Source organism: Melopsittacus undulatus, chromosome 8 (assembly GCF_012275295.1).
Source record: "Melopsittacus undulatus isolate bMelUnd1 chromosome 8, bMelUnd1.mat.Z, whole genome shotgun sequence".
Lineage (NCBI taxonomy): Eukaryota > Metazoa > Chordata > Aves > Psittaciformes > Psittaculidae > Melopsittacus > Melopsittacus undulatus.
In genome coordinates this window covers 14,561,607-14,849,964 of record NC_047534.1, presented here as the reverse complement: position 1 = coordinate 14,849,964, position 288,358 = coordinate 14,561,607, and the positions used below count along the sequence as shown (strand labels likewise).

The window sequence follows — 288,358 nt, the reverse complement described above, 5'->3', positions numbered from 1 at the left end:
AAGAAGATAATGAAACAGTAATAAAAGCAAGATGTATGACAGTCCACATACTGTTCCTATGCTTGCCCAAAATCTAAGCCCCTCTAATAGGAACTCAAAACCCAGGATATTGAAGCAATCTATGGACCATCCACAACAATGGGTTTAGTTTGAAAAAAGTATTAAAAACATCCAGAGTTTATTTTTTACCTGAACTGCTGCTGACATTGCTTGTGTGTACATTTGATTTGTTGGAATAGCTGTAACACAATTTTCACAGAAGTTTAAAATATATAAACATGTTTTATCTAAAAGGCTTAATTTACACTGTGACAAGAATACCTTTTAATCCTTATGAGAGCAGCAGAATATTACCAATCCCTCCTCCCAAAACACAAGGGACAGTAGTCTTCGAGAAATTACAGGCTCTCAGTATTGCCTCTAAGAAGCAACTATCCAGCAGGTCACCTAAGCCTGCCTGGTATAGTTTTAGAGGGATTCTAAATACCAAAGACATGTTTGTAAGGAAGCAGGGGTAGAAAGTGTGTTCTGAGGTGCTGTTCAAGATGTTGTGGGCTGACATTTCTATAGAGGTTCTTCCCCAGTAAATCAGTTCAATTACAGTGAAAAAAACTCCATGTATGCAGAGAGTATTGTATGGACAAACAGCGTATTACTCCTGATTATAGAATCATAGAATAGTTAGGGTTGGAAAGGACCTTAAGATCATCTACTTCCAACCCTCCTGCCATGGGCAGGGACACCTCCCACTAAACCATATCACCCAAGGCTCTGTCCAACCTGGCCTTGAACACTGCCAGGGATGGAGCATTCACAACTTCCCTGGGCAACCCATTCCAGTGCCTCACCACTGATACTCATACTTCCTTTAAGGAAGGATTGCTCAGAGAAAAGGATAACATTAGCTAAGGGGACATCTGTGACACTGGCAATGCCCATATGCTTGTCCAGGCTTTCCTGATGCCTGACATCAGGATATTATGTAAGAGAGGAAATATTACATACCGAGGATGCATGAGATCTACTGCATCAGTTTTGATCAAAAAGAGCAGCAATTTAACACAATAGTCTCAGTGTAGAAGATTCCCCAAAAAGAAACAAGGGAATCCTGGCCACATTTTGTGATAGTTGCAACTACACAAATGCCAGCTCTTAACTTCTTTCCTCTGGATCACCTGTTGTTGATTACTGTTTATGGGTAAGAAACTTATAATCAAACTAACTGAGCTGGGTCAAATTGGAACTTATTCAATTATAAACCAACAAACTTTCTTTGCCAATTTCATTTTTGCTATAAGCAAAGATTCAGATATTCGGAAAGTAAAAAACAAATTAATACATTTTACAGAACAACACCTCTGACTGCCACCTCCCAGAATAGGCTAAGAAACCTCATGCATGCTTTGAGCAACATAAATTTGACTTTACAATAAAACCCAAAGGCCAAAGATACAAACTTGTTGTCAGCCATACAAATGACAGACATGTGTGGCCCTGCGCTAAAACAAATCTCATCCAGCCTCTGGACATATTGGCCATACTGTCATGTTTTCCCATCCCCATACTATTCAGTTGCACATTCATATATTATTGCTTTTTGCAAATAGCAGACAAATAATTGGCAGGCTACATGCAATAACACACACAATCCCTTCTATTCATGAATCCTACTAAACCTTTTACATGCTTATCAGCCATGAGCGAGACCTGTGCACAGGCCATAGTGACTGCAAACGTGCAATAAAACTTGAAACTACCATGCAAAGGGAGAATTAAATTAAGAATTGCAGATGGACTGCAATCCTAAATAAGATTTCACACTATTACAGTTTCACAGGATGGATTCATCAACATTAAATAAAGGAACAAAACAACATCATGGAGATGACAGGTGGCTTCTTCCCAGGCTTGAAAGCCAGATTCCAGCTAAACAAGAATTCCTGCAACTTGCAAAGTATTTTTTTTCTGCACTCACCCTACTTGTGCACTATAAAAAATAAAAATTACATTTCTGATTTGGAGCAGAAAGTATTTGATAAATTGTAGGAAAATCCAGACACAGTAAAATCTGAGTAGAACTGGTTTTTGGTTGCTTATAAAATTTCCTCAAGAAACAAGTTCTGTGATAACTTTCTCATTTTTTACAATATTAATAACATCTTTGATTTACATCATCTTGCAGCTATTTAATTGCAAGATCAGAACAACAGTAACTGAGGGTCTGAGCAAATCTCTCTTGGTACTACAGGATAAGTGGAAAATATAAAAAAAAACCAAGGCAGTTCATATAATACCTGTTTAAGTAACTAAAAATAGTCTATGCGCAGTAAGTAACATTTCTGTTATAAACCAAAGTATTTTGGGTTCGTCTATACAGAAGTCAAAGTAAGTTGTCATTCAGTAAGAAACTGGAGCACTATTGGACCCTGAAACACTTGAAGAATTGATCATCTAGCTTCACCTGTAATGGATAGGCTGGAGATATCAGCAACAGTGCTGGACATCTAACAACAACTGTGTTGAAATCTAACTATTAGAATTTAACTGCTAATAAAGAAGTTGAGAGAAAATTTTCTCATAAATGCTTTAAAGAAATATAAGGACATGAACTGCGTTTTACTATTCAGCTCTAGATACATACCTTGTATATTCTGAAACGTGTGTTGAAGGGAAACGGGTGTAAAGTGATAACAAAAATATAATTGTTGGTATATTTATAATATTAGGACAGAAAGCAGGGGGTCCAAGCTGGTTTACTACTGTATTTGGATAGTATACACTTGGAAGCATTGTCTGACAAAGAAAACTTTGTTGTTTTCAGGATAAATCTGGTCATATTTACAAGAAGTGCTAAAATAACTGAGGTGTACTCAGACACAACAACAAAAGGAAAACACAGCAACACCAAAGCAACTTTTATTTTTCCCTTGAAGCTTAACTTGTTTTTAAAAACCCCAAACACTTTTTTAAATTTTGAGGCTTGTAAGCATCTTCCTTGTCCTTATCCTGTTTCATGCTTTGTTTAAAGTTTCTGGGAAAAGGTCAAGAAAATATGAAACTAATTTTGTAAAACATGTGAAAGCCTTTAACAAAAAGACAAGATTCATGTTTGTAACATGCAATTCCTTTATACTTTTAGATGTGAAAGAACAAAAAGATTTAGACTCTGAAGACTCTAAACAAGCGTATTTCTGTAAAAAGATTCTTTCATGAAATACACAGTCAGCATGAAACTGGAGACTGACAGTTCATGGAGCTACTTCTTCCATAGTATTAGCTACAAGAACTTCAGCACAGTAAAATACAATCATGCTAAGGACATGAGAAACTCCTGTGCTTCATGAGAATCAAATGTTCCACAAAAAAAAAAAAAAAGATGCTTTTTAATCTTATATGTTCAGTACAAATGTATTAGTACCTCCCATGAAAAATGCTCATATATTAATAGGTATGTTATTATCTTCATTTACTCTATAATATTTTCAAATTCACTGCCTGAGGAAGTGATTTTCAACTGGCAGTTCATGACCCCTATACAACTGGTGCCCTATAGCTGAATGGCTGAGAAAAGGTAACTCGAAGCTGCAAGTATGCTGTAAGAACCTTTAACTTGCAGTAAAGAGGGCTGACCATTCACTACAAAAATTCCAATGGCTCTCCAATAGGACACCATCAAAGCAAAAGCTGTCAACACATGTAGTGTCTACACCCAGTGTTGAGTTTATTTAATTATGATGACTGAAAAGAACTATGCTGTAGTCCAAAATGGAAAACAAATTCTCAAAAGACCAACCAATTTAAGACCTTCACATGGATCTCTTTTTTTTTTTTTTTGTCCTCTGTTCTGGTGGTAAGCAACAGCAATGTAGCTGTCAAAGTCATCAGTTTCAGTGTAACATCCACAGTCACCTGTTAGTTTACAGTGAGGCATTTGTATTAGCATCTGCATCATACCTGGTGAACAGCCATTTTTGAGAACACTTCCTCCTGAAATGCTTTTGCAGCTTCAATCCGTCTCTCAAGTTTGGATAGTTTCTTCTGCAACAGAAGAGAAACACAGCATGACTTAAGAAACACTGAAGAGTTCACCTTAAATAAGGAAGCTAGATATCATTATGATACGAAGAGTAGACAGTGAAACAACTGCCATGAACACAAGCTTAAAATTGAACTGCTACTAATTTACCTTTCTGTCACACAAGATGAAAAGAATGCATACTTTTGGGGTCCTTCTCAGGGAGTATACCAGGTATTACAATAGCCTTATGTGGTACACATGCAAACTATTCATACAGCTATGCAAAGACACTTACTAGGAAGGATATGGTTGTTTCTTCATGGGTTTCTTTGCATTGGACTTCTTCAACTCTTCTGTTTAAACTTTCTAGGTTTTGATTAAAGAAGTCATATAAGATACATATCCACTCACCAATCACAAGATTAATCTATAATAAAGAAAAGACATATTTCAAATCTAAAAGTCTAAAAACATTGAAACAATTACACAAAACCAGTACTGAATTTAAAATCTACCTAAGGTTTAGGAGAGTAAGGTCATTGCTTTATATGGTTTACAGGACATTTCTGGTAGGTACAAGACGTACCTTGTCACTCTTCATTGGACTAAACTCACTTTACATAAAGGAGGTGTGAATACATACTTCACTTCTAAACTTGAGAGGTAAAATCAGGATGGTATATTCATCACCACCACTGCACCGGAATAACTTTAAACAGTTTTTAAAATGTGCATAATTTCTCTGTGTACAAAATTTAGGATTTTACTTTCTACAGGACTGATGATCAAAAATTGAGAGGCAAGATCTCTGCTCCTAAGCAGAGAGTACTCATGAGCAAGTGCAGCTTGATATTCTGAGAAATAAAATATTCTTATTGATTATATAAAAACAAATATTTACATTTCAATACATTATAAATAATATTATTTAAATTAAAGTTATTTGTTGATCAAACACACATCACAATAGGTATCTTTGATACCAACTACAATGAAAAAATGTCCATATAAACAGGACTGAGAGTATCTTAATGTCAAGAAAATAAAGACTTTCATAATCAAGTAGTGGATTTCCTGGGGGGAAAAAAAAGTTTCCATTAAGAAAAATACAAATTCTTGTCATTATTCTCTACATGAAGTACTTGTTTTCTGCCTCTGTGATAAAAAAAGAAATTGCTAAACTGATACCTTTCATTCAATGACTTTACTGAATTGCTTCTGCTATGTTGCAACAATTCAATAGCTATTCTCCTTTACAAAAAGCAAAAGAACAAAGGAAGTATTTAGCTTGTTTACTTCTCTTAATCAAAATACTTATTTCCTATTATACCTAATAATTGTTAAAATGTTGAGGCTTTTAAAATACTCTTACTACCTTGAACAAAGCATTGTCTTGGTGCCAGTTTGAAAGAGAAATCTGTCTCCAAGACAGATATTGATGAATAGATATTAATATGCTACAATACAGACAGATATCACAGGCACTTATGCTGGGGACACTCACAGGACCAGATTTTTCTGGTCATTCACTACAGCCATAAGTCGAGAACTAACTACTGCTTTCTTGAATCAGCTGTTCCTTCTCACCCTTTTCACTCCTTCACATATCCTTCTCTATTTGTCAGTCTTTCCAATTCCAATGCAGACAGGAGGGAGCTTTGTACTAGCAGGAAGACACCTACAACACCGGAGCAGAGCGGGGGGAGATCAGCATCCAGGAGCCTCACCTCAGAGTGACAAGAGCCACAGAGGAGGGAGCCTCAAGTCCTCAACAGGACTTGCCCAGGAGCCAGCAGCTCAGCTCACACGAGGAGCTGACTCACCGGAGGCAGAGCCAGGAGGAGCGGCACCAGCTGTGAGTGGTTAAAAATCTACCCAGGGAGCATGGAGACCAGAGCTGGCAAACAGAGTGGGTCAAGACAGCTCGCATGGGCAGGCGAGAGGGATGGTGACCACTTGCTGTATGACCAGGGCCCAGTCTGGGAGCTCTGCCCTGGCTGCCCTGATGGCTGCCAATGTAGGCACCCAGACAGAGCCAGTAGGTGGGGAGGCTGCAGTGCAGAGCTTGGATTGTAGAGAGTGCCTGCACTGGTCTGGTGAGGGAAAGGTGCAGAATGGGCAGGGCTGTGCTCGCTGCTCCTGATGGAGGTCCTTCTCCAGCAGGTGGCTGAGCTACGGGATGCTGTCAGTAAGCTGCAAGATGTCATGGGAGCTGAGAGGAAGTAGGACTGCTTGCTCCAGTCCCAAACAGCTCAGGGGCCTCAAGCGTCCACTGTAGCTCATGGAGGAAAGAAGGAGGCTGTTAACCCAGGAAGCTGGGAATTAGTAACAAAAAAAACACAACAAAAGGAGGAAAAGAGCAATTAAAAGCAAGGGGCTTCCTCCTAAATCTGCTGTACCCACCCAGAACCGCTTTGCTGTCCTGCAGGGGGCTGATGAGGAAATGCACTTGCATCAGAAACAGTCGGCTGGTGCACTGGTACAGAAGATCTCTACTGGTGCTGCCAGGAAAAAGTGGCGGGTTGTAGTAGTAGGGGACTCTGCCTTGAAAGGGACAGAAGCGCTCATCTGTTGGCCTGACCCGGTCGCAAGGGAGGTGTGTTGCCTACCTGGGGCACGGATCAGGGATGTTGCGGAGAGGCTGCCTGCTCTAGTAAGTCCCACGAACTATTACCCGCTTCTAGTGATACATGTGGGTGCTAGGGATATAGATAGTAGTAGCCTGAGGAGTATAAAGAAGGACTACAGAGCCCTGGGAGAGGTGGTTAGAAGCTCTGGAGCTCAGATAGTCTTTTCGACAATTCTCCAGGACACAGGGGAGGACCTTCCAAAGGCAAGGAGGATTGGACAGGTTAATAAATGGTTAAAAAGGTGGTGTCATAGTCAAGGGTTTGGGTGTGTTGAACATGGGGCCCACATTTGTAGGCCAGGCCTACTGGGGGCTGGTGGAACTGCTCTGGTAAAGAAAGGGAAGAGTGGCTTTGCTGGGAGGCTTGCCAGACTTGTCAAGGATGCTTTAAACTGGATGTGTTGGGGGAGGGGAGCATCATTCCATCCCAACACACCCAGTCAGTTGCCAGCACCTATAATAAATACTCTGAGCAATGTAGTAATATTCTAGCCACTCCAGCCACCGAGCCGGCTTCATTTGGAGCTCGGATCAGATGCCTCTATACAAATGCCCGTAGCATGGGGAACAAACAAGAGGAATTAGAGATGTGGGCACATCTACAGGAGTATGATATAATAGGCATCACAGAAACATGGTGGGATGGCTCCTGTGACTGGAGTGACTTCAAGAGAGCAGACTTTGGGCTCTTCAGGAACCTGCTTAGCAAAGTTCCATGGGATATAGCCCTAGAGGGCAGGGGGGGCCAGGACTGTTGGGTGATATTCAAGGATCACCTGCTACAAGCTCAGGAGTGTTGCATCCTGACTAGAAGGAAGTGCAGCAGGAGGGCCAGGAACCTCCTTGGATGGATAAGGAGCTGCTGAGAAAAATTCACAGGAAAAAAGAGGCCTATAAAAGGTGGAAGCAAGGACAGGTGGCCTGGGATGAATACAGGGATGTTGCCTGGGAAGTTAGGGACCAAGTTAGGAAAGCTAAGGCCAAGTTAGAGCTAAACTTTGCTCCTCTCCTACCAGGCCTGTCTTTTCTTAAAAGCCTATAACCTTCCATTCCAACACTCCAGTCACAGGAGCCATCCCACCATGTTTCTGTGATGCCTATTATATCATACTCCTGTAGATGTGCCCACATCTCTAATTCCTCTTGTTTATTCCCCATGCTACGGGCATTTGTATAGAGGTATCTGATCCGAGCTCCAAATGAAGCCGGCTCAATGGCTGGAGCGGCTAGAATATTACTACATTGCTCAGAGTATTTATTATAGGTGCTGGCAACTGACTGGGTGTGTTGGGATGGAATGATGCTCCCCTCCCCCAACACATCCAGTTTAAAGCATCCTTGACAAGTCTGACAAGCCTCCTAGCAAAGCCACTCTTCCCTTTCCTTATCAGAGCAGTTCCACCAGCCCCCAGTAGGCCTGGCCTACAAATGTGGGCCCCATGTTCAACACACCCAAACCCTTGACTATGACACCACCTTTTTAACCATTTATTAACCTGTCCAATCCTCCTTGCCTTTGGAAGGTCCTCCCCTGTGTCCTGGAGAATTGTCGAAAAGACTATCTGAGCTCCAGAGCCTCTAACCACCTCTCCCAGAGCTCTGTAGTCCTTCTTTATACTCCTCAGGCTACTGCTATCTATATCCCTAGCACCCACATGTATCACTAGAAGCGGGTAATAGTTCGTGGGACTTACTAGAGCAGGCAGCCTCTCCGCAACATCCCTGATCCGTGCCCCAGGTAGGCAACACACCTCCCTTGCGACCGGGTCAGGCCAACAGATGAGCGCTTCTGTCCCTTTCAAGGCAGAGTCCCCTACTACTACAACCCGCCACTTTTTCCTGGCAGCACCAGTAGAGATCTTCTGTACCAGTGCACCAGCCGACTGTTTCTGATGCAAGTGCATTTCCTCATCAGCCCCCTTCAGGACAGCAAAACGGTTCTGGGTGGGTACAGCAGATTTAGGAGGAAGCCCCTTGCTTTTAATTGCTCTCTTCCTCCTTTTGTTGTTTATTTTTGTTACTAATTCCCAGCTTCCCTGATCAACAGCCTCCTTCTTTCCTCCATGAGCTACAGTGGACGCTTGAGGCCCCTGAGCTGTTTGGGACTGGAGCAAGCAGTCCTACTTCCTCTCAGCTCCCATGACATCTTGCAGCTTACTGACAGCATCCCGTAGCTCAGCCACCTGCTGCAGGAGGACCTCCATCAGGGAGCAAGCGCAGCCCTGCCCATTCTGCACCTTTCCCTCACCAGACCAGTGCAGGCACTCTCTACAATCCAAGCTCTGCACCGCAACCTCCCCACTTACCGGCTCTGTCTGGGTGCCTACATTGGCAGCCATCAGGGCAGCCAGGGCAGAGCTCCCAGACCGGACCCTGGTTGTACGGCGAGTGCTCACCATCCCGCTCACCTGCCCATGCTAACTGCCATGCAAACTGCCTCGACCCGCTTCTGTTTGCCCGCTCTATTCACCGCGCTCCCTGGGAAGATTTTTAACCACTCACAGTTGGTGCCACTCCTCCTGTCTCCGCCCCCGGTGAGTCACCTCCTCGCGGTCGCTGAGCTCTTGGGCAAGTCCTGTCGAGGACTTGAGGCTCCCTCCTCAGCGGCTCTTGTCGCTCGGTGGTGAGGCTTCTGGATGCTGATCTCCCCTGGCTCATTTCCGGTGTTACAGACGTCCTTTCTCAAGCTACTCCCCTCAGCAATTGACTAACAATGGCCGCTTAAATCATGGTTAATTTTTAAGCATTTACCTTAGTTAGGAGCTAGACATGTGCATAAGCCAGAATATCTGCAGGAATCAGTTTTAACAAAACCTCTTTTTTTTTTTTTTTTTTTTTTTTTTTTTTTTCCCAGGGGTAAGGAAAGGAATGGAAGAGTATTTAGGCTGCCCTCTCTCTTTCCCCCAATATTTGGCTTTTATCATAACAGTGAATGAAATAACTCTCCACTTATAATTTCCTAATAATATGCATTTTAATGCCATCATTCACAATGTTTTCAAGGAGCTAGTATTAATTCCATATTTAAAGTTACTATCAGAGCTTTTTTTTTAAGCTATTAAGCTTTTTGAATGAGACCAAAGTCATCACTGGCATCTTTGAAGTGTTTTACTTATTGCCTAATGCATAAACACAGTATTCTTGAGACAAAAGTTAGAAACAAAGCTTACATCCAGTTGCAATATAAAACAAAAGCAAAGTTGAGAAAAATGCTTTGGTTTTACCTCAAACCTTCAAACTAAGATGTAACCACCTTATTCAGTAGTCTCTTGTTTCAGATTTGAAGTATTTTACCTAAAGTTTTTAACAATTGAAGATATAAAATACCTGTTAAGCCCTCTTAAGGTTAATGCCCTATCACAGAGATGAATAAATGTACCAATTCAATATAGTCCTTATAACTTCAAGTCTCAAATCCAACAACTCCTTCTGCCCAGGAAACCCTAAACCTGACTTGGTAAGTTAGTTGCTGATGCTTGAACACAATTTATGCTGACCTATGAATTCATAATAGGTCAAGATATTTCATAATGTTAGGTAAAATTATTATTAACAAAATGTTACAAATATTCCCATAGCAAAGGTTAGTTAAAGGACAAAGAATTTCAATTTGTTCAGTAAAGTTTCTCCTAAAAGGGCATATTTTTGGAAAACCAGACTTTCTAATCTCATATTTCTCTGGAGGTGGGGGGAAACCAACATGAGATAATAATTCTGGAAAGAGTTTATAACTGTATTTTTCTTGACTTATCCTTAGACTTGCACATTGTATCCAGCAGCATAATTTCATCATTTTCCAAATATCTGACCTCTCACTTCCACCCAACACTTTTAACATCCCCCCTACCCTTTTCTGTATCTTGTAGTCTTTCTGGGAGCAACTAAGCCAGCAAAGTTTTCCTCAGACTTGAGCAAAATTACACTTTAGCTGATGCTGTTGGAGGTGTGTTTATGTCATTACATCTTTTATGAAGTATAAATTTTAAACATCTGGCATTTAAAAGTTGTATTGCATCTGAAATTTTGTTGCAAATTATCTCAGGCTTGGGGTTTTGACACTTTTGTTGAGTAATATTTTGATCAACATTTACACCAAAAGAACATTCTGTATTAGCCATTGTTCTGTTGGTCAGAACACTGGTGGTATTTTTCAGTTAGCACTGGAAGCACATTTGATTCAGAAAACATTTTTCTGTTAGTATTATCTTTCCTTTTGCAGATTATATCTAAGGTACCTGTCTGAAGAGAATGATCTTCAGTTTGCAAACCATATAAAGTTTCCTCCTCTATTGAAGTATTTACTGTATTCAGCTTTTCTATTTGCTTTTGATTGATTAGAGGCATGGATTTTTTTTTTCTCTAAGATGTTTATGCAAATGCTCCATCTTCAAAGCCCTACAACAAAGAACTGGATTTTAAAACCAAATACATGGAGTAATAATATCTGAAGTCTTTACTTTTTACAGTTTTGAAAAATGCACAGTATCTCATAAAACATTTACTATGGCAGTTTACTAAATCTTATTTTAAATACCTCTTCCTGTTTCAGAGCAGGAAAGCACCACCATCAAGTTGTCATAACTAACAATGTAAGTGCATACCCCTCATTAGACCTAAGCCAAATGCAAAGAGTGCCCAATGCTGGTTTTCCAGACTTCTCAGTCATACTCAGATCAGCATAAAACACTCTCTAGTTGTGCAGGAAAACCTTTGTTGTTCATAGTAAAGATAGATACATGATTCATAGAAACTTACAGCTCTATTGGTTCCACTGGTTCCACTAAACTTCAGCTAGTTAAAAATACTCTTAACAGGGTTTATCTATGATCTCACTTCTAGAGGTAAGAGGGCACCTGATTTCCATCTTCTGAAGCCCCTATCTCTGTGGTCCAGCTAGATTCAATCCTATTTTTCATAAGATTCAACATAAAATGAGAAGTTAGAAGGACAAAGATAAGCATTCAGATCTGCTTAGTGTTCACTAAGTCACCTTCTCATTACCTACCCCACAGTATGATAAACGATACCTGCATTATACCTGGCAAGCATTTCTCAAAAGTCTCAACACCAGCGGAAATTCCACACCCACCCTAACACATGTTTCAGTCATCACAAGTAACTGGCAATTTAAGCCTGTTACTTCTCGTCCTATCCTCCAGGACCATTAGGTCATTCCCTCCATCTGCAAAGAATCTCCCTGATATAACTGGAGATTAATATTTCATCCAGTCTTCTGTTTTCCAGTTTATTTGGTATTTTCTTATAGATCACATTTTCCAGACACTTCTAAATAATCTGATTTTTCTCTTCTGGATGTGTGCCTCTTGCAGCACATCCTCTTGAAATGCAGTGTACACAGTGTAAAAGGTATAATCTTAGAACACTGAAAAAAGATTGAAGAATTTCCTCTATTTTTTCCTACAGTTTTCTGATCATTACATGCTATACCCACACTGCTTTTGCAAATTGCACAAGAGATCCCAGCCTCCTCAGACAACTGAAGTGGGTTAGCATTTGGCCTCAGAGCTAGCACATTCTGAACCAGACCATACCTACACTGCAAAACAAGTTAATTGAGCTCTTTACTAGACCCCATGGAGTGTGTTTTTGGGAAAGATCAGCTCACTTACAGAAAGGGTCACATTTCTGTAATTACACATTTCTGTAATCCACTTACAGATCAGGCCTCACAGAAAGGGCAAGGTGTAGTCAATGCATCAGAAGACATCAGTGTTCCATGTCAAGGGGTTATCACGATGTTGGACTAGTTGACCTCCTGTGGCCATTCCAGTCTGAATTATTCTCTGTTCCTATTCTGTACGGTCTATGTCCATATTGCTACAACCAGGCCTGTGAAGAAACCATTATGTGTTCGATGTGAACAACACGAAGTAAATTAAGATTTGGGAATGGGAGTGAACCAAACTGATCATGTTAACACACTTTTTCTGCAACTGCAACTAACATCACAGCATTTCAGCCAACTCCCTAGCAGCGCTCTCCCTGCGCTCCTTCATTTATTTCCTTTCTGCTCTGTAGCCAGGAAGATTTTGCTAAAATAACTGAAAAAGCAGCGCTTTTTCAGTCTTTGATGCAAATACCATAGCTTCTGATAAAAAAGCAAAATAAGTGGATTACATGCTTTTTCCCTTGGACGTTTTCCCCACCATGCTGCCACTATTTCAACAATTTTCCAGTGGTCAGAGACTCTTGTCCTCTCAATCTGTAGCTGAAATCCACATTTAAAGATACCTATTTCAGCTACATGTGTTTTTGTTGTTTATGAAGATCACAGATAACCCTCGCATACATTATTCACTTTCCCTACAGAAACAGATCATGCCAATGCAACCATATCAATTTTGGAGTTTGCCCTGGTTTTACCTGGGATAAAGTTATCTTTTTTTGTTACACATCATTTACAACAAAACTGGACGTTCACAGGAGCTTGCTGATATAAATTAGACCCCATGCAATAATCTTTTGCGACAGGATAGCACATAGGTGACCATAAAGTGTATCTGCTCTCCTGTCTGCCCTCAGAGTTCCCTGCACCACTATCCTGACAGGACCCTAACGCCGACAAACCCCTTCCTTTGCCCGGACAGGGTGGCCGGCCTGGGACACGCTCCTCATCTTCCGCTTTGCCCGGCGGGCAAACAGGAGGCAGTGCGCTGCAAGCGCTGACCCAGGCTCTGGGGACGGGACAGAAAACCGTGGGCTCGCTGTCTTCCTGCCGTTGGCCGCCTGAGGGGAAACCCCTGGGGCCGGGTAGGGCCGCGCTGCACCGACCACTCATCAGCGGGAGAAACGGAGCTGCCCCCAAGATGCTCCCTCGGCCCCGCGCCACCCCGGCCGCCGCCCGCGGGGGAATCGCGCTCACGGGCACCTCGAGTAGGACAGGAGAATAGCGGAGAGGACCCGGACTCCCTCTCGCCGGCCAGAGGAGCCTGTTTGCCCTGGGCCCTCCGTTTAGGGGAGCGGTGCTGCGGAACCAGTGAGGAGACCAACCGGCCCCGAGCGGCAGCTGGCCTGCCATCTGAGGGTGCCGCCCACGCCCTGGCCGCTGCGCCCGGGGCAGCATCGGCGTGGCCCGGCAGCCTCACGAGCGGTTGGTTCCCAGTTCGAGCTTTACCTCGCTCTCTGTCACTTGTGATGAGCAGCGCGGGCTGTAGAGGCTCACCCCGAGGCAGGCAGCACCCCACGGTCCGCGGTGAGGGAGAGGGAACACCGGCTGGGGTTCACCCAGCTCAGCGTCCACCGCAGCCCAGCCCCATGGTTTCTGCCCCCGCTGTGTGATCCGCAGAAGGGACACAGCTCTTGGAAGGAAGTTTTCCAAGGTGCTTAGGCATTTGAGTAGGAGTTAGGGGAATATCACTTCTTTATGACAAATCCCAGTTATAGGGACGATTTTTTCCCCTCACTAATTGTACAGCTAGAAACGAGTTGGCACTAGAAGGCTGAAGTGGAAATGAAAGATTGTGCTTTTCTTGCTACTCATAACAAGTCAGACTATACTTCATATATTTTCTGTGTTTGTCAAATAATGTTTATTGCTCCTTGGAAATAATATGCAATTATATACTGTTTTTCAGTTCAAGTTGGGCATTTTTTTAGTGCCGCAGATTGGTGTATCCTATCCCATGAACAAGCTGCTATAGCAAGTACAGGCTTAGTGTTTGTCCTGTGCAGCTCACTACAGTAAGTATAGCTCTCCCCTTGTGTGCAGGAGAGTCTTGTTTTTAAGACATTTACCTGCTGCCCTTAGCTGAAAAATGATGACTGCCCCATCTTCTCATTGCTTCAGCCTTGCCCTTGATATTCAGTCATTTCACATTACTTTTGATTTATCTGCTGTTCTTCTGAGTGGCAGTTGCATTAACTTTCAAGGTTTGGACTTCAAGTAGCATTTTGTGTGTTTTGCACTGAGGCAGAGTGGAGTCCTATGAAGATGTGATAACTTCCAAGGCTTGGAAAATTTGCAGAAAAGGACCTTGGGGTCACGGTGGCTAAGCTGAACATGAGTCACAAGCAAAAGAAGGTTTATCTAATGTTGGCCTGTGTTAGCAAGAATGTGAGTCTTGTTTTCTGTTTAACACTTCTATACTGCATCTGTAGTACTATGGCGAGTTTGGACTTGCTGATGCAGAAAAGAAATTGACATAATGGAGTCTTACAAAGGGCTACCAACATAATTATGGAGCTGGAGCACATTATATGCGGACAGAGGCTGAGGAAAATGGGTTTGATGCAGCCTTAAGCAACTTGATGTAGTTGGATCACTTTGAGTGGGCATTCCCACTCAAGCAGGGTTTCTTCCCAGCCTAAGTGATTTTATGCCTCTGTGATTCTGCCTTTCCACCTTTCAACAAATTGCAAGCCAGACCATGTTTAGAAGGGTACAGAGAAGGGAATTTTTGGGGCAGATTTGTTCAGGGATTTGGAAGGTACTTGGAAGTCCCCATGGTTATAGGATGAAAGGATTTGACAGTTGTCTTCAGGGAAGACGAAGTCCTGGAAGTTTTCACAAATGTGGCTCCTTGCTGTCTGCTTGAGTAGGTGCAAGCTTTGGGATCTCAGAGCCAGAGTGCCTCTTTCAAAAGGTGAATAGCAGTGGCAAAACCTCAGCTGACCTGAGCTGGTTCCAGATGTGGAAAATTCCTCAGTGTGAAATTCCAAAGTAAGGTAGCCCATCTCCATAAGGTACTACTACCGTCATTACAGGAAGATGTATTCAGCAAGCAGCAAATACTATGAGTATAGTTAAAATAGGGAAAGACAAAAATTCATTTCTTCATAAAACCTGCATTATCAGTGTTTATAAATATAAACCAATTTTTTTCTTCCTAGTATTATCAATACTTGTTTCTGTGGATGATGGGACATACAGAACTGTTTCTTCCATCAGCAGTGCTAGTGTATGCTGGTTAGGTATTGCTCACAATATAGCCTCAGGCTTTTCCAATTTGGAACACAGGAAAAATCAGAGACCTCCTGGTACAGGACAGAAAGATCATCTGTGAAAGGGATTTAGAACTTGGGTTTTTTTCCTATTTTGTCTGAAGTAAAATTTAGTGACTGAAAGAAGTATGATTAATACCGGAGGCTAGCTTTGGAGAAAAAGTAGGAGTCTCTTTCCTGTATTAGCCATTGTTCATAAAATACAAAACCCATCAGTTTGTCTTGCTTATAACAGTGAAGTTAAATTTTAGAATAGTTTTCTTGTGTCAAGGACAACAAATATTTGAGATTACCAAAGGCTTCTTCAGCCTTTCCTTTGGGCTCTTTTTCACCAAGAGTAATCAGTCTCATCTGCTTCAAATCTGATTAGGCTATAATATATCTTCCTCTGCCACTTTTTTCTAGAACAGTCCTTTTAGCTTTCCTACTCTCAAAGAGTTAGATCTAGCATGTTGGTTAACCATGCTGGTTAAATGTTACTCTGTCACTGCTCACTGCAATATAAATAATATGCATTTAATGTAATGAATTAGGGTAATAATGGTGCTACTTATCACAAGAATTTCGCTGCTTAATTAAAGCCAGTGAACATTTTATGATTTATAGCTTATGTTGAAGCATTTGATATTGCTGTAAGAAAGCAGGCTCTTGAGATGCCTAGATTTAGTAGAATTACTTGTATAACACTGTAGTCTAAAACTGTGAGCACTGACATGTTTTATTAATGGTGTAGTACTGCATTAACGCTTATAATGCACTAATGTGTTACTCCAGTAATTGCTTTGAAAATATTTTGAGTACATTTGTTATCTCTGTGGCATTTTTTCAGATGGTACTCTCTGTGTAGTCTGAATCTTCTTAATAAACAAGGATGTTGGGAATGTTTCAAATCTGTATTAAGAAAGGGGACTATTGTTTTTGTCCATGTATGAGAAAAGATTCTGCCCTGAAAAATCAGGCTTCAGAGAATGTCCCTTTGCATAACTGCATGAGAAGCTGAGAGTAAGAGCATTAGCACTAACCTCTCTAAAATGCTGCTTAAAGACAAGAGGCCCACCCAGTAATAGAAAAGATCTAGAAGAACAGTATTTTAACCCTAATTTATCTTAGTTAATCTTTTTATGGCTGACAGTAGATTTCTTTTTGATTGTGATAATCTTTAACAGTATAGACAAGCAAGAACTGAGCACATTCAAATTCCCATTGCTAACCTGAGCATTGGTTTGTTAAAGTCGTTCATCCTTATCATGCTGGTTCCAAAGATAAGGAAGAGTATGACTAAATTTAGAGGAGTTACTGCTAGCATCAAGCCCTTTTGATGTTAGTGCATTGTCATGTTTAGTATGAATGGTTTTGTTGATGGTATTGTAGAGGAATTGGAGAGCCGCACTCAGGAGGTCTGGCTTATTTTCCTTAGAACTCCATGACAAGCAGGACTTTGAGAAACTTACAGGCCAAGCTTTGCTGTTACGGGTTTTCGCAGGGAGGAGGAGCTGGGGTCAAGTTTCAGAACTACATAATGTCACTTGCTGATGCCTTTTGAATGTCAAGAGTTAACAGTTTGTTGCTAGTTTAAAATTTTTAAGCATGTTTAATTTTCTAAAATTATGCTATTTAGTTTCAATGGCAACATTAATTTTGTACATCTTTTCATATATATGTATAAAGCTATTAATGAACATTAGAATGGTAATTTAGAGACTGTGTAAGTCTGAGGACATATTTGTCTTCCATTCATAATTATGCATAATGTTTTATTAGCTCACAAGCAGCCTGTAAAGCATTTTTGGAAGGAAAATGATTTGAGATTCTCCAGTGCAGTCTGCTGTGAGTAGCATTGAAGAATACAGCTGGGGTAAAAGGCTGGTTTAAAATGTTGTATTTTGCATTCAGAGTTTTTTTGTTGTTTTATCATTAGATGAAAAGTAACAGCACATAGGAATGATGGATGACCTTTGTTAAATTATAATCTTTAATCTTGCTGGGTTTAGTTACAAACAGAAATACGGAGGAGGTTTTTTTTTGTGTTTTCTCTGAAGTCTCTAACATGCATGATTTCCATTAATCAAAATGATTTATTATGTTTCCAGTTTCTCTAGTTGCTCCATCATTGCTCATACTACAATCTTACATGGCAATTCTTATTTCCCAGGGAAGTGTATTTAGAGCATAAAATGTCATACATTTTTCCTCAGTGACTATTAAAACAAAACCCCCACATATAAAGAAACCCATGTGATTTCAGCTTGGGTATTCCTTTGTAAAAAAAAAAAAACCTACAAAACAAAAATAACTACAAAAATATGCATTGTTTCTGCTCTGCTAGGTACAGTAGAGGTCTAGAAATTCCTTAGACAAATAGGTTATTGGTCGAATGGCTGAGCAAATGACTAGAGAGCCACATATATCTGGGATGCCTGATATCTCCAGGTAATAAAAGAAATTATTTTAAGGCTGTGTGTGGTTTAAAACCAAATCTGGACAGCTCGTTACCCCCACCCCCCCCCACCCCCCCCCGTGCCCCCAACTCATGGAGAGTTAGGAAGGAGAATCCAAAGAATGTAGCCCCCACGGATTGAGATAAGCACAGTTTAATAGCTAAGGCATAACATAAATCACTACTGCCATTACTACTACAAATAATGATGATAAAGCCAATAACAAGTGAAGAGAATACAACACGTCACCAGCCACTGACCCATAACTCACCCCACCCTGCCTGACCGAGCACCGACCGATAACTCCTCCATCCCCCCAGAGCTCCAGCCCTGCCGGGTCTCTCCCAGTTACATCCTGGGTATGATGTGCTATGGTATGGAATACCTCTTTGGCTAGCCTGGGTCAGGTGTCCTGTCTCTCCTTCCTCCCGGCCTCCCCTCCTCCCTAGCAGAGCATGAGCTCAGAAAAGGCCTTGGACAAAACCAAACATTTGAGCAGTAACTCAAAACATACTTGCTATCAGCAACCATTCTCAGCCCGAAAGTCAAAACACAGCACTGCACCAGCTACCAAGAAGGAGAAAAATGACTGCTACTGCTCAAACCAGGACAGGCTGTCTGGATTTTAGCTTAAAATACATTTAACACCCATCCCACTGTTCCTTTCTATTCCTGTAATCCCTCCCTTCTTCATCAAGTTGCTTGAATTTAGACACTGGTTTTTACTTTCAGGCTAAATGTAAAAGAAATAAAATCATTAAATAGGTCAGAGACTGTTTCTCACTAGGATTATGTAGCAGACAGTTAACATCAGCATTATCACATATGGTCTTGAGCCTTATCAGGCTCAGATACCAAAGTGTATTTTTGGGGATCAAGGCCATCTAGGTCTACTTGATGCTTTTACAGCATATAACTTTCATTAGAAGCAAATCTGTTTATAGAAAAATTGCTTAGCAATTCCATTGCTGTGTGATTAACACTGCTGGAACCTACAAATAAAAAGAAAAAAGTCCTATCAGTGAAACCTAAACCAATTCAGCCTAATAATTCTTAATGTGATTCACAGCTTTGCTCTAGGCAGGGAAGCAGAGAGGCTGGCATTTTTAGCAAACAGGGAATGAACACTGGAATAGACCAGATAGAGGTGTTTTAGCTCTGCTTAAGAAGAAAATGTCTTTAGAAAGGATTTGTAAGCAACAAAAGAGTAACTCCGCTTACTAAGCTGATGAGTTAGTATTTGGACTTGTTCAATTTAGATATATGATAGACTGACCAGGGAATCGGTCTCAAAGAGCCAGGCTGGGCTTTGAACACCTGTCAGTTTACAATATTTCTACTGGCCTCACAAGATAAACTTTGACTTGCTAAAATCTGTTTTGCAAGGCACAGTCTATGCTGTTTATTCCTTTTTCCTCCTGGATTGAACAATAATACCCTTTTACTTTCTACTTGGATTTACATATTTAAATAGAATAGGGAAGAATGTTCAAGTTGCTGCTTTCACAATTTCTTTGTAAGTATGCAAGCTTATATACTAGCAACCTCATATGCTATATTTGTGTTGTACCCATTGCACAGTAAACTTGTGTAATTCACTGTATTACACTGAATTTATTATTTGGGTGGCTGGTTTAAAGATTTTTATAAAATCAAAAGTTTAATAAGTAGAAAACAGTTGAAGTTGGGTTGGCTTCTCTGTCCTCTGGATGGAGGTAAAAGCACTTCTGTCTCCTCAGTGTATCTACTTCAGTTCTGCCTTTGGCTTCTGTCTGCATTAGCAGTTAAGTTCAGAGCAGTAGTGCAGCTTTGAAGGGGATGCCCTGATTATTTCAGTTTAGTTTGTGTTGGTACAGTTCTTAAAGCAGTGCTTGCATATGTAATTAGATTCCTTTCAAAGGAAGTGGAATCAGAAGCTAAGCTCCAAATTAATTTTGAAGCCTGATGAGACCACTAGGTTTTGAGTCTGTCCACAGTAGAAGTAGTTGGAGCTCTCACTGGAGATGCTTCGTTATCCTCTGGGAAGGATCATATCCTTGCTTCTAGGCAGTTTTGTTGGAGCAGATGTAGGAAGCATAAGAAAAGAAGTTGGGCAGAGTACTGTGCCATGGGTTGGCTAGAAGGACAAGAGGTGACAATAGGCTTGCCTGGCCCTCTTCTTTTATCCAGCACCTCAAGGTGTTTGGTTTGTCTCATAGGCCATATTCACTCCAGCAGAAGTGAAACAGGCAAAGATCAATGGAGTAATGTTTGTTATACTTTCTGAAGTTCACTTGTTTTTTGGTTTGTAATATTTTAACATAATGCTCCATCTTCTGGGGAAAAGGTGGCATTTAATAGACTTAGAATGTGTCATTGGCTTCTCCTCTTTGTTCATCTAAAAATGAATCCTGTGGAACATGTACTTAGTGAATTTCTATTGAGAAATGTGTTCACCAATCACCCCATTGCCTTGCCCCCATTCCTACCACATATGTTTTTTTGATCCTCATTAGCCAAACAATTTTTGTTTGCTTGCTGTTTTTTTAGAGAGGTCTTTAAAAATAGCAGTGTTTGTGTTTGTTTTTTTTTTCCTTTATATGATCTTTCTAGCCAAGTGTTTTAGTGATTGCAAAGTTTTTAAAAAGTAAGAAAGCAGATGTTTGCCAGTTTCCAGGCAGTTCAACTAGTCACAAAATGTGAAAGAGGAAGAATGACACAAAAAAAAATCATAACTAAACCCATAGGCGTAATCCATCAATGAATGAGTCAGCATTAATGCTCTCTCCAGCTTCAGGAGCCAAATATCAAAGTTTTTGTAGTGAAAATCGGCGGTCTGATCATGTATCAAATCCAGGTCCTAAAGTTGGGGTTTAGAGGCATTTTTCTTGAGGTTAATCTGATCCTTAGAGGACCCAAGGCAAGCAGTTCATTCCAGAATTCTGACACATCTACAATGGTCTGCCCTCCTCTATAGTGAAAATAAATAAACAATCACAAGGTCAATTCTTAGCACACGAGCCGGATGGAAAGAACATTTTAAATGAAATCAAATGCAGTTCCTGAATGCACCATAATGCACCTACACAGCCCCCTCCCCCCAAAAAAAATCCTGAGGCAAAGAAAACTAATTTTGCAACAGTAATCACAGGTAGTTCTTAATAATTTCCAAATCAGTATTAAAAATACGAGTAGTGCTCAAGGTCATATTGGATTCCTTTTCCTCCAGAAAGGCACTTGGATTTTGCCAGCAGAACAAACAGATTTAGGTTGAAGGAAGGAATTGGCTTCTTGCTCCCAGTCTTTGACAGCTGCAGTGTCTTGTGGATGGATTTTTAGCAAAGAATGGCCACGTTCCCAAGTCAGCAAGTGCCTACGAGGAGCTCGACATGAACTGAGGATGAAGAAAACTGTGGATGAAGAAGCAAAAGTAACAGTGCAAACAAGATAAGAAGAAACTCAAATGTGCTAAGACACAATAGTGAACTGTTAGCAAGTTTTAAAGGCTAGGTTCCCATATGCTTAATTTAACCAATTGTATACTAGTTGCTGTGTGCTACATTGTATATGTATCCAATCTTAATACTGCAAGCCATTGAATAAGTATCCACTAATACAGCAAACTATTGAATATGTATCTAATGTTAATACAGCCCATATTGTCTTAATACAGCAAGTTATTGTGTGTGTATCCAATTATAATACAGCAAGCTATTGTAAGCAGATGCAGACAACAGTATAAAAAGGATAGATGATTTGTAATAAATGGCTTTTGTCTGATCACATTGATCTCTGAGTCCATTTTTCTGCGACAAATATAGGGCACCCCCCTATATTTTCATGTTCAAATTAAACAAATTGAAGCACATAACACCAAAGAAAGTGGAACGTGGAGCTGCAGGGACGTCATCTGGATGCAATCCGGCTGGACCAGGATTGGGAGGTAGATGCCTTGGAGGTAGACGCCTCGGATCGGAGCCTTGAGCCTGGAAGGCACTGCACAGTGTAAATAAGGTGAGCAGCCAATGGGATTGGAAGAGGATTGGGATGGGTAACCAATTAAGCAAAGAAGAAACGGCCACCCTTAAGCTCTTCCAGCATATCCTCTCTGTGAGAGGGATACAGTGACAATAATCTGTTAAAAAGACTATTGCCCTGGAGTAAAGAGCTGATCCAGGGGGTTAATGGAGTTTTTGAGCTTGAGACTTGGGAAAAAAATTGGGGCACGCCTGTGGGATGAAATTACTTTGCAAAGAAGCAAAGCCTCTTGCTTCCCTCTGGCGATTGCTGAAAGAGACTCTAGCCGCGATGAAGGCTGAAAAACAGGTGGCAAAGTCAGCTTTTACAGCTTTCTCTGACTCGCCTTCACAACAGCAGGGGACAGCACCTACATTTGATTTGGCACCCGGCGCTACAGCTATGGTAGTGTCGCCTGTTTCAGGCATAAAACATTCTGTTCAAAAGCCTGTGCGCTGTAAAGTACAAATGTTTGAAGATCCTGTGCCCTTCCCCTATCCTGTGCCGATAGTGCCTTTACTGGCAGCAGCTTCACCTGATACTCGGGAGCCTGTAGGGGTTAATGAGCAACCGAAGCAACCTGATGTTAACCCTTTTCGTGCTGCTACTACCCCTGAAATCACTCTCAAAAACTTTTTACCAGGGTGGCAGTCTCCTGAGGAGGATAATGAAGCTCCAAATAACTATCCACCTTTGCCACCTACACCACCACTTGCATCGCTCCCACCGGAGCTGCAAAATGAGCGGGAATGGGGACAATGGACAAAACTTTTAGATAAAAAATTTCAGGACTTGTGAGACCGTTTGGAAAAAATTGGGGGCAAAGGAGGGGGAGCAAGCTCCAGAAAAACTGGACAAGATCAATCCCTTTGATGTGCCATTACCACCGACTCTGACATCTTCTAATCAAACTAATCCTGGTGCCATGAGATGGCAAGGTTGCATTCAGGATGCAGTCATAGATGGTACTATTTTACCGATTGATGTTCCCGTTGTGTTTCCTGTTGCTGTAAATGTTCAGGGACAGCTTGTCTGGACTCCTATAGACTGGAAAACTATGAAAGAGCTTAAGGGAGCAATTACTCAGTCTTCCTCATATATGCAACAAATGTTATCTGCTTTGTTTTCCTGTACTGTCTTAACTCTGAATGATTGTCTCAGAGGGGCTGCAGTTTTGTTATCTCCTTCACAGCTCTTACATCTCAAAAGTGGGTTTCAGGAACTTGCTGCAAGAGCTGTGGATGAGAATTTAGGTTGTAATCCTAATGATCCTTCTCATGGTGTTTCATCTGAAATGTTATTGGGAAAAGGACAATTTCACCCTGATGGAGTACAGTCTCATATGAGAATTGAGGTTTTACAGCAAGCACAGCAATTGGCTTTAGCTGCTCTGAAAGTTGTGCCGGAAGCAGGAAAACCTAATCCTTCATATACATCGATAAAACAGGGACTTACTGAGCCACATATGCAATTTATTGATAAATTATCAGAGGCTATTGAAAAGAATACTGATTTGGCATCTAGTGCTGAAGAATCTGTACTTATGTCTCTGGCAATGGAAAATGCTAACCCTACTTGCAAGCGTAATTTGCAGGCTTTGCAAAAATCTTCTGGTCTCTGGGAAATGATGGATGCTTGTTCTAAGGTGGGCACAACAGAGGAAAAGGCCGGACACATGGCTTCTGCTTTTGCTGCTGCTGTTAAACCCCTTTTACAACAAGGTCGAGGTGATCATGGGAGTACCAGGGGTGCAAAATGTTACAATTGTGACCAGATGAGGCATTTTAAAAAGCATTGTACTACAAAGAAAACTATTTCAGCGATTTGCCCCCCCCAGAGTGGTGTTTCGGGTTTTGCAGGCAAATGTACTAGATGTGACAAATTTGGGCACAAGGCAACTGAATGTCATTCAAGGTTTAAAAAGGATGGAACACCTTTGGGAAATTTCAATGTGAGTGCGACATCACCCAGCGTGACGACACAAAATTAGGGTAACTGGGCAGTGTCCGCTCTGCCACTGGGGGGAGTGCCAGAGTAGATATGGCTATAGACTTTACCATAACTGATACCTCTGTTCATTGCATTTCATCTAAATTGAATGGGCCCCTTGGGCATGGGTTATGTACTTTGCTACTGGGTCATTCATCAACATCAAGGAAAAGAATCTTTGTATTACCTGGTGTAATTGACGCTACTATACTGGAAATATTGGAATCATGGTGCAAACACATGCTCCTCCAGTCAATAGTCCTGAAAATTCAAAAATGGCTCAATTAATCCCATTTGAGGCAAAAGTCCCTCAGGTAGGAGAGAAAATTAGAGGAAATCATGGGGTTCCACGGGAATACCACAGATTTTATTTGCTTTAGACATAGCAAAGCACAAACCTGAAGACCAGGTCTCTATAAGGGGTTGTGGTAATCAAACAAGTTGTCTATGTTGATTGATATGGGAGCTGATGTCACTATTATACCATATCATCAATGGCCAAAGACCTGGCCTTTGGAACTTGCTACCACAGGAGTAGTCGGAATAGGGGGAAAGCAATCAACTCAAATCAGGAAAGAATTGGTGGATGTGTTCCTGTCCGATGGGAGTCATACCCGTATTAGACCATATGTTATGTCCTCTCCTATTGCATTGCTTGGATGAGATGCTCTCAGTCAAATGGGAATGAAACTGACCATAAAAAATTTTTAGTGGCGGCCATTGAGGGACGGCCAACCTGTAAGTTGCAATGGCTTACTGAAACACCTGTACGGGTTGATCAATGGCCGCTGACAAAAGACAAGCTGTCCCATATTCACCAATTGATCACTGAACAGTTAAAAGCAGGCCATATTGTGCCATCCACTAGTCCATGGAATACTCCCATATTTACTATTCCTAAGAAAAGTGGAAAATGGAGATTGTTGCATGACCTCAGAGCTATTAGTGAGATCATGAAAGACATGGGTGCTTTACAACCTGGCTTACCTAGTCCTTCAATGATACCTCAGGTTTGGGATTTAATAATAATTGGTTTAAAGGGTTGTTTTTTCACAATTCCTCTACATCCAAGTGATTGTGAAAAGTTTGCTTTCTCTGTCCCACCAATTAACAAAGGAGAGACAGCTAAGAGATATGAATGGGTTGTTTTACCTCAAGGTATGAAAAATTCTCCTGTTATTTGTCAGCTTTGTGTTGCCTGGGCATTGCAACCGATTCGACAAAAACTGCAAAAATGTGTAATCTATCACTATATGGGTGATATTCTAATTGCAGGCAAAGATTTAAACAAGGACCATCTGCTCTGCCTGCTACAATCAGAATAGGCGAAAGCTGGTCAGACAATTGCACTGGAGAAAGTGCAACGTGAAGCCGCTTGGAAATATCTGGAGTGGATCATTTCCGGAACTGAAATTAGGCCCCAAAAGGTTAAAATTACCATGCAGATAAAAACTTTGTCTGATGTGCAGAAATTAATGGGTGATATTCAATGGATTTGTCCTTTGTGTGGAATTACAAATGATGATTTGACTGCTCTCATGCCTCTTTTAAAGGGTGAGTCAAAGGCAGAACAAAAAAGTTCTGTCCAGAGCCCAGTATGAGGCCTTAGATCACATCATGACAAAAATTACCAATGCTTATGGCTCTCAATGGAATCCAGATTTACAGGTTATTTTATTGTCAATAGTGAGTATCATCCATTTAGTCTACTAGCACAATGGAATTTTCAAAAGACTGATCCTTTATGCATTTTGGAGAGGATTTTCTTACCTTATTGATTATGCAAAACTAACTACTCGGCTAGAAGTATCTTCTAATTGTGGGAGGTCATTCACATTGTTAGGAAATTATTGGCTGTGATCCATTACAAATTTGTCTGCCTCTTACCAGGGTATGGTTGCACTGGGCACAACAATCTAGCTCTGCCTTCCAGTCTGCTCTCATAGATTTTGTTGGTCCTCTTAATATACATTTTCCACCTCATAAGATGTTCACAATGTTAAAGAATAATCAGTTTGAAGATGTTACTTTTTATTCTAGAAAACTTGTTGTAGGATTAACTGTCTTTACAGATGCAAGCAAAATTAATCACACAGCTGGATATGTTTGGAAAACAGACAATGGTTGGAAAGAATGTAAAATATTTGGTCATTTTTTTGGTTCACTACAAACACTAGAGCTAAGTGCTGTTGTTGCAGTATTTCAGCAATGGCCTGACACCCCTCTTAATGTTGGCTGCGAGTCTTTATATGTTGTAGGCATTGTTCAACGTATAGAAAGGGTGATTTTACAAGAAGTTGCTAATCACAGGTTGTGGATCTTGTTGAAAACCTTGCTATATCTTGTGAATAATCGTAACTGTTCATATTTCATTATGCATATTCACAGTCACTCAGGCCTTCCAGGAAGCCTTAGTGAAGGCAATAACAGAGTGGATAAATTAGTTGCTCCGGCATAGGCAAGGCCCTCTGTAAATAGTTTTCAACAAGCTCGAGCACCCCATGCCTTCTTCCATCAATCAGCAAAAATGTTAGTTTGACAGTTTGGCCTGTCCCTAACAGATGCCAGAGGCATTGTGCAATCTTGTCTTGATTGTCAAGGCCAAACAGTAGGTATAGGCCTTGGAGTCAATCCTTGAGGCCTCCAACCTCTCCAACTTTGGCAAATGGATGTGACTCATGTACCTTCTTTTGGGAAATTAAAATATGTCCATGTTACTATTGACACCTTTTCTCACTTTGTCTGGGACACTCCCCTGGCTGGTGAAACTGAACGCCATGTAATTGTACATCTACGTGATTGTTTTGCAGCTGTGGGAGTAGCTTTACAGATCAAAACAGACAACGCACTTAGCTATACTTCTTCAACACTTTCTAAAGTTTTGAATAATTGGGGCATTTCTCATATCACTGGCATTCCTCATTCTCCTACAGGGCAGGCTATTATTGAACAAACACATCAAACTTTGAAACAGTTGTTGGAAAAACAAAAAAACAGGGGAAGAAGGACTTACACCAGTAGGAAGGTTACAGAAAGCTGTATATGTTCTGAATTTTTTGCTGTTGACAGGAGAATCTAATGACCCTCCTGCTATAATTCACAGTCAGGCACTAGGTTCAGGTTTTATGACTAAAACTCAGGGTATTTTGGTCCAGTACAAGGATTTGGAAACTGGTATTTGGAAGGGTCCTGCAGAAGTTAAACTAACTGGTTGAGGTTATATGTGTGTAATTACAGATTCTGGTCCATGATGGGTGCTAGCTCAGTGGGTGAAACCCTGGAAAGAGTCAGCGCTGCCAGAACACCCCTCTTGTCGATGATTGAATGAATCAACTGAATCAACTTCATTTAATTTGTCCAACTTCTGGGTCTTGTGAGCTGTGTGTATTGCATGAGTGTTTTAGAGTGTAATCAACAGTTATGGGTCAGACCACCTTTTGCACAGAGTCCTTGTGAATGGTGTGTGCACTAAGTACTTATGCAGGCTCATGAATTGGCTTGTATATTACTTGTTCCAGGCCATAAACCAGGTCTTACACCTAGATATTTAGAAGGGGAATTCAAGTTGCAAAAACAGGCGTTGAAGTTCTGAACATCAATAGCTTTTCTAAAGTTTGAATGTTCAAAGCCTCTATTGGTGCCATGTATATGGCAGATTCCTCCTGAGCACTGGGAGAAAACTAAATGTGATTGTCAGAAGCGGTTTGTTTGGAAGCAAAAGAACAAACATGAGTGTAAATCGATAGCTTTTTCTATCAATAATAATGCTTGTATTTCAGATAGCCAATGCTGCTTTTGAGGCCAACGCTTATGTAGGTTTGTTAGAAAAGGCAGTGAATTATACGAAAGTAAAACATTGTTGGGTGTGTGGAAATGTAGAGCAATTTAATGCACTGCTGTTAGGAATCCCTTTAAGCAATTGGAAGAGTCTTGACCCTTATAGCCTTTTGAACACATCATATCAGTGTAGACAAGCCACTGTAACTATGGAAGCAACGATCTTTAATTGGGAACTAGTCAACAACTCAATTCCATATATTAACTATTTGACAGGGGAATCAATATGGGTAAAATCAATATGTCATCAGGAAATTGGTCAGCTGTGAAATTAAAAATAACTCATCCTGCTGGTGTTGATTCCAAGGGAAAATATACCAATGGAACTGGATCACAGCAGTGGGCTGACTACCTAAGGAGTCGTGTTATGACTAACTTAGTCTCTTGCAATCTCCCAGACAGATATTGGTGGCTTTGTGGGGATCGGAAGGCTAGAAAGCAACTGCCAAGAAAGTGGAGAGGACAGTGTACTATGGAGGTGTTAGCTCTTCCACTAAAACTATATAATCATAGTGACTTTCACAGCATAGTACGAGGTCTATGGAGATCTAACCAAAAGAAAAGAGGTGTCAACAACCAGCTTGTAACTTATGGTACTGGCTACCACAGTTTTGTGAGAGCCTTAATACCTGGTTTGGGAGTAGCACAACTGGAAAGAGAAACAGCTAACATATCAGGAGAGATGGAGCTTATTGCAAACTGAATTGCAGAAGCTCTTTTTGGCATACAAAAGGAGATAGATTAATTAAAAGAGATAGTGTTTCAGAATAGAAGAGCCCTAGACATTTTGACAGCCAAAGCTGGTGGTGTATGTAATTTGCTTAATGAGCCATATTGTAGCTATATAGACCAATCAGGGAAGGTGTTGCAGAGTGTGAATGAAATATGGAAGCATGCTAAAATCCTACACACAGTATACCAGGATGGACAAGCTTCTTGGCTGGACAATTTATTAGGTGAATGGGGACTGCGAGGTTGGCTGGTTTCTTTAGTAAAAGGTGGACTAATAGTGTGTATTGTCATTCTAACAATTTTAGTTTCGTTGCTTTGTACTTTTCAATATATCCAACGCATGGTTATAAATGCCATGAAGCGCGTTTGGCTTGTGCAACAAGAAAAAGGGGGAGATGTGGAAGGATTTTTAGCAAAGAATGGCCACGTTCCCAAGTCAGCAAGTGGCTACGTGGAGCTCGACATGAACTGAGGATGAAGAAAACTGTGGATAAAGAAGCAAAAGTAACAGTGCAAACAAGATAAGAAGAAACTCAAATGTGCTAAGACACAATAGTGAACTGTTAGCAAGTTTTAAAGGCTAGGTTCCCATATGCTTAATTTAACCAATTGTATACTAGTTGCTGTGTGCTACATTGTATATGTATCCAATCTTAATACTGCAAGCCATTGAATAAGTATCCACTAATACAGCAAACTATTGAATATGTATCCAATGTTAATAGAGCCAGTATTGTCTTAATACAGCAAGTTATTGTGTATGTATCCAATTATAATACAGCAAGCTATTGTAAGCAGATGCAGACAACAGTATAAAAAGGATAGATGATTTGTAATAAATGGCTTTTGTCTGATCACATTGATCTCTGACTGAGTCCATTTTTCTGCAGCAGTGTCTGACAGTGGGTGAATCTGAGTGGCTACTGAGAAGTTACAGAAGGCTCCTAAATTACTTGGACCAAGTAAGAAAAATTTCTGATATAAATAAATCTTTTTATTGATTCTTTCCATTTTGGCTGTCCTGTCATGCTGTCTAATTCTGGCTATGGTACTGTTGTTTTTGGCTTAAGGCCTTTGCTCTTGTAGAAAGAGGAATTTTTATTCTCCTCCCTCCTCACTCTGTGATTTTGATGGAAGTTGCTCCAGATTCAAGAGGTTGCTTGCAGTACTGCTGACATTGTATAGTTGATTTAATTCTTAGTCTGTGGTAAAGTTGCAGTCTGAGGACCTCATTAAATATTTCTTAATTTATTGTGAGAACAGGTAGGCAAGATATGCTTAGGTCCATAGTACTTCAAAATGCTAATGCCTTTTGCACAGCAGTAATCAGCTAGCCAGGAGTATTGTCTGCTGTGGCTTCAGATATATGGCCTTTCAATCTTTGCCCAGATTGAACCATACTTGGTTTGCACCAGGGAAGAGCAAGTGAATGCTGTATGGATATATGGAGTGGTGCTGTGATGTGGTGTTTACACACAGACATGGAAAAAATGGCTTAAAATCACATGAACCATATATTAACAAATCAAGATATAGAATGTGAGTTCTTGACTTTTACGTTTTAGATGCAGGTTGAGGTATTGTGTTTTATTGGGCTTGCCTTAGTACACAGAGCTTCCATACTGCTCCATTTCATTTGGCAGAGCAAGTGTACTGTACTTCAAATTCATGTTGATTAATTACCAACTGTCATGACAAGCAGGACATCAAGAATATAAGCAGTATTAAGTACGTGCTATTCTGCACATACACTTCTATTCTTAAACTGAGGTTAGCTCAAAAATGTTCTGAAGCCATATTTAACCAGCCTAGTAATTGGAGGTAAATTCTGACCTGCTGCTGGGAAAAATCCGCAGGATAATTGGGATTCCACTGATCGCTCCATCAGGTGGTGCAATTGCTGCATGGGCTGGATAGAGGATTTTTCTTCAAAGGCTGGGAGCAGGGAGTAAAAGGAGTCATCCTCTTATTTTACTGAAAAACAGCTCAAATGAAATGCCTCCCTGCAATGAATAAAGGGAATTCAATCTCTCATATAGGGAGCACTAGCTCTGAAACAGTATTTACAGCAAATGATAATATCAGCAGTCAAGAATGAACTAGCAGAATTGTCCAAAGATTGAAGTTACTAGTAAGTACTCTTTATATCAGGACTGAAGACAGCATTTGGCATCTTGAAAGAACTACAGTCATTCTGGTGAACCTTTACATCTTTTCTCAATTCTTGTGCTGAAATTAAAAGTACTGAGGTATATTCTTGTGTGGGAGGAAAAGGATAAAATGGTAATGGAATGGCTTTGTATGGAAGTAGTAATTTTCTGTAGCTTTTATTTAAAAAAGAGAACTAGTATCATGTGAGACTTTTTTCAAAATTATCCTTAAGACATTCTCAGAGGCACATTATGCTGATGTTTGCAATTGTCCAATAGATTTAAATAACCCGTAGAGCTAAGTAAAATATTTCTAAGAGCTAGAAGAGAACTTGTTTTCCTACAGCACAGGTCAGTAAACAACGAGGGGAAAATGAAAGCCTTTCCTGCAGCAAATATGTGAGCCCTTCTTCCCCTCAACTCCACATCCCCAAGAAAGGGTGTGATATACACTCCTGATTTTAACTGTCATGAAGTGAAGACCTTGGTATAGTAGTAGGGGGGTGATCAGCCATTCATTTTGAACACCACCACAGTCGCTGCACAAGTGTGGAGAAGACAAATCAGATTGACCATATGCAGATGGACCACATTCATGCACACGGTATGGTGTGTATTTGTTAGCACTTTACTATGTAGTGTCTGTAGAAAGAGTCTTTATGGCTGCCAACATCTATATGTAAGGGCAAAAGTGGAGGCTTAAATATGAGTAATAATTTAAATATTAATAATAATCTACCCAAACTGTAAAAATATACTTTCCAGATAAAGAGCTGGCAGATGTAAGACAAATGTACAGAGATGTATTTGGGAATATAGTTTTGTTGTAAAATCAGGAGACATATGAAGTATTACTAAAGAGAAAATACCCAGCTCTTCTCCTTAACTGTGACAAATTATACTAACTGCAAAAGTTCAGTTCAGTGTATTGTGAATCTTTGATAATAAAATGTGTTTGATTTTTAGTCCTTACTTTTTAAGGGGAGGAAGAGGAGAAAGAAAGTCAACTTTAACTGTTAATTAGAAAAGTAGAACTTGAATTGTACAGAAGCCTAGTACAGATCTTTACACAATGCTTTTACCTATCTGTTGTCTCAGTTAGAATGAGTGCTGTTGGGTTTTAGCAAGCAGTTAAGTGTCATACAGTAAGATGAGAGATGGGAAAGGAAAGGGAAATAAGTCAAAGGTGTAGCTGATAAATAATTCAACTGTTAGCTACCAACTCTTGACTTTTTTGTCAAAGTTCTTAATACAGGTCTGGAATAGCACAAGAGATCTAAGGGAAAACTAGTTGAAACCCACCTATATTGATTAGCCATTGTCAAAAGTGAAAGTCATGCTAAATGAATACATAAATTTCTAGAATGTGAATATTTCAGAACTTTGGAAAACTTTTTGCATCAGTTGATTAGTGGTGCTATTAAATAACCTGCCTTAGAATTGTGGCAAATAACATAATTTAGCTGAATTGTTTTATTTTTGTGTTTCTTTATTACCTTCTGTTGTTTCATGACTTGCTTTAACAGCACTTCCAGGCCAAATGACTTGTGATTTCCTAGAAGGTCCCATTTATTGCCTTTCATAAAAACAGAACATTAAGCTTCCCTTTACTTTCCTCATGGAAATAATTCAGAGCTTCCCTAGTTTTCTCGTGATTTCAAAATGAATATAGCTTATTCTTGGAGCTTTCCAGCATTTTCTATAGATGTTCTGTGGTGCATGTTATCTGGTTTGGCATATTTAAGTCCTTAATGACTTGGTATTTGCCATCTTCCCTGTCATGAATGGTAAGTGGGATATTACCATGCTAAAATATGAACTTCTTACGTGAAATGTACTTCAAGAAGTAATCAGGTCTCATGTGCAAACTTGAATCTGCTCTGGAAGTGCTGTATTAATATGCTGCTTTTTCCACTGTGGTAGCTGCAGACAGCAGTCAAACCTAACTAAATGTGCATCAGTAGTTATTACAGTAGATTCCCATTGTAATTTTAAATGCAAAGTGACTCTTTGCATTTAATGACCAGTTCACTGATTAAGCAAAGATACCCAAACTTCCTTCATACAGGAAATCCCAAACTTGAAGATGTTACAGCTCGAATATATGTACAAGGAAGGAAATAAATTCAGCAAAACTTAATCCAAATTGTAACTGTTCATCTTAGAATACACTTAAATGCACACAGGATGGCACACAGAACATTCACATCATCCCTAAAGATCAGTATTTTCTTGTGAAGTCAGTAACATCATTGTGACCTCTACAATCAGATTAATTGGCCACATTTTCTTGAAGGAAAGACGTTGTACTGGATTCCTGCATCACAACATACTGCAGGCAACTTTCATTCTTTCGTGCTTAGGAAAGAGAAACAAAAATACCTTTTCTGACCTATTCCAGTCAAAGTGCATGCATGTTTGTTTTAAACAGGAGTCAAAATGTTACAGAAGGTAGACTTCGGAGCTGCAGTATTGCATAGCCAGAATTAACTGTGCCTTGGAATCAGCACTGTCTGGATCACAAATTTGGAATCCTGGTATAAAAATAATTGAGAGTTCGTTGTGTTGGTTTTGTTGGCACTGTGGCTTTCCTTGAACTGCATTGTGCTAAGACTGAATGTCTACGGAGAATACTAACAAAAACTGGTACAAGTACCTCTTGATGTTCTCATGTCGACTTAAAAAAATGTTATATTCTGTCTGTAGAATTCTAACCCTTTCATGTTGTATTTGGGCACTCCTAGACTATGGTATGAAAAGTCATTTTCCTCATCTGTGTAAGTACACTTACATCACTTTGCTTACTTCTCCCCACTTGAGAACTGTTGTTACACCAGTAGTGGCTGCTGGCATGCTCCAAGATATACATGACTCTACAGTTCTGTCATTCTTCTAGGGCCCAGCTTCCAAGCTTTTCCATATGTTTTGTTTGTTTTGTCTTCTTGCAGCATCTGTTAGTGTTGTGATAGAAGCAAATGCAAGTATATTTGCCTTCGTTTTGCAAGGCCCAGTAAGCTGTGATAAAGATGCATGCTACTCAGGTGCATAAATTTGAAAATGTTTGAACCTTCTCCATCTACATTAGAGTATTATCAGTGAAAGTCTTAAATTATGAAGTCTGGGGGTGTTTGGCCACCTGCAGTTGGAGGCAAGGTATACTGTCTTTATGCAGTAGAGGTGAGAAATAGCCTCTGGGATGTGGCAGCTGTATTATGGAGGGCAATTGGCACTGTTCCTCAAATCCAGGGTCTTGCTTAAACATGTCAGGTCATGAGGATGTTGGCAGACTGGGAGAAGGCACTAGCTTTTGAGGTCCTAGCAAGTCTTCAGGTTGGTTTGCCTTACATGGTCACAGTAAGAATTGAAGTCTCATGGTCTGTGCCCTAAGTTTAATGGCTACCTTCCTCGGGGACGCCTAGTGCTACCCCATGTACTCCAGGCTGGAGAACTTCTCCTGACCCTTTCATCATTTTGTCGGATTTTCAGATCTTTGATTTATGTCTGTAGCTGTTTCCTTTGGGTCATCTAATCTTTCAGTCATTAACTTGATTCCTCTGGCAATAATATCTCATAGCCATTTAAAATTTAGGGGCTTCTGGCTTGTGAAATAGCATTGAATGACACACTTTTCTTTGAAATAAAGGCTTCAACTGAAAGCCTTGTATCTCATCTAGAAATCACAGTGTAGCTTGTCCTTAATACTGTAAGTTAGATAACATTGAACATCAAGCCTAAGTGTGCATTGAGATTGCCTATGCCATTTCTGTGCATGCATCCAGTTTGACAGAATCCAATTAATTCAAGTCTTTATTTTCTAATCACTTTAAGCTGCTAAATAAGTGGTTATAGAAGAGCTTAAACTAACTCAGGGCAACACTGCTGTAGTTCCACCTTTCACCTTTCTTCTATATGATGCAGTTTCAGAGTCTCTTTACAAGGCACCTCCATTATCCATGTAGAGCAGACTAACAGGATGTGCATTGTGCTTTTGTTTTTCCCCCAGATCAGCCTTGTTGGGTCAGTGTAGAGCCAGCACCCATGTGATGGACAGACTGGTAATTCAGGCTGTAGTAAAGCTGACTTACATTATCATAGCTGTTTTTGAAATGCATGAATGGCTAAGCTGATCTAATAGCTTGCTGCTGCTGGGAGGAAGGAAGGAGATTCTCCTCCCCTGACCTCCAATTAGACAAAATCCTTGCCTGTATTCCCTCCCTGCTTTCATTGTCAGTTCTGGAGTTGGTCTGATGGTGTGGCTTGCTAACAAGACAGAAAAATAACCTGAGTAGGTTGCTCTGTATTAGCAGAGTGACATGGTTTACCATACATTCATGTTAGCTCCAGAGGCAGTACAAAAAGAGAGGAAGAAAAGGAGTAACAGGATTGTACCTCTGAAGGAGAGTGAACTAGTAGATAAAGAAATGTATCTGAGCTGAGTGTGGCTGGTCAGTTCAATGACATTGGCCTGTGGTGTTACAGAACAGTTCAGAACAAGTTCCAAAGCAGGTGAAAAGGTCTGTTAAGCAATGTCAGCAAAACCCATGAGTTACTGTGAAGTCAAATCTCAAGGTGATAGTATCACACAGCATTATTAGATGGGACTACTTGCTGCTCCAAAAATTCACTCTGGCCTTTGGAGGACAAATATGATTTAGGCACCTGCTTTTTCCTCTTTGCCTTATTTGCTTTGAAATTTTGCAATGTGGTAGGTAATTAATTTCTGGCATCTGAAGGCCAGGCCTTGCATGATGGAGGAAAGGCAGTGTGGGATTCTAGAACAGCCAACTTGGCGTATTATACTGTGTGTTCAGGTAGGTTCAGGATCATATTCTACTTGTTCATTACAACTGGGGTGTCCCATTAATCCTGCGTGTTTTCCTCTTGACTAGACATTTGTGCCAGAAGTTGCAGGGTGTAGGGTTGCCAGTCCATCTTGCCCTCTGTAGGCTTCATTAGCAAATTGGATTCACTGTGTGTCTATGATTTGTCTTAAGGTAAATGTTAATAAGGATACTGTTGTACTGGTGCAGTTCATGTGTTCTGGCTCTGGGAAAGCAAGGAAGACATCATGGGCATGACTTCTAGGTCTGATGCTTGTTTGCATATTATTTTGTACAGTGGAACAATGTTCTTGATTGATTGCTTTTTAATTTATAGATATCTCACAATCTCTTCTAAGGACACCAAACAGTACAAGTATTTTAACTGCTGTTTTTGAAAAGTTCTACCTTCAAAAGTTGTGGTATGTTGAAGTAAAAAAGAATGGGATGGTTTTGTCTAAATTGTTGATCAAAGGTAGTACTCAACTAAAAATTTTGACAGAAGAATTTATGCCTCTTTTTAAAGATTAAGAAAGTACCATGAGTGTCTGATGAAAATTCTTATCTCCCACTAACACCTACATCAAAAAGCTTTGGTTTTTCTACTAGAAGAATGCCAAGCAATTTTCATGAGAAAGATAGATACCTCAAATCAGCTTGGTATGCTTGCCAGGGAAGCGATCAGAGCTGCTGGCTTTTAAGAGTGTATGTTCTTCTTTGGCTGCAAGACTCAAAGGGTCTATGCTGTAATCCTTCCTACAAGAGACTCAGCGTCTCCCAGTCAAATGGCCATCAAAGCCACTGGGAGATGTTACTGCTGTGGGCTAAGTAAGGCAAGCACTTGCATATAGTGTCTCACATCAAGGTTTCTTAGGAGATACTATGGAACAATCAAGAGAATGGATATGTGGCTGGGATCATACGTGTCTGTCTTCAGTTTCAAGCCACTCTTCTGAGTTGTCAAAATAAAGACATGGAAGCACACTGGCTGATGGGCTGAGCAGGAGTCTGGGAACAGAGATCTTGACTTCTGTTCACTGAGCTGTTTCTAATGACTCGGGGAGAAAAGCCGTTTTGATTGCCTCAGGTAAATTATCACAGCACAGACAATAAGTTTTCATGTTAGTGGTTTCTGTATTCAGTGATTGACATTTGATCACTCAGAAGAGAAAGAAAATACAAAGGCTAGTGTATATGACTACCATGTTTGTAAAGAAGATGGGAAAATGTGCTGTTTTGTAGATGTTTTTCTTGGGAAAATATGCTGTTTGTAGCAAAGCTGTAGAGCCTCCTCAGGTATCATTTCAACCCATTCAAACTAGGATGCTATTACATAAGATAGTTGCCAAATTATGTCTGTTGAATTATAGACTGGAATGGCATTGGAGCTTTCAAAACTGCTTGAACAATTAAGTTTAGGAAAGGTGAAATGTGAATTCTCTCAGTTACTATTTAGCAACATCTTTAATTTCTTGAAATAAAGTATAATGTACCTCAGACTTGGAAGTGAGGGAAACTAAGTGAGCTAGCAATTTGTTATTTTAAATGGTGAGAAAAATATTCCACCTGCTGCATCAGTTAGCAGCTGAGTTGGTATTCACAACTAAGAACCAGTGGTGCAGGTTGAGCTCTGGAGTATAATTAAGAGTGTCCCTGAAAAATGATGTTTTTAAGAAGAGACAAAACCAAAGTGTATTTCAACTTTGTATTAAGAAGTTCATATTCCTATTCAGCATATATATTATTAGAGAGGACAGGGTAAGAAGAGGAAGATAGATCATGGCTGAAAACATTTAGGGCAGAAAGTTCTTGAGTATGGATATAAGCAACAACAGCAATGGACAAAAATACCTAAGTAGAGGAAATTATAAGTGGAAGATAAGAAAAGGTTAACAGATTTTGATAGATTAAGATTGAGTAAATGATAAGAAAATAAAGTGTAAAATGGAGCAAGCAAACAGTATCCAGGACAAACTTAAATGTAGATGAGTCAGAACACCTGGCACAGCAGAACATGCCATAGCTGCAGTATCAAAGGCAAAATGAGATTCTTGTCTTTGCTTATTTTAGAAGGCAGGCAGTCCTTAAATAGAAACAAATAAATCAGTAAAGAGGAAAATGTAGTTTTTAAAGTTGCTGCTTTGACTGTTGCTGTCAGGGCCCTGAGACCACTACCAGACTTTGAGGGCCCTGACCAGCCTTACCTGGGGCCTGACTTTGGGGACCTGGCTGTCACTGATCCAGATGTGCAGACTGACTTACTTGTTTGAGCTTACACCTGTGTTGTCATTCTGAATTTGCCTGATGATGTGTGCTCTTGGCAGAACCTGCCCTGCTCCCTTGCTTCAGTGCTGGCTTTGGCTGGCAAGGCCCTTGCTCTGTGGCTATGCTTGGCTCCTTCTCCTGAGGGGAGCATCCAGCTGTTGCTGTGCCTGGACAATTCCTTTATTGGCTGGAATATGGTCATCATCATCATCATCATGGCTTGACTTTGCGAACGAAGAGTTGGGGAGGGTTTTACCCACGCTTGCTACAAGCGCGCTGAGGACTAAAAAGGCCAATGTGGGATAGGCAAATCTGGTTGCAAAAAGCATCACCTGCCATTTCGTCCCTCACCTGTTGCTACAGGGCTTTGCAAGTGTGGGTAAACCTTCGGGCCTGCACAGTGGAGTTTTTAGGTGAGGTGCAGCATGTGCAGAACTGGCCCCACCCTTTACACCTGAGGTTTATCTGCCAGGGCCTAGAGAGCTTGGACGGTGACAGCAAGGTCCTCAGGTCATAGGTTTGGTTAGAGTGTCCTTCCCTTAGATGGATGGCCTTACAGGGCTAAACGAGCTCCAACTGACTGGTTTTGAAGTTAGTTATCCTTTTCCTGGGATGGCTGCCCGAAGGCTAGTGAGCCCATCCTGCCCATGGACACATTTTGACTCTTCAGTTGAGACCTGTCTGGCATGGGAGACCCTGCTGGAAGCATACGCCACCACCAGCATAGCTCCCAACCTCACAAGGGCATGCAAGCTCTTTCCCCACAACAAGGGGGTGTCCGTGAAAGAGCTGGAATATGGTAGGCTTAAGAAAAATCACCATTTGTTCTTGTGCAGTATTAGGTTGGCAGAGGAGACTCTACCCATTTCTAGTAGTTAACGGCTGCACTAGATTTCTATCTTTCCAATAATTCCTCGCATAACAAGATAAAAAAATATTTGTATGTGGTGATTTTCCCAAATACTGGTATACATTTAAGATAATTGCTCCTAGGTCTGTGGTTCTGCTAAAATGAACTAGTTTTTAATTGCAATATATGTGACTCAGTATGTTGTAATAGCTGGAAGAATGTAATGGTGAGTGTAGGTACTAGTAGGGAGCAATGGTACTGTGATCTCAGATCAGAGTTTTCAAGTACTGCGCTTTCTGACAGCTTACCTGGTATTTGAAACTGTGTTCTTAATATCCTTAGAGATTTCAGCTGAAACTCTATAACAGATACTAGTTACATATGAACTCTTTAAGCATAAATTACACTGATTTGGAGTAACTTTAGATCCTGAGACAGTTTATTTAACAGTTATACAGAACTCTTCTAGCTAATGATTCACTTCTATAGTCTGTTCTATTCTAGTAATGAGTAACTTTGCAGCAAGGCAGACTTCAGCCTTTCTAAATACCATTATCTTGCAAAAAGTTTATTGTATTCATTTGTTATTTATTCTGTTAGAAGGGCTGGCCTTGATATTACATCCAATTTGCTTCCAGTATATCTACTTTCTAAAGGAAGTGGGCCTCACTTTAATTTAAATGCTTCATGAAATACTACTTCAATTGATGAAGGTATTTTCAGTGTGGTTTCTATTGCTTCTAATGATACGATGCAAAAACAACTACATTCCCTAGAATACCTTTTTTCTGCTCAGCTTCTTCTGTTCAAATGATACATCAAACTGTCTTGTTAACTAACTCGCATTAAACTGGAGATCAATGGTTAAGCAATCACAAAGGCATCAACCCTGAGCCTGGGTATGCAGCCTCTGCCTTGCAAGTCCTCTATTTAGAAGACTAAGCTAGGGCATGGGATTACAAAAACAATAGTTAATATATGTTCTTAAGGATTTGTTTTCTCTGTAGGTATTGGTTAAGTTGCTTTCATTCATCGTGACAATTTCTGACATTGCATGTACTAGTGCTCCGGAATATCAGTTCTAGACTCCAGTTTGCTTTCTAGCTCAGTAACTATTGTTTAGATCTAATGGTAGCTTTATCTGTAGTCTGACCGTGGCAATTGACCCTGCCCATTCTCACTTTCAGAGGTGCAGTGTATACTTCAGCTATGTTATGAACACACTGCAGAGATGAGCAATTACTTAAATTATTTCTTGGCTTCAACTATGTGCTTACTCATAGTACTAGATGCTTTACTCATCTCCTTGTGAGATATGGGAGGGTGGCTCTAGGAGTTGTATAGAACTTCAAGTCTCTGATAGAGAATGTCAGAAAGTGAACTAGCACTAGAAACAACTTAGTCTTTTGCTGGTTTGATAGACCCTGTAAAAAATATGCTATACAACATTTGTTTCTTTCAGCTGTGCAAATGCAACGAGAATTTCCACTTTCCAAACTTCTTTGCCTTTTTTGTTGTCAGAAAAATAAACTGCACATACTCATATTTACCTATGAGCATTATGAGTATTATGGGGGTGTGGGGGGAGAGGGGAGTGTGTGTGTGAAGGATAGAGAGATAGCAAGGTCATCCGCTGTAGCAGAAGAAAGAGCTTGCCTTCTGCAATTTTTAGTTAGGTGGAAGTAATGACTAAAGTACATCATCAAAATCACAGGTCAAAAAGTCAAAATTGAAACAAACTACCTGGGAACTGTACTACTATGTGGGGACTTTGGCATTATGTCTCATGGATTCTACAGGGAGCAATAGTGAGGGTAGTCCGGTTAATTGACTTTTGGGCTGACAACCTGCAAGAAGAAAACTGAGGCCACAATAATACCCTATATTTTGTTGCAAACAGGTCTTAGTGTTCTGGGACTGCTGTCCCAGTGCAGGATCTTGAGCTCAGCCTGGCTTTCCTTATCTATGCTTTAGGAGATTGAAATAACTTGCAAACTTTTTCTTAGGCTTCCTGTGCTGCTGCCTTTTATTCACAGCCCTCAGTGAAGTACAGCTGTTTCTTAAACTCTTAGATTAATAACAGAGAGTTGAGTAAGTTTGCAATCTTGCTCTCTGTTTTGCTTCTAAGAACAGTGAGCCTTTTTGTTGCTATACCCTTCTGGATTTTCAAGTAGTACTGGGTCATTGTCTTCTGGGGGAAGTTACCACCTTAAAGTCTTTTTGCAATATACTACTTTAATATTGCAGAAAATGGAATGTCATAAGCAGAGTTACATTAAATACAATATTTTCAGTTGCTATAGAATAAACAGATTGTAAAGAAGATCCATGTGGAGTGAAGGACTGAAAATGTTTTCAAAGCAGGGTCTTTTGGGCAGTTGCAATAGAGACAACCAAACTGAGATTACTGCAAAAAATGTAGTCTGTCTCTGATGTGATGCAGCACAGGAAAGACTGAAAACCAGGTCCCAGTTTTACAGAAACGTAATAACATTGATAATGTAACTTAAAAATGTGGTGTCGATTTATTACATGTCATCTGCTGATAAATAAAAGCTACTTCAGATGTGATTGCGGGTATGTAGTGACTTGTCACTGAATGGTTGGCTGATTATAACATCTCTAAAAAATTAACTTGTTCATGAATTGTTGAAACTATATGATAGTGAAACAGATAATAGTAATATTTTAAAAGTTTTCCTCTCCTCATTTAATCATGTCGCTTTTTACTGTGACTGTTCTCCACAGAGCAAGGGAATAATGCAGTTTTGTCATTTTGTTTTAGATCTCAGAGGGTGAAGTATTCCGTTATCACGACAGCTGATCTAAAAGATGTCCCTGACAAAAGGATGTTCCCCTGCCACCCGTCACCTGTTCCAGGTATGCATTTCTTTCTTCTTCTCCAGTGTTGTGCTGTCAGAGGCTTGCCTAGCCAATTCAGCCAATTGAGCAGCAGAGTCAAAAGAAGTGAAGTATTTTTGCTGGGTAGGGAGGTGTATTAATTGAGCAAAGAGTCTCAGAAGCAGAAATAGGAGAAGCTGGGATCATTTGCTTTTGACTATGGTGAGGTTAGTTTCATCCTCAGTCATCAAGTCCTTACATGATTTGCAAAGACTGGCTGGCTTTTGTTGTCGATGAAATCTTTCTTAATTTTTTAAAAAGTCTTAATCAAGATTTGTGTTGTGATATTTGGGTGTGAAACCAAAAGCAAGAAGGCTGGAAGCTTCAGAGGCAGGGAGCAAAACTAGATTTTTATCTTCAGAGTAGGGATTTAGTTGTTTCTGCTTATTCCTGAAATTGATATGAGTCAAGAGCTGCTGCCTTGGCCAGCTGTGAGATGCTACATTGCTGATCAGCTAGTGGGCAGCATCTTCCTTGTAAGGGATATTGGATCCCAATTCCTCTGTATTGTGAAGATTGGAATTCAGAGGGAAAAGTAAGCAAGAAGCAGGTCCCCCTTTCAAAAATGTGGGGCTTTCAACTTCTGGCATTGTTACAGGGGTATTGTCCTCTAATTCTGTCCTTTCCCCTGAGTTTTAGCAGCCATATTTTTGAGTTTGTGTTTGGGTTGTTTGAGGTTTTTTTTGTTTTTGTTTTTGTTTTTTTCTTTTTTTTTGTCTATACCTTCCTATGCTTATTAATCATTTGTCAGTACTGTCCTTCCTGCTCTTTTTTCCTATTAAGAATGTTTTCTTTCATTGCTTTCCCATTTTTTACTTGTCATTCTTGCTCCCAGAGCTTTGGTTGCAGAAGACCGTTGTGTATAAGTTGTATCAGTACTAAAAATACAGTTTGCCTCTCCTGCTTAATGTGTGTAGCTTTGGAGAATGTGCAGTGGTTTCTAGAGGTTCAAGTGGAACTTGGCAGTTATTCTCTTAGCTGCAAGTTATAAGGAAGTTTAACAGGCTCTTTTGTACTGTATCTTATGTGGTTTAGTAGATGAAATGTATTTGCAGACAGTGACAATGATTTTGTCTGTGCTAGTCAGACTTCTTTTATGGTAGTTAAAATAGAAAGGGTTAATAAAATTCTATTAGTATAAATTGTCACAGCCCTCCTTCCCGTTAATATAAAGCACAGCACAGAGTAATCTAGTTCTTTATATAAATAATGCAGTTGCCTCGAGCAAAGATTTATGAATCCTTCTGTAATATGCAACATTTAAGATTGGTATGACACTTTTTTCTGTCAGAATAGCTCAGCTTGTCCTAAAATTGGATTTAAAGGCTGTGGGGGATGAGGGCAGAGCACTCCTTCCTTTATCAATACTTCAGGCTGTGTGGCAGCTCCTGTATCATAAGACAGCACTGTGCAGTCCATCACTGATTTGAGGGCTGTGTTTGCACTTGCTTGCTGTGTTTCTCAGCAGGTTAAACTTGAATATTACTCTGTGTCAGCAGAAAATAAAGGTGGCTGCTTTCTCATCCTACTTTTAGAAGCTCCCAGTTACAAGTATTTAACTGTGATACACAAGAAAATGCTTTCCAATACAGAAACAGTTACAGAGCTATGGGTTGTGTCATAATGTTCTTAAGACTTCAAGGGATTTTTTTTCCTTTATTTTTTTTCTAGTAAAATTGTCTTATAATGTTAAGATTGTGAATACTTTTTAAACATTCATTCAAATGCTTAATGTCTTAATGGCGTTATCTTGTCCACAGTTGCTGTACCTCAGGTGTTTATGATCTATGTTGCTGTAGCATGATCATAAGAAAAGCCTTCTGTACTTACTGTACTTACAAGACTTACTCTTCTGTTTCAGAACCTGTCTCTGGACTCAAGTATTATAAGGGATGGGATTTCCTAAAACATAACTGGACTCAGTGCGGTAAAGTGCTTGGACAGTGTCCTACCTGTAGGCAGTGAAGTTGTGAACCATGGACATGGCAGGTAAGGCAAAAAAAAAATCAGTAAACAGAAATAAATATAAGGACTCACATGTGAGATAAGGAAATACCTTGGACACTGACCAGTAGAATCTCTGCTACTTAGGGTATTCAATAACAGTGATATTTACATTTAAAATGCAATTCAGAGTTGGGGAAAAAAAACCCCACAACAAAACATATTAATACAATATGAACTTTCTTTATATCTTTTCTACCTTCCTCTGTAACCCCCACCCCTTTCTTACCTCCTTGTAATGGTAAAATAAGGTATCTGGGAAGAACAAATCACAAATCACTGAATTGCGAAACTTTTCCATCTTAATCAGAGAGTAGGTAGGTTAAGGTATCACTACTGTCTCGAATCAGGAATCCTTAATTGCAGAATTCCCACTGTAGACTGCCTAGCCATATTCTGTTCTGTGGGTTGCAGTGTATGGGAAAGTTCGGATGTCTTTGGATCTTGTGGAATCCAAATATACTCGTGAAATCTCTGATCAAAAGGTAATTTGGTGATTTCTCAACTGCAGCTGGGCAGGGAATGCAGTGAGGGAACATATGTTTATGCTGCATTTCACTGCTGCAGATAGTGACAATGGAATTAGGGAAATCTGTTCTTCAGGATTTTGTATGTTTTCAGCTGTCCTTTCCCCTTTCAGTTCACTGCTAAGAATGTAAGACCAGTAGATGACAATTAGTAAATCTGACACACATAGTAGAGTGAATTGGTCTGAACTCAGCCTCTAATGATACTGGCAGAGGGCAGGTACAGCAGGAGCTCAGTTGTATTGTTACTGACCTGAATGACTTTATGCAGGAAAGAGAACTCAGATTAGAATTACAGAATAATAGCCAATTATTTAGGATCACATATAGGTCTTTTTTAAAAATATGATTGCCCTTTTTAAAACATTTTTTCCCATTTTGATAAGGGCAAATTCAGTGAGGCTTTTTTATATAATTATTTTCTTAATACTATTTAAACTAGAGTGCTAAATATTAGAGACCTGCTATGGCCATCCAGTTCTTCTAGCTGAATTTTTAAAACAGTGAATATCTTGTCTTAGTCAGCAGCTGCAAGGACTAAATCTTTCTTGTGTTTGATAGTGTTTACTGTTACAGTTAAATCTGTATATTTTTCTTACCTGTTTTATTCTGTTCTCTTGTGATTCTCTAAAATGAGATTAGAGCTTTTTTTTTTTGCACACAGGATGCCCCCTGATGCTTAAGATAAACTGAAGCTTTGACTTTGGACATACTAGGGATACATAGAAAGCAATATATTAGGTAAACTGTGTAGTAGTGAAACTGCTGGAATTGTGCTTTCACCCAAACTGATGACAAACATGGATTTGTGTGTGAAAGTTCCACTCAAAATAAAAACCACACCTTAATTTCAGAAGTGGTTCTTAAATTCAGTGAAACTGAATACTTCACAAAATTATGATGATAAAATGGTTCCCAGCTTTTTGGTAGCCAGAAGTAATAGATTGTGCTCTGAATGGGGAATGTTTTGAGAGGGAGAAAGAGCACAACACGAGAAAGAGCACACACTGATGTACAGGTACATAAAGGTATATATCAGCAAATAGAGCTTTCAGTATTGCTATTCTGAATCTTTCAAACATAACTGCCTTTCCTGAGTTGATCTACTTACATACTTGACTTATGTTTGTTTATGGAAATACGTAGTACCCATGTATGCTGCTTTTAAGCCATGGCTGCATTGGTGTGGAGCTGAAACTATCCTACTGCCCATACTCTCTGCACATCTTACAGTATCTTAACCTCTGGTAATCATTTTGAAGCTACATTCACTGCAATGTTATTTGACCTGAAGGGATGTTTAAGTAGCTGAGCAACTGGATAAATAGAAACTATGAGATGCTTGAACAAAGTTTGCTTGCAAAGAAAATGGATGTGCCTGTGAAAACAGAAACCCATTAGCTCTGCTACTGGGCAAAACAAAAATCCACCAACCTGAAAGCTATTTTGACTAATCTCTTGTCATTCAGGCACTGTTTGTTACAGATGCTTGACTAGTATAAAGTAAATATAAAATTGTTGCTTATCATTCCTGTATTCATTTTTGTACTTGCTAGTATAATTGCTCCTGTCAGCACAGACTCATATGTATGCTGAACTATTATCTCAAACAGTAGGAGTGCTTCCTAATAGACAGAAGACAGGAAAATTTTGCAAGGTATTTCTGCAATAGCCCCATGTATTATTTCAAGGATAGTGTTTCTAGTCATCATTCACTTCTCAGAAAACCAATGATGTACTGATATCTGAAGACTTTTTGAGAAGGTAAGAAAATCAAGAATATTGAAGTATATTTCCAAAATGAGTACTTTAAACACACAGCTAGGGCAGAAAATTGACTTCAGGTTTCAAATAAATGCCTTAATTTCTTCACTGCACAACTGGTGTCAGATTTTCTTTTTCTTTTAGAGATAAGTGAGTTTAATTTTGGTGATAATAAGCAATTTTGTGCTAAATTTACACGTTAATAAAAATACACAATACTAAAAATACAACTTTTTACATGTAAAACACTTTCGCATGCCTCATTCATATGCAGAAAAACCTTGAAGATAAAACATTTATTATCAATGATAAAACTGCTTAGAAAGTTATCTTCTTTTTTTTTTTTTTTCAATGTATGACTACTTAATTTGAATTCTCTGAGCAGGCTTTGAAATAGAAGCTGACACTCAGGATCTCCCCTTTGGAAACTGTTCTTTTTGGTGTCCTCTCCCTCTGGCTGTATGAATTATTGCACTGCCCCTTGTGCAGCTTGTGGGCTGAAGACACCCACATATGCAAAGGCAAAGCCAGGATTTTCTTGTTAGCCTAGTGAAAATCTTAAAGTCTAATCAAAGAGTTATTATTAATGTAAGAATTATTTCAGAGAAAGAGTACTGTGGTGCAGTCTCAATCATCATACAGTTACATTTGTTATTCACACCCTAGTATCTACTGAGCCTCTTTTTCTCTGGTATTACATAAATGTGTTTGCTACCCTCCTGTGCCCTAAGGTCATCAGTCATAGCTTTATCTGCAAAGAATGGGGAGGGAGTTACAGCCTGTCAACTGTTCACTGATGTTAATGGTGGTGGTTCAGTTCTTCTAGAGCCCTCTTGGAGCTGTTTTCATTTTCTAATTCATGCTTACACTTTACACTTTCTTCATGTGTCTGGAATTCCACAATACAGCTGAATTTCTTAAATGCAAAATATTCTTTATCCATATTTATGTTGAATGCTTATTCTTTGTTCTGCTATATCTTTTTTTACCCAGCTCCCAAATTTATTTGTGTTTAATTACCAGTAAACACCTATTCGTGAACTGAATATAGCTGAGATATCTCTACCTTTCCTGTTCTTGTACTTTCAAGCACTTTGTCATCCTGTAGTACTTGCCTGAAGTACTTAACACTGCATTGTTATTCTAGGTTTATAAACAGTTTATTCTACACAGAATAACTACTCGTTACTATTGCATAAATGTCACAGAATTACTGAAACAACAGGTCTTACACCACACAATCATCATAGAATCAACCAGGTTGGAAAAGACTTTAAGATCATCAAGTCCAGCTATTAGCCCAGCACTGCCAAGACCACCATTAAACCATGTTACTAAGGGCCTCATCTACATGGTTTGTGAACACTTCCAGGGACTGTGATTCCACCACTGCCCTGAGCAGCCTGTTCTAATTCCTGACCACCCTCTCTGTGAAGAAATTTTTCCTAATATCCAGTCTAAACCTCCCCTGGTGCAGCTTGAGGCCATTACCTCTTGTCCTTTTGCACGCTATCTGGGAGAAGAGACAGGCCCCCACCTCACTACAACCTCCTTTCAGGTAGCTGTAGAAAGGAATAAGGTCCCCCCGAGCCTTCTGTTCTCCAGAGTAAACACCCCCAGTTCCCTCAGCCATACTTCATAAGGCTTATTCTCCAGACCCTTTAGCAGCTTCTTTGACCCTTTTATGAAATACAGCAGTCAGTAACAGTACATTTTACTTAAATTCTTTAGGGAAGAGACAGTCCATAACTAGGTTTTTCATGCTGTTGTTCATGCTTTTGGCATCTCTGTTCTGATCTCTGTCCATTTAATCTGGATGTGCTAGGAGCTTTTGAAATCAAAGAAGAATCCAATTGTTTTTCATTTTCTTTAGAGCCTGTTTATAGCTGCCCTAAAAGACATCTCAATTTCAGGAAAAATCCTGACTGGTTTTTTTTTTTTTTTTTTTTTTCATCTCTCATTACAAAAATGAACTTCTTTTGAAGATCCTGGCTGAGCTTTTGATACCAAGTTAATTACATGCTTTCTTCATCTGCTGTGAGAGGTGAACAATGCTTTAATGTTTCTGGAAGAAATGCAGATACTGTCTGAAAAATTGGTAGTGAGGCACTCTTCCAGAAATGCTCAATACTACAGCTTGGTGTTTGTAATAGGCTATTATAATAAAAGATAAACTCCTTTATAGGATTTAAAGCTGTAATTAGGAAATGTGCTGTTGAGGATTGGGTCAGCTAAACAAGTAAAGTGGGTGTTAAAATTCCTTACAGGCCAGTGAGAAGCTGTCTGCTTGCCAAGCTCCTTGACTCATCTATGCCTCAGAATTAGCATAAAGCACTTCATTTATAGATTAACTTTCTGCTCACAGATAGAAGCTAAGGATGAGGTGACTGATGGGAGATTAGACAGGAGTTTTGTGGTGTAGAGTATTGCCGTGTATCAGGAATAACAAGCTCATGTTTCCATTGTTCTAGAAGGAAGCAGTGGCTTGAGTATATTTCAGGTGAGCTGGTTGCTTATAATGTACTTCAGAGCAACAGGGATGATCTGATTTATCAATGAAATTTCATTAGCAGTTTTCTTCCTTCCATTTTCTTGTCTGAGCAGAGGGGTTTAAAGCATTCAGACATCAATCTCCAGGATTTTATTTACAGTTACAAACAATTCAAAGCATTGAGGATTTAGGTTTTGGCCATTTATTTTCTACTGCTCTGTCCTTTGCCTGAGTTCTGATTTTGCTATAAAGATGTAAATGTTATTGGCAGTGGTTGTGGAGTTAATGACTTTAATAGGTCTGCTTTTGGGATTAAATAAGCATTCAGATTTTACTGTTACACAACTTGTGATGGTTTTGTTGAGGATTGTGTGTACCAGATTCCTGAAGTTGCTGCAGTATGTCATGTGCCACTGAGGCTTTCTAATTTGGGCTACATTGTACGGCATCAGCACTTGGAAGCTCACTAGAAGATTGGGGAGTTTAGGGTTTTTTCCACTTTTTCAGAAAGAAACCCCACAAAATGCCAATTTGCCCTATCCAAGTAAAGGAGACCTAGTGTGTGGTGCACCTTTATCCCCAGGTAGGAGAGCTGCTTTGGTGGTATTTACACAAGACCCTTTAGTACAGATAACTAAATTTCGTGAAGTTCGACAATGCGAAGTGCAAGGTCCTGCCCCTGGGTCAGGACAATCCCAGACACAGCTACAGACTGATGCAGAAGTAATTCAGAGCAGCCCTGCGGAGAAGGACTTGGGGGTGTTGGTTGATGAGAATATGAGCTCCTTCAATGTGCACTTGAGCCCAGAACCCCCTTGTGTGCTGGGCTGCATCAAAAGAAACATGACCAGCAGGTCAAAGGAGGTGATCCTGCCCCTCTGTTCTCATGAAATTCCATTTCGTGTACTGTGTGAAGTTCTGGTGCCCTCAATGTAACTTCTCATAAGAGCAAGGAGCTCTTGGAGCAAGCCCAGAGTAGGCCACGAGGATGATCAGGGGATTGGAGCACCTCCCATATGAAGACAGGATGAGAAAGTTGGGGCTGTTCAGCCTGGAGAAGTGAAGGCTGCATGGAGACCTCATAGCAGTCTTCCAGTATCTGAAAAGATGCCTACAGGGATGTTGGGGAGGTACTCTTCATTAGGGACGGTAGTGACAAGACAAGGGGTAATGAGTTAAAACTTAAACAGAGGAAGTTTAGATTGGATATAAGGAAGAAATTCTTTACTGTGAGGGTGGTGAGGCACTGGAGTAGGCTTCCCAAGGAAGCTGTGAATGCTCCATCCCTAGCAGTGTTCAAGGCCAAGTTGCATGAAGCCTTGGGTGACACGGTTTAGTGTGAGGTGTCCCTGCCCATTGCAGGGGGGTTGGAATTGGATGATCTTAAGGTCCTTTCCAACCCAAACCAGTGTGTGATTCTATGAATTTCAGAGCATTTAATTAGATATTTATTTATGGCCCTTTTCATACTAATACAAAGCATCTGAGTAACTCTGGTATACAGAAATCCATTGCTTTTACATCTTGTGTAAAGCTCATCTCATGAATGCTTTAGATGAGGCAGTCATTTCTGACATGCTGCTTAAAGGTCTTGATATAGCACTTGGAAGAATGTCAATTTATAATTATACTTAAATGTTGAAAATAGCTAAGCTGTAACTTGCAACAGAATGAAGCATGTGGAAAAAAGTAATATGCAGTAGAATGAGGCAAATTGCTATATTTAGATCAGCCCCCAAACTGGAGAGCCTAGACCTAAATATGCATTATTATTTAATTTCTTTGACTTTGCATGGGTATATAATCAGGGGTGTGGAATTTCAGAGTTCTTAAGTGGTTTTAAGTTCAAGCTTCGTTAATTCTTGAACATGCAGTGGTGGAAGTCTCCATTGTTCCCTTTATTGGAATAGGTGAAGGTCAAAACTCCAAACCCAAACTGCATACAACCCAGTCCAAAAGAAAAATAATCACAAATCTAATAAGTCAAGTCAGATATGGGCTGAAACTACGTAAAATCTGATCTATTGAAAATACAAGTTGTGTTTCCTAGATATGCTGTATAGAAATGTCAAGGTGTCACAGTTAAATCGTTAGTTCTTCAGGTGAAATTTCACTGAATTTGAGAAGGAGCTCTGTTCTGAAATGTTAAGCTCTACTGCCTCAAACTGTACATAGCAAAAGTATAGATACTTAAGTGCAGTTCCTAATATATTTTTCTCTGGATGGGTATGGGGTTGAGATGCATACTCAGGTGTCTTCACAGAGTCACAGAATGGTAGATGGGTTAGAAGGGACCTTAAGGCTCATCCAGTTCCAATATCCTGCCATGGGCAGGGACACCTTCCACTAGACCAGATTGCTCCAAGCCCCTTCCAACCTGGCCTTGAACACTGACAGGGATGGAGCAGCCACAGCTTCTCTGAGCACCCTGTGCCAGGGCCTCAGCACCCTCACAGGGAAGAAGATCTTCTGCCTAAGAGCTCATCTCAGTCTCCCCTCTGTCAGGTTAAAGCCATTCCCCCTTGTCCTGTCCCTACAGGCCCTTCTCAAAAGCCCCTCTCCAGATTTCTTGATAGGCATTAGAAGACTCTTACAAAGTCCCCCTGGAGCTTTCTCTTCTCCAGTCTGAACAAGCCCAACTCTTACTTAATAAGTCACTGAGGAGCAGCTCAACTATGGAAGCTGTAAAATTTATTTATCTTTTTCAGTTAGCTTGCTTTATTGATACCTCTCCATATAGGTAATTGTATCCAAGTGAGAGGGAGAGATAGCTGGGGAGTAAAATCTTTAGGCAATGCAAATGAATTTCCTTTGCCTTATTACTTGTCCTGCAAATAAAATAGAGAAGCTGTATGTTTATCAGTGGCAGGTTACTATTTGTCCTTGTAAGCTCAAGGAAGTAATGTAAATTCAGCAGGGGCATGGTCCATGATGTGCATCATGCACAAATGCAGTACTGAGCATCAACATTCATTGAATGTCATTATCCAGTTTTTCTTTCAAAACGTTATTTCAGCTATAACTGTAAGGACAGGATATTGAATGTAGGTTGGAAATGACCTTTTAAATGAATTTAGAAAAAGCTAAAGAAACTATTAAAAATTAACTTATACACAGCTGGGAAATAAACACTTGAAAATGCTTAATCTACCTTGTAGTTATACATAAGTGTTAATTAAAATAGTTCACTATACCTGTTTCACAATTGGTCTAGTGATAGATAATGTTTTCTAGTGTTGCTGAATCAGTACTTGATCAGGAACATTTAAAGCAGTCACCATGATCTGACCTGACTTATATCCATGACATTCATGCTCTGCAGGTTTGAAAATGTGAGCATTTAAATTTTCAGTATAATAATCAACATAGAGAGACAAGATGACTTTTTAGGTAACAGAACTATTTTAATTCCATTTCTTACATGAAACTGCTGAAGGTAAAATACTTTGATTTTTGCTCAAACAATTAAGCAGAAAAATCAAGCTCCTGTTTTGCAGTATAGGGTATTACTATTGATCTCCAATCAAGATTTGGCCAGAATTCCTTACTTGAAGGGCATTAGTCTGCACATCCAAGTTTATTGGCTTGATGCCATTGTTGCTGGTGTGAATGAATGTATGCTGGCTGGTTTTAAACTTAAGTCTTAAGGAGTTTAGTTGCATGTCATTTAATTTTGCATGGAATTAGTCTGACAGCCTAAATGATGACAGTATTGACTTTGGTTCTAAGTGTGTGACAGATTTTCTGAGGACAGCTTCTGATGCAGACTGCTAGAGTTGAGAAGCAAATGTGGAAATTGTGGTCTGCAGTTTGTTTAATATATGATAGGCATTTGTATTTAGTTGTGTATGTATTCACAGATGTGTGCTGGAAAATAATTTCCTACTTAGGAAAATTCATAAAATACATAAACCAAAATGATACAGTGCATAGAGCAATAGAAGAATGAAGTAGGCAAGAGTGGGATTATAAGGGGGAATCACATGAGCCCTTGGTGAAGACTGAATTCTTCATAGTTGCACTGGCTATGAAGAGTGGGGATTTTTGATTATTCCTCCCTGCTTTTCTCCTTTTTTCTTGTTTGCCGTGGTTTAAGCCCAGCTGGTAACTCAGAACCATGCAGCTGCTTGCTCACTCCCCACCCCCCCACTCACCCCTCACTCTGCCCCCAAAGGGATGGGGAAAAGAATGGATAGAATGTAGAATGTAACTCCCAAGGGTTGGGATAAGAACAGTCCAATAAGTAAGGTATAACACAAACCACTGCTGCTACCACCAATAATAATAATGATAAGGGAAATAACAAGAGAAGAGAATACAACCGCTCACCACCTGCTGACCGATGCCCAGCCTGACCGAAGCAGAGATCTAGCCCTTACAGGAACTGCCCCCAGTTTCTATACTAGGCATGACATGCTGTGGTATGGAATACCCCTTTGGTTAGTTTGGGTCAGGTGTCCTGTCTCTGCTTCCTCCCAGCTTCCCCTCCTCCCTGGGGAGCTTGAGACTGAGAAATTCTGATATCTGACATTGGACTCCATCTCTTGTAACAGTAACCTGGGAATCACAGTAAACTATAGTCTAGCAAGACAGAAAGCTTTTCTCATTTTGCATTATTTGGTTTCAGACTTTGATACTTCCTTTCTTCCTGTCTGCATGGAGATAAATCAGTTTCTTCTGAAGCTCTCAAAGTGGGAGCCAGTCTCTTCAGCATTGTGTGAATTGAGACTTTGAGTCAGGGGTTTTGTGTTCCAGGTTGGTCTCAGGAAACTTTTCTTTCCTCGGCCAGTTTCTGGCTCAGGCTGGAAATTCAGCAGTGGGTTTTTATTAGAGCTGGTACTCCCTATGGAAACATTTATTTTCTAGAAGAGCAGCCTGTTTAGAAACTTCTGATATGTTCTCTGGGGTAGATAGATACTGAGAATATCTAGGAGAGGAAAACAAACTGGAAGGGAAATTAAACTGTGATTAGCTCATAATGAAAATAAAGAGAGGAATGTTGTGTTAGCGAGTTTGAAAGAAATGCCTGTAAGGTAAACACAGCAAAAAGATGATGTTCAAGCAGAAGATGAGGCATCTGAAGAAGCAGGACGGACATATTCTATTCTTGAGAGGGAAGAGTTATTTCATCCAGATCTGTGAAGAAGGTTCAAGCAACTGAAATAAAAAAAAAAATAGAAAAAGCACAGAAAGAGGTCCTGGCAGATAGTGCTGGCTGTTCTTCTGCATTGGGAAAGAATAATGCCTCTTGGCTTTGGTTTTTGGACAATGCAGCTGTAGGACCTGCATAGCTCAAACAGGCTGCTCTTTAATTGCAGTGACAGAAATCTCCCTCTCCCCTGACTGCCTGTACTCAGTGGATTTCAGATGCTGTTTTACTTAATGTCCAAGAATTTCACAGAAACACGAGCGAGTTAGTTGGAACTGAATAAATGATGAAATCGGTGTCCCTGCCCATGGCAGGGGGGTTGGAACTAGACGATCTTGAGGTCCTTTCCAATCCTAACTATTCTATGATTCTAATGACTCCTGAGAGCAGGTTGCATTACCAGCTTGCTTGTGTCCACAACAGAAGGCCACAGTTGCCTTTGGCAGGTCCACCAGAAATTATCCACCTTCTTACCCTGGAGGATGGCTCCTATGGGTTTTTATTCAGAAGGAATGAATGAATGAATTGGCCAGAGTCACTCTCCAAATCCTTTTTTCAGTATGAAATTTTCTGACTTAAAGAGATTTAAAAACCAAAACAAGTAACATTTAGTAGAATAGACATGCATACTTGAAGGATATGTAGCAGTTTAGTAGTGGTTCTCATGAAATTACCAGAAGGAAAATCTGTAAAATAAAATAAAATAGACTCCAACAAACCCCAACATAAATTCCCTCAGAGTACATTTAATCTGGGAGATGGTGAGTAGTTTTCAGTCAAGTGAATGCATGGCACCTGCTGTTTCCCAGTTGTGCTGAGGCTGCAGTGGCAGAATCTGCGTTGTCTTGGCAAGGGAAAAATTCCATTGTTTCATTCTGTTCTATCCCTTTTTAATCTTTATCCATAATGAAGAAGATGAAAGAAGAGAATAGAGGCATCTCTACTGCATTGCCAAGAAGCAGGTGTCCTTACTCGGTTATTTATAGACCACAAGAATATCGTGGAAATGGGCTGTGAATGACCAGTTACCCATCTGTTTTACCTGCTGGGTATCGTACATGGTTCTGTGGAAACTAACGTTTTTTAGCTGATGAAAATAGGGGTTCTGAGTAAGGCATTACAGGACTGACTTTTTATTTCTGCCATCCTGTGAGCCCTGGAAATTAGTCATATGTGATTTAAATTTTGAAAACAAACGAGGCTCTTGCTGTAGACATTTTCTCATTCCTGCTGAGCAGAGAGATTTCTTCTGTCTTGCCTTGAATCATAGATGGGTTTGGGTTGGAAGGGACCTTAAAGCTCATCCAGTTCCAATATCCTGCCACAGGCAGGGACACCTTCCACTAGACCAGATTGCTCCAAGCCCTGTCCAACCTGGCCTTGAACACTCCCAGGGATGGGGCAGCCACAGCTTCTCTGGGCAACCTGTGCCAGGGCCTCAGCACCCTCACAGGAAAGAACTTCTGCCTAAGATCTCATCTCAATCTCCCCTGTGTCAAATGCAACATTCTAGGTTGTAGCCATTTAGTACAATTGGCTTACTAGCTGATTTTGCCCAATTCTTCATTATGGTTTTAGAGGTTCTGTGTTTGCTTGCTGTCCCTTTCAGACACCTCACTGAGAGAAATGTCAGTACCCACTTCCCCATACTCCCCCTCTCTGCATTAATCTAAGCTTGTGTCCCAGAATTGTGGCTGTTGCTGAGAATATGTAAGCTCTGAATTCTAGCTTGGAAATGTCCTGTTTCTTAAGATCTAGGTCAGAAGCTGATTCAAACGTAATAATTTATAATAATGAAACTAGTGCAAAACAAAAAGTAAATGCAGCTTTTCAAGTATGGAGAGAGGGGAATAATCCATAACAAACAAAATAGCCAGAACCTTGTGAACCGAGAGAACAAATTACCAAACGAAGCTGTACAGACCCACTCAGGCAGCTTTCTTTACCATTGTGAGTTCCTTATTATTTAGTCTTTCCCTTTCAATTTGTGCAGAATGTGAACATTTACAAATATTGCTGTAGCTTTCAAATAGCAGAAATGAACTTGACAAAGAGAAACTATTTGACCTCTTTTAAAGCACAGTGGTCTGCACTGTAAACAGAAGTTGATTTTGCATTAAATTCATAAAATCATGAAAGTGATTATGCATTAAAACAGTTGAATATTTTAAAATGTTGCTAGTATACATCATAATGTTACAAATAAACCAATCTTGTACCCCCTCTGTATGCTGAGATTATTACATCTTGGAGCTGCTAATAGTATCAGGTCCGTATTTAAATAATAGCTATTCTGGGTGAAATAAAATGTTGAATTTCTTTTCATTTTGCATACTTGTTTAAAAGTTGGTACTTGCAGTAAAGTATAGCTTGTCCTCTATTGAAATTCTATATAAACTGTTCCATCCATGGGACATGGGACTTGTCATATTAATTTTAATTGAATTTGGGGTGGAATATTTTTATTATTTAAAGTGTAAGTTTCTTCTACAACTAATGCATTTCTATGTGCAGTTTTGCTTATCCTGAATGATATCAGAGGCAGTATTCACAGAGTATGTTATGGGTTAACATTCCCTGAGATACCCTGATGAAAGTATTAACAGTGCATAAAAAGGTTGTCCTCCCAGGGCTGGAAGGTAGATGCTATGGTGGTTAACAGCAGTTAATTCTATCTTGAAATACTTCATCAGGAAGCAGAAGAGCCTTTACTAGAGGCATTGGGGTCCTACAGGACCAGCAGTTCAGAGGAGTCAGGACATTTAAAGGGGTACATATAGTGGATAGTTTCTCATGTGTTCTACTTAGGAGTAGAACAGGGCCATATTTTTCTGACCACTTATTTATTCAGCAGAAAATACAGATCTGGATCAGCTAAAGGTATCATATTGCTATGTAATCCTATTGAATTTGTCCGGTTGTTACAGAAATAACTTTGGCCTGGTGTTTTGGAAACAATGTTGTCTTGCTTGGCTATCCATTTAACAGCTTAATATCCCAGCATTTCCTTCACAGGAAAGTTTGCATTTAAAGTGAACAGGATTGTTTTCCTGTCTTGGATTAACCAGTGAACTGAAAATATCCTTCGTTTACACAGCAATATTTGCAGTGCTTCTGTTGGGGAAAAGCTACAAATAATTCAAAGCTTTGAAGTAAATCTGCTTTAATGTGTTTAAAAAACATGTGAGATATTCCTTGATGGGAAACAGAACACTTCTATATTGTTATGTAATATTATGTAAAGATAAAAAAGCTGAGAGAAAAAAAGTCTAAATGACTCATAACCAAGGAAGCTGGAAAAATGGAAAAATATTGCCTCTTTTCTCCATTGGAGCCCTGTGGAGAGCCATGTTGAGAGATTGTAAAATGCTGAAATACAAGTAGAATCATATAATTAGTTAGAGGAAATCCCACACGTTTTACTTTTGCTTCCATCCTAACTTTTGCCCAGAGATCACTTAGCTTCTTTCATCCACGAATATTTAAGGTTTTTGCAAAGGCAACTTAGAATCGGTTCACAGTGATTACTCATAAATACCAGTGTACTGAGATGCATTTTTACCGTCCTCTTAGTGCCTTTTCTCCGATTTAAAGTGATGGGAATAGTTAAGACTGAGATTCAGATTCAGACCCATCCAAGTGAATTCATTCGCTCGCAGCTAAAGTAGTGGGAGAAACATTGTATAAACTGGTTGGTAAAACCCTTCTTTGTCCTAGCATACAAAGACAGAGTTAGCTCTTCACAGGTGCCAGTACTTAGCACTACACAAGAAAGAGTTGAAGCCTGTGTTTCAGTGAGACCCAGCCTGCTTTGGCTTTGGTTCCCTTTCAAGTCTTCTTCAGAGATCTTACAGAGGAAAAAACACCTGAATTTAAAACTCTTGTGTAGTGGAATAAGAGTATAAACATTGGGAATGGCAGCCAAAACCTGAATAATGAGATATGAGCTTCTTGTGTGTAGAGGAGGGAAAAGGGCTTTTTTTTTTTTTTTCCCCCTCCAGACATTTCCAGGCTGTAGCAGTGATGTAGCTGTAAACTTTTAAAAGGAAAGAAGCTACAGTTCCACTTGCAAACTTGGCGTGATCTTAAATAGATGACCAGGATTGGAGCATGTGCCCACAGCCTTCCCAAGTGCATTAAAAGAGTAGCAGGAGAAAAAGCAATCCCAGTGCTGCATTTGACAAAGCGAACTCCTTCAAATCTCCAGGCAGTGAACTGAATTGTTGGTGTTTATTCAGAAAGGTTTTCAGACTTGTTTTTACCAGTGTCAGGGAAGAGGGAAAGCATCATCTGTAATTTGTTTGCTTGGGTGTATGCTCCAGAGTGCTTGAAGGCAGTTCATGTGCACACATGTTGGGACTGCATGCTTGTTATGTTCTATATATGTTCCCATGTCCCAAGCAGATTAGTGAAGGCCTAAATAAGGGGATTTCTTCAATGCTAGTTGTGCTCTGGCTAGTTTGCTTGCTTTTGCTGTTTGTTATGGCCATCTCTGAAGAATTAAATGTGCTATTCTTAGCTCTATCTGTTTCTTTGCCTGGTTGTTTTGCCTCTGATGCAATGCAGTGCTAGAGCTGCAATGCATTGTCACTTTACATCACATTACAACAGTAACAATTGTTGAATCAGCACCAGGTTACATGATTTGTTTTCCTTTCATGTGGTTAAATGCCTCCTAAGTAATCAGAGCTGCATGCTAATGACTCAAGAGTAGTTCCAGATTGTACCTTGACAAAGTCATTTGATATGGATGGTATGTGGAAAGCTTCTCAAGCAGTTTTCATTTAAACAATATAAATATAGCTGCACACTGGAAATTTTCAACCCAGTTTTTAAGGTAGTTTCCATACAGAAACAAGCTAAAATAACTTGATTATGCTTAGCCCTAACTTTGGGCTGGTTTGTGCAGGATAAACTTTATTTTGTAAAACAATGCAGTTGACTAGAATCAACTAATTTACTGTAGGTTCTATCCAACTGATGCTATGCAAATACTAGTAAAGACTGGGGGGAATTCCTTTACACAGTGGTGAGATTTTTTCTGCACTGAGAGCAAATATGCCCAAACCATATGTTTGGTATCATTCTGGACTTGACTTTTTGAAGAGGTGGACAAAACCACAAGGGAATTCAGATCATGCAACGTGAATTACAATGAAGTGTCCAACCAGGAAGCTTTATGGATTAAAATCTTACGGATCCAACTGAGAAAACTGCAGCGCAGTTGCAGGCCTGAATTTTAAACTTGAGAATTTTAAACATTTGGTTTGAGCACAGTTTAAGCTTTCAGTATCATTTTGTTGCTGCCTGTAAACGTGTAAGAAACTTGAATACTGGTGTTCACACCCCTCAGAACAGAGGAGTTCTCACTGGGTGGAATTAGTACCAATGATTCTACAAGCAGCTTGTACAGTACAGTTTTAACAAGCTTAGTCATTCTTCTGCTGCACTTGGAAGGCATGGTAACTGCTGAAATAGCCGTTTTCATGTTCTAAGTTTACCTCTCCTATAGAACATCATGCAGCATGTAGTTGCTTTATGCTTATGCAAGACTGCTGTACTCTGGTGACATGCAGCATTGGTTAGGTAATTGCCATTCAAGACAAGGTATGGAGTTGCTTTTTATCCCCCTGAGTAGATCTAATGTCCTTTGACTTTTAGACCATTTTTCCATACATTTTAGGGAGTGGATTATACCCTGCTGTTCCCTTTCCTTTTCTCAGAGAGAGGTCAAACACTGGGATGATGTTCAGCTTGGTAAGAGTAGTCATAGTGGAATTTGGGGATTTAGCCAGACTTGTATTCAGAAGCCCTTGTGAATGAAGAAAGTGATTCTGAGCATATAACACTTCAAAAGGATACATTTTATACAGTGATGTACTTAATACTAAAAATAGACATGATTTCATTTACTTAGATTAACAATTGCATGCTCCAAAGGTGATACATACTCAATCTGTTTCAATCTGTTTCAGACTGCATGTGCTGCTTGAAGATGATATGTGGTGGGTTCTCAGCATTCTCTGTAGTCACTAGAAGGCATCTTGGTGACACGTGTTAGTTACCGCGTTTAGCTGCAGCAGAGCATGTGTATTAAGCAATGGTTATGTAGGTTGAGTCTGAATCTTGGGATAAATGAATAACAGTCAGGTCAGACCTTATTTTAAATGCTAAACCAGTTAATGGCCCAAAGCCCTCTTCTACAGGAACACACAAAGTAATTGAAATATAAGGGAAGCAATTTCTTTCTGCAGCAATCCACTTGGTGCTGTTGATCAGTAAAATACCTACTTAGTTCACAGAGGATTAATCACTCGCCCTTTAGAGAAAAAAATATTGATTACCTTTTTAGTCCCTCTTTTAGAAACCGAGTACTTCATGCCATAATGTTTATGAGTTCAGTTAGAATTTTGACTGAACGCTCCCTCCTACCTAGTGAATTTTATGAATCTATATATAAAATTTAAGGTTCTGGATCTGTGCTGGTTTTTTAGATCAAGTGCGTGCCTGTTTTTCATACTTATAAAATTAACTTGGAAAATGGTCTGAATGAGAAAATACTATTCACTCATCCCTAGAAACTGAGCTTCATTCGTGTTCTTCTCTCTCAGCAGTCCAAGTGCCTTAATTGATCATAGAATCATAGAATAGTTAGGATTGGAAAGGACCTAAAGATCATCTAGTTCCAACCCCCCTGCCATGGGCAGGGACACCTCACACTAAACCATATCATCCAAGGCTTCATGCAACGTGCTCTTTAACACTGCCAGGGATGGAGCATTCACAACCTCCCTGGGCAACCCATTCCAGTGCCTCACAACCCTAACAGTAAAGAATTTCTTCCTTATATCAAGTCTAAACCCCTGCTGTTTAAGTTTCAACCTGTTACCCATTGTCCTATCACTACAGTCCCTAATGAATAGTCCCTCTCCAGCATCCCTGTAGGCCCCCTTCAGATACTGGAAGGCTGCTATGAGGTCTCCATGCAGCCTTCTCTGCTCCAGGCTGAACGGCTCCGACTTTCTCAGTCTGTCTTCATATGGGAGGTGCTCCAGTCCCCTGATCATCCTCGTGGCCCTCCTCTGGACCTGTTCTAACAGTTCCATGTCCTTTTTATGTTGAGGACACCAGAACTGCACACAATACTCCAAGTGAGGTCTCACGAGAGCAGAGTAGAGGGGCAGGATCACCTCCTTTGACCTGCTGGTCACGCTCCTGCTGATGCAGCCCAGGATACGGTTGGCTTTCTGGGCTGCAAGAGCACACTGCTGGCTCATGTTCATTTTCTCATTGACTAACACCCCCAAGTCCTTCTCTGCAGGACTACCATGAATTTCCTTTTTTCCCAACCTGTAGCTGTGCCTGGGATTGCTCCCACCCAGGTGTAGGACCTTGCACTTGTCATGGTTAAACTTCATGAGGTTGGCATCAGCCCACCTCACAAGTGTGTCAAGGTCCCTCTGAATGGCATTCCTTCTCTCTAGCGTATCAACAGAACCACACAGCTTGGTGTCATCGGCAAACTTGCTGAGGGCACACTCAATTCCATTTTCCATGTCAGCGACAAAGATACTAAACAAGACCGGTCCCAACACTGATCCCTGAGGGACACCACTCGTTACTGGTCTCCAGCCAGACATTGAACCATTGACCACAACTCTTTGAGTGCGACCATCCAGCCAGTTCTTTATCCACCGAATGGTCCACCTATCAAATTGATGACACTCCAATTTAGAGACAAGGATGTCATGTGGGACATCTTGAGATGAGGTTTAACTTGGCAGTTAACTGAACTTCAGGGAGCAAAATACACTTTTGTTTACAGAAGTGCTCTTGCACCTGGGCAGGTACTGGACCTGTCACTGCTTCACTGCACTGAGTTAACAATTCACACATAAAACATAGGCTTAAATCAAGGTAAGAAGCATATTATCCCAAAGCCTGTAAGAATAAAGAAATATAAAAGCGTACCATGTTAAAAGTACTAAACCTTCATAGACCTGTTATGATTGGTTGGAGGAAAGATAAATTGTCAGTTATTCAGCAACCTTGTCTGATGTGATATACAAAATATACATTATGTTGTGTGCTTGAAGAGGTGTATTTGGAAATGAGATTTGTATATGGATCATTTAGGTGATCTCTTAACCCAACGTCTCTGTCATTAAGAGGACAGCTGAGTGGGTTTTTTTCTTCAGAATATGCCCCACTAAGGTTCTTGGAGGACATCTCTTTTGGATCAAGATTGTACATTGTTCTTGAAAGGAAAAAGATGTTTTCTTGGATACTTATTAAGTTGTACAGTAATTATTGGTGTTCCATATTTTCATATACATTGCTCTGGTTTGCGATTTTCAAACTAACCTCAGACTTCAAAAAAGAAGATGTAACAGAAGGCAAATCTATGTCTTACCTTGCTCTGGGAGGGTGACTTCTGCACAAAGATAGTCAGATGGTCCTCAGATTTTCATTGCTTCTCTTTAAGTAATGTATTTGCTAATAAGATGTGTGGAGGAACGAGTAGAAGGTTATAATTCATTAAAATTGATGCTAAATTTTTTATTTTTCTACAGCTATACATGTGACAATGTTCACTTTGTTGTAGAGAAGTTGAGATAAAAGAGCTAAAAACTTAAAAATCAAGAAACCAGACAGAAAATGCAGGCTTGAGGCACTGCTTCAGTGTGGCAAGAAGTGACAATGAAGGCTAGAAAATCTGCAGAGTTTAAATACGCTGTCTATTTTTCATCTTGGTTTTGAACCTTGAAGTGTTTGCCTAAGATAAATAGCTCTTACATCTGCATTCAAGGATCAATGTTGATAATCAGTGAAGGTGAAAAGTCAGTTGGTGAAAAATAAGATGTTTCAAGTTTTTCAGGCTTGCATCAAGGAGAACTTGGAATCATGAAATATATCAAACAGTTATTCTCTCCTATGCAAACACTGAAAAACTAACATAAACCCAACGTGTTTCAAAATTGCTTGAAATAGCTGGTTTATATTAAGTGTCTTCAATATGGGGTACTGCAGAACCATGTGCTGTTTCCTGTGCAAATACATTCTGTGGATTTCAGTATGGGAATCTGGTCAGTATGTGAAGATAAACACAATACAAGGTAAATACAGATCCAGTAGCTCATGAACCCTTGTTCAGTGCCTGTACCTTGGAGGAGTGCATTGTTTCCCACTTAGCAAAGAAAGTCTAAGTAGAAAGTGGTTTTGGCTATCATCTCCCAGCATTTTAGCTTTCTGGCTAAAACCAAGACAGAAAGAAACCTGCCTGATCTTTGCGGATGAAAGATCTGGCAGGCTCAGACAAGAAAAATATTCTTGCTCCTACATATATCACAGTTATTTTGGAATCTGTGTTATAGAAAAGACTGTTGGGAACAGAAATAGTTGTGTGAGAGCCTGTCTGCCAAGTGAGATTCCAGTTAATTGGCTTATAAAAATTAATCAATTTTATATTAATTCCAGAAAGTGGGTCTGGGACCAGTTGTTGGGCTTTTTTTCAATAGGTTGGTGAAATACCTTCAGATGCTCCTCTAGAGGATTCTGCTTATGTAATTGTTCCCCCCAAAAAAACCCAGGATTGTCAACAGTAACTTTTCTGAGAAAAGGCCTATTTAAGCCTGTAACTTTTGACAGTACGGAAACCATCCCAAGCAAAAGTCATGTCTCTTCCTAAGGGTTAATTCCATATGAGTTACCTTGCAGGTAGGTAAGAACAAACAATTCCTGTATTTCTAGCAACCTGAAAAAATTCCTCTATCCTTCCTGTCATGGTTTAAAACCAAGCTGCACAGCTCGTGCACTCACTCCCCCCCTTTCTCCCCCAACTCCTGGAGAGCTGGGGAGGAGAATCCAAAGAACGTAGCTTACATGGGTTGAGATAAGAACAGTTTAATAACTAAGGTATAACACAAATCACTACTGCTACTACCAATAATAATATTAATAATGATAAAAGAAATAACAAGTGAAGAGAACACAACACCTCACCAGCCACCGACCCATAACTCACCCCACCCTGCCTGACCGAGCACTGACCAATACCTCTTCCAACCCCCCAAAGCCCTAGCCCTTCCGGGTAACTCTTGGTTATCTCCTGGGCATGACATGCTATGGTATGGAATACCTCTTTGGCTGGTTTGGGTCAGGTGTCCTGCCTCTGCTTCCTCCCGGCCTCCCCTCCTCCCTGGCAGAGCATGAGGCTCAGAAAGTCCTTGGACAAACCAAACATTTGAGCAGTAACTAAAAACATACTTGCTATAAGCACTGTTCCCAGCCTGAAAGTCAAACACAGCACTGCACCAGCTACCAAGAAGGAGAAAAAGTGACTGCTGCTGCTGAACCCAGGACACGTCCTTCCTCATAGAATCATAAAATAGTTAGGTTTGGAAAGGACCTTAAGATCGTCTAGTTTCAACCCCCCTGCCATGGGCAGGGACACCTCACACTAAACCGTGTCACCCAAGGCTCTGTCCAAGCTGGCCTTGGACACTGCCAGGGATGGAGCATTCACAACTTCCTTGGGCAGCCTATTACAGTGCCTCACCACCCTCATAATAAAGAACTTCCTACTTTTATCCAATCTAAACTTCCCTTGTTCAAGTGTTAACCCATTACCCCTTGTTCTATCACTACAGCCCCTAATGAAGAATCCCTCCCCAGCATCCCTGTAGGCCCCCTTCAGATACTGGAAGGCTGCTATGAGGTCTCCATGCAGCCTTCTCTGCTCCAGGCTGAACAGCCCCAACTTTCTCAGCCTGTCTTCATATGGGAGGTGCTCCAGTCCCCTGATCACCCTCGTGGCCTCCTCTGGACTTGTTCTAACAGTTCCATGTCCTTTTTATGTTGAGGACACCAGAACTGCACACAATACTCCAAGTGAGGTCTCACGAGAGCAGAGTAGAGGGGCAGGATCACCTCCTTTGACCTGCTGGTCATGCTCCTGCTGATGCAGCCCAGGATACGGTTGGCTTTCTGGGCTGCAAGAGCACACTGAAGCTGGCTCACGTTCATTTTCTCATTGACTAACACCCCCAAGTCCTTCTTCACAGGGCTGCTCTGAATTTCCTTTTTTCCCAACCTGTAGCTGTGCCTGGGATTGCTCCCACCCAGGTGTAGGACCTTGCACTTGGCACGGTTAAACTTCGTAAGGTTAGTATCAGCCTACCTCACAAGCGTGTCAAGGTCCCTCTGGATGGCATTCCTTCTCTCTAGCGTATCAACAGAACCACACAGCTTGGTGTCATCAGCAAACTTGCTGAGGGTGCACTCAATCCCATTTTCCATGTCACCAACAAAGATGTTGAACAAGACCAGCCCCAACACTGATCCCTGAGGAACACCATTCGTTATTGGTCTCCAGTTGGACACTGAGCCATTGACCACAACTCTTTGAGTGCGGCTATCCAGTCAGTTCTTTATCCACTGAGTGGTTCATCTATCAAATAGATGTCTCTCCAATTTAGAGACAAGGATGTCATGTGGGATGTCATGTGTCAAACGCTTTGCACAATCCAGGTAGATGACATCAACTGCTCTACCCTTGTCCATCAGTTCCATAGCCCCATCGTACGAGGCCACCAAATTGTTCAGGTGTCATTTGTCCTTAGTGAAGCCATGCCGGGTGACACCCAGGACCTTGCATGTGCCTTAGCATGTCTGCCAGGAGAATCTGCTCCAAGATTTTGCCAGGCACAGAGGTGAGACTGACTGGTCTGTAGTTACCTGCGTCACCCTTTTTCCCCTTCTTGAAAACAGGGGTTATATTTGCCTTTCTCCAGTCTTTGGGAACTTCACCTGACTGCCATGATTCTCCAAATATGATGGCCAGTGGCTTTGCAACTTCATTCACCAGCTCCTTCAGGACCCACGGATGGATTTCATCAGGTCCCATGGACTTGTGTATGTTCAGGTTCTTAAGATGGTCTAGAACCAGATCCTCTCCTACAGTGGGCCCAAGGTCTTCATTCTCACAATCCCTGTGTCTGCCTTCCAAGACTTGTGTGGTGCGGTCAGAGCCTTTGCCAGTGAAGACTGAGGCAAAGAAGTCATTAAGAACCTCAGCCTTCTCCAAATCCAGGGTAACCAGTTCTCCTGACAGCTTCCAAAGAGGGCTCTCGTTGTCCCTACTCTGTCTTTTATTTGCAATGCACCTATGGAACCCATTCCTGTTATCTTTCACATCCCTAGCCAAGTTTAATTCTAACTGAGCCTTAGCTTTCCTAACCTGGTCCCTAGCTTCCCAAACAACATTCCTGTATTTTTCCCAGTCTGTTTGTCCTTGCTTCCACCTTTTATAAGCCTCTTTTCCCCCTTGAAGTTTCCTCAGCAGCTCCTTATCCATCCGAGGAGGTCTCCTGGCCCTCCTGCTGCACTTCCTTCTACCTGGGATGCAGCACTCCTGAGCTTGTAGCAGGTGATCCTTGAATATCAACCAACAGTCCTGGGCCCCCCTGCCCTCTAGGGCTATATCCCATGGAACCTTACTAAGCAGGTTCCTGAAGAGGCCAAAGTCTGCTCCTTTGAAGTCCAGGGCAGTGAGCTTACTGCATGCTCTTCTCACTGTCCTGAGGACCTTGAATTCAACCATCTCGTGATCACTGCATCCAAGACTTCCCTGGACAGTCACATTTCCAACGAGCCCTTCCCTGTTGGTGAGCATGAGGTCAAGCAGGGCACCTCTCCTTGTCGGCTCCTCTATTACTTGCGGAAGGAAGTTGTCTTCCACACAATCGAGGAACCTCCTGGATTGCTTGTGCCAGGCCGTACTGTCCCTCCAACAGATATCAGGGTGGTTGAAGTCTCCCATGAGAACAAGGGCCTGCAAGTGTGGGGCTGTTCCTATCTGTCTATAGAGCGCTTCATCCACAGAGTCCTCTTGATCAGGCAGTTTGCAACAGATCTCCACAGTAATGTCTCCCATCTCTGCTCTGCCTTTGACCCTGACCCACAAACTCTCTGTTGACTGCTCACCTGTCCCCAGACAGAGTTCCATACTTTCCAGCCTATCCCTAACATAAATAGCAACTCCCCCTCCCCATCTGCTGGGCCTGTCTTTTCTAAAGAGCCTATAACCTTCCATTCCAATACTCCAGTCATAGGAGCCATCCCACCATGTTTCTCTGATGCGTATTATATCATATCCCCGTAGATATGCACACATCTCTAATTCCTCTTGTTTGCTCCCCATAATACGGGCATTTTTATAGAGGCATCTGAGCTGAGCTCCAAATGAAGCCAGCTCATTGGGTGGAACAGCTGGAATATCACTACATTGCTCCAAGCATTTATCATAGGTGCTGGCAACTGGCTGGGAGTATTGGGATGGAATGATGCCCCCCTCCCCCAACACATCTAGTTTAAAGCTTTCTTTACCAACCTGGCAAGCCTTCTACTAAAACCACTCTTCCTTTTCATTGTCAGAGCAGCTCCACCAGCCTCCAGTAGACCTGGCCTCCCAAACTGAGTCCCATGTTCTAAATACCCAAACCCCTGACTACAGCACCACTGTTCTAACCATTTATTAACCTGGCAAATCCACCTAGCCTTCTTAAGGTCCTCCCCTTTATCCTGTAGAATTGATGAAAAGAAATCAATCTAACTTGACCTCCCCTGCCATAAGAAGCAGAAACCTGTTCTTTCAGGTTTAAGAGCTACTGTCAGGCAAAAGTTTAGAGGTAGCTGAGATAGCATTTGCTTTTCCTGGGGGAAGATTCCAGAACTATAGTACTTGATTTGTGTATCAGTTCCTAGAAATTGTAGTCTTGGTAAACTAAGCCTGGATTTTAGGTAGGAGATAAATGTGTATGTTATTTTATTTAAAGCCCATTTGGTTTATTCATTGTTCCCATTAAGCCATGCAAGGTTTGAAAAGGCAATAGAATGGAACTAATTAGATCTACTTATAATCACAGTTGGTGGGGAAAACACTGCAGCCTAGAATTCTCCTTGAGCAGGGAAAAGAAAGAGGCTTAGTTTCCATGGGAAGCAAAGAATGGGGTTATGTTGACTGAAGCAAGAGCAGACTGTGCAGAACCAAGAACCACCATGATAACTGTAGCTCAATAGCATTCCTGTATATGAACAAAAGCCATGTAACATGTATGGCAGAAATAAGTAACAGAAGGCTCTGACTCATCCTGTGGAACTGTAATTTAAGTTCAAGAGGGATTTTTCTATCTTGGATCTATTCCTACTGGCTCAGATGTCTTATAAGCTTTTAGCACTTAAAGCTAGTGCCTACAATTGAGAAATGGGTTGGATGCAAGAACAAAATACTACTCAACTTAAAAATATCTTCTAGCTAGAGCTGAGGTAACTTTGAGTTGATCAGAAGCTTCCATTGACCTTTACTAAATTTGATTTTTTGGATTTAGAAGAGTTTCAACTCCCTAAGCAAAATTTTGCTTAGTGGAGCACTGAGAAGCAGATGCAGTGTAGGCATCTTGGTGCTTCCCACTCAGCGCAGCTTTCTTTTAGCAAGCAAGTACCACCAATGAACAATGTGTGAGAGGTTGCTGCTGTCTCTTATCAGTCATAAGTAGTAATTTTCTTTGTGTTGAATCAAATCTTAAGTGAAAACCTCAGGATATTTCATGAAAGGTTATTTTACGAGTAATACTAATATTAGTAAGACTGGTAGCTGTCCTGTCTGTAAGATTCATCAGGTATTTAAGTATTTTCAAGCCTTACAAATCTGTCCAGCCCCTTGAATACCTAATACATGTGAACTTATTCAAGGGGTTAGGCTTTAGAAAGATGTATTTTTTCCTCAAAAGACCAGAATGCTACTAATCTTGGCAAAACTTTTGAAAATATACATCAGCTATAGGGGCTTTTTTTGAGTATGTAATATTGTTATACATATAGACAAGCTCAAATGGGGAGATCAAGAATGTTCTATGTGAGGTGAAAGCAAAATTGCTTCTGTCATTATAGACTTGAATCTGAACATCCTTTAGATAAACTAAGGAAGGGTAGTAAGTACTTGGCTAGGAGGGCCAACATGCTGTCCAGAAATAGATACAGAAAGGACAGATTTATATGGTTTAAGGGGTGAATGAAGAGAAGGCCTAAAATAATATTTAAAAAAACCTGATTCATAAAGGCTTGCCACTTTTACTGAATTCAGTGAGGACTGGGAGATCATACTGCAATTTTTGACTGCTCCTCCACTGCTGTAGGTATTAATGAGCAAGGTGTACTGGCTATGCTGTGGTCAGCTATTTTCTTTGGTGTTCCTAGAAGGTTTTATTAGAAATATTCTTCTATTTCAGTTTCTGAGTGGGGGAGAGCAGGGAGGGAAGAGAAGCAGTCTTAAATGAGGTATTTACACCTGATTTGATTCCCTGAGGCCCAGACCTCATGCAGGCAGTTGGATGTGTAATGGGATGGTTAAACTGGCACAACATTGCTGTGACACAGATTCCTTTGTTAATAGAGAAGCTTTAATTAAAAAGTACAAGAGTTCATGATGAAATTCTGGCTTGACCCTCAGTTAGATTTGACTAATTTGGTGATTTCCTAGAGAAAGAGAATTCCTCTTGGGAACGGCATAGCAGAGCTTGGAAATAAAGCTAATTTGATATGGGGAATGGAGTACAAAAGAAGCAAAGATGATCCTGGTGAATCTCGAGTAACTCTTGATAGTCACAACTGAGATGGGAAGCAGTTATTCTGGCTGAACTGCCCCTGGGGTGTTCCTTCCCTGCTGCTGAGGGTTGTTTGCAGAGGAGCTGAAGTGCTGTAACAGCCTCAAGCTCCATTCAGTGATGTTGCCTCCTTTTTTTCTGTGGCAGCCAGCTCATGTCCTTTGCAAAAAGGAGAGTAGCTTCAGGCCATCATTTCATGCATGACTTGATAAATTGTGCAAGGAAGAACACTGCCAAATGAGGAACTAAGCCAGTTTTCAATAAGAGGGCCATCTGTGACCAAATGTTTTGGTGAGTTGGGAAACAATAGAGTTTTTTCCCCATTTTTACTTTGAGTTCCTTTTGCATGTATGTAACTTTGCTGCCCCCCAAGAGTAAGTTTATGTTACTGTATCTTAGTTTGTGATGCATTAAGTTTTTGTTGAGTCAAGCGGTTTCATTTCAGACTTGATCCTATGTGGCACTGAAAAATTATCATCAGTGTTGCTGTGGTTCTTGCTGGAGAGGTTTCTAAGGGTAGAGGAAATTCAGATATGTGTGTCAGATAAGAGGCATGTAAATACATTGTTACTGGCTACAGAAATATTCCCTAAATGTAAGAAGAGTTATTGCTGGAACTAGAAACATTTTAAAAGTTGGAATGAATTTGAACTAAGCTTCTCTCCCTTAACCCAGCCAGTTACTGCTCTGTTTCACAGAATGTACAAAGTCTTGTGTAATGATGTTCCCATGTAGCGAGGATTACTGAGTAGAGCTGCAATTAGTTTTAGACATTTCTTGAGCTGTGGCTTAAACTTTTTCAACAAAGACTATCTCTATGGAAAATGGAGTGGCAGTAAGTTAATGGCCAATGTGTTGAAGTATTTTTCTTGGCTAACTGGTGTAATCGCATGAGAACAAATTCTTTTTACAAAGGGTGATTGTACTTTCCTTACTTAATGCTTCTCTTTCTAAGAGCAAGAGGAAGACGGAGTGAGTCTTCCTGAATCTGGGGGTTAGATCTGGCTTTTAATTGAGCTAACACATCTGAGATAAGCATTATACAGTTTGTAAAATAAAGCGAACAGAGAGAAAGTAGCAAATGCAGTGTCACTAACAGCTCAGGAACAGAGACAGAAACTTGCTCTGCACCTGACGACCAGACCCCTGCCTCTCTTGCCTCCTTGGAAAACATTGCTTGGACTGGGTAATTTGGCTGCTTGTTTCTGTTGAAGTAAACTCTGCAACAGGTAATTTTCAGAAAATTGAAACCTTTTTGTAATGTAATGCTGCTTTGGAAGGGACTGAGGACCTCTAAATATGTGTTTATGTAGCAGGCAGGAGGTACAGAAATCCCAGCTGGGAAGTATCTTCAGAAGTGCAGGATTCCGAATTCCTTGAAGTTGTGTGGTAGGTTCTTCTAGATAAGTGCGCAGCTGTTTGTGTGGAGAAGGCAATCACTTGTGTATCAATCCATCTGCCTTTCAGAAAAAAATGTTCTCCATTAAATTACTGAATTGGTAACTTCATCTCCCAAGTATAAGGATGTTGGTGTTTGTTACATTGCTTTTGAAGTGCATGTTCCTTTTTTACACCCAAATTATAAGGGTAAGTTCAAGAGACTTGAATGCAAATTCTGTTTTCTTGTTTCTGCTGAGTGAAGTTAATTTCTTACCATGTTTGCAGCTCTTCTCTTTTATCTTAAATTAAACAGTGTGAATATACCTAGAAATGGACTACGGATGTCTATGAAAATAGCAGTCTAATTCTGCAGCATGCACTCAACTGTGTGGGCAGTAATCTGCTTCAATTTGGTGAAGACTGCATATGTACTGCCAAGATTGGTCTCTATGTGTTTGGGCAAACTTTTAATAGGTTATATTGTGATTCTAACTTGTAAATTAATTTGGACAAAATTTTAATGTGATATTTCACAAACTTGTGTGAGAGTAAATGAAGAAAAATATTTGAAATAATGCTAAAGTATGTCTAAATTTAGATTACTGAAAGTTATATAGCTCTGTTGAAAGTAGAAGACTTAGCTCTTGGTTCTTTGAATCATTAAATTTGGTCAGTGTGTTGTACACAACATATTGTGTACTAAGTGTTCTCCAAAGGCACCATGTCACTTTTAATAGTTTAAATATATGCTAATGTTAGAGCCACATTTTTTTTTTTTGGCCATTGTGAATTTCCCTTGCATTTCAGGATCTTCAATCCCTGTTTTTGTTGCTGTTTCAAGAAATCTGCTGAATGATAACACTGAAATAACCCTTACAGCAGGATGGGATGCAGCCCCATCTCCAGTAGTGTGACATACATCACTAATGCCTACAGGAGAAAAGTGTCTATCAAGGGTGAAATGCACAGATGCATTAAAGCATCAAACCTTAAAACAAAAATGACAGTTGTAGCTGTTTAATTCCTTTGCTTAGAAGACTAATGCAATGTCTAAGGAAGTAATCTCTAAATAAGTTAGGAGATTAGATCTTTGAAAGAAGGAAAAACAAAGGCATAGACCTATTGGGAAATTCTGAAGAGACTGACAAGAGCAGTAGAGAACAGAGAATGGTTAGGATTGGAAAGGACCTTAAGATCATCTAGTTCCAGCCCCCTGCCATGGACAGGGACACCTCACCCTACACCAAGACTCTGCCCAACCTGGCCTTGAAAACTGCCAAGGATGAAGCATGTACTGTTTCTTTGGGCAACCTTTTCTAGTGGTTCACCACTCTCATAGTCAAGAACTTCTTCGTTATACCTAACCTGAAAGCTGATGTATTGTTAATGCCTCTGAGAGTGTGTTCTTGGTATTCTGTATCTTAGTGTAATGAAGACCAGACTTCATTGAGTCTGGGCTTTATCCTATTTGAACCCAAAGGTTTCCTCTGGTCAAATACCTCGTTGAGTGGCTCTGTTACAATGTGTCAATAGCCCTTACTCGGAAGTACTCAGCATAAAAGCATGTGCTGGCAAAGGATGGAGCACAAAGAGAACATCACCTATGCGGCAGTTAGCTGGTGAATTCATTAGTGCAAAACCAAACGAGTTGTGGCAGCGGGAGCCGGGTGATGGGAAAGGGGAGCGGGGAGGCGGCGGTGTGTGTGGAGGGTGACTCCGGGGCAGCGGGAGAAGCAGAGACGGGCCTGGTGCTTTGTAATGGGGGGGTAGAGTGGGTCATGAAACGGCCGGGGTGCGCAAACAGAGCCAACTTCTACAGAGTGTTTTTGTGATGTTTAGCTGCAGTCTGCAGCTTTCTAGGGCTGCTTTTAGTGTGGAAGCCGCTGCTCCACATTGATTCCCCTGAGCCCCAAGGCAGGGATTTCTGACTGACAGCCTCTGCATCAAGGGAAAGGAGATTACTCTGGGGTTTCCCGGGCTAAGCAGCCTTTCGCTGGGGCTGCTAACGTGGGAAACGCGCTCGAGTTTACCACTTCTGCCCCAGCCCTGGCGTCTTCGCTGCTCCCCCAGATCCGCACCCCCTTCCCGGCTGCCGGGCTCTGACTCACCCGCTGGTGCTCGTGGAAGCAGAACATGGGAGGCGGGCGGGGGGAGCGAGCCTTCAAAGTACCCGCTCCTGGTCTCAGTTTGACGAGGCGCCAGTGAGCTTCGCCCCGGCGGGGCCGGGGGCGGTGGAACGGAGCGGTGCCGTGCCGTGCTGTGCGGTGCTGTGCGGAGTGGAGCGCGGGCAGCTCCCTCCCCTTTTCCCGCAGCAGCCGGCGGGTGGACCCGCCGCTCTTCCAGGACCGCCGCTGCCAGTCCCCGGCAGGAGCGCGAGGCTCCGAGGCTGCCGTCCTGGAGACCTGCGGCCGCGGAGGAATCGCGGTTGCCATTTGAAAGGGAAAAAAAAAAAAAAAACCCAAAAAAGGAAGGGAAAAGCGATGAAGACGCTGCAATGCCTCCTGCCAAAAGTCAAGAGCATATCGCAGTTGCAGTGGCTCTGCTAAAACTTGATCATGCGGGATTTCAAGCGATGAAGAGCTGCCGGGCTTGCGTGTACTGCGGTGGGAACAAGTTGCAGGATGAAATCCAGGCGTTAAGCGACCTGTTTTCCACGTCGTTGTTTGCAAAGGAATCTACTGAAATGACTTTGAGGATCTTTAAACTGGAACTATGTGGAGGGCGAATGCAGTAAGTACCGCCCGGCTCCGCACCGGACTGCCGAGAGGCCGCGCCGCGATCCGTGCCGGGGTCCCGGGCAGGGAACGCCGGTTGCCTTTGATCAGGGGACGCTTGGAGAAGTATCTTTGTGCATGTTTATTGGATATAGAGACTGAAAAATCAAAAAGCGAGCGTCTTGTGGCAGGAGTTGCTGGAATGTGGCTCCCAGGGTTTGCTGCTGCTAAATTGGGAATTAATCTGGTCCGTTACAGGATCAAAAAGAGCTTTACCTCGCACGGGTCTAGCTGCTCTGTGCTTGGTTTGAACCTGTCGAGAAAACTGCCCTTGATCGTGTGAATTAGTTCGCTTCTAGCTGCCCTTTCCAGGCTGGTTGCCTCTTCAGTTAGAGCTCACAGCCGTGCGTTTCTCCTGGGAGCAGACTGGCAGTTGGGAGCCCAGGATTTCCAAGGATAGGGAGGGAGACGTTTCCCGGACGGCTGCGGGCTTATGGGCACTGCTGTTGGGAAAGAGCTCGCATTAATTTCCAACCGTTTGTGTAGAGGGGCACGACACTTTTTAGTCTAGTCACTTTATTTCCGTTCGCATTCCACATGAAATTGAAATATATTTTCCCCTGTCAAATCGCAACCTGACTAACTGTTTTCCACCGTCTCCTCTCCCCCTGTCCCGTCCCGTCCCCCGCCCCAGCCCCCCTTTGCCTGCGTCCCTCTCCTCCTAGCTGCCCTCCCGCGCTGCCATGTCGCTCGCAGGCTGCGGCGGGGACCACGCGTGCGGCCAACGGCGCGGAGGCCGCCCCTGATCCCGGGCACCGAGGGGCGCGACATGCCCGCGGCCGCGGTATGCCTTGCACCAGCACCACTGGCACCACCAGCACCGGCTCCACTGGCACTACCGGTACCACCGGCACCCGCCGCCGCTCCGTCTCCTGAGGCGCTGGGTACGTGGGAAGACACCCCGCGGCCGTCAGGGGGCGCCATAGGGCCGCGGCCGTGCTTGCCCGGGGCTCTCCCTCGGCGGGGTGGGGGATAACGGGGGAAGAACTGTGCCCGGGGCGGGCAAAGGGGGTTTGTGTGTGTGTCTGTGTGCTGTTTGTTATTGTAATTACTATTTCTCGGGTTCGGCAGGAAGCTGAAGAGGCTTCGTGCCTGCTGGCACTCGGGTGTGTTTTTTTCTAACATCTTTCCGAGCACCTCTGGTGCTGTGGCGGCGGGAGCCTGGCCCGCAGTGCAATGGCATGGGAAGCATAGCATCACTGATGTGCAGTTAAACGGGCTCTCAAGTGCTCATCTCCTAGTATGCCCCAAAAGGAGGTGATGTTACAGCAAGCCCTTATCTTGGTGTGTGTTTCAGCAGCAGAGGACCCTGATTGATGGTGGAGAAAGGGCTGGCGGGATGAGAGGGAGAGCTGAGAACTTCCCCCGATTGGACATTCCTGCTAGGGTTTGCTGCGTGACGCCTTGCAACAAGCTCGGCTTTCGTGGCACAGGGACTCCCTTCTTGCAGGTAGTAGAGAGCCAATTGTGTGGGTGGAAATCCCCCAGGGCGCAGACACCGAGGGAGATCTTGCGGCGTCAGACCTGCTCTCCCTCTTCTCCGTCCTTCAGATAGTTCAGATAGCCACATCAGTCCTATGGCTCATCTCCCTCCCCATCCTACTCTGTCTATATTCAACCCCCTACAGAGATTCCATGAAGATGTGAAGTAAACCAATGCAGTGATGCTCATTTGTGGAACACCCTCCCCTTCAGCACCAGTGAACAACTTTGTGTCTGAGATCAGCAGTTCTGAGATAGATTCTCAAGTGAATGCCACGTAAGAGGAGAGAGAATAATTCAGATAGAATATTGTGCTTCTGAATCTGTTCCAGAAATACAGTAGACTTTGCTTCAGCAGCAGCTGTCCAGGAGAGATCTTCAGAAATGAAACAGCATGGTTCTGGGATGCTGTGAAATGTGTGGAGTATATGGACTGGGGTTTCCACCAGACCTCTGGCTTGCTTCTCTCATCCTGAGCTAAAGCACCTCTTCCTTTTATACTGTAACTAAATTTTAACTAGACGTTCAGGACACAGGAAAACAGATTTTTGTGTGTTACCTGTTTTAGGACGGCAAGATTAAAGAGAAGGATGATAATGTCTTTTTTTAATGATGTCAGTCATCATAATTCTGTTGGCCATCCAGGAAGAATTTTAATGGGCTTTTCCTCTGAACTTGTGCTACAGTTTTTGCATTGCTTGTGGGAGACCCCTTATAACACTGCCACTGGCAAGCCAACTTCTTGTGGGGATGTTAAGAGGCTTGAATTGAAACTCAGGTGAAGAATGTGTTATAAAAAGCTGCTGAAGTTTGCATTGTGTCCAGAAGCTTTCTGTTTAAATCCGTCATTGGAGATACACATATAACAGTGTGTATTTTTTAACTCTTTGCTGTTTTTCTCATACAATGTGATCGCTTTTACAGGGGATAAAGCTGGCAAAGATGAGGAAAATTGGCTGTGCTCTCCTGGTACTCCAAGCTCTTCTGGCACCTTTGGATCTTGTTCGTGGAGCGGAGAAAAGTTATCCTGTACTGAACATTGCAGTGATTCTGGGAAGGACCAAGTCTATCACAGAGAGAGATATCAGAGCTCTCTGGACCAGGGAAATGTCAGCAGACCTGACTGTTGATATCAATGTGGTGACCCTTCTGGTGGACCAGACTGACCCTAAGAGCATCATAACACACATTTGCGACTTGATGTCAGGCACCAAGATCCATGGAGTGGTTTTTGGAGATGATACTGATCAGGAGGCAGTAGCTCAGATTTTGGATTTTATTTCATCTCAGACTTCTATTCCAATTCTTGGAATTCATGGTGGGGCATCCATGATAATGGCAGATAAGGTAGGAAAAATTCTTTAACACTTTTGCTAGTCTAATGTACTTCACTGTGTTGATCTCTATCATGAATATCCACTTCAAGCAGTTCAAAAGGATGCTTCTAATTGTCTTTCTGTGCTTTAAAAAAGAAAAAATATGCAGAGCAGTGTCCTCATTGATCATTCCTCAGATATTCTGAAGTATTTTGGTGCTCATGCCTGAAAGTCAACTTTCTGTGCATTGTAAAAGCAGTCCTAATGAAATTTACTCTCCAGCACACTGAATGCTAGTGAGTTTAGCAATTTTACTAACGAATATGATATATAGCTGTAAAAACAACCTTAAAATAGTAGGTCCATAAGATGATTTTAGGGGTAAGATGTAAAATTATAAGCAGATATTCTGTGGTACTTCTGAGCAATAGCAAGCAATAGACCTGAATATTTTTGAGGAAAATACCTCTAATAGGGCTGTCATAATAAGCTGGACTTTTGTGACCGACTATAGTCTATAAATTAAGTAGTCTTGCAAACTTCAACCAGCTCTAGTATTCTATATATTTATTAAATTAGACTTTTGCTAGCCAGATGCTTCCCATTTCCTGCTATAGCTCATGAAATTCCACAGTGGGGTTGTCTGAACTCTAGGGATAACTGCAAATGGTTTTGTTGGAGAACATCTCTTTATGTAATTTGTTGTGAAACTCTGGAATGACAAAAGTGACTCATGTACCCAGCTCATGTTCCTTAGTACTGTAGCAGTTTTTAACCCCCCTTGCTGGCACTGCAGAATGGATCTTGCAAAGTGATCTCTGTCCTTTCAGAAACAGGTGCTTAGCACTGTGCAGGACTAAGCTGCTTGGCATGGGCTGCTGCTTGGCTTGAAAGTCCAAGAGGAGCTCCCACTGTGGCGTGAGAGAGGAGAGCTGAAGAGGCAGTTCATGTGTGGGAGGAAATTTAGTGGTTTTCCAGCACACAAAGCTTTTAAATGATAATTGTAACTTATTGCCTGATATTTCAGGGTTTCTTATTCATTAAATGCTGCTGTTCATTATAAGTGGCTTCTGAACAGTACTTGAATAGTAAAGAGCTCTCTCACTAAAAGCAAAGTGGTCCAGATATGCTGTTTTGTAACTTGAGGGGGACAAAGAAGCTGGGAAGATGCAATGATTAGTTACAGTTGAGGAATCTGCTTTGAACTTTTGAAGCTTTTTACCTCTGGAAAGGACTTTTTCCACTGGGATAAGAGATCTGTCTCCCGGTATTTTCAATGGCCTTCCTTTAAAACTTATGTAATACAAGGAGAAGACAAGTGCTGACTTACAGCTAAGATTTTTTAACAATAGCCTTGACATCTTGATTTATATAGAAAGATCATTACAGGCAGCGCTACTCTCTTAAATGTAATTGCAGTGACAAAGTTAGAGGCAGTTATTTCATGTGCTTTTAAATTACTTTATGAATTTACCCATATTTATAAAGCTGGCTTTATGTATATTTAGGAATTCTATTTCACTCAACTTTCTATGCCAGTATAGGAACATCTGAAGATCCCAGCCAGTGCTCAATGCTGAAACACTGGCAGAAATCCTTACAGAATTGACTTCACACTCGGTAGCAGATGCAGGATGTTACTGATACAGATCTGTTTTTTACTTTTATGTAGGACCCTCTAGAAAATGAGATAAATTGTATTTTTGTTGTCTCAGTAAGTTAATGCTATTTTCGTTGTTTGCTAACATTGTCATTATTATCCCAATGTCTTTGATTTTAGGGGTTATCAGTCTGCTAATAGAAAATTTTTATGCTAAAACTTGGCTTCTAAGATTTCCACTGAGGAAATCAAAACTGTTCTCTGTGTTAAGAGAATCTAATAGAGCTGTCTTCAGTAGCTTAAATTGGCTGAAGGAATTGTTTGGACTAAAATTGCCTTAATTTTTACCTTGGGTTTTGCAATATGCAGTGTCTTGCACCTGGGTTCAGAACATTGCAATAATGAAACTTGTACATGTCACTGAATTAACAATTCATTTAGGAGTGAATTCTTGGGAGTCAAAGGTGGAATTCACAGTGCTGTCATCAAGGCAAGGGAGGAAGGCTGAGGCAGAAGGACTGCAAATACACGGTGTGTCTTCCAAGGCAATGTTGGGATTTTATCTGAAACACATGGGTGTTGGCTAGATTGTGAAGTTGGTCAGTGTTTGAAGTCTTCTGTTTTGTCTCAGTGTCATATACTGAGATGGCTGGATATGTAAAAAAAATACCTAGTCCCAGTCCTGCTTCTGGATGTGGTTCTCTGGCATTCTAATAAGGTAATTTCATTTATGTCCTTATCGTGTGGCTCTAACTGGTGTTTTCCTTCTCTGTGGCATTATGCTGGTACTATGTTTTAGATGACTTTTACTTCAAAGTGTGTATATAGTACCTGCTTGTTCGTAGGCTACCAAGCATGGCTAACATAAAGGTGGCACAACAGTTCAGTGACTTCTGTGCCAAGTGGTTGTTATATGATGCTCAACTGTCCTAAACATGAACTAAACTAAAGGCACAGGAATGAGAAGTCATCTGTAATGCTCTATAAGGCTAAAGACTTCAGTGGAATGACTCAGATTAGATAAAGTTACCATATTCTCTATGGGTAACAACTACTGTGTGAATGTCACATGAAGAGCCATCTCTTTAAACAAAGAGTTGTTCTGGGTTTCTAAATAGGAGCTATGCCCCCATTTGGATGATGCAGTGATTAATGCAGGACATGCAGCTTTTGAAGTAATTTGTGTGAAAACAGCAATGAACAGTGTGTAATTCAGACTGCCTCCCATACTACACTCATGGTTGCACTCTCCTTCAGTTTGGTTAAGGTTTTCCTTCACCACCTAAAGAGATATGTTGCTTGATACAGACTGTGAAAATTGGTGGGCATGTGAAACCAACCAAACTGGAATGTTTTCTGAACCTAGTTGATCTGCCTTCACCTGACATCTGCTGTCAAAACCATACCAAAATGGTACCCACCTCATCCTAATCCCAGCTGTGCTGTAGAGATGCCCTCTGGACAAGGCCACTGGCTCTGCCTCCAGCTGATCTTACCACCTGCTGTCGCCTACCAATGAACAGCTCCTTGGCTTTGGTTGCTGGTGCTGCCAGACTTAAAGCATATTCAGATGTGGAATAGCCTACTGAAACAAGATGAGAACTGTGTCTGGGGCATCTGTGCCAACCTGCTGTGCATCAGCATCCTTGGAAGATGCTGAGAACAGACTAGCTGTTTATTCAGCTTGTATCTGTTGATGTTTGAGTGATCTCAGACCAAACATTACTTAGGAACTGTTTCTTGACTTGAGCATTTGGTTTCAAACTTAGTGGTGCATGTTTTGCCACATGCTATCATAATAATGGTAGTATTTGTGATAACTTTCTAAAACAGAACATCATGGTTAGTTCTGTGACAATACAAGATTTGCTTCCTTCACAAGTGGTGAAGAAGCACAGGAATATTCAGTGTCTTTGAACCATACTGCTTTTGCATAGTGCAAAATGTAGTTTTTCTATTTTCTCATTAGAAATCTTTCTGAAAGACATAACTTGAAGTCTTTTATTGTCATGGAAGTATGGACAGTTATAATGCATAGCCAAGCAGCACTAAAGGTGAGGGTCCTTTTCTAGAAGGGCTACTACAAAGCAGTGCTTTTTGAAACAGCTCTGGAAATGTTATGTAAAACAAATCTTTCCTTTTCAAAAAGATAAGTACTATATATGGTTAAATTATCCTTCTTCGATATTCTTTCTGCTAATAACATTGAAAATAAAAATTAGTTCAGTATAAAATCTTCTTGGCATCTACCACTACCTTCAGCTTTCCTTTTTGACCCTCATCGTCCTCCAAAATAATAAAGATGGAATCACAGAGCAATTGAGGTTTGAAGGACTCACTGGAGATTGTCTAACCCAACCCTAGCTCAATGATGAGCTAACATCAAAGTCAGATCAGATTGTCAGATCAAGTTTTTGACATGTCTATGGGTGTAGAAACCGCAGCCTCTTTGGGCAATCTGTTCCGGTACTTAACTTTTCCTTACATATCAATAGAATTACCCTCTGTATTAAAGGAGGGAATGGGTGCTTCTGCTGGTGCAGCGCGGTTGGGCTTCACCACCGGGAGGGTGCACTGCTGGCTCATGTTCAGCTCATCCACCAGTCCCCTGTGTCCTGTAGTGCTGCTGGGAGACCTATTAACACAGCGACCTGTCAATAAGTAGTGCGTGAAACTGTACTTATAAGTCGTGGTGTTTTTCAGGTGTTTTACTGAGACACTTGCAGATGTCTGCATTACCTGCCATTATCAGCTCTTTACAAACACAGCTGGAATTGCTCTGTTTAGTCCTTATTCCTGAGATACAAAAAAAATACTTGTGAAAATCACAGCTCTGAGACCAGCCTTGTAACTGTGCCCAGAGTACCTTCAGACTCCTGGCTCTCGTATCGAGAATTTACACTCCCTTATCCACACGTGGCTTTGTATGCTGCTCTTGAAGCTTCTTTACACATCTTAGAACTCCATTGCCATGGCATTGGCATTGCCGTGTCCTCAGAATGCAGTAATCCACACTTCACATTTGCACTATGCATAAGAGGGCTTCTATTTTTCTGCTTTAAAAATTGTTGGGATGAATGGGGGGGTTGGGTTTGTTGTTTTTTTTGTTGTTGTTTTTGTTGTTGTAGATAATACAAAATGGAGTGCAGTCATCAATTGCATGTCTTCCATATGCGTTGTGTAGGTGTCCATCCAGTTCATCTAGCTGGCTTGGAAAAGCAGTCCAGTGTCTTTATAGAAAAGCTGAAACACAAATTTTATAACTTTTTATTTCTGCCCTTACTGATAACTGATATCAGCACATGTATGGTGTTATACTCCTGCCTCCAGCTGGTGCTGCAAAAGAAAGGACAATTGAACTGTAGTTTAATAAATGCCTTAGTGCACAAATACCTGTATTCATGGAATTGGAGTTTCAGGTCTTGATATAATAGCTTGCACTATTCCATTACACACAATACTTCCAGCTTCTGCCACTTTTAAGAAGCAGTTGAACATATCTGGCTGTCCCTCTGGCTGTACTAATGCTGCTATGGGAAGCGTAACTTCCAGATATTCTCATTTGTATTTTGAACTGCAATAAAAATGTAGCACTGACCTTCTCCTACAAGTCTGTGTTTACTTGACCATCCCTACCCATAAAAGTCAATTTCTATGTATTTTAAGAATACAGTTGTCTTGCACATCCATAAAGATTTTTAGAACTAGGCTTGTAATCTGTATTCATACTTTTGACACATACGTGCCATAATGACTGCTATCAAATGCCTACAAACATGCTTGGAATCAGTCTTGCTGAGGCAAATGAAGCGAGCGGGTGCAAGTTCTTGTGCTTCTCTTCCCCATGAGCCCATGCTCTGGGAGCGTGAGGTGCTGAGGATAGAGTGTTGCTGGTTTATATTAATACCTGCACTGCTATTGCTGTGAGAAAGGCAAGCTCTAGCTGCAAGAGCTGCCGTGAGCTGTGTCTCAGCACTTGGAGGAGCACTGTGTTAGTGACATGAACCTTGCTCTCTTGCTCCCACTCTCTTTTCTAAAGATTTCATTAGCTATTTTAGAGGTGATTGTATTATTCCTCATTCTCTTGTCCACACAGAAGTTTCCCTCTTAACTTAGCAAAGTAAGGCATGAAGGATTCTCTGGAATACTGTGAGAGCAGACTTGAACAGTGGCTCTTGTAAGGGTGGGATGTTTGGTTTAATTTTCCTAAGCAGAAGGGGGATAGTTTTGAAGAGATTGAGAATTTCTGTAACTAATAGGCAAATTGTAGGGAATGAAAACCCTCTCCAGTTAACTTGATTGTCAGTGTAACTCAGCTGTGGGTAAACTCTTGTTTATTTTAGCTTGCTTGATTTGACACAGTTGCAGCTGAGCTCAAGGTGCAGGGCTTAAGTAAGAGAGAGGGGTGCTTACCTTCACTTGGATCTAATAATTTGCAGTAAGAGCAATATATTTTAATCTCAAAGGTATTGTTTTATTTTTCTTCAAAGTGTCTGTTCTTACAGTTACTGAAAAGAGAAGTCCAGAAATGTCTTTACTTCAAGACAATATTTTAAAACTGGTGGTAAGTCTGTGTTAGATCATGTAATGTCTCCAAACTAGTGCCTGCTTATAGGTAATTATAACACAGCAAACTCCTGAGCTGTAAAAGTAGGGCACAAGATCTTCAGCATAATTTTCTGCTTGCAGACATTCCTGGTGGCATCTTTGGAATTTTTTTCCCCAAGAAAATTCTCAAATGTAAAACCCAAAATTACTTCCTTTAAGCTGCAAAATAATAGTATATTATTGTAAAACACCTAAGACATTTCTGGCAACCAGAATATATCCAGAGAATATACCAGAATGCAGTGAACAAAACAGAAGGGCCTTGATAGCATGTCAAACACAGTTTTCGGGTTTCATCTCTTAATATTTTTGAGAGGATATTTAGTTTATTTGAATAGACTGTTTAATAGTGTGTTTTATTTGCTACTTATTTGAACTAACAATTTAATTTGAAGAATCTCTTTGTATTTGGGCTTCCTTGAAAGGTATCTGCATAGATCTGCCTACATCAGTGTTGGTACAAAGAACCTTCTATAGGTGAACAGAGAAAATTTCAGTCTACAAGTTTTGGTATTTGTTAGAAATCCATGGTCATCTGGGCCAGCTTCGCTTGTATCCTTTTCTTCCCCTCCTCCCCCTTCCTCTTCCTCCTGTGCCTCTCCTCTTTTCCTGGAGTTATGAAGTTGCACGGATTTTACTGAAGGAGCCTAGCCTGGATTGTCTTCATACCATCTGTCACCATATTGTTTGTTTAAATCCTTGAGATATTTTCCTCTGTGCTTCACAGAAATAAATAAAACTGTAGCAGCATTATTGGCTATTTATATTAGATTTAGACTTAATGTCCTCAGGAGAAAAACCCTGTGCTTGCAAATGAGGTGCGTAAGCTAGAGGCACTGTTTTTAAAACTGGACATGGTTGAATTCTTAGTGTATTGCTTCAGTTCTACTTCATGTTCACCCTTCAACCAAGGGCCCCTCTGGCTTCTCAAGATTGAGACCTAGGAAAGTGTGTCAGGGCCCTCCTAATCTCATACTGCTTGGTTATCCTTGGGTCTCCCCAGTGTTTCTAGGAGAAGTTTTTGTGCTCTTGTGTAAATGCAGAGCAGTTAGCAAGTGTTTCTTTCTGAGTATTTTCACTCAAAGTAGCTATGCTAGAAGGCCCAGTGTGCTGTGTCTTCCTTTGTCCTGAGACTTGATATATTGGATCAGGGAAAATTCAGACTTACAGGCTCTGCGTGAAACCAGAACTGGTTAGAAGGGGGGAATATTTCAGAGAGAAATTAAAGTGTGTAGAAGTAATGTAATATAAAAGCTGGACACCAACAAGAAAATCAGCTTGTATCCTCATACGTAAACGTGATTTCCAAGTTGCAGGTGATGATTAGCTGGTGTCCAGCAGCTGTAAGCTTGTGATATGCCGTTGATGTTGTCTCAGCTTTTCCAGCAGCAATTTCCCTTTCACCTTCCATACACAGAGACCTTAAGTGATCAGAAAGCCTGAGTGAGTAGAAGGAGAAGTAGGTCCCAGGTGTAAATGTTCTCTCATATTTAGGGAAGACTAAGATTCCTCTGGATTAAGGTTTGTGCTTTCTGGGACTCAGGCATGAGGGATACATTGCTGCAAGCTGAGGTAGGGTGAGGACTACACAGGACTCCCTGATCAAACTTTGATGTAAACCTCTTGAAAAATAAACACTTTCTAGCCCAAATTTGTGGCTCATAATCTGCTCCTAAACTTCTGGAGCAATGGTAACAGTGAAATATTTCCATCTGTTTGTACATTTACGGAACACAAGATGCCTAGCAAGATTAACCTGTATTTGGGCAGGGCAAATTCAAGCAAAAGTGCAGTCCCTTTTGGCTGTAATATACTAAGAAGCACATTGGAGGGCTGTGGATGAGATTGCATTAAAACACTGTAGTATTCTGCATTCAGCTCCAAAATTACTTCAGTTTATTTTGGAATTCTTTTGTTTCCCATTTAGGCATGACCAGGTCTGAGAAAACTAGGCCTGTGTTTCTGGTATACATACAGGTTCTTCACTCTGCTTTCTTCCAGATTCCCTGGCTGAAGATGGAGAGAAAGGCGAGAGAAAGAAAAATATTAAAAACAGGAAGATAACTTTTTATTGATTAACTTACTTTTCAGGAGGGATCCTACAAGTAATAGTGGTTAGGTGTCTTAAATTGGCTGATAAGAGTGTAATTTCCCAGTAGGATCATGTACCTCTATTTTTAAATAGCTTGGATAAAGTAATTTATTTTTTTTAAGAAGGAGATATTTCAACTTTAAAACTATGTATCCCTTAATGTACATTTTAAGTAAGCTCTCCTGGGGAGGTGCTTTGTTACCAGGTGACTCTTCAGTCAGTGGTTCAGGCTTTCAATCTCCATCGTAGGTTTGGGAAAGTAATTTCCTTTTAGGCTTTTAATGAGGGTCAGCTGGGCTCTTTCCTTATCACAAGTTACCTGCTACAGCATTACTGAGAACACGGATGCTGGTTTTGCTCCATGGCCTCTGCTTGGTGTGTAGAACTATTTATAGCTTGCCTTTTGTGCATCTCTGAGCAAGAGATTCCTATAAATGTACTTCATTCAAGGGATTGCTAGGTGGGAAGTTGCTTATCTTGTCCTTTTCCTGACAGGCAGGGTTTTTTTGTGTCCTAACTTTTGATTCAAGACTTCTGACTGTAATTTTGTTGATACAAAGTTTTGTCTATTTGTACTGACCAGTTTGCCTCTCCATGTGACTAGAATTAACAGTAGGGCTGCTTTGTTTTCACTACATTGATTTTGTGTCTGATGGAAACACACTGCGTATGAAAGAACAGGGATTTTATAGCCACCTTCCAGCTCAACACAATTTACAATGCAATTAGGAATGACAGTTGCAATTGAATAAATAGAAAATAGAATTAAAATAGAATTAAGGTAATCGAGGTAATCTGTTCTAAGTATGTGACATTCCTGTAATGAATTGCTTTCAGGAGTTACAAAAACATAGAATTACAAGGCAGATTCCATGTTATTTTTTTGTGTGTGTGGCTAATTAAGAGTTCTGGGTAAATTGTGTTAACAGAGATATCAGGGCTATCTAATTGTGATAAGACTTGTGAATTCATCACAAGAAAACAGGTGCAAAAACTCTGGAAAGTGTCTGCATTCTAGTCAAGCACCATTTAAGGTGGTCTGGTTTATTTTCAGTAGTCACATTGTGTAGTAAATGAATATGTTCCTTTTGACCTGTTTGCCATTTGACCTGTTTGACATGCCCTCCTCTCTTCTTCCTTCAGGTGCATTTTAACTATTATCATAGAATCATAGAATGGTGTGGGCTAGAAAGGACCTTAAGATCATCCGGTTCCAACCCCCCTGCCATGGGCAGAGATGCCTCATCCTAGGCCATGTCACCCAGGGCTCTGTCCAAGCTGGCCTTGAACACTGCCAGAGATGCATTGACTACTTCTTTGGCCAGTCTGTTCCAGTGCCTCACCACCCTCACACTAAAGAATTTCTTCCTTATATATAACCTGAACTTTCCTTGTTCCACTTTAAACCCATTCCCCCTTGTCCTATTGTTACAGTCCCTGAAGACCAGTGCCTCTGTGGTATCCTTGTGGGCCCCCTTTAGGTACTGGAAGGTTGATATAAGGTTGTTCTGGGTTCAGTCTCCATGCAGTTTCTCTTCTCCAAGAAGACTTTGCAGACTTTTACCTGCAAAAAAGCTGAAATTGCCTGTTGTGGAATCTGGTTTCTAGTGAACTATGTTGTGGATAACTCCAGTGCTTAGCATGCAAAATATTAAGCTCTATCACTGAACTATGTACCAGCAAGCTTGTACAGAACTTGTTAAAAGGAACATTTGCTTCCTTTACTTGCTCTTAGACTATTTTCTCTTACCCATCCATTCTGTGTGCCACTCTCCTTCCACCAAATGCTGTCTTCATCCACATCCCATCTAATCCTATTCTACTTTATACTTGGCTGTCAACATATTGTTAGAGTTAGGGTGGGGGGTTGTTTTCCATGTATTACCTTAGTTAACTTCTAGCAGAAGCAAGGTTGTCTGGGAGAGGATATACCCCTCAGCTTAAAATAGTGTTCTTTAATGCCAGGAGTACTGGGACTCTGGCAGTGTACACAGAGCACAGGTGACAATTGTGTTAAATAACTCAGCAAATAAAAATTCTCTGGAATCCCAAGAAAGTAAAAACTGTTATGACTTTAAGCCAAACCTGTTTATATTAAATAAGCAGAAGCCAAACCTGTTTATATTAAATAAGCAGAATATAGAGAAAGGATGAGAAACTAAACCAGAGTGATGATGGTGGAGAGCTGAGGTGGAGATAAATCTGCAATAGAATTGCTGATGAAAGTGATGTATTTGTGAAAAAAGAAGTATGAGAAAACCCAAAGTATTAAAATCTCTTCAGGGTTCCTGGCCTTCAGATTTTGGACAATTCTTCTTCTGTCCCAGGTGATTCCTTCTTCATTCATTGACTGGATTTATGTGCTCATATAGGGGGATATTTGCTTTTTCCTTGTGCAATATAGGGTCTCTGGGCTGTAGTTAAGTATCTGGAAGTGGATGTACTGGAGTCTGCAAATGTCATTTAAGGTTTCCCTACTGCTTTTGTTTTTCCCTTTTGTAAAATCTGTGGGACAGGGTCAGCCTATACAACCCTCACTTTATTTCGCTTTGATCTTGTCTGCCTACTGTGTCCAGTAATGACTGCCTTCTGTGTAAACATCCATTTGCTTAGAAGATGTAAAGATATTTCAATAATTCTCTGATTTGTAATAATATATGTACTTTTGTTTATGTGTGTATGTTCTCTCTGTTCTGGGGCTTTGTGGGGGTGCCTACACACAACTTGGGTCGTGAGGAGCTAGCATTTGAAAATATATTTATGATTCCCTTTTATAATTGATTTTCAATTCAGTGTGAATTTCAGATCTCCCATCAGGGGCTTCAGAATACCTGGGGACAGGGCAGACTGAAAGTTAAAATATATGAAAATAAATTGCTTTCCACAATGTTAGGTGGCTGATTCTGCAGCATCCCCTATATGTGAATGGGTTTTGGTGTCACTTTAAAATATTATTCTGGGACTCGTGTTTACTGGCACTTAAACTGTAGTTTTGTGTACAGAACAAAAGTCTGGATTGTGAATTGCAGAAATGCTGATGTTGTCTGAATGACTGGGTGTATCATGAGGTTGAGAATGAGCAGTGTCTTCAGAGAATAAGCATAGGAAGGTGTCAGACAAGGATAGTTTTGGTTCTTTGCAGAGTAAGTTCACTTGTGGAAGGAAAAACACAAGTTTACATGATCATCCTCTTAGGCTGGATAAAGTCGGCACATGATCTTCATAGCTGATTCAAGCTATCTGAGCTATCTGAGCTGAATCAGAAAATGTGTTTTAATAACAGCTTTTAACTGAGTCAGACATACAGATGAAACCTTGAAGTGACCTGGTAAGATAAAAATCTAATTACCAAACTAAAGTTTAAATAGAATATCAGGTTTAACTTAAGTGAAACCTGGCAGCGTGTCAACAGCATATTTCACCAGCAGTCCAATAAGCCATTTGAAAGAGAGCACCCCAAGTACCACTACAGTACCTTATTTTTCTTCTTAACAAGCATTATAGTGTTGTATTTAGAAAAAAAAAAAACCCAACATATTCACATTCCCTTAGCTTCTTTTTAACTCACACATTTACAGTAAGCCTGGCTCCCTATTGAGCTGGTTTAATCATTTGTTTTTCCATCTGCAGTGAGCCAGTTCTCAAGGTTTGAAGTTACTTTAGAAGAACCTAGCCTGAACAAAACCTTCCAGCTCTGGAGCAACAAAGATTATAGAAACATGTTTATGCAGTAGCTTGAAACCTCTGGCTCTCTTGCCATGAAGGTTACAGCTCAATATTTCCCTCTATTATTCTATTACTACAGATCTTAAATGTTACTGAAAGTTTTACTGCCACTTTGCTTTTGCCTTGCATGGTAACTGGGCATGGTGTGATGTGTTATGCAAGTGCACAGACATGGCATTGGTAGGCTTTCTGTGTCTTGAAGTGATCTCATACAGAACTTCATCAAGAAAACAACCAGGAATTTCAGGCTTGCCATAAATTGTAGACATGTCTGAAGACTTGAAGCAGCAAACACGGATTATTTTTTAGATTTTTGGACTGAATCCAGCCTGATTTGTACAGGCTTTAATCAAATGATGAAGGTTTAGGTGAAATGGCTCTTGGGAGTGTAGTATCTTCTCTTCTTCATTTTTAAAATCTTCTATGTTAACATGTGTAATCTCTCAGCTTGCTAAAAGTAAAAACATTCCCTGCCCAATACAGATAAATAGAGATGAGTTAAATGTTTTATATCTAATGGGTATGTCATGTTTTTGATTACAGTAACGAATACAAAGTAGTTAAAATTGCCACTAGGGTGTTTGTGAGAATCTGCTTCATAAAACTGCCATATAAGTAATTGTCTTTTTGTCTATGGTCTTCCTAACTGGAGTTTATGCCTTATTCAGGGCCTTGCGGTCCAGTGGCTGTCATTGTTTTGGAGAGATGTTGGTTTAATTTTTATTTTCTTAACAAAATTCCTATCTGAAAATCACTGACTGGAATTTGTTCCAAATGAATTCCCTGTGGAGAGAAGGGCTATGAGTTTAGTCCCCAGACAATGATTCTGCCTTATAATATCTGTCAGTAGAAATGTACTGCTTTGATTTTCACAGAAGCTATTTCAGATCTTAATTTTGGGCTTAATTGAATCCTCACCACATGCAAATCTAATTCTGGCATACTATTTCAATTGCACAGATTTTCTTTCTGACTAAGGATTGGAAGGATTAACCCAGATTTTAGCAGTTCCCTCCCTGACTGGGTGGATAGGATTAAGGTCTCTGTCCTGCTCATTCTGACTTTTTAGTCCAGTTTTTGAAAATTAGTTATGTCTGTTGACCAGGACTAGATAATATTTTTGAGAATAAGAATAAAAGACAGTATGTTGAATTCACTGGAGTTCATTGTATTTAAATTTAAAAAACATTTTGCCTGTTTACAGAACCATAATTCATAGTTTAACATATTCTAGATTAATTTTGTAATTTTCCATATTAACAGATTTATCAGTTTTGAGACATTGTAAAAAGAAGTATTTTAGAAAAAATTAAAGGAATAAACCAAGAATGGCATTCAGTTTACTAGGACTACATTGTAACCTTGGACCACCTGGCTAAGAACTGGTTGCATGCAGCAAACATTTTTGGGCCTGCCAGCAGAAGCTGTTCCTGTATTTTTTTGTCTTAGTATTGCGATTAGAAATAGATACGATTTCACTCCACTATGCAGGAAATGGAGGAACTTCTGGAGTATTGTCTGCAATTAAACTGCCACATTCTAAAAAGTCATAGCTAGTCTCATAAGGGGTTTATAATCTTGTAAGGTGACTGAGGAATGGAAAGTCTCATGTGCAGGAGATGAGGTCAGTCTGGTTTGTTTCTAGTAAAAATGAGCCTGGGAGCAGGATATGGCACCTGGATACAGGGTGAAGAAAAGCTGATTAAGCAGCATAAAGTGAATTGATAAGAGGACTGAAAATAAGGTGGGCATTTGGGTGGGAAATTGGAAGTAGTAAATAGTATTTAGAAGGAAATTTAAGAAGCTCAGGGATGGCAAGAAGCCAGCTAGTGTTACCATGGAAACTGGTCAATAAATGAAGAGATGAGGACCTGCATCATGAAGTTCTTTCTAAGTTTCTTTTCTACATTCTTCTTTACATTTAAAGAACACTTGAGATAACCATACAATACCATAGATTGTCTCTAAATTTAGCCAGGCTTCTGTGAACACTGCATTGGTGAATACGACATGGGATGAATAGAAGCCTGATGTACAGCTGACCAGAAAGTCAAAGACTGTCCTTCTCAGCCTTGCAAAGACTGTCTGGCCTTCAGGTCCTGGTAAAAACATAGCCTTGTGAGTTCTGTGGCCTAGTCTCCCTATAGTCTGTATGTGATGTTGCCTGCATGTCAGGCCTGCTAAGCAGTAGTTTACATCACATACATTTGTGGGCAGTCTGGGTTGTAGCTGCAGCTGTGATGGACATTCATTGTTATTCTGTGAATTGAGCCAGAAGTGGGACCAGCATGAAAATATCTGATGTTTTGCTGGATGGCAGTGTATACATAACCATGTAAAAATCAGATCCCCATTGTGTTTTCTTCCAGTAACTGAGTGGCCTTGGTTTTCTTTGGAAACCCAAGCCATTAGTACCCTGTTTGCATCAATATGTTCCACAGGATACTTTTAATTCTGCCAATCATAAACTATTCTTGTTTTTCATGTTCTTGCAGATTACCAGATTTAACAAGTTACTATTCAATTGCTTCTTATTACCAGTAACTGTGATAATTTCTTTCAAAGATTTTAATTTTATGACCTCCAAATACCAGAAAGACTTAAAACCTCTTAATGCTCAAATAAGTGTTTTAGGTTGAGATCTGTGGTGATATTTCTGTTTCTGTAAATAATCAGGAGTTCTAGATCAACCAAATGCCTTTAGCACGGAGAACTGACTTTCTGAATATGCTGGCTCATTTGAGTTTCATTCATGGAGCAAAATCCATTAGCTATTTCTTGTGGTCTGGGGAAAGGCTTTCTAATGAGTGTCATGACACACGGGGTGTGCCATGGGCTAATCAGTACACAGTGAATATGGAGAGGTAAAGATAGTGTGATTATTATAAGTAACTAAGTCAAAGAAGTAGGAATTGCTGTATAAGTACAATTTATTTATGTTTTTTTAGTGAGGGGGAGAAGCTGATGATTGTAAAGAGATGCAGAAAAGCATGTCTGAGGAAGGAAATACTTAAAGAAATCCAGATCTTCCTGCGTTTTAGGCACTTTGTCATTTTGTTTCAGGGTGCTGGTCCTAGTCTTTTGTCTGCCCACACTTTCTTGGTGTTCCTTCCTTCCTGAGACTGTACCTTAAGCAAACTATTTCAGTCCAGGTGGAAAGCTGACCATGAAAGGTAGGCTAGGTTGCTCTAGGGTGTGCTCCTTGCAGATGATGTGTGTAGCAGATCTGCTCCCACAGGCATGAAGGGGAGCATGGCCCAGGACCTGGAAGCCAGCATCTGCCCTGTGGCTCAGTTGCAGCAGGAATGCAGATGGTGACATTTCCATATGTGGCTGACTTAACCTGTGAGAAAGAATTTCAAAGACACAATGAGACATAGAATGAGATCTAGAGGTATTGATAAATAGCCTTTTAAACTCTGAAAATGTCTCCTGTCTGTTTACCTGGGCTACTGTGGTTTTCTCCATAGCTGTCTCTAGGAACTGATGATTTTGGATGTCTTCTCACAGAGCTTGCACAGTTCTCAGGGCTCCTCAGAGACAACATAGTTCATCAGGCCTTGCTGAACAATTGGAATTGAGTGCTCCTATTACTGAGAATTTTATTTTATCATTGAATAGCTCTCTTAAAAGTCTGCAGAAGGTAATGCGTTTCAGAAACCGTAACTTTCGTGTAGATTCAAGCTGGGTAAGGAAGAGAGAGGCTCTGCTCCAAGGGCAGGACATGATATAAGTACGCAGCAGAGCATTAGCAAAGGCTAAAAACATTAGTTATACTGCATTATGTGCCATTCTGTGTGGCTGCATTTAAAGAACTGAAATGGTGTTCCTGCAGGAATGGAACGTTCTTCTTAAAATACTGTAATGAAATGGCTGAAGTCTTTACTGATAATTTACTGTGGCTGGAGAGGAAGGTTAAAGTGATACCTAATGAATGCTACATAAGGTCAGCAGCACATGGTTGGTACTGTTTACAGATAATTTTTTTGCACCAAAAAAGGCTGAACAGCAAATTGAATAAAATTCTGTTTCAAAGTGACCAAGCCTATTCCTTCCCTGAAGCAATTCAGACTTCTTCCAGGCTTCATTAATACTGGAATTATCATGATCTGTTTAGCTCTTACAGCCGTTTCTTTTTCAGGGACCTGCAGAAGCCAATTACTTTATGGTAAAGTGCTTATTAATGAAAATACCTGGCCATGTGGAAAAAAAAGGCCAGGCCAGGTGTAAAAAGAAAAGTGCTTCAGAAAGTTTAAGGCACTTATAGCTGTGCTTTGGGGAGAGAAAAAGAAAAAAGTCAGAGCAGCATCCTTAGTTTTAGTGGTGTTTTGTTGTTTGTGTGATGAGCCTTGTTTTCTTGCAGTGGGGGTGAGGTAAAAGGAAGAATACATCTCAGTTTGAAAAAGAAAACATATGTGTGCACTGTTTGTTTGTACTCATGTCATTAAATAAAACAATATGAAGTGCTGGAAAAAGCGTAGCTTTAGGAATTCCTTGTCTAGTCACAAGTTTAGGGGTTTCTTTTGGAACTTAATCTCTGAGTTGGCAACCCCACTATCACTACCGTTTCTGTTTTCGATGACTTACTGAACAGACGAGAGCACATATGTGTGACCATGAAGCAACACTGTGTTATTGACACAGACCAGACTCCAGGAATCTACCTTTGTGTGCACCAAAAAAGCCAGTTCCAGGGTTTCATTTCCTGACTCTGCAGGGTGGTTTGTATCTTTCCGTTTGGGGCATTTGTGTTATAATAGATCTAGCCCCCCCCCAGAAGCATCTGCTTCATGAACTTGAGCCCTTCATGTGGTTTGCCTCATAAATGTAGTCCTAATGACATGGTAGTAATTATTTGTGTAACGTTATAATTTCCCTGATTCTTATGAACATGCAATTGGGAATGCCTTCACCATTTTGTCTTTTCTTGTGATTTTTTTTTTTTTACGTTTTTTCTTTTATCAAGTGAGGTTTAGGTTTTTGATTAAGAGGATGACTCTGTGCTTTCAGTTTTGTTCTTCCTATCAATTGTGTCTCGATTCCCTTCTTCCTCCCTCATGCCACCACTGTCTTAGTGCCCTAGACACTTCTGCTGCAGATACACAGACAGCGTTGGAAAGGTATTTTGAGTTTAAGTTGTCTTTTACATTTCTTTGTTCCTTTGCTGCATCTGATCTACTTTGACTGGCACACAAAAACCCTCAGGGCCCAGCTAAGCTGCCTATAGTCTGCCTCTGCTAAAAGTGAGAACCGACCTCCTGCCTCAGTTTTGTTGGAAATACCTTGGAATGGCAGTTGTGCTTTGTGTGCTGTTTTGGACAGAAAATCTGTGGAATTCACCACATGCTTTTTCCAAAGTGAAGATCAACATGCTGCAAAGAGAGCAAAACAAACATCGAGTGAGTCAGCAAAGGAACCGTCTAGTCCCTGTTGTTCAGTGGCACTTTAGGGAAAAGAAAACAACCAAGTCATGCATTCCTAGTTTCTGATTTTAGTTAAAGGAAAACATACACTCAAAATCAGACCCCAATTTCAAACTTGAGTGTTCCCAGACTAAACATTTAAGTTTATAAGTACCAAAGTGCCTGAATAGACATGTAGGAATCATGTACTTTCCCACTTCAGCACTTACTGTTCTGACTTTCCCTGCTTTCTGTAAGGTGAGCACAATCTCTGTTGACCCCACCAGATAGATGAAAACCTATATTTTCCTCTGGCATTTAGAATACCTGCCATGTTGATTAAAATTCTGCTGGTCTGTTTCTCTTTGGGAACTGCCTTGGTGAAGTTTTGAGTGATGAACTAAGAACTGTCTGCTGCTGCAAAAAGAGCATCAGGTAAATAAGATGGCAATCCCAACTGACAAGTGTTCTAATAGGATACTGGGCCTGAATATTAATTTTGCATTGCCAAGTATTTCCATTAGACACATAATCTGCTACCTGTTCAAGTAACCTGTTTCTCATATCTGAATAATCAGGATGGTAACAAGTACCTATGAACTATCATAATGAAATATATATCGTGTTTGGGCCTTTTATTGTGGACAATATAGCTTTTGATTCCTGGAAAAGATAAACAAAACAACAAACCAAATCAGTGTTTATTTCTCCTTAGTTTAATGTAACATTTATGTGGTTGCTTGTGCATTAAGAGGAAACCTAGAAAACGTGTTTTTACATACCTTACTGGATTAGATCAAGTGAGCTAGAGAGATATGCTGAAACATACTGAAATATTATACCAGTGGTGATATTGTAAACTATTAAGCAAGCATCAGCATGCCTCTTGTATGGTGATACTCCTGAAGTGAGGCTGCATTAATCCACTGTGGGTTAAATTGTGGATATGCATGTCATATAGTAAAACAGACTAGTACTTGGAGTCTTAAATGATGCTTTTCCATTTCAAGTATTTAGTCCTTCTATATATGGAAGAGTATCTCTGTGCCACTGGCCTATGAAAGACTAGAAGTTCATCACAGCCCTGATCTTACATTATCATCACTCTTGCATAATACCAATAATTTACTGAATTATTTAAGGCAAGTTCATAACATCACCTGTGCCACTAGCTGACATCAGTCAGAAAACGCACAGACTCCAACACATCATCACAGCAATCAGGGTTTGCATTATATCATCACATCTCTTTCTGTTCTTTATGTTTTGAGAAGGGTAAGCTAAGCACATGAGAACCAGAGGGCAAAACACAGCATGAGGAAAGATCACTGTGCTTTGGAATCTGAAACAAAGCAAACAACCTTAAAAGATAAACTGAAGCTGCCTGATGCAGCAGTGGACGTGTGCAAAATTACAAAGCAAGAAGAGCTGTTGGTGTGGTGGCCATGTATCTCAAGGAGAGACGGTTTGTGTCCCATGTATGATTAATACCAGAGTGTGTGTATAGAAGATGATTGATAGATAAACAAAACTGAGGACTTTTGCAATGTGGCAGCATGCAAAAGAAGTCCTGCCAATAGTATACTATGCAATGAAATTACTTTAGTCCAGAGAGAGGTATCTTGTGGCCTCTTTTTATTCTCTGTTATACTTTTACCTTAAATTTGCTAGTTATTATCAATGAGAAATACTGTTAGTTCACCCTATCAAAGCGAAGTTAAAATGATAGCATTGGTGAGACTAAGGGAGAATTCTTGGTTAGGGGTGAAAAAATGGGTGAGGCAGTATTGTAGAGGGATTAAAAGCACTGACATTGTCATATGCATATATGCATATGCATATATTTCTGCTTATCACTTGAATCGGTTTTATAATTAGTAAGAGAAAGGTGTTTTATATAGTTAGAATTAGTTAATTATATGGAATACATTAGTTAATGTAGCTGCATAGTGTATGTAAATGCATTATAACATAAGCAGTACTTCCCATTTTAAAGGGGTTTTTGCCTATGTAGTGTTAAAAGGTGGAAATGGGCTGTACCTGTGTAAGAGAGCAATCAACAACTACTTACCAAAGAAGTTCCTAAACAGGGATCTCAACTGAGTACCCTTGAAGTGGTAGTTACAATTAAGTGTTCCTCTCTTGCAATACGGAATAATTTATTTTCTTAAGAGGAACAGTACTCTGCTTAAAGATAACTGATAGCTTGCCTCCTTCAAATTGTGAGTAATGTCAAGATCCCCAGCTTGGTGTGCACTACTGAGCTATTTTTAGGGTAGCGCAAATAAAAGCTATAATTTGCCCTAGCACATCAGGGGTGTAATGGAGGTGTCTGACAGCATTTCACTAAAACAATTAGCTTAGTGAAAAGGATTCCCTCTTGGCATGACTGTCAGTCAAAGTATAAATAGAGGGTGAGAACCTACTACCCAGCCTTGGTTGGTTCTGGACAGCAAGTTTCAGTCCCTTGCCAACTAGCACAGGTGACATGTAACTCTTATCCCAACACTTTTGGATTTATAGCTCATGTATTGACATGCAAGACTGAACATGCTGGAAAATTAAACATGTGCAGTCTCTGAGATGGGGAAGAACCTTGGATATTTCACTGTTCACTATTTGTAGCAAGATATGTATCAAGGGGAGGCAGCTGAGATGTGCCTAAATCTTGAGAAAGGCTTCCAAAATGATTTATTAAAAATAAGTTTAGGGAGAGATCTGAAACAAAAAAGTCACTGTGGCTTTGCATGTGTATCATAGCAGGATGACTGAAAAAAGAGAAGCACTTGACATTTTTCATTTGTACATCCATAGCTCATTGTAGGGAACCATAGAATCATAGAATGGTTTGGGTTGGAAGGGACCTTAAAGATCATCCAGTTCCAACCCCTGCTATGGGCAGGGACACATTCCACTAGAGTAGGTTGCTCCAAGCCCTGTCCAACCTGTCCTTGAACACTGCCAGGGATGGGGAAGTCACATCCTGTGCCAGAGCCTCACCACCTTTACAGGGAAGAACTTCTAACTAAGATCTAATCCAAACCTATTAAAATGACACATAAACAGGTACTTGAATGGTTCTTTGAGTAGATGTGGCTATGAACAAGATAACAACTGGCCAGCAGTTATTTTGTTTCAAAGGTTTTATAATAAACTGTTCTTCTGTAAACATAGTAAAGTTTGCTTTCTCTAACTTTCACTTGTGGCATTTCCAATTGGTGACATGTCAAAAGTATACATTACAGCGACATAAAGGGTGACAGTTTCCTCAGTTATTGTCATTTTCTAGCTGAGCCCACAGGCAGGGCTGGTCTATGTGGAACTGGCCTTAGGGACACAGCTGTGTAAAGCTGCTGCTTTCTGCTTGGGCTGGGTATCTTGAAGTCTGGTAACTTCCATTGGCTAATTCTTTAAAATATATGACAAAAAAAGAGTGAGGATTATTGCATTCCTAATTTAACTTGTAAAATATAATATGTGAAACCATCCCCTTTGTGTGTGGGAGAGAGCTTTTCAGACAGGATGTATAGAACAGGGCCTGAAAATGTGGGATGACTTCTTTTCATGTTAGAATGACTTTCCTTAAAATACTTCTTTTGCATGTCTTGCATTAGAAGTTTCCATTTCCCTTGCAATATGGAGAGCCTCAGGGCTCTGCACGTCACTAGATTTCTCTGACAAGGTGCTTCAAAGTGTTGAAAATTCAGGTATTATTTCCTTGCTGTTAGATTCCCCTTTTACCTCTGATTCCAGTATTCTTGTTTGCTGTCAGTGTTGGTTGTGCCCTGCCTTCTAGGCTGCAGCTGAGGAGGTCATCTGGGCAAGGGGTTCCACTTTATCTCCTCACAGTCTCCTGCAATTGACTCTCACAACACTGTGTTGGTTTACCCTCTTGCTCCTTCTTCCCCAGAGTCTGCAGTGACACCTCTTTCAGGTGTAGATCTTCCATAGCACCACCTGCAAGTCTCAAATGCAAGGTGATCTTCAGGACTATGTAAATAATTGGTCAAAGCTGCAGGGTCTCAAATGTATAATGCAGCAAGCTGTTTCATTCTGGCAGTTACCCATGGAGGGTACAATGTTTAGCTGGCGGCCTGAAGCTCTTGCATCACTTAGCTCACTGCTGGGGATTGGAGGTGGCTCCAAGCATACTGTATTCATGCATTTTACGTAATGGTGAGGAGAGGGAAGTCACAAGCATCAGGGAAGTAAAACTGGTGTAATTTTTCCTGGTTCCTATTTCTTTGGAATTTCAACTTTTTTATTCTAGAAGCCTGTTTTGGAGCAACTTGTCTGTAGCATTTGGAACAATTTCTCCAGGATCTCTGTTTTTCTGTTAAGAGATGTAAATTAATTTTGCTTTTCTCATATGCAGGTACCCTGAAGATCAACCAGACTTATTCTGTGGCAGGTGTAGTGTTTCACTTTTAACGTGAATTAAGAGCTCAGATAGGTTTTTTTTTTTCCTAGTGCCTTGTGTGGTAAGAAGCTTACTTCCTCTATAATCATGTTTCCAAAGTCTGGGTAAGTGCTGCTATGAAGTAGGCACTTTATCGTGTGCAGCCAAAGCTCCCTGAACCAGAAGGAGGGTTTTATAAAATATGCAGGTTCCTTTACAGACATGTTTGGGGTTTGGGACAGTGTGCTGATATGTACTAAGGTTTGCATTCAAGGGGAGAGAGCAGATTTATGCAAGAAGGTAACTAATGTTTTAGTTTAGAGGAAGTACTTTTGATATAATGAACATCTTTCTTTTGTCACATTTAATGTACATCCTGCACACTTAAACAATTGAAATGGAAATTGAGGCTGCAGAAAACACTATGGATCAATTTCAGGTTTCTTTTAAAATTGGCAATGGCTATGACTTTATACTTAATGTCTTAATGTCATACCTTGCCTCATATGAACTATTTTGGTATGAATAAATCCCATTTATCTGATATTTTTCCTCAAACTTTGGTTTCCTTTGTGCCATAATTATCTATGTTCATGCACCAGTGAGGAAGTAACAAGTGAAACTGAAGGCTGCAGCAGTCATCTGGGAGACAACTTAAGCTGTGGGATAAGTGCTAACGGTTGTGTGTATTTACGAGGACGATCGGCAGTGATTGGAAGTTACAAAGTAGAAATGAGAACTGCACTTCCTAATGATCCCTCTGAAATTAGCAGTTTTGGCTAACTGATCTTCTGAATATTCAGGAAGATATTACTATATCATTTTACATCTGCTTGATGTATTTAAGGATGGCTTTGTCAGTATGATGTTAGCCATAAAAGTCCTTACCAAATTGAAATCTGAGACTTGGGTTCAATGTTTTTATTGCAAAGATGACGAGTTTTTCATGCAGAAGCGTTCCCTTTGCACTGCCTGTTTTGCATCCTTCTGTATACTGAAGGTGAACAAAGGGAATCCCCTGATTTATTACAGTGAGGACCTGTCTTGCACATCTTGCAGTTAATTCTTTCACAGATTGATTGAGAGCTTGCAGGGGTCTGAACACAATGTCACAGGAGTGCTACATCCGTGGTTTCTATTTCCTAAAGATAATGAATTAGCAGCATTTCTTTCTCTGCTGTAGTTTCATTTGTTGCCTGTATGAGGCTTTCAGCTGCAAACTTCAGGGACTGTCAGAACTGCTGTCTCATGGAAAAATTAAAGTACTACCCAGTAGGAACATCTGAACCAGTCGATCTAAACAAAGCTGTAGCTGCTCTGTGCAGTTAGCCACTATGTACTGTTCTGTGCAGTTGACCTGGCAGGTGGGTCTCATGTCCATGTATATAAATGACACCAGAATGGTTGTCTCCAGGTGTGGGACCTGAACTGGTCCTGGGCACAGACAGCAGGCTTCAGTGTTCAGTGGATTGGTTTCACCACTTGAGTCTTAATGTTAACAGTCTAAGGGTGTGTGTAGGGATAGGAGCTCCATCCCTAACAGTAGAGTTAGAAAGGAGACTGGTTGATGAGTGTCTATACCAACTACATGCACCAATCAATGCTTGAGGGTTTCCTGGTTGATTCTAAAATTGTGTGACTCATAACTTCATTGAATCCATACCCAGAGGATTAGGAGTTCTTTTGTGTGGGAGCATACAGAATAATCTTGGGAGATATTGCACAAGTTTTTAATTTCTGTCTGTTATGAGGAATGCAATCAGAGAAAAAGGAGTTGAAATCATAATAGCAATTATGACTGCTGGTTTTCTTTGCAGCTTATGGTCAGCAAAGTGCCCTTTGTTACACAGAGCAAGCTATGGGTTGTGAAATTACAGTGCGCTCCCTTTGTAGCATCGGTTGTTCTAGGTCAGCATTGACGTGCATTGGATTACAACATCTCTCTTCAGTCTGTTACATCATTAACTTTGGGTTTATTTTTAGTTTTTCTAGTTGAGTAAACTTGGGAGTCTGTAGAGGTGCTATAGACTTGGAATGCCCAGGAGACAGAATTTCAGCAGTTGCAATCTTGTGCCTCGCTAAGGATGTAAATCTTCCTTGGCAGAATGTCGTGACTGTATCAAATGTTTCAGCTCAGAATTTGTTGCTGATGAATATCTTTTTGTCCTAAGATCAGGAACACAGTTCCTGTAGACAGCATGCCGTTTGGTGCAGAGTGCATGTGGGCATCCCACTGACAGAGTTACTGAATAATGATGTTACTGAATGATGCCTGGAGGTACAGGGGGCTTGTTGAGAGGGGTTCATTAACTGAGTATGCATCTTTACTTGCTGGGATGCTTGCCAGTTGAGGGCATGGATCTAAGAAGAAAAGGTCATCTGTGTTCATCCCAGTGTAAATCACCAGTACCATGAATCCAAGCTGGATTCTCTTTCTGTGAGCCTACTAAACCTGGCATGTACATGATTCTCCAGTATTATTTCAGTGTTTCCTACCACATGCTTGGCTGAAAGGTCTCTTAGAAGTTCTTTGACAGCTATGCAAGAGGCATAACATTTTACTGTGTGAAGGTGGGAGACATGACAACCTGAAGAAAGCTGCAGGGATTATGGGTTTATTCTGTAAGCTGGTTTGGTGTGGACTAGCAGCCTGCCTGGAGACAATCCTATGTTTCCTGTGCCCTGGGTAGCAGTGAGCACAGGTAGGGAATGCCCTGTGTGAGCTGCAGTGAACCTCCAATGGATGCTGGCACTAGGATAGCGAGAAGAAAGGCTCATTGCAAGGCATTTTGGGAAGGTTGCAGGGGACTAGACAATGAAGAGGAGGAAGGAGAAGTGTTCCTGATAGCTGGGACAGACTCTCTTGGGCTGGGGGAGAGACAGAGGAGATGATTGCGCTGCTGCATATGAGAGGAGAGCTGTTTGAGATGGGCCACATAGTGGAGATGTGCATACATATATGAGGAAGGGAGTGAGATGGGTAAGGAGAAGAGGAACTAAATTGTTTAGAAATAAAGAAGTTCCTGGACAACTGAACAGATGCTTTTTTTTTCTGTCATGCTCTTTCTTTCTTCATTCAGATCCATTGTAGCTCATACCTGCAGTCTTTTTTTCCCCACAGCTCCATCAGTAGCTCTTCTGAGTGCCTCTTTTCCCGTGAGAGGAGGGAGAGCAGCTTGCTGCTGCAGGAGGAGAGCATCTGTGAATAACTTCCAGTCATGTTCCATTCTGAAAAATCAATACAGCTGGGAGATTTCAATCTGAGGCAGTATGCTTGTTTTCATCTACAGCTCATGAGAAACCAAAAATTTATGTGCATATTTCCCACAGAAGCTCCCATCTGTTACCTTAGAATAAGTTTTCATATGTATAAATAAATGTAATTTGCAGTTGAAAGAACATAAACAATTACTTATAGGGTCTGTAGGTATCTCAAGAGTTGTCTTCTGCATTAATGGGATGAAAGGAAGACTATCCAAGAATTAGTGGTAGAGTAACTCTTATGAACAAAGATCAGCTTAGATTGAGCATTTCCCTTTAGAGTTGTTTTAATTTTCCATGTAAAAATTTGATTTTAACTCAGCCTGTTAAAATAGCTGAAAAAAAAGGTAATTGAAAAGCAAAACTTTTGAAAATTACTTTGTATACTATATAAAACTGCCTGAAGTTTCCAGAAGATGAAAAATTGCAGCTGTATATTCAGCTTTATAAAAAATAGGTTACACCTTGTTTCAAATGTAAATTATTACTGGTGTTTCCCAAGTATCTCATTGAAAGCAATGATGCTGTCATTTCTGCACCAGAAAGCAAACAGAGCAAGTCTGAATCAATTCAAATGAGCTGTTTATGAAAAGGAACACTGAGGAGGTTTTATTTTGCATCTTAAATTAAGAATGATACATTTAAGAACATCTTAGTAACTGTTGCTTTTGCTGAGAGATTGGCACAAAGGCAAACTCATCTTCCTTGTTTAGGACCCTAGCTCTTAACCTTTCTATCGGGGCACACAAATGTATAGACAGCTATTCCATTGCTACAGTTGTGCTTTTCATGTATAGTTTAGATTGCAGGTGAAGAGGGCCCATGCCTTTAAAGGGCTGACTATGGTATTTCTCATGAAAATCAAGTTTTACAAATTCCAAATCAGTATTTCATGTTGTGCATGAGAAGTCATCTCCCTTCACAGAATCACAGAATCCCAAGGGTTGGAAGGGACCTCGAAAGATCATTTAGTCCAACCCCACTGCAAGAGCAGGGAAACCTAGAGTACATCACACAGGAACTTGCCCAGGTGTGCCTTGAATATCTTGGCAGTGGTTTCCTAAAATATTCTCACAGTATTCTATAAATATCAGTGACTTGTGAACCAATAACCAGAGGGCTGTGATACTCACCTGGCATGAAGGAAACTGAATTAGGAACTAACTTGTGTTTCAGAAGTGGCCATCAGCTTCAGGCTGGGGTTGGAGGATTTGTAGAGATCTCTCTAATGCTGTTCTGTTTTGTATAAGTAAATATTCATTGACTAGAAAGTTGAAGCCTTCCTGGAGGGAAAAAGCCTTGAGTGGTAAATGAAAAGCCTTGATAGGATCAAGTAGAAACTGAATCCTGCTAGGACAGAGAAAGCATGTCTAATTCCAGGAATTCCACCTGAGTTGAAGAAACGGCAAGATAAAGGCTTCAATGAATCACCTTTCCTGGTGATTTGGTTCATTGTGCTATTTCCACAATCAGATACATTTTTTCCTGTCATTGAAGGGTTAAGCAGTTATGCAGTAATAGTTCTCAAAGCATCTTCTGTTCTGTTTGGTTGGCTCAAAAAGCCTTGTCTATGGAACTCCCCCTGGCTTTCTCTATGTAACTGTTAAAACCATTAAGTAGTATTTTCTCAAGTAATGTCATGATAAACATGACACCCTATTTTGCTTACTACTCTCACTTTAGCACTGCTTGGCAAACCTGTGACTGTAGCAGATATAATCAGGTAATATCCCAAATGCTATACTACAAGCGTCTGCACCCATCTGAACTAGAAACTAGTCCATTTTGAGAGTTTCATGGGATTGGGAAATAAGAGAGGAAAAGTGAAATTAACATGCAGTGAATTTGTTGAAAAGCATTAATAGGGAAAGAGTGTGTGTGTTGGGAAACAATTAAACCTGAGCTGATAAGGGAAGTTCACTGTGCTGTGAGATTACCTGCCAAATATGCTTTTGCAAACAAAAATCTATATTGTAGAGAAACATTTCATGTCATAGCCATAACCTTGAGTGATATTTTTAAAGGGTGTTTAAGACAAAACTCATTAGTTTGTGCAAGTTATTCCTGAGTTTTATAAAGATAGTTGGCTTTGCAAGCTTTGGGAACTAACAGAAGCAACACAACCAGGTAGAAAAAGTCCCTTGCTAATAATATCACTGAACGTGTGGAGTTCTGTTGTATAATGCCTGATCCAGATTAAAGCTGCTGACATTCAAATAAATGCACCCAGTAAGAAAATCCCAACAGTTCTCTCAGCGGTTCTTCTCACACTTCTTTAATGTATTTTACACCTTCTTGAACAGATGAGTTTGAGCTTTCTCATTTTTAACTTTACTCTATAAAGGAAGTGTGAAGCAACCTTCTATAGAGAAATAGGCCAGAGTCACCAGAGGTTTTGACATGTTCTGAGCATCTTCTAAGTTTTCATGACTCTACAAGAGCTCCCACCTGATGTCTTAATAAATACAAGCTTTGCATTTGAATTTTAAATAATGCTTGGTTGTAGAGAAAATGCACAAGCAACTTTATAGATAAAGAAAAATGTGATTGAAGCATCAAAATTGCTACCTGATCCTGCTCACTTTCTTAATGTAGATAGGAAAAAAAAATAAAATAAATTGCATATGAAGAAAGGATACGTAGCTACTTAAACTAGATGTTCAGAATGGCAATGTAAATACCTTTCTCTCCTGACCCACTTTTCTGTTTTTCATAGAAAACATGCATATCATTTCTATTTGTATTATGAGTTCAGCTTTTAATTCTATAACTACTTCTAAATGCAAACCATTTCCTTTCAAATTTGAATCCTTAAATGATGTTTTTCCAATTCAAATATCATGGTAAACTAGATTCCCTCAGAGGGCTTGGTGCAGTGTGAAAATTTGCAACTAATGGATGCATGTGCATTGTAAATGTTCCTACCAGATGGTCGTGATCAAATTTCCAGTGTTGTGTAATCACTTTAGAAGAGGCTGAACTAATTTGGTTCATTTTAAAACTTCTGTTTTAAATGTTAAAGGATTTTTCCTGCCATGTCTGATGTTGGTTTTGCCACAGCACTGATCTAGGCCACAGAAACCTGAGTTAAAAGAAAAGTTGATGTATCTGCTGCCAGTTGGAGGACAGACAGCTTTTGGTTGTTGAAGAACTAGTATAGCTATTGATTTTGGCATATTGGTAAAATAAGACTTTTTGCCTATTGAGCAATTCACATGAGTATAAGGAATGATTTTGACTGATTATTATAAGAAAGCTTTGTAAGCTTCTTGTGTTACTGCTTTTCTTACATTGCTGTTAGGACACATATTGAATGTCCAAGCTGTGGCCTTGCATAACAGTAGCTATTGGAATACAGTATTTAGGTACTTGTAGTGCATCTATTTCCTAGCGTGTCAGAAATCACTGTGGGAACTGAGTGATGCTAGTGTTAGCTTAGGATGCTACCTTAATAAAACATATACTCCTTCAAATGTGCTTAACATATTTAGAAAAATTCTTATGTTTCTTAACATTCTGTTAAATGTAAAGAAAACCAATAAAGCTGTCTGGGGAAAGATACTTACGAAAGTGTTCTGGTTGAGTCATTTTGTACAAGCAGATGTCTCCAATGCTTGAAATAAAGATCATTTGTAAAATATGATTTTTAGAGATGGGAATTATCAGGCTTTGGCCAAACTTGACTTTGGACAGAATTCTGTATATGACTGACACTCTATTTGCAAGTATATCTCTAAATGTTTTCAGCTTAAGGGCAGTTTACTTTGGAGGAGGAGACAGGCAAACCTGAAAGGCTTAAGGTGCAAACAGTTTGTCTTAATTTTCTCTGTAATTCTGTCCACTGTTTTCTAGTGTAGCAGAACAGAGTAGGATCTTACTTTGTCGCCTGTTTCTGTCCAGCTTGTAACTCAGCTTTGGTTTTGACAAGAACTTCCCTAAATGTAGTGAAATACTGTCTTTGGATGAAAGCTCTCTGCTTTTTACCTGTGTTTCGGCTTATTGTGTCAAATGTTTTAATGTTGAGCCTTGTGTTTAGTATCTCTTCCTGTCACTGAACTTGTAATCCATTTTTGGTTTGCTTTTCTGTAAACTCTAGTCTCGGACTGAGTCAGAACTGAGATGATCTACTTAAAATTCAAGTAGAAAAATCTAATATTTAAATATTAGAGAGCATCCATCTGGTTTGAAATCTAAATATAATAGCCCAGCATGGTGCCAGACTATCTGTCCTGTAATATTCTGCCTGCTGCTCAGTGTTCAGAGAAGCTCAGAGCATGGTTTTAGTTTTCCTCCTCACATGAGAAAGGGATGTTTTGGTTGGTCTGGAAAACCTTAGCACTGCGACTACAGTCGCGGTCAACTATGAGCTTGCTCCAAATGGCCTGTGACCTGCACTTAAAGAACTCTTTGCAAAGTTATTTCTTACTAGTTCTTATCAGGGAATTTCCTCTTCTGTTCAAAACCTCCACTTGGCTTCCATGTCAAGGTCTGTGTAACAAAATTCCTTTCAAACTGTGCAAATATTACATTAAAGATTGATTGGTGCACACAGTATTCTTTTAATAATGATGCTATGTGATAGCTTCTTTATTTTCCTGGTTGGACACCTTTATTTTGGAACCTAAATTTATTCAGGGTTACCTCATATACACTGTGACTGGATAAGCAGCTTGCTTAAATTTTGCAGCTCTTACACCCTCTTAATGCCCCTCTTTCATCCCATTCACACAATAGACATGAATGTCTCCATCAGACTTCACTTCGCTAGGCTAAACCAGCCTTTGTGTGTGATGGGTTCTTGATTTACCTTGTTATTCCCCTGGCCTTTCTCTACACTTGTACAGTTTCAGGTATCTTTCCTGAATGTGGGTAACAAGAATTGTAGAAAATAATATCAGGTGATGTTCACTTGTGGTTTGTCAGTCAGCACTAGGATTTCTGTAGCTGTGCTGCAGACACTCACCAATGCATCCTGAGATGAGCTCTTTCTTGGGACCATGTTACATCATGATCAGTGATTAACAGAATTCATGCCTCACTACGTATTTTGCGGATAAAATGGCACACTACTTTAGTGATATGAATATAAAGTTTGCTTGTAATGAATGTAATATTGTTTACCTTGTCTATAAAGACAAACATATAACATTCCTGCAAGCAATGTTATTTACCAAGAGTAGTGCTTTTACCACTTAGAAAGGGTGGTTTCTCAAGGTTAGATAATGTTGGATGTACAGGTCTCCTCTTAATTCAAGATATTCTACAGGGAAGTGCTCATTGTAAGAGGCTATTGTTTCTCCTACTTGCAGGGAGCAAAGTGTGAGCCTGGTTCTGCTTCAGATTTCCCTCTTTTCTCTTTATGTTTACAACAGAGTTCCCACCCTTAGTTTGAAAACTCCAACATAGCACTTTTCAGTGCATTTAAAGTGGTAGCCAGAAGACTCAGTGGTTAAGGTAAAGGCAGACAGTTTTCCCCAATTAAAATTCTGTAAGTTCATGGTACCTTCATGGTTCCAGCTGAACATCTGGGATAAGGCAGCAATTTAAAAGCACCAAATAGCATAAGAGCAATGAAAACTTTCTATCTGCTTCTCACAATTTCTGAGACATTGCTAGGACATACTACTTTCCATAAGATCTGTGGGCTTGCACAGATCAGAGCTATAAAAGTAGCAGTATTAGGAGGATTGTTTATGTCCTTCCTTTTCTAGATGATGAAGAGGTAAGTGCATATTATTAATAACACAATGTAAGATATATCAAAAAGAAGGGACTGTTTTGTTCATTAGAGAAATGATAAGCTATTTTTAAAATGATTTAAAACTCAGTTAAACTTTATCAATTGTAGTGTGTTTTATGTTTCTCAACAGTGTGCGCTGAATTAAAACAATTCATTAAAAACGAATCATGCTGATCATTTTGGTTTATAATTTTTGTGTCAGTATTTTTAACTACCACTGAAAGGGGGCTAAAAGTGAACTACAGTGAAAGCACAGTGGTGACAGCACTGATTACAACCATCACCTTGCTGCAACTAATTTTATGACTTTTTAACATAACAGCCTCTTCTTTTGCAAGATTTCCTGGAGAAATGTTGAGATTTCAGAAAAAGAAGATTTCTAGAACATTGTAAAGATTATAAGAAAATGAATATTAAAAATTGATATAGCTGTTTTAATAAGCTACATTCGTATTCTGGTACAGACTAGATCTGTGAAATTAAAGAGTCATTAACACCAAATTAACCTTCACATTAATAATTATCTCAGAGTCAAACTCTCTCATTGGCAGTTAAAATGTTCCCAATGGCTGTTTACCAAGAACAGCAAAATCTATCTTGAAGCAGTTCTGCAAAGTGCCAAGACCACCTTTCCTGCATTCTGCCAATTGTGTAACAACTGAATTATACCTGTCAGTCAATTTGTCTGTGTTTTGGCAATCACACAGCTTGCTGAACTTTGTTCTGAATCTGTAATTAGCTATTTCTAGCAGAAAAATGAGTTACTATTCTAGTCTACTCGAGATTTGTAATGGACTAAATTTGAATCTTCCAGGAGTCAGTATGTCTGTCTGTATTTTAGCCTCATTTATAACTTCATGGAAGACTGATCTTTGCTTTGTACTTCATGGCCCATTGTGCTCCCACAAGGCTAAAGGTAGTCTACTTTGTCTAGCTGTTTTATAGATCTAAGAGAATACATTTGTTTTCCTAATGGTTAACTTGTTAAGAAGTTTCAGACATTCTTGTTCCTTTACTTACACCATATGGGCTTCAGTTTAAAAGGTTCACAGTTAATTATATTGAATTTCATAAATCTAGCAATCAAACCATGCAAAGTATAATTGAAGTGCTGGTGATGCAGCCAGACTGTCTAGAATAAAGAGTGATTTAGAGAGGATAGCAGGCCCTTGAGGGGGAAAAACTGCTATAATTTTTAAAGCTTTCAGATACAAGATTAATTTTCACTTTTTCTGTTTTCAGAAGAGGGATAAGAGCATGGTGTTGTGTTAGTAGAATAAAAGGTAATGGGGTTAGAGGAAATATTTTTCAGCTGCACAACAGGAGCAGGTTACATGCATTAGTTCTAGTAGCAAGAATACCATGCTGGATTTATATATGGCCTTTGATATTTGTGATAATTTACAACTAGAGTTTCCTATCTGTAAAACACATACCAAGAAGGGCAACTGCTTTAATGGATTGTCTCTTGTGACAGTTTATGATACTGTTAATTTTGAGTCTTCCCTGCTCAAGATTTTAAGTGATGGACGGTTCTTCTGTGTAGCAGAAACTCTGTTGAGTTTTATCCTTGAGAGTATTACAAAATCCCCTTGTTAGCACAGAGCTACTATAGTCTAATCTAGCAGCAATAACAACTGAAGTCACAAGGAAATAATGTCTTAAGAATGTGACAGTTTCCTGGAGAAATAATGAAGTTGTGCACTGTTTTGATGAGCTCTAGTTCACAAGTTGAAGAACGTCTTGAAGCCGTAGAAGAAGGGGCTTGGCGCAGTTTATTCTTTCTTCCAGACAGTCCTGGTGACAATATAGGCTACATCTGTTCATGTGGAAGTGTGGTGCTAACTAGTGATGACTTTTTGAAGTCTGGTGCAATGTCAGAGCAAAGTGGTGAAGTTCTGAATGAGGCCAAACCATTTAAAGACTTTGGTGTAACCTGGAACAAGTCTTGGAGTGTAATGGTGATTGGTCTGTGACAGAGGTGTTGCGCAGGTCTGCACCTCAGTCAACATTAGCAACGCGTGAGAGTGTGGCAAGAATAAAAGAGTGAAAACCTGGTCCCTGCAAAACATTACAGGCAAAGTTATTTTGACGGAGAAGCATCTAGAAGAGCTGTGCAGAATGGGGCAGTTTGGGGTGGGAGCGCAAGCTTTGCTGTGTGCAGCCCGGGCAGGCAAGTGGGTGTCAGGAGCATCTCCTCTTCCTCTGCTACAGGAAGGTGTGTCTGTTGACTCAAAAATGGCTCCTGAAACTAGGCATGCTGCAGTCCCAGATTCATGCTAAACCTCTGTATAGAGAAACTGTGATGAAGGCAGAATGAAGTTCTGCTGTAGAGTGTTTGTGTAAAAATGCATAGACATATACACACATATTAAAAAAACAACATGACTTTATAATACAATATCAAGAAATGTGACTGTTTCCTTTGGAACCTCCCACTATGACTCTGCCTGCTTTACAGAGGGAATATCCGAGTCAACCTGAGGCAAAATCAAGAGCAGTGAGTTTCCATCTCAGTGGAACATATTTCACCTCATCTCCAAGGGGGAATGTAGAACATTTCTTTATAATTCAGGTGTGTAAATGAGAAACACTCCAGGTGCATTATATCAGTCTTCCTTTATGGCTGCAGCTTACTTACAGAATAATTTTTTCAGTGGTGGTATTTATTCTGTGATCACTGTCATTACAAAAATAATCTGGTTGTTCTGATTCATTTGGAGCTGACTTAGATGTCAAATAAGAAATTTAGGTTATGGCCTGTTCATTTGCATAGTATCAGACATTGCTAGAGCATGACCATCCACACATAAAGGATGTTTTTGGAAAAGAATATCCCATCTACGAATGTACTAGTTTTTTCTTTAGACCTCTGCACTGTTCGTTTAAATTAATGAAGATACCTCAATTTATTAGATAACAAAATACTGTTGTTGCTTACATTTATAAAGAAATCTGTAAGGTATATAAAATATGAGTTTTGATCCAAGTTGAAATGACAGCACTGTCCTACCCTTTTAATCATTAGATACTCTGAGGAAATAGCCTCTGACATATACACCTCAAAACAAATGTATTTTACTATATTATTGACAGAATAAGAGCGCTGTGTAAATCAGTGCTTTCTGCAGTTCAGCTGTTAGCCTAATTTGCCCTAATAATAAGTTGCCCATGGGCTGAGATTGCTGTACAGAGGGCTGATGATTCCTCATTCTATTCTCTTAACATGGGTTTCATTAGTCATAGTTTCCTTATTTCAGTACTGCTGCCCCTTTAACCAAAGAGCATTCCTGAAGATGTGCATGGGCATTTGGAGAGTTTGCTGGATTGGTGAAACAAAATCACAGGATGGTTGAGGTTGGTAGGGACCTCTGGAGCTCATGTAGTCTGACCCCCTGCTCCAGCGGGGGCCATCCAAAGCAGGTTGCCCAGGACAGTGTCCAGATTTTGAATATCCACAAGAATGGAGACTCTACAACCTCCCTGGGCAACCTGTGGCAGTGCTCAATCACTCTCACAGTACAAAAATGTTTTCTGATGTGCAGAGGGAACCTCCTGTGCTCCAGTTTATGTCGATCTTCCCTGAGCCTGTCACTGGCATCACTGAGAGGACCCTTGGTCCATCTATATGCACCCTACCTTCAGGTATTTACATGCATTAATAAGGAATGATTGGAAACAGCAGAAGTGTAAGGATAGAGGAAGCTGAATGTTGCTTGCAGCTAATTCAGAATTGGTGTGGGCAGGTTTTCAGCATTTCAAGCGATATAAACATTGCTTGCCTTGAGGTCTTTATCTGATTTTATCTTAGTATTTAGTATTTGATACATACAGATGGCAACATCTTCCTTAGATTTTAACATAATAACTGAGTGTATTTTTATCCTTTCACTGTTCTGTTTATAATGAGATTATTGATATAGGAATGATCAAGTGTTACAGTTGTCCTAGTTTTCTTGTCTGAGCATTTTCAAGGATGATGTACTTTCAATGTGAGACAGCAAAACAAAGTGAGGATTGAAATATGGTGAGTGCTGCAAATCTATTTACATAAAAGAAAAATTAGGCTACTGAATGCAATATTAACCAAGGAATGAATTCCCTGTGCCTGGAATAAGGCATCTGCATTCACTTGCTACAGTTTCCTGAACCAAATCTTTCCTCCCTTTGTCTTTCAAGCAGAATTTTTCTTTGAAAATGTTTTTATATAGAACAGAAATGTAAATACGGTGGCCTGGAGGTGACTTTGAATAAGAAGTGTATGAGTCCTAGGGATGCTTACCCATTTATTTACTTCTGTGGGGTTTTTATATACTTTTTCCATTTGAATTCTGAAGAACTTAAATTGGCTGGAAAATTTCCTGAAACTCAGACCCCAAGATAGGATGTCAGATGTGACTGGTTCAGACAATGGTGAAGACTGGGTCTTATTTGCACATCTTGTGCCAAGAAGTGCCTGGGAATTGTAGTGCCATATGGAATGAGCTTAAAAGTTTAGCCTTTAGAGCATGACGTTAAAAAGGCTGGGAAAAAAGTACAAAACTATTCCCTAATCTGGTATTTTACTAATAACTTCATCTAAGAATATTTTTTCATGGGACCCTTACAAGTGCTAGAAAATTAAAGTTCTGGCTGAAGACAATATAATCTCGGAGCGAAAAAGAAATTATGACAGCTTTTTACAAGTAGATCGGATCATCAAATTCCACTCGGGTCAACTGACTATTCCAGCAGGCTCTGCAGGATATTTTAAGCAAGTTTGCATAAATGCGAGTACTTGTTAACAGAAGCATTAAGTAAAATTCTGTTTCCTTGGACTCCATGAAGACCTTAGAAGTCCTTTTTATTATGGTAAAATACTGCTCTAATATACCTTCTGAACTTCTTTCTTTCTGTCCTCATATGCAAGGTGATGGATGAGTTTCCTCAGCTGTAAAAATCCATGGGTTCTGAATGTATGTAATATGTTTTGAATAATTTGGAATGCATGAGGAGATAAATATATAAATAGTCCAAATCCCAAACAGAACTCTCAATCTTTCGAAAGAAGTGCATATTATAATAGAAATTCAGTGACTGAAGAGTGTATGAGTGTACCTGATTACTGAAGGACAAAGAAAACCAAATAATCTACTACAGCCTAATTTAGTGCTTTAAAGTTTTATCTGCTAGTTTTAAATTTTGATTAAATCAGTAATGGAGGATTTATATAATCTTAATTTTTCTGTTTATTATATGAATATTTCTTGTATATACTGCTTGAAAACATTCCTCTCTGGATTGTTTTTCTTGATGGAAGGATGTGGGTTTTTTGCAGCATTGATAATGATCAGAACTTATTTAGAGAAGCTCCTTTTGGTTCTGTAATGTAATACATGAAGCACAGTGAGATCAGAAAAGCAGTTAATCAAATATTAGTTCCCCCTTAGCCTTTTTATTAACTACAGAAGCATAAATGTGTTTCTTTAATATATTCCTCATAATTAAATTTCTTTAGCTATTTAAGTAGTTTTTTGTTCTTTAAGTGTCCTCCTTTTGTCTGACACTTCTGCCACTGAGTTCTGAAGCAGCATTTTTATAGGTGAAATTTTAGCAGTGCCTCACAGATTGTCTTGATTTGTGCCGTTTCTATAAAAGTGGAACAAAATTATAATGGCTTTCTCCTACTTTTGGTACATTCTTTTATAACTGGTTGAAAAATAGAAAGATGTCTAAGTGAGAGCTTCTCCCTGACTGTCATTAATATTCAGGTAATTAATTTTTTGACATGTTCGGTGATCATTTTCTGATGGGCCACCATTCAAAATGGCTTAGAGCTGCTTATTATGACAATCCAAGTTCAGTATCTTGTTTTCTGTTACCTGTTGAATTACTCCAAGTTTTATGATTTAATCTCACTGCTATCATTGGTACTTGGCTGGCTTGCTCTCCAGCTGTTGTCTAGCCTCTAACATCCTATTACTGCCTTTTAGATCTACAAGGTGCCCTGCTTCATGCAAAAGCAAGGCTTGAAACTGTACTGTTGACTCGGGATCTAATGTTAAATGGCTACTGAAATATTCCCATTTTCAGAAAGTTGTTTAGATCGTGCTGAGAAAGCAAGTGGTTCAATGCCCAGCTGTTGGAATAATAATCAATATGAGCATTTGAGTGCTAGACCTTAAACAAAAGGCACATCCATTTTCACTGTGGAACTTTTTTTACCTATCTTGACGTCCATTCTGTGGATTTGTCTCTGTCTTTTGGGCAAAAAATATAATGAAGTCCATAGGGAAGTTTCAATGGCATATCCCTGAACAACCCTTTGCTTAAAAGCGGATGCCTACTGGTGAAATGTATTTGAGGGATCAGTTTGGACGTAGTGTAGGGTTTGCTTTTGTCACCAACTGCAGAAATACTGGCTGATGTAAAACGAAAGCTGGCAGAGGCAGGTCTCTAGATGGTCTTCCAGGACATTGTCCAACATGAGAACTCAGCTTATATAGTAATCAGCTGCGAAAGCACTCTCCTAGTTCTAGTAAACCAAAAAGTTTACAATTCATCTTAGAGAGTGACTTAAATTTAGTCTCCCAGTGCTGGTATTGACACCATTCTGCAGCATTCTCATTTAACTTACAAGTTTGCAACCTGAAAAGGCTGATCTCTCTGCAACAGTGGTAACATCTGCCAATATTTATATTAAGAATTGGGAGAAAACTCTAAATGTAGAGTTGTGATCATTTCTCTGTTACAGAAGGGGCAACCATCACACATACATAAGCACATGCAGCCAGTTTCACAGAAGTGCAGGCTTGACTTATGAAGAACAATTACCCAAAGCACTTCACGATGCAATTTTGTTTAATCTTTAAGCCTTCTCTTGGAATTAAAACATTTAACCCCTTAAAGCTGTTTTCATGTAACACAATCATGATATTTACTCAATTGTTCACATTTGTCATTATGTTTATCAGTGCCCTTTAAAGATCCAGAAAAGGTTCTGATTTATTCTGAAGGAGATGCAGGTTTCTCACCATCCTTTTTTCTCATAGATTCTCACTTTTTCATCATTTTCTTTGCAAGCTTTGTCCTTCCTAAAAAAATTATTGGAGGAAAATTTTCCCTGTTCCAAATGTACTCATTGATAGTTAATCTTTTAAATATGGAATGCATATGTGAATGTGCTTTCTATTGGAGAATCTATCTCTTCAGACACATCGGTGTCTCTTAATAACCTTGTTTTATAAAGTCTAGGTGATGGGATATATGCTGTGATAATCCATACAAAACCCCTTGGAGTACAGGGGCTTTTGCAGAACCCTGGGCTGCTGATGGAGAAAAGGAAACATCAGCAATGAAAGGCTTCTATCTGATTGTATGACAACTGTATGACCCATGCTGGATGGCTGTGAGGCTTGCAAGAGGTCTGGGGGAGATGTTCTATGGCACAAGCTGTTGTAGCTGTATCTGCAGCACCATTTCTCTCTGAAAAAAAAAAAAAAAAAAAAGAAGTCTTTATGGAGTGAAAAGGAAGGAGCAGGATGTTTTTCTTCTTTCAAGACATGTAAGACAGCAGGCAGCCATCACTGCATATAGATAAGCTGTCTTTGGAAGATCTTTGCTGCTTTCTGGTTTGGCTTTTCCTTTGTGTTGACTCTGGTCCCCCACCCTTGTTTCTCCTGCCTTTGAACATCCAGTATAATTTAATTTTTAAGTAATCATGAATCAAAGGCTTAGTATTTGACTGGCAGAGAAATAAAGGGGATGTTTAAGACTGAAAGGTTTTGCAGATCTTTAACCTGGTTCAGGAATTCAGTGATGATATTTTCATATTTTAAGACTTAACAATAGGAACAGATATATCCTTATATTATTCTGAACCTGTTGCCTGCCGGGCAGCAGAGGTGGATGCTTAAACCTCACCCACAGAGCTAACTTGTGGCTCTCTGGCACTATGTTAATACACAGTGCATGCTCTCGGATGAAATATGAAAATGTTTTGATGGTACTTAGGAACAGGACATAGCATAGCAATAAAATTTGTTTTCCACTGTGGTTTACTGCTGTCTCTTGAGCAGCATATGCTAGTGCTTTGCTTATTTGTTTCATCACTGCCTGTGTTGTCAGGCAAACAGGTTGTCACAGGTAAATCTGCAGATGTTTTTCTTAGCTTTGATCTAATTTACCTAATTTGTAGGTTCCCTGTGACTTCCTGCTTTTCCCTTAACTGTGAGATATACCAATATTACAGCCACATAAGAACACCATGCAGGCCATTTTCAACCAAATTACCCTGAGCATGTAATTACAGCTATTAGTAAAGCTCCCTTTGCCTTTCAGCATTCTCCAAAACATAACATTCTCATGCAAGTCAGGTAAAAAAACCGTAAGGAGATTAGGAGCTAGACAGTTAGACAAGTCCCTCATTGAAGAACTTCTTTGATGTGAGCAGGACAGAGTTTGTTTTATGCAGTAAAACAATATCTTGGCTGTGCAAAAGCTGTATATAATGATACTGTTTGTTTGGAATCCACAGCTGGAGAAAAAAACCCCAACTTTACAGTTGGTTTTCTTTTTGCCTTTACAGTTTTTATAGTTACCTCTTTGCAATGTACTCATCCATTTCAGAAGTGGGGGAATTCATAGACACCATTGGAGAACATTCAGGATGCCACAGAAAATATCTTTCCAGAAGAGGGCCTCATTCCAGGGACATGGCTATTTCTCTACTTTATCGTTTGGGATCTACAGTTTGGGGTGGGGGCTGTGTGTTTGTGGTTTTGTTGTTGTTGTTTTGAATTTCAGGTTTAATTTAATTTCATTTAACTGGGAAAGCAGAATACTTAAAGATGCAAATATACAAATCACTGGGGTTTAAATCCTGTAAGGAAATAAGGCTTTTAAAGCAAATTTTGTCTTTCTTTATGGAGAACTGGTGACTTTCTCTCATATTTGTGTCTCTGTCTTACTTCAAAAGGATTTCAGGCAGAATTTTGTACTGAAGCAGATTTCTTGCCAACTTTCCTTGTGTGTCTTTGCATGAGATGATAGGGAGTGGGCAATTATCTTCTGAGGGATACTTATATAGATACTAGCTCTTGCTGCATGCTAGTATATATTAGTTTTTCTTTTTATAGACTGATGATCTGAAATAGAAGTGACTGCAAAGAGAAATGTCTTAAGGGACTTGAGCATCTTTGCAGCATACAAAATATTCCATGATATATATTTACCTACTTGGGCAGCAAACCTACATGATTCCTCTCTTAGGCTGAATTGGAATTGTTAATCATTCACATTGGTCTTCTCTTTCCTGACTTTACTTTCTTAATCATACTTGCTTATAAGTGTTCTTAAGATGGTCATTGCATAGCACAGTTTCACGAGTATATCTAGTATTTCAAGAGGTGTTTCTGCAATCTACCAAGCAGTGTATCAACTTATGCTCTTGGCCTGGTATTTGTTTATGAATCTCACCTTTCGAATTCAAGCTTATCATAACAAATGTGCTCATCTCTGGAGGTGTAGAGGGTCAGTGGTAGCAGGGGGATAATCGTTGTAGCACACTTGCTACTCTGGGATATGACATGGAATATGAGTGGGGCTTTTCTAGAGGGTTTTTTTTTCTGTAGTTAAAAGAACCAGAAAAGAGCATTAAGAAGAAAATAGAAGCAGATACTCAGGTTAAAAAATAAATAAATAAAATTGTTTAACAGAAAAAAGTTGGCCATGCTTTGTCTAGTAAATAACAATTGTGTACAAAGAACTTAATAAACCAAACTTTCTAGTTTATAAAATAGTGAAAATAAGGTTATGTGAGTGTGGGACAATTTTATCCACAGCTGTGCACTTCCTCCATAACTTTTTAGACTTCTTCAGCCTATTCCAGTTGCAGGACTGAATCTGGGTTTTATGTTTAGTGTGCTGGATTACTGGCCTTCTGACCACCTTATGTATCCATAAATATGGTTTCTGTTCCTCATATTCATTGCATAATTTGATGTACATGGAATATTTTGCTGTACACAAATCCACGATAGGACCATTTTAGTACAAGTGCAACTAGACTCTACCATAATCTACCCAAAGCCCAAGTCCTGATTACATAAAGAGCTGTACAAACACAATCAGTCTCTTTTCCAAAGACTTCACCAAGGTCAAGAAACTATTTTCCTCCTGTCAGCATTTTGGTGACAGAATCTATACAAGCCACTAGTAAGATAGCACTGTGATGTTACCAACAACTGATATCAAACCAAACCAACCACCAAGGACAGGCTTTTCTGGGATGGAAGGGGAGCCAAGAGTGAGAGCAAGGCAGTGTCCTCACCAAGTGTGCCAGGCACGGGAGGAAGGGAAGAGGTTCCAAAGCCCTGATGGTGTAATACAGAAACCTGACAGCTGGAGGATAAATTAATACTAATGATTGAATTTATAATATATTTGGAAATGTTCTGGTTCAGATTCTGCTTCTGGTAAATGCAGCTATTTCTATAACAGTAACTTCATCTCCTTCTCTTCTTGGCTCCTTCTCTATCATTTGCCTTGTTTTCTCTTTGTCTTTTCTCCAAAGACAAAGAAGTCACAGACTTTAATAGTTTTCTCCTGACCTTTCCATTTCAGCTCTTGACAAACTCCGTATTTTGATGTGCTTATCCAAGCATGTCTCTAAACAGCCTTATGCCTTAGAAGAAATACATTGTCTAATGACATCTATGTGCCACAGGCAATTGAGGGTATTTGTCTGGGTGCATAATTGGCCCAAGCATCCATTATCTCTTGTACTTCACTACAACAAAAGAAAAAAATCAAAACGTCATCAATTAAGTCATTAAAACAATAAAATCCCTTATGTGTATAAAATACATAACTCAGGTGTCTGCTTTTATAACAAAGTACATCTTGCTGAATACAAGCCACATGCAGTTTTCTTGCCATAAAAATAATAAGCAAAGTCTTTCCAAACTGTGTTTTCCCCTGTAACATTGGTCTCTTAGGTATGTGAATCCAGCACAAGGTTGAAGTACATACACCAAAGTAATGCTGATATACTAGAATGTAAGGTTATAGAAAATGTTTTGAAATGTTGAAATAAGGACCATGTTTGAGCTGGAGTTAACTAAATTAATCCTGTGAATGAATGATGGATGGCCAGAGAGCACTGAACTACCCTGAACAAACTTTCATAGCATGTAAAATGACAAGCAACATTTATCAATAACCAGATTGGTTTTCTATCAGGTGTGCTAGTAAGTTTTCTACCAGGTGTGCAACAAGGAAGACTGTAAATCTTACTTGTTGCAGCAAGTCCCCTTGTGAGCCCTGGAGCTGGGAGGGCAGAGTTGAGAGGACAATATTTCAATTGCTTAAGAGTAATTGCAGCTGATTCTACTAGGATCACAGAATCACAAACTGGTTTGTGTTGGAAAGGACCTTAAAGCTCATCCAGTTCCAACCCCCTGTCATGGGCAGGGACGTCTACTAAACCAGGTTGCTCAAAACCCCATCTAGTCTACTGATTCTAGTAAAATTAGGTATGATAAATAGATAAGTAAATAGATAGGAGAAATAAACAGATATGAGAAATAAAAGTCTGTTTCCATTCAGACCATGTAATTCCTTTTTTTTGCATAGAAAATCCTGTATTTTTGCATTTCTCTCAAATGTACTGCTAACCCCACTGGGTGATCAGAGCCATATACACTGACTTCTTTCATGGATCTTTTTTTTCTTTTAACACATATACTTCTGGTACAAAGAAGAATGACTTGATTCAGGGAAAAGGTGAATACAAAACTAATTTTTGAGTCATCACTTTGAGTCTTGCCAAGAAAGTCTTTATCTGCACTTTGCCATTGCAGGGTGGCTTGAGATTTCCGTCACAATGCCTAGTCACAAGGGAAAGAATATCTTCAGGCAGTTGTGGTGCAGGTGGAGTACTGTTAATTTTGTAACTCGAAGAATTGTTTCCACACAGAGATATAGGGCAAGAAAGGGCATAAGTTCAGAAAATAAGCTTCTGGGTTATTTTTCTGCTGTGTATGTGTGCATAGTGCAAACCCCTGGAGTGCTGTGTTGATCAGACTGTGCCAAGTTTAGAATAGAAAGGACTATTTCAGTTGTAAAAAAAAAAAAATGTATTTTAGTACCACCCCTTTGGTAAAGAAAAGCTTCATAATGTTCAGTCTAAAACACCCCTGGTGCAGCTTTGAACCATTCCATGCATTGTGTCACTGGATACCAGGGAGAAGAGCTCAGCACCTCCCTTTCCAGTTCACCGCCTCAGGAAGCTGTGCAGAGCAATGAGGTCACCCTCAGTCTCATTTTCTAGACCAGCCCCAAGTCCTTACCTGCTCCTCACAGGACATGCCTTCCAGCCCTATCACCAGCTTTGTTGTCTTCCTTTGGATGCATTCAAGGACCTTCCCATTCTTCTTACATGATTGGGCCCAGAACTGCTCATACTGAGACTGCGCCAGCGTTGAACACAGCAGGATAATCACCTCTTTTGACTATCTGGTTGTGCTTTTTCATGCACCCCAGGATTGGGTTTGCCCTCTTGGCTGATGACTGGTATTGAGCCCACTGTCAACCAGCACCCCTGGATCCCTTTCTGCAGGTTGCTTTTGGTTGTCTAACTTCAGTGAAACCATATGGTTAATGTATGACTGCCCTGCTAAGAACTGGCTTTTTCTGGGCATGGCCACTCACCCTGTATGTGAGTTGAAGCTTTGTTTGCATTTGGATTGTTTCCCCTGTTTCTTGACCTTGAATGAGAATTGTGCTTCTGCTGTCATCATGAATAGTTTCAAGGGGGTACACACAACCTTTTTATCAGCACACTTGACCACAGGCAGATGCTTCTTCAGTGCAAATCTTGGTGACCTTACCAAATCTCTGTCATTTTGAATTCCACTTACAGTGGATTAGTTTGACCTATATTAGTGTTCTAGGTACCAAAATAATAGTAAGATTGAATTTTTCAATAGCTGTAATATACTTGTCTTATACAAATAGATGAGAAGTGCCCAGAAGGCCATACAAAGGTTGCACAGATAATACAAAAGAAGTGGAACAATGATTGTGTCTTCTGGATAAACCTGTAAGTACTTTACTAAAATACTGGTAGTTAATTTGCTAGTCAGACACATAGAATATACTATAAAAATAATTATCAAGAGATTTCTGGTCTAAAGTCACCACAATTATTTTACATGTTACTATCAGGGGTTAAGCTGTATGTATTTTAAAAGTCTTGCACAGAGCTGAGCAGATGGAATCCTTAAAAACCCAGGAATTTAATAACAACATGAGTTAGTTTTTAATGTCACCACCTACTGCCAAGTCCTATGGCTTTGTTACATACATATGAGCTGTCACTAAAGATCACTTTCTTTATATACACAGTTATCCCAGGGCTGTTTGTAGTCTGACCAGAATCTACCTATAGCAAAATATAACTAAAAGATTTGATTCAATACAGAATTATTTAAGTAGCTGATCACTTATATTGCTGCATACCTCTTGGAAAGAGTTTCTGTTCTGAAATGTAGGTTTCCATGCAGGGTTGCAGCAAAGTTTTCCTGTTCAGGATAATGATATGACATACCACCAGTGCAAATGATACTGTTGGGGGGTTTGATGTAGTTTGCTGGTGTGAGCTCTGTTGGAAGATGAGAATTAGTCACGCTGTGTTTGATTCACTACAAATGTAATGACAGATTTGTGACTGTATGAGTTCTTACCTTACAAAAAATGGGTCGCTATTATATATATAACTATGACTGTGTCTTGTGTTGTAACTCAAATCTTTAACATTATGTCTTCAGAGAAGACATCAATGTTTGTGCTCATTTCTGTCACCTGACAGAGATGAGAGGTGTGTGTTTGTGTGTCCAGGGGTAAATGAGTGGGATAAGATCAGGAAGGAAGAGGGCAGAGCATTTTTTGACCTTAAAACCAGAGCTCAGCTTCCTGCAGTTTTCTTCCTGTGTGAACATGGACAAGCCATTTAGCTGTAGTGTATAACTGCAGCTGTAGGAGTCCAAGTTATTCTCAGCTTCTACAGCAGATCATTATTGCTGTTGTTCAGTAATCATTTTGAGCCAAGGAGGCTGAAAGAAGTCTGCTTTATCTAGTGCCTGCTTTCCACAGGTCAGTACTGTGCATCATGAGCTTCTGTACCACGTATCAGCCAGATCCAGCTGGTTCAGGAGAGCTGCTTCCATCAGGGAGAGTTCTTCTGTTGGCTCTAAACATGTCTTATTAAACTGCAAATGCTGGACATAGATTTTTGGATTATTAGCTTAAAATTGAAAATAAAATTGGACGTATTGATACGACACAAATACTGTTGCCAAAAATCAGAATGCATTGAAATAATTAAAGTAGTAGAGCAGTAGTATTAAAGTAATAAGAAGAATTTATAGAGCTTCTCCCTCCAAAATCCATGACATGTTTGTAGAAGAGTCTTGTGAGTTTATAACAGGAACAAATTAATGATTAAACATTTAACATTATAAAAATTTCTGCTTTAATAGAGACTCTTGAAAAAATACCTATAATCAGGACTACTCTATGTACAGGTTTTCAATGTCTTTTTTTAATCCATAAATCTTCTCTTGATAGAATTGGAGCATCTGGGATGTTTGCCCAGGCCACCTGCAAATCCTTGGTATATCCACTGAATTCTGCAGATGACCTGTTCCTATACAGTAAATTAATCATGTTGTGATGTGTTATATTTCCTGTCCAGATGGGCAAGCTGTATAACACATGTACAAGTTTGAGAACTTTTAGTAAATAATATGGTCTCTGTGTTGAAAAATACTGTGAAAAGGTCAGTGGATATTATTATCCCTTTTGCTGAGCTGGGAGATGACAGTGGCTCATTTCAAAGCTAGGGTTGTATAGGAGCTGTTTTTCTGCCTGCTCTCAGTTCAGTCTCACATTTTCTGTGATACATTAAAGATCTGTTCAAACAACTGCACATATAATGCAGAAAAGCTATTATACAAACTAAATGTTATATATAACTGTATGGTGTATTGCCATTATGTAAAGAAAGATACCATTTAATCTTTTATTTTCAATGAATTCATACAAATGTGAAATGTTGGAAATTTCTTAAAAGTCAACACAGAAACTGAGAGTGAATATTAAGCAAGCAAATGTTGGGGAGAATACCCACAGACATTAATTTTAAAGCACTTCTAATAACCTTGAAAGTTGGGGGGGTTGTTTTTTTGTTTTTTTTTTCCTTATGACAGAAAGATAAATAACATGGTTATCTCAGAAAAAAGAGATGATTAGACAGGCACGATCGAAGACGAGGGAGCACCCAAGGGACAGCTTCATAAGCCTTTGCTCAGTCAACCCTGCAGTGAAGTGCAATCTTGTGGAAGTAAAGATACCCGAGAGGCAGAGGCAAGGCATGGCCCAAACTTACAACTCTCCAAGTCTTCTGTAGTTTCAGCTCCATGCTAAAATACTTACACGTTACCCTAGATGCAAACTGTGATTGTTGCTGAACTTGCCAAAGCTTATAAATTCTGCATGAAATCAAAAACACTTTTATTATAGCACAAAGATGCAAACATATACTATTAAGATAACTGAGTTTCATTGTTCTGGCAAATAAGACTAGGCAAGGACTGATCACTAAGCTTATGTTAGCTCTAGCAGCATGCAGGGATAACTTCATAAGGTAAAAAAGTAAAAGGTTGCCCATATAAGATGTCACATATTTAATTTGCCTATTATTTCCTTTATCTCTTAAAATTAATTCTCACTAGTATTTAAGGAGTAGCAGACTAGACCAAGCAGTCGTTCTACTGTTAATATTTCACATAAACCCCCTCAAATTCTTCTGATCAGAAAATCTATTAATACTGCATTTACTTAAATAAATAAAGGGTTAGTGCATTGATGCCATCTAACATAAAAAATATTTGTTGGAACATGGCTGGATACTGGTGAGTGTATTTTTATGTTCTTCAGGGAAGTGGGCAACATGGATGTGACAATGGCTCGGAGAGGTGATGGTTCCATGATTGCTGGTGGGATCAGATTTTGTGATGCAAGCGTTAGTTTGAGAGATCTCAAGGCTGCAAAAGCTGTTCAGTCACTGCAGTGAAAAAACCCGTCTGCTGTGTGGGCAGTGATCCTAAAGTGAGTCTTTGCTGAGGCACCTCTGTGTGTGAAGGCCTAGAAGGAGTTTACAAAGAAGTGAGAAGGATTCAGTCTTACTGGGCTGATGGGCAGTGGTCCCAGAGGCAGAAAGAACTGAGATGCGTCCAGCTCCAAGGAAAAGTTTGAGTGAGTATCAGAAGTCAGGGGGGAAGTAGTTGCACTACTGCAGTGATGTTGTTACAGGTATTTGGTTGTGACTTAGCAATTGTGGAAGTTTTACACCCCTTCATCAGGGACTGTAGTGATAGGACAGGGGTAATGGGTTAACACTTACACAGGTTAGATATAGAGAAGTTGCTCTTCCCTGTGAGGGTGGTGAGACAGGAACACGTTGGCCAAGGAAGTCATGAGTGCTCCATCCCTGGCATGGTCAAGGCCAGGTTGGACGGGGCTTGGGGCGACCTAGTCTGGTGGAAATTTTCACGATGTTAGCTGCAGTTCTGTGTGCAGTTCTGCACCCAGCATCCCCAGTGTGCTGAGGGAATGGATCTCATTGTGCACCAGGGCATTAGGCGTTCCTGTGTACATGTTACCTCTGCAAGGAGATGGTAATTCAGTGGTGTCAGAGAATTCCTTCAGTACTTGGTGCTAATACTTAGTTTCCTGAAAAAATGAGCATTTAAATTTGTTTCAAGAATAATTTCAGGCAGGTTTTGCTGCCCACTTGAGATGCAGTGGGCTCTGACATTATCTATATTCCGTATAGGGATTTTGACAAGGTTTAATAATACATATTAATTACATTTTATAATGTTTTGTGTCCTGGATCCTGCTTGCATCCAGATTGTCATTGAAAATAAAACTAGTGCTCTAAAGGGATCAGAAGTAACATTCAGTCCAGACATAGATATCCATAACTACTGGGTAGAAACTTATGTCCCATACGTTCAGCAAAAAGATCTGCTCTTGCAGCTTCCTTCACAGTTATAGCCAGCATACAGATAAAGCAAAGTGTTTTGGCTTAGTGTGATAATGCTGTTCGTAACTATTTAAATTCCTGTGCTCAAAGCTTTTTAAAGGTCAAGAGAGGTTGCACATGGACTTGCATGGAGGAATTGGTGTTTGCTCTGAGGGGTGAACTGCCAAAGGGCATACTTTGCAGGAAAATTGAACAAACGGATATGATAAGGGCTGGCATACTGTTAGCAGTGCTTTGTTTATTTAGATTTATCCTTTTGTTATTCCATTATAGTTGGAGAATAGTAAAAAAGGGAAAAGTTGCTTCTCATTGGGCTGAATATAGAAAAGAGTGCCTGAATGGCTTCCATTAGGCGTTCTCATTTTTAATGTTTGTGTAGGGAGGCAAGTATGGAACAACACAAGGAACAGTTGAATGGAGGCCAGTACAAACAGGTGGAGTGAAGTTTTACCTGGAGGTTGTTTTGCATGTAACCATGTTTGGTTACAGAATTAGCAGCAAGCTTGATTTGTTGCCATGACCTTTTTAAAGCATTTGCCCCTTTCATCCACGTGATGCCTGTATGTCTACTGAAAAGTTTTGGCAGCTTTTCTTCTTGCATTGTATTTTTAGGCAGGTACTTGCTGTCTACAAGAACCTGCTGGTGAAAACTTTCTAATTAAAGCAGATCCTCTGTGCTGGTAGCTGCAGAGCTTGCCTAGCCAGTTTGTCTTTCAACAGATTTTGTATTTTCAGCCTTAAGATGGGCTGCCTAAATCTTTGGCTTTGAGATAACTGTCGTCTCAAAAATAAAACTGTTTGAAATTCACATGAAGTTAGAATAGAAACAGCTTCTCCCCAAACTATGATCTGTACTAAACTTTATATATAAAATTAAAGCAAATTCATGTTGGCTTGTTGAAGCTTACTGACATGTTTTCTGCATGGTGCTCAATACCTGCTAAAGGGAGAACATTTTTGGTGCTCCACTGTTTCTCATGTTGTTCCATCCTTCCATCAGATTGTATAACATGAATGCAGGGGAATGAGCTAGAGATGGAAGTTGAAAGGGTATTTAGTGTCTTGAATTTCTTCCTTCAAGTTTTCTGTAAGATGGGCAAGTTGCTAAAATATGGTCAGAGCGCATTCAGTGTAGTGGTAAAGCAGAAATACATCTCTGATATCAGATGGGAGGGTATTCCTTTGTATCTGCACCCTGCTCTGCAGAAGCATCTTTTGCACAGCCCCAGGTATTTGACGCTTCAGCCAAATGGTAGAAAACTCACCTGGTAGACATTGCAAGGTTTATTTTTGGTAGAAACAGTGGGACAATGTCAATGTCCTGTGGCTCAGCATGTCTGACAGCAGCATTATATTTTCATGTGTGTGAGCCTGGGTCTCCCTGCAGTACAGTAGTGACTGGAACATTACTGGCCAGTGGCTGAATTATGTGAATTACTGAGCAGGAGCTCTGAAAGTATACAGCTGTCAATGCCACCCTTTTGACTGACAAGTTTCACTTTTAGGTGTCATTTACTGGAAATGCTGGCTGCTCTAAGAGGGCGTATGTGTGGCTGTGAAACCCACTGTGGAGATCATGCACTTGCATGCTGGTTGCGTATTGTAAATGCTTTGCCAGCATTTTAATCAACTTTTTCAGTTTCTAAGGCTTGCTGCAGCACTCTGCTGACTCTCCTGAATGTTTTGGGGCTTTACCACACAGGAAATGAATCTTATAGATATGCTTACCAGTGATGATTGCTATTAGCTGTCACATCGTCATCTGCTGAAGATACCAATCAGCAGCAGAATATGAACACGGTGGAATTAAAAAATACAGCATAGATGAGGAACAGGCATGTTGCCCAGGATTCAACTTTTCATAAAATCCTAGAATGGCTTGGGTTGGAAAGGACCTGAAAGCTCATCCAATTCTAAGCCCTGCCATGGGCAGGTACAATTTCCACTAGACCAGGTTGCTCAAAGCCTTGTCCAGCCTGGCTTTCTAAACAAATATGGCAAATCCTGTGTGATCCTTTGAACAGGCATCAGGATAATCACATCAGATCCTGAATATAAGTACACCTCATGGTGGGAGTGTAGGAGGTGGTTTGTCTGGGTTGAGCTGTGAATTGGGTGGAGACTTGGAAAAGGCAGGGCCCTTTTATTCGGGGATGACCTGGGCTGCAGCAGCCCTCAGTGGGAGAGCACAATCTCTGCTGTGCCACAGAGGGAGAAACAGCTGTGGAAACAGCTTGGGTAGCACCAGGCCATTGGGGTTGTGCTCTCCCAGCAACATTCAGAAATGCTTTATGGTAAGAGCTTCATTTTCTTCCCTGGTTTTCAACTTGTCCTGGTGGTGTGTGCAGCCTGAATAGCCAAATACACTTTATCAGGAATCTCATACACAGAAAATGAGTCCTTTCCGCAATCGGTTACCACGTCTGGAATGGGCTGGCGAGGTGTGGGAACAGGGCCAGCTCTCTCTGCCAGAACAAACAATGTTGCTGGGGCTGTGGAGCTAACCTGGCACTGAGCATGTAGTTAAAGGTTTAGTGCTGGAAATGTACAAACAATTATGACTTCATTTCCTAACTGGAGTGCATTTTGTGATTACAGAACAGAAGGAATGGGATTTAGTGTATCTGGGGCTGAAACATGGTCACATGCTGTTCACAGAAGAGCTGCCTGAAGACAAGAGAAAGCAAAGTTTCCACCATAATTGTACCTTCTAGTGAGGTTTATCTATATTAAAGTTGCCTGGGCTTGTAGTAAATATAAATACAAACACCCTCTCAAATTATAGAGGTTATTGTCTCTATCGTAAAGCAAGATAAAGTGTTGCTATAGAGGTAATTTTATCTACTTTCATTTGTACTTACATTTATCATGTTTTCCACTTAGCTTTTTCTGTGTAGACTTGCTTGTGCCCTCTGAAAGGTCGAAACTGTGACACGAAGCAGTTGTAATGGTAAAGGAAATAGAAAATATTTTGAAATTTTGAAATTCAAAATGTTTTGAGAAATAATGCATTGATCAGAATGAATTGTTTAATTTACTTATGCATTTATTTACTTTTTTTCTTTTTTAATAGAGAAGCAAAAGAAAGGTGAAAATGTTCTGGGATACACGGAAGACTTTTTTAGTTTTAGTTCTGCTATTTATGTGCAAATTTTTCCCTGGTTTTCCTTGATTTTTATATTCCCTGTAAACTGCTGAACTGACTGGTGCATTACTACTGCAGACCACAGCAGTGAAAGCGAATGTCTCAGCCAGTGTTTGGAAATCATTGTTATCCCATGGCTCTTCTGCCTTTTTCACCTCAAGAAAAAAAACATAGATTGTAACTCTGCTTAGGACTGCTGCAGGTAGAAACTGAGGTGGAATGTTTGGTTTCCAAGCAGTTTTTTTCTTAGGCAATGCAAAATCTGAAGGTCTTAATTTTAAAAAGAGTAATCTTTTGCTATGGAGAAGCGCTCTGTAGATGGCAGCATTGATGAGGCCTTACTTGCTTTGCTCTCAAATGAAAAGCAGCAAAAGAGTAGTTAACTGAAGGCATTTTCTTAGCAACTTTTTAATGCAAATACAGAAGTAGCACTTCACATTTTGCTTACATAATAAACTGAAGTTGCTTCTTAGTCCAGTGACCTAAGGTTTATTTCAATGTTATAGCTAGTGTAGGTAGGAAGTGTTTTGATAATTTACAAGTTCCACTTTTAGTGGGACATGTTGTTTTGAACTGCACATGATCATTCTCATTTGTGAGGCTGGAAGCAGGCATTGACTAGATCAGTTATCAGTTCTCTTGTTCAGTTAAATGTATCATGAAAGAGTTTCTGGCTTACTATCCTTAAGTAGCTCTACATACTGTATTATAACGGGCATCGTTATTGTTCTGTGTACTTGTGCTGAATTCTTTTATACCTAGTGTTTCCATGCATTCACACATCCTATATTCTGGTGAACAATAGTGAAAGTCATTCTAAAAGCTTAGGCCTTCAAGATACTGTTCCCCTCCCTTTTTTTGGTTGTTTTCCTCAGTCATTTTTATAGCTCTTGATACTCAGAAGTGTGGACAGTATGCGAAGCCTCATCTGCAGCTGGAAGATAATTTTGTGCCAGTTCTCCAGGTCTGCAGTCTGGATTTCTGGCCAGTTTTGAATACAACTGATTTGCTCAATACACTGCTTTTGCCTCTTGAGAAACAAAGACACTTCCTACTTTGCAAGGTATTGAGAATGAATTTATTTGTATACGTATATTGCTTTGAAACCCTAGACAGAAGAGTCAGAAGACTGTCAAAAACCTGAAAAGTCATAATTGTTGTTGCAAGATAAGCTTTGTGACTTTAATCACTGATGAAAATCCTTAGTGTGTGAGATGCCCTGAGAATGAAATAGGAATATTCTTGGCTTGTTAGCATGCTAACATGCTAAACAAGCTGCTTATACCTTCCTTTACAAGTGAGGCAGCCTAAGTATTAGCTTCAAATAAGCATAAACTTCTTTTGATGACTTTTCAGTCAATGAGATGAGATATAGATGCAAAGGTAAAATCAATATAGTAGGAGCTGCTCTGGACAGCACCACAGAATGGAATGAGAAGTGGTGATGTACAGAGATTAAAAATGAAAAGTCTCTTCTTCCAATATGTAGAAATCTCTGCTACAAAATGTGTTAATGAAGTTGTATTAATAATAAAACAGGACTTAGGACTTCACCCTAGTACTGCTTTGTGTACATGGACTTTCTGACAGTAATTTTGAGGAAAAATTAACTTACAGTGACTTTTTTTTTTTCCAAATTATTGTTAACATAGTTTGGTAAGTCAGAAAATCTTCCAGTTCAGAGCAGATATTGGATGGCTACTCCATTTGCTGCTCCGTTTATATCAACTGCAATGAAGTAATTTTATAGACTCTGCCTAGCTTCTGCTGTTCATTTCTGCATTACGTAAACGGCTAAAAAGCCATATGAATTAGGGAAGAACCTTTTATGTACAGTTGAAGTGACATAAATGCACCATCAAAAAATAAAGACTTCAGTTGCCTATTGTCATGTTAACATTATAATTTTTACATGCTAAAATATGTGATGTTTTATTCATTATAATAAGCCCTATTTTTTTAGTCTGTGTTCATTTTAGTTGGCATAAGGCTTCCTGACTTGGGAGAGCAAAAGGTTTTTTTATGTGATCGTATGTACGTTGGTGGAGAACATTTGCACTTATGGCCTTTTTCTCTGAGACTGCAGGTGACTTCAAGTTAGTTTTGGAGTATAAATTGGGATCTAGCTTTGTCAGCTTGAAAATGAGGTTTCATCATGTACTCTGCCTACTGAAATCCTCTTGGTATTACTGTAGGGATACAGAAGAAGCATTAACAGGCCATATTTGCTCATCCAATCCTGTGTATTCTCATGAAGTCAGATCCATGGGTCCCTTTTCTAAAATTTCTGAGGTAATAGTAATTCTGGATGATTCAGTTTTCTACCTTGTATCTGCTAGCAAGAAATGCTCAGCAGAAGTGATTAGTTTTTTGGGAAATGCACTGAGACCTTAAGATTTTTCCAGTGGAAAGTTCTGGTTTAACTTATCACCAAAAATGTTCTTGTTGTGGGGTTTTGTTTGTTTGCTTGTTTGGTGGTTTTGGTTGTTTGTTTGTGTTTTTTTTGTTTGTTTGTTTTTTCCAGTGGGCTGGAGATTGCCTTTTTTTTTTTTTTTGAGACAATTTTTATATTATACCTGAAATCATAGAAGCATAGACTGGCTTGGGTTGACAAGGGCCTTAAAGCTCATCCAGATCCAACCCCTTGCCACAAGCAGACACCTTCCACCAGACCAGGTTGCTCCAAGCCCCATCCAACCTGGCCTTGAACACTGCCAGGGATGGGGCAGCCACAGCTTCTCTGGGCAACCTGTGCCAGCACCTCAGCACCCTCACAGGGAAGAACTTCTGCATAAGAGCTCATCTCGGTCTTCCCTCTCTCAGGTTAAAGCCATTCCCCCTTGTCTTGTCCCTACAGGTCCTTCTCCAAAGCCTCTCTCCAGATTTCTTTTTGGCCCCTTTAGGAACTGGAGCTGCTCTAAGGTCTCTGGAGCCTTCTCTTCTCCAGGCTGAACAAGTCCAGCTCTCTCAGCCTGTCATATTTTAAATAAAGTCATAGGAGAGAAACAACAAGGAAGAGGAAGAGACTCTTAGGTTTATTCTAGAGAACACCAGTCCTGTTAAAGTACATGATGCTACTGCATACCTTGCATGACTTCAAAGCAAAAGAACAACCCTCTAATATTAGTAGAGCTAATTACTGAAATCAATTAGGGTGGAATTTCCTAAAATGGCAAATGATTTCAGTGTGATTAGTATTAAGTTACTTAGGCACTAGTAGCTTTCTGCCATTTTTGATTCTGTGCTATCAGTTACTCTGTACAAACCCAAAAAGCTGTTGTGGGTGGTGGTGCTTGAGGCTGGAAGAAGGTGCAGCGCAGAGCATCACCTGTGTTCTGTGAGGTAGTCTGCCTGTCACAGCTTCAGTTTTCCTCTCCTGAGATGGACTTACATTATTTCTTTCTTCATATTTCTACTCTACCCATGTTCTAAATCATATACTTGCTTGTTACGCTAGATATTTTACCATCCCAGTGATTTAATGGGCTGCAGTAGAGACCAGGACCAAGAGGCATTACTCCAAATGACAGAGGATTAGAATTTACATCTAGATTTTTAGCTGGGTCTTTAGACTGTCTTTTTGAGTCACTGCTTCATCTTGAAATACACCTTAAAATAGCTATCAAATAAGGAACAAGACAGTTAATGTAGGTATTTAAGGCCCTTGTGGAATGATGGAGAAAAAAGGAGATTGGGGCTCTGTGATGGTGTGTCGCTTGGTGTGACATATTTCCCTTGGGTAAGTCTGACAGCGAAGGGTTGCAGAGCCCCAGTGGAGGGTGAGGCTGTCATGGGGCATGTGAATACTGTAACAGATGCAGAGGTTTTGTCCATCTGTTTGTTCTTATTTCTGAAATGGAAAATTACGGACTTCTACACTTCCTAGGGAAACAGGTAAGAGAGAAAAGCTAAATTCTCATCTGTGGCTTGTATTACTCTTCTGTCACAGCACAGAGGACTTTTATGGCAGAAAGAGCTAGACACTGCCATTTCTCAGAGTACACAGCTTCTCTCAATATAAAACGATGCGTGAAAATGTTACATCTTGATAATAGACTCTACTTAAATGTGAAATGTGTCCTTGGAGCTCATTTTTCTAGTTCTATGCTGTTTCTCAAGAAACCTTTTCAAAAATAGCTCAGACTTCCATTAGTACTTCTGGACCTTCTCTTCTGGAACCATTTTTTTAATATAGAATCATAGAATAGTTAGGATTGGAAAGGACCTCAAGATCATCTAGTTCCAACCCCCCCTGCCATGGGCAGGGACACCTCACACTGAACCATGTCACCCAAGGCTCTGTCCAACCTGGACTTGAACACCGCCAGGGATGGAGCATTCACAACCTCCCTGGGCAATCCATTCCAGTGCCTCACCACCCTCACAGTAAAGAACTTCATCCTTATATCAAGTCTAAACCCCTGCTGTTTAAGTTTCAACCCGTTACCCCTTGTCCTATCACTACAGCCCCTAATGAATAGTCCCTCTCCATCGTCCCTGTAGGCCCCCTTCAGATACTGGAAGGCTGCTATGAAGTCTCCATGCAGCCTTCTCTTCTCCAGGCTGAACAGCCCCAACTTTCTCAGCCTGTCTTCATATGGGAGGTGCTCCAGTCCCCTGATCATTCTTGTGGCCCTCCTCTGGACTTGTTCTAACAGCACCATGTCCTTTTTATGTTGAGGACACCAGAACTGCGCACAACACTCCAAGTGAGGTTTCACGAGAGCAGAGTAGAGGGGCAGGATCACCTCCTTTGACCTGCTGGTCATGCTCCTCTTGATGCAGCCCAGGATACGGTTGGCTTTCTGGGCTATGAGCACACACTGTAGCTGGCTCATGTTCATTTTCTCATCAACCAATGCCCCTAAGTCCTTCTCCGCAGGACTACCATGAATTTCCTTTTTTCCCAACCTGTAGCTGTGCCTGGGATTACTCCGACCCAGGTGTAGGACCTTGCACTTGTCATGGTTAAACTTCATGAGGTTGGCATCAGCCCACCTCACAAGTGAGTCAGGGTCCCTCTGAATGGCATTCCTTTCCTCTAGCGTATCAACAGAACCACACAGCTTGGTGTTATCGGCAAACTTGCTGAGAGCACACTCAATTCCATTGTCCATGTCAGCGACAAAGATATTAAACAAGACCAGTCCCAACACCAATCCCTGAGGGACACCACTCGTTACTGGTCTCCAGCTGGACATTGAACTGTTGACCACAACTCTTTGAGTGCGACCATCCAGCCAGTTCTTTATCCGCTGAGTCGTCCACCTATCAAATTGATGACACTGCAATTTAGAGACAAGGATGGCATGTGGGACAGTGTCGAACGCTTTGCACAAGTCCAGTTTAAACACTACTTCTTCAGGATGAAAGAGGTGTGGGATACCTTCGCTTTGAAGTACATACCTTAACACACTGACTCTTCAGTTTAGAAGCCGGTTTGGGTTTAAGTTGGTTTACATCCTGCTTAATAGTTTTCTTGGGCATTACCTATTGTCATCTGTGGGGAAGAAAACCCGTGAAATACTTAGTCTTCTATTTGAACAGCTAGTTGAGAAAGGTACGTGTTGCCATTTTTCTGCCACAGCACAGTAAGATGAAGGATTTTGTATGGGTTTATGTGAAAGTCTCAGTCTTTCATGTGTCCTTGAGAGAAAGAAAGGGATAATAAGTTGATCACATTGAGCATTTGAAGTTGTTAGTTTTCATAATCCCTTTCTATTTGGCTGGGTATCAGTAATGTAGAAAATACACTGCTGAAGTTCATTTGGTTTTAAAGGTATCTCATTTTTCTTTCCTTTACTTGGCTCCATCCTTGATGTCCACACTCAAGACAAAGACTTTAATTAGTTTGACAAACTAATGAGGTTCTCACTACTCACAGCACTACTAAGAAGTAGGTCAGGGTTTGCATGACCTGATAAATGCAAGCATTAATTATATCTTCATTAAAAGAATAAAAATTTGGATGGGTATTACTCTGTGACCAAGTGGACAGTTTTGTTGTTCCTGTGTTTTAGACTGCAGATTGCATGAAGTAAGTTGGAAAGTACAGAGGACTTCACAACCTTGAAGAAGCTGAGGTTCTAACCTTGTTCCTGTTCTGAAACAGAGATGATTGAGCCCCTGTAGTTCTGTGTGCTTGCAACAGCAGGTTTGAATAAAGTAACACCAAGGAAATAGCAACCCAGTGGCTGGATTTTCTCTTGCTGGGGACTCCAGACCACTCTCCAGTGAACAATTACTATACAGCTTTCCACTGGGATTTGAGAGATGGATAACTACACTTCTTGGTGTCAGTATTAACCTTTCACATCAGTGAGTCCTGAAAACACTTTTGCTACAGGGCTGAGATTGCTGAATCACTTCCAATTAGAACTGATCTGATATTAATTAGACTGATGCTGCTTGGTAAGCTGTTTAGCGCATTTGTCTCACCTATAATATATGCTCTGGAAATACATATTTTACCTTCATGCTAGCCAATGACTTTCTGGAAGTAGCAGAACTGCCTTGAAATGAGTCTGATTACATGAGGACTGATCTCTGACAGGCAAAATGTCTCCTCATTGGATATTTTGTTGTGAATCCTTACGAGCCACAGCAAAATGGTCAATTGATCATAATCAAAGTGACAATTTTCTGCGCAATTGTCACAAAACACCAAGGTGTTTTCCAGCATGTTTAACATAGAAAATGAATATGGAACTCTGTGTGCAAAACAGCTGAATTACTGCTTTTTCTGTTCCTCATTTCCTGTGCTTTTAGCTAGGAGTTCAAAACAGCTTTAATTGCTCTAGATGCATTTTTTGCATGTAGTCTTTCTTTTATAAAGGTGGTGGATGTCTTGGAGTTGGCACTTAAGCTGGTACCTACTGAATAAATGTGCTTTATGTGTTACTTGTACAAAATAAGAGAAGCTTAAACACTTAAACTGGTTGAAATCTGTACATGGTGCAGGGTTTAAGGGCAAATAAATTATGAAGTGCTTGGATGGCTGCTCTGTCAACTTTAAAGTGCTATTTTTTGGCCTGAACAAAATCATAAGATTAGGTCAAACAGAGAGCCCATGCTCATTTGCATATGATCACCTAGAATGAAGCTAGGAAAACAGTGTGGTTATCATAGGAACCTTCTGTCTGAAACCAGACTGATACCTTCACACACATTCCCAAACTGAGGAAATTAACTCGAATTCCAACTAAGTCTATTGAAAAAGGAAAGCTCTCTCATTCCCATGTATAAAAAAATAAATATCTATATTTATATTCTCCACGTATAATGGCCAAAAGCCATTGCATATCTTTAATATGCAAGATGTGGTTTTTAGGTTTTTGTGTAGGTACTGTTAAAAAGCCAGCTTCAGTAGTTTGCAGTGCTGTCTTCCCAACTTTCTGAAATGATGCTGTAGTTTTGCTGAGAATTTCAGCTAAACTTCTACAGAGAGCAGAAACCTTGTGTGACATGTCAGCCCTGGGATGTCATTTCTACATGTATTTTTAGAAAGCTGTGTATGTTGGAGGAAATGGGGTTCAAATATCAGAAAGCTTTTTTTGGTTATCAGCTAAATCAGTACTATTGCATTTTTAATAGGTAGATGTATAAAAATCAAGGAGGTCCTGCTGGTTTGTTAATTCATATCAGTTTTTATATTAACATGTAATTTGAAAAGGTTTGGTAGCATGTTAGTGGAAAAGGCTCAGCAACTAAATGTGGAAGCAGTATCCTCATGTGAGCAGTGACTAGAGTGACTGTGGTGGTTTCTGTTTAATTAGCTTTAATATGTACTTGCCTTGAGGGAGCTGTGCAAGATCCAATAAAAATACATACTTGATAGATTAATAGAGCTCATGAATTTTGAATGGACATTGGTCCTGCGGTGCCTTTTTTCTTCAAAAGCTTTATTAAATAGCCAGGAATAGTTCTGTTGACAGAGTCATCTGGTCTATTCATACTCAGTGAGTATTTTTGTTTGGATTGGCATGTCTCTTAGTTCAGGCCTGTCACAAAATCATCTGGTGAAAGTGAGAACTGCCATTTCATGTGATCATACTGATAACTGGGGCTATAATAAAATGAAGATCTCAGCACTGTCTACTTTTGAGAAAAGAAATAATGATAATACAGAGAACCACTCTATAAGTCTTAGAGGAGTATACCTTACTGTTCAGCAGTCTAAGATTGTAATTTACACAAATGTGGATGCTGGGTCAAACCCCTTAGATTGCAGAAATCCTGGAGAAAAAGAAGCTGTAATCATTGCCTGTTACGGTGCCACTGCTCATTTTGAATCTTTTCCCCTGTGCTTCTGAAAATGCCTGAATAGGGTGTTTGTGTCTGTTTTGCAAGAGCTAATTGTGCAAGATTCCATGAAATCTCTTTGGTTTTGAGAAAGTCACATACTCTACTTGAGGAAGGCAGTCAAAACTTTCTCCCTGGGCTCCAGCAGGGAAGGAGGTACCCGGAGGTTCCCAAAGGCACCTGGTGTGCGTTGGCCTGGCACTTGCTACCATTAATGGTGGGTCTTGGTCTTAAGTAATCACTAGTATCTGATGCATTTCTGGGTGGAGATCTCACCAGGAAAGGATCAGCTCAGTAACTTATGTAGAAGCTGTTAATTTGCATTTATTAATGGGATGGGAAACTGGGAGAAACAGTGGATCTGCTGGGTCCCAGGCCCATGCAGCAGTCACTACAGTGCTTTTCTCTTTTAGTCTTAACTCTCTTTCTCAATTAGCTTATTTTCTTAGCATAGTGCTTACTTTGTTTGAAATTCTCTCTCTAAATTATCTTTTTTTAGGGGCAGGGATATGAGCAGAAAACTCATGAGCTTAGAAAAAAGAAACAAAATTATTACAAATACAGTAAATATTTCTGAGTGGTTGCTTCCTCAATGAGTGAGACTAGTCTGTGGAAGATGAGCAGTATTGAGCTCCTAAGTATGCTGGTACTGCTCTAAGTATAATGTTTTGTTAGGTCATGTTAGTCATTTAAATCCTCTGTTCTTCAGATTGATGCTGACTTTTCCTTCCTGATTCTTATAAGTTGTCTTTATTTCATTTGTGGTTTTATGAACAGTGCTGAAAGAAATCCTCTTAAGTTCACTGCTTTGCTTCCTGTTATTCTCTGCTGAAAAATGCAATAGTCATTAAGTCAGTCTAAAGTACATTAAAACTCTTGAATACTGGGGAGTCTGCAGCTAAACCACACATACTATAAATAAACTTAGTAGTGTGGCAACAGCTAAGTGTGCTGTAGGCCTGGTATACCTGGGCTGAAGATGGACTAAACTCCAAACTTAATGGAAGGGAAAATCTGTGTAACAGGGAGATGCTGACTTCCGCTGCCAGATCCAATGGGGACTGTTTTGAAGAGCCATCTAGTGTGGAGCACAATGGTCAAGAAATGTGGCTCTTGAGGGAACTACCCTTTTCAGGCAGGCGTTGTTGTTAGCTAGGCAAAGCTCTAACTAGCATGGCAGTTTGTAGTAGAGGACTAGAAAGTGAGGTTTGTATGACATTATGTCACATCAGACTCTTCTACTCAAATGAAGTTGGGGAAGACTCCAGTGTGACAGGTGTTGCACAGATTTTATCAAGTCTCAATATAAATAAGCTTGTATTTTCTGGTAGGGAGAGGCAAGCAATAAATAAGGATACTGAATGCCCAGAAATATTCTTATAAAATTTAAATTAAGTGAACAGTATTTGCTAACTGGAGATGCTGAGTGGCAAGGAAAGATATCTAATTCAATGGCCTGTTTTCACCCAGGTGTGGTTCTGTATGATTCCTGCTGTTGGGTAGCGAACGTCAGAAAGGAGCCTGAAGACCCTCAGCTGAATGTGTCCCATCTAGAGCTTGCTTCTGTAGAACTGAAGGCACTCATCTCTCCACCAGCAGCCATCAGAAGACTGCTGGCTGAGAGCAGGACATACCTTAATGCAGACAGGGCACAGCAGGCAAATACAAGATGAAATGTAAGGCTTATTCTGATAATTTGCCTCAGAAATAGTGTCCACTCTTCATCTGTATTTGTGGCCAGAGCAGGTATCCTTTCAGAGCATTGGCCTCTTGGGGATTTTTTGTGGAAACTTGTTAATATTTTACAAGTTTAGTAAAAGGTTTTTTGTTTTTTTTGGTTGGGTTTGGTTTGGTTCCCCCCCCCCCCCCCCCCCCCCCATTTTATGCTTTAATAAGTTGAGATGTAATTTCTCTCTTGGTCCCATTATTCTTTTATAACTTAAGGAGTTTTAAAGTCTGTGGCTGATTGTTGTATACTGGATGCTTGCCACAACACTATCATTTCAGTGTATGCAAGACTTTTTAATTACAGCAACACTTTCAGATATCTTTTATTAGAGTATGCAGCCAACTTTTGTGAATAAATTCCTGTCGATCTCTCTGGAGGCAATTAAATGTGTAATTTGCACAACTTGGCTTACAGGCTGCCATGCAAGAACTGTGCAGTACTCTGCACCAAAATGATTTGTTAAGATTAGGGGTTTTGACATACTTTCTTGATTAAGAAACAAAAAGTGCTGCTTTTTCTTTGGGGAATTTCAGTCCAGACAAAGGTACTGAAAGGATGAGAGGAAGAGAGACATGGGATTGGAATTCAAGAAATTTTCTGAAGAAGTGGGAAACTTCCTTCTCCAAGTTGTGTACTGGCTCAAAAATGAATATCTGTTTAGGCAAAATTAAGAAGTTGTTTGTGCTTCAGAGGAAACTCTCCGTCTTAAAGATGGTAAAGCAGTAGCAAGAGTGGTATGGCAGGTGTACACTACAAAAAGTGATGTGAAGAAAAGAAGTGATAACAGTTTCTCCCTGCCTTCTATCCTCCACGAATTGTGCACAAAATGGCAAAGTCTGTGCAAATGCTGTGGGAATGTTGTAAGCTTGGACAGTGGACAGTGCTTTGTTTCCACAGATTTTCTGAGGCAGTTACAAAAGTTTCAGGAATATCCAGATAGACAATGTGTGCACTTTCTACACGTTCACTTAAAATAACTGTTATGAATATTAGTTATATGTAAATGTGTGACAATTATGAAAATAGAGCACTTCTGTTGAAATGTGCTAATTTTTCAGTTGAGTTGCTCTAGAATTTTGAGATTAGTTTTTCCTTCCAATTTTATGTTTTTTTTTTTTCCTTCCCCACAAGATAGTGGACTGGGAAGAGGTTTTCCTATTCATCTATAGGTTTTCAGCATCTATTTATTGGTCTAGAACCAGCTATTTTCCTGGCCTCTCTGTATAGTGTAATGCCATACCATGAAGAGACACCCAAAGTAGCTGAGTGTCAGCTCAGCTAAAAACTACTTCAAAACCTTTCCTGCCCCTCCTTGATTAAGTCTTCCAGGCAGGGACTCTACTGTGTTCATTTCTCCTGCCTTCCGTAGCCAATTTTTATTTACTTTTACAATTGCCATAGTAGCAATTGTAATTAAGAAGGTACAGAATATTTTTAGTCTTCTATCATTAGCAATCAAACACAAACTTTTCAAGAGATGTTTATTCTCTTAGTGACTACTTATAATTTACATCTATTTTGCAGAAAATAGGTAAGATAAAAACAGAAGCTTTCATGGGGTAAAGCTATACTCAGTACAATCAGGAAGTTATCAATAGAGAATTAAAAGCACTTTGTTTAAATAATGCATTTTATGCTTGAGGGTGCAGAATAATTAACTTAAGGGCATGAAGCTTGATAGCTGAAAAATGCTTTCACTGTCTGAATCTATCAAAGGTCCAATTATATGTAACTAGCACCTGAAGCAAAGCAAAGCACAGCAATGGAAGTTTCCTGCCATTTGGCAGTCCAAAATCCTGTGCCATATTCAGCTAAATACAGAAGTATTTTTATGACCCTAGTCAGGAGGATGTTGTTAGTGTACATGAAGTACATCTGAGTTTTACAAGTGAAAATCCTTCTTAGTTTTTCTTATGATCAGTGCATGTATTGGATACAATCAGTTCTTCTGGATAAAGGCGATCACTTGGTGGACTTTGCTTCTGAGAGATTACTTTGTAGTTTGTTTCTCTATTTGAAGTTTGGGCATTTAAGCATTCCAGAAAAGAAAATAAAAGCACAGTACTTTATATTTTAGATTGAGGAGTGAGTAATTTTGTACTGAACCTTCTGCTTGAGCTGGTGCTTCCGTAGATCTTTTCTTTTTTACTTATCATTGTAGGCAGGCTGGGTAAGTGGGCTGTGTTTCTTTGTTCAGAATACATTTTTCTCCTAGTCAGCAGTCTGGGTGTCAGTAATAAGCAGTTTTGAGCCATAGCTTATTAACAGCTATTTACCATTATATGTATCTACTTTTGAAGGAATGGGCTCTGTCAGCAGGCAAACCATCCCCTGAGGTGCTCCTACACCCTGTGAGCTCTGCTGTGTTACCTGCAAAGAGATAGATGTTTTCCTATAGTTCTTATGCACAGAAACTTGTATTTGAGATGATTACACATTGTGGTTAGTCCTACATTTTGAGTAACTGTACAGAAGACTGATAAAAATGCTTCTCATATATAAGTCAATCTCAGTATAATCAAAAGAATTAAGGTATGAGTACAATTGTAGTATTTTAGGGACACTCCTCTCTCTGAAGCTTGGGACATGCAGACTGAATGAGAAATGACAAAAACATTGAGAAACTCTTGCTCTGATTTGGAAGGATCATCAGTTTAGCTCATGCATATAATGATAGTGACTACTTACCAGCAGCTATTTACAATCTATGTAATGGTTACTAAAAAGACCTTTGAAAATCAGTAGCTCCACATATCTGATGGCCAAGAAGTGGGCAAGGAGTTCTCTGTAGTGTTAAAACTGAGGGATTTTTATTTGTTTTAAGAAATAGCGGAGGACTAAATAAGTACAAGAGAGGGCAAAGAGAATGACCTGGGGATTTCTTGCCCCAGCTTTACTTTAGTTCCAGGTAAAATAGTAGAATAGCTGATATGTGACTTGCTCAATAGAAAATAAGGAAAGTAACATAACTGGTGTCAATTAAAATAAAAAATAAGCTATTTTTACTTTGTAATGAGATTAAAAAAATGGTATTGGTGAAATATACTTGTGAGACATTTAATTTGGTTATACTTAATGAGTTTTTGAAAAAAATTACACATTGTCCAGTCATCATACATGCAGTTTACTAACATTGATATCCTACAGATGGCCATGACAAAATACAATTCCAAAAGGAAATCTCTGGTCACAGATGTAATTCTATCAGGCCTGGGACTAAATATTAAACTGGACATCCAGGACAAAATTATGGGCATGTGTTCAGAAAGGTAACTTGCTAAATCTTAGGAAAGGCCAGTGAAGCCTGCTATGTACCAGTGGCCTTTTCTGGGCTTTAGATAGACATGTCTTTTGCAAAACCAAGATAGCACATTCTTTGGTCCAGTCTTAGTCTAGAAGGAACCCTGCTTGATATCAGTGTTGTACAATGGAGTTGTATTCAAATCACTAATATGCAGTGTGTCCAATTTTTTGGTGTCATGCCTAAGGCAGTGCTTTTCCTCTTGCCTGTAATGATGGGATAGCATTTGGAGTCACTTTTTCTTTATTTTAGTGTTGCTTCTTTTCATTTATTTGGAATCTTCCCGACTGTTACCAGTTTGCTATCTTTGAACAATAAGGACTTTACAAAATTAGAAGATATTAGAGAACATTGAGTTTACTTTTTTATGCGTGTAGGCTGTTGGAAACTTCATCTTGGATTTATTTGTATATTGTCTGTATATGGAAGCTATGGCTTCATGGTACACTGTATTTCATAGAATCATAGAATAGTTAGGATTGGAAAGGACCTTAAGATCATCTAGTTTCAACCCCCCTGCCAGAGGCAGGGACACCTCACACTAAACAATGTTACCCAAGGTTTCATCCAGCCTGGCCTTGAACACTGCCAGGGATGGAGCATTCACAGAGTAAATTGAGGCAACCCATTCAAGTACCTCACCACCCTAAGAGGAAAGAATTTCTTCCTTATAACCAATCTAAACTTCCCTTGTTTAAGTCTGAATCAGTTACCCCTTGTCTTATCACTACAGTCCCTCCTGAAGAGTCCCTCCCCAGCATCCCTATAGGCCCCCTTCAGATACTGGAAGGCTGCTATGAGGTCTCCATGCAGCCTTCTCTTCTCCAGGCTGAACAGCCCCAACTTTCTCAGCCTATCAATTGCTATTTGATAGCAATACAACATGAAGCATGCCTATTTCCTCACCTTCCCCCAGCCATCTGTTGTGCCAACACAATGTATGGCTCTGCCGTGAACCAGATCAAGGAACTGATCTAGCTTTTAAAACAACCTTGTGAAGACTGTACGATATTTGGTCTCTTTCCAAAATAAGAATGAATTTCAACAGGCAATGACTGTGGACAAATGTGGCCATATAGGTATTTCCTGTGACCTTGTTTCACAATCAAAATGAAAGCATGAGTTGTTCTCTTTCAGGAGCATTTTAGACCTCTTCCTTAACTTACTGGGAAGGCTGGTTGACACTGGATGAGGGTGCAATTGTCAATGAGTTCATTCACTTCTTTTGCAAGAAGAGGCTAAATGCTTCTGAGATGGAAACAGTGAGGATGACCCTATCATTTTGAGAAAACTTCTTGGAACATTTTATGCTCACAGAAGCAGATGTTCAGAAAACCCTGTAATGCCAGAACCCACTGATGTCACAGTGTACTGCCAGTTCCTGAAATGTCTGTGCAGGAAATAGTCCAGTTTTAGATCTTTGAGTATATTGGTGGATTTTGACCCTCTCCCCAACTTCTCAACCAATCTGATTTTCATAGCTGAAGAAATTACAGATGGAATAATTGTTGGAGGTTTGAGTACTTTTGTATGGGATATGGCACAGGCATGGAGCTGGGGTTTGGTTGATGGGGTATTTTTTTTACTATGTGGCTAATATGGGAACTGATCATAGACACAGTGCAATACTCTTGTGACTATAGCTCTTAATTTATCAGCATGTGCTGGAGGCTTTCCCATACTTTCTCATCTATTTGATTAAGCTTTCACTCCATTTTCCACTATAATGGATATGTTCTTGGTAAGAAACATATTAAAGTCCTTAGTTGTCCTCCCACACACCTAAAAACTCATTTGGCAGACTGAAAACACACTGACAGCTGGTTTTTGGGGTCAACTAAAAATAATGCTACGTTGTTAATGGTAATTTTCTCTTTACCAGCAATCCCAAGGGAGCTGATGTCTGAATGCTACTTTTTTTGTAGCTACCTTTTTTTTTTTGTTTTGTAGTGCATTGATAGATACCATCATAAGTCAAATTTACTGTGTGTTTGAGCCAGTCCATGTTTTACTTTATTTAAAAATACCATTTTCCTACCACTTCTTTCTCTACCACTGATTCTTCTCAATGCTGTTAAAACATTACTCCCTTGTAGCTCTCTACTGAAGGCAATCTCTACTCCAAAAAGACCTGCTTAGGCTTGCTTCTTGGTGTCCACAACTGCTCTGCTCCTCCCTGAAGAGTGTAAAAGCACCAGTTCTGTTTCCAGATGCTGATTTGGGGTTGACACCACTTCAAGGCAGTCTTTTGGCTGTCCAGGGTCACTGGACTAGGAAGGTTTACTCTTTTGAGCTGGAAGGGGTGAGGCAGAGGTTAAGAGCCTGTCACTGAAATGTTCACTCACTTGCAGCATGTGGGTAAAATCCCACTGGAGAGGGTCCCAAATGCATCCCATTTTAGCTGCTTTAGTCTGCACCTGTGTTTCTGTCCCTCTGCATCTGTATGAAGATTTTAAGAACAAGTAATGATCTCTGAGTATGATTGTTTGATATTGATACAATATACTGGACAGTTATGGGCTATCATTGCAGGTCCAGGACCAGTGTTTTCATCCATTCTCAACTAAGGTTTTGTTTCTGTTTTGTCTTATGGCACCCATGTCAGTTACAGTTGTATTTTTCTTTCCAGTGATTTTTTGGATTAGTGTTAAGCCATTTATATATATCATGTGCTGATGGGTGGAATGATCTGGGCCCAGTACCACTCAATAATTAGGAAAGATCTATGCATTTCATTGCTGTCTTGGGAGTTCAGGAACCATTTTTATTGTAATTGATAAACTAAAGTAATTCTGATAATATCTCAAAACTAACTGTGACAAGGATGGAAGAATTGAGGCACATAGCTATAAAACTGCATAAGGAAATCTAATATTTTTCAGCTAAATATAATAGCATTAGTTTGCAGGGACTAATTGAGTTTGGGGCTTCATTCTGTGCTAGCATTGCAGCTGATTGCTGTATCCCTGTGAAATGAGACAGGAGCACCAGCCTTCGGAGCTGTGGAGCTGTCATGCGTCACTTTAATGACAGGAATTTTCTGCAGAGAGTTTGCATGCTGCTATAATTGTAATTTCCATTCCCATGCTCTGAAAAGGCTACCACAAATTTAAGTTGGCAAAATAGGTCAACTCCTAGAAGTTTTAGATGATGCACCACTTATTGATACATGATCCCTTTGTTAAAATACTTTGAAATTCTGTTGTTAAAATACCTTGAAATTCTGATGTAGACAGAATAACTGATTTTTTCTTCTGCTATCCTCTGAATGGTTCTGTATGAGCACACAACAATTAGCTACCCCTCTTCAATGATGTGAAGGGAAAACACCTTCAGTGTATTGTAGGATATTGAAGCAGAGTTCTGTGATGGCTCAAGATTGGAGCTAAACTTGGCAAGGGATGTTAAAGATAATAGGAAGGGATTTTATAGCTATGTAGCGGCTAAAAAACAGACTAAGGACAACGTAGGTCCCCTCTGGAAACTTTCGGGAGAACTGGCTACACAGGACTTGGAGAAGGCTGAGGTTCTGAATGGCTTCTTTGCCTCAGTCTACACTGGCAAAGGCTCTGACTGCAGCGCCCAAGTCTTGGAAGGCGGACACAGGGACTGTGAAAACCTAGATCTTGGGCCCACTGTAGGAGAGGATCTGGTTCGAGACCATCTTAAGAACCTGAATGTACACAAGTCCATAGGACCTGATGAAATCCATCCGTGGATCCTGGTCCTTTCCAATCCTAACTATTCTATGATTCTATGATTCTAAGATGTTTGGATATAAGCCTCCAAGTTTAACAAAATTCTGTTAATCACAGAGGGTTTCTTAGGTTAGAATATAGACTGAAAAATCAAATTAGAACTCTGCTTCAGAAGGGCCTCTTGTTGTCATCTGGTGTGATTGACTGCTCAGAGCAATGCTGACTGTAGACATCAGGGGCCTTGCAGCCTTTCATGGCTTTACTGGTTTATCAGGTTCTCTTTGATCTTCTATGTCTACATCAATATTGAGGCTCTACTTCCCATTAGAGATCCGATTCCCTGCAATCTATCCCTAGCTCTGGCTTTAGTAACCTCAGTATTGTGATGTTTTTGCACAAATTTAAACGTCAGGAGCTGAATTGTTCACTGAAGGTTTAGCAGAAAAAAAGCAGGACAAACACTTCTGCTCTAAGCATCCAGCTGTTAGTAAGACATTGGGCAAATGAGATTGATTTTGTGAAACTTGTAACATCAGCTCTTCATACCACTGAAAAATTGTCTATTTAAGACTATTTATAATCACAAATGTTCTGTTTATGCATGATTTATTTTACTGAGGGTAATTCAATTTAACATTTTGAAATACATATGAAGAATAGAGGAAAAATTTATACCTTGTGCAGTCAGCAAACACTTGTACCCTCCATGACAGTAAATCAGATGCATCATGCTGTTTCTCCTCTCTGGCAAGTTATGAAGAAACGGGTACAGAAGTGTTGGCAGGCAGCATACCCTTTTAGACCTAGGTAGCTGGTAATGTACTGTCTGGAATCTTCAGTTCTAGCCAGAGAAAAGAAATAAAATTTGGTGCTGAATTTGGTTTGTGCTGTTTTAAGTTCTCCAGTTTCTGCTGAGAGAGCAGAATCTCCCCTTTGAACACACTGCAGTCCCAAGGACCAAGAGCTTTGAGATTTTAACACTTGGTCCTCCCATAAGTAGCATGAAATACTAACCTCTCTGTGTGCCTGGTGAAAGTACAAATTATCCAGACTAATGTAACTGTACAACCTCAGAACTTGTTGAATTTCAGCACTAACACAAGTTCAGGAGAAATGAGGTGGCTGTGAAGTTTGTTCAAGTCCTGAGCCATGCTGCTTTCAAGCACTCCTGCATCTGACTGTTTTCAGACATAGATTATCCCCTGCTTAGAGCCCGAGTCCTTAAGAGGCAGGTTCACAGTAATTTCCTTCTCAACTATATGCTATCTAATGGTGACAAGTGGGAGTGAAGAAATATGCCTCTGTTGCAGTGTTAGAAAACGCCTTAGATTTGTGTGCTATGGACTCTTGTTTCATAATGCAATGAGCAAAATGAATCAGAAAATCCAAGAAACAGGACACTCCTTCATATCTCTTTTCTTTTTAAGGCTCCAGGGAACTGGAATGAGATAATTAAAACTTCAAGATGTTCATACCGCTTCCAGAGAAATTGTTTTGGCTGGCTGGAAAGGGTGTAGTTTAAAGGTCTACTTTGTGGGCCTAGCTCTGTAGTCAGTAATGTCTATTTTCTTTGTCTTCCAGTGAGTCTTTGAACATACTCAGATAAGGGTGTATGCAGAGTCTTGGTTCACCTTTAAATTGAAAGGAAACCTTCCTGTGTTAAAATTTAGCTTTTAATTGACGTTGCAAGCATTTCCTTTCTTTGAGCAGGAATACCACCACATTACCCCCCTTTTTTTGCTTTTTATTTTCTTGCAAGAGAAATTAATGTGTCTTATTTGGGAATGATTTTTAGTAAGATTCTTAGTGAAAAATCAGTGGTAACATTTTGAAGCCCATTTTTCCATTGCCTTGTCTTACAAAATGGTGTCAATACAATTTAGCATACCAGAAAACATATAGCACATTACAGTGTACTTAAGTTTATCCCTTTTATTGTTGTAATGCTGAGGCCATAGCACAATAACAGCAGTGCATTTGGCAGGGGATGAGAAATGCCTGTATCTGTAATTCAGACTTGAGTAACCTCGCAGAAGAGTGTAGAAACCTCTAAGAGAAGGTGTTATAGTTATTGAGTTGGCCATTTCTGAACTTTGAGTTTATTTCAGTTCTTTCCCAGGGTTCAGTTGGTGCTGAGGGTGGAGGAAGAAGGTTGACGCTATAAATAGGTGTTAAGGACTGATTGATGGGATGGACCCTAAGCGAGAGAATGCTGAAACATTTGTCCATGTGAGTAGCTCTTATGTACTGTGTTCCCGCAGGAGCAAAAAATGCTATTTCCCACTTGTTTTAATAGTGAAAGATTGAACATGAATTCAGTCTTGACATTGAAAGACCACACTGTCATTTCCTTGGTGAACGTAGCAGGTCTTAGTAGCTCACTTGTCTGTTCTTATTTACAGCCATTTCTCTCTGCAAGTAATCCAACTTTCACCCAAGCTGGCAATGGTGGATTAAGATGATCTGGTTTTTGGGGGTCTTTGGAGATATCTGCACAATATATGAGTGTTATTTGCTTTCTATACACTGTGATTGTCTCGGCTCATGTTTTCTGTAATTCTGAAGCTCATGCTACCTTATCTTGTAGCCCCATTATGTCATATTTAAAACTGGTTTGAAAACTCCTTGGGACAGTACAAAACCACCAATAATTACTCATATCAAGCATTTAGCATGTGTCCAGCGCAAGATAAGTGGCAATACGCGGTAGCACTTAGCACTCATAGGGATATTGTGATCTGTGAAGCTACACTTGTCAGAGGCTGACAGTAAAGAATAGGGGAGATTTCCTACTGATGGTGTTTTTTTTCTTACACCAGTCCCTCTCCTGAAGTCTCTAAGGACCGTAATGCCCTGCAGCTGCTGTTTGGCAACTTTCAGAAGTGTTACCTCCACTAGAAAAGCAGTCAGCTGTGGGACTCACCTCAGATCTGTGGCCTTTATACACTTAATTTGCAGGACATTGCTGTGTAATCCATAGTCATTGTATTTTGCTGGCTCTATTGAAATTCTGCATGTAGATGGTGTTAGGTAACTGTGGTATTTCTCTCAGAGGAATATTGACAATTATTAAGTATAGAGTACTCTTTAGAAATACCTGATGTGTTAATAGTATACCAAGGCCTGGATAACAAAGCAATTTGGGTTCAGTTATCCCTTTGAACTTAACCCTTCAACCAAACTGAACATCCACCTAAATATCTTCAAGAATTAGAGCCTTGAGCCCATAGGACATTTTAGACCTGCAGTACATGTAGCCTCTGGAGCAGCATTTAGCTTTTAGAGGAACTTCTCTCCAGTAAAGATATTAAACTAAAAAATGTTTTATTCTTGCAAGACCTTACAGCAGCCTTCCAGTATATGAAGGTGACCTACAAGGATGCCAGAGAGGGACTATTGGTCAGGGACTAGTGATAAGAACTTAACCATTGGAAGTTCAGGTTAGATATACGGAAGTTCTTTACTGTGAGGATAATGAGACACTGGCACAGGCTACCCAGAGAAATGGTAAATGCTCCATTCCTGGCAGTGTTCAAGACCAGGCTGGATGGGGCCTTGGGCCCATGGCAGGGGCTAGAAACTGGATGAAACAACCCTAACTATTCTATGATTCTATGACTCTAAGGTCCTTTCCAACATAAGGAATTCTGTGATTCTATGGCATTTTTTCCTAATGGAGAGAGTTTAAAGACTTTAGCAGTGCAAACCAGAGTTAGAAGTATCAAAAGGATAGATGGTCTCTTTGACTCTTTTGTCTCACTGCTGAGACAAGTGACAGCCAATGTCTTATTTTAGGGGCAGTCTTTCCAGGCTGAAAATGGTGGCACAGAAATTCTTCCACCTGGCCTGATCCAAACCACAGCTCTTCGTGAGGATGCTTCATGTTGGTGCCAACTTAAAGTACTGTGGATCTGAAGATAATAGAGTTCATTCAAGGCCTGTCATTGCCAAGCAGGGCAAACATGACATTTGAGTTATTTATTTCCATCTTTATTATGATGAATGATATTTTGTAAAACAAAAGGTGGATGTGATCTATTTACTGTTAACCTGATTCTGATGGACACTTTGGCTTTAGCATTACTCTCTAAAACTACAAAGCAGTTTTAAAGGCTGCTGTTATTCACGGAGAAGTTAGTTTTAGAAGAGCACAGCAGAAAGCACTCCTAATGAAATTAAATCTCTGGTCTCATCTGGCCGTGTGTCTGGAAAAACTGCTAAATTCAGCATTTAGGCATAGAAGAGTAAATTATTCTAATTTTATTTATTGATTGGAGCAGTGCTAGGTTAAACTAATATCATATTAAATCCTTGCACTCTTCAGCATTGATGTAGCATTTTGCCAAAGCCCAGATAAATATGTAGGTGTCTTCTGAAATTGATTTTTATACTGCTTTACATACCTTGCCAAATTAATTGATTCAGTCATAAAAAATGTTTGCAGAGGCACTATTCATTAGGACTGACACTGATGGGTTTAGGGTTATAAAAGGACCTGTCTTAATACCCATTTTTGAATCCATCCGCTGTCATTAGATTTTTTTTCCCCACAAAGAATGCAGTGTATACCCGGAAGGATTATGTATGTGAATACAGAATGTATGCTTGGAAGTGGGCAGTTTTTGCTGGTGGACTATTAGGAGAGTTCATGTTCGAGATCCTGAGAGAGAAATGGAGAGTATTATGGGATAACTTTTTCCCACCTATGAAGATGTAGCAAACTGATAACCCTCCAGCTGGGTTTGACTAAAAGTGCATCTATATATGTTCCTATAATTCAAGTTTGATGCAACCTAGTTGGTTTTGTATGCCTGTTTCCACTTTTTCAAGCTGGTATAAAGAATCTTGAATGTTAAATGTTTGTTGCAGTTTTGAGGAGAAAGGTACATTCATAAAAATATGTTTTCTTAGTTGTATGTCCTTTGCTGAGTGGCAGCACTTGCTTATTTAGTTGGATAACCATATATGAATACATAGAAAACTAGGGGAAAAGCCCAAACACAAAACTAACCATCAGACACTGAAACCTTACCCTTTTTCCAACTTATATCTTTTCCACTACTGTGGAAAGCAGGAGGGAGCTAAAGAGGACAATGACCAAAGAGTAGGATGCCAGAAGGAGAATAGAATCACAGCTTCTTCCTAGCAAGAGATCCCTTCTATTGTTTCTGCAGACCTGGTGGTTTCTTAAACATTGAGTGTATATGTTTGTTTTGTCTTGACTTTTCAGCTAGAATTGTTGTATTGAGTTATGGGGCAGCCAAATCAAAGGTGTAAGGATACAGCAATGCTGTAGTTAAAACTCAATGCAGAGCAAAGGTAGTATTATTATTACATTTTATTCAGTACTATACTAAAATACTATCTAATATCTTACATAAAATAAATAGCAATAAATAAATAAATTTTAGAACTGCATGTTCGTGAGAGGAGTATACATATTCTTTGGTGCACTGGTGGCAGATCTGACCAGCGCTGAAGGTGCTGAGGACTTTTTCTTGAATAGAAGTAGGACCCAGAGTTGAAACCTGGCTACCTCCTCTTTAATTCCTGTGAAACCTGAGAGTCAGGTTTTTCAGATTTAAATGCCAGCATGTAAATTCTGAGATGAGAGAGTTTTCCATGTATCTGTGACAAATATTGCATCTCTGGCTGAGCCACCTTATAATCACTGCCATCTCATCAGTACTGCTTTTCTAATCTAAATATGAAGGTGTCCTGTTTGCTAAAAAAGTTATCAATTCCAGTCAGACATTTTATTTTAACCTACAAGAAACATAACTGCATGTGCCATTTTTCATACCATTGAGGTGAATGTGCATCACTAGAACTTTAAATTATGCAGTGAGGTTGTCCCCAAGAACTCAGATGGTCAAATGCAAGTCAAGGAGTCTTTGTACTAAATAGAGGTTGTTAGAAATGTATTAAGTAACCAAAATTTGAAACAGCTTTTGAAGAGAGGACAGAAATAGGAAAGGTTTTATACAGTTTTCCCAGGAATCAGTTTTCTAAGATGTGATTACTCTGCTTTCCTTCAACAGCATAATTAGACAGACGTGTTGGGATCAACTCCTCTATGTTTAGGAGTAATTCAAACACTATAATACCGTGTTTATGGAAAGCCTGTAAATTAGCTGTGAGCACTTCAGAAATCATCATTGCAGCTCAGCACATGGGGGGTTCAAAACCCACAAACAGGCTGTTCTTGCTGCAAATGACATTTTTGTTTGTCTCAAATGGGGATCCATGTAGAATGGGTCACTTAGGAGCTGTGTCTCTCTTCCACTTCTAATTAAAACTAGTCATTAAAAAGAGGAGGAATTTAATTTTCATTATTTGTAAAAAGACAAAAAGTGATTTCTGTCATAGCTTTTTAATGGCAGAAGAAAGTGCCTTCCCCAGAACAGCAAGGCTCCTCAGCCACGAAAGCATTATGCCAGGAGATTTATAATAAAAGAGGTCTATCAAAGATCTGGAAATAAATAATTCACCCTTTTTAAGTCTCATGGAAGAGGTTTGCACCTTTTTGTTACAGAGAGACAGACACTTTCTGTTAGCAAAAGGAATGTCTTCTATTCCTAGGTGTCAAACCAGCTAAGCACTTGGGTATTGCAAGGCTTTACATTTAAATGTGGAATGTCAGATTATCCTGACGTGAGATATGACATGTCTGGAAAACAGGGCATGCCAGGTCTGCACAGATGAAGTGAGGTTTTGTTCTGCAAGTTTTCATATGCCTTTGTAAAATCTGAAAAAAGCCCAAACCAACCCCAAACCCAGAAGGCTGCCTGTTCATTCAGCAAATGAACTGTAATCTGGCACTTCCTGGTCAAGAAATGTTGGAACATTTGGGTTTCGTTTGGAAGTTATGAACATATGCCAGTTCTGGGATAACCCTGCCACTGAACTCCAGTATTCACCACCACGTTCTGATGTCACGTTCTGGTCTTTTAGATCAAGTTTTCCTAGACAAGTTTGAATAGTTGAACACCTCCAAGATTGTTAGTGGTAATGAGTGTGGGATATTCATCCTAAGAAGATGAGCTCTGTATTTTGGAGAAAAATATTCCTAACATGATAACTGTGATCCCTCATAGATCTAGAAATTAAAAAATTGTTTACATTGAAAATATTATGGAAAAGGCTTGCTTCATTTTTAGTAGTAAGAAGGGTATTTGCTTTCCTTTTATTATTAGAAGTGCAGGTTTTACAGCCATGGATGTTGCCCAGCTGTGGAATTGTTTGACATACTAAATCAATCCTTGGCTATTTTAGGATTTAGGACTGATTTAGGATTATTCTGGAAATTGATGAATTCTTTACTTTCTTACCAATGCTAAAAGAAAGAACATTCCCATAGTCTTGTATGTGCATGCTTAGTGTACATGATGCATTATGAAATTTGCTACTCCTTTCTTTAGTATTTCATCAGTCTGCCAATGTGCAAGTGTAATAAAGTTGAGTTGAATGTCTGTCAGCACATAGAGTATTCCTGACACAAGAGACAGGGATGAAAGCACTGTGGAAGAATTGTAGCCTGAGGAACATTTCAGCCAGTCTACCTTGATTAGCTTTAAATGGCCTTGACAAGTCTGAGGTGTAATCTGGAAACAAACTTGGAAGGCAGCAGGCGTGTGGAGAAGAAATTGGGATAGGAAGAGGATCTGTGGCCCACATTGGAGAGGGAACACATACAGTGCTCAGAACATGACCTGGGTTCTGAAAACAAACAAGCAAGCAACAGAATGCTTTATTACTTCTTACCTTCATCCCAAGTCTTCAAAACACTCATAGTGTTGCTGTTCTGGTGTTTAATTTAGCTTATGGGTAAATTAATGTTCTTCTGGTAGGAACTGAACTAGAAATCACTGTTCTTGCTCTCTACTGCAAAATAGCTGAAATACTTCTGGCATTATAAAACTTGATTAAAATAAAGTCTGATACTTAAGCTTTTAATGACTAAGGTAGTAAATGTCTTTGGTTCTGCAGTGGCTTCATAGCTTCTTCAAATTATTCATCAACTATTACGGCAGTACGGTGGAGTCAGTATGACAGGAGGAATATGTTGTTGCTGTGTGTATATAAGCATACAGGTATATTTTGGTGTATATATAGAGATTCTGTCTGTGCATTCTATATATTATATGTGTAATTGTTCATATTTTGGTATATTTCATAACAGGTTGGACAGGGCTTGGAGCAACCTTGTCTAGTGGAAGGTTTCTCTGCCTGTGGCAGCGAGTTGGAACTGGATGAGCTTTACGGTCCCTTCCAACTCAAACCAGTCTACGAATCATCGAGTTGCACAACAAAGGCACTGTTTCCAATGGGAGGTGACAAATTAGAGGACAATAAAAAGGGGGGTGGGAGGTGAGATGTATCAGCTGCACAATCCTAAACACAGCTACCTTTAATATTGATTATCATTCACTGGCCTGAGAAATGTGAGCCAAGTCTGCCAAGCTATCTGTTCCCATGATTTACAAGATCTCCCACTCTGTAGGTATTGGAGTACAGAACTTGTGCAATGGCAAAGCATGTTAATGACGGGTTTTCTGATAAGAAGCTGAAGTACTTGTTCTAGGTCTAGTGGTTTCATAGGATTCATATGCTTTGCCAAGAAAGTAGCACGAGTACAAATAATACAAAGACATAATTTGTAGAAAGTTCTATTCAGCCAAGTTATACATTAATGGTGACTGCTATGCCTTCCCTCAGCAGTTATTTAAAGATCCTGTCTTACTTGTACTAGTTTAGATTTGTCACCTGTCTGTCCCCATCTCTCCCCAATTTTGTATAGTACTTCAGTACATAGAAATCGGTGAGCACACTCTTTCTAAAACCGTATATTAAGCTCTTGGTAGGTATGGGGCCACATTCTAGTCTCTTTGTAGAGACAGAGCACCGAAAACCTGCTCAAGATGTGATGAGCTCAAGAGGTTGACTGCTCTGGTTTATGTGGAATAAATGAAACTGGTTTATGAACATATGGCAAACTGAATCCCATTTTGCTCATCTTAATCATCACATATCTGAGTCTGTCTGGAGATCCTGCAGTTAAAGTGCATGGGCCCCATCTTTCTGAATTGGCAGGAGTTCGTCCTAAGCTTTACAGTAAACAAAGGTGCTCCTGTTTTCACACACAGTCTTCAGCTGCTGCTTGGTGGGAGTGGGAAGAGGGGTATGTTAAATGTGTTCAAAAAACTGTGAAAATGTTTAAATTATTTGGGAAATTACCTCATATTCCAGGGTAGGAACATGCACCTAGCTGTGGGCTTCAAAACACACCTGAGTGCATGGAACTAGTTCTCTGAGATAACTGGAAGAGGTAACAGAGGGTTCCCAGATAGTGGTGTTTGCAGTCAGATCCCTTTTGTATCTCTTCTGCTTGTTTGCTGAAGAGACTACAATGATTTTTAGCCCTGCCTTCTCAAATTCTTCTGCTTATTTTATGCCCATTTAATTGAAAGAGTTGATGAGAATATTCCTTACGCTTCCATTTAATTTCCAAATGCACCGGGGTATGTACAAATACTATTGCTCGGCTGAGTGCTCATTTTGATTTAGTAGTCTCATTTTCAAGTAATAATTTGAATTCTTCCTTCTGCAGAGACAGTACTTTTCCGTATATGCTTATTTCTAATGCACCAAGCATCCCTGTATAATTTTAATGATGTTATTTTTATTTATACTTAATTCTGTGCTTGTGTTGAGTTTTGCTCATGAATACTCCATAAAATCTGTTCTTTCTTGGGGGTTTAGGTGATGTTGTAAGAAAAACAACTTTTCATAGAAAAAAAACAAGTGAAATAATTTGATTGATCACCACAAGCTGTTTGATATTTTCTTAGTAAGCAAGAAAATGTGTCTTGTTTCTGTGGAGTGACTGTATCATAATAAATTTAACTCCTTTATAATATTGGCTGGGGGGGAGGGAAAACAAAGGAAAATGTGCTTCTTAATCTGATGGAGATGGATGAAGCCTGCAGTGTGTAGAAGTCTTCCAGTGTACAGAATTCTAAACATATATATTTGACAGGTTTGAGGATTTTTATCAAACTACAATAGAAGTTACAAGTTTTTAAATCTTTAATTTGTATTTTGCAATCAGATTATGTGTTATCATTTGATACACCAAGATAAAATGAGTTTAGTTATATCCTGTATTGTAAAGTTATGTCCTTTATTATAAGTATGTGTACCAACACATTATCATCCATATGTAGTAGTAAAAGCACCTTTTTATCAGAACTTATAGTCACTTGAAAGAGGAGACTAGAAACTGTTTCCGTATGGACAGTTCCAAGACATTTCATGAGGTGTGGCATTGTAACACGACTTGTGCTGTGACACTTGACTCCACGCATCACTGGGGGATAAGTAGATGTTTCCTGCCTAGGTTAGAAATACTTTCCAGATTCTTATTGTATTTTCATAGGGTTCTCCAGAAGTGTGGTGTTGTACTTATCTAGGAAATAGTTGCATACATAGTGCTGTCAACTACAACTAAGGAGAATTTCTGTCATTAAAAACATCAACTCAAATAATATGATTTGTTATTTATTTGTAGTCAGTACAAGGGGTATTGTGTCTCTTTAAAGTATAAAGATATTGTGCAGGGTAAGAAAGATGGCTTCAATCTTCTTCGCGCTGTACTGAGCATTGTACAAACATGGGGGTTTTATAGCTGATAATGAGATACTGCATTTGCTATTGCAGTGCTGTGTTTACTGTATCTAGTATGACTGTCAAATCTGTAATAATTTCTAGAAAGAATTACTATCCCTTGTAAGGACCTAAACTTCCATTTTGAACATTTCCTTTCCTGAAGTTATGTTTTTCCTTCTGATACTTACTGTAAATCAGAACTATGCTGAAAAGATACTTTGCATCTCTTTAGCTAAGGAAAAATAACTTGAGCTAAGCTATTTTATAGAATAAATAGTTTTACTGCCAATATAAAAATCTCTGTAATTTGAATATATGTTGGCAAAGCTTTTCTACCTGGTATGTGTTCATGGGAATAACACTTGGCAAATCTCTTGATGTATCATATTCTTGCAACTGAAGAAGTTAATGCATCCTTAAACAGAACACTAGAAAGGAAATGCAGATTTATCAAAGGTGGTGAGCATTGTGTATAGAGTCAGAAAAAGTAGGTGCAACAGAGATTTCTGTCTGCAGTCTGATTTTTGTCTGTTATATTACCTTACTTACCATGCATCACAGAATGCAGTATTAAATGTCTTTATCTGGTTAGCACATTGATATGGAAAAGTCCATCTACCTACAGCTGAATTCTGCATTCTTCTCCTGTGGATGCAGTAGCTCTGAGTACTGGAAAGTTTGCAACTACTTTAACATAAATGTGGTTTGTTTTGTGATATCAGTTATGCTTACTCACAGTCTCTGCAGTGAGCACCAGTGAAATATCATCCACTGCTGGTGTACTTTGGGCTATGTTTTGATCAGTAAGATTCACTCTAAGATATGCAGTTGTCTTGAGTTGTTCCATATGTAAGTGCTGATATAGATAATATATATCAGGAATTTCCTAACTGAATTTGCTTCTGACCTGCTGCTATTGAATGTACAGTGGAAAAGCATATTCACTGCTAGACTGATGGGCTGATCATTGACTTTGAGAAAGCATGTAATTTCTATTAGCATAACAGAAGAGGAGCTGTAGCTTTGCTCAGAGGCCAAAGATGATGTCCAAAGAGAGAAATATAAAGGATAAGCATAAATGGTGTTTCCCTTGAGTATGCTCTCTTTTTCAGATGTGCTGATTGCATGTAAGAGCAGAGAATCACACTATTTTGAAACACTTACTTCTAGAAGAATTTGAAAGCAGCATGCACACTTTGGGTAAATCATGCTGGTTTTGTGACTTTGCCTTCCGAAGGCAGGTGAGTCAGATTTGCACCTCTTGTTTAGCCTCGAGACTACCTAGGAAATCAAAATGCATGTGTTTTTGAGATCAAGGATCTTGAATCTCATCATCATCTTCCTCTGCTACTCCAATATATTCCCCAAATCTCTGTTGCCGTGGACAGCTGCTCTGAATCACTCCTTGAACTCTGTTCAGTTTTCCTCTTCAAACATTTCCTTCCCTGTTTGTTCTCCCCAGCTGGCCGCTTGCTGTTGGATTTCTCTCCTTAGTCCAGTGCCGCAGAAGCAGACCATGTACATAGAGGTGACTAGTCCAAAAGTCCTGGCTCAGAAAGGAAAAGCTCACAGGAAAAAAATAAATCAGCTTTATATTTCTTTCATTTGCTTAGTATTTATACTCACCATTTGGTGGAAGGGGGTGGAGGAGGTGGTTGTTTGTTGCCTTCATTTTTACTTGTTAAGTGTAGATATATCGAAGTTATTTAGTTAATGGTTTTCTGGCTTCTCATCATCAACACAAGTGAGAAGTAGTTTAGCATTCAATCGAGACCAAATGTTTTCAGATAAGGAGATGATATCTTAAGGCATGTTTATTGGTATTTAATTATGCATATCTTTCTATATAGTGTATGGCATTTATGCACAGATGCAACACATACTATAAGTAATCAGCCTATTTGGCTTGATTTGGCTGCCATTAAATGATGATAACAATGATAAATTGTTGCTGATTCTGGATTTAATGCTAGATTCTTGGCCACAGCGTATTTAAATATCTCTTACTTTACTGTAAGTAAAATTTTGATTCTGTTCACAGGATTTGTGAACTTTGGTGCTGCTTTTGAAGCTCCTAATGGCAAAAACTGTATGAATATACTGTATGAGTATACAGGTGGAGACCAGTAAATGAGTGGTGTCCCTCAGGGATTGGTGTTGGGACCGATCTTGTTTAACATCTTTGTCACTGACATGGACAGTGGGATTGAGTGTTCCCTCAGCAAATTTCCCAATGACATCAAGCTGTGTAGTTCGGTTGATACGCTGGAGGGAAGGAATGCCATCCAGAGGGACCTTGACACACTTGTGAGGTGGGCTGATGCAAACCTCATGAAGTTTAACCATGACAAGTGCAAGGTCCTACACCTAGGTTGGAGCAATCCCAGGCACAGCTACAGGCTGGGCAGAGAAGAGATTCAGAGCAGCCCTGCAGAGAAGGACTTGGGGCTGTTGGTCAATGAGAAAATGAACATGAGCTGGCTTCAGTGTGAGTTTGCAGCCCAGAAAGCCAACAGCATCCTGGGCTGCGTCAAGAGGAGCGTGACCAGCAGGTCAAAGGAGGTGATCCTGCCCCTCTACTCTGCTCTCGTGAGACCTCACTTGGAGTATTGTGTGCAGTTCTGGTGCCCTCAACATAAAAAGGACATGGAACTGTTAGAACATGTCCAGAGGAGGCCACGAGGATGATCAGGGGACTGGAGCACCTCCCATATGAAGACAGGCTGAGAAAGTTGGGGCTGTTCAGCCTGGAGAAGAGAAGGTGGCGTGGAAACCTCATAGTAGCCTTCCAGTATCTGAAGGGGGCCTATAGGGATGCTGGAGAGGGCCTCTTCGTTAGGGGCTGTAGTGACAGGACAAGGGGTAATGAGTTAAAACTTAAACAGGGAAGTTTAGTTTGGATATAAGGAAGAAATTCTTTACTGTTAGGGTGGTGAGGCACTGGAATGGATTGCTCAGGGAGGCTGTGAATGCTCCATCCCTGGCGGTGTTCAAGTCCAGGTTGGACAGAGCCTTGTGTGACATGGTTTAGTGTGAGGTGTCCCTGCCTGCCCATGGCAGGGGGGTTGGAACTAGATGATCTTAAGGTCCTTTCCAACCCAAACCAGTCTGTGATTCTATGGATATCTTTTTGTGAATGTAGTTGATGCATGGGCTGTAAACATTTTGTTATTGCAGAGTTGTCTTGTGCCATACTTGCATTAGACAAGAGAAAAACTGGAACAGGGAATGGTACTTGCCCTCAACCACTCTAAATCCTTGTTCTAAACAACTTTTCGTCTAGTTTTGGCATCTACAGCATATATCTGAATCACTCTCTAATGCCATCTTATGCTGCTAAGTGAGATGGTTAATGTGGTAGATACCAAATAGGTGGAATGAAAATTTGTTCCAGGGATGAATTATTGCATAGCACTGATTTTTCAAAATTTCCACAAGTTATTCAAACAACTAATGTTTTCTTTGTTTCCACGGCAATAATAATGTGAAAACACACAACATTTTGCTAAGCTAAAATATCACCATGAAAATGAAAAACAAAAGAAACCAAATCTACATATTTTTAACTTAATGGGCACCCAAAAAGATGTCAAGTATATTGAATTCTAGCATGCTCTGTGGATGGTTTGCTGTAATTTTTGTGCATGTTTAAACTTATGGTGGGGGTAGAATAAAATTGATTTGGATAACTGATTTTGATAGAAAAAGAATTCAGCTGGTGCAGTAAAAAGCTGTGAAAATCAGACAAAATGTGGCCATTGTGCTTTTTAAAGACTAGCGATATAATCCTTCAGGGCAGTAAAACATGTGAGGCTGGAACACTAGAATGAAATTTTATTTACAGAAAATTGAAAAAAAATTATTGGGAGAGGAAGGTGAAACACTGCTTTTCCATTTCTCTCTCTTTCTGGAGTTCCATGGAAATGTGAGAATCTTCCTTTATGTCAGATCCATCTACCTGTTCCAAAACCTGGAATCAAGGACTCATTTTGTAATTGAACACATAAAGACTGTACACAAGGTCGTTTTCAGTAAGCATGGCCATTAACAGCAGGATTGTTTCAAGATTTATAATTAGAACTAACTGTCTGCTCCAAGAAATAATATCTCTCCCTGTAACCTAAATGCTTTGATTTTATATCCATTAAAGTTTCGAAATTGCCCATGCGTCAAGAGAAGCTTATCTCTGATGGCCTTATGGGAGTTGATGTGTTTCAAAGTAAATGAGCAAATTGATTTGAGAGGTAATTCTCTATAGTTCCAGACTGAAACTTGAGGAAGAAATTCCATGTAGCCCAGCATGTTGTTTTGGTAGTAAAGTATCTCAGTACTGATATGGAACAATTTGAATATTGGTAAATAATGTCTCAATGCAAATGTAAGAGTGGGATAGTGGGGATGGATAGTCTATATACCAAGGTTATGATTTGTTTTCCAGAAACTGACTGGCTCAGTAGTTGGTATCCTTCATCCATCCTGTGTTTTTGTGGTATTTTATTTCTAGAGGTAAATTATGTGAGTTACAATGAAAAATACCAGTATGTGGAGAGGGAAGTTACCCAGATTTTTCATTTCCTCAGATGTCTCCATCTACCCCTGATTGATTTCCTGAGTCTTGGCTTTTCCCTGGGCTAATTCAAAATTCACTGATGCCCTCTTAATGCTTTTTATTTCTGTTACCTGGTGAAAAGCTTTCTGTGATTCTGCAAAGTGATTTTTTTTGTTTGTTTCTGAAAATAAGTCTGGGCTTTCTTCTTTCCAACAAGTACAGTTTCATTTAGTTTGGATTTCTTTCTACCTCATTTTATAACATCATTTCATTGTTTATTTTTCTCATACAGGTAGGTAACCTGTAAAGAACAGGTTGTCATCACTTTGTTCTAAACTTTCTCATATTACTGTTGGGAGAACAGGAGCAGGACCTCATTTGCTTACAGTGTTGTCCCCACAACTTTGTTGTGTTGTGTCAAATGGGAATTACTGGCAGTTCCTTTCACCAGGATTGTTGCAGTATCTTCACGGCAAGTGCCTTCTCTCTCTTTGAAAAGTTGTTCACTTTCCCGATTGCTCTCCAACCATTGGTAACAACTGTTTGAAGAGAACAGACTCAGGGGCTCTCTGTGTGAACTGGGGTGTTCCTAGAGATGAAAAATGTTCCACACGGCTAATTCAAAGTAATTTCCAGTGGAAAATATGGTCTTTAGGGGCTCTTCGGGCTCTTCAAGAGACCCCGATCAGTTTAGTGCTGATCAAAAAGCAAAAGGATGGTGCTTGTACAAACCCTGAGAAAATCAGGCACCTGCGTTTAAAAAAATGGCAAAACATTTATCTGCAGCCATGACACGGTGATACTCAGCAGTAATCTGTGGCATATCTGTCCTTCTTGCTAACGAATATATTAGTTCACACATTTTTCAGTATTTATTTGCATGGTGAAATACTTCTAGCAAATGAGAAACTTCTACAAATCTCATCTTCTGAGTAAAGGAAAAATAGAGTAATGATTTTACAGTGATGTTCGTCACTGCATGATCTGGTATGGGTTAGAGAGTGACTGATTTATATTCAAGAAATATATGAACATACAAAGCAAACATAATTAGTCTAAAAATTCTCTTTATTCTCCCTTATCTTCCTTGTAGACATCAGTACTATACTACTTCTTACACATTGGTATTCTCTTTCACCACAGAAACTGTACAATAGCAGCTACTCATGGTACACAGCAAGCTCTACGGGGCCTTTTTGTATGTAGAAGCACAGTTTTGCCTTTCCTCACTAAAGTATTCACAGTGCAAGACATTTTTGTAGCAGTGGAAGTTGAAATTTATGTGGAAAGGAGGTGTCTTTGAGTAAACCTTTCATCAAATGACCACACACAATTACTGACTTGCGCGAATCTTAGACTCTATCAAGTTGGGTCACAGGCTGGTTGGTGTCACTTCAGCCTTTGAAAACATTTTTCACTTGTCTATCCTGGATGAACAGGAGCTCAGACTGAGATATCACAATTTCCAGTGTCTGATCAACCTGTGAAAGAAAACCTGGATGTACTGAAAATCCAGACAGTGCTCTCCAGCCCGGGGAATGGTTCCTGAGCTCTGTGCAAAACTAGTCTTCTTCTATAATTATGTTGTTTCACTCTAATGGCATGTTGAGTTACTTTAATTCAATAGACATGACACTGTATTATTCAAAGAATGTAAAGGATCAAAAACCAGTGGACTCTGCAATGATCTGCAGAAACCCTGTTCTCATTCCTTTGTAATTGTTTCTTTTCTATTCTAGTGTAGAAAAAAATAGACAAACTTCAGCTCATATACCAGGCCCAGACAAGCCAAGCAGATAGTGTAAAATTAAATAGATATCTTAAAGGAAACAAACAAAAAAAACAAACAAAAACCCTCTCTAGCAAAGCTCATAGGATAAAAGCATGACCTGAAAATACAGAAGCCACTGCAAAATGAATCCCTGCAGGCTCCCTGTAGAAATGGGAAGGCACATGCTTGATTAAGCCAGTGCTAACCTTTCAAAATCATGTTTCTCTGATATTTATTTCTTGAAATAATAAAAGGGGACATTTCAGATGTTGGAAAGCCATAATGTACTCCCTTGCTTGCTACTGCCCTTTTCTAACTTGAGTGTTCCTCTCCCAGAATAAACTTTTGGAATGAGAAGTAAGGCCTTGGTTTGTCCTTTTTGATGACCTTTATGCATTTTATGGATCTGCGTTTGCACCAGTTAAATTACATAGTAAGAAAAGTTACATCCCTTTTTTAGGTCTGTTTAGAAGGCCTTAGTCTGCTCAGTGACAAATGGTGAAACACATTCACAGGTCTATGTGAGAAGAACCTCAGATTTATCGCGTGCAGGAGTGGTTCTCATCTGCAGAGCTGCTGTCCTGGTGCTCCCTCCCTCCTAGCAGGTCCAGGTTGCTGGAAAAGGAAGGATGAGGCAGGCTCCGGGTTGAGTGCAAGGACCAAGTTGATATCCACGGGGGCTGCGCATAAGCCTCACTGCAGTCGAGCGTGTCTTCAAGGTGATGGTGCTTGGTGGGGGATACCTGGAGCCCAGGCAGGAGCTTCCAAAGGCAAGGTTAATATCAGCAGAGAAGTCTGTGAGCAGGAGTCATTCATGTTTTTGCCATGTGTAGTGCTAGAGAGGTGACAGGTCCTTGGGAAACAAGTTTGTTCTGCTGTTTGTAATAATTAGTAAATTATTTCCACCCTCACATGTTGCTCCGCTTTGCCTGAAAGTGCATAATTTTGTATAATTTCCCCCAAATTGCTCCCATGGTGCTAATGGGAGTTTTCTCCCAGGGCACTTTAGTGAGATGTTTGTGTTGGGAATTGCATGTTCGATACTGTTAATGAATAGAGGCAGGAATTTAATAACTTAGGAGTTTAAAAATGTGCAGAGTGTCTTGGGAGGAAAGGTTTTCCTCTGAGCTCCCTCACTTCATTGCTTGCATTTACTGCGGGTTTTGCATGGGTCGGTGTAGTACTACAGAGGAAACCTAGAGGTTCATGGCAGATAAACATGATTCAGTTCCTGTTTACCAGGGAATCAATACGTCATTTCAAATAATCCAAGAAAAAGAGTACCAAGTTAAGACACTGCAAAATACGTTATTCATCTCCATTAGAGACTGGTACAAATAATTTCCTTCTGTGTATTTTTGATGTGATGCTAAATTATTCAGCTTAAATTCGTGACTAATCTCTGGCTTTCTGTTTTTCCAGTCTTCATAAAAATGCCAAATAACTACTCTAATTCATTAAACAGGAAACAGCTTGCACTTTATTTGTAGACCTGGCACCACATGCCTTAAATCTGTTTAATAAAAATGGAATATCTAAGTTACCGTGGTGAAAAATAGGAGAAGAATGTTTTTTTGCTGGATGTCTGTGGAAGATACAGAGTGAGTAGGAATCTTCTGGATTGCTTTTTAAACCATGTTTTATACTGGCATTTATTTCCTGTCATAATATTGTCCTATTAGTGAAACAACTGTCCTCAACAAGGCTGCCAAGTGGAAAATCGATTCGGTCTTATGTTGACCCCTCTTTTGCTCTGGTTTAGCATTCCATTTTGCCAACAGGTATACTATTTTAGATAACAAATGTTCCTTTCCTTAGCTAACCATCTATTGCAGCTATTTCCCTAGTAGGCATAAACTGTTGTCAGGGCTTACCTCATCTGGTACAGCAGCTGTGAGCATGCCCTGCTGATCTCATGGAAAAACTGGAGCTGGGAAACTAAGATGTCATGAAAATAGCTGAGGATGAGGTTTCGCGAGAAATATTCCTGGAAGTTTTTTGAGCAGAGGAAGTGAAATGTCTAAATCTGACAACAGTGACAGATTTATGGGCTTGGTACATTAATTATTAAGCAATTTAATATTAATCTATGAAATGACAGCACCAGAGAGCGTTGCTCTGGTTTGTGCAAATCCAGGGGATAGCTGAAGTGCCCCTCTGCTGTCATGGCAGAATTTTAGATTTCATTCAACATTCAAGAATAATGTCAAGGAAGAAGCAATTGGAGGTTACTTCTTTGTTGTGTGAAACATATGGGGAGATGTTTTGTTATAAACTACATATTCATCTGCAAGACGGAAAGAAGCAAAAAGTTTTCATCTGTTGTTTCTGCACCCCCCTCTCCTCTTCCTCCCCTGCCCCTTCTCTTTTCATTGCTGGCTTTTGTTTACATGGCTCTGATAGAATCCAGCTAAGAAGCTAGTACAGAAAAATTAAATCATATTTCCACAACTACTTTGAACTATGTTTCTGCTCATAGCAAGGTAACATCTTGGGATTTTCATGCTTTGAGATTCATCTGTGGGATTCCTTTGTATTAGATAAGTGGTGAATCTTCCTTACATCCTTCACCAATAAGCTCAATAGATAGGGCCAGTGAAGGAAGAAAAAGAACGTATTTCTCACATACGTTTAAAGGACCTCAGATATTACATCTGCATCACTACTTTAGCAAAGACTTAGGTGGATGTCTTGATAGATGACAAGATGGAATGTTAAGAGTTTTCAAGTGAAATAAAAATAACTGGATTTTTGGTTTTTACAAGCATAACTTCAGTTTGCTGTTAAGTATAGAAAAGTAGAACTTAAATTCTAGTTATGTAACAAAATACTGCCTGTATAGAGCAGAGGAATAATAATGCTTTTTTGGGAAAAAGGTGAAGTTTTAAAAACCCCTAAATGAACAGTTCTGTAGATATATAAGGATACAGCAGTTGAATTCCTTGTAGTTTTATTTATTTATTTGCTGTTTCTTCACCAAACTTTCTTTCTTCTCTCCCTCCAAACTTAATGTCCTTGAATATTCTCCTTATAGTCATTTAAATACCTGGTGAAGTTCCTAAGGCTGCAATTTGGTTGTTATCTTCCATTTGTTTCCTATTCACTGTAAACACATCTAGCCAGATCTTCAGCTCTATAAAAACATCATATGAAGTCAGAGGAGTGACATGGAATTTCTTCAGATGAGAATCTCTCTTGTGATATTTCTAATCCATTTTTGCTGAACCCAGACTTGTTTTCACCATATAATTACAGGTTTTTCACCATTCTGATCACAAATTGATACTAATTGCCTGATTTTTGGCTAAAGTTCACGTTCACAATTTTTTTGAAAGGATTTGTGCAATGTGGGTGTGAATTTATAAAAACCTTTAAGCAAAGCTCCCTTCATAAACTCCTTCTCTAATGAAATGTTTATAAAAGGAAGGGTTTTATTTTCAGCACTTTTGTTGTGTTGTCAGACTCGTGTCATGGTGACACAGGCCGTTGTGCACAGGACTGTTGTTCACTGCCAGACCAGATGACAAGGACAGCTTTAGGTTAAAAATGTATGTTTACTAGTTAGGCCACACTTGGAAATATCCATGTGTATTGGTTTTTGGCCTCAAATACTTGCTTCAGTTGCCTTATTGAAAAAGTTCCTTGTGATGCAATGTAGGACCAAGGTGTATGTACTGTTTGAAAAAATTATTCCACTACATTAATAGCCAGAAACTGTATCTATAAATGGGGTAGAGTGAAATGATATAATGGAAATAATCTAATTTGCTGTAAATTATTTTACTTGGTTTTACTGTTATTTATCATAATTACAAGTAAAATCCAGGATAAAATAAGAGCTGGAGAAGAAATCTGAAGTGATTGACTTTGCTTGACAGTATGTTTTTATGTTCCATTAGGAAGCCACAGCAAACTTTGATTGGTGGTATTTTGTGTCAAGATACCTAATTTGCTTTATAATACTAAATCAGTAATTAAGCTATTAAATGCTGACTCTGAGCAGGTTTTCTGTGAGCAGTGAGTTTTTTTAGCTGCAAGTGTCCCCAGATGTAAAGCTTGTTTGTTTGTTTTTAAGCATACAGTGCACGTCACCAGGAAATAGCTCCTAGCAGCATTCGGTAAACAGACTTCCTAATTAATTCTTCTCCAAAATATGTTTTATAACATCTGTAATTAACCCAAACCAAATTCAGATTTGGCACTGGCATTCAGAATGCCATCTTAGAGGCAGATGATGTCCCATCCAAGCAGTGTTCAAGGCCAGGTTGGATAGGGCCTGGGTCGGCCTGGTCTAGTGGAAGGTGTCCCTGCCTATGGCAGGGGTTAGAACTGGATGAGCTTAAAAGTCCCTTCCTACTCAAACCATTCTATGATTCTACGATTTTTTTACAACCAGTAGTGTGTGTGTTGTACCTTCAGCACGAGTTTTCATGGTCTGACACAAGTTGTAAGACATTTTTCTTTTTGATCCTGACGTCAGGATTTCTGGGTACCTGGGAAGTAATAACACTCCTCATCTTCTATTGAAAAATACAGACACTCAGTTTGCTCCGAATAGATTTCTGACAATAAAACACAGAACTTGTAGAAATGAGTTCCTGTTCTCAGTAATAATTGTATGTTTAACACCACAGTGCCATGAAACTGAAGTCAATTCATGTTTCTGTTCCCCAGAAGTGTAAAATAGGATAACAGTTTGCAACCACATTCATAAAACTTGGAATTAAAGGCACCATGTGTGTCTTTCTGGTAAAGGCTGCATAAGAAATCTTGAACTGTTAATATTTTATTTTAAAATTATAAGCTTTTCTTTCCACAGGAGTTCACACTTTCTGTACCTGAGAAAGATGCAGACAAGTTGCCACTGCTGGTCAGGAATAAATACTGAAGCAAAATGAAAATAAAGGATTATGTAAATTCCTGTGTATAGTTTTGGTACTCTAATAGCTGTGATGTATATAAATCTAGAATTTAAAATTCAAATATAAATTTAGATTTTACAGCAACTTAGTAAAAACAGATAAATGAAAATGTTTGTAAATTTAGTGCTAACAAAATATATTATCGTTTCCGATGGATGTTAAAATATGAGGCACCTGCCTTTATGTGGTATAAAACATTGCAAATACTGCAAAAGTCAAAGGGAGATATTAGAAACAAGTTTCTAGCAAGCTGACATCACAGTAGTGTCAAGCAATGCAACTGCCAGCCACAGATGATGAGGCCATTGTTTGAATTTCCTTACATTCCAGTATTTTAATGAGGACATGGCCTCTTACTGGTTGCCTTGGGGTCCCATCGTGTTAGCTGTCAATGGGCCAAGTGCATGGAGCATGGTCAGTAGTGAGCCTACAAACAGTAGTGAACTGCATACCTGGGGGTGATAAATCTGCTTCTGCAGAGTCTGGCAGCTGCCACCATGTCCAATGAACCTGTGGAAATGAAGTTTTCCTCAGATATTAGGCCTGCAAGTACAGAGCATCTTCATATATGTGCAGCATGTGCATTGTAACTTATTTCCATTGTAACTAAAAATTGGTATGAATGTCCTCGGTCATGTTCTTGGTAAGTCTGATGAATATAAAGCTCCCTGCTGCAGATGAGTTGTGTGACAGTGGGTGGCTGCCTCCAGAGAGCTGCCTCATAAATACTGATTTGAATTGTCTTAAGGTGAACAAGCGCTACAACAAAAATACTTTTGTCAGTTTTTGGCAAATATTTTCATTAGCTCAGGTACTTACTTACGGTTGGTGTTGCTTATTAATGATTTGAATATGAGAACGCACAGAAAGTTATTGGACTACAACAAAAGTTTAGTAGCTATGGTGAATCAAAGAGAGCAGAATTTAAGATTCTATTCCCTTCAGACTTGTACTAAATTAATAATCTTTCATTGTTTGTTATTCTAGGATGTGATGTCCACATTCTTCCAGTTTGGGGCTTCCATCCAGCAGGAAGCTATCATCATGCTGAAGATCATGCAGGATTATGACTGGCATGTGTTCTCTCTGGTGACCACCACCTTTCCTGGGTATCGAGACTTCATCAATGTCATTAAGACCACAGTGGAAAATAGTTTTGTGGGCTGGGACATGCAGAATGTCATCATACTCGATACCGCCTTTGGAGATGCCAAGACCCAAATTCAGCTGAAGAAAATTCATTCATCCGTCATTCTGCTCTATTGTTCAAAGGATGAAGCTGTCTACATACTGGATGAGGCTCGTTCCCTGGGCCTTACTGGCTATGATTTCTTTTGGATAGTTCCCAGCCTGGTTAGTGGTAATACAGAAATCACTCCCAAGGAGTTTCCTTCAGGACTCATTTCAGCATCTTATGATGAATGGGACTACAGTTTAGAAGCTCGTGTACGGGATGGCCTTGGGATTATTGCTACTGCTGCATCAGCCATGCTAGAAAAATACTCCTTCATTCCGGAAGCAAAAACCAGCTGCTATGGACAACCGGAGAAAAATGACCGGCCATCTCACACCTTGCACAAGTAAGGCTTATTGGTTTGGGATTTTCCTTACATAATCTCTGTGATTTTCCATTCTATTGCAATTGTATATTTCTTGAAGGAAAATAGTGGGTTTTGTTAATCCCATCATGCCCTTCTTAAGCAATGCTTTTCAGATGTTCTAAGGGAACATGGAAGAGGATTTGCTGCACAGGCTCATGGAAATGATAGTATGTGCTGTGGAGCATAAATACAGCTCTGGGTCTTTGTAGAAGTTGACAGAATCTATTCTGAGAGGGTATAAAGCTGAATTAAATAAATTGTGCCTTTGTGTACTATAGTTATGAGGTAACATTGCCAAAATGCTCTGGAGGCTGTGCCTGAATCACTTGGATCAGCAGGAACCTAGTTATATTTTAGAAGACAACAAATGCTCAGCGTTAAAGAGGTGTCCCTGGAAATTACAGCAGTATTGAGTTTGTTGGGTACCTTTTTTCACCTAATAACTGAAATCTGTCACTTTTGCTTCTGAGTATTTTATTTTTGTCACCTGTACTAGAATAACTGTAAAAATTAATTTGCATTAATCCAAATTGATATGGATGTTTTCTCAAAACAGTTTGTCATCTGGGAACTGCCAAGGTTTAAGTCAGGATTCTTCGCTGCTTGATACTCATGATTACTCCTATCCAGAATGTGTAATTCATGTCGCACAGTAATTCTTCATTTGTTGTGTGAGGGAAAGTAAAGGGATCTTGCTTTTTTTTTTTTAATAGCTCTTTACAGTATCTAAGCAGTATTTACAGAATTTGTTCTGACCAAATTTTGCAGATGAAGCATTTTTACAGAAGAGCAGGTTGGAAATGGCCAAGAAGAAAAATAAGTGCTGATTTCATATAGAAGAACATTTTAAATCTTCTGAGATATAAGCACATATTTAGATTAGGAGTTGATTGCCATAAGATGTCCTGGAACAGTTGCTGTTTTCCATGCAAATGGCAGTCTTCAGAAGCGCTCTTAAAAGCCAAATACAGCCAAATAAATGGATATTTACATTTCACACATGTATCGTATAAACAGTGTGACCAAAGCTCGGAAACTTGCACCCTTCTCCTTGGAGAGGGCTTGCCTTTAGTATGACACACTTTTTTTCTGGTATTGCTTTTCCTCTTTCTAAGCCTGTGCTTCTAAAACTGTGTAAATTCACTGGAGGCATCACAGAAAATCTGTGGTTCTTTCCCTGGTGCCCCTGTTGCCCCAAGGGAGTGTCAGGAAGCAGTACTGGGGTGATTCTCCAGCCTGGCTCCAGGAGAGCTGTTGCACTGTCACTTGTGTCAGAGTGAGCTGCAAGGCACTGCTAGAACAAGTGTCCTGCCTGCATCTGACATGTGATCCTAATGTCCACTATTAATAGTTAAAGTCCAGCTTCTGTGAAAGTTATGTTGTATTCTGTCATCAGAAGTGTTGATGTTTAATAAACTGTGGTTCTGTTGGAAGGGCCACAAAAGCTTGAACCTCTTTTAAAAAGGACTTCTACCCCACTAATGTAGGCTTGAATTAGGTACTCAATATTCAGCATAAGTTGTCTGCCTTCAGACAGTCTTTTATTTTTCTCTGCATGACTACAAGAATTGGGCTTGTGAGTGTTAGAGCAGCAAGGTTAGACTTCAGCAGGAGTTTCTGCAGTGTACAATTCTTCCCTGTGAGGATGCTGAGGTGCTGGCATAGGTTGCCCAGAGAAGCTGTGGCTGCCCCATTCCTGGCTGTGTTCAAGGCCATGTTGGATGGGGCTTGAAGCAACCTGGTCTAGTGGAAGTTGTCCCTGCCTGTTACAGGGGACTGGAACTGGATAAGCTTTAAGGTCCCTTCCAGTCCAGACCAGTCTGGGATTTTTATGATGCACACAGAAATTATTAATAGAAATTGTAATGTAGTGCACTGTGGTTAATAAAGTAATTTCTCAGTGCAAAAAACTGAGCTATGAAGTGAGAGTATATTTTCCATACTGAAGATACTTTGAACTTCTAAAACACCATAAGAACAAGAAGCAGGCTGGTTTTAATTTAGAAATGTCAGAATTACACTGAAATGAATAAACTTTAAATAGTCCTTCTTATGTAATAACTCCCCAAGACTATTCTTGTCACATATAATCTGCAAGAAAAGCAAGTATATACAAGCAGTTAGCAGTGCTAAGTAATCTCTGGGAGCTGACCAGTCTCTCCATGCCAAGGTGAATTATGTAAATTCATTGTAGTTCCTTATCCTCATCACTAAATCCTAAGTTTCTTCCTTATGTGACAAATCAATGCCTACATCGGGATTTTATTCTCAAAAGTAGTCCTCACAGTTTCAGGTCACAGATAATGCAACTTTTCATTTTAAACTACAAGATAAGTATATGTGGTGCTGTATTAGGGAGCTAACATGAAATCAAGATTTTGGGACATCCTCACGATGAAAAGGGCTAAAAGTAATTACAAACAGCTTATGGACATGGGATCTGCCACACTGTGCCTCCCTGCTCATGCTCGATATCAAAGCTGGAGAAGGAGGACTGCACGCAGGGACACTGCTTGTCAGCTCAGCAGCAGAGAACTCAGTGGAAAACAGGGAAGAGGCTCTGCAAGGCAATGCTTGAGCAAAACCAAGCTCAAGAATGGAGAAAAACCTCAGGATTTTTAATCTCCATCTATTATTATGACAGTCTAATTCCGTTTTACACACAGTATAGTATTCTAAGGCTATGTCATAATAGCTAATTTGCTTGTAAATGAGGTTTGGTAATGCTTTATGTGCAACTTCCTGCACCTAGATAGCAATTTTCATCTTCATTTATGAAGAAAACCTATGTAAAGAAAGCCATGAAGTGAAAGCTCCTCCTCCCTCTTTCTCAAATCCTTTCAGTATTAAACTGGATGAAAGATATGTATGTTTTGAAGCACACAATGAATCTTTTCTCTGTCACTGCAATTCTAAGGCTCTTTCATTTGATCTCTAATCTCAGAAAAAAAAATCAGATTTGCTTTAGTTTTTGGAGTAATTTGATCAATATTTCTGGTATACACGGGAGAGCTATGTTTTCCCTATGAATAAATGATTTACAATACAGGGATCATTTTCAATGCATTAAAACCCATACATATATATCTATATGTATTGAATCAGATAATCTTTTCCCATTGTGTAAGACCCAAGAGAGAAAAATACTAATGTTGTGATGTACTGGTGCTAGCACAGCAGGATAAATAGAATTAACTGCTCATTAATGCAATGTCATTTGAACAAATGCTTGCTCTCTCTCAAAAAGGGAAAACATGTAAGCAAACAAGTAGCAAAACAAAATAACCCTGCCAGTCGTCATGGAAAATTCTTGTGCTTTGTGAATAGAAATGCTTCTGCTTTGTCTGGAAGGGTACTCATGTTGTATATAAAAGTCATTACCTTGGGAGATACATTTCATGACAACATTTCCAACCACTCTGATTGTGCAGGGATGGATGGGGATGACAGAGCTCTTGTTCTGTTGTCTTTATCCTGAAAAGCAAAAAGATGTGTCTAACCAGAGGTAGTCAGACACTTACCATGAGGTGTTTACATATAGGTGTGTTCAGTTTCTGAATACAACCAAATCACATGCAGGATGTAGAGATCCATCTTACTTTTGGTAGTAAAGGTGCAGGGCTAGATGGCTATCCACACAATGCTGGGCTGTCATGTCATACACTTCCCAAGCGCAGTTTTCTTTGTTGAACATCACTAAGCCAGGGAGCAGGAGCAATGTGAAGCCCAGTGGCCAGGTACAAATGCATTAGTTGATCCTGCCCTCAGTCTCCCTGCTTTAAAAATGTGGGGACTCAGTGGGAACAGTGTTTTGGAATATGCTACCTAGGGCTTCTGTCTTTCCATGGACAACTGCCTAGTTCATTTTCTTGTCCTTGCTGTTGTGCTGCTGTTAGTTAACAACATGGCTGTGAGGCTTCTCCAGAGGACAAGGGTATCTTGTCTCTCTAGTTCTGATGGTCACTCATCAAATTTAATATTTTGCTCCCAGCTTTTGATAAAGACAGGTGATTTTTCCTCTTTTTCTTTAGAGCAAAATCAGGGATTAAATAGACAAAATGGTTTGATGAGTAATCCAGCAAATCTGTTTCATCTTTTCTTGCATACAGATCATCAGCCAGTTTACAGAGGATTTGTTCATTTAAGTTCTGTCAAAAAGATTTCGGGGAAAAAAGTATCATCTGCTTTATTGTATGATTGAAGATATATCATTATTCAACTAATTATGTATGAAGCAAAATTTTTTTTTTCCCTAGTAACATACTTGCTGTGCAGAAAAACAAATGGTATTTACTTTAGCTAGGACTCTCCAGGATATTTTTTGTCTTTCCTGTTTTGTGATCCTACTGCAGTGTTTCTGGAGCCACTGCGTGCTCACAGGTCTGCATCACACACAGGGTGATGATCTGAGGCTGTAACCCAAGGTCCCATAGTCACAGCTTATATGTTGTGGAGGGAAGCATCTCATTTGAATATATTTTCCATTTAGTACTTGATTTTTGGTAACTGAAGCTTGAAGAAGTTTCAGGGTGTTGCTGAATTTGCTTATTCTTCTCCTTTGCTACTGCAAATGCTGTTCTACAGAAATGAACCCAAGTGAGGATAATGCACTTAAATGTCTGAAGGCATGAACAAAGCTGCAAGCCCTTGTGAAGCACTGAAGCCACATGAATGCAGGAAGAAGTATATTTGTGCACCTCCAGATGAGGACCAGGCTGTCAGTCCTAGATTTAATGTTAACAACTCATGTCATATATCCTGAATTACAAGAAATTAGTATTGCCAACATGAAAAAATGAACAAGAAAAGATCCTCAAGAAAAAAAATGTAGTCAGTTGCAGAGTCCCACTTGGCCTTATTAATTTGTGTGGGATGCTTTCTGGTCAGGAGACCCAGTAGTAGAATACTGTAGCAATTGGATTGGTACACAGGGATATACAAAGTCTAATTCACTGCTAATGAGCAGATTTTAAACAGTGGCAACTAGGTATTTGCACTATAGTTCATGTGCTGTAATTGCGCTTTTCCACAGCATGAGGGCATTTTCCATATAGTTGCATTAAAAGCAGGAGCTGGACTGATGTCATGTTCCTTTCTCTGAAAGTAAAACTCAACTTCACTGGCAGTAAAAGAGGGGTTATGGAGGAAGACATTCCACCCAAGAGATCCTGGCATGGTGCTGGTTTATTTACAAAGTGATTCAAGAAATTACAGAAAATCTGTAACCAGAATTTTCTCCCAGGTCAGTCTAGGAAGCAGAAGGTACCAAGCAGTAACCAGATATGGGGGTTTGGAACATCTCCCTCTTTTTGTGATAATTGAAGAAAGAAATTAAGCATGGCCTCTGTTCTGGAGCTGAGCAGCCTTCAAGTCTGAAAGCAGGCTTGGTGATTCAAAATGTAAGTGAAGGTTCTTGGAAACAGAGCTACTGCAGACACCTTACCCTTGCAGGAAGGCAGGCAGGCTTCATGGGAAGAGTCTGGGGTGCTTCTGAGTTGGCACAGCAAAATATTATTGCTATTTATGAAACACTTTTGCTGATACAAAATGAACTCATGAAACTTTTGGTGTTTACACTTATCTGTGGCACTTTTCCGGGGAGCTGGGCCCTTTCTAATCTTGCTCCCTCCCCTTGTCCCCTTTCAGAATGGCTTCCCAAGAGTTCTGTCGGTTTTCTGGCAGAACTGTGGCAAAATGACTTTTCCAGACCTAGTGGTAACTAATGCTTTATGGAGCAGCTGGCAGGAGGTACAAGTGGTTGGCATGCCATTTCTTTTTCACAGTCACTGAGCATATTGTTCCCAAAATTGTATTCATCCATGCTGGCTCCTGGCCTAGGGAGATACAGCTCCTAAGCAGGCTATCGCTGCAGAGTTACATTCAGGAAAGCGAGGGCTGGGGGAAGTGGAGGAGGAGGAGAATGCAGAGGAAGAAAAGGCTCTTTGCATCACGATGAAGGATTTGAATTTAGAATAAAAAGTCCTACATAGCCTAAGATATAAAATTGTCCTTAAAAAAAGGTTCACTGCTTGAAAAATGCATCGCTACGTTGTTTAATAGCGATCTACTTCAGACCTATTTCTGTATGTACATCAGACCACACTTTATGTATATTACATTCAGGGTTTCTTAATTTAATAGATGTGTTTAAGAAAATTGTTTCTTAAAGATAAATCTGTTGTGGGATGTCTATTGATAAGTATATTTCAAATTTCACAGTAGAATCAGAGTAAGGAAGTTCAACAGTTCAGAGCCTCAACTAGGTAGAGAAGAAAAGACAAAATTTGGATTCACTCCTGCTTTTGTAGGTATGATGCTGAGTGAATGCCAAGCTCAGGCTGGCTGTCTAGATTATTAAAATGGTTGGTTCATGTCATTTGGAGGAAGAAGAAATCTCATTGGTGACACACTGGTTTTGAGGCATTTCATCTGCTTTAAACCTCAGTTTGGAAATTCCTTCTTTGGGAGAGGAGGGGGAGATTTTCTTTTATGAAACCTGCATTTCCCTAAGTCTCTGCTGTTTGTCTTCCTTGCCCGCGGTTGTTACAGATTTGAAATACTTCCTGATGGTGAACAAGGCACTAAATAAAAAATTATTGTCCCCAGTGATGAAGTAATGATGAAGTAGTGATGAAGAATTTATTATTTGATTATGTGATCTGGGCAGCAGAATGAGGGCAGGAAACATAAGTAAGTAACAGTAAGAGTAGCTAAGTTCCCCTTTTTGGCGGTAGCTGAGGATGGATGTTTTCATTAATGCTGCCTTACTCATTATGTATTTCCCAGCCAGTAATCTGTTTGGGATCTGGATACTAGGTGGATTGCACGCTAATTATGAACCAGCCTGTTACCAACAGATCTAGCTCCGTTCCTGAGCCTGATGAGTCCTCAGTTTCTACTTCTAAAAGTCTGGATCTGTATAAAATTATCATAATAAAACAAAAAAGGAAGGAACAAATATCCAAGCAAACAAAAGAAAGAGCATCTGAAACAGTCTGTGGTTCCTGTATCTGGACTTGCTTTTAAAGCCATGGGATGTTTGGTTTCTAAAGGCATAACTCCTCTATGGTGTTTCATATTCCTATATTCATGGATAGGTAGAAAATAACATGAAATTAAAAAAAAAGGAATGGAGAAAACACAAAAACAATTTAGAGGGGATTTTTTGTATTATATTAGTTTTGGTGAGACCATGTTTTGTCACATGTTTAATAATTATCATAACTACATTGTATGCATTTATTTCTAAGGGCTCAATTAATTGAAAGTTTATTTGTTGCATTGCGCCAAGGAGGTCCTTGTTCAGTATATGTACATGCATACAACTGCTAACTTTTAAAATCCAGGTCTTTTCTGGATGCCCTGAATTCCTGCACATTTGCAAGAGTGTTTTCTTCCATGTGACTTCTTTTTAATGTTGTGATCTTTGTATCTTTCAGGAAGAGTATCTCAGTGTCTTTTTAAGTGTAAGTAGACCTGTCTGGAAGCACAGAGTGCTGCTGCTTCAATGCATTGACTTATTTTCATTTTGTGCCTGCAGCAGTGCTTCCTCCTGGCTGTGCAATGCTTTTGAGGGATGGTTTCAAGTTGCAGTCCACATTTTTTATTTATTTCTAGCCCCATGAATCTCAAAAATCTACATTTCCCTTGCCTTCTGGCCAGAGTTTTCCCTCAGTTTGACTTTCCCTTGGAGAAGCCAGTTGATTCAAGGACTGGTTCATATGCTATTGGCTGTAGCAAAAGTTACCCTGACATGGATAAATACTGTGCAGTTTTGGTATTAATCTGAATGCTTATCTGGATAACTTGATGTTTCTGAGTCCATAAAAATAAAGTTGGAAACTTAGAGAACAATTTGTAACTTTGGTGCTTCAGAGGCTTGCTGTAAATACAGCAGGAACAGTGTTCTGGTGCAGTGTTTTAATACTTCTCTTTTCAGTTTTGTTGGGGAAGGACAAGCAAGAAAATCCAGAGAATTATATAAAAGTTTGAAAGTGTTTTGAAGTTGTCCTGGGTTCAGCAGTAGCAGTCATTTTTTCTCCTTCTTGGTAGCTGGTACAGTGCTGTGTTTTGACTTTCAGCCTGGGAACGGTGCTGATAGCATTTATGTTTGTAATTACTGCTCAAATGTTTCCTATGATCAAGAACTTTGTGAGTCTCATGCTCTGCTAGGGAAAGAGAGGAGGCCGGGAGGAAGCAGAGACAGGACACCTGATCCAGACTAGCCAAAGAGGTATTCCATACCACAGCATGTCATGCCCGGGGAGGTAACTGGGAGTTTGCCGGAAGGGCTCTGGCTGGCTCTCTTCCAGATCGGGCTCATTTCGGCGGGTGGTATTGTATTCTCTCCCCTTGTTTATTTCCTCTATCATTATTTTTATTGGTGGTAGCAGTAGCGATTTGTGTTATACCTTAGTTACTGGACTGCTCTTATATCAACCCGTGGGAGGTACATTCCTTCTGTTCTCGTCCCCCTCCCTCTGGGAGCGGGGGGGTGGGGTGAGATAGAGACTGTGGTTGGGTTTTAAACGATGACAGAAGTATATAGTATAGGCTCAGTTCTTCACATAATAAAAACCTGGTTTGGCTTCAGTGTGTCAATAGTTTAACTTCTGCCCTCCAAAATCCCTTTTTTATACATGTATTACCTAGGAAATCTTACTCACAAACTTCAGTTTCCAAAAGCTAATTAAGACTTCAGTGTCGTAATACTATCACAAGGCTTCCTGCTATCATGTCTTTGCAAAAGTTAAAGCATTAATGAGGTATGAAGGCAGATTAACTACTAATCCAAGGTGTATACTGAATTGCCCCCTTACAGTAGAGAGCTCAAATAATCAAGAGCCTTATTTAGTTAAGAACAGGAATATGCAATTCCAAAGCTACTTCAGAAATTTATTTTTACCAGTTTAGAAGACAGAGACATATTGCACAGAGTTAATCTTGGGCAAACTTAAAACTCTGTAAGAGTAATATATAAGTACTTGCTTTTCCTCACTTCCTCACTCTTCCTAACCAGGAACACAAAAGCGTGCATTTGTTTTTCAGAGACATGCAGTTTAGGATCTTGGCCAATAAAAGCAGACCAGGACTTCTGTCATTTGTGGGTGAAAACTGACCATTTGAAGGGAAGGTGTTTCTGAAGAACATGGACAGCTGATGTACAGAAGAGTATGCTCAGGAAAACAAGACCCTTCTTGAAGTTCTTTTTCATTGCAGCAGTTTGAGAAGCTGGGTAGCTCAGACTGTGTCAATCACTGATACTTTTGTACATGACTTGGACAATACAATTTTAAGAGACTTTTGCAGATTATAGACTTTTTCTCGAACTTGCAAAATGCATTTCACTACTAAAAGGCTAGTAACTTCAAACTAATTAAAAATATACACTGAGTTCAGGTTTTCAACTTAGGTTTGTGGTTCATCTTTATTTCTGGAACACTTGAGCATCGCTGCACCTACAACACTGCATCTTGTGAGGCCCCTGTCTAGTTTCTATGCTAGGGCATTTGCATGTTAATCCCCGAAGTTGATGAATAGTGTTTGAAACTGAGGAGTGAACCTACCAAACTCCATGAAAGAAGGATTCAACTGAAGTCCAATCACCAATGGCTATGTCATAAAATCCCAACAGGACATAAAAGCCTGGATGTAAAGTGTGCATGTTTGTGACCCAGGCCTTAGGAGGTGACAAAATGCTCTGCTTTTGGTTTTATTGAATGAGGGGATTTCTGCCTGGCCCTGTAAGATGCAGTGTTCATTGTACGGGTTATTTCATGTTTATGAATTGGGAAGGGACCTCTGAAGGAGGGTGCAGAGGTACAAATGCAAGCAGTGCATGTTTTCAGTTTGTCCTTGTTTTTCCCTTGTGGTGACTTCCTAGCTTTTTATTCCTTGGCTCACAAAGCATTTGATTTTCAGCAGTGAGCAAACATTATTCTGGTTTCTTACATGTATGTACAAGGAAATTCTGTTTGGTGACTTGACACTTCCTCTCAAGGTGGCAGACAAGGTTTTTATTCCCAAGCAAGCCCTTTCAGTGCTGGATGAAAAACATAATCTCTGGGAAATTAGTTCAACTCAAAAGCTGAATTCTGCCAAGGGGAAAATTTTCACACCGGCAGTCTGTCACAAAATGCGAGTTATTACAAGGATTGAAGTTACAAATTGCTGTCAAACGGGTGCTGGATGATGTTATGACTGTTTAGGGCAATACACATTTAATTATTAACTGTTATGATACAATGCCATTGTTGCTTCTGGGTTTGTATACTTTAATTTAGTGTTCTTTGCTATTGGGATTTTCAGGCATTTTCATTCCTTTGAATATGGAGCTGAAGAATTTGGTCTGTCAGATTTGCCAGGAGACCATGTTACTACCACTGTTACCAAAAATCCCAAACAACAAACCTAAAAACAAACAATCAAAATGAAAAAAAGGCAAAAACAAAACAAAAAAAAAAACCCAAACCCAACCCCCCAAAACAAAACTCCAAAATAAACATGTAAGCCAGTAGCAGTTTCTTGTGGGCAAAATAATATAGAGCAATGTGTAAACAGTTAAAGTAACTTTAATGTTCTTCAAACACATCTGTCTGCAGGATGGAATGGTATTGGTGTTGGTTGAATTCCTAAAGGAAAGCAGCTAGGTGAAAGGTTGGACTGAATTTCTTTCAATGGAGTACACTGAGAATTCAGTGGAATTCAGTGAAATTAACTCCAGGCTATGGATATGGGGTGGAGGAGGGCACAGTATCTTCTCGGTGTGCTATGAGATCTCCAAGATTCTGAATTGCATCGTTACCCCTCACCTGCTGATAGCCCTCTCAGGCTTACATTGACAGTCTGGGGTTGTTTCTTTCCAACATGACCAAAGAACACCAATGTCAATACAAACTTTTTTACGCTCTTCCCTCTCATGCCTGATTTTCTTTCAAATAATGTATAAAATGATAGGTATTTCAATATCACAGTCTGGGGAGCTTAAACTGTGTGTTGTGGTTGTTCAGACTCTTAGCAGTAAATTCCTTGTATTTTTGTTTTAAAAAAAACCCTGCAGTTTTTCATCACTCTTTCTGACCCTGGAATGGTGGAAACAATCTGTTCTCATTGGGAAACACTGAATCTGTGTGGAACACTGATGTGAATAGGGATTTATGTTATAAGTCTGTGGAAATTTTTGAGGACAGTTGACTTTGTTCAATGGACAGGATGACAGTATTTCTGAATCAATGAAAGGACAATGCTTTGAAAAAGAGAATATGTGATTCAATGATGAATGAAAAGCCAAAGTTAGAAATGAAAGTCTATACATATTAATAAAGAAATAGAGAAACTAGATAGACTGTATTAGAATTGGTATAGGAATTGATGCATGTATTTCATCAGTGGTTCTGGTACTGAACTAACTTGCTCATTAATGGCTTCGTTGCTCATTAATTTTTTAATGAACTTTTTTCCTTGCCTTCTAGGTTTATGATGAATGTGACTTGGGAAGGTAAAGATTTGTCCTTCACAGCAGATGGTTATCAGGCACACCCCAGGCTGGTGGTGATAGTACTCAACAACGATCGCCAGTGGGAAAAGGTGAGCATTCATTACCTCTGAGTAAAAGATGTGACGGGAGCTAGGAGAGACTTAGTAGAACCTTATTAGTGACAAGTAGACAGATTAACGTCATAGATGTCAATGATGATACTCTGCTGTAGCAGGTTTGTCACAACAGTTCAGAAAAGCTAATTTTACCTGAATCTGAGTAGGTATAAGGAGCTTTTACAGGGAAAACAACATATCAGTGAAGATAAACCATGTGGGTTTCTGAAGATTTCTGTGAAACACACCTTGCATTTCTTTATACAATTTAGTAAAATAAAACAGGTGACTGAAATATCTCCAGAAACTTGGACCTTACCTATGTAAATTTGGATGGATTTGTGTATCTCGACAACTCCAGTAAGGGCTGGGTTATTTTGCTTGGTTTTGTTTTCTTTGACACAATTTAGAGTGAAAGTACATTCTTTTTTAACCTGTGGAATTTCTGTGAGTTAGAGGATAATCTGTGTAATGTGTACCTAAGAAGTTCAGAATCTTGACTTGTGTTCTCCTGGTAGGCAAGTAATCTTCATAAGCCTCTATATAGACTACAAGAAAAAGTGTCTTGGTATCAGGGTTAATCATATCTGTGAGTAATAAAAAAGTTTACAATGAGTGTTTTTTCTAGAAAACTCTCACCTCAGCCTGTGATTGTTTTGGATCTCAGTTTTGCAGGTTACCTGTGGTTGCATGTTTTAAAAACAAGGAACTTAGAAACTGTTTGCAATATGAAACTGTAGGAAAAAATACATCTGTATCATCCACCGGTTTTATTTTAAATTCATAAAGCATGATCCTGTATTATCTAAATTGCTGCTGAAATCTATGAACTCTTTTTCTTATAGCTTTTGGATCCCATAAATTCAACTTAAAACTCCAGTTTGTAAGACTGCAAGACTCTTCATGATGTTGAATAATAATGGCAAAATAAGAATTACTGAAGGACATCTCAGTAAATATGCTGGTCATGCAAAACCACAGAGAGTAGTCCTAGATTATGCTATGTATTTTTTTTTTCATTTGATGCAAATGTAATTCTCTGGATAAATTTAATCCTATCCAAACATGCCAGTCTGAATCTTTGGAGGAATCTTTTGCTCAATAACTGTTATGAAAATGTCTTACCCTATTTTAAAATTCTACAGCAGTCTGCATACCGCATATAAAGTTGTGGAAAAAGTGTTCACTACTTGGGGAATATTAGTATGAGGCACAAAAGGGAGAAGACAGTTAGAAAGGCAGCCAACAATGCTTATGTGCATTTTGTACCTTGAAACTTCTCTAAAGAGACAATTCGAACGGACAGGGGAGACAGACTTGATGTTTTTGAAAAATGAGCTAAAACAGCAAAGAAATGGTGGATATATGAAGTGACATTATGTCCAAGAAATAACTTGAGCCTTTTTTAACCTTCAGGGAACTCCCTTGTCAGAGAATGGAAGATTTAGTGCAGGTTTTGATCTGTCTAGCTGTGCATGTTGTATGGCAGCAGTGCACGCTCCACCTGCTGTGCTGGGCTACAAGACCTCTTTAGGCTGATGCTTACATTGCCAGTTGCACAGTTTTCCACCTGGGAAATCCCTTCCTGCTCATTGCTGTGCTGGGGGGCTTCTAGGAAGAAGAGAGGAGTCACTGAAGGGAAGCTCCTGCCCAGAAAAAAAACATGTGCATTTACTCCTAGCTGCCCCTTTGCTTTAGAGCCTTTTTGTTAGCAGGCCTGCCAAGTTACTTCAGTAGAGACAGCCTGCCCCAGCAGCAGCTTTCATGTCTGCTTCTCTACTGTAGGACTATGGGAAGGGGGCCAGGTTTAATTATGTCAGAAGGGAGAAGTGTAAGGCGGCCAAGAACGGGCTGTCACCACCAGAATTATTCTTCTGACCACAAGCTGATCCCTGCCTCTGCGGATGAAGTCAAATAAACTGACTAATCACTTACCCTGGCAAGCTGGATGTAGCTCCCAGCTATCTCAGAGCACCCCACATTTATATCAGCAGGGCATCGCTGTGCACTTCAGAAATAATAGGGCAGTTCCTCTGACTTAGAGGCATGAGAAAGCCCTAACCCAACCCCTGGCTTAGTTGAACATTTTTTTCTGTATCATCTCAACATTCTTTCCAAGTTGCATTTCTTACCCCATGTCTCTTGGCCAATTTCTTTCTCCTTGCTTCTTTCTCCTTGTGCTGTTTTTCTCAATTTCAAAACTGTCAAAGTTACTCATCTGAGATCTAATGTTTCCTGCTCTGAATTTCCAGACAGGCACATGCTTTTACTTCCAGTGACAGTATTGCACTATCACAAAACTGTTTTATTGAAGTATTATTAAATATCCTCAATCTTATATGGAAAGCATCAGTTCCTAGAATCTAATTAAATGATTTACTCATGTGAAAAACTGACAGTGCAGCAGCCTGTTAATCCTTGTAATGTAACTAATGCACATAGAAATTGCGAGTTTTATTATTTATGTAAGAAAGACTAATTGTGGTTTATGTGAAGATGTTTTTACCCATTATTCTCTTGAAAGTGCAAGATTTAATATTAAAACTCATTCTTCTTTGGGTTTAATTTAATAATCTGCTTTTACTTAAATACATTTTCTCTTCGTGTCAAAATTGATATATTGACTCGAAGCTTGAGGTTATAGCAAATCTGTTCAACCATAGTTGAACCATGCATCTCTAAGAAATAGGGATGCCTTCCTAGAAAAATAAGTTCCTTTTTATTTACAAATGACTCAGTATCAAAAGTTTGAGGTTGTAATTTCACATGTATATGTCTTGAGTGAGGGATTTATCCCATATCAAATTCCAAAAAAAAGCTGGTTGAATTATAATAGTTTGAAGACTGAAAAACACTTTTGGGCATGTTCAAGCATGCATCCAGCAAGATATTGTGACAGGTCCTAAAGCAGCTACTCAAACTTCTGACATCACGTTCATATTCTTGCTGCTAATCTTGACAGGCACAGGGGTTGCTGTTTTCTGGCAAGAGATTTTTAAGAAGATAAGCTTAATGTGATTGTTTCAGTGAAGAAATTTGTCAGTGTTGCCCAGGTATCACCAAAGTGCTGCACTAACTCGGTGCCTAGTGCTAAAAAGTCCTCAGAGGTCCAGCAGTACCACCTGCAGCTCCCCCATTCAGCTTATCTTAGTGAGGTGTGACCTGGGTCTCATCCTTGGTCCATTAACTTCACTGAATTGCAGACTTTAGTCTGTTAGTGTTTTTTAGTCCTGTTTAATGTGGAAATAAAATTAATCAATCCAATATTAAAATCATATACTAGAATATAGTTAGCAGGAGCACAATTACATGGTTTAATTAACTGTGCAGATCATATACGTTAAATAAGGTAGGGAGGACTGTATAACATTTAAAGCTGAATGTATTCTATGTGTGAAGATGAGTTTCAGGGTAAAAAAATTTTTTTCTGGTGCTCCCACAGTTAGACACAGATAACATAACTGTGGTGGTCTGTATTCTGGGTGAATTTGTGAAATATAAATGTCTTATGTTTTTGTAGCCACTGAGTTTTTACAAGAAGCAACAGTAATGGGAACTACACGGCACAATTGCAAGTTAAATATCACTGCAAGAACCATTACTTACATCTGGGTTTATTTTAAACATAACCAATCATCTTCCACTTTCTGTTCATGCAGGTTTTAACGTGAAACTTGATTTTGCTCTGATTAACTAGCATATGCCAGATTTACAAGCTCTGTGTGAAGTTGTACACATTTTTCTCTAAGTAGGAATGAGTGGGCAGAGGGTGCGCAGTTCCTGCCTGGAATAAATGAACCAAGGTCTTCACAGAGAGCTCCATCTGGCTACTAACATCCACCATCATGTAGCTGAGAAAAGACAGCTATTATATCTAATGGTATAGCTGAAACGTCAGTAGACAAGAACTGAAAAACCTGACACTCAGATTGCTGACAGAGGGGTTTTTTTCAGAGTTCTGTCATAATAAAAAGTCACTTAGATGGCAGAGGGCAGTTTCTTATGAAATCTTAATTGATTTCAGAGAAGGGATTGTGGTATTTGAAAGATCCTGATGCCTCATGAGAGACATTCCCTAAAAGTTGTGAAAAAATGCATCTGTTTTAACTAAAACAGATGAAATTGCATTATCTAATCATCCATTTGCTGGTATATCTTTTGTAAGTGGCTCTGTGGTCTAACATGATATATTGTCTTTGCTCATAGCAGAAACAGCATGCTCTTTAACATCTGCTGGGTTGTCATTTTCTTTGTTCCATCCTTGTTGCTTAGTGTATTTAGTCTTCCTGTAAATGTGCCTAGCCTGACACTGTCGAGTGAAAATTGCATGTTGTTTCTGTATCAGTGAGCTTTTACTTAGCTGAAAGGCCCTTCCTTTGACCTTTCTGTATGGAGTTGTTTGTATTGCATCAATTATTATGCAGCATTTCTTAAATCTTATTCCCAAGGAGGATGGTTCCCTCCTCTCTGCTGCTGTAAAGGAGTCACAGCTACTATGGAAAGCGTGCTTCACTCCTGTTCAGTACAGCTAGTATCAAAGATGGGATTAAAGGGTAGGAGGACTTTCAGGGCAGCTCTTCCTCTCTGGAGGTCAGGGTATGGCTACCTGGACATCTCTGGAGAGCTGTAAGGTCTTGACTAAGTGAAGAGCTGACAGAAATTCATCCCTCACTGGGAGGAGGAGGAAGGAGATGTCAGTTTGTTTAGCTCTTTGCCTTTACCTCATAAAATGGCTGCTTTGGCCTGAGTTTGAACTCTTGCACTACATAGAGTGAAATTGCACATTTCCCAGTACCAAAACTGTACTAACTGCTGAGGGTTTGGTGAGTGCCAAATCCTCATTTATCAATTAATTCTATGTTGATAAATGAGGTCATGGGAGACGTTAATTTTTCTTTCTCCTGTTTGTTTTTTCTCTCTCTGGCTGCTGTGTTTATGGCAACGCTGGGCCCTTCCTGTCAGCAGCAGGAGTGGCCATGACGGAAGGGCCCTGCATTTGCAGAACCTGTATGAGATTTTGCAGCAAATTTTGACAGCTTCAGAGTCTTTAAATGTGCATTTTCAAACCACACAGGACTGTAAAACACTCCCTATTAATAAGACATGAAAGTGCTCGCATCATATTTTGTCATTTAAATTTAGCTGGCATTGTGTTATATGGACCTTCAGACCCACGAAGTGACACAAGGATTTGCAGCAGAAGGTATGCAGCAGATGCTGCGTCTGGAGGAAGGATTTTGCTCTGGTGCTTTGTTCTGCAGCTGCTTTTATTGTTAACCAAACAAACTCAATTTATGCTTTCTAGTTATTGGCTGTAAACCTGCCAGGGTAGCTCTTCCTTGGGAGCGGAAAAGTGTGATGAAGTAGTAAATAGTTTTTATATAAAGCAAGATTAGTTAGATTTTGCATTTGCTCAACATCATTTTCTTCACAGAAGTGGGACAGCTCAGGAAGTGTGTTTGCAATATGTATGTGTGTTTAGTGTGGAAAGAACATCCCTGAAGATTTTTTCTCTTTTCAAAGGCTTAGTTTGGTCCTGGGAGTGCATTTAGTATCTGTGTTGTCATGTAACATCTTTTCTTACAAAAGGATGATGTCTGTATATTGTGTACAGATCCCATCTGTTGGGAAGAGGGTGACAGGACCGAGTTATTTGTTTTCTGTGAGATGTGCCGGTGTGACAGACTTCGTTTTCCTGCCAGCACTGGCACGTAAGGGAGAACATACCCTGTTCTTTTCTCTCTGCTCAGGATCTGGCCTTGCTCTTTTTCTCTGTATGCTGGTCTCTGCGACTGTGTGTGATTAGGAGTTTGTCAGACATCCATGTGTTATTTAGAGACTGTTTCAGGGTGCAGCGGGAGAGGGGTCTTCATGGGGTACAGCAATGTGTAAGCTTGCAAGCTGTATGTCTTTCTTAGGCTAGCTGTCTTTACCTACCTGTTACACAGAAATACACCAAATACTTCATTATCACCCTCCTTACCTGCAGTCTTCAAAAGATAAAGAGGCTGCATGAGGTGGTCAAACTGTGTGTGTAATACAGGGAGTTTGTAATGTGCTTTAGGCAACAGTGGATGAGGTGAGGGCCCTATGATTGCTAATTCAGCCTGACATCAAACAAGCTCTTCTGTGCTCTTAGCTATTTTCTGCTTTCCTTCCTGTATCCTGTAGAGATTAAACCAAACAGAATATTCCAGACTCCATGTGAAGATGGAGAAAATAGGAAAGAATGTACAAGTTCAAAAGAAAGTGATATATGTACTATTGCAAGTCTGTACTTGAAGCTAAGTTTCGCACATACAATAGTGAATTTAGTTTTGCTTATTCCAGAGCTTTCTGTGTCATTTCAACCCTTCACTCTGCAACAAAGGGATATTATCAGTTGCACAAGGATGTTGAAAGAACTAAGTAATATATGAAGTATATATATATAAAATATATATACTTAGTGTTTGATTCATTATTGAAATAATATTTTTTTATGAAAGTTCCAAAATCTTTTAGCCATAAATATTTTTATAATTTGGGCCAGGGTTCTTCCCAAAAAATGATTCTGTTGCCCTTTTTTCAAATGAGGGCCATTTTCTCTATTTCTCTGGGATCAAGGCCACATCATTATAAATTTTAACAAAGAATGACAGAAACTTACCATAAATCTCTCAATATTTTGTGGCATTTCTGCATGGTAAAGTATTTGCATGCAGTTTTTTGACAATTCTATGATGGAGCATGTCTGCATTTTTTGAGCGTTATCGTCAGCATGAATTTTCTTAAGAAAATATTTGTTTTACAAATACATACTATGATGTTTATGACTTTAAAATCTTTCTTAATGCAGTTTACCTTCCCCTTCCATTTTCTGAATCTAGCAATGCAGATATTCCAGTGTATCTGCTGTGAATAAGCTCATTTTCACTTTTTATTTCTCTAGTAATATTAATTGGATTTCTGGTAATTTTAATTGGATTCTTAGGAGGCTCTATTTCTAGATACACTTTTGTGTTCTTTGCACTCTAAGCATGCTATTCTCTTCTCCATTGCATGACTTGCTATAGAGCATAACTAAATTTAGTTAATTCAATTTAAGGTTGAATGCCTAAATCAAATTTTCAGACCTGTCTTTGAACTATTCAGTAATTTCATCTTTCAGGTTGCATAATCCAGAAGTCCAAATATTCCTTCTGCACTTTATTTAATGCTCTATTAAATGGCTGTCATTCTAAAATGCCATGTTACCTAAATGAAAAAGAGATTTTACACATTTAACAGAACATGTTTTACAAAAGTAGCTATATATTTTTTCCTCTTTCTACATGTGCCTTAAGGTGCTAAGGAAATTATTTGTCAGCACGTAAGATTTTGAAACAACAGATGGTTGCAGGTGAAGATGACTTTGAGTTACTCCAAAATAGGCATTGATGGGGATTTTAGATATTCTTAATCTTTCAAGAAAGAGGAAAGGGATACAGATAAGACCAAGCAAACTGCCCTCATTCATCTGAATTCTTGTCATTAGGGAGTATAAATGTTTTATCTTATACTGGCTTCATTTAAATTCAGCCTGGCTAGGCCTGCTACACCAGCTCAAATATGTGAGATTATTCTTGGAATGTGTCTCTGGTTGCCTAGTGTTACTGAGCTGTGCTTTCAGCCAAGTTCTCTGGGCAGTAGTCTTGCCTTCAGGACCTAGGAAAAAATCCTGACCAACACAAAGTTTCAAAATCTTAAAAATGTTTATATTCTGTTTTTTAGAGAGGAAAAAAAATAAAAAGTTAAAATTTCAAATTCTATGAATCAGTAACCAGAACAAAACAAGACGAAAGAATGGATTGAAGTAGTTTAAATACTTTCACCTCAAGTTTATTTCTACATATTCTGATAAATTAGCATGTATTTCTAGCATGTAGAAATTAGCATGTAGATAGCAAGTGCAGAACTGTGAGTACAATGTCTTTATTAAAATATTTCTATTTCTGTTTGCAAGCTATGTCAAATGGTGGGTTTATGCTTTTAACAGTGAACAACACATTTTCTGAGCTGTTTTCTTCTACCCATCTCCCATCCTATCAAAAGGTAATTCTGGCAACTGTCCTGTGCAGTATTTTAACTCCCTTTTGTCCTCGGGCTACCCTTTTCCAAGCAGCTATGGCTTGAAGACTGAGGAGATAAGAAAAAGATTCTGAATGGCAGAGAGTTCCCTTGAGACTGATAGAGTACAAGTAAGAAGTTTGAGGCAGCAGGTGGAAAGAACAAGATAGTAATTCTTCATTGTAGTGGTAACATCTCCACAGCAGAGGCAGTGTGTTTCTATCCTTGTGTAAATTTACCACTATTTTATTTTTGTGGACCTGTTAATCTTTGATAGACTGGCCATGAAAATTGTTTTTAGTCTCTGCTAAGAGTGTGCGCTGTTCACTACTGTTCCGTATTGGAGGTTTGCAGTTTCACCTGCAAATTAATGCTCCAATCATTTGTCATTAAAATTAGAAAATATTGCATGAAGAATCAGGGATACTAATATTAGTAGGTAAGCATGCTATTTAAACCTTCTACCTCAAGCCTAGATGCTTGGATTTTGTTAGAGGATGCTGCCATGTTTAGTGCATTTCATCAGTAGTTATAATGCTCATGAAGTAGCACACTGAAAATGAGTGCTGCAAAACACTGGAGGCAATTGAATTTTGAAGCTGCCTGGCTGGTAAACTATTTCACTGTGAAATGTTTTATTCAAATATCACTGTTGTCTCCTACTGAGAACAGCAACTGAACTTTTCATATTCTACTTTTCAGATTTTACGTATGAACTTTATTTATATTCTAGGGTATTTGTAGTGACCTTCACAGGTGAAACCAGTACTTGGAATGCTGCTTTTACCTCAGATATTTTGCTTTGTTGTCATTGGTAAGCCACTTAACAGTCAGTGTTGAAAAAGGACAAAATGAAGCATCATAGAATAGTCAGGGTTGGAAAAGACCTTAAGATCATGTAATTCCAACCCCCATGCCATGGGCAGGGACACCATACACTAAACCATGTCACCCAAGACTCTGTCCAGCCTGGCCTTGACCATTTAGGTTTGCACACTAATCCTTAGACTTCATAAGCAGAGCAGACCTCTTTGTAATGTTCTGAAATACAATAAGCATGTGTAGTTGTTATAACCTGTTGTTTTTTTCTCTAAGCATTTGAAAGTCTTAAGAGCATCTGTTGTGGTTTAAACCAAGTCTGCACAGCTCATTCACTCACTCCCCCCCCTTGTTCCCCCAACTCCCAGAGAGTTAGGAAGGAGAATCCAAAGAATGTAGCCTCCACGGGTTGAGATAAGCACAGTTTAATAGCTAAGGTATAACACAAATCACTCCTGCTACTACTACTACAAACAATAATGATAAAGCAAATAACAAGTGAAAAGAATACAACACCCCACCAGCCACTGACCCATAACTCACCCCACCCTGCCCGACCGAGCACCGACTGATACCTCCTCCATCCCCCCAGGGCTCCAACCCTTCCAGGTCTCTCCTAGTTACATCCTGGGTATGACGTGCTATGGTATGGAATACTTCTTTGGCTAGCCTGTGTCAGGTGTCCTGTCTCTCCTTCCTCCTGGCCTCCCCTCCTCCCTGGCAGAGCATGAGCTCAGAAAAGGCCTTGGACAAACCAAACATTTGAGCAGTAAGTCAAAACATACTTGCTATCAGCAACCGTTCTCAGCCCGAAAGTCAAAACAAAGCACTGCACCAGCTACCAAGAAGGAGAAAAATGACTGCTACTGCTCAAACCAGGACAGCATCCAAAACAGATATTGACTGGAAGTAATACCAGGTCTGAATAACATGACATAAATGCTGATCCTGCAGGACACCTACATAGAGATGCAATTTCATAAATTCTCTTTTTTAAAATTTTTAATTTTTTTTTTAATTTAAATTTTTTTAAAATTTTTAAAATGCTCATGTTTTAGTTTTGCTTATTCTGCAACTTTTCTGTGTCATTTCAACCTTTCACTTTGTAACAAAGAGATATTATCAATTGCACAAGGATGTTTAAAGAACTAAATAATAGATGAAGATACAAAACATTGTATCTTCATAAATAAGTAATACCATTCATATGCTTACTAACAATGCTATAATTAGTTCTGCACAAGCTAAAAGGCTTCTAATAAAAATACTAAAATCTTACCATATTTTAATTATGTGCTTTAATTGCATAAATCTAAATTCTTACCCTCCACTTAAACAAACAAAAAAAAAGGTGTTTTGATTGTTCAGAGCTGTAGCAGGATGATAGGAGTGTAACATGTAATCTTTAACAGTGTATTTAAAATCAAAATATCAAATTAATATTGAAACTGTTCAGTTGTGAGTCCAGCATCAGCAGCAAAGCAAATTCAACAGTGTGCTGTCTATTAACTGGAACAAACACATCCAACAGAAACATTTCCCAACAGAAAGAGCGACCTGCAGGTTCTTTCCAATTACTCCTCATTTGCCATTCTAAGTTCACCAGTGAAGATTTTCAGAGCTTTACAGCCTTTTGCCTTTTACCATTCTTCATGACATTGACATCTTTCTCTTGTAGTTTTTTTCATTGTCCTTTCTGACACTGTGAGTTACTTGTGCTGGTGGTATCAGGTATGACTTGCAATGCACATGCAATTTGTATACCATATAAAGTCCAGATGAAGTCACTGTAACACTCTGGGACTGCAGTGCTAGACCTCTTTGCACAGAGAAATAGGGATGCCCCTGAGACCCAAGGCAAAGTCTTAAATTTTAGTTTATTTTTTAAAATAAGTTTACCGTGAGTGAATATTTGGATAAATATGTGTAAGGCAACAGATGGATTTTGGATCTAACTTTAGAGATTTGCTCAATATGTAATACTTCCATAAAAATATGCCAAAAGAAATTAGCTTTTCACCAAAATCAGCTGTTTAAAAATATGACTGGTTATATCCTCCTCAGAATAATAAAATGGCAGCTACTACAGTTGAAGGATGAAAGAGTACCACGATTTCTTTCTCAACAGCATCAAAACAGTCGTTACACTTTTGACAGGACCAGGTGAACTCATACTGTGTTGGGCAGCTCACATTCCTGTTGGTCCATGTGATAGTGATGCAGGTGCAGTGTGGCTTTCAGAGGGAAGTAAGTGCTTCAGGATTCAGGCAGGTCTGCCTCATCCCAGAATCCTGTACTAAGTGATTTAAGAAGGCAGGTGCTGCCACTATAAAGTCCTGAGCACACAGGTGCAACTGAGCCTCAGTCACGTTTCGGTTTTTTTTTGCCGCTTGGAACAGGCAGACGGTCAGGCACATTTTCCACTTCTGAAATACATCCTATTACTTGGCACATTTGCTGTTCAACTGAAGCACTGAGCTGGCTGGAAATCTCCCCATTCCAGATGGCCAACTTCATGGCATTCTTATGGCATAGATACGAACAACACCATGTAAGCTAATATAAACCAGTACAGACTCAGCTGTGGATGCAGTTATATACCATAACTTGATAATTCAACTGTTTTTGCAATATAACTGCCTCACACAGTGTTAGACAGATTTGTTTCTCCATGTATGAAATAGTTTTTGTATGAAATCACATGTATGAGATCACACAGATTTCATCCATTGTGTTTTGGTTAAATTTTATGGTAGAACTGTATGTATAAATCCTGTACCCAGTTCCCATTGATTTAGGTGGGAATTCCTAATTCTCTTGAGATATTTTGAATTTCCTCCTTTAAATGTACAGAGATTTGGCATCTCTGTCTCCTGCATTAAAGATCTGTAATACATCTTGAATTATAAACAGGATGGAAAGGAAGCTGCAAAGGGTATGTGCTTGTATGATTCCCTAGATAAGAATGGAAATAAAACAAGTTCTTTGGAAATGTTTGTGATTTACTTTAAAGTCTTTAGAACACAGGAGGCAGATGACAATTTTTTACAGATTTTTTAGGACACAAGTCATTGTACTGTTAATTCCCATCATTTTCCTTGAAAAAGAAATGTTTTAACAGTCTCATGGTTATGTTACTGTTTTTTAGCTTAAGCAACTAACAAGTTATTAAAATTAATTAGGTTATAAATGTTGTGGATTACTAGCTCATTTATATTATCTGTCATTGCTACTTGGATAGAACATGTGATTTTATGTTGTAATTAGATTTATGGATAAAAAGTAGTTAAACAATCTGAAGAAGCAAATGCCAGAGTTTTCAAAATATTTAAATCATGCCCCTTTCTGGTCTTCTGGGAGTGGAAAGAAATGTAGCTTAGTTTAGAAGGGATAAGATATAGTAGTAAATAAATAGACAATTTTAATGTAAAGTGGGGAGTGCTTTCTTAAACTCCCTCAGCAGCTGTCATTAATTGAAGCAGAATAAAATATGTTATTTGTAATAAGAATTAAATCATGCACAATTGTATTTACCAGAAATGTTGTTTGGCCTGCCTCAGGTGCAATGATAAAGGCTTTCACAATGGCTTTCAAACCATAAGAATAGTCTTCTTTTTGAGAAGATGCAGAAATTATATTATGGTACTTTGGTTCTCAATCTGATTTATATTTGTGCTTGGGGGCAGTTTATTTTTCTGGCTTCCTGCTGGTTTATTTTTCTTTTTCCTTTTTTTTTTTTTTTTGATAACTGTTTTTTCATTACTGCAAAATGGTTCTGGCTACAAGTGGAGTATCTGGTTGCTGTTCTGGCTCAAACGGAAATGATGCATGTCAAATTTCAGCACACCTAAGGCTAGGTTATAGATAGTGTTAACTGATGTCAGACAGCTTTATAAAGCTGCTATCTCTGAAGATTTTACCTTATTTGTCTTTAGCACAGTGCATTTTCTCACTTCATGCAATTACTGAAAAGTTCTAAGTAATTTTGATAACAAAATCCCAAGGCAACCATCTTTGCAATGTAATTTCCTGTACCTGTATCCCAGCACATTTAATATTAGCTCTCATTTGTCAAATGAGACATCAGCACGTCAGAAGCCTGTGTATCTTGGCATTTCAGGTGGGGAAATGGGAGAACAACTCCCTGAGCCTGAAGTACTCTGTCTGGCCAAGGTACAGCTCTTTCGCAGACAGTGACCCAGACGATAACCATTTGAGTATTGTCACCCTGGAGGAGGCTCCCTTTGTCATTGTTGAGGATGTGGATCCTTTGATGGAAAGTTGCCAGAAAAACACTGTGCCATGTCGTAAATTTGTCAAAATTAAGTAAGTAAATACACAGCATTCTTTTTTTTTCTCCCCGAGTGAAAACTATATTCCCATATTTGCTTATTTTGTCATATAACTGTTTTCTGATACTTTGCTGTTTTCTTCTTCCTTCCTATCTTTGCTTTTCCTTCTGTATTTCATTTCTGCTTTCTTTTTCTATTTCCCACACTGTATACTCTTGATTGCACATCTTCTTTATTGTTGATATAAATAAGTTGAAAGGTTCTGGTTATAGATACGGAATTCACATTGAATTAACAAGATAGTAAGTGTATAGCAAATTCAAAGTCAACTAGAATTAGACCTTTTCAGTCACATGGAAGAAGAATGCATTCTAAAATAAGATTGCTTTAAAGGTCTTTAATAAGTTCTCTTTGATTTTTTCCAGTTATGTTGAAATATGCCTGTTTTAATTTGTCTTTAATAATTTGAGAGTATCTCCTATTGAAAATGTACATTTATGCTAAAATTTGGTACAGGATAAACTACTCCAGCATAAAAAAGCACTGTGACATACATACCATATAGAGACAAGTCCCCTGCTTTGATTGCTTTGGAGGAGTCATTAGAAATCAGTGGAAAATTTATCTTTGTGAATTTGTTAGTGTTGGTTCACCATTCTGTGCTTCAGTCTACATGTTTATGAACTGACTATAATAACATTTTTACTGAGCAGGTGGCAGGGACTGTAAGGCATGTTTCTGAAGATTTCCAGAGACTCCTAAATGGTTGTGTACACGCTTCCTGAAGTCCAGAAAAATGTTTCTTTTGACATAACTGTAGTTGGTCAAGTTTTAAACTAGTTTTATTTTAGTTTTGAATTCTCTCAAAGGCTTTAAAATATTGCCTTGTCTTCTGAAGACACTTACACTAGAAAGTTCTAGAGTCACGAAATTAACATTTCAGAAAAAAATTCACCTTCTCAAAGTACAGAAAAAGGTGCAGCATTCATTTTCAGTACAGGGAACTGCTGTGCCTTTGTGTAACATACATGTTGAGAAGTTTTCTAATTACTAAATGACATGTAGTCTTCTGTCTTGGGAATAAAAGTAATAAATGTTTAGTCCAGGTCTAACAGAGAGATTAGTGAGAGGGGACTATGTCTTGATGGAGAAGTGCAGGAGGCTAGATGCTGAAGCAGAAAGCATGTCATAAAAGGTCTACTCTTATCTTCCATTTTTCTCATCAAGCAACTGTGTTATGACTAGTAAGAGCTATAAACACCATATAAAGCATCCTGTGGATTATTTCTCCACCAATTCAAGAAAACATTGTCATTCACAAGTATGACAAAATATAATGTCAGAGTATGCTGAATTTTGCTATTGTAGTTCTGTTTTTCTCAGTAGAGATGTTTGTTTTTCTTCTCTGTTGACAGCAACTCAACTAATGAGGGGACTAATGTAAAGAAGTGCTGCAAAGGATTCTGCATTGATATCTTAAAGAAGTTGTCTAAAACTGTCAAGTTCACCTATGACCTGTATTTGGTGACTAATGGGAAACATGGGAAAAAAGTCAATAATGTGTGGAATGGAATGATTGGTGAAGTAAGTTCTGTTAGGTAAAAGATCTCTTAAGAACTTAGCAATGTTTGTTCTTCATTCTTTTGGAGAAATGAGGTATTCTCTACTGAGTAATATTGGTGGTGTCTTCTCTTTGTGGATCAGGTGGTATACCAGCGTGCAGTTATGGCTGTGGGGTCTCTCACTATTAATGAAGAGCGCTCTGAAGTGGTTGACTTTTCAGTGCCATTTGTTGAGACTGGGATTAGTGTCATGGTGTCACGGAGCAATGGCACAGTTTCACCATCTGCTTTTCTAGGTATGATTCTCCAACCCATCCAGATCATTTAATTGCATTTTTATAGAGTTGGGCAGGTTTTATTCATTAAGCTTTACAGTGCATTGACATGTTTTTGTCAACTTTTGAATTCTTCATTAGGAAGTTTGTACTGTGTTGACCTGCTGATTAACATGACTATTAGCACACGAAGACAGTGCTGTTGGTTTCAGATGCAGTGAGTGAAAGCAAATTATCCCAATGTGAAAAAAGAATTCCCAAAATCATCAGCTGGAAAAATTACTTCCTCAAAAACTGCTTCTCTACAAACTATGTTATGCTTGTTTAGCCCATTATAAATGGTTTTATGGTTTTTTAATATTCACATTCACAAAATAAGTTAAAAACAACTTGTAAAACAGCTAACAAAAAGAGACTTCCTTATAATCAGAAGAGGTCTGACAGCTAATTCAATAATAGTTCCCTCTGACTTCTGAACACCGTACTACTGCACTGGAGAGCTGCTGAGTGTTTTCTCCATTGATACAATTGAACAGTGGAATTGTGATGATGCAGTTGAACAGTGGAGATAGAGCAAAGAAATGAAAGGCTGAGCAGAAAGGACATGGGATATAAAAAAAAAAAGAAGACTTTGGTCTCCTTTACTTGTTTGCTTCTTGTTTCAATTGTTTATTTCTCCTTTCATTATTTTCCTCTCCTTCTCGTCTAGTGTTTAGAGTTTACTTCTCTATTTAGTGCTTAGCCTAAATTTACCTGAATCTGAAAAGAGAATGAGCCATGAGATGGATCAAAAGTTCCTGGAATGCTGTTATGTTCCTCATAGTGTATTTGGGGACAGTATTTTTAAAGATGTTTTGCAGTGGAAAATAGTGCTAGTGACACTAAAATCATTTAAGTGAAACTGGAAAAAAAAAACCCCAACCAAACCCAACCAATCCAAAATCCAGCCATATTTTCCAGATGTCTTGCAGAAAAGTCTAGTATGTTCAAGTCCACTGATGCCTTTTTTTACATCATTGATGGTAGGCTTCTTTTAGATTGCCAAGTGTAAGTTCTTCTTCTGAAATCCCTTGGAGCCATCGAGGAGCAGATGATGGTATAGTATCAGCTACAAGTGGGCAAATGATTGGGTTTTCTTGCATGAGAATCATCATTTAGCAGCAGAGCTTATTTCTCATACCTATTTCACAAAGGTAAATTACAGAGATGATGCAAATAAGTATGATAGAGTTAGTAATGAAATAACTTCCCAAACATAGTGATACCTAAACAGATTTTGTTGGTAGTTCAATATTTTTGTTTAATGAATTAAAGACTTTTTAATTAAATTATAAGAGTCTGTATTTCAATAAAAGTATTCAGATAGTATCTTTCCATTTCTCTAAGTCATTGACTTGTAAAGATTATTCATTTTTTAAATTGCTGTTGCAGCATGTTGAAATTATCATTTGAACTATAAGTACTGCAGTGCTTTCTAAATGTGCTGCAAATGCAGTTGATTTTTACTATAGAATCTGCTTACCTCTTAAAAACCTGCTTACAGCAACCATCAAAAGAGGCAACTTTTGCATTTTCTACAACATATTTCTTAGATTTCTAAAATGCATTTAATGTTATTTGTTCAGTTGGGTGAACATATAATTCAAATGGTAAATAGCCCCATCTCATAATGCTCTATAGAATAACATTACTTTTGAAGAAATCTGATTTTTGTAGCAATAAATCAAGTCTGTGCTGTCAGAAGTATGTTCTGGCTTTTTACACATAAATAAAACTTCCACTTTACTGGAATTGACTGTATATTTTGAGTAGTAAGATGCTTTGCCATGCAAAATACTATCAGCCAGATAACTGAATTTATTCACAGACTGATTTTGTTTCAGTTAAGTGAATGTCTATGAACAGAGTCATTTTACATCATTCTTTTAAAATATTTTTTTTAAATCTGTCAAATACAGTGTTTTTTTTTAATAGCACTTGATGACAGCTAATGAAATACCTACTATGAATGTAGACCAGTACAAGCTTTTGTCTGAATTAGATTTTCCATTAAATTGTTGTGTCCAGTAGAACTGCTGGGCTGACAGCCTTTTCCTCATTTTCTGCTGTGTTCTGATGTCGGTGTCTTCTTCAAATGAGAATTTTATCCACATTAAAATATTTTCTTATTGTACTACAATTCATATACGCTTGATCAACAAATGAATTATATAAAGATTCTGTAGACAGACAAAATTCAACTTTATTTAAACAAACAAAATAAGGAAAACCTCAGTTCCAAGTATTTATGTTTTTAAGAGGGTGAGAATTCATAAGTGAGGTCAGTTTTCTTTTGTGGAGGCATTGGTAGAATAGGAAATCTATGCCCCTATTTATTCTCTGCATTTTCTAAGTACTGTTTTTGATGGAAGGTAAACCTCCAAGTTAGTGGAGTAAGGTATGTTTTTCAGTGTTCTCCATTGCCAATCATTTGAAATACACACTGGCAAGTCATACATTAGTATTTTTCTGCCATATCATAGCTTTACTAAAACTTCTAAAACCTGCTGCTTGCCGGAGGGAAGTTCTCTTTGTGCCCTTTGAGAATCAAAGAGCAGTGCTGAATGTGGAATGTGATCTCTAAGATGACAGGAAAATCGACTTTGTTATTCCATTGATTCTGTAGTTGTTCAGCCTCGTTGCTTGCTAAATAGCTTTTTATTTTTCTATTGCTTCTTTTAATCCTCCACCTAATTTACCAGATTGCTGAAATTATTAAAGCTTTCTGCTTAAACTGTTATTTGTAGCTCACTTATTCACACCTGCTTCTTTTGCCCTTTGCCTTATTTATTTTGACAAATCACCATTGCTGCTTCTACACTGGTGCTTTTGATAAGAGTTTTATCAACTTGCTTCCTTCAGTCAGAATGTTGTCAAAATTGTATAATTTTATGTGTATTCCAATTTAATCCAGTTAATACATCAATTCATATAGTATTTGTTATTAACTATTTTGCTACATTATACCCTTTATTTGTCTGCATCTGACAGATCTTTCTCTGCCTTTGAAGAATTCTGTTATTTTGCTAACTTACTATTCTCTTTGAACAAACAATTACACTAGTTGAAAGAAGATATTTCAATGCTTGGGCCCAAATTATTATACCTCATTCTAGTTCTGAGTGAATCATTCATGCTAACTTGGGCAAGGTTCAGATTATGCTGTTGGATTTAGCACACCTCAACTCTCACCTATAGTCATTCCCTGCAGTAGTGGAAGAATTTTTCAGTGGTTCAAATTTTAATTTAAGTCCAAAGAATGAAGAAGTTAGGATGGAGGAACCTCCTCATATTTCAAACACAGGCAAAGAATTGAAACACACTAATTTCTTCTTATTTCAAGTGCTTCTGAGTCCGTGATAATTTGAAATAGCATATTAAGATTGTTTTCCTCCCACTTTGGAACACACTCATGCTTTTATTTTCTATCAAAATTAGTATATAAAGTGCCCTCACATAAGTTGATCTGGTAAAGAGGTATGACTGCCATACAAAACATTTCATACATATATCCTTATACTATGACAGCTACCATGACAGCTACCACAGGAACTCCTGAAATGACAGAAAAATTGTGAATTGGGAAATGTGATATTTAAGAACTTCGTGTTACCATATACAAGATCACATATCCTTACCACATCCAGTCCTTTCAAAAAGTTAGTATTTAGTCTGGTATTTGAAGCTGGGTTTAGATTTCTGTTCCAACCTATTTCTTTCACTTAAACCATGGTTTTCCTCTCTTTCAATCTGACTTTCAGTTTTCCATAAAAAACCTTCTGATTTCAGAAATTTGCTTCTGGATGAGAATGAGACTTTCAAAAGGATATGTTTGCAATTGGCAAAAACAACATCTTTGTTGCAGGTAGATGAAAGTAAACACAAAGAGGAAAAAAAACCCAAAACCAACTGAAATTAAAAAAGTTAGTTTGAATGCAGGTATTTAGTTTCCTTCTGTGACACTTTTCGTTGGCTAGATAATGTGAGTCTACTTCACTCAATTACCAGATGTATTAAGTATATGCTTAATTGCTTTTGCTCTGCAGAAACAGTTATCATGGTTTGACCATTCTGTTAATAAATGCATGTCACACTGTTTAGAAATGGACTGTAGGCTGAATAAGTAGTGAGTCAAACCACTTATTTGCCACTCAAGAGTCAGCGAAGGCTTTGTCAAGAAAAAATGTGCAGCCTTTGTTTTTGAATTGTAACCTACATTTAAGATTTTGATTTCATGAATTTTGGGTAATACGCTAATAGCAGTTCTTCATATATTCGTACTTAGTTATTTGCTGGCATTTTTATTCATAAAAGCTAATTTAAAGAAAACTGCTGGAATTGCCTAGTCAAAGACATTAGAATTCTTGGACTGGTTTAATGAACTATTTCTCTTGTGTGTTTTGCTGCAGAGCCTTTTAGTGCTTCTGTCTGGGTGATGATGTTCGTGATGCTTCTCATTGTGTCTGCCATGGCTGTCTTCATATTTGAATACTTTAGTCCTGTAGGATATAACAGGAACTTGGCACAAGGGAGAGGTAAGCTTTGCATTTTACACAACCCTAGAACTATAAAATAATCATGTATTTTCTATCCCCTGCCACCCATCTTTTAAAATCCCGAGAAATGTGTTCTAGGTGGCCTTACTTGAGCAGTAAGATTGGACTAGATAAACTCCATGATCCCTTCCAGGCTTAACAATCAACCATTCTGTGATTCTGTGAAAATAATAAACATAACATAGGAATAAAACAGTGAAAGCAGCTACTAAACTGTTTGTTTGTTGTAGAAAATATGGTTTCTTAAGGGCTTATATGCTCATGTTTGTATTCTAATTAATTAGGATCATCCTATAGAAGGGTAAGTGATACCAGGGAGCTGGATTCAGGCAGTATATGGTTAGTACACTGTATCACTTGCACTGTGCCAGCTTGAAAAAAGCATTGAAGTTCTACAGACTCATGACACTTACACATTCACAGTTAGTACAGAGAAAGTGATCTAATCTGGTATGGAGGATGATCTGGTAAAATAGCAGTTGCTTTGTAAATAGATTTATATATTCCCTGCAAATGGTCTGATGAACTCAGCCTTGAAATGAAGCCACTGGTAGAAGGGCATCACTTCTTCCTGTGTAGCATCATTGGTTATAGAAACCTCAATTTCAAAATATACCAGCACAGCAAATTTAATACACAGCTTTCCTCTCTCAGTGAAAGTTGCAGTTGTTTATTATTAACACTTTGACCTGAGAATGAGGATTCCATGTATTGTGGTGCCCTCATACTTCCTTTTCTTTACTAAAGAGTACAGCCTGGTTATAATTTCTAAATTGTACTTGCTTTATTTTATAACAAGAGATCTTCCAGCTTGGTGAACATAGTTCTGGGAACTATTGCAAGCTAATGGTTTCTTCTAGATTATGATTGGCCTGTTCCCTGAAAAACGGTATTGCAATGGTCAGATAATGTTATAATTTCAATAAGATGGTAAATGTGTAACTTCTGTCCAAAATAAATACTATGTTTAGGAGTGGGATATTAAAGGTGGGTAAAGTCACTGAAGATCTAGGGGTAGGCTGTTCTTTTCTGTGCCACTTCATGTGCCAGAATTATTTGCTGTACTTACAGCTATGAAGGCATATTATGGTATCGTAATGCAGGTATAGAGGCTTGCCACGAATACAGCTGTTGTTCATTTGAAACCTGGAAGCTTAAAGTAAATGGTAATCTTTATGTAGATTACCCCTTTCCCTAAGCATTTTTGGCAGGATGAAGCTCAATGGTAATACAATCTCCAGTAGCATGAACAGAACTTTAGACTGCTTTACTGGTATATATTTTCCTTATCACTGTTGCTCAGAAAATACCTATTGTCTCTGTATCAGCTCAGTCTTAAATGGTTCTAGAAGGTAATTTCAGGAACCATTCACCAGCTCCATTGCATTTACTTTACTGCACTCTTCTTAGCACTGCTGCAAAATAGGAAAAAGATGACCTAAGATGTAGTGCTTGATTGCACTGTGAAAGATTTGCACTGTATTAGAGTGTTTCTATTGAAATTATAACATGCACTAAGTATGCCCACTTTGGGTTTTATTCTTTTATTAATAATTGGATTATTATTAAAATATAATTATAATAATAACTAAATCTGAGTTTGTAATGTGCATCTCCTTGGCAAAAAAGATGGAGCAGGGAAGGAGGTAGGATTATAGGTGTCTGCATCAGAGCTTATTGTCTGCATTGCCATTTAATTGAAAAATAGACACCTATAGAAAGGTTAGATGAGTCACAGTCAGGGGAGGCCTGTTTCTTTCTTTTGAGGATAAAAGAGTATAGATGGTGAGCAATATGTGATATCTGCAGTGTACTTACCCAGGTCTGCCTAAGAACAAACTTCCCTTTTGTTGTCGTTTAAGCCCAGTTGGTAAGTTAGAACCACACAGCCGCTTGCTCTATTTCCCTATTCTCCCTTCTGCTCCTGGAGGGAAGGGAAGGAGAATCGAAAGAATGTAACTCCCATGGGTTGAGATAAGAACAGTCCAGTAACTAAGGTATAACACAAACCACTACTGCTGCCATCAATAATAATAGTGATAAAGGAAATAACAAGGGGAGAGAATATGATTGCTCACTACCCAGCCTGACCTGAGCAGTGACCTGCGCCTTTCAGTTAACTCCCTGCAGTTTATATACTGGGCATGACGTGCTGTGGTATGGAATACCCCTTTGGCTAGTTTGGGTCAGGTGTCCTGTCTCTGCTTCCTCCCACCTTCTTGTGTCCCTCCTCACTGGCAGAGCATGAGACTGAAAGGCCTTGGTAGGAGTAAGCATTATTTAGCAACAACTAAAAACCTTAGTGTGTTATCAGCACTGTTCTCAGGCTGCAGTAAAAAATACAGCACGGTACCAGCTACTAAGATAGGGAAAAATCACTGCTACAGCTGAACGCAGGACACCTTTATTCACACAGGGCTCTCACAGGTCTTTTAAGTGGATAATAGCATTGCTAATCCACTTCTGCTGCTGTGTGGGCATGAGGGCATTGTGCTGATGACTTCTGCTTGCTCTGGGATTAATGAAAAGCTGAATGCAAACAGGGATAACAAAAATTACAGAATGATCAGCTGGGAGAGGTTTTTACCTGTAATGACAACATGTTTGAAGCCACAGAACTGACTCTGAGCATGTGAGGTTGCCAGAATCTGGTTTGCTGTAAGTCACATATCTATACAGTCAGCTTTTCTGTGTTGACTTACTGATCTAGCCTCTGAGTGAAGTTGCTTAATGTAGGTGATGTGTAGAATGATTCACATCTTTTAATCTTAAATATGTTTACATAAACTTCAGAAAGCATAATATTAGAAGACTGAAGTACTAGAATTGAATCATTAAGACTTAAACCCACAGTTTCTCATTTTACATGTCGGCTGAAAGGGGCAGTACTGTGGCTCCTACCTTGCTGAAGAGACATAGCAGTTTGCTTCTCCTCCAAACTTCTGCTTTCCATTTGCATTTTAAAACTTTTTAACTAAATGCCACATAGAAAAATGTTGAATTATTTTTTAGAAATGTGGAAATGAATGTCATTATAATAGAGTACCTATGGTAAATCCCTTCATTCTGCTGGGAGTACACTGAGTATGTATTGAAATATTCTTTAACCATGTTAAAACCATGTGAGCAGTTTGTTGTTATTATGAAGGCTATCTTGCCAAGGTTTAACTGAACTGCAACTAAAATAATGTCTCCTTGCATTTACAGATCCCCATGGACCATCCTTTACCATTGGAAAGGCAGTGTGGTTACTCTGGGGCTTGGTATTCAACAACTCTGTGCCTGTGCAAAACCCCAAAGGGACGACAAGTAAAATCATGGTGTCAGTTTGGGCTTTCTTTGCTGTCATTTTCCTGGCTAGTTACACTGCCAACTTAGCTGCCTTTATGATTCAAGAGGAATTTGTTGACCAAGTGACTGGACTGAGTGATAAAAAGGTAGGTCTTCAGCTCAAAAGAGGCCAGTGCCCATTCTTCAATATCCTCTACAACTTTGTGCTAAAAAAATCCTCAGAGCGAATAATAAGCTAAAACTGGATGACTTCATTGTGAGTGTTAGCCTTTACTAAGAAACCTAAGACGTAAAGTATTAAAATATTAAACTATTTTCAAAGTCTGAGTTGCCTTTTCAAAAGCAAGTGCATTAATTGAAGAGTACCTTAACTTTGTGATGGAAGGAAATTCCTGGTTGATTAAAAAGAGTGCTTCACCAATAGACAAAAGCTTGAAAATTGTAAAAGTTGGCTTGAATGAAGAGAAGGCATATTTAAAATTATTTGACCATCTCTCTATGGAATATTAATAATATATTAATTGAAAAATTAAGCATAAAACAAGCAACTGTCCAGTCCAGTAATCATCAGAAGCTAGTTAATGCTCCTGAAAAAAAATGTCTTTTTTCTTTTTATGTAGTGTGCAAGGAAGTTATAGAAACAGCTCAGATTTAAAGTGGTGTCAGCACAAAAAAGCAGAGAAATAACAAAAATTGATATTGTCTTTTTGATTTCTACGTAGTATGCAAGGAAATTATAGAAAGAGTTCAGATTTAAAGTGGTGCCAGCACAAGTAAGCAAAGAGAAATAACAAAAAATGATACATATTGTCTTTTTGCATGTTTTTGTTGCATGAAATGGCAGGAGGAAAAACAATTGTAAGAAAATTTGAGGGTTGGTGTTTTCACATGAAAGTAAGATGTAAGCTATATGGGATAAAGTGCAGAATTTTGATGTGTTTGTGGAAGATGCTTTCCTAATTTAAGAACCTTTATGAGGGCTTCACTTTGACAATTTTACTCATCAACGTAGACTCTGATAGTTTACTTAAACCCTGTTTGGGTTTCACACAAACTGACAAATAATAAATATGCTTATTTTTCATTTTGTTCTTGCTTGACTGAACTTGCTTCTCCTGAAAGATACTCCCCAGAGCTTTGTGAAATTTAATCAATAATGTTATACATCAGAAACCTAGCAATTACTTCTCTTTTATTTCATTTGTTTGACTGCTTTGTAATAGTGCTGGTGCTTGGAGAAATTAAAGCCCATTTGCAGAATGATTGTTGTGATGAATATGCTCCAAATACATAGAGGGCACGCTGTTTTCAAGTTTGTGCCCAGCTGTTTTAAATTGAAGCTAAATATCGACATTAGAAGTAATGTTTAAATGCAGCATACCACAGGGGAAAATTCCACAAGGGGTTTCTCTCAAAGGACAGCAAAAAAAAGGAAATTGTTATTCTAAAGAAGGCAAAAGCTCAGATAGCCTTTAGTCTGGTTTTTGTTTTAACTGCTTTTTATGATCAGCTTTTGATTGATTGCCTGAAGTATCAAAGTATGAATTGCAATCATGGCTAGAGGAAAGACAGATAAAAAGAAACAAAAAATGGTATTTTGTTTTTATTAAGTTTTTTTTACAAAGCTTTTGAAAGAGTATCAAGATTGTTAAATATGCCTTTATTTTAAGACAATATTCTCAGTAAGCGACAGATAAAAGGGGCTCTTCTCTTGATGATTAAAAAAAGGAATTTGAGAAATGTCTTTCTCCTGTTTATAAAAAACTTTTCCTAGGAAGTCTTCTTGGGTTTGGCAGGATTTGGCTTGCACCTGGCACAGCACTAGCATCTGGGTCTGCCAGGACACCCTTACTTCCCTTTCATTGCTGGCTGTTTGCCATTCTCACCTATGTGCTGGGAAGATGTCTGTATTTGCTCTGTAGCTTTTGGCTAATAGCTTCCTTATTTTTGTTATTTGTTTATACTCTTTGTTCAGTAGGATTTTATTTCCACAAATATAAGCAAAATAAAACTAGAAAAATACTTGAATCAGAAAATACCATCTGTTTTTATGTGGTCTGCTGATCATTTATTTGATCTGCCACCTTTGGTTTTATTTTACGGTTCTTTGGCCTGAAGCACTGAGATGAATCAGGGTTGCCATGCCTTTTCTGATTAAACTGAACAAGCCAGAAGCCCAAAAAAGCAATGAGCCATTCAAAATATTATTCTTGTTGTGCACAGGTTTTGCCTCTCCACAGTCCTGAGGTTTCTCAGTTAGGAAAAGTTCAAATACTTAAAGGATAATTTATGGGAATGTAACCCAATTCATGGTAAATTGTTTTTCTCCCCTCTTTGCCTTGTTGCTGCAAAGCTACTGGTAAGAGAGCAGTTCAGGAATTTGCAACCACTTTTACTGTTGTTCAGCAGGGATCTCTGACCCTTGCTGCAAGCAATGCAGCAGTAGGCAGAGACCAGTGAGAAGGGACAGAAGTATTGGTGAAATTATTTTGAAATAAGTAACATGCAGAAGTTTAATACATTTTTTAAAAAAGTCTGAGCTGGTAAATCAGTTTCCATTTCTCCCTCTCCCCTTTTTCTTATTGCACAACTGAAGAATCAAGCTCTTTTGTCAGTGTTGTGTTGTCAATGCATTAAAGTATTCCCAATTAGAGATACTGGAGATTCTCAGTCCAGCTCTGTATGACAGACTGTAGAGAAGAGAAGCCAGGAAAATCCCTTCTGTCTCTGTGCAGTCAACCCTGTCCCTCAGCATTTGACATCTTTCCACTGGTTCACCAGGTTTGCTGAACAGGTGATAATGTGCAGTTCATTGCTTTAAGACAGCTCAATAGTTTGCTCAACCTTCTTAATGTTGCTAACACATTTCTGAAAGCCATGCCATCTATGTTGCACCAGAAATACATGGCACAGCATGTACTGGAGTTACTAGGGGTAGGTGTTCATAAACTCAAATGATTCAGAAAATGAGAAGAAAATTATATTTTGACATTCCTGTGTACGTAAAAGATTTTCTAAAAGCTTTGTGTTCGTAGAAGGGTACAGAAAATGAGGCCAAAAGTAATCAGCAAAACTGGTATATGTAGCACTTGTAAGTTTTGAGACTATTTAAGCCCTTTTCATGTGATGAAAGAGTGACAAGATTACTAAGGGAGTGTAGGTAGCAGTGGACAGAATTGTCTTGCAAAGTATTTATCTGCTGTGATTCCTCCAGAAAGTCACATTTTAAGAAATGCCCCATGTACATGTGATCTAGGGGATTCTCTTCAGCCTTAACAGGAAACCCTAATGATCCCATTTGCAAGTTCCTTATTTTTGCAAGATTACAGTGTTCTTGTAACCTTGGCTTTATATTTTTGCGCAACAAGATATCACAAGATCTAGAGTTACTGAGAGATATGAAGCAGAACAGGCAGGCTGAGGCTGAAAGGCAGCACGGATCCCATATCCCAATTTCTTATCCAAATCCATCTTGCTAATTCAATATTAGATCTTTACGGTGCTTTCTGAGGGTTGTCAGGCACAGATATTAACTGCATTTCAGTACCTGATGATTAGAATAATAGTCTCGGAATTACTAATAGCTATATTTTTCAAAGATCAGAAATCAGATTGTCAGCATTGTCTGGTAAAAGAAGAAAGGAGAGAGCTCATATATGGGTGCTTTTCTATCACTCCAAACCAGCTGTAATTCCTGTTAAAATCTATGTTACAGAGGGAGAATATTTACTATTTTCTGCTATTTTAGTAGTGTTTTCCTGAGAACAACAACAAATAACTGCTCCAAATACCAGCTTTTTCAGGCAAGCATGAAAATCTTTGGATTAAGTCAGTATTTAACGTTTGTGAAATGTGAAACTGTTGTGAAACAGTAAATACTTTACTGACTTAATGAGATTGTCAGTTCTGTTGGGTTTTGTTAACTGGAGTTGTTCATTGTTTTGGAGTTTTGTTGCCATGTGCCACAATTCTAGCAGCTGGCAGAGCATGGGGAAAACAAGAACTAAAGGGTCAGTCTAATATCAGTAGATGTCTCCAGAATTACAGTTCAAGCAGGGGGGTGTGCATACAGTTTAAGGATTTTTTAAATTATTTTTTTTTTAAACTTAACATTTCAGAAAATGTTTAGGAAATGAAATTGCTTCCTAGCAGACATGGTGCCTCTTATTTCCCATCATGGAGCTTCACGGAAAATGAAACCATTTAGAGAATTGATCTTTTTTTCTTTCTTGTTCTGTGCCAGCCACATAGCTCTTCACTGCAGTCACAGAGCCTATGTGCTTCTCCAGGACATGTCAGTTCATAGAATATAAATTTAGAATTCTTGATGAGAGCTTTAGACACCTTAGACACAAGTGCAGTGTAAGTAAAAAGATTTTAACCCCTTTTTTCCTTCTCTTCAAGTAGTCTGTGAGCAAGCAGTAGTAGCAGAAAATTGTTTCAAAAAAATTCTCTCCTGTGACTTAGAATTCATTACTTGGGTGTCTTTTGCCAAGAAATACCATTCTGTGGATGGTGTTTGGAACTATTTATCTGCTTGCTCTCCCTGTGATCATTGAATGAACTGGTCCTTTCATTAATCTCTGCTTTCCTGCAGAACTATTTTTGTTTTCCATTAATATATAATTTGTGACAGATACCTCAATCCCCTCAACTTTTCCTATGGGAGGAAATACCTCCCAACATCTTAAACTCATCTGGATGTTCTTCAAAAGTGAGACTATTGAGAACCAAAGTCCATTTCTGAGTTAGTAGGATAGCACCCTAATCTCCCTGTTCTCCTGATTCCCCTGCCAAGGAATTGAGCTTGCAGAACACACACCACAGCTCCATTTCCAAAAAATGCCAGCTGGATGAGCAGCAGCAGTTTTTACAGGTCTGGAAATCAGTGTTGTTTCTTTAGTTGATTTTTTTCCAGTTCTGTTGACTAGTAAATTTGATACTAGGAGACTCTGGAGCCATCTCACTACATTGGGGATTCATTATCTATAGATTTAAATGAAGTTAATAGCAAGCTACATCTGGACATATATTTAAGAGCAGGGTTTGTTTCAGTGCTGCATAATAAACTCAAAAAAAGAGGTAGCAAATATAGACTAAGAACCATGACTAGCATACAGTGTAATTTTAGTGCATAGGTCAATTAGTATGTGTAATGCAGAGGCAAAGTAGTAATTTAAACAGTAAAGCTGTGAAAGGGGAAATGAGGAAAGTAAGACATCTGTTAGCTAAACAAACAGAGAAAAATAGAGTTCATTCCTTTATGCTTTGTCAAAATATGCTTAATTAAAATGCAGCATTTAATTGTAGTTCTGTAACATGAAAATATTGTTGCAGCAATAATTTCACAGTCAAGGTTTGATGGAATTGAAAACACTCCCATTTTTTTGTGTAAGCCTATTTGTAGTCTCTTTGCAGATTGGCACTGGATCCTGGGAAGTCTTGATGCCCTGGGACCAAATGTTAAAAAGAGAAGTTTTACATACGTAGCCCAAAGGAAGCAGCAGCTGTACAAATATTAGCTGTCTCCTACAGCACGGGGTATTTAGATTTCTCTTCTAACTTCAGCAGTAAAGCCAGAATGCACTTTACCGTGGAATTCACGAGTGACTGCTTTTATCAATGCTCAACTGAATTTCCTCATTAGCCAATAGCTCCTCTAATTTGAGTGGCCTTTTAAAATTCTTTCTTAAAGAGACATTTTAGTTTAATCCTAAAGTGTCACTTGGTATTTAAATGGAGATATAGAAAAGATGCATATAAAATTTTTAGGTCTGCTGAAAAAGGTTTATGTGAGATAATCTGAATGATTTCCAAATTTGAAGGCTCAGTGTGTCCTGAGCTATTGTGATACCTTTGCAGACATTTCCTGGCTTGTTTGTGCTGATGCAATAGTGAGATAGAGACTAATTGTAGGATAAACCTACATGTCCACAAGCATGTGGTTTGTAGTTTTAAATTGTAGGAATAAATAGGGACTAGGATTACAGGTGTGAGAGCTTCAGAAGCCCTTTTCATGTCAAATTATGTAAATGCTGAGCCCCTCGGGAAGATGCAGGAACTTTTATTCCCTTGAATCGTGGCAGTGGAAGGAAAGGTAGCTCTTAACCTTGCCCCTCCCTGCATACAAGTTTCCTAGGATCCCCTGCACCCCCCCCTAGGAGCAGTGCCTCAGGCTCAAGTAATGCAAATGATCCTTTTGCCTTCTTTGTGTGGAACCCCCAGTGCCACAACTGAGATAGTGTGAAATGACTATCAACAAAATCCTGTTTTCTTTTGATTGCTGTTTACCAGTGTATCTGCTTGTAGTCTGTGTTCTCTAGGGAGATGATGACAGATAAGGAGCATCTTCCAACATGTCATTGCTTCAGTTTCTGCTGTCTTGCCATATTACAATGCATGGGAAAAGTTCACATTAAAGGTTCAAAATTAAGCTGGTTTTACTTTGGATGTAAATGTTGCTGTAAGTTCAGTTTGTGTGAAGACACAGTTTCTGGTATAATCGAGCTGAATTAGCCCACAGCATTTTAGTAGATAAAATTTGAAGTGGCCAGTCTGGGTTTTTTTGTTGATTTTTTGTTTTGAACCTGAAGTTGCCTTTCTTCACATTTTGAATGCCTGAAGCACTTTGCTTTTCTCTTTTCTCCCTAGTTTCAAAGGCCACATGATTATTCACCTCCTTTCCGATTTGGAACAGTCCCAAATGGAAGCACAGAGAGGAATATCAGAAACAACTACCCCGATATGCACCTTTACATGACAAAGTATAATCAGAAAGGAGTGGAAGATGCCTTGGTCAGCTTGAAAACTGGGTGAGCTTTTTTCCATGGATTTCAAAGAACACTATTGACTTTGCAGTCACTGAGGAATATTGATCTCTACTTACAGGGATGCTGAACAGATTGATGTCAGGCACGCTGTGTAGTACATGGCTCTGTGCATGCAGTGTATAGCTACCAGTAAGGACAATGATTGCCTGTGATTTGTATGACTAATTTAAAATTGCATGGAAGCTTCAATGTCCTATGTCAGATAGATTCAAAGGGCAAAGTTCTCAGATTCAAAGAGAGATGATACAGATAGGCCTTGACTTGTGTGTGGGCTCAACACAGACTGTGATGTTTTGCACAGTTCCTCATTTTTGCAGAACTCTCTCTCTCATAGGAATGTGCTTTCTCAGGGTGAATTTCTGACAAAGCTTCTTTGTCCGGCCAGTGTACAATTGTTATTTCTTTTCAATCTCCCATACCTTTGGTGTGCTTTTAGATCCACTCTTACATTTTCTTCCCTCCTCTAATTAGCATGACCCTGTACATTTACTGTGACATCTGAAATATTGACTTTGATCTTTGTAAAAGCTGTTGAGATGAGATAGTCTCAAATGCAGTCTAATGCCTGCTTCTGGCAAATATTCTAGCAAATATTATTGTCTTTCTTCCTTAAGATCTGAGATTTAAACTTGTCTGCCCTCCATCCTTTTCTCTAAGTAGCCCATTCTGCCTACTTAGAGACTGAATTCTCATCCTTAATCCTCAGAAGGTATGAGTAACTCTACTTGTATCAGTATTCATTTGCGTGACAGGAATGTGTCAGCTCTGGTAATTTTTTCTCAACATGCAGTCTTGATAATAGCATGGGTATTTTTGTTAATAATACTGCATTACAACAATCATAATTTATTAATATAGATTGTTCAGGTTTGTTTTATTTCAAAGTGAGAATGCCAAGTTACCCACAGTGGATTCCAGTCCATCTACTCCAGTGGCTGTTTCAAGGAATGTCTCACCTGCCATTATTTATGGTGAACACAGGACATAGTTCTTCCTATACCAAATCAAGCTGTTAGTTTTGGTCCTTTTTGGGGAACTGCTTGTCCTTTTAATTTTCTCTGTTCTTCTAAGCATGTAGGGGATTGTAACACATATGAGTCCCTGAATCTTTCCTTAGAGTACAGGTTCTCTTCTTTGAAATGTAATACTTCCTATTGTTTCTTGCTCTACTGAATCCACATTGTCTGGACTGTCATCACTGCTCAAAGCATCCTCAACTGGCAGTTCTCAAGCACAGTTTGTCCAACCCTGATATAGACATGTAACATAACGAGAGATGAATCACTCAGGTCTTCCAAACTGGAGGCAGAGCTCTTGTTCTGACCAAGGCTGTGCAAGTCACGTTTCCTGGGTGACAGCTAAATTATGCATTATAAATAGTCAGCTGAATGCTACCATTCCTGCTGTGATTTTTTTAAGAAGCTGTCCTTCAACCATTTTCAGGGCTTGTTCAGTTGGATGGATTTATTTAGACAATGTATATTCCTTGTTCTTTTCACTAATCATTTCTGCTACTGGAAGTCCTGAAATATTGCTGTTAGCTTTAAAATTGTGCCACCTGCCAGACACTTGAGCATGAAAAAAAGGTGGGCATGGAGGGTGTGCTACCTGACTGCGGGGGAGTTCAGGACTGTCATGGGTTCAGCAGTAGCTCATGCTCTGCCAGGGAGGAGGGAGAGATAGGGCACCTGGTCTGGGCTAGTCGGGGAGGTATTCCATACCACAGCACGTCCTGCTTGGGGAGGGGACTGGAAGCTGGCTAGGAGGGGAGGCCTCGTGGCGGCGGGTGCCGTCGTATTCTCTCTCCCTGTTTGTCTCCTCTAACATTGATTTGTTATTGGTACCGGTAGTGATTTCTGCTATACCTTAATTGCTGGACTGATCTTACCTCATTCCGTGGGAGTTGTATTCCTCTGGCTCTCCTTCCCATCCCTCCGGGAGTGGGAAGGTGAGGGGGGGGGGGGGGGGGGGGGGGAAACAAAGGGGGAACTGTGCAGATTTAGTTTAAACCTCGACAAGGACATTCACTAAAACTCAGGCTCGCTGCTCTTGTGCCAGCTGCTGCTCTTCCTCGAAAACTTCAGCCCTTTTGACAGCATAGGCTATTCACTTTTTATAGGTTTTCTTTTTTCCGTGCTGTAGCTCCTTTCCTCTTCTAAGTGATTTCTCAGAGTGGACACCCCACGTGTCTACCTTGCTCCCATTTCTGTAGCAGATGGTGCAAGTGCGTTGCCATGTGCAGTGCTTTCCAGATCAATATAAGTAACTGCTACATACAGCTGCGCTCTGTAGCATTTTGTCTTCAGGCACCTACAGAAGGATTAAACAGCATGCCATCAGCTGCTTTCAGACTTACATCCTCCAAAAACAGAATTTTTCACTTTTTCTACCAAATTTACTATTCTGTTACTCAATATGCATAACTTTTTCCTCATTTTTTGTATGCCTATACTGTATCTTCTTCCTTTCTCAGGAATTATTTGACAAGATTATTACTCTCTTCCATGTAAAGTTTTGCCCTTTCATACTTACCCAGACTTGATCAAGCTTTAAGCTTTCCTACTTTGCTTGATCCCATGACTTTTAATACGTTGCCCCATGGAGCATTTTGAGGATGGCTTATCTCTCCTTCCTCAAACTGCTTCTGCTTCTGAGTAAATATATAATTTCTGTTTTTCTCTACAGTATGCATGTGTTCTGCTTACCTTCTTAGAGCTATTTTGGCTGTTTTCATCTTTATCTCTGGTCAAAGCTATTCCCGTACCTTTATTTTTTTTTCATCCTCATCATTTGTAGCATACAAGAAGTCATTTTTCTTACATGTGGTAAAGCTTGCTGCTTCAGCACAGCTTTTGGAAGATGAACAATCTAGTAATTATAGAGTCATAGACTATAGACCTGGACAGGACTTGTAAGGATTGTCTGGTTGATAGCTGCTGCTGTGAGTCAAAATAAATAGTAGCTGTCTTATTCCTAAAGAATGTTTGTATAACCTGCCGTGCATAGTCCCACTTTTAAAACTACTTTTGATTAACTAAAGACATAAAATTTAGTCCATTTTGATTCCTTATATATAGTGTTTGATTCTAATTTTAAGATGGAACAAAAAAAATGCCAGCAGTCAGGCAACACTTAATCACTAAATAATGCTGCACACATGGCATCTGGTCTAAATAGAATCAAACTATCAGGTAGTCTCTTGTCACTGTTCAGTCTGGTTATGCTGTACCTCAAATTCTTACATCTTTCAGTCAGCTTTAATTAATGTTAGGCTCCTGATGTGTATTTGGAATATCTTGAACTTTGAGACCATCATGTTTGCATAGAGTTGTTATTGAGTTGAACTGGAAGGAGAAAGTGGGAAGGAGACAAACATAAAGCTTCAGACGCACAGATTTCTCTAAGAGCTTTGCTCTTGAAACATGCATGTGTCCTCTTCTTCATTCTGAAAACAAGGTAAAAAACAAACTGGGTTTTTATCTTGCTTCTCACAAGAAGCAAAAAATCAGCTTCTTTAGTCCAGTTGTGAGCATGCCTAGGAAAAACTTCAAGAACAGAAATACAAATAATAATGTGTATAAAATAAATTATGTTCCTGCTTTTATTTCCTGATGTGGTGTAGGGGTTAAAAAAGTTTTGTGCTGTACATGTAGAGATGAGTGTGCACAGATCTTGTTGCCTTGAACAAGATATCCAGCCTCCTTCTATTTTTGAGAGGTGAAGCTAATAGTGTTTCAAAAATCAACTTAGAAGGAAAACATCTGCTTTTGGGTTTGTTTTCTTTTGTTGTTGGCTTTTTTTTTAATTAGAACAAATAACTTCACTACCTGAGCAGCAGTCTTGGACCTGCCTTGTTTGATTAGCATCAAAAGTGTGTGAGGTCATTCTAGAAAGGAATGAACTGGGTAATGCTGCAAATCAAAATGGAAGAAATTTTTGCTTTAGACTGACACTGATATTATACCTACTCTTTCAAGTGAATCCCCATGGTGAGGTTCATTGCAGCTTACTCATGAACGCTTGTTGCTGTCAGTGGTGAAGGCAGATTTATCAGCTATATTAGGTTTCACCCTTTGATAAGAAATCGATCTTTGTTTCTGAAACTATTAAAAAATAAGTATCTTAAAGTCTCAGTAATATTTACCTCATGTCAATAGTAATCTTATTTCTGAGATTCACACACACAGTTCTTAAGAGAGCTACTGAGGCACCGTTTGAACAGGAGAACTTTGTATTTATTAATTAAAGATATTGGTTTGCAACCAGGCCTGTTAAAAGGGAGCAAAATTAGGGTTGTTATTGAAGTGCTACTTCATAATTTTCAAATGACAGCAAAATGCTGTCACTTCTTCAATGCAATTTAGTACTCTTAGTAAGTACAATTGTACAAGCTTGGCAAACAATGTACTGTTTTTTTCCTAAATTTCATGCATGTAAGGGAGCACCTGGACCATATTTGTTGTGCTACCTGAGGAGCTTCAAGTTCCTCTTTAGGTAGGACTGAGCAGCTCAGGAGTTCTCCAGAGCATTTTGTTCCTTTTCCTTAATGAAAACAGAAATGGCAGTTATTTTCCTGAGCATTATTCAGACAAGTCTGTAACACATCAGCTATTGCATTCTTGGTGATTGAAGTCCAGCTGTGTTAGTGGCTCCTCTCAGTTCTTTAGATGTTTATTGGTCAAATAACACTCTAAAAATGCATTGTGAGCATTTCTGTCTATGCTGTGTTTAATTAATCTACATTTCTAGAACCCTCTATTCCAGAGGCACAGATCTGTTGACTTTGCTTCTTGAAAAGAGAGTTATGTCTTTGCATAGGAAGCAGTTAATTTTTACAGTGGCTGTTTGGGTTTGTTTGTTTCTCTTTGTCTTGTTCTATTTTTCCAGAAGGGGTTCTAGATAAAGAATGCAATTTTTCTGCAAGCAAAACACGGTTACCTGTTGTAATTCCTGGGTGTGAGTTGTGTCAGCTCATAGCTGTTGAGCTTGCCTGTAGTGTTTCCCTGTGTATGAGTGTTCTGCTGTAAAACTGTCACAGTGATAAAATGCAGTGGCAGTAAACCTGAAATTCATTTCATGTTCCCACTTTTGCCACAGTTTATGTACCCTGAAGTATTGTCTGGGATTTAACTGCTAATGGCTGAAATTAGAAAATGTAACTGGGAGAGGCTCTTCTTACCATAGAGAAAATGGGAGACTTTCACTTGCCTATTGCCTGTCACTTCCTTTCTAGGAAACCTGAGTAATGATGGATCTCTTGTGTTCTATGGGCAAGCCACCCCTTGTACAGCTGCAGACCCCCTCGCTGCTGGGAGCAGGTTTCAGGTTTTATTTACAGCCACAGCCATGCCTGTATATTAAGGGATTTGCTACTAAAGTTTACTCAAGGCTCCATCTGCCTTCCTATTAAAGATTGCTGTGCTGGGTGGTTTATACCCATCAAGTTTAATACCTTATTCCCCAGTCATCTGTGCTATAGTGGCAGAAATGTAAAGCTTCTTGGAAGGAATGCTGTGGTGACCTCACCATGCGCTGCCAGAGCCTCACAGGCCTGATGCAGTGAAGTATCACATCCAAGCTGTCCCCTGGGAAGATGCTGTCAGCCTGCAGGCCTGTCCGGAGCTGCTGGTCACTTTGATAAGAACAGGAGAGTGTTCTGTTCCTCAGCATCTTATAATGACAAATAATAATGCTAGAAGAAACACCTGAAAGGATCTAAATGAACAGTGTGAATGGCATGAGGAGCTGTTTCCTCCCACAAGCACACTCTCCCCTGTGAAAACAGCGCTATGATTATTATTTTTTTAGATTCCAATGGTACTAAGAAGAGAAAGTGGAAGAGATACCCCTAGGAGGCTCTGATGCCCTTTTACCCCTCGGTCTCTCAGTTTGTTGGCCTGAATTGGATTTTTGTTGTGTTTACAGCGCTTATAAATTGTATCCAAGTCACAGCTTTGCACAGTCTGTTATCTGCTGAACAGATAGGAGCTGGTCAGAGGCTGTGCTGGCATCTTCTGCAGTGGGGCACAGGCATAACCAGGAGGTAGACATCTCCATTTCTGTCTGCTGGAACACAGATCACTTGTGCCCAGCAGGTCCTTCTGTTAATTAGGGCTGTCAATTAAAGTGGTGGTGTGCCCAAATTGAAAACAAACCCAACTTGTCTTCTAGGCAGCCAGCTGACATCTCCACTTGGATGCAAAAGCAATGTCAAGTGTTTGCAGTGTTTAAAATGTCTTTTTTTATGGAAAAAATATCAGAATAGTCATCAAAGGACAATATTCCCATTTTCTATTCTTTCTGTGGTTCATACCTTTTCACCTAAAAAGAGAAGGGGAAGCTCTAAGAGAAATTACCTCTTTGAGAGAAAAATAATATATTTTAATTTTTCAGAAAAAAAAAGCAGATTTTCTGCTTTGTAGTTGGAGTAGAAATAGAGATGTTAAATACTCTCAGAAGTTGTTGTTCTGTAGTTCTCTTTAGTGCTGGTAGGTTGAAATAATCACAGCTTTAGATCACTTAAGGTCGTTTGCTTGTTTAAGTAAAAGTGAGTATCAATCAATCTTTGCTCTCTCCTCCCTGTCTTAGTGTCTCTCCCTGTCTTTTCCCTCTTTGGCCCCAGATCTTTGTAAAGTTTGGTAGTGATGGATAGAATATTGCAGTTGTGGAGTTGAATTGGCATAGTTACTTTCTGGAGCTGTTTGTGAATACCAAAACAAGCAAACTCAGAAAGAAACAGAAGGAATTGGTGGAATGTGAATAATCTGTGAGCTGTTAAACATGATGGGACTTAATACAGCTCATGAAATACCCATTTGCCTGAAGCTAAGAACATGTATTCAGGGACAATACCATCCATACATGCCTTGTTTCTTTTATTCCTCCTTAAGCATTTATTGTTTGCTAGAGTCATAGATCATCTGGGCCCAAGTCTAAGCCAGTGAGGATCTACTGCCCATGCGTAAGTGCTCCTAACCATGTGTACCTCTGGGGAAACTTGTAAGTCAAGCAGCACTGAACAGAGATCCAAAACTACCTAGGAGAGCTGCCTGGTCCTGCAGAATGTCTATTTATCCCGGTACACTTTGACAGTAAGTACTAAATTATTGTACAAATACACTTTCCTAAAAACCATCTGCAGGAGTTAACAATGTGAGTAGCAAGTTTCTTCCTGACATTCTGTAAAAAAAACCCCAAAATCTCTGCTAAACAGTTTGGCCCATTCAGTACATTCTCTCCTGGTTGACTGGGTTCAGGCAACTTCTGAAATCAATAGCTTAATTTAGTTTGACAGCAGATGGCTGGGGTAACTAAATTTCAATTTAAATTATGAAGCTTTCTTTTGGACTTCAATCTAATATTCATTTTGGTGATCATTCTAATACTCATTTTGGTGATCATTCTAATACTCATTGGGAATGATTTTCAGTTGGTGTTACAACTGTAGTCACCCAAGCTAGGAATTGGAAAGCTGGTTTGCAACTGGGCAATTGCTCTTTGTGCCAGAAGACTGCAGAGATATGAAAACATTTACATTTGCTGTTCTATCTAGGTGCATTTTTTAGAAGATCTGTTCACTAAAGTATCAATTCTGAAGTCTAGTAGCTTAAAATAAACGTGTGCCTGAAAATGTGTGCCTTTCCTGCTTCTCTTGCTAGAGTTACTGCTACAGCGAACAGAGTGCAGTTGTTGGACTATGAAGTGCCACCAAGCTGGCAGCACAGAGAAGGATTTCCTGTGGCATCTCCATTGGTGGCAGGATTTTCTGGCATCGGTTTTTTTTCTGATGGCTGCTCCCTGTTTCCCTGTCACTTGCCATGCTTTCAGGAAATGCAGTTATTCTCCCATTCTTGACATTCTTAATGGAAATAAGATAAATGTGCTGAATTTTTAGGAAACACAAAAAGCCCCTTTCTCTCATGTTCAGCTGATCTAGAGCAAGTGGCCTCTAGGAAAGAAAATGGTTTAAAGTAATTTATTTCTAGTTCCTTTACTCAGTACCTGAGTGTTCTTATATTTTCTTTGGAGAAAAAAAAAAACCCACCCAAACCCCCAAAAACCAACCCAACATCAACAAATGATTTTCTGCTGTATCTGTATTACCATTTTTTTAGGTAATGCAGTTATCTATCCTATGTCTTTAAATATGCCAGAGTACCTGGAAATAGAATGAACAAGTGAAAGTAGCTATATCCTACTTAACCTTTCTTCTTTTGAGAAGAAGATATTCTAAGTCTTAGTATTCATTTGATTTGGGGGGGAGGTCAGGTGCTTGGTGAACTTGGTGAAGCTGAATTTATCCTTCATTATGCTATTGTAACTGGGACAAAACCTTTACTTTAAAAATACCTTCCCCCTACTTGACTTTTTGAATGTGTTTTGATAAACTGAGGCTTTGCATGTGCTTCATTGCTTTACTTCTGAGACCTGAAGTAGAATGCCATTCTGTTGTATGAATTAATCATAAAAGGCACACTAAATTTTCCATTAGTTTGTTGCTAAGGAAAGGTTACAGGGACTGGGAAGGTGGGTGAACAGAGGGGTGGTGGATGGGAGCTCAGGGGGTGAAGAGGGTAAAGATACCCACTCAGGTAACCACAACCAAATGATGCAAGAAGATTCACAGCAGCTCTTCTGTCAGCCTGAGATTGCCCTGACAGGTGAGGTGAAGCCTCCACAATCTCTGACAACAGTGTGAAAGTCTGTCAAGGCTTGCTCTTTCACATTCTGTGTCTACATTTTCTGTGTGAAGATTGAAGTGAGGACAATTTGATCTGGGAGAAGAGGTGAAAGTGCATTCCCTGCTAATGAGTTCATCATTTAAATGAGTTCAACTATGCCAGCCTGTGTTGTTGCAGGGGGGTGGTGGTTAAATTTTTCCCCTAATGAATTGGCAATGTCAAGATGTCAAGAAATCCACCCAGTGTGTTTGAATGTAAGGTCTGTGTGGAGCTGTTTGAACATGTGCTAAAAGATAAAGTCACTGCTGGAGATCAAGTGCCATCAGGTAACTGGAAATGCATTTTACTCAAACCCAAGTAAATGAAGTCATCAGTCCTTCATGCTGAAGGTTAAATATCTGCTACTCTTGCTGCAGCAATAGCAAAGTGTCACTTTAGAGCACTTCCAGTGAAGTCTTCTCTTCAGAGCAGCCTTCTTTCCCTTTGATTTCTGCAGCATCCCATAGTGACCTTTTGGCTAGATACTCTGGATAGAGTTTGAGATGCACAAATAACATTGTGGCTTGCATTGTGCACTCTTGACATACTTTCTTTTATCCCTTCTGTGCAAGAGAAGGGATAAAAGGTAAATTATTATTAATACATCTGTAAATCTGTAGTGTAAATCCATCACATTTTAAACCCAGTAGTTTTGCACTTGCTGCCTTCCCAACAATGGTATTCATGATCTTAAAACATATGCTTATGTTTAATCCATCCTTTACTTTGTTGCCTAATATCAGGCTATAAATGCTATTTTAAGGGTTATATAAGGTATCTATTCTGCAGACTCTGCAATTTATTTTTTAAAGCAAAAAAGCTGAAAAGTAGAGCGTTTTTTTCAGAATGCTTTGAAAATGGTCTGTGACTTTCCAAAATTATGCTTAGGGTATAAAGCTTTAATAGGTAAAAGTGTTTTGGATGGAGGGGATGAGAGTAAAGAGGGGAGGGTGAAGGTGGTGTTTGAAGTATTGTTTGAGGATTAACTTGCAGCCTGGCATTTGTTAAAAGAGTAATTTCAGATACTGTGCTTTCAAAAGACACAACAGGTATGACACTTGGTGGGTCATAGTCTCTTTTGCATTTATTTACTACAACTTCGTGGAAGAGCATCTCTTAGGTTTTTAAGTCACCCAGGCAAATTTGAAAACTAGATTTGATTTCATTAACTGCCTTTCTCAAAATAAAATGTATATAGTTCATTATGAATAATTATTCTTACATATGTAATTCAGTTTTAATTTTTCAGAATAAGACTCAGAAGGTGACTATTTGGGTTCAAAGTTCTTTTCATTAAAGATAATGCTGAAAAATCATTGTGTTACAGCTGTTAACAGTAAAACGAAGTGCAAACTGCTGTGATGGTACAACTCATGTATACATGGATTCTGGTTTAGTGTAAGTCAAATCTGTGTTAGTAGTAATAGACAGCTTTTGTCTGGCCATGAAAAGAATCTCTTTGGGGTGTTAGAAAACAGAAAGAAGAGCGAGAGAAATTGATTCTGATGTTAATGTCCTGGATCTGACAGATGAACACTGCTCTACATGGTCCCCATTTTAGCAAGAAATTACTTCTGTTGTAGATATTCTATGTTTGGATTTACTGCGGTAGTTGAAAACTAGAAAGTGACTTCAGTCATGCTCCAGTTTCTCTGATCCTCAGTCAAAACACAGCATTATTTATTCCATAGACTGCAGTGCTTGACAAGAAAATAGAAGAACATGAATAAAGAGGACTGCATTAAAGCATCCCTCTCGTTTTCTGAATTCTATTGCATATGTCATAGCAGGACACAAAGTAACTGAAAGAAATTAATTTCTGGTGTGCTGCATTACTGGCTGTTTCTCCAGACTACTGAGCAGACTGCCATTTTCCTGTTGTTCCCTCAAGAAAACAAACTTGCTGGAGGGTCATGTAGTTGGTTAAGAAAGCAAAATAATACTTTCTAAGTGAACCATACTTCTGCTGTGAAGGAAGAAACAATGACTAATAAAGGACCATTTTCCTAACCCTGCTTTCCTATTTTGATCATAGGAATTTGATGGTAAGTATGAGCCAATAAAAAGACGGGGGAAAATATAGGGAAGCATTTCAGCTTTTTTGAAATTACTTTTCTATACCTTTTCCTCTAACTTTAATTTTCTTTACACAGGCATTTTTGAACGTATACAGCAACACTTTAGATAATGGGTTTTTTTTGCAGTAGCTATTCTGATTTCTCAGCTCTTATACTTCTTGGTTTCTCATAAATGTTTAGGTACAACACTGTCCACATCTGTTTTTCACAGATCTCCCACTTCAAATTATTACATTCAGTAATGCACTTTTGGGTATTTTTAGAACTATTACAATTCATAACTCTGTAACACCTGATGTTCTCCTATTTTGTGTGAGCTAAAATTCTCCCTAACCCCTTTCCTCTTTGTGCTTGCTAGGTAATGAAGGACATTTGCCTTTGTACTCTCATATAAATATTCCAAAATGTTTATTTTCCCTCCTACCCAGTATTATTGCAGTAGTTCCAAGGAAGTTTACAAACCTGCCAGTTGCTCAGATGAGTCATAACACTGTAGTTCTGTTCCTCTGCATTCATTAAAGATGCCTGATGCATTTGGCTACTTCATGGCAGTTATAAATCTTGTTTCTTGCTGCATTCCAGTTTCTGTTGTTCTCTTTCATCTTTCTAATAATTCTTAGCAGTTTATATAAACCTACACAATGTGGCAAAACTTTTTGCCCCCTGAAGTGGCTGCACTTAAATGACAAATTGATTGATTCCGTTTTACATGCCCATGGTTTGCAAGAGTCTTTGAACCTTTCTTGACGGGGGGTGCTGTACTTGGTGCCTGTAACCTGTTCCACTTCTATAACTTAAATAGCAGAGCGGTCAGTGCTCAAATCAATGCAGAGCTTCTTAGCTGTCTAACACAGATGAATTTCCTACCACAAGGACAAAGATGCTGGGGCTTGCCAGAAAAAGAAGAGAAAGAAGGACAGGGTGAGTGGAGCACACATCCAGGCTTGCCAGTCCTGCCTTGAGAATGAAAAGACAGAGATGGGCTGCTGCGCCCAGCAGTCACTGCCGTACACACAGCTTGGCTCTTCCGTCAGTGCAAAGCAAAACAGCAGATGTATCTTTTCCCAGATAGTCATAGAAGGAAGGGAATTCCTCTGTGGCCCCAGCAGCCTGCTGCCCTGTGCAAATGCCTGCTTTGTGTGCTTCCAGACCTTTCACTCGCTGCCAGCTTTGCAAACATGGAAAGGGTCAAATTTCGGACTTGCCCAGATTTTGTTGTCTCAGTTTTTGGAAAGTCTTATTAAGGAATGTTTGAAGTTATCTGAAAGTTCTTGAAAACTTAGAATGTCAGGAATTCACCTCCTACTGATGGAAGAGTTGGGTGCCCTAACATCCAAGAGCTTCAGTCATGGCTTGTGACTCCCTGCCCACGCTGCAGGGTACATCATGTTCTGAATCTTGGCTTTGCAAGTAATAGTACTTCTGTAATCAGCACATGATGATTACAGAGGGTAATTATAATTATAACATTGAGAGGTTATAAGACTTATGTTGGAAATATATATTCTGAATATCAGTTTGTAGACAGAAAGACTTTTTGAGGCCAATACACTTTTTATTTACAATTCATACCTTGGGCAGCAGCTGATAGCAGAACCTTTCAGCACTCAGCATCTGTCAAGAAAATACTTCATGTTTTAAATCAATTTGGTAATGAGATTTATTGTGACCTCATAGAAGTGGCATAGAGAAAACCATAAAAAATAAAGCCTTTATCTTCAGAACCTGCTTTCTTTGTAGGTATCCATTGCAGCTGATGGGAGACTCTGGGAAGCTGGGGTAGTGGGTCCACAATGAGTGAGTGAAACTGATTGTGCCTTGTCTTTCTGCCCCAAGGTTTTACTATTCTGCTCAATAACGAAGGAGGCAAGCTGCCTATGAAGAGCATGTTTCTGGGGTAGCACAAGCCTTTTGCCCTGGAGTCTTTAGCAAAGTTATCTTTTTCCTCTGTATTTCTTACTAAGTCTGTTTTAATAAAAGAATAGCTGAGTCTCTTCATATTTTTTCTCTTTACCAGCATGTGTTTTATATGCTGACATTGCAAACCCATGAATCCCAGAATAAACAGATGACAGATTCTAGAGTGTATTTTAACTTAGGTCAGCTGGTTGCAGCACTGTCTGTGCCCACATTAAATTCCAATCCCTTGCCTGAGCTGAAGGCATCCACTGAGATGGGGAGCATCCTACCTTTCTCACAGATAACTGCAGAGGTCTGAAAGCATGAGATTGCATTGTATTGATTATGGCAATTGTCTACTGTAGGTCAGAACTGTTACAAGTATCTTGAGGGTATGACAAACAGTTTTTCTTTCTTGTGTGCTGACCCATAGGTTGTGGATTATTCTTTCTCTCTACACAAACCAAAGATTGTCTCCCAAGTGCTGAATCAAAGCATGTCATTTAGAAAACTGTCTGGTCTTGCATTGAAGACTGAAGCTTGGGCAGTACCCAACATCCTCTTGGCAATTTCCAGTTTAGTTGCCCTCAGTGCTAGCTAGTCATCCATATCTTATTTCTGGATTGAATCTGCAACACATCACCTACCGGATGTTTAGCAATTGTTTTTGCTGTGTTAAATTACCACTTAAAGGAAGGAGGGAGTCAGACTTTTAGCACTGATGGAGCTCTGCTGAGTTTTAAGCTGAGGGAATAGTTTCAGGGAAGAGTGAAAAAACAAAGGAAATGATGGTTCAGCTATTTCTTTTAAGGCTGAATAAGCCTCCTGTACTTTCTCTAAATTAACTACTTCACTAAATTCCAATTTGATGATTTCAATGATGACCACTGGGGTAAGTATCCTAGAAGGGAAGAAACAAAGTACAGTATATAGTCACTTGACCTTCACTCTTCACTTTTTCATGACAGCACACAAAATCCAGCAACCTCACTCTCTCCTGGTATTGCTCTTGGTTTAACATGAGATGGATAGGGGTGTGTTTCAGTGCCACATATTTTTTTATCCCATGTAGATTGCTGGAAAAGCTGAGTTCTGCGTGAGTGATTGTTTAAGAACAAACATGGAATGATGTTGGGAGTGAAAATACTTTTTTTTCATGTCAGTAGCCAACCTCTGGTCTGCCTAGGTCTTGTTCTGTTTCCTAGATAAAAATGAAAAGCTTTATCAACTTAAACCGATTGAGGCTAGTGGCTTCCAAAACTTCAGTAGCAACAGAATTCTAAACTGGTACATACTGATATAATTGAAGTTGATGTTGTAGCTGTTTGTGCCACAATTAATTAATTTTTCTAATTCCCTTTCCATGAGGAGAGGTCCCAATTGCTGTGAGCAGTACTTTGCCAGCCTCTGTAATTTTCATCTACTCAGGAAACTTTAGTGGTGCTCCCCAGTCATGCTTTGTGGCTCCTCAAATGTATGGCAGTGCTGGGGAGCTGCAGGGCCAGTCAGAGTGGCAGGGGAACAACTTGTGAAGCTGATTGTGTAGCTGTGTCCTTCCCATTCCTCTGACTCCTATGGGATGGGAAAAGATGTTGAAAAAGCAGCGTGTTACTGCGGGATGTGATAACTTTGTTTTAGTGCATGATTTAGGTGGGGTTTCAGCTAAGATGATACTGCTTTCCTATTGCACCTGTATTCTGCTAGTCTTGTGCAAGTTTTAGAAATCTTAAAGGTTTTGGCTGCAGATGAGGGAAGCAATGCGAAATAAAGTTTTATCTTTTTCTCCTTTCAATGATTGCAAATGAATTTCTGTAGGTAGAAGAATATCTTTGTTTTTATCAAGGTCTACCGCTGGCAAGAGATTATCTTTGCAAACGGTATCCTCTTCTTGTACATGCACATTAGTGGCTTCATTTGCGAAATATCCATGCACTTATCTCTTCTAAATCTTGCTTTACAGTGCTTCTTAAAAGAGACACAGCCCACCTCTTTTCCTTTCCTTACTGTCTTTGCTTTCCTCTGCTCATTGTGTTCTCTACATACCTGAGAGACTGGGATTATCCCATTCTTATATTTGTATATAGATTACCTGAAAGGGTTGAACTTTTCCACGTTCCTTTATTCCTCATGTTCTGTAGGTACACAAATTATGTGTTTGCAACTGCAAATCATAAAGAAATACTTTCTACAATTTTTAAGCAAGATCTAGATAGCAGATATGCACCAATACCTCCCTCTGTTTTAGCAAGGGCTTAACCTGCACTTTCATTGTTTATTTTTGGAAAGAGACATAAAAGAAGTGTCTGTGGCAAACCAGTGAAGTCACATTTTCAGTCTCATTCACGATTTTAAATAGCTAACTGGTTATTGTTTCAGTTCTAAAGTCTCCATTGTCATTTCTGTTGGTTTTGGAGATAATTTTGCATCTCACGGTACTTAGCCATTTTGAGAGCAAAGATGCAAAAATAACAGGCCAAGACATTCTGTAGCTTGGTTTCTCAGTATTTTTTAACAGCATCCCCTAAAATAGAAATGCAAAACTATGTGTCCTACTTTTCCCTCACTAAAATAGATGCTTTTTGTTAATTTTAGATACAGCATAGCAGGATATGTAATTAATGATATCAAAGAATCCATATGATATTTAACAGGGTCCTAACATCAAGGACAAAAGCATGACAACAGCTGAACCTAATGATTTGGTTTGTAAAATGTTTTATTTCAGGAAGTTGGATGCTTTCATCTATGATGCAGCAGTGCTGAACTACAAGGCTGGAAGAGATGAAGGCTGCAAACTTGTCACAATAGGGAGTGGATACATCTTTGCCACTACAGGCTATGGAATTGCACTTCAGAAAGGATCACCTTGGAAGAGACAAATTGATCTAGCCCTCCTTCAGTTTGTTGGAGATGGTATGGACCAATCTTTTGTCCTTTCTTTTCTTTCTCTATGTGTGCACAATGATTCCAGTTTCAGTAGCTCTAAGACTTCTACTATTACAGTCTTTAGAAAAACTAAGCAAATGCAAAACAAATGAGTAAATTTATTTTTTTTATGTTGAGACAGGAATTCTCTTTCACTTTAACTAACCTCACCACCAAGGGCATTTGCATCTATTTTCAGAAAGTGTTTACATATACATCACAAAGTAACTCTGGCCTCAGTGTTAGAGCCTCTCTAAATTTGTTTTCCTTCTTAATTTTGCCTTTGAGCAGTTCCTGAGGAGTTTTTACTTGGTTATTTTTCAATGTAGCAAGGTGGGGGTCAATCTCTTTTCAGGAGTCACAAGTGATAGGATGAGAGGAAATGGCCTCAAGTTGCACCATGGGAGGTTTAGATCGGGCATTAGGGAAAAGTTTCTTCACTGAAAGGGTTGTGGAACATTGGAGCAGACTGCCCAGGGAAGTGACTGAATTGCCATCCCTGGAGGTATTTAACAAATGTGTAGATGCAGTACTTAGGGACATGGCTTAGTGGTGGGCTTGGCAGTGCTAGATTAACAGTTGGACTCAGTGATTTCAAGGGTTTTTTTTCCGGCCCAAATGATTCTGTGATGGTTTTGCTGAGTGTTTAGCTCAGTTCAGCTGGTGTGAGTGATGCCAAATCTAGGATGGATTAATTTAAACTTCTGGTGAAAGAATGTTTAAAGAATTGAAATAGAGTGTCTGGTTTAACTGGATTTCAAACAGCTATTTTTCATTCTAACACTAAAACAGAAGAATTGTAGGGCCTCTTGGCACTTCTGCCCTGAGCACCTCTGGTGTATCTGTAGACAGCAATAATGACTTGAGCTACATTTTGAATGTAGAAACGTTTCTTTGCCACAATGAAACTACAGGCCTTTCACATGTGCATGCAAATAATATGCTGGTTAAAAGATGTCTGTTTATGACTAACTAAAATCCTTCTTCAGATTGGAATATGGGGTGTTTTACATGATCTGTTAGAGTTTTTTACACAGATGCATGTATTAACTGTTTGACAGTTCTCTGTCAGTGAAAGGAGGGTTTTACTGAAAAATAAACATGCACTTAGTGTCACCAATGGAATGCCACTGAGACTAAGAATGGTAATTTCTGTATAATAGGACATTTTAAATGGCAAAATGCAGGACCCCGACATAGCACCCTCCTAAACCAATACAGTAATTTTCATACTGAAGACAGTGAGTGTGATAGTCTTCCAACACATGACTTTTATTCCTTTTATAATACTAAATGACTGGAAGAGATGTAATCATCATGACTGATATATTTTGTCTGATGTACCTATAGAGGTACTAGTGTCATCATTATTGATCTGCTGGATTTAGAGAGGTTTATGAAAGAAACATTGCTTCCTTCTGCTAAGGAATGAAGCTATCACCCATAATAGCTAGGTTTCAGGCAATTATATAGTCTTGTTTTAAACAGTTGCTAAAATCTTTGCTTTATTTTTCTATTTGTGAATATTTTGTGAATTTCTATTGTTTAATACTCTTACGTGTCAGGTGCTATAATTCTGACCCAGAGTAGTTGAATTCTTTTCCTAATACTAAAGAGGACTAGAGCACCTCCCATATGAAGACAGGCTGAGAAAGTTGGGGCTGTTCAGCCTGGAGAAGAGAAGGCTGCATGGAGACCTCATAGCAGCCTTCCAGTATCTGAAGGGGGCCTACAGGGATGCTGGGGAGGGACTATTCATTAGGGACTGTAGTGACAGGACAAGGGGTAACGGGTTGAAACTTAAACAGCAGAGGTTTAGACTGGATATAAGGAAGAAATTCTTTACTGTTAGGGTGGTGAGGTACTGGAATGTGTTGCCCAGGGAGGTAGTGAATGCTCCATCCCTGACAGTGTTCAAGACCAGGTTGAATGAAGCCTTGGGTGATATGGTTTAGTGTGAGGTGTCCCATGTCAGGGGGGTTGGAACTAGATGATCTTAAGGTCCTTTCCAGCCCTAACTATTCTATGATTCTATGAAAGAAGAAAATGCTTCTGTAGCCTTAAGGAGGATCTGAGGTGTCTTCAATTGTGGGCTCTCAGCTGTGGGCTAACCCCTCTAGAGGTTGCCAGAGCATCGCTGAAGTTTTCATTCTTTTCACTTTGCATTTTCTTCCTGCTTACTCATTTTTTCTACTTCTACTTTCTACTTCTATTTATCATTTTTTCTACTTCTCATCCAACAAAAAAAATTAAATCACAGGGAAGGAAAATAAATTAAATAGAAGAGAAAGCATTTGAACCTATTCAAGAAAAAGCTTGTCAAAATGCCAGAGGTACTGCATTTTTATGCATCGCTTTGTCTCTCACTATCAGGGAGAAAACGAAATAGATGGGAGGAAAGAGGAAAAAATTTTACACTGTGACCTGTGGCTTTATATAGTATATGAATGCTTATATCTTTAACCCATTTTAGTAGCTGAAAATGATAAAAATTAATTTATTTTATACAAATATATTTATAATTTATACAAATTTGCCTTCAAAACACTGTATTAAAACTTTCATGTGAATAATTTATAGACTTGTAGTAGATACAGATGGCACCCAGGTGAATAAAACCTTGTCATGAAATGTCTGCCCCCGTGTTCATCTTGCTCATATATTATTTCAGAAGATAAGCAAAAGTTTTGAATTCACAGTCCTCCTGGTGTGTTCATGTGTTTATGCTATTTTATTCAGTGTTATTTTTCAGTGCCTTTAGAAGGTACTCTGAACAATGCATGAATGCTAAAACATTCATTTTCTCTTGGATACCTAAATTTGTTCAGAGTGTGGTGTGGGCACTATCAAAGAGAATAGCAGTTGGACATATAGGACTTATTGTAGGTATGTTTTCTTTAGTCCCAGAGATATTTGGTACCGTGTCTCACTACATTGTGTCACAGGTTTAGATGGTAATTTTCAGAGAAAAGACCAAAGCATAAAAATAGGGAGCAAAAAAAAAAAAAAACAACCAACCCCCCCCCCCCCCCCCCCCCCCCCCCGAATGATATTGAGGTTGAAATTTGTTCGACTGATTTACATTGCACCTGAAGTACATTTCAGGTGAACTGGAACAAAGCACCAGGAAATTAAATGTAAAGAATGATTGCGTGGAACTAGCATGACCTGATTTTGCAATAGACATCTAACTTCAGTAGTTTGATGAGTAATCTTTGTAGCTATGGTCTTACATAACTTTGTTTTTGTAAATTAGAAGGGATGAACCCGGAGTTCAGACCAACATCACTTTTCTCTAGCACTGAAAATCTCTTTGAAGTTATCTAGACTAAAAGCAAGCATCATCTTAAGTTGGGGGGAAAGATTCATCTTACGATGATACCCCTGGGAAAGATTTAGTGGAGTCTGAATTAGGTTAAGTAAATAGGCAAACACAGATGAAGGCAGAAAAACTTTTTTCCACATGTATAGCCTCTGCTGAATTTATTACTGTTTCAGATTCAGCCTGTAAAATAGTAAAGCATCTAGTAGTTACTGAATTATTATTCAATATATGTAATAGAACATTCATCACAGAATGTGTTAATTTCCATGCATGATTCTAAATCTAATGAGTTAAATAATTGTCGAAAGAAAATGATGAGTTGAGCAAACACAATTTCTTGATATGAATGTTAGGTTAATAAGAGAGAACCTTTAGATGATATTAGATATTTGGCTATGACCAAGTAATTTGTTTAAAAGTATATCTGATTGCACCTAAAAAGCCCCATGATTTCAGCTCTCTCTTACATTTACATGGTGATGGGATAGCCTTTTGAAATGTGTTTTAGAGCTTTCAATTTCCTCTGCGTATGTCTTTCTCCTGTGATTTTTCTCATTTGATTTTTTCTTGGTTCTTCTACATCATCTTTCAAGTCACTGACACATTGAAATGAAATTTTTTGCACAATGGATAAGAACCTTTTCTCTCTTCTTTGCTGCTGCAAAATATCCAATTGCAGTATTAATGACTTGGTTATGCAGGAGCATCTATCCATACTTTCCAAAGTTGATGGCTTTGAATCCTCTCTTTACCTTGTTGGCACTGGGGGGAAAAAAGAAGGGTAAATGCAGAGGAATGTAGGTTTAGTTTAGGGATAACTTTAAACTTAGGCTGGGTAGTTTATGTGTATATACATGAACGTGTTTTGATCCTGAGGATAGCTCTTCTGGGTGATAGCTCTGAGGATAGCTTCTGAGGATGACTCTTCTGGGTGGACAAATTATCCTGGTAAGTAGCAATTACACTGCAAAAGCAGCCGAAGTGTCAGTGAAAGGAAGCGTGATACAAGATGCCAAATGTGCTTCTCTAACAAAGAAGAAAAGAGACAGAGGGAAGGAGGATGGGAAGGAGTTGCTGAAATAACCCAAAAATGTTTCATTGTGTGGCCTGTGCAGGTTCATATACACAGCCCAGTTCATAGGAAATTGAGATGAATATGCATATGCATTTGTCAGTTAGATTAATTGCTTTGGAACACTGAATCTTTTCAATATCAAGAGTTAGGAGTTGCTTTTTCTTGTATAAAGAATATAAGGGAAGTGTATTACTGGTGAATTTCTGGCTTTGTATATCTTACATTCTGTACATCACATCTCATTATCTGTGACAACTTCCAGTTGACAAACAGCACCTGCAGTTTTGTTTAAAATAGTGGCTCATCAGGGTAATTCTCTAAAGTACAGTGGTGGTCATGCTTCGGGTTTTTTTGGCTTGCTATGGTCACAATATGAAACTTTCATTTCATGTTTTTTAACAGAGAAATAAAAATATTTCTACTGAGATGCAAACACTGTTTCTCAGTCTTCTGCTGAGAAATAGAAGCAGCCAGGAGTTCAAAAGCAACTGAAATGATACGGCTGCTAAGAAGCAGCACCGTCATTTTGTTTGGATCTTCCACCCACAGCCACAGGAATGTGTCAGCACAGAAATGTTGTGCACTGAACACTCACATGAAACATGCTTTGATTTCTTTTCTAAACCTCTGTAAAGAGCAGCTGGGCAGGCTGATGTACCCAGAATCCAGCATGTTCCCCTTGCAGCTGCCAACCGTGTTTTTGTGCTAGTTTGCTGTTTGGTAAGTCAGTAAAGGCTCAGGCACGCAACCTGTGGAATGTGGTATGTCTATAGCTGCTGGACTACCAACATTTGTGAAGGCACCCACATCCTCCAGACTTCAGTAGCAGGAACTTTTGACCAGCTGTCTGAAGGCCCAGGTATTGCAGATACTCCTCTGGCTTTGGCTGCACAGTGCCATTTTAAACAGAGTGGTACTTACCTAAATATATCTTGCAGAGTCCAAAAGACATTGCTTCTGAAACCTATAGCATCATGTCTTTGGGATTTGGAGCAGAATCTCTGGTGCCTAGTAGGTGAGGAGAATTTCTTTCTCTCTCTCTCTGTCTCCTCCCCACCCCCACTTTTTTTTTTCCCTGTTCATTTGTTGATTATTGAAGATTATTGAACTGCAAGTGACAAAGCTGCTTTGGGATTAAGAGAGTAAGAGAAGGGCTTCAGAGTGTGAAAGGGATGGAGAGAAGGACAGTGAGGAGCCATTAGCTATGGGGGATGCAGCAGAAATAGAGGGGAATAAAGATGTACAATAAGCAGAAATTGATAGAATCAAGGAACAGGAAAATTCTGGGTAAAGAGCACAAGTTTGGGGAGCAGTGGCAAAGTACCAGCCAGCTGGTACTACTCATCTGAGATGTTGGTAATATATTGTGCTACCTGCAGGTTACGAGCTCAGATTGAATGAGGGTCTGGGAAGAGATCTCCAGGAAAGGAGGGGCAGATGGTGTAGTCGTATTAAGCCCTTAACCCTTAAAGCTGCAACCTTTAAAGCAATTAGTGATACAGAGATGTAAAGAAGAAAACTGGCTTTGGTTTGAGTTTCCATGAAGAGTCTGTTATCTCCTTCTTAATAACTTTCAGTTCTGGTTAATCTTTATGTGCTTTTAGGATGGCTTAGTACACTAAGAATTATTTTCCTGGGTGGATAATTGCTTCCCACTCCCTACTGGTAATAGGTAGCTGTGGAAATGAGATTTGCCCCCTTACATCTGGAAGAGGAAAGCTCTTTGTTGGGTTTTTTTCATATTTTAACATAAGCTTTCCAAATCACTGTCTAGATGATAAGGAAGTGTAGCACTGTGACTCACTTGGCTGTTAAAGACCAAGAAGGAAATACATATGTGATTATAAGGACATATTTTCAGTGCGTGCTGCTCAGGCAGAATACACCCACAATCACAGTGATTTTCTGTTTATATTTAGTGTCCTCCTCAAGCAGTGGGTGGAACAAATGTGACTGGAGAGTGTGAGTGTATAAGTGGAGGGTGTTTGTGTAGCTGAACAAGAGTTAGAGGGATTGTAATATTGAAAGTCATGCTTCACAGTTCTGATAATTCATCCTTAGCTAATGGGGACATGCAGAGTGCAGTCATTAGCTCACAAGAAGTTTACTGCTGTCAGTCATCTGTGTTCCTTGTGCTATTTTTACAGGGGGAAATAACTCAGAAAATAAGAGAGATTGTTTTGGGAGATCCAGTGAATTCCAAAAGTTGCTGTGCTTTATATAATCTCTTCCATGAAATGTGCTGGATGGATCATAGAATTAGGTCAAATTGAAATTGATGAGCTTATTGAACCAAATGCACATCAACTCTTTTGGCTTCTGACGCTGTTATTCAGTAAAAACCCTCCCATGTTAGGGTCCAAGTGATGGAGTGTTGCCTTGTCCATCACTCAGTAGGAGTTCTCACCAGAGTAAGTGTGAAACAGTGTCCCCAGGTCTGAAAACTACCATTTGTCCAGTTTGAGTGAGCAGATGTTCCTGCTAGTGCAGCCACTGTCTTTGAAGAGGATGCCCTACATCTGACCACTATGAAAGTCTATATTTAACCCTTTTATTCAAGATCTGAAACTAGTATATCTCAATTTTCTTTATTTGCATGCTCGCTCCTAAGGCTGAAATTCAGGCTGCACAAGACTCACCACCCCTTCTACTGTCAGTATCAGCCTGTTTCTTTTTGCACCTTCTGTTCTCACATGCATTGTGATCCCCAGCTGGGTTGGTCTCCTCCTGTCCTGCACCTCATATAAGGCCAGGGCATGTGCTGAGGTCTGTCATACTTAACCAGGAGAGCAAGAAAGATCTCAGGCTGCAGCTTGGCTTTCTCCACTTGGACAGAGCATCCTTCCCTTGCTTGACATAGACATGCTCTGACAGGACAGGCAACCCACACTTAGCTAGGGGTGGTTGTAGTGTGTGACAACACAGGGGAGAATTAACATTTCTGGACAACTCCCATTCATGCAAGGCAGTGTTTTTTAGAGTCACAGGAGGGTGACTCTCCATGCAGCTGCAGCTGACTGTTACACTTGATGCAGGATGTGACATTGGCACTGGCATGTCCAGCGCTAGAGGTTTCCACAGTTCAGGGTGTTGCAGTGCCTTTGAGCAATTGATCTCATTGTGTAAACCCAATCTCTCACCCATGCTCAGACGAGCAGTAGCACATTTTAGAAATGCCACTGCTAGAGAAACTCCCTTTAGATTACTTTTTATTCAGTTTGTTTAGCTTTGCTGTTTCTCTCATGTTCCGTTGGCACCTTGTGCCAGGTTTTGGTTTGCAATAAGGTGAAAGGAGCATGCTGGCCCTGAAGTTTTCAATTGCAGGCAGCACATGAAGTGTTAAAAATCTTTTTTTGGATTCATAAGGGACAGATAAAATAGATTTCTTCTCCCTCTATGTGTGAGAATAATTTAAATAGGCTAACATTAAGGTAAGAGCGTGATAAGAATACCCCTCCAGAGTTCCTAAGGAAGTAGTTGAAGCAGCCTGTGAGCCATCAGTGATTATCCCCAGGAACCTGCTTTTAACATACGTGGTTAAGATAGAGCAGAAAAGCACCTGTCTGTTAAAGAAGAAAAATAAGAGCTCAGTGAATTATAGACTTCAGTGATTCTAAAAAAATTAAACCAATTAATTAGCTATTTAATTTGATCATTGGAGGATAAGAGAATCAAAATTTAAAAGTCAATTTTCCAGTTATAAATCTTGTAAAATTAATGTAATTACTCATTTGGCAGTATAACTGTTCTTGCAGAGAGTGTAGATAGATACATGAAACACAGGTAAATAGTAAATTCTTCACAAGGATCATTTCTGTTTCTTTTTCTACTTAGTCAATGTTTTGATTGTAATCTCTGTTTATATTTTTGTAGCTTATTCTTCCCTCACATAACTTTTATTGGTTTCTTGACAGACATTTCTCACATGTAGAGCTAATTCTAAAGTCCTATCTCTGATCATATTTCTTCAGTTTCCCTCCATCAAACACTCTGTCCAGACTTCTGCTGGTGGTGTTTCCCTGGGGCTGGCTGAATGCAGCACACCTTCTGAAACCAGTGTCTAAAACTTCTGACTGCTATTCTGGACTGTCATGAATCCGTGCTTATTCTAGTTGTATCACACTGAAACCCAGCCCAGGCTTGGCTTACTTCATAGAATCCCAGCCTGGTCTGTGCTGAAGGGACCTTAAAACTCATCCAGTTCCAGCCCCCTGCCATCAGCAGGGACACCTTCCACTTGACCAAGTTTCTCCAAGCCCCATCCAACCTGGCCTTGAACACTGCCAAGGATGGGGCAGCCACAGCTTCTCTGGGCACCTTGTGCCAGGGCCTCGTCACCCTCACAGGGAAGAACTTCTTCCTAAAATCTAATCTAAGTCTCCTCTGTAAGCTTAAAGCCGTTCCCCCATTGTCTTGTCACTGCATGCTCTTGTAAAAAGTCCCTCTATTTCCCAAGAGTGAAGATCAAAGGAAGTAAATTATGGGCTTTGTTTTGATTTTTGGGGTGGTTTTCACTTCAGGATGAAGTGCCACCCACAGCTGTACTGGCTGGCACTGTGTTTTTTGGTGCGTGTGAGCAGCTGTAGGGAGGAGAAGATTAAAAGCTTTGTGAGAAGGGAGTGAAGGCACTGCCAGGCACACAGCACTTCTGATGCTTGTTACTAACCAGCTATCAATGTATGTTCTTGGTTTTGCCATCAGGAGGATACAGGGTGAGATTCTCCATTTCTGTCACTTTTCCCCATTCTATGACTTTTATGTGGGTTTGGGCATTCTCTTTATTATAAATAATTGTCAGTATTCATGCATTTTCCTGGATGCATATGTAGATGTAGAGGGGAAAAAAAAAAGCACTGATAAAACAAAATAACATCAGTGAAAGGACCGCTAAGTTAGACATGTCAGTGTCTCATGGCTGATCCATCAGTTGGTGATGCCTCTTTTGGGAAGGTGGTTTCATGAGCAAAAGCTCATAGCCAACGGAGGATGCCAGATCCTTACAAGATCCTGGCCTGGGAAATGAAGGAAATCTGGGGATACCAGTAACCTCCCTAAAAGAACCCTGGAGAGCTGGCTATCTCCAGGACACAATGACAGAGACTGCAAAAGGCCAGCATGCTTTTCAGCTCTGAGAAGATGGTGGCAGGAACTGATGACCCCACAGCCTGCAAAAACTGCTAAGAGCTACATTGAGGAAAAGCATGTAAGTCTACCCTTTGATCTGTATATTTTCAGTGTCTGGATGATGAGGGTTTTATTGTGAAGAAATTGTCCAGGGGACACACTGAACAGTTTTTCACTCCTTCCCAGAACGATAAAGCGTGCAATACACTAGAGGTGTTGCACTGAAATGTAGAAAGAAAGGCACTGCTGGGATATTCAGTCAGAATGTCCAAGCTAGCATGTTTTGGTGCAAATAGCAGTCAAGAGCCAAGAGCACCACAGCCACAGGAAAACACCCAAGAGAAATACAAAGAGATCCAAGTACTGTTTGAGCTGCAACCTAAATCCATTATGTAAATAGTATGGAATTACTGCTGGGAGCACCAGAATTTTGCAGTTTATTAGAGAAGACCATTCTGGGTTTGAGTGAATAGTGCAGAGGCTCAGCACTGCTTGAACTACTTGTTTATAGTGATTCTTACACTAGGAATGAAGCAGTCCAAAAGGACTTGGGTATTCAAAAAAAAAAAAAAAAAAGAAAGTCCTGAACTGAAGTTTAATCTAGCCTCAAAGTTCAGCGCTTTCAGTTCCAGCTCCAGGCCAAGTTTGGAAGTGGCTGATTTTTACAAGGAATTAATTGATATGACTTAAAAAATTCCTCATACCTGAGGATTTGGTAATGAAAATGTTTTTACTTCTAGAAATATATTGGGTAAAATGGAATGGGCAGGAAAAGCAATTAATAAATGGAGCATTTTTGCCAGTTTTTTATAGGGTCAGCTGTGCTGAGGTGTTCTTACAGTTAATTTAGTAAACTGTTTTTTCTGTGTTTCTGTGTGTATACACACATACGTATATAAATACAGAGCATAAATTGTAACTGATTTATATAGACCAGAATTAGCAGCCTAATTTTTCCATTCTCAGATAATATAATTTCATAAATATTATAATCCAACGATTCACAGTGCTTTGCAATCTGTAAAATAATGTATCACTTTTAGGTGTTAGTTAACAGTGATTTCTGTCATTGTCAGATAGAAGGGAAAGGATATTGCAACAGCAGGATCTGTGAGACTCTGGGATGCTTTGTTCTTTGTTCTTTGCAGCTTGCCAGGACACTGTCATTTATCTTGACTCAGAACAAGTTTGGTTGTTTTGTGTAGTGATGTTTTTGTAAAGGTTAGTGGATTATCAATAGTTACTTTAGATATACATGCCAAGGAGAAAAGCAGGCAGAGTAAACAGTAATAAAAGAGAGGTTTGAATTCCTTCATGAATTTTGTTATGAGTCGTAAAAGGGCACAGCAGTCAAATCAAATTGATGTTTGACAATCATAGGAGATGTGAATTTTCCTGTGGGAAGTAATGAGGGCTGATTGTCAGGGCATCAGCTACTAATGCACAAAGCAGAAACATTGCTCTCTTGTTGACTCAGGTTCTTTTCTGTAGCCTCTGTGAGTTTTGTTAAACCCAGCTATGTAGTGATAGTGTACAATGTCTATACTGTTAAAGTTCATAATTTATTATCACTATGTCCTGGATTAAAAGACTTTTAAAGATTCATTAGGATTGACTTTCTTCTTTAGGGATGCTCTTAGGTATTCTGAAGGTTGAGCACTGTAATTTGGGAGAAGATACACTGTCTTTTTCACATACAGAGGTTCAATTCATGCTTCAAGCACAAAACTAAACTTAGAATTAACTAGGAACAGAATCATCTCTCTTACAAATTTGTGAAATGCCTTTGCTAAAGTGCCTCAGTACTTATCCTTCCTACTTCAATTTTTCCTTCTCATTCTATGAGAAGCAATTTATCCATCACAGTCTTGTGTTCCACTTTCAACTCACACATCCAAATTATCTGTGGGCTGCAGCTTTCCTAGTGCCCTGGCACTCTATCCTGCAGAATGGTCTTGCACAGCAGGTCATTGATCTTCTAGTCTAGCTTGAAGGTAGCTGGGGATTGGAACTAGAAGATCTTAAGGTCCTTTCCAACCCCAACCATTCTGTGATTATATGAAATGCCAGTACAGTTTCTAGCTTTTTTTTTTTTCCTGATCTTTACTCAAATGATTCATTAATTGTAATACTGGAAATGTATTCTCTAATCACTGGATAAGGATTAGATACCCATAGCATGTGAATTCTTCCCCTCAGCTGAAGCCATGTCCTAAGATGGGAAACACCAAGGCAGCCAATTATGTACTTGTTCTCAGTATTGCCTGCTGCATTTTCTAGAAACAGTGAAGTATGTGTCAGTAAAAATAATAACAGAGTTACTCAGCTATCTATGTCCCTAAGAGGGTAAGAAGGCACGTATGCACATGCAGTGCTTCAGTAAGAACAACACTAAACATCTGAAAATTAATATAATGCAATATAAGAAAATCTTGGCAGGGACAGTTAGTTTCTTGTACACCTCTGTCTGTGTTGGCAGTAGCAACCACTAAATGACACTGTCCTTCACCTGAGGACAGATCTCATCAGTGAAATATAGATTGTGAGTCTAAGAACATGCATCAAAGGGAGACAGCTGATCTGCTTCCTTAGCTTTAAGTAAATGAAGTGTTTGAATGGTAGTAAGGATGCGGCATAGCAGGAAACAGAACCTGGGGATGCTCTGTTTCAGGCAAGTGATGATATTGTTTTGTTTTGTACTACTGCCCAGCAGCAAAAGGCCAGAGGAGACTGTAAGAAGCAGCCTAGGTGATCAAGAGGAGCAGGCAGGAGCAGAGGGCACCACAGGAGAGAAGGCTGGGAGTATGTGATGTGGGAAGGGTTTGCAGTTACGGCACCATCCAGGTCTCTGGGGGAAAATAGAAAATGAAGAAAAAGCCAGGAGAAGAATTGTTACTAGTTACAACAAAAATTAAAAAAAAGAAACTTAAATAGGAAAAGGGGCATACTGTATTCCTGCAAGTATTCAGGCATTAAGTGACAGTTACATTTCTATCATATGAAACATCATAGACTTTGTTAATACTGTATCATATACAACTCTTTTTCCTTACTTGCTGCATGTGCTGTATGTGTAAACCTAGGCAGGCTTTCCATTTCCAGTGTAACAAAACTTCAGACACAGTGCTATGGGTGATTTTACATCCAGTGTTGGTGATTGTCATTGCTTTGTCATAAATAAAATTATTATGGGGAAGCAAACTATAAAGTTTTGATAAATGACATCTTCTCTTTCTGAAGTGCTTGTAGATCAGAAAGTGGTTTCAAGCTGCATGCCCAAATCAGTTCACCTGATACTCAAATGCAGCCAGCTATGACAGGAAATGTGACTGATGGTGACTGCAGTGCTGGCCTGGTGCAGAACCCAGGGACAGCCATCCAGGGCCTGGCTGCTGCTGCTGCTCAGCCTCAGTTTTCAAGCATGCCATTCAGTCTTTGTTGCTTGGATAGTCTGTCTTTCAACACTCAAAATTTTATCTTCTTAGGCTGAGAGTCTATAAAGTAAAAATATGGAAAACATAGGAGGACACAAAGGATATGGAGTAAGGTTGGACTCTGGAGTACACACATGGTCTTACTACTAGCTGGACCTGCAGATGGGAGCAGCTTTGGTGGCACCTATTGGACTGGGATGGGAGGAGCTTCCTGGATCTGAGTGTGCACCAAATGCAGCTCTCATGGGTGGGGTGGAGGAATTCCCTGGGACACGAACCCTCCAGCTCCACTCTGTAAGAAGTGATACTAGTTACAGCAAGCAGAAGAAGGTTTTACCCAAACCACAGGTCCTGCTTCATAGAGCAGCCAGCTTCCCACATAACTTATGAAATCTGAGGACATCTGAAACTATGGTACTGTGAGTTGAAATCTGCTATATTAGCAAATCCTTAGTAGCTAAGACTAAATCTCCCCACAGATGAGGCACTAAATGGTGATGTATTTTTAAACTTGCAAAGACTTCTGAATACTGTGAGCAGTAATTTTTGCATTCTAACTGGTTTGACTCCTTGCTTTCCCTAGGGGAAATGGAAGAGTTAGAAACTCTGTGGCTGACTGGTATCTGCCACAATGAGAAGAACGAAGTCATGAGCAGCCAGCTGGACATCGACAACATGGCAGGAGTGTTTTACATGCTTGCAGCAGCTATGGCACTCAGTTTAATAACCTTTGTCTGGGAGCACTTATTTTACTGGAAACTTAGATTCTGCTTCACTGGAGTCTGCTCAGATAGACCGGGATTGTTGTTCTCAATCAGCAGGGTTAGTATTGCTTTAGTTTTCCCCCTTCAGGCAACAGACAGAATAAAAACTACCATCCTAAAACATTGTCTTTTATTTTATCCCCATTTGGACATTTGAAATAGACATTAGAGCATCAGTGCGATGCTCTGGAGTTGTCAACAAGCTTAGGATATACTTGCATTCCATGGGAAGCCTTTTCTCCATTGGTTTATTCTAGGGTATGAATTATCATATGCCAGGATAATCAGTAATCATATGCTGAAAACAAATAGATGCAAGGGAAGTTATGATGAAGAAATGGTAGAGCTGCTCAGATGCAGGAAATGGATTAATTTCCCCCCCCAAAAAAATCAACTGCTAAATTGGTGACAGACATCAGCTCTCATTTTTGTGCATTTCTTAAACAAGTGGATTTTAAATGATAAAAATATACTGGGATACTTTTATATGCTTTTCTTAATAGCAAATTTGAATAAACCATATGAGGTCAAGCACAAGTTTCATTTATGTTTGGTTAGGCACTAAGAAAGCATCTAACCAATAATAAATTATAACTTTACCAAACCTGAACTGCATTTATATATCCAATAAGTGATACCTGTTGTAAAATAAGGGAAGTGTGTGCTTGTTCTTATATTCTTTACAAATTAGTTGGGTTTTGTCTTTTTTTAACACCATGGTTTCATTATGTAATTGATTTTGCTGGATTTTTTATATAGCTGAGGAGAATAGAAAATGGTACTAAAATGCTTAATTGCTTTAAAATGTGCTGAAATTTCCCTGTTAAGTAAATTGGACTGTATTGGAACTGCATTAAAAATACTCTGCTCTGTTCTCTTGGGCATTGTCTAGAAAAGCATATGCACTTTAACCTCCACATTTTACATTTGAACCTTATACTTTTGGCCTTTTACATATGAAATTCTCCTAATCAGTGTGGGGGTGTAGAGGGGTGGGGGAAGTACTCGTTTCAAGGGCAAATGTCTGAGAGTTGCAAGTACACAGGGCTGGAAATGTCAATTGAACTCACAGGAGTGACCCAAGATGATGGAATTAAAAGATGGCTTCAGCCTTTTGCTCAAAATGAACTCAAATTCAGGGTTTAGAGCTGGGTTGTTTTTTTTTTTCACATGGGATAGGAAATAGAAAAGCTAAAATACAATAGCTAGAAACCTTTTTATTTCAGTGACAGTGAAGACTATCTTAACTTCAAAGGAAATAGCCTCACTGGAGGCTTTTCTAGAGGGGTAGCTTAATCACTGGTTTAAAATAGTAGTGTTTCCATTACTGAAAGTTAGTTACATTTTGTGATGAGACCAGGGAACATTTTGGCACCCTTTCTAATCCTTTTTTTCTGAAATAAGTAGGGGAGGCCAACATTGGGCACTGGTATTGAAATACTGGTAGTTTTTCTCCTTTAAAGCTCCAACAGATATGGCAGGAATCATTCTCTCATACCAGTGGAAGTAAATGCTGAAAGGACAGACAAGTACTTTAATCTTTCCAGTCATTAGATAAACAATGTTTATTTTATTGCTAATTAAAAATAGAATGGAAGTGTTTAAAATGTACACCTAGTGATAATATTTGTTTTGAATTACTCATATTACAGGGTATTTACAGCTGCATTCATGGAGTACACATTGAAGAAAAGAAGAAGTCTCCTGACTTTTCTTTGACTAATTCCCAAACCAACATGTTAAAACTACTGCGAACAGCAAAAAATATGACCAATATGAACCCTTCAAGAATTAACTCCCCCAAAAGAACAGCTGATTTTATTCAGAGGGGTTCCTTGATTATGGACATGGTCATGGATAAGGGAAACTTGATATTTTCTGATAACAGACCCTTTCAGACAAAGGACAACTTTTTTGGTGACAATATAAGTGAACTGCAGACACTTCCTGGCAATCGACACAAGGATAATCTTAACAACTATGTTTTCCAAGGTCAGCATCCTCTCACACTGAACGAATCCAATCCAAACACAGTAGAGGTTGCAGTAACAACGGAAGCAAAAGCAAACTCCAGACCTAGGCAGCTTTGGAGGAAATCTGTTGAATCTTTACGTCAAGAATCTGTACGTCAGAGCCAAGGCTCCCAGAGAGAAGATGGGTCAGATGAAAACAGGCAGCTTTCAGTGAAAAGCCAAAGATACCTTCCAGAAGAGATCATCCATTCAGACGTATCAGAGACATCAAGCCGAGCTACTTGCCATATGGAATCTGAAAACAACAAGCACCACAAAACCAAGGACAATTTTAAAAAGAGGACAGTAGCATCAAAATACCCAAAAGACTGCAGTGAAGTGGAACTGACATATCTGAAAACCAAACAGAGCTCTCCACGGGATAAAATCTACACGATTGATGCTGACAAAGAGCCAGGATTCTGCCTGGACACACCTCAGTACATCGAAAACATTGTCCTTCCAGAAACTATAGAGCTTCCTGATGTTTATCAAGATCACAATGACAACTACAGGAAAGCCGAACTTGCTAACAGGACTCCCTCACATAATGAAGAGAGTCTTCCAAATAATGACCAGTATAAACTTTATGCAAAGCACTACACTTTAAAAGACAAAAATGCTTCCCTAGTTGACATGAATGATAGATATAGACAGAATTCCACCCACTGCAGGAGCTGTCTTTCCAATTTGCCCACTTATGCAGGACATTATTCAAGCAGATCTCCTTATAAATGTGATGCGTGCTTGCGGATGGGGAACCTCTATGATATTGAAGAAGATCAGATGCTGCAGGATACAACAAACTTATCTCTTCCTGAAGAAATATATCAGCATAGTTGGTCACAAAACAATGCCCTGCAATATCATAAAAAAAACAAGTTGAGGATTAGCAGGCAACATTCTTTTGATAATATTGCTGATAAGTCCAGGGAAATTGATTTTGGAAGACGTTCTCGTAGTATAAGCTTGAAAGAAAGAGAGAAATTTCTACAAAGTAGCCCATATGCAAGCATGTTTAGTGTTCCCTCAAGCAAACTGTTGAGCAACAAGGCCTCACTTTTAACTCACACTCTGGAGGACAGTAAGCGGAGCAAGTCCTTGTATACTGTTCACTCAGATGATAATCCCTTTCTGCACTCGTATCATGATGACCAGCACTTATCTCTTAGGCGAAGTCCAGCTGATCTTTATAAACATTCATTACCAACAAGAGGAAGAAATGATAATTATTTAAGGTCATCCATAAAATCTACAGCATCTTACTGTTCCAGGGATGGTCGGATCCATAATGACATGTACATTTCAGAGCATGTTTTGCCTTATGTTGCAAATAGGAATAGCTTGTACTCAACTCCAAGGGTTTTAAATTCCTGTAGCAATAGAAATGTGTATAAGAAAAGGCCTAGCCTTGAATCAGATGTTTAAATTTTCCATGAACACTTTATTTATAGGGGAAAAATAGTTGCCACCATCATAGAGGGAGAATTTATCCTTTAACAGTATCCTGATATGGCAAATGATACATAAACCTCTCCCTTTCCCAATGTACTTCTGTACATGAATAAGTAAACTAGTATGCTCTTACCTATCCTTTTAAAATATGTCTTGTTGAAAAGGATTTAAAAAATAGCCATTTATGTATGCTTTATATATAAATGGCAAGCTTCACTGAAATAGCTCCAATATATGTTGGCAACTATGCTGTTTTGTATCTAATTATTTTACTATTTCGGTTATTATTCTAATTTATGTTGCTAAGTATCATTCAATGTACTTTTGTCCTTAGCAATGTTTAATGATTTTCTAGTACTGGATAAGCAATATGGTATGCATGTAGTATGACACAGACAAAAAGAATTAGGAATGCATTTGCACAGAGTCAAATACAAGACTCTAAAAGAGAACAGAAAGGTAGACTTTCAAAAATATATTTGAGCTTCATAATCATTTTCAAAGCCAAATATAAATAATATATATATTAAAAAAAAACAAAAACAAAAACAAACTCCAAACCCCAGAACCTTAATAAATGAAGTGCAGTGTTTTAGCACAAGATTAGCATATTTATTCTAGACTGACAGAAAATAAATGGGAAGGTGGCAGGCCCCAACATGTGAACTTGCTGTGAACCAAAAGGAAGCCCCATGGATATTGGTTAATGTTAATGTACAAATGCTTTTCTTCTATTGCACATGCACTTACCATTGCAAACTAAGTTCATCAAAAAGTCTGCAGTCATCTTGTTAGAAATTTCACAGCTGCCTAATCCAGAGTATATATTTTTAGATACCACTATATGGCACTTCCTAAGGGGCTGTGGACTTTATTAGTAACCTTGAGGCCTAATGTGTACCTAAGTTTGCATTTGCCCCTTCTTGGTGATTACTCAGGGCTGTATAGTATTTCTTTTATTCCTTCTCTTCCCAAATCAAATCCCAACCCACTGTAGTTCTTTGTTCATAGTGTATTAGTGACATCTAATTAACTGTATGTTAATAGCTGTTAATACAGTATCAAACACCGACAGCCATACAGTCAGTGTGATCAGTGAGGAGCACAATACCATTTATTTGCACACAGTGAAGGATGAACACGTTCTGAGGGACTTCTTCCTTCCAGAATATTGTGCATATTTGCTGAACATCAGACCATGTTTTTTAACCTCTCTGATCTAGTCTGTTATATAGATTGAATATATGCATACATAACTAAGGAGAACCATCTTTATAATCGCCTACCAGTATGCAGAGATATTCACATAGCAGGGGTGCATTGTTATATGACTTCTGGTAAAGATCTGTCAGGTTATTTCACAAAGGAATTGTCATCTACACATCCCTTCTTAACCCTACTGGAAAAAAACCCACTAGTTTTTTAAGCATAAGGGAGTGTGAAAGGGAAGAGAGGAAGCCTTTCATGAGTAGACTGTACAGCTGTACATTTAATTTAAGCTAAAGAAGGAAATCTAATTACTCATACACTTAAATACTTGAAAGCATTCAACAGGTGGTGCTCTACCATACTCTGCTATTCTGAGATTTGCTTTAGGTTTTTGTGTAGAGGAGGTTTAGATTATTCAAGCATTATTCCCTGCATTTCACTGAAGAATAGTGTGCAGGGAAACCATTACCACTGTGTATTGGAAAATGTGAACATTACCCTAACTTTTCTCTAAACTGACACTCTATCAATAGCATTTTGCCCACCAGTATCTGCATGCCAGAGGTGCAGGATGCAAGCTGTTTCATTTGGTACAGCACACTGCAGAGCAGAGTGGCAAATGGCAGGTAACATAAACGATGTAGAGGGACACAAATTCTTGAATTTTGTTTACAATTCTGTTACTAAACAGCTTTAAGCCAATTTTAACTACCAAACAGTGCAGAATGAGTTCTTAATATTTACAAATGTATTTGTATGTTCACCATCATGGTGAAGGATGATAACTTTGATGGAATTAAATGTAATGAGATGTGGGCTTCTGAGTCATTTTCCGGCTTCTAAAAGTCCCAGTATACTTTATTATAAGTATGTTTGGAAAGCATATCTGTGGGTATCTGTGCACTTCCCAGAGCAAATATATTTTGAGTATTCTTTATTCAATGTTTGGTTGCAATTATTGACCCTGATTCACAGGGTATGCTTTCTGGTTCCTCACTGGATGTAGTTTTTTATAAACAGAAGATCCTGATCTGCCCTCAGAGAAATTCACCTTTCTTAGGTGAAGTTGTATGAGCTAAGCAGGACTAGGGTGTTTATTAGATGAATACTACTTTTCATGAGCCAAAACCTTTTCCCAAAGACACAGATATACTAGTTGGCTTAGATCCTTCCTACAGGAAGGCAAATGCAGTGAAGGCATAAATATTGTTGTAATGAGTTTAATAAAAATATTTCAGGCAAGTTTTAATTTCCAATCCAAATCTCAGTATATTAAGTAAAATCTTAAGTATTTTGAACTGTCAGGTGTGTTTCAGCAGATATGGTATTTGGTATATCATACCAAAACCTGCCATGCAATCCACAGAGTTTCACCAAGTGAATCATGAAACTCAGTGCTAGGTAGCTCTTGTTTCTCACAGCTCAAAATATTTGCTGATCATTCCAAGTGTTTTGAATCACCATCAATATCTAACTATCTAACTAGACACACACAATTCAATATATATACAAGTACTGTATATGAAGTGTTTGGAAAGATAAATTCCCATTAACAATATTTTGTAAGTGAACTGTTCAGATCCAAATGTAAACATTCTAAACCCAAGTGGATTTATCCTTCTGTGAAATGTACAAGCAAATTAGCTATAAACTCATATATTTTAGTGTTTGCTTTTTCTGATTTGAGCAGATTTCTGGTGACTGTAGAGATTTATTATTAGTTCCAAATATGCCATACAACCACCTCCCCTAAACCAAAAGAAATTAGAGACAGAGGGAAGACTTGATAAGGTTGCAGGGAAGACTTGATAAGGTTGCACAGCAGTTGTTCACATGGAAATAAAAGATGCTGCCTTAAAGGAGGGGTGGGGAGAGAAACAAACAACAAAACAACAAAACCCTCAACAGATACTGAAAGTAGAGGGAATAAGGATCTGCATGCATTTGTTGTTTTGATCTTGGTATATAACATGAGTGAATAAAGGGGGAAGAAGAGGCTAAATTGTAGGGTTGTAGGTGAGTAGTTGGTGTGGTTGAAGATGTATAAAAGTAAAGAAGAAGAAGCTGAGAAGTTGAAGGAAAATCTTCAACAGTAGAGCCACAAGCCACAGCTTGTGAGGCTCAGCTGTAGAATGCGTGGAATTCTGAGTATTGCCTGAGCTTTGTTAATGTATTTGCACTGACTTTCAATTAAACTGAGATCAAGATTTTCTGTATTTCCCTCTCTCTCACTCTAGCTGCTGCTATTCTTGAAGAGGAGAAAAGAATCTTCCTGCATAAGTGACCATCCTTTCTGTACCTTTCTGGATGGTGCTGGTGACTTGTTACATTTTCCTGATTACAGCTCTAGCAGTTTGTTGGTCATTCCTATCACCAAGATTTCACGTGACTCCAGCTGGAACTGAATCAGGCTGTAAATGATATGGTCCATTCTTGGTAGCATGTCCTGTAGTGTTACACTGCTCCTGGACGACAACTTTTGTGGAGGCAGGATATTGAATTGCTGAGGAATGGAGTAGGTACATGGAGGTAAAAAACAGATACGTAGACATACCTGCCTCTTGCTTTTTTCTCTTTTAAAGACATTGTAGAACTTATTCATGTTTTTGTCTTTCCCTTTTCACAACAGTAAATTTGCCTTTTTCCTTTCAAATGGGTTTTGTGTTCTGCTTGTGTTTCTTAGAGCAGTGTAGCCATCCATTAACTTAATGCATGGAAATAAGATATTTTAATATATAAGATAAAATTAAGGAAAATTAAGAGGTTTTGTATTTCTGGAGAATTTCATTTAATGTTTTTGCAGTTTTTGCTCAGGATTCATTATTCTGTTATTTAAGGAGTCTGGTTAGGAGAAGGAGTGATGTGGACAAACAGAAACCAAATCACCACCAGCTCATCATGTTTTGGCAGCGTCTCATAAACACCTGTCTCTGTGATCTTTCAGGAACACCTAGGAGATGAAAAAAGGCTCACAAAGGAGATCAGGAATGTTTGCTTTTTCCTGGTGAACATAAATCTTTCTACATTGTTTTAAAGGAAGAAAAAGCTAGAGCTGTGTGTCTAGCTTTGGGTTTCAGTGCTGGAAGGTTTTCTGTTGACAGTGGGGAGAGAGAAGGTTCCCTCTGGATGGTAGTTTAGAGCAGTGAAGGCTCAGGAGCAGATATCTGTGTGAGGTGTCCTGAAAGGTTTTTCCTCTCTCCATTAACTTTGTAGAAAGCATGGGCTTCTAACTTATCTCAGTTAGGTGGGCTTAGAAAAGTAATGGTCCAGTCATTCCCAGCCTCAAAAACCCACTCGTTAGATCTGCAAGTGAGTACAAAGTTAAACCTTGCAGGTGCATATAGGTTCCTGAGCTTCTGCAAGTAGTTACTAAGGTGGCACCTGAAATACAAGTGTCAGGATCTATTCCTTGCAGAATAACTTGCTGCTTTCATATTCCTGCAGTGCAGCATATGCATCTTAGTGATGGGGAAGATTTTGGTAGTATTCCTTCCCTTGCTCAGTTCCTCAATATAAAACAGGAATTGTGGTATGAATCTAAGGGTCTAAGAGTCAGCTTGGATTTAGGAAGAATTTAAGAGGTGAATCTTTTTTGCTGTTTTACACTGCATTTAAGATGTTTTATATATAAAATCTAGCAAAACCAGATCTTTTATGGCAAAATACTCTGCTAGTTAATACAGCAGAGTACCTCTGGCTTGGCTAGATTGTGTTAGGTGTCAATAATCACATCATGTGCTTCTTTCAAGATGGAGTGTCATACATTCCCTTGCTAAACCTTCCCTCTCCTAGCTCTAGTCCTGTCTTAGCTCAAAAGTCCTTTCAAAGTAGGTATTTTTCCTGTATAGGGCAATCTGGTTTGCAATGTAAAAACTGTTTTCCAGTGATACACTTAAATTGTTTGCTTTACTAATGTTATTTTTTAATCCAAACTTCCTTCCTATTGAGAGATAAGCCTTCCAAGTATAATAGTGCTGAAGGAAAGAGCATAAAGGCCTTTTAAATTATGACTTAGGATATAAGCCATTTCTCTGCCCAAACTCACCTGTACTGTCTTTTTAAAATGTAGTAGCAACATATTAGTATTTGCTATCACTAAGAGGGAACACAGTTTAATCACAGCTGTGTATTTGTTGGTGGATGTAAGTGCAAGTACAGACAAGTATGTGATATGATAGAGGAATAGCTCAACCTGCTCCGGCTGGAGTCACCTGTGAAGCTGTAGGTAAACTGGAGTCGCCTCAAGACCATCACATCTCTTCCATCGCTCTGATCATGCAGACTTTTCTGTCTCATGTGCACATGTTGTACAGAGTGTGAAATGCTTGTTGATGCTTAGCTTTCATCATGGAACGAATCCCATGTTCACTCTCATTGCAGTGTCACTGTGGTGTTTGTGGGATGGAGAGGTGGTTGATCATGCTCTCTGGTGTCTGTTGCCCTGTTAAATGGGAGCAGAAATCTTGCCTTGCTTCTGTCAGCTCTGCTGGGGAGGGTTCCTGCACTCCCTGTAAATAAGCTCATTTATGTCACCTCAGTCAAGCTTTTGATTTTTTTTTTGTGTGCCCTGCTTCTCACAACCTGTGTACAGAATATGCTGTCTAAAATTACATGCTCTTCCAATGTCCTGCAACTTTGGAAGCCAGGATTACAAGTGTACATCGCCCTGCGCTGCAGTGAGAATGTACTTAGTGCTTCTCACAGGTTCATGAGCTTTTTTATGTACTGCAGAATAGATCTGCTGTGATTCAAGCTATTTTATTTTTAAATGAATGCCAGTATAACAGCTGTAAGAATCCATTGCTGATTTTGTGATGATTTTGTCATATCTATAATTTAAGAACCAGAAATAATGTAAGTAAAATTAACTTACCTCACTATTTACCAGGTTTTTGTTGGTTTGCTCTTAAATGACACTTTTTACTCCTTTCGTTTAGTTCTTTACCTGTATTGAAAACAATGCTAAATTAGTAAAGAATATAACCATGCTGTAACATTGTCATGCAACACCTTTATTAGTAGATAACCACACTAAATATAGTATTACATATTTAAAAGAGAGATGGGTTTAACTCTCCAACTCTTAAAAAGTAGTGGTGATAAGCAGTTATACTCCTAGATGTTTTGTCCCTTCCCTTTTGTATTAGTATTTGTTTTCACTAATATATTTCAAAAATTATATTTCTATGTGCACGTTAGAAAACTGTGAAAATAAGTACCAGTAAATATTGTGATACCTATTCAGTGCACTGTAAAGTTCCAAGTGAGATGATATTTTGCTTGGGAATTGACGAAGGTTTCCTCCCTTCTCATAAATGGTACTAAGCTTTAATGTGGCCAATGATAATATTTACAGTGACATGAAATTTGAATGGAGAATGTCTTGTTTTGCACTTCTAGTACTATTAGAAGAAATTACATGATTTTTTTCAGCAAATGCATTATGAGAACACTTTTTATTTGTGCATTGCGGTACATAAGAATAGCTGTTTTGAGGAGATTTGTGTTACATCATTACTACAGGATTCTTTAGTCTGGTAATTTTTTATGGAGCCCATTTAATAATGATATTTAATGGCACAAACCTTTTGGAAATATATTTTGGCTTCTGTTTCACGTTACAAATTTGGACTCAGTTAATGCAGTCAAAGGCCCTCTCAAGTCTGCTGGGCCTCCCCATGCTGCTGTGGAAGGGAACCTTTCTTGTTCACTGTTGGGACAAGATAAGAGGAGTTGAGAAGAATGTTGGAGGGTGTGTTATGCAACATCTGAAGTGTCAATGATCTTCAAGAGTGAAACAAAAATGAAACTGGAGGTTCACAGCTCCCCACACCAGCGGGTGGTCTGTGACAGGCTGCGGGGTGTGTGGTTTCTGGAGGAAATGATAATTTATAGCTAAAGCAATTAGAATTCTACTGAAGTTTCTGAAAGTCACTAAAAAAAAAACGAGCTGTTTTTTTGTTTTTTTTTTTAAAGCCAAAGTCTTTATGTTTTCATACGAGTTTTCACGGGAAAATGGGCCAAAGAATACAATTAAATATGCAAAAGATTACTCCTATGGAAAAGGGTGTCCTGTCATCTTGATATGCACAAGCATATTAATGGTAATGGGAATAATGTGTGTAATTTTCCTGTATATTGCTATGTAGGTTGCACTATTTTGAATGATACAAGCCCGATATTTTAATTACCAAATACCACGAGAATCTGTTTATTAATAAACTTGTTAACTTAAATATATATACAGTATACACACGTGTGCGTGCATACACTTTCCAACCTAGTCATGTGTGAATCATCTCCCAAAGCCGTGGGACACATTTCAGCAGGGCTTTATTTTAATGGATTCTCTTTTCCAAACCTCCTACATCCCAACTTCTCTAGCACCATTTATTGTAGGGTTTGATACCTAGTACAGAAGAGGCTGAAGGACGCTGGGATCAGGATTGAATTGTGCTAAGGCGGGTAAACACACAGCAGAGGAGAGTTCCTCTCCACAAAAAGCTGGAAATGGCACTCACTATAAATAGCAAAGAATAGGAAAAGGATGTTTTCTTGTACTCTTCAGAAAATTCATGTCCAGAGAGGGTCTATTGGCCTGGTGACTGACTTTAATATTCTGTGTCAGCTTACACGATCCTTATCTGGTCATTTAAACACGTTATACAAGGTAGCTGAGGATGGATACCTAAAACCCCAAGTTCCGAGGAAAGATCATCTGATGTGTGCACCAGCGCCTGCCCATGCAGACTGGGTGATTTCCAAAGCTGGGTTTGCACCCAGAGGCAGTATTTAGCTGTGGTGTTTGTCAGAATTACTTTTCTGAACACACAGGCTTCTGAGCTTGCTGTTACTGGTCATGTGGAGATTTTTACCATGAGATGATTGTGGTATTCAGCGTCTTTTCTAAAGTTACAAAGCTCTAACCAAAAAATATGACCAAAAAAGAAATACCTTGGAATCATTTATGTTTTTGGATTTTTTTTTTCCACAGGGAGAATTAGATAGTTATTACTTTTTCCACCTTAACTAAGAAACTGAAAATTCTGTAGGGTCAAATTTTGTCTGTGATTCATTGCAAGTATGTCTTGGAGAAGAACTTGGAACCAAGTCCTTCATCAGCAAGAAGAAAAGTTTTGCTTAGTTCATTTTTACCTGACCAAGGTCTGGATTCCAAGTTAAGGCAAACCACCTTTTGACTTAAATAGGGAAGCGTGAGGGAGTGATAGGAGAACAGATCTTTAGTGCAGTTCACACTGAGAATTAAAAACCCCCAGACCACACCTAACGTTGCAGAAGTATGGAAGTTGTATCATGTAAAACTGTGTGCAGCTGGGATAGGAACGAGTGATATTTCTAAAAAGAACTGTTTTCAGATTATACTTGATATCAACGATAATAGTTTGAAATAGTCTTACTCATTTCAGAACGTCCACTTTGCAGTGGTGAAGAACAGCTTGATTTTTCTGTCTTCACACCTCACTCCCACATGCACATGCCCAGTGTATCTTGTGTCTTCCCTGTTGCAACCAGAAGGTACAAACAGAATTCATTAATGTGTTAAGCAAACTCCTACCTGATTCTTAATGAAGTATGTTATTTTTATGCAAAATTTACATCTATCCATTTCAGATTCTCTCAGGAGTACTTTACCTGTGAGTTAATAATATTAATTTTAATTCATTGGATTCAGATTTACACTGATCCTGAAGAGCATTTTGTGCTTCCTTTCATCCTGTGTAACTATTTTTGCTGGCTTAGATGAAACCACTGATATTTCTGTGCTGCTAAAAAAAACACCACCAGAAGTATTTTAAAATCTCAAATTACACTTTTAAAAACATTTTAACCTGTTTACTTGAATTATGTGAATTTAATGTGTTGTCCTGATGAGTCTTTGTATACATACATGTATATAATAAGCTATATACAAGCTTTATATATATGTATATGTATAAAGTTTTGGGGGTGAATGATGGGCAAGATGAAAATTCATCATTGTGACCCATATTCTAACAGTTTCAAGTAATACATTGCTATTTTGAGTTTGATTAGACATTATTTGCAGTTGAACTCTCAAAACCAAGATGTAACTGGAAATCAGTACTGGATCTTCAGCCATCGTCCTAAGACCAGGTTAGTTTAATTTTTATCTTGATAAATTAAGAATTCACGATATTAACTTAGGATTTTTCTCAGCAAGAAACTCAGTTATAGTAGTTGGAAAAGTATTCTTGTTCTGATGGGAGAAAAACCTCCAGGTGTACTAATCTGAGCTGCTTACTATAGCACTGATATACGTTGCAGTAGAAGAAATTTGCATTCTGTAAATAACATCTTGCCACAAATCTTGGAATCGTTTGATTCCATACACAGTAAATTAAAAAGCCAAACTTCTGTTATTTGCTTGTGCAATTTATCATGACTCTCTTAAGAGTATAATATTTAAAACCAAAAGGTAAGTCATAAATTTAGTTAGTTAGCAAAGAACAGCAAAGGTTTGAAGACCTCTTAACACTTGGGGAAATAAATCGGGTTGTTAGAGTAGAAATAAAAGAACACTGGTGAAATGGAAAGAAGCATAAAATAATTTTTAAGGTATTCATAGTCTAATGGATTCTTCAAAATGAAGGGTTTAGGGAACAATAGAACAATTACAAGCTAGTTTTGACATCCCAGTTACTGCCTGGTTTATTAGGTAGGATTAGCATACTGAAATGAATTTTAATACACATTTCTGTACACACACGGTGTTAACTGCCGTGTTAGAGATACACATATATCCTGCTACCCCTGCACCCCTCTGTCCCTGCCTCTGGCATCCTGGTGGCATTGGGATCTACTCATAGCACACATTGCAGCTTGAAGGAGCTGGGATGTTCCTGCTCTTCTCCCCGTGGTATGCATACACCACCTCACAGCAGTTCACCCCAACACAGTGCATGACTGAGTGCTAATACTGTATAAATATTTTAAACATATCTAAAACAAATGTTTGCTTCAAACTTTTTATGATAGAGAAATATATAATTATTATGGTTGTCTTACAAATCGTATTGTGTTAATTTTTTTTGTTAAATATGTAGAAAAACGTTAAGGGAATGGGGGACTCGAATGTCTGGCATACTGAAATGTATATATTTGGGGAAAACACACGTGCCAAGTATAACACGATGTAAAAATTGTAAATATATGAAAAAAATCATTTTTCTAATAAAGGTAATTTCTGCCAATTGATATGAAAATGGACAATGGTATCATTCTTGCCTGTCTTCCTAGTTAAATGGTACAAGATGAAGCGTCATCTGTGACTAAGGTTTTTTGTTAGGAGCTGATTTGATTTGAAAGGTATAAATAGCCACATGTTCTGAGATATCCTTTGCTATTAGAAATGATCTAAACGTGAAGATGCCTAAAGCTAAAGCTGACAGTATGCGCTTGTTGGTCCCAGTTTAACTTATTTCACAAAAGGGATGGAGACAATTAATTTATGAAAAGCTCATTCCATGTGAGAAGTTACTTTGATTTGAAAGATGCTCCCTCAGCAGAGAGAGTGGTGGGAGCTAAGCTGAGGATGGTCCATTAAGTGATGGCACCATTTTTCTGTATCCTGAAATACATCAGATGCACAAAATCTGGTAGGTCTGCATGAGGAGATCTTGGCTGTGGAAGAGTGAGAGCTCTCTGGGCAGTTGTGGAGGCAGCATCCAGCCCAAGGAGGAGGAGGAGCTGGTGTCCTGCCAGGAGCAATGCCATCCCTGAGAAGAGCTGAGGAGCTGGCCTGTGGAGTGCTCCCAGCATGTCAACACTCTCGGAGGTCAAGCAGGTGAGGATGGGGAGAAGAAACACGGGGGGTGAGAAAATGGCAGCAATGTCTCACACCTTCTATAACTTTGGTATCAGCAAGCTTGCTTAATGTTCTCCTTAACCAGGACTTAAATCAAAATGGAGGTTTTAGTGGAGCAATTAAAATCTTTCCCAATTTCTATCCGTTTGCTTAGCCAGGGGAGCTAAAGGAGCAAGGTTCCCCACTCCTACGTGGTTCTGAAGGACCCCATTTTCCAGGATGTCTCATCAACTGATGAAAGTCTTCCTTGATTTCACAAAATAGGTATAAATAAACCCTTGGCAATTCGAATAATGTTCTTTAGGGCAGTGGGATGAAAGTCATTATCTAAATCCAAAGCATCATTTCAATAAATGTGCTTCCTGGTCAATCCAAAAATGACAGGAGGTGAAAGGTTGCTTAAAGATATTTTACAGCAGAATGGTCCCATCTATTTGTTCCAAGATAAACATGACTGCACAGACATGATGAAAGATACAAAATTGGAATTCTGTCCTTAATGAGGTTTTTAATCAGTAATGACTGCTGGGCTTACTGTCCCCTGCTAGAAAGCCGTTTTAAAGGGATCCCACACTCTACTTTTATCTAAACATGATATAAATTGAAGTGTGCCCAGGTTATTGAGTCTTTATCTGGTCTTGTATCTTTATTTTTATGCAATGGACAGGCTGATCAGCTCTTCACAGTAGCACACAGTGACTGAAGAGGCTTTGATTCACCTGCAGTGGTGTCCACCAAAGGCCCAAATCAAGTCCTTCAGTCGTATAGAAGAAATCAGTCTCCATAGGAAATGGGTGATGCTGGACATAGCCCATGCAACTTGGCCTGGAATCACTGTTGTGCCTCCTGTACTCTGGCTGAGGAGGGGGCTGGCAGTGGTGTCCAGGCTGCTCCTTCCACTTACTGGTGCAGCTCTGAGTCATCTCAGCTTCAGCTTTCATTCCTTTTGGGATGTGGTTCTAAGAGAACCATACTCTTCCCAGTCGTTCTTTCACGTCAAGTCTTTGCTGATGTGTCTATGGCAACCGTTGGTCTTCTAAGACTCTTCTTACTAAAAAAAAATCAATTTTAGGTGCTGCTTGGAAAATAGAAGCTTTTTAAGTCTGACATAGGGGGCATGGAGCAGCACTCGTAGCACACCCAGCAATTTACCTGGTGTGAACATAAGTGTCTCACTGTAATTTGGAGGCAAACCCATCTGTTTTAAGGCCAGCAGCTGAAGTCTGCTCATCTCTACGTACAGGGACATCATCCACCCTACTTCTTGTGGTGTTTGCTCCTGATCACACTAGACACTCTTCTTCTAACAGCTACAAGCAGCATTAGCTTCCTCTTCCAGATATGCTGCAGTACAAAAGCCAAACTGTGGCTTTCAGAAGTTCCATTATTGATCTATTGTGTTATCTTTGGCCACTGCTATTCTTCTCGCACTTGGCAGTCTCCTTCAGCAGGCATCTCCCCATGCACAGCACAGCTTGTAACTCAGTCCGCCTGTCTGCTGAAGACAGGAAGTTCCACACGTTGATTTTCTCTGCATTCGGTTCATTTTTCTGTCTGCAGTTCCCCCAAAATTACCTCTTCCGTGGGGATAATTTATGGACTATTTGTTTATTTATTTATTTGTCACTAGTTAGCTGGCACAGAACCATCATTACGGATGTTGACTGCATTCTGTTCAAATCAGTGTGCTTAAATCTTACTTATGAGAAGTAATCTATAATGCAAGCGATGATCTCAAGTTTCATAGCATCGCAGTAGGCAACAGGGTAGGGTACTATAGAAGATAATCAGGGCTAACATTGTTCACACAAGGTTACTGCAAGGTCAAAGACATGTTCCAGTGGTCTCCATGCAGCTCCAGGTAAAATTTGACATCAAGAACCCTTAACATCCCCTCTGTGCTACAAAAGCTCCTGAGTTCTACCGGCACAAGCTCGGTTTAGCAGCTAAGCCAGTCACAAGCTGCACTAGCGGTACCACAGGCTGGGGCCAGGGCCCGCGGCAGAGCCGGGTACGGTAGAGCAGGGCAGAGCAGAGCTGGTTGCACGGCAGGACTGCTTGCCCCAGGACACTGACTTTGTTAGGCCCGGCAGCCACGGCCTGCCCCAGTGCTGAGGGGAACTTGACCCCACCTCCAGCTCCCACTGACACTGCAGGCTATGGGGCTTGGCTGCCTTTGCCTTTCAGTCAGGAGCGGGATTTGGGTGCACTGATGGTCATTTGTGAGGAATTCCGGTGATGGTTCGCTTTCGAGTCACCAGGGGTTTCTTCCTCATGGGGTACAGATCCATTATATTAGTATATACTAATGCACATTTATCTACTGCAGATCCTTCCCTGCTTGCCTAGGGGTTTAAAATGCAGTGCAGAGGAGAGAAGACCTTTACCAACACATCTCTTGATCTGTAGCAGAGCTGTAATATTCAAACCCGGATGATTCACAAGGGAAATCGTAGACAGGAAAAATGATAAATCTCTGAGGATCCACCTTTGAAAAAGATATGCTGTTCATAATAGATGTATAGAAACCCACATCTCCTTTTCAGTTGTCCTCTTCAGTGGCTCCAGCATGTGTGAAGGCAGTTGAGAAATGACATCTCAGTGGCCTGATACATCTGCCAGCTCTTACCTCAACTGAAACCTCTCACAAGACCCTGCTGAGCTCATGATTTCTAGTGGCCTTGGCAGAAGCTAATCCAGGTCTTCACAGAAGCCAGACCTTCCACCTGCAGGCAGGCTGCACAGCTGCCCCTCAGGAGCCCACCACAGGGTGACACTCACCCTGTCACGGAGAGGGAACTTGCAGCACAAGTGCCAGGACAAGGTGAATCTCACGTTAGTTTGCAGCATGGGGTATGCAGGCTTGTTTTGTCTATTGAGGGCTTCCTGAGTTGAAAGCTTCCCAATTCTTTACCTCTCCAAAACAGATTTCCAATATTGAACTTCCCAAGGCACTTGCTGTGTAAGGCTTGTGAGTTAATTGACAAGGTGGTATCTTTTAGACAGGCTGAGAGATAAGGCTCCAGGGAGACCTTAGAACAGCTTCCAGTGCCTGAAGGCGCTACAAGAAAGCTGGAAGGCAAAATTGACAAGGACGTGTAGTGATAGACAAGGGGCAGTGGCTTTAAACTGACAGAGGAGAGACTGGGATGAGATCTTAAGAAGTTCCTAAGAAGGTGAGGCGCTGGCACAGGGTGCCCAGAGAAGCTGTGGCTGCCCCATCCAAACAGTGTTCAACGCCAGGCTGGATGGGGCTTGAAGAAACCTGGTCCAGTGGAAGGTATCACTGCCCATGGCAGGGGGTTGAAACTGGATGAGGTTGACAGTCCCTTCCAACCCAAACCATCCTGTGATTCTGTGACTATATGCACAGCATACTGGCAGTCAGGCAGTAACATTTCAGTGTATGTAAAGAGCTATGAAAGCTACAAAGAGCAGAAAATCTGAGCACAGTGCTCTAGAGAGAAAAAATGCAATGTGAACCAGGTTTGAAAGCCTAACACCATTATTAAAATGTTATTATAGAAGTGTATCATTCCACTAATCACCCTGCGGACTGATGTTGTTTGGCACTTCAGAGACTTGGCTATGAGCAGCTCTGTCCCTCTGTCCTGCACAGGGAAAAGCAAATCAAGAGGTAACCGTAAGAGGCATTTCTCTATGCTCAGAGGAAAACAGGCATCTTGGACAGGTTGTACTCCCAGTTTCTGGGTCAGTATAACTTCATCAGGTGAGATTTCTGCCAAATGAAGAAAAAGCTTTTGCAGTGGTACCACAATATGATGATGCTGATTTTTACCCTCCTCTTTCCCAGCAAGAAAAATATGACAAACTATATAATTCTTCTGGTGGCTGAAATGCCTCTGGGTTTCTTTACTGCAGTTATAAAAAGGGAACCATTTGTGTACCTTGGAGAGGACAAAGTTGCAGGAATATGGTTGGCTAGAATAACTCTGATTTTCTTCTAAGAACTAAATTGCTGTTGCATTCATTTGGCCACAGTGAGTGTTTCCTAATATGGGCTTTGAAAATTGCAGTGCATGTTAATTCCTGTTACCCTTTTTGTTTTATATGTGAATGTGTGTGAAAATCTTATGCTTAAAAATAGGGATAGGGAGGATGCTGAGGGTTTTTGCTATGGGAGAACCTTCCAGATAGACCTATACAGCGTTAAGAATTCTACAGAAAATGGCACAGATCTCTTTGAACATGCTTCTCACCTGCAAGAGCAGCTTGCAGTAGGTCTTGGCCAACCAAGAAAATAATGTAATTTTAATGAAAAAATCAAATCTCAAATTGTTACTCCCTTTTTACCCTACATTTTTACCATTTTTACCCTAAATAGAAATGCTGGAATGATAATCCAGTCCTGTTTTGCACAGTTTTAAATCCACTGCTGTTCCTTTCCATGGATGTTCTAGTATCTTGGCAAATGGGAGCACCCAATGTGATTTTAACTATATTTGTACTTTTGTTTGCTTTCACATCTCTCTTTGTTGAGCTAAAAAGTTCTGACATTATCACCTTCCTTCTTACTTCCCATTCTCTCCATCTACTCCTAACAGTTTTCTTCATTCCTGTCCCTGCTAGAACATCATGGAAGTGTGAGCTGCACCTCTAACCTGCATGGTCAGCACATTTCTGCCTTAGTAAAAAGCATTGTAATCTCCATGTTCTTTTCTATTTCTGTCTCTATAAAAACTAACATTTAATTTATTGCTGCACTGCCACTCTGCAATAAGAAGATGATTTCAGTATTCAGAGCATAATGACATCCATAACTTTTTTTTTTCAGATGTTATTTTTGCACTCAAAACATTTGGATAGCTTAAATTATTTCTCCTTGCATGTGTTTATTTTCTAGCATTTCTAAACACTATCTTTTTTTTTTTGCCCTAATATTTGAGTCTCACAGGTCATTTTAGAGCTCCTTCAAATCAATCTAGCTTGGAATAGAAAAGAAATTACAGGTCTTCTACAGACTGGTGCTTGGGCTAGGAGTTTTAAGGAACGCCAGGTAGATTTCCATACTTCTATGTCCTGAATGCCTACATGTTGTGGTATTGCATTCCATGTGCTGAAGACTTTCTGAGTTAATGTTCAGCATAAAGAAAAATTACGTAATGTGATGCACTGGGTGAGACTACTAAATGCTTTGAAGTCAGAGAATGAGAAACCCACAGTTTAGGTTATCGAGAAAGGTATTAAATATTGATGCCTTGAGAAAGTGGCATATCTTCAATTCTTTCACATGGAAAGTTTAAAGAATCAAAGGTTTACTTCTTTGGGCCCCTGCCTGCAGGTAGCAGAACTGGTTTTATAGGAAGAAATTGAGTCAAAATGGCCCTATTTGATCCTGGTATTTTTACAAATTCCTCAGAGCGGTGGGTGGCTAGATTGGAGTGTATATGAGCCAGAGCTGCCAGCTCATTGCTCACATCATTGTATACCCCAGCTGGTTCTGCATACTTCTGTGGGAATGTTTCTTCTTCCTGAAGCTGAAGAAAAGTAGGATGTGAGGTTATCTGCAGTGCGATGCTTGTGCCCTCTTGCTGTCTGTGGGCTACTGCTTCAGACTATAAAGCTGTGCCATATTTGCCTTAAAGCTGTAACAGCAAAATTCCATGGTTTTAGATAGGATGTCAAGATAGTTATTTACACACAGGCAACTCATAATAAATTAAATACAAATTAACTCAGAACTGGGGAGCATGCAGAGCAATTCTCTCTCAGCAGCCAATGCCAGAGCAGCTGTGCTGACGTGCACAAAGACCAGTTGCAACTCAGAATGCTTCGATCCTCCTGACTATGAAGTGTTCCCACTGGCTTCGTCAAGCTGATGAAACCCAGGGAAAACTCGGTCCTAGATTCTTAGGCTTTGTAGAAGTGTGACTGTCATTGAGACTAAGTCAGGGCTGCTGCTACTTAGTGACTCAGTGTGTGCATATATACACACTTCTGCATGAGTGGATGTATTCTAAAGAAACAGTTTCTCAAATTCTCTCTTATGTGCAATGCTCCCAGTACAGAGCCTTGTTTGCTGATTTTAGCAGTAATTGTATGCATGGATTGGAATCTGAAAGCCTGGTTTCTAATGCTGTCCTTGGCATTCCATGGCATAGGATCTTTGCCTCTTTGGTTTCCCTCCAGTGTATCTTCGGTTCATAAGTAAGATCTTTGCTGGAGTTAATGTCTCTTGCCATTGTTTCGTATGAAGCAGATACAAAAGTCTTGGCAGAGGCAAATGGGCTTTGCAGCAATAAAATAATCAAAAATACTCAAATACTAATATTTCTCCTCCCATGAAGGCTGTTGTTATACCTTCACTGTACCTGAGCATTTGCCAGCAGAAGGCTAGTGTAGAGAGAGGTGTAACAAAGTAGAGCACGTCGCTGGACCCTCCCACATTTAGGATAACAACGAAAATAAGCCTCCACTTTGATCTCACTGCACAACCGCCTAGAAGACAAACTGCAAAGCCTTAACAGGGCTGACACCCTGTTTGCCATGTGATCACAGGGAGGAAGTACAGGTGAAATCAACAGCAACTCATGTAGAACAGTGGTCTTTTTAAACTTGGACTGTTTGTCCCAGTCTTCCACAGAAACTTAATTCTTTTTCAACCTTGTGTAAGTTATGCTGTTAGATCATTTCTGTTTAAGGACTTTTCCACATGTTATTTTCAGAGGTCCACGCTTGTGACATTTACTCTTCATTAGATCCCCATGGACTCATTGATGTGTCCTCAGGGCTCCATGACTATGGAAGTGTTTCCTTTTTTTACTACATTTTTCACTGGTTTAGCTGCCTGGTGGGTGTTGTACAGGGCAGAACAGCTGTCCTTAGTATTACTGCTGTGCCCTCCTTACAAGGGGCACACAGGAAGAGCACTTAGGAGAAAAGAGCTTTGTTTCCCCTTGAAAGCTTCATCATGAGAAAAATTGTAATAAAGAAGACTTAATGAGAGAACTTGAGCTAACTATAACAAGAGGGATCCAAATATTTTTTTAATGAGATAGGTTATAAAAAGAAAAGTCCTGTAATAACGGTTTCAGAGATTTAATCAGAGGAGTTGATTCATATTCCAAAATTTATTCTTGTGCCAGAGATACGTCTTCATTAAGGGCCCTCGTTTTAATGGTCCACCAATCAAGCTAAAGATTTCTTTGTGGATGTAGGACTGTGACAGTCCTATTTTAATACTGTGATATCTTCCAGTTGCCTTCCCTGCAGAGCCAAAAATCCCAATGCATCTTTTCATGGTACCCTTTGTTGAACTGACAGGTGAGGAGAAGCAAGAGGAATGAATGTCACTGCGTAACTCAATAGGTTGACAAAAGCTGTCCATCCACTGCCAGAAAATAGTGTAAATTGGCTATTTAAAACAAAAAAAAACCACAGCTCTTCAGCAGAAACTGACTTAGGGGTAGTGAAACCATAGGTCAGAAGTTGTATTTGGTGCTGAGACTTGTTTCCCAGTGCACAAAGAGGAGCGGTCAGAGAATGACAGTGCTGGGGACAGGATGGAGAAGCTACCTAGCAGCTGGTAGTTGTGAAGCATCCAACCTGGCAGCACCCCACTCCAATTTCTCCATTAAATAAGGCAAATAGTCAGTATTCAGCCCATACAGCTAGCAGAAGGAAGCTTTTCTTACACGGATAAATGCTTCCAACTGCTGAATGAAATACTGTATTTTGAAAAAGAGATGTTGCAGAGCATGGTATACAAGAGCAATATTAGTTTAGGGTCTGAACACTAGGAGGTGTGGTGCTGTCCTGCTAGGCACCATCTAACTCAATAGTGTTGCCATCTGATTCAGATGAATCTCCTGAACCTGTTTTCCATTCCCTGAGGTGCCAGTGCGTTATACCTCCCAAAAGTGATATAGTGCCTCCAAGTATTTGGATGATTTATTTAAATTCTTGTGTTTATTTACATTTTGATAGCTACAGATGGAATAAATTCTCTACTTTGAAGATTTATTACATTAATGAAGCTTTTTTAGCACAGCCTAATTCTCTTTGGAAATTCTCTTCAACCTTTCCAGCTCTGTGAAAGATAATTTCAAGTAAAATATGATGAAACCTGAATAAGTAGTTTCAACACATGGCACCCTGATGTCCTCGGATGTACACAGGGAAAGAGAGAGACGTGTGGCAAATTTCTTAGCCAGAAGTTTAGCTCTCAAATGAATTGGTTTTCTTTTGAAGAACCAATTATTTTTAGAATAAATAACTTTTTTTTCCATTTTTTTTCTCATTTTCCCCAGTATTCTTTCTCCTGTGATACCTTCCCTCCTCCTGGGAAGCACAGTGGACTCTGGGAGACAGAGACAGCATCATAAGTTTGTAGGAGCTGTATGAATCCAGTAGACTTTGGCAACATTGTCATCAGACAGATCATGGCCCTTTAAATTATTTTAAAATGTTGACATCTGTCTTCAAATATAAATTTCTTCTCTCTTAAACCTCCAGCAACCACTAGTGAAATGAGGACTGGTGAAAGCCAGTGGATGTGAGTGGCAGGACCACCTCAGGGTTTGTCCTCAGGTGATGTGACACTGAATTTCAGCCTGTGAGAGGAGACATGTTGCCTTGTTGGCACCAGGTTTGTCCTAGCTGTGGCAGAGCATCGGAGGGATCCATTTATATTCAGGCATCTTTGATATTATATCCTTTCATACCTATGAGAGAAACTCTCTGCGCAGGTGCCGGTGCAGAAATACATCAGTTAAGCTGTGAACAATGAGCTACTTTCTTTCTTCTAACACTAAATTCAGATCCTTGAAAAAAAGTTAAATAGGACAGGCTGCATAGGGAACAAGACCTTTCAGTTCAGGCAGTGCCAGGGTGTGTTGTAAGTGGTGAGTAGGAAAGGCTTTGTCATATTCATGTTCAGCTGGTGTGTGCAGTGTAAGAAAAAAAGTTGAAGTGTATTGAGCAGGCAGGTACCAAGGATGTCATTGACCCCATTGACTTCTGAGTCAAGCTGAAAAACTGGAAATCTGTTTTCTCCAATGTGGATGTCTTATCTTTTGTGTGTACTGCGAGGTAGATTTTGTAAAATTCTTGTATTTTCCTGCACGATTACTTTTGGAATAAAGTGCAGCCACAAATGGATTTACACTCACTCTAATTTTCTTCCTTTGCAATGTGGCAACATGAAGCTTGGCAAATACAGTTTTTATAACCTATGAAAAATGTGCTCATAACCTTATATTTTAACATGAGTTGCTTGCTGTTCTTGCTTTAATCTCAAAAACCTGGTAATAAATAGGCAGGCAGGAAAAACTATTGAAACCTTTGACTGGTTCTTAGAATAACTCTGATTCAGTCCTTCGAGTGACTAAAATGAAATTGAATCTGATAATATCACTTTTGTACTGCCTGTATTTTCTAACAGCTTTTAATCATTTTTCATAGCAACTCTTCATTAACACCTCATCCTGGAAACACATTCCTTCATTGTTCTCTGGCACTACAGACTCCTTTGAAGTTTTTCTAAATCACGTTTCTTCCTCTCATTCGTCTGTGCTCCCTGCATATCACAGACAGATTTGATGGATTTCTTGTATTGACAACCGTCTGCTCGGTTATTTTAGATAACATAAACCCATCCACAAAAAAACAAGCTGACAGAAATTCCTGCTTAACCGAAGCACTCATCTTGACGCTTCTTTCCAACACTTGCACTACAGCAAGGCCTGCTCAGCTGAAAGCTTCCACAAAATGCTGGGGCTCAAAATGCTTCTTTGGAGTTGTCCAGTTGGCTGGACAAGAACAGATGGCACCAGCCTGGGGAGCTGGCCTAAGTGCATGGGAAGGGACAGATGAAGTATCCGAAGAGGAAAGGATTCATATACCCCTGTAGTAGGTCATAGCATCCAAAATAGAAGATATGGGAGAAACTGGGATGACATCATTCAGAGAAAGTGAAGAAACTAGGGAAGACAGTGTGTGGTTAGATCCTGAAGAACTGCAGTGTGCATTCAGATCACCCTGATGAGGAGCAGCAGCATGAGAAGAGGCACCCCTGTGGGAGTTCTGGGGGAATTCAATTCCTGCTTTTCTGGCACAAAAACTTGTGCAGGCCATCAGAGGACTGGGCATGAAGATGATGTGTTTCACAAAGGAAAAAAAAGCTAGATAAAACTGCTTATTTCTTTTAGGAAGGCTTTTCCTTTCCCTGGTTTGGCCTGCACTTGCAAGTTGAAAGGCTGTTTGTGTAAAGGACCATGTTTGGCTATGTGGCCTGTCATCTGGGACATCAGATGGAAAATGCATCTGTCATCAAGACCTCAAGTTGTGGGAAAAGCCCAAAGGACTGTGAGACATTAAATCAAGTTTGTAAGAGCAACATAGCGGCTCTGTCACACTCATGACTGAACAGTTGTATTTCTGCTGTGTTTTGACTAAGGAGATTTTCTGTTTGACCTGCCCCTGTGCAGAAGCACTCTGGCATGAACCAGATAGGCTGTACGCAGGCTGAAAAGGAAGTATGGCTTTAGATTAACTTTTTCCTTAGCTATTTCTCTGCCTGGTCAGTTTAGTTCCTTAGGTCATTGCTCAGCAGCACATGTATGCTCAGACCAGCACATGGGCTATGAGTTGTCCAAAAGCAGTGGGTTGGTCAAAGGATGTTTGTGTCCAAAGTGATGGGTCACTTTGTCAGGTGACCACAGAGGAGACACAGCCATAGGCAAAGGGTCCTCATTTTATCTCATCCTCAAAGACACTGCCAGTGACTGCATCCAGCTGCAAGAAAAAGTGTTTCCGGACTTTGTGGCTTCTAAAATGTGTAAGCTGTGGTACGTGTGATTTTCACCACCTCCCACAATGGGAGAGGTGGGATTTCTCACTCAAGAGGGATGTGTGTTTTACCGACTCTGTAGAGTGAATATGTGCCTCCAAGTGGAAATTCACAGCCTGGTCCTCCTCCTCAGAGCTCACGGGGCTGCTGCTTTCCTTTGGCAGGAGGGACGCTATGGAAAAAGTCACTCTTGGAGGGAGCAAGTGTTACCTGGGCTAATTACCTTGCATAGTTAGCAAACCTGGAAGCCTTTAAGTTGATCTGCAGAAAGGGGAAAGTGGCTAAAACCTCTAATGTAACTTAATATGAAGTAATGAAAATGTTAATAAAAAGAAGCAAACAAGTCCCTAATGAGCTACCTGAGCCATAGTTCCACAAAACTTAATTAATCTTTCTTTGGTATTAAGCATCAGGATGCAGGGAAGAATCTGTGTCAAGGGCAGCAGTGACTTAATTTCATAGCAAGGAGTGAACTTTTGTGTGTGATTTTATCTCACCATGTGCCTGGAAGAAGATACAGAGGAATAACAATTGAGGGCCTCAGGTACAGAGATGGCAGAAATTGGTGGGTGGATGGGGCAGGTAATGAGCTGACATCATCAGGTAAATATAGCAGGAGGTGTTTGGGGTTTTTTAGTTAAGTAGTAAAGGAAAATATTTTTAATGCATGTTTGAAACACATCTGTGTGCTACTGATGGTTTGTCATTGGTTTAGGCTGTGATCTAAGTCACTAGTAAAGCTTGTTTCCACATAGCACTGGCCACAAGCTTGCAACCCTTTAAAAATACCTGACCCAATGCCTCAGGAACACCAGGTACATAGACTCAAAGCTTTATATCTCACATTTTACCAAAATATACCCTTCCAGAGGTTTAACACAACAATTTGGAGGGCAGAAATACCAACTGCATGCTCACAACAGCAAGAAGTTCCTCCCAAAGCAGCTCCTACCCACAGCTGTTGGTTTATATATAACTGCAGCATGAAAGCAATTACTGCAGAGGTAAATATCTGTTTGCTCAGTAGGCTCACGGCAATGTCTGGGAGCTGGCTGAAGGTCTGCATTTCCCTCAGTGTGATCCTATTTACTACCCTGCTTTCAGACATCCTGCCCTAGCATTAGAGATAGCAAGTATGTCTGAGGTTTGCTGAATTGCTGCTTTATGTACCTCTTCCTCTGGAATCCATGTGCCATGCTGGCAAAAGCAATCTTCAAAAGAGGAGGCAGCTCCTCAGACTTCTTCTTTCTGAGAGTTGAGCTGAGGGGGGACGCTGGTACTTGCACAGCTGCTGTTGTGGGTTTTTTCTATTTCCTTCTGAAAGCAATTGATGATCTTTGCATCTTGTCTACAAAGCAAAAATCCTCTTCTCATTGATGAATGGATGGATACCCTGTCCTGGAAAAATAAAGCAGATCAATAACATAACAGTCCTACCTGTAGTGCAAGCACTTTGGTGGGGATTTGGAGGGCTGGATGGTGATGTCTCAGCCATAGCCCCACCATGGTCAGGTCAGTGCCTTATGCAAGGCAGCCCCAGCAAGCAGGGAGAGAGATTTCCTGACTCCCAGGGTTGCCTGGTTCGAAGGGCATCATCTCACACACTTTAACAGTGCTGGGAGACAAGCATTTTACCATACCCAGACTCTCCCCGCTGACTTTCCCTCTGATAACTAAATTAATGTTCCATTTATAACCTTAACCACTTTTGGTTATACCAGTAGTGTTTCTCCCACTGAACATCTTCTGTGAATCACGAAATATTCAGCTGGTGGTGGTGACCGTGTCCCCAAAACCTAGTGGTCAGCCAGGAGAGCTGGATTTGTGCTGCTCCAGGGAGTTACTGTTTATAGAGCTTGAATCACAAAATGAGAATGAAAAAATGGTGTGGCACATTTCATAACAAAAACATTGTCTGAACTTCCCTGACCAGTTTATTTTGCCACACTCTGGTGAGGCACTAACTTGACCAAAATCAGGTGTTTGATTAAGTGTCTTTTGGTGAGCAGAGTATGGGAGAAACCAGTCATCTCAGGGCCGCAAGGGGTGCAAGAGCAAACTGTCAACTCCATGATACTGCATGGGGGTGATCCCAGGCCACCACATGGCAGGGCACTTGGACTGGGAGAAGGAGCCATGTTTCATCCTGTGCATGTAATTTGTTGCACTTTCACTGTGAGAGATGAGCAGTTCATTTCTCCTCAAGTCTTTCCCTTGCCTTTGTCCCCAGACATTTGATTTAATGTATGATGTGTATTCCTGTCCACTTGAATGCCAGGAAAGCTCCTGCTACAGTATTTTGATTGGCTTCAGGATTTTGCGTATATTTTGTTCAGAATATGTTTTCACAAGAATTGCAGTGTTGCTGCCAATCTTTTGCTACCTGTTGATGCATGGGAAGTTAGAATATTTACAAAAAAAACTAACAGTATTAACATAGGAAAATAAACGTATGTGTGAATTAATCCACAGAAAAATACTTGTGGGTTCTTATAAGTGGCAATAAGGAGCAGAAGAGCTGTCAATATTATTTTATGCTATCCAGTTAGTGATAACATTGTCAGTCTTTTGTTAACAGCCTGTTTCTTCTGTTTGACTGGATCTTGACTTATTGAAGCCAAATACCAGCTTTATTTCACAAATTCAGAGGGCACAAATGCCCTGTAGATGTGCTAATGTGGGAGAAGCTAATTAGGATGAAGAGGGAAGCTGTGTTCCAGGTGCATGAGCCATTAGTATTCTTCTGCTCTAGTTCCCTGAACCACTGCATTTATTAACCTTTAACCAGATCAGAAAAAATTTCTTCTGTTTCTTACATAATGCTGGAATTATAATTGACGGTACTGAGGAAAGGGAGAAGTCTCTCTGCAGCTCATATTTTTCTTGCTTTCATGTATAAGGTTTTAGAACAAGAGTCTTATCAGCTGTGAATAATTTCATCTCATTAACTGCATACTGGAGATACATGTATATGCATATTAGTTGAGTGGTGTATATATTTGTCTGGAAAATGTTATGGCATGCTTCAAGAAGCATCACTGATGTGAAATTCAGTGTGTACAGCATGTTTACATAACTGGAGAGACGCTGCTAAGGATGTAGGAGCAGATGATGGTTGTACATCTGGGTCATGGAGGTTTCAAAAAAAAAGAGTTTTCATACTCTTAGTTAACTGGAGTGTTCATCAATGTTTGGTGCTCTGTTGGTGAAAAAAGAGTGTTTTTTAAGGCTTGCACTCTCCCCCTCATGATGTTTGCTGCTTTGAGGGAAGAAGCTTCCTGCCTTGTCACAGAATATTTGCAATGGCTTTCTCTGGTACCTCAATAGGTTTTCCTCTTCTATGAGAAGTTAGTTTTGTGCCAATCTTGTAAATCTTAATTCATAGCAGATTTTGGAGTCCCTAATAGACAGAAAATGATGCCAAAAAGTAATTTGTGTGAGTGGTAAGTTGCCTTAGCCCTTAAATCCCTTTGAGCATTAGGAAAATCAAATAACCTATTCACAATCTTCAGATCACACCCTTTAATTCTATGTTTTTTTTCCATATGGTTAGAAGGATGGTTCTTTTTAATAAAATTAGGTGGTGTATTTCCAAGAGGGCAGGTCTGTAATAAAGTGTCTAAGCAGTGACCCCAGAGAAAACTTTCCTTACTGCAGAAGCTGCCACATGACTGTGTGATAGGGGCTCCTACCCTTGAGATTAACCTGGCTGCAGTGCATTAATTAATTGCTATCTGGCGCAAGTATCTTGCTATTACTTGTACTTAAGACAATTCAACTCACACATGCCTATTCTGGCATGAAGAAAATGCCAACTGCTCTTATTTCCAGCAAAACAGTGATAGAATTGTCAAACTGATGAAAAACAAAAGCTTCCTCCTAATTTATTTGTTATTAAACGAAGAAACAAAAAAATCTGCTGTTTAACTAAGTAACACTTTCCACACTCTGCTGCAAAAACAGCTAACAACACTGGGACAATTCATGATGAAGTTGTTGAAATATCACTGTCAGATGAATTTTCATGCTTTCCTTCCTAATGCAAACTGTTGGTTTCTTCTTGCTGCTATTGGATTAGAACCATTTAAACTAAACATAGCTTTTCTGTATGGTTCATTGCATCTTAATTGTTTTGCCAAAATCCCAGTCCCTTTCTGTAAAGCATAACATCAAATTATAGGAATATTTCCTACTTATACTTTCCTTTAAAGGGAAAAATAAACTACCACCAGTTTTTTTCTTAAAATGACTTATTTTTGCCAGCTTCATCTTGGATTTGACCTGAGCATTTTAGCACCTGACTAAAAAGTGCTGCAGACTGGGGACCTTGACGCTCTCTGCAACTGCCTGAAAGGAGGATAGAGAGAGGAGGTGGCTGGCCTCTTCTAAAAAGTAACAAGCAATAGGACTAGAGAAAATGGCCTCAAGTTGCACCAGTGGAAGTTTAGACTGGATGTTAGTAAAGATTTCTTCACAGAGAGGGTGTTCAGGCATTGCAACAGGATGCCCAGGGCAGTGGTGGAATCACCATCCCATGAAGTGTTCAAAACCTGTGTAGATGGGGCTGTCAGTGACATAGTTTAGTGGTGGCCTTGTCAGTGCTGGTGGAACTGCAAATAGTGGAGCCTGCAGGATTGTTTCCAGGAACAAGATGAAAAATGTTCAGCAATATGTTAATTACTAGTTTGAAAAGAATATTGGTAGGGTTGCTGTAGTGATTTATTCTTTAGCTTATTGAATTATTTTCCTAGCATATGATTTTTTTTTTCACAGAAATAAATTACTTTGGGCATTACAGCTTGTGTTTAAATAAAAAAAAAATAAAGGTATTTTCTAAGCTAGCAGAATTGTTTTATCCTGTATTTCTCGGGAAAATAGTATTGAGGATTCATCAGCTTTTGTGAACTGCCTGGCAGAAATCAGATGATCATAGACTTCTTTATGCTTTCAAACAGGCATGCAAAATTCTGAACCAGTCTTTTGCAATCACAGAAGTGTACAAACCTGGGGACAGATTTTGTTAGGAGCAACAAATCATCAAACAATCTGATCAGTCAAACAAAATACAACAAAACCACCCAGGATTATGTTGTCTTTGAGGAAAGACTGAAAGGTCTTAGTGAATTAATTTTCCATCATACTCAGCACTGTATTAAAGCAGAGATGAAAGTCCATGCATGAAACCTTCCAAAACATCAGTCATGACCAAACTCTAGGCTCATACCAAGAAGTCATATAAAAGTGCTGCACAAAGATGAATGAAGAAGTGAAACAAAGCTGCATAAAACTGAAGTTAATCAAAAAACTGGCTTCTAAACAAGGTAAGCCCTTTTTCCCCTATTTTGAAAGACTTTTCCTAATATGAGGCGACCTATCCAAAGTGGTTAGTTGGTCAGTAGTGACTAGCATTCAAAAATGCAAGTTGATATTCTAGTGCTTCAATTTTCTTGTAATGTTTATTAGATGTTTCACTATATATTAAAAATTCATCTTGCCTGTGCAAACAAATGAGATTAATGCTTTCTCATTAATCAAGACATGAGACTCTCCTCATGAAGCAGGCCCTATTATGAGCATTTAGCTTTTTCATTAAGGAAATTTCACTGTAATCTGTCCTTTCAACTTTATAATATAATTTAGCAGGACGAATATATTAAATCCAACAACTTCTGAGCTCCAAGTGTTATCACCTTCAAATTTACAGCTACAGTCTTACTACAGGGGTCATACCACATCTTAGAAAAGTCCAGATAGGACTGATTATTGTTATTTCACTGAGCTAGCTAATGTGACTCACACTGTTCCCAGGCCACAGTGACTTGGGGATATGCCTGTCCTTGATCCAGGTGCAAGGATGGATCCCAGCAGTGAAAGATGATGCTTAATCCTCTGTAGCTGTATTTCCCCTTCATTTGTGTTAAGGAAGAGTGACTCTCTTTTCAAGATGTGCTAAGAAATGGCCATAACTTGGCCAAGAAGAGCTATAAAACATAATAATGTTTGGGCTTGCTGAGCTGGTCAGCAAGAGCTCACTGTTACTGCAGCTTCATTTCACTGGCCCAGGCACCCAAATAGAGTCAGAAGGATGAGTCACTGCCAATGCTGGGGGTTAGAGAGTGCTTCTTAAGCAACCCCTACTGATCTGGAAGACATTTCAGAAGACACAAACTCTGAAAACACTTTTTCTTGCAACTGGGTTGATTCAGTGCTAGATTGAGTACACAACAGCTCTGTGGCATCAAGACACACTTTTAATATCCTTAACCTGTTTTATAATCCTGCTGAGGTGCATTATTGGAAATATTAGTCCATGTTTGCACTCTTTTCCTGTTGCTGTATTGGAAGCTGGAATATTACCTTCGTGGCCCAATGGGGATAGCAAATTAGACAAACTCTTATGCTGGTATCCTTCCATCTGCTTACCCTACCAGGAGTGGAAATGCTATAGGAGCCTGTTTTTCATCAAGTTACGCCATGTATTGATTGATGCAAGATACACCAAACAAAAAAACATCTAAAGGAAGTGTATTCACTTGGTGGGTGATCTTAGTATAACTAGACCAGTTAAATTGATGGTAGTGTGCCCATGTAAACAACATGGTCCTGTTAGAAGAACAGGCCCTATTTGATGTTGAATTTAGATGACAGCTTAAGTGGTAAGATTTATGCCTTTCTTAAATATGTGTCTGAAATAGGTATGCTGTATCTGCTTCAATACTCTTTAGTGCTGTCTATAATCATGCTCCCATTAAAACGACACTTTTAGGGACTATTTATTTGATAGACTTTCAAGTATTCATTACCTTAATTACCCAGTATAAATTACCCAGGATACTGTATCCTTGTTTGGCTCAAAAATAATTACTTGTTATTATTCAGGTGCTAATCACCAAATCTTAATCCTTTTCTAGTTTATTAATGGATTTTCAGAGGAAAAAATAAAGGAGAATCTTAGATATGTCTGTTCCTTAATTTGTTTAATAACAACAGTATGTCCATTTTGTCTGTGGAGGACTTCCACAGCTTTTGTCAGGCTGCAGAAACAGGAAATAGTCTGCACATGGTGCAGAAAGGTGACAGGATGGGTGTCCCACTGCTGTGGGGTGCTCTGTAATCCAGCTCCAAAAGCTGCAGATGAACATTGCTTGATTTGGTTTGGTGGGATTTCTTGTTGGCACTTCGTATACAATTTCTTGGGCTGTTCTCCAGTGGTGCCAAGTGCTTGCCACAGCAAATGAAGTCAGCTCCTGAAGACTGAACAAGGCCTTGAGGTGGACCATCTGCCAGCAATTTGCCTTTCCTTGATGGACTGTAACTGATGTCACTGATGCTTTTAATATGGCCGTGTGAAAGTGGATCTGTGATTGTATTTGCCCATATGCTTCTGTTGAAGTAAGACTTGAAATATGTGATGTTAAGTTTTTGCACAGGAGTGGTCCATAAGGATTTTTCACTGCTGTGAGCACCCCACAGAAACTCCAACTTTGGTCCAACTTTTGGTCAGTGCCCTCTGAGATACCAGCTGGCAGTGATATTGTAGGAGAGGTGTTCCCCATCTCTGGTGGTGAATGAAGGTTAGCCTCTGGACAGGCAGTCTTTTACAAGCCTGGCTGGGGTCAGTATTATCTGTAGCTAGTGCTGAGGGCTGGGTCTGCAAAGCAAGTGTCCAGAGCCTGAGCCTTCCAAGTCCATGAATCTCAGAGGTCTGCACTCAGGAGAGTGAACACCCAGAAGCCAAAAGCTTTTCTTAATTTCCCTGTGCTCCCAGAATATGAGAACATGCTTTTGCAGAGTAGAAAGATGGTACACTTATAAATTGAAGAGCACCTTATTCTTGCTTGGATTTTCTGTGGAAACCCTGCAAGCATAGTTAGAGCATCCTGTGAACCAGACATGAGAGACTATTCCCAGTCTGCATCCAGCCAGAAGGTCACACTTTGTCATGCTGTACCTTGACAGCATGCCATCCTGGCACTACAAAATTTGCCCACTGCTTATGCCACGTGTGTCTCACAGTGGTAATTTTTGAGCACTTCTCAGTCTATCTCAAAGTTGTTTATAACAGAGTAATTTATAACATTGCTGTCCCCATGTTGCAAACTGGTTGTAAAGACTTTTTGTAAGGTCACCCATCAAATGCATCAAAGAGCAGAAATAAGATCATAATTTAAGTCCTGGTCTTATGCTGTATTCATTATGCTGCAGTGCTTCACCTGAACACAAGACATACAGTTAACCATATCATAAAGATATGATGACTGATATCCTAAATATATGGTGAGGCTTTAGCTTGTAAGAGCAGTGTTTTAGGAGGCTGCAGTGTCTGTAGACTGACCATTCACTGTAATCTAAGGTCTTCACAGATGCCAGGAGAAGCCCACAACATTTTACCTCATTAGTGTCATCACTGGAATTATTTGTGATTGTTCTTGATTTATCTTGGTTTATCTACTTTCTGTCCAACTCTATAGGAAGAGTGATTTTGGTTTTTAAATCAGATTTAAGCTATTTTTGCCAGTGTTATTTCCAGCTGATGTAATCTTTTCATGGCAATTAGGCAAGCAAACAATTCCACAGTATGATGTTAAGGATGTAAAAATTTCATATATGCCACCCTGGCTATAATGCTCAAAGTAATGCTGATCAGAAGATTGTGTGAATTGTCTGTGAATTAATATTATCATACCGATGTCTTTAAGTGTTATTACTCTTTGATGTGGCCAAGTAGAAAATCTTGGGATCAGTGAAGATGAAGAGAAAAATGGCTATTTCTGATAACAAATTCTACCCACACTTCATAATACAGACAGATTTGGATGTGCTAAATCACCAACACAGACTTTTAAAAAATAAAATCAGTGTCTTTTTTTTTTTTTTACCCAAACCTGATTTTTTATAGTGGTCTATTAAGGAGGAAGGAGGAAGAGAAAGAGTGTTGTTGGACAAAGTTTTTCAAGTGGACCATACTTTCTGATTTTTCCCTCTGCAACTAATTCCAGTTTTCTCTTTGTTTCTAACTTCTAACCTCCTTCTGGCCAAAAAGAGACAACTGGCCGTATCACACCTGTTAGTAAGGCTTGGCACTAAGCCTCGTGTAAATTGAATAATGTATGTTTGGTTATATGCCATGTTCATACACTTTAAAAGGAATTAGTTTGAACTGCTTCCATTTGGACACAAAATTCTCAGTTTGTCACTGAAAAATGAACTGATTTCAAGTTAAAAGTGGAACATATGATAATAAAATGCAGATCATTCTAAATTCTCAGCTGCATATCTGATTAACATGATAACCCAATTTTTATGGCACCCTAGCCAAATGTGAATGTAAAGGAATATGGTATGTGAAGACAGGCCTTTATTTGAATTCCACTGTTTGCCAAATGTAGCAGGACAAATCTGAAAAACTAGTGAAAAAGCAACCAACAGTTTGCTCTGTTGGATACATTTGCAAATGCCTTGAAAGGCATTTTAATGATATGTGAGTATATGCTTAGACAAATTCATTCTGTTGATTCAATGAGCTGTATCTATTAATTTGATTCCTTTAATAACCTCACATGCAGTGGTGTTCTGCACCTCAGGACATGCCTTTTTTTTTTAGTTGCAGCTTTTGCTTTTTATACTATGGGAACCCTTTTGAAACAGCACACTTTTTTTAATGCAGCACTATCAACATCTCTGTGACAGTCAGTCATTTGCTGATATTTGTCAATGTGTGCATTCAAAATCAGTAGTACTAGTGTTTAAATAGGAGTACTACTTACATTACATTATAACCAGCAAGCTGGAGTTTTCATTACCAGTATCTGCCAGGAAAAATAATTTCCAACCATAAACTTATTTTGGAATTCACTATGTGCCAAGAATTACTTCTTTCTGTCAAGGCTCCCTAATGCAATCAAGTGGTATTGTTTAACGTTTAACCTTTCTCTGAGTAAGTTTCCAGACTGACATCTTGTTTGGTCACTGTCTTGCAAGAAGTGAAAGTTATCAATTCATGTATAAAATCCTGCAACATGGAAATGATAGTGATTACTCCATGGTAGATCTGGATAGCAAGGTCCTATGGGATTTGGCCTCCATTCCTGTAATAAATTTCCTTTATTCTAGGAAGAGGGACTTCTCATAAATAGCACTTGTTTCTGGTAAATTAAATTAAATTGAGTGATTTTCCTTGGCACCAGAACTTGTGACTGCTGAGGCCTGCAGTAAGAGCAGAAGTGCCCTACACCACACCTGAGCTGTATGTAAGGTATTTATGCTGGGACTCCTGTACACTCTCCAAGGCCTAAAAGAGATTGAATATGACTGAAATTGATGGATGGCCTGCCAACTGCTGCACATCAGTGTTTATAAAGCATCCTCTGTATTCTTGTTAGGCCCAGAAAATAGACTGAATCTTATAAACTGTCTAATATGTCATGGCTTTATTAAAATAAGTACAAAGCACTGTGAATGAAACACTTGAAGCTGCAAATCTATCAAGGTCAGTTTGTGACCACTTCTGAACACAGGACCCTGGATTTGAACAAGTGCAATCCTTATATGCCACTTAGTTTTCAGCTGTGTAGCTTGCTTAAATGTGTTGGTGTTCATCAGTTAGTTGGCCTTCTCTATTTACTAGATTTATGTAAACCTGAAAAAGTCTTTAATGTGTGTGGGGCATGTGCAGTGTTTTTGGTTACTGATGGTGCTGCTTAGAGGTGATATAATAATGATTATAGGAGAACAGAAAAAAAGTGGAAAGCTCATGGATTTTGGTTATAGTCATTTTGTAAAAACATGGCAGTGGATCATTGTATGTAAGTAGACACAGCAGGAGAGGAAAAAAACTCCCGTGCTGTTTACATTTCCAGTCATTCCTGCAGTGCTTTTGTGTACACCCACTTGTATGTTCATAGACTGTGTGTGGGTACTGTGTGCAGAGTCTTAGCTCAGTCCTTTACTTGTAGCTAACGCTAAACCAGTATTATACTAGGGAAATGAGATTTTACTTTCTCGTTTACGAATTATTTTTCAAAATAAAATGAAAAATAATTAAACTATGTGTTGTACTGTCAGAGTAGGGAAAAGAAAAATAACATTAAAAAATAAGTGTGAATGTACATCTGTGGTCCCATATTATTTGAGTAAGGGTGTAGTTTAGCACCTCATTGTTTTGCAAATGTTGTACAGCTTAAGTAGTGCTTAGAAGCTAAAGCTTCTGAAAGGAGTCTGCTAGCCCTAGGTGCAAGGGCACTGAGATAAGGCTACATTTGAAGCCACACAGCTAAGAATACAAGGTTAACTTGTTAAAGAAGGTGTTAGAAAATGAGGTGACATCCTGAGGCTGCTTATCCCAGCTTCAGGGTCTGATTCCCAGGACCGTCTTAAGTATTTTGTGTGAACACGTCACTGGATGATGTGCATAATGACTACTCCTTTCAGCTGTCAACATTTCTCTAGTCTCAAACACTAATTCCTTTTTCAAGTCTTCTAAGTTTCATTCCTTCAGGGCATACTTCCATGGAGTTATTAAAGATTTTTATTATCCTTTCATTACTATATTACATTTGAGCCTTAAATTGTGGTCTGGAATTCAGTTCTGGAAAGAATCGTTTTTTCTTTGTCCCTTAATTCTGTTGTTGTAGCAAGGCAGAAAATACTGCAGACACTGCCATCAAATTTAAATGGTTAATGTAAAAATCTTTTCCCAGCTGTGACAGGGTAATATCGAAATGTTCTGTTTATCTATTTCTTAATGAGAAATAAGAAGTATAATAGATATTAAGAGATTGCCTAGGGCTAATGTGTTTGAGATCCATGTATTGAAAGTTTCTAATGTTTAATAAATTATAAACTAGCAATGCAGGGTGATTTTTGAGAGCTTAAAAATATTTGTGGGTTTTGGTAGTAGTTTTCTGTTTGTTTATTTTGGGGTTTTTTGATTGGTGGTTTTTTCCCCCCTAGATTTTCATTGGCTAATGAATACAAATACATTGCACTTTTGCAGTTCATGTCTGTTCCCATATGAAATTCATGTTCAGACAGAGAGGGCAGCTCACATTTGGGCAATGTACTTGCAGGCAGGCAGCGAGGTTCATTGTCCTCTTGTGTCTGTGGAAGGCAATCAGGAAAACATCTGTGCTTAGCTAAGAGCTGATTTTAATGGCTTGGGTTCAGATGTTGCAGAAGGCAGTGCTCCAAGAGCTGCGGAAAGATAGTTAATGAATGGGCTGTCAGCTTTGGAGCCTGACCATTAGCTGGGAGACACAATACTTATTTACAAGACAAGCAGGAAGCAGTGTGAGTCTGTATGGCTGGGAGGAACAAGGATGAAAAGTGACAGAGTAAGTGGCACTGAAATTCTACTATCTTCCTTGCCAAGGGGGGTGAAGAGAATAATTTCATCAGGTCAAGCACTTAGTCCTACTCCAGTTAAAAGTAAACAAACTTCAAAACAAATTAAAAAAAAAAAAAAGAGGGGAAAATTCCTCTAGCCGTTTGGCGAGGGAGCTTCCTTCTGAAGTTTGTAGCTAGTCATTGCTCTTCAGGAGCAAGGACTATGCCAGGTTTACTGAAATTGTGCTGCTAAGTGGCTACATTTTCACCTATTCTTATCACAGGTGTGTGGCTGCCTTAAAGCTGCATTTAAAATAAATCAATAAAGGTGGATATTGGTAGCAGCTGGGTTTGCTGCTCTTTTAAGAGGCCTGTTACACATCTTGGGGTGGGGGGATGTTTTTTCTTCTACTCTTTTTGGCAGGACTCTTTGAATGTAGGGCCAAATGCTTGATGGGGTGAATGATAATTGCAAGTTTGTTTTCTTGATACATCAGGACTTGATTGTTGGCAGTTTTTTCTCTTTTTGTGTGATATTCCTGAGTTTCTGTAAAATGTCTCTAATAGAGGCTAGGAAAGCAAGGAATATTTCCCCCCTCTTTTTCAGGAGGGTGAGTATGCGTAAACTCTTAGTAACTTTTGAATTGCTTTATGAAAATGAGAGTAGAGCATTTTGAAGCTGAGGATGAGAGGTGGTTTCAATTTTATGGAGAAACAGGCTCCTCTGTTTTGTAAATAGCAGGACTGGATGAACAGGTCTGGAAACTTGTTATTGGAAAGCAGTCCTGTACCTAGCATTCGAATGAAGGGAAGTCTCATAACAACCACTACCGAAGCATCATCTGGCTCCTGCTCCTCACACTTGCACAGTCATAGGGTTTTTGACCTCTTCCCCATTCTTACATTATAGCTCTGTTCCTTAACAGAAGAAAGATTATGGGCCTTTGTTCTGTCTGTCCAGTGGCCACTTGTGTTGCTGCAAGTTCGAACTGCTGGCCAATTGAACCACAGTTAGCAAAGGGAGTTAAATTTGGTTGAAATGTGTCTGGGTAGAGGAGGAAAAACCTATACTTGTCTACAGAGAGCTTTTGACTCTTAATTCAGTGCTATTAGACATCATAAATTTGACTCCAATGCTCACCTGTAAGAGCTAGTTTAACACTTGAGCTAAATCTTAATTTCTTTACCAGATTTGGTTAAAATAATAAAAAACCCCTGCATCATAACACACAAAAGCTTCACTAATCAGATTTAAAGCATAACAGCCAATAACTTTAAAATATGTTGAGATAGATAAGACTCAGTTAGAATTAAACTTGGCTAGGGATGTTAAGGATAACAGGAAGGGATTCTATAGGTATGTAGTGGATAAAAAACAGAGTAGGGACAACGTAGGCCCCCTCCAGAAGCTATCAGAACTGGTTACCCTGGATTTGCAGGAAGCTGAGGTTCTCAATGACTTCTTTGCCTTGGTCTTCGCTGGCAAAGGCTCTGACTGCACCACCCAAGTCTTGGAAGGCAGACGTAAGGACTGTGAGAATGAAGACCTTAGGCCCACTGTAGGAGAGGATCTGGTCTGAGATCTTCCTAAAAACCTGAATGTACACAAGTCCATGGGCCCTGATGAAATCCATCTGGAGGCCTGAAGGAGCTAGCGAATGAAGTTGATAAGCCACTGTCCATTGCATTTGAAAAATCATGGCAGTCAGGTGAAGTTCCCAAAGACTGGAAAAAGGGAAATATAACCCCCATTTTCAAAAAGGGGAAAATGGATGACCCGGGGAATTACAGACCAGTCAGTCTCACCTCTGTGCCTGGCAAAATCTGGGAGCAGATTCTCTTGGAAGGCATGCTAAGGCACATGAAAAACATCAAGGTGCTTGATGACAGCCAGCATGGCTTTACTAGGGGGAAATCCTGCCTGACCAATTTGGTGGCCTTGTATGATGGGGCTATGGAACTGATGGACAGGGCAGAGCAGTTGATGTCATCTACCTGGACTTGTGCAAGGCGTTCAACACTGTCCCACATGACATCCTTGTCTCTAAATTGGAGAGACATCAATTTGATAGGTGGACCACTCAGCGGATAAAGAACTGGCTGGATGGCCACATGCAAAGAGTTGTGGTCAATGGCTCAATGTCCGGCTGGAGACCAGTAACGGGTGGTGTCCCTCAGGGATTGGTGTTGGGACCGATCTTGTTCAACATCTTTGTCGGTGACATGGACAATGGAATTGAGTGTGCCCTCAGCAAGTTTGCTGATGACACCAAGCTGTGTGGTTCTGTTGATAGCTGGAGGGAAGGAATGCCATCCAGAGGGATCTTGACAGGCTTGTGAGGTGGGCTGATGTCAACCTCATGAAGTTTAACCATGACAAGTGCAAGGTCCTACACCTGGGTTAGAGCAATCCCAGGCACAGCTACAGGTTGAACAGACAAGAGATTCAGAGCAGCCCTGCAGAGAAGGACTTGGGGGTGTTGGTTGATGAGAAAATGAACATGAGCTGGCAGTGTGTGCTTGCAGCCCAGAAAGCCAACCGTATCCTGGGCTGCATCAAAAGAAGCGTAACCAGCAGGTCAAAGGAGGTGATCCTGCCCCTCTACTCTGCTCTCATGAGACCTCACTTGGAGTATTGTATGCAGTTCTGGTGTCCTCAACATAAAAAGGACATGGAACTGTTGGAACATGTCCAGAGGAGGGCCATGAGGATGATCAGGGGACTGGAGCACCTCCCATATGAAGATAGGCTGAGAAAGCTGGGGCTGTTCAGCCTGGAGAAGGCTACGTGGAGACCTCATAGCAGCCTTCCAGTTTCTGAAGGGGGCCTACAGGGATGCTGGGGAGGGACTAGTCATTAGGGACTGTAGTGATAGGACAAGGGGTAATGGGTTGAAACTTAAACAGCAGAGGTTTAGACTGGATATAAGGAAGAAATTCTTTACTGTGTGGGTGGTGAGGTACTGGAATGGGTTGCCCAGGGAGGTAGTGTATGCTCCATCCCGGGCAGTGTTCAAGACCAGGTTGGATGAAGCCTTGGGTGATATGGTTTAGTGTGAGGTGTCCCTGCCCATGGCAGGGGGATTGGAACTAGATGATCTTAAGGTCCTTTCCAACCCTAACTATTCTATGATTCTACAGATAGCTTATTTTTGATAGATGTACAAGTGTTTTATTATGCCAGTTTTTGAGCAACATATTTTTTTTTATGCTTGGGGTTCTCAGAAGGCTGCAGTTCTTAGGTTTTTGTTTCTGTACCGTTAGTGGTAACAGGAGTTGAAAATGCTCGAATGAAGTATGCTTTTTTTTTTCACAAGCAAGAAGCAATAAACCCCTGGGACCTGGAAAAAATGGTTCTCACTTCAGTTTGCAAGAACAATATCTGCACTAAGCTGACACATTAATTGCGTCTGGCAGCCTCCATTTAATTGTGACTCATTGCAAATGATAGAGTCAGCTCCTCAGTTACAGTTCTGGTTGTGTAGAGTGAATAAAAGAGTAAATAATACATATATTAACTTTCCCCTTCCCCCCCCCCAAAAAAAAAAAACAAACCCAAACCCAACAAACCAACCAAAACGAAAAACCAAACCCTGCAGTTTTGAATATATAAAGATTCGTGATGTTCTTGGTTTTGCTTTTTTTTTTTTTTTGGAGGGGGTGGGATGTCATTCTATTTCACTGATTTTTGTCCACAATAATTTTAGAGTTTGTCTATGAACCTAGGACAGCTGCCTTGGAGGCCTTGGCTCTGCAGCACCTTGGCCTGTAAGGGCCTGTCTATGAAATTCAGTCTCAGAATTTATGAGATGTTATCACAACCATTCTGGATTTAAATACATATGAGATACAATTAAGCAAAACTAAACTTATTTGACATAATTATGCTACAACAATAATGCCAATAAATCTCAGTTCTGTCTAGTAAAAAGAATAAGGCCTGTGACAATGAGTAGCCCCTGCATGTGGAACCAACTTCTTTCCACTGTAACTCACAAGATGCTGTTGTTGAGTTGGAACAGAAAAGTGCCATGGCTTCTTTCAACAAAGTTAAGAAAATACCACTGTGGATCAATCTCATGAGAAATAGCTATCCTATAAATATTTTAAGTCTAAATAATGGTGTAAAATAGGGAAATAATGCAGGAAATAATTGGTATGTACAAAGTTATCATTAATTTTCATTATCATTTTATCTTCTGATTTGAATTGTACTTACTATTAAGAAATCTTAGGTTAGGTGGAATTCTTATTTTGCTAGAAGTCAAGCACTTAGTTTAATTGTATCCATTTCAAGATGTTTTTTTAGTCCAAGCTAAGCTGAGAAAAGAGATGGTGAAAGGTAACAAGAGGGACAAATGAGTAATGATATCTGCAAGGTCTTTGCAGAACTAAAAAGACTACTGGGACCAGTGCTAAATCCGTTTGGCTACTATCAATTACTTGCAGACATGAGTAAATGTTCTCTATCCAATTTGCCAATATTGTCTGGTTTATAAATGCTAAGATATTCAATGGCTTGATTAAATCCTTCAAAAGTATTTAAGCATTAGAAGTTTCTTCCTGACTTCTGTAAACTAGAATCTTAATTTACCTGTGAAATTCACCATTGTATAGCAACTCCTCTATAACTACATAATATCCTGTGCTTTTACAATGCTTTCCAAGCAGATGATAATGTCATTTTTTTAAGAACTAAAATTTGCAAAATGCAGAGGCATGAGCTTTGACTTAAAAAGGAACATGGGAGAAACTGGTGTCTCAGACATCAGCTCACAGAACTGCATTGATGCAATTCTGAACTCTTGAAAAGAAGGACCTGCTAGAGTTTCTGTTGTTTGATTGATGTTTGTCTTTTCTTAGAGCTCTATCCAGTGACCAGAGTGTTTGGAATTGCTATTTTGTATGTGTTCATATATTATAGAAATATGGAAATAAAAAATAAACCAGGATTCAGAGAAAATAATTCAATCTCGAAACAGCTTTAAAACATTACAATAATGATATTGATGTGTAATACTGGATAACTAGAGGCCTACTACTCCCACAGAAATAAGATTAAAAAGGATGTGAGTTATCTTCATCTATGTAATACCTCATCTTAGAAATACAGGTTCATAAGACTGGTCCCTGATTCCTTATCTGAATAAATTTAATTCTTAAATTCTAACATCATATGGAGCCGCTGAAGCTTACCTTTTTTCTCCCCACTGGGGTAAGGTGTCATTACAATAGCCATGCATTTTTATAAAAACCAGCTGTGTATAACTTGCATACTTCCAATGATTAATGTTGCAGTTATTTCTGTTGTGCTAATGCATAATGCTTCTTGCATGTGCTTTTGTAGGACAAACCTACATCCATCAGTGTGGCGTTATCTTGCCAACTTCTCTGCTATTTTTATTTAGCTAATTCAACCACTGCTTTACCTAAAAGGGTCTAATTAATCGTTATGTTCCTAATCTTGCTTTTATTGAGACCACAGTTAATTAAGTTTAAAAATTGACATGGCAAACTTGATCTAGACAAATTACCTCAGCGGAGGATTTGTATCAGTAAAAATCTCTGGACTAATACATTGCTGGCTTGTGCAGCTGGTGCTAAAGGACTTTGTGGGTAGCCCCAAGCTGGGGGTGTCTGTCAGTGAAGTGCAGCCATGGGATGCACACTGGAGCTGGAGGATGCCACCAGTCCCTCTAAATGGTTTTGCAGTGAAGGAGGCTGATCTTGAAGGCAATCAATATCCCAGCTCCTGCCCAAATCAATGGCTTTTCAAGTCTAGTACAGCACTGCTGAAATTAATGGGAATGAGAGGGGGCTTTCCTCACCAGGAATTGTCTGGCGCCACCTGGGACAGCTGCCTTGGAGGCCTTCGCTCTGCATCCCCTTGGCCTGTGAGGGCCTGTGCTGTGTGAGGAGCCTGGAGCTGAGGGAGCGGGTAGACAGGCAAAGTGGAAAGGGGGTATAGAGGCTGACAGGATCCTCAAGGAAGACCTGGGGAGACACTGCCTGAGCCCCCACCACTATGCAGCCATGCTTGGCACAGAGAGTCCTGAAGTGGTAGAGGCTTGGCCCTTGTGAAAGTTAGCTCCTTCTCCTGCAGATGGACAGGTGTGACGGAGGCTTGGTGTCCTGGTAGCTGCTGAGGGGTGGAACCTGTCTGTGGAGACCTTGGAGCCACCCTGCAGCGAGGGTGGTAGCAGTGAACCCCTGCTGCTCCCATGGGTGCTTGTTGGGCACCCAGGATGCTGTGAAGAGGCTGTGCAGCTTGTCCAGCTCTGGGGTCATTAGCCTTGCTGTGTATCTTTGTGAATGTCAATGGCAGGGCTGCGAGGCCTAGGCAGGATCCTGATGGGATCCATCTGGAAAAAAGGCTGCAAAAGCACCTTTGCTAGCTTGCTGCTAGCCGTCTGGGGGAGAGCTGGAAACCAGGAGTGGTGGTTACGTGCCACAGTGAAATGAGGCAGGAGTGGACAGGGCGGAAAATGAGTAGTGCAGGGTGATAGGAGCAGGGGAAGCCTCAGGTCTGATAAAACAGGTTTCAGAGGGGCTTATTTTGAAGCAACTGAGACCTGGCATTGCGGCTTATGTGGCTGGAGTGCTGCTACAGAAAAACAAGCAGGGAAGGTTGGGGAGGAGGAGGAGGATATGAGAAGGACCAGCCTGAGTATCCACAGAGCTGAGAAGTGTGCCAGGCTGGTGGAGAGCCCATGGGCGGCACCATAGAGGTCTGGTGGGTGGGTTTGTTAGTCCAGTTCTTAAACAATTCAGTACTCATGTTGTTATAGCTGCAGGCAAAATGATTACTTCAGGGGGGTTTGTGTGAAGTAATTGTTAATACACCTTTAGAAACAAATTAAGAACACTGGGCATTTGTTCTGGAAAAACTAACCTGGATATGAATGTTTTGTTTTATTGGGTCTCTTATTTTTTCCTAATATGATCAGTAGTGAATATATTTAGAAGTTTTTTCCTGCAGTATCTTGTAGGCTGTGCCAATTAGATACAATAATTCATTTAAAGAGTCTGTTGTTCTTTGCAGCTGCTAGACGAGCTGTCTGCTGTTGCAGTCTGAACTCGGCAAATTACTCTAACCTCTGTTTTAAGGGTACTAAGGATCCTGCAATAACTTGAAACCACACTGATGTTCCTGTGGCTGCAGGATAAATGGATGATATAGAAGCTAGATAGGATCCTGTTCTGTTCAGTGTGGTGCTAAATAGTCTTACACACTATTAGATGAAGCTGTAAAGGGCAGAACGCTTGGTTCATTTTGGTCCAGAGCTACACCTTTCCAGCATGTTGGAACATGTTAGTACAAAGTGGCTGAAGTTATGCCCAAGTATGCTAAATGAGAGGTTCAGAAGCAATTGATGAGATGGCTACTTTGAAAGGGAGGCCAAGTCGATGAATGGGGAATAAATTCATGTGGTGGCCACTGAAATGTCTGGTAAATACTGGCTTGATGATCTTTGGCAGTATTCCTGAAAGGGTTCAGGGAAGACTAAGCAAACTGAAGTGTTTTGTTCTTTAGGGAATCTTAAGAGAAATTTATCCCTTGCCATATACCTTTTCCTTTTAATGATAAGTCTCCTAAGTATTTTGAGTCTTAGCTTGTATGTATTTTTAGCCTCCTTCCTCAGTTAAACATTGAAGAAAACTGATGGGAAGCAAATTCCTGTTTTATTCTGGGTAAGGTGAATCAGGTTGCTATGATACAAACTAGTTTTGTGTTTGATTGTTTTCTAGCTAATTTTCCAGCAAATTAGAATATTGCTGAATTGCCTAGCAAATTAGGATATTGCTGATTTGCCCAGCTTTTTACATCTGCACCAGAAGTATTTACACGTGTGGGTATAAAAAAAAAAAAAGAAAATAAATATTTGAAGCCTAGATATTGCTTTTACTCTAAAAATATTTAAGAGAAAAAATATCTGAATATAGGTATATTGTTGTCTTTTGCTAATTCTGGAAATTAACAGGTGAAGATAAGCTAGCTTTTGTAACATTAGTTATTGTGATATTTATGTAGAGAGAGACCTACAGCCGTGCAGTTATATTCTTCAGAGTAATGTTCTCTTGCTGGAATTAGATTATTCATATAAAAAGAATGATTGCTCAAACACAAGTGACCATAATGTGAGGGTTAGAATGAGGTCAAACTTATTTTGCAGCTATATGGAAACTAATTTCTGATTTTCCTATAGACTGCAATGTGCATTTATTTATCCTGGCCTGTAAGCACTTTGCAAAATATTAATGATAGTATTAAAGCCAAGTCCTCAATTAGATATACACTCGTATATCACAGAAGAATTGGTATAAAATTCTTGCCATACCTTGACATGTCAAGTAAAGATTATACTGGTTCAGTGATCTCTCTCTGAAGTACAAGCAATTTACTCTCAGAGGTACATAATTCACACACAAAAAATAGTTAACAGAATAATAATCAGGAGTAGTTTATCTCGTGAATTTTCAATCAGTTGTGGTATCAATAATTTATGTATGAATTTCAATATTGCATACATTACCATTTCTAAAGAGTGATTACATCTTGTTGCAGAATGTGGGTGCTCCAACTGTGTAACGAAGTGAGTACGGTTTAGGACAGGTCAGACAGAAAGAAGCTTTATTAACTCTGACCATCGTGAGACAACAGTCAGAAAGTGCCTCCTCGCTGCTGCTAATATACTGTGTCAGAGAAAGAAGAAATAGGAGAGAAAACCCAGTAGTATTGGTAACAAAGCCAGGCATCCATCCCTGAGGCGAGTGGACTCCTTAAGTACTTTGTTAAACAGCCACCATTCTAACCATGAAGCTATGGACAGATGGCTCTTGTTGCAGCCTGGGGTAGCACATGAGCCGTTGGCTTTGTTTAGAAGTTGGGAGTTGGGAGCATTCTCTGATCACTGTTAGCTTTTAGGTGAAGGGGATTTTCCTTTAGTAACGCCTTCATTTAGCCACACCTCTTGATAATAAACATTAATAGTTTTGCCACCACAGTCTGAATCCCTATCACACTTGGGTTTTTCCCTGCTGCGTGCAAGTGCTGCAATAAGTGGGTTGAAATAATACTATGCAGCTTCCATGGCCGATCATGTTGACAGTGTTGCTTGAGGAATTGAGGTGAAGAATTTAATCGTCTGCACTATAATGAACAGCCAAGAACAGCAAATATGAAAATGAGTGCCATGAGGTTTATATTGGGTTAGGTGGCAACGAAGGCTGCTTCCTGTCTAGTAGAGACACTGTGCTGGCTATCTTATGCTCTCAGATCCTACTTTACACGTGCTAGGAAAATCCATTGGACTCGTGCATATACAGAACGCACGCACTTGTACAATATATGTGCTAATGCATCAAAGAAACTCATGTCAGAAACTCATGTTATGAGTCCCAAAACTGGAGCAAAACCATTTTGTGATGTTGAGTGACGTGAGAGGGAGTAACATTCTTGTCTTCTTACCATTGTCATTGTTGCAACCAAACTCAATTGCCTAAATTCTCTTAATGCTAATTATCTGCTGGTATCTGACCCCTCCCATGAGACAGGGGGCCAGTACAACTCCTTATCTCAGTTTATTGATGTGGCCTTTGCAACAACTTGTTAATCAATTGCTTGCAATTGCAATTCGATAGCACTTTTCAGATATGTAGACGTTCTTCCCCCTGTGTCTGGGATTTCTTCTGCTGTTTAAACTCTAAGAAAAAGAGATTAGGGCAGATCAGTTGTGGGCTGTATTCAGCAAGCACTGGGGCTGTCTAGAAGCAACCAAGGAGTGATTTATTTAGTTTTGTTGCATTAATGTTCAACGATTTTTCCCCAATTATTTTGATGCCCATGATTCCTATCTGTTGTCTTTACACTGTTGACTCTTCCTAATTCTCCTTTGTTCTGGACAATCTTCTAGAGGCAGGAGCTGCATTTCCTGAGTTGGCTTCAATTGGACACAGATTGGTTTTGAATGTGCATAGATTGTTATCTAACGGCATGTATCTGTCAATTTGCATACAGGGAAGGTGAAGGTGTGCTGAAGCTTGTTATTCAATACTGGTTTGAGAGGGTTGTGTTTCTGTTCCTCATTTTTAGCTTGTTATACTACTATGTCTACATTACAGGGCTTGAGTTTTCCCTGTTGATTACTTTTTCTTTTAATCTTCAAAAAGCTTAAGAAAATCTTTCTTGGCAGTTTTCAGCTGTTGCAAACCGGTCTCTAGTCAGCTGCTGCCACAGCTAAGATTTTACCAGGACTTTCTTTAAACTTGATTGCTGTAAGACTGTGCTGATGGCTGCTTATTGTCTGTTATCTGAGACATGATTGAGAATCAGTTACTTGACTTAAGGTTGTTGTTTTGTTCCTTTTTTTTTTGTTAATATTTATATCTATCTTACATTGGTTTAGTCACATAGGTCACCTGCGTTATTACAAATTTAAATTAATGTTTTAATTTTACATTTTAAGCTCTGTATTCCTTGACGTCCCCTTGGTTTCCTATTTCAGATCTTTCCATCGATGTACACAGGCCTGATACAATTTTTAAAGCATTTGGCAGTAAGCATAAAATTAAGCAAATTTGTAAAACAAATTAATTCTTAACATTGTTATTAAATTAAGTGAAGGGTAGCAAATTATGAAAATTTACAAACCTGAATTATGTCCTCTATCATGCATTTCTGAGGGGAAGAAATAGGAATGCTTGAGAATTAAAATTTCAGTCAATTCAGTGTTTGATTATTTTAATGAAGCCTCATGGATATGGTTGGCTTATGGCAGTCTCCAGAATTGGATGTTGGAGAATGAATTAGCATCCAAAAAAAAAAAGATACAGTAACCAGTCTTATGCTAATTGTGGATGTTATTTTGTGCAGCACATAATGAGATCTCAGCTATAAGAAACGAATATAATTGTTTATATTGTCCCAGCTGTGTGTAAGTAGCACCATCCTAAATTGGCTGTATTTCGGCAGCAGTGAGCTTCACACTATCAAGTTTAAACCACACTATTTCACCCCTTTTTACTTGAAATAGTAGTTGGATATTCTGAACACCTCTGCAAGAGAAGTAATGACAAAGAAATTATTTTGTTTGCAATGCAGGTACTTTTTCTGAGCAATCTCTCCTCACAAGTTCACAAAAGCTGTTATTGAATAACGTTCTTGTAGCCATGCTCAATATTTCAGGATTTGAGCCCCAGATAAAATATACTTCATCACATAGTTTCCCTGCTCACATTTTTTATGTATTTAAATAGAACTGAACAGGATGTTTTAGAAGAACATGCTTCATCTAGAAATGCCAGTTTGTCAAAACCGGAATTGTGTGGGAAAGGGCTGATTTGATCCCTTTTTTTTTCCTTCCCTCCCCTGTGGAAAAAGCTTTAGGAAACAGATTTCAACTGCTGAAAGCTTCTCATTTCAACATTTTCAACATGCAAATGGCAGTTTTCTTGGCTTGCAAAAATATTTAAACTATAAGTAAATGCAGTAAGAATAAAAGAAATGCAGAGAATTTTAAGAGAATTAAATCATTCTAGTGAAGTAAATCAACCTTTAAGTACTTAAGACTTTAATTAGACTTTATGGTTCTGCATCTACATTGTTTTCATCATTCCTGTGGTCAGATGCAGCTAGCTCATAATTCTTAATTTTGCCTGAAATATCCTTGGCCTAATGCTACTCCCATTCAAACTGGTGATGAAATAATGCTACTTCCATTCAAACTGATGAAAAACTGCTTTGGGATTAGGTCACTGCTAAACACATGAAAAGCCCATTTTTCGTCTATGGCAGTATGTGTGATCAAGGAGAAGGCCACTGACTCAAGGGCCACACTGCAATGTGCTGTAAAACCTACTTTATAAGGAAAGAAAACCAAAATAAAACTACTGCTTAAATGGCACTTTCACTGAGATTTTAATACATTACAGTATCGTTTTCTGTGATCTCCTGATGGTTATTTTGTGGATTACTGTCTAATAAATGTAATTGTTTGCAAACCATTACTTAGGTGCAAAAAAAGAACATAGAATCATAGAATAGTTAGGGTTGGAAAGGACCTCAAGATCATCTAGTTCCAACCCCCCTGCCATCAGCAGGGACACCTCACACTAAACCATATTACTCAAGGCTTCATCCAACCTGGCCTTGAACACTGACAGGGATGGAGCATTCACTACCTCCCTGGACAGCCAACTCCAGTGCCTCACCACCCACACAGTAAAGAATTTCTTCTTTATATCAAATCTAAACCTCTGCTATTTAAGTTTCTATCC

The 288,358-nt window shown here is 39.5% G+C and overlaps 1 protein-coding gene and 2 long non-coding RNA genes across 6 annotated transcripts; 1 reads left to right on the top strand and 2 right to left on the bottom strand.

Moving 5' to 3' along the window:
* Nucleotides 1-3,959: 3,959 nt before the first annotated feature.
* LOC115946759 (uncharacterized) lies at nt 3,960-5,661 on the bottom strand. The gene is made up of 3 exons (XR_004080795.1): nt 5,606-5,661; nt 4,314-4,445; nt 3,960-4,038 (listed from the first exon to the last, which is right to left on the bottom strand). It is a non-coding gene; the product is annotated as an uncharacterized lncRNA (long non-coding RNA).
* A 67,614-nt stretch (nt 5,662-73,275) lies between these two features.
* On the top strand, nt 73,276-242,380 carry GRIN2A (glutamate ionotropic receptor NMDA type subunit 2A). Its single transcript, XM_005150701.4, has 13 exons — nt 73,276-73,293; nt 75,744-76,166; nt 167,124-167,716; nt 179,209-179,323; nt 192,357-192,562; nt 193,944-194,112; nt 194,233-194,386; nt 198,814-198,939; nt 202,168-202,397; nt 208,903-209,063; nt 224,504-224,691; nt 238,245-238,483; nt 240,078-242,380. Exons 1-13 carry the CDS (start codon nt 73,276-73,278, stop codon nt 241,863-241,865), a joined length of 4,410 nt encoding a protein of 1,469 aa, XP_005150758.2. The 3' UTR covers nt 241,866-242,380.
* Nucleotides 240,007-253,558, bottom strand: LOC115946755 (uncharacterized). Of its 4 annotated transcripts, none has more exons than XR_004549900.1 (6): nt 250,755-253,558; nt 250,520-250,621; nt 248,687-248,811; nt 247,975-248,046; nt 241,107-241,295; nt 240,007-240,693 (listed from the first exon to the last, which is right to left on the bottom strand). It is a non-coding gene; the product is annotated as an uncharacterized lncRNA (long non-coding RNA). The 4 variants fall into 4 exon arrangements; XR_004080790.1 differs by lacking the exon at nt 250,755-253,558 and adding an exon at nt 241,704-241,810 and having other exon boundaries at nt 250,520-250,746; XR_004080787.1 differs by lacking the exon at nt 250,755-253,558 and having other exon boundaries at nt 241,107-241,810; nt 250,520-250,746.
* Between the last annotated feature and the right edge of the window lie 34,800 nt (nt 253,559-288,358).

What these genes read in the sequence shown, in the direction of transcription:
- GRIN2A (XM_005150701.4), top strand. An exon ending in GAACTTGGCACAAGGGAGAG is followed by an intron (nt 198,940 to 202,167) that starts GTAAGCTTTGCA and finishes TTGCATTTACAG; the next exon opens with ATCCCCATGGACCATCCTTT. An exon ending in CCTTCAGTTTGTTGGAGATG is followed by an intron (nt 224,692 to 238,244) that starts GTATGGACCAAT and finishes TGCTTTCCCTAG; the next exon opens with GGGAAATGGAAGAGTTAGAA.